Raw genomic sequence first — 245,757 nt, forward strand, 5'->3', positions numbered from 1 at the left:
GCTGCAAACTTCTGGACTCAGCTGTGGGAGGGTTATATAACCATCACTATCAGGCTGTGTGATCCTGTGACATGATCCCACTTATATTTGTGTGTGATAATGGAACAGCTGTTTTGAATAAATAAGGCCTTTTTTATTTATTTTTTATTTTAATAGACGATACATAACAACAAGAGAACGACATATTGGTGAACTACAAACCAACAACCATATGGTCAGGATTTAGGAGATAATGAATCATTTTAGGTTTGATTGTTGTGAACAACTATGGAAATTCACACATTTGTTGATTCAGTTCTCAACCTCCTTTTGGTCTGGCTAAACCAGACCAAATCTTGCCTCTCGGTTAATTGTCCTGGCAGATTATTTGTTATATTTTGACATCTGACTTCCAAGCCATTACATTTTTTGATAAGTAGATATCTCAATCTATTCAGAAAAAAGCCGAACAATTCATTGCCAGTCCTAATCCTCAAACTGTGACCAAATAAATTCCCCATCTTCCCATCAGCTTTAGCACTGCAGTATGAAAGTTAATCACCGGAAAGTCATTGCTGGACTTCAGTGATATGTTTATGGTGATACGGAGCTATTAAGATGGTGTGAGCGGGTAAACGAGGTGACGAGGAGTAAGATGCTGAAAAAGGAGCTGAGTCATTGTGGTGACAGTGTGTGGACAAGATAATAAAAACATCAATGATATCTAAGAGAGGGAGTGAGAGACAATAAATCTGTAATCTGGGCCTGAAGATGCAATAACCCATTACCCACATAAAAAGATAACATCTGGTCCCCACACTCCTCCTTGGTAGGAAATAACAGACCATTTTACATTTCGGTTTCTTATGCCTTTCTAATCCCTGGGCTCAGGCCGTGAGAGCCGTTCTTGTAATCATTTGGACAGCCATACATAAACAATCTTAATCTCCTCGAAACTTCAGGAAATTAACAAGCCTCATTTTGTGTAAGGCTGCACAGCTGTTTCCCATACAGGGGTGAAATGAAATGAATATAGCGGCGAGCCAAGACTCTATTCCAAATAGGCTTTCAGCATTCACCTCTGTATTTTGCCACATAATGCAAACCCATTAGATGTAATGACCTCACGTCATACGCGATTACTGCAACCATCTCACAAGTGATGTTGGAATTGATAATCCACCACAGCATTTTGGCTCTTCTCGTCTAGATGTTCGACGGGGTGACAGAAACTATTAAATCAGGTGTTTTGAAAAAACTCTATTCATGGTCATTTTGCTCTTGTTTCAAAATTAAACAGTGCCATTTCTCAAAGAAAAGAGCAAATCATTCGTATTCAGTATATTGTCAGACACTACAACACGCAGCAATATTGTTTTCTCTTTCACAGATTAAAACTCTTCAGTGCCTCCCTGCTTTTTTATTATATTGCCTCAAGCAAATAATGCAGCATACTCAGTAAACACAGCACAAAACTGGCAAAGTACAAACCAAAAATGAAGAAGATATCTTGAATTTGAACAACAAATAAGTTTTCTTTTACATCGTCAGAATCAAACAAGTCTGCACAAAATGAATCAAGACATTGACCCTGGGCTTGATGGGAAAATAATCCATCTGGAGAGGCAACCACCAGCTTCACTGAACCATGTGGTGGATTGTGTGGGTGTCTTGACGTATAAGTGCACAACGCTACAACGTCGCACTGCGGAGGAGTTACTTCAACTCCGATAGGCAGAATTACCAGAATACGATGTGATGAGTATGTGCTTCAGATCCGTACTGCAGCTTCAGGTATTCTGTTCCACATATCTGGGTCAAATGCCCCACTGAGAAGCTACCTAAGTTCTGTTTTCTTACGGTGTGGGCTTTGATTTGTCTGTCTTTGTTCCTTGCTTTTGAGATTTCGAAGATAGTCAACTTATGTGTCATATATCTGATGAGTATATTTATTCTGGCATGTATGACTTTGTGCCAGTTTATCTGACTTTGTGGGCCAGTTTACATCTGGGTCACACGAAACACACTGAAAACCTAAGCTGTACACACACAATGCTACTGTATCTGATCGGGACTTTATTGTCATCATTATATACATTCGCCACATATAAAAGTAAATGGGGATGCATGGTGTGTTTGGATGGACAGATTCATCACTTGACCCCCTCGCAAGATGTTGGAATACTTGCCTGTGGTTTTTGTTGTTAGTTACTTTATATTATTTGAATTTGATGTGAATTGACGTGGAGATGAGTCCGCCTACAGGTGGGAGTCTGACCATCTGGTGACGTGGTGCAGCCACAACAACCTGGAGCTCAACGCCCTGAAGACAGTCGAGATGGTTGTGGACTTTAGGAAGTACACAACCCCACCTTCCCCCCTCTCCCCGGTTGACTCCCCAGTCACCTCTGTGGATTCCTTTGTTTACTGGGCTCCATCATCGCTCAGGACCTCGTGGGAGCTGAACATCTCTCCAACAATGCCCAGCAGAGGTTGTTCTTCCTGAGGCAGCTGAAGAAATTCAACCTGCCAAAGACGGCCATCATGGAGTCCATCCGTTGCTCCTCCATCACTGTCTGGTACTCTGCAGCCACGACCAAGGACAAGGGCAGGCTGCAGCGTGTCATCCGCTCTGCAGAGAGGGTGATCGGCTGCAATCTGCCGTCTTTCCAGGACTTGTTCGCTTCCAGAACCTTAAAGCGAGCTAGAAAGATTGTAGCCGACCCCTCTCACCCCGGACAGAAGGAGGTTGAGGTCCATCAGGACTAAGACCTCCCGCCACACTAACGGTTTCTTCTGTTCGGCAGTCAGACTCATCAACAGAGCCCGGGTCCCCTGACTGACTCTTTACTCTCTACATGTACAGTCACTTTCTGTTAGCTGGTGCACTTTATCTTTATTTAAAAATATATATTTTTAACTTAACTAACTCACAGCTTTAGATTACTAACCTGTAGCACATATTTCATTATATTTTTATCTTATTCCTGCACTACGTTGTCTGTCGTCATTGTCCTACTCTCTGCCGTCATGCACCAACCACCAAGTCAAATTCCATGTATGTCTGACATATTATGGCTATTTCCTGATTCCTGATCCTGGTTCCTGAAAATAACGTAGATATTACATCTAGATTTGAGGCATGCGCATTCATGAAATAATGGGTTTCCTTAATAAACATTATTAATATTGCAGCTTAGTTGTATAAGTTGTTTCCCACTGTTTCTCTTCTGTATGGTAATCTAAGGTAACCAGATATCGGCTTGCGCTAAATGCTTTGTCCACTCAGCAACAGGATAGCCAAACACCCACCTGACCTAATGTCATACAAAGGAACCTACTTGGTAAATAAATTGTCCTGTGGATTCAAAGCATGTGCTGGTTCTAATGGGCCAATAGATACGGAGATTCCACCAGCTGAAAGAAATGACAAAGTTTGTTTTGTAAACCGCAACATGTTGGACCCATTGTAAGGGGGCAGATTGTGCTTGGCAAAGTGAAAGCAATTCACCCAGTTTTATAGGTAGTTTTACTGTTGACATTTACAATTGAATTTGCGGCTTATGTCGAGTTTTATATTGAACAAGCCCCCAAACATAATGTCTCGGTTAAACACGTCCCGCTTTTATTTTCTCTGAATCTAATGTTGAAGGTGTCTAGGTGTTCACACACCAAAGCACAGCCTTACTTTGACAGCGTTTAGTTGTGACAAGGGCTGAGGAAAAACAAAAAGCCTTCTGACATTTAATTCCCACCCACTAGATAAAGCCAGTGCTGTCTTTCTGTTTTGGCCCAAAGGGCCGGGTTCGCAAAGTGATCCTCCCCCCTGTTCCTGTTCTGCTCTGTCGCTTACATTCAGACACGTCAGTCTCCCGCCCTGCCCCGAAGCGTCCACGAGCCCAGCGGCCAGGGACGCCCGGGACAAAGGTAAGTTCGGAGCGTGGCTTGTTTACATTCACGGTGCGCCGCGAGCAGCCGGTCACAGCTCAGTGCCTGCTGAAGGGCAACCTGAATCAAGGATGAGCAATACACGTGTAACGAGCACTTCATCTGGCGACAGGTTACGGCCTCTTCTGTTTGCTATCAGGAAAGAGTGGCGCGTTCGCTTCATAACTCTCAGCTTGAATAAATGCATCATGGCTGCAGTACAGTGTGGGCGGCTTTAGAAAAAAAACAGCGACATCCTGTCAGACTTCATCACGGCGAGGCTGTTTCCATGAAGGGCCCGTCCATCCGGGAGGGCAAGTTCACCGCGTTGTTTAGAGTTTCACGGCCCAGTCTGTTTTTCATTACAGTACGGCGTGTTAGTACTTCAAACAGCATCAATCTCGGAGGGGACAAGGATGTGATCCCTCATCGGCTTCTTACCTACAAACTCTTTGAAACGCGACCAAGGCGGAGGTATCACTACCTGGCATCAAAACAAACTCTGTGTTTGTTGAGATTTATGTCTCCCTCCCCCTGGTGTCTTCCACGCGGGAAAAACTGAAAGGTAAGTAAACTATTTAGCATTCAACTGTAAAGTTTCTCCAAAGTAAAATGTTCAGGCCAGATGGAATCGTCAAGTTGTGGCCGTGCCTATAAAAAGGTGTTGCCTGCCATCGCAGTATTTTTCCTCTCTCTCCTTGGTTTGTTTTTGTAAAAAGCTCACATGCATTACCAGCGATGGCTTTTTTTTCAGACGGAACTATTTGGCAAAACATTCTGTCCTTCTGGTTGTCCCGGTAAAGAGATGAAAATCTCTCTGTCATCACTAAAAGGGTTTCCACTGGCCCCGAAGACTAAAACAAGATTTGGGATTAGCTTTGACAGCTCATGTTTGACTGCTTCTATGCACCAGCGCGGCTGAATCATTTGCATGGCTGACGGACAGAGCTCCCCGAAGATGTCGAAGACCGGGTGTCAATCCAAGTTCATAAATGGCATTTCAAGACAAAGACTCGTTTTTTATCGTGACTTCTGGGAATGCTGTGACAGACAGATACCTTTTCCCGTTCTTTGGCAAAAAGTAGCCGAAGTTTGTGCTGTCTGATTGCAGGGAAGTTCAAAGGATTCGGGAGGAGCAATCAAACACGCCCCGAGGCTGCCATTTTGGATATCTGGGTTAATGGCAGAGAAAACATGCTCTCGCGATCCAGCTACAACTCCAAAGCTGAAAATAATCAGCTGAGCTTAAAAGGGCTCATTAGGAGAAGCTTTCGATGTGAAAAACATGTCGCAAAGCATGGAGTAACCCCCCCCCCCCCACCTCCCTGTGCCTTTTTCCGAACTGTGGGAAATCTAAATGTAAAATGATTCCTTTTAACAAAGGCTCCCCTCTGAACGCATTTAGGAGAGGCGAGTAAAGGCAGCAAGCTGGCAGGTGCTTTTCCGGCACCTACTTAAATGAGAATTGAAATGGCAGCAGGACATTTCCCCTAATGTTGGCGCTTGTCCAGACGGGCCTTTTGTAAGGCGGCCTGTGCAGACCTGGTCGCAGGAGAGGCTGCAGGTCTCTGGGACCCCTGCACCGCTTTTATCTCGCCGGCTTCTCTCTGTTCTCTGCGGCTGACTTTCATGCAAATGGAAGTCATAGCTCTCCAGTCTATCTTATCTTTCCAGGCTGCATTGTCCAGAGTGGACACACACAAAGACTGTCAGGGGGGAATCCGCCCGTACGTTTCTTCTGAGATCCTTGGAGCTGCGGTGGAGCCCCTGAATGGAGGGGAATTATGAACGCCCTTTATGCAGAGTTTGTATGCGTTGAGATCAGGGCGAGATTAGAGGTTGGCCCGAGTTGTCTGAACTGATTTACATACTGTCTGTTCTAATAGGATTTCATTGACTCACGCCATCCCCCTTTTCATCCCTCTTGGCTGCTTGCTACCCTTCTTATATCCTCTCCCAACCCTCTCCACTATCTGCGTTTCCTCAGTGTAGCGCTATTAGCACAAAACAGTTGAAGTCTGAGGGTGAGTTTATGTAAATGTGATCTGCGCAGAGAGAGTTTCCACAAACAAGCGGCGTGTTGGTTGGGTTCAATGTCTCTGTCTTTCATGTGCAAATAAACATTCTATTTACTAAGTTCTAGAAACCTCTTTTCGCAGATGCATCCTTGCCATGCTTTTGTAGTAGCATGATGAAACAGTGTGTTGAAAAATCCATCTCATTCTCAACCACTAAATGGGATTTACACATCATTTCAGTGATAGGTGTTTAAAATGAAGTGACTTTGGATGCCTCGCTTTTCTGAAATGAATGAGTATTTGTTATTTGTGATATTGGAAGGACGATGTTTGTCCTGTTTTGAGGAGAAGAATTCTGTATGCCCAAAACAAAGGATCTTACATTTCATATATGTGTCTCATGAAAACACCCACACCCTCCACAACTCAATTTAAATTTTTGTTGTAAAAAGTAGCAACTACGTAAGAAAAAAAAGAACAACTGGACATGATACTGAGAATTTAGAAACGTAAGAATTCAGGCCATAAAGTATAATAAATTAATCAGATGTCTTATCGTGTTGTATTCTGTCAATCATATCATCCAAGAAAGGGAAGTTCAAATGAACGACATGGAAACGTGCCATGTGAATTGGTGAACCACATTAAGTCAGAGGGGTGATTTTCAGTGTAGAACATCTTAAGTGTGATAAGCAAAGAGCATATATTTGACTGATTAAACTTGAACTTGACTCTACATTGACTGTTTAAGATTGGGAATTAAGATATTAAATGATTCCTCCTAAAATGATGCCCGTCTTCTTTGCAGGAATTAACATCTATTCAAACAGGATTTTACAATATTGTTGAGTTTAAAGGAATGTAGCTTGGGTAGCGTTAGTTTTTGCAGTCCTCTCCTGTCACAATCTCCGTGAGTTTTCATTTCACTCCCACATTATGTTGCTCTCATCTATGTTATCAGTATTTAATCGGTGTCGCAACCAAAACCACACAACTAATGATAATACCTGAGATGAATCAAAATGCAGGAAATTGTACATCGATTGTTCCGTTACCAAGGATATCATCCACGAGATATAATATCCTTAATTTACCAGGGTTGCAAAAACGTAATTAGATCAGCAGCTTATCTGCAGCCCTTAGTGTTTTGAAGCGTTATTAGTAGCGAGGGGTGTGCAGAGATCTTATGCATGAGAAAGATATTGTCTTTGATTGATCTGCCGTGCTGTATATGGAGCATGTGGCAATCTTCCGAGCAGATTACAACTAGACAGGACCTTCAAATTGTGTCTGACCAATGTGTCTGCTCAACAGAAAGCAATCCCTCTGAAGCTGAAGCCGGCTGTGATATGTCTGTGGAATGGGAGCAATACAGTAAAACTGTCCACAGTTCCTCTGATGACGTGAAATGCTTTGGCTTTGACAGACCAGACATTTAACCCTTTTCTTTCATCGCAGTTTAGGAGATCACTCCATCAGTCTCCTCTGGAACACCAACCCCTCCAGAGAAAGCTGTCAGCCGTCTGAACAAAAACCCAACTGGAGTGAATGTGTGAACTGATTTGTGTTGCTTTTAAAACCGAGCAAATTAATGCTGCGATATGCATGGAGGCAGATCGGGGCAATAAATGAGTAACGTCTTCGCCTGTCTCATTTAATCTTGTCCAGTTAACGTCTTTATCGTTGCAAAGAACGAACCAGGGAAGGCACCAACTTGAAAAAACAATGCCTGCATTTATGAGTTTACGACTCCTACGCAAACTCATCCTCAGCACGCCGCCACACAACTCCTCAGGGGTCAGCATCCGGCTGCCCTAATTTCCTCTGGGCCACTGCAGTGGCCCTAAACGCTTCTCGTCAACGCATATGGTCCACCTTCAGCTGCATTAGAACTGTGATTGACATCACTAATATGATTTCTGCTTGAAGAATGATCACATTATCAGATATGATGGGTTTGAGCTGTACTGTCAAATTGCAGTACAAAATGCCAGCGGACCGTAGCATATTTCCTATTATCCCCCCATTGTATCCGCTGGGGATTGCAATCCTTACAGGGAATTACAAAGCAGAACTTTTTCTCTACTGCTTATAACACTTATGATACGTCACAAAGACTCAGATAGGGTTGTTTATAGCTTCTAATCCAAGGCTTATTGGAAAATGTCTGATGGTGTCTTTGATGGCGTGGAGGTGGCACAAGGCTAAAACAAAAGTATACGCCAAAAAATATAGACTGCTTGGTGGGTGCCTCCATCTGAGAGACGCATTGATGTGTTGGCTCTCCTGTGACTTTCCGTTGGCTTTAATAACAGGAAATACCCTGCAACCTTTCCAAAACATAACTTGAGGATGCAATCATTATTTCTTGGATCGTGTGGCATGTTGCAGATGTTGGTACAGTAGATACCTGACAAACGGATTCCTCCTCGTTTTATTCTCTCTTGTAGGGTTTAAGAAAGATGAAAGGGCGGGCTTATAATACGTGAGTTTGATTGTGCAAACATCGACGGTTACACAGCGTCACAATACACGCACCCACCCACTCACATCTAGAGAGAGAGAGAGGGTGCGGACAGTCTGCCATCTAGCGGAGGAATCTCAAAGTGCAAGTTAGTATTTAATGTCCTACGTGTTGTTGTTGTAGTGCTGTGTTGCAGCACTAGGAGGCAATGTACACCATGAATTCATTTATTAACCATTACGACCACTGTGGTCATTTTAAAGAAAAGGCATTTCTTTGAAGGAAAAAAATGTTGCTGAAATAACAAATTCCAGGGGAAAGTCATCCCGCATTGCAGATCTGTTTTAAAAATTCTTCATCTCTAGGCCCATCGGTATAACATTTATTTCCCTTTAGTACTTGCATTGGTACAGAATGTATTATGATTTGTAGCATTTCATTTTTCTTATCTAATTGCCTTACCTCAAATATGTTGATGAATCATATGTGTGCTTAATCTTGCTTAAATGTATTTTTGGTATGAAAGATATTGAGCTGAGAAATGGCACATTAGAAATTTCACAATTATTATTATTAGTATCATTATTATAGCAACACATGTTACCACTGCTCCAGTCTGGAAGACTAAATGCTGTCAGGTGCACAGAGTGGCCCAGCAAAATATTCCATTGCTTACACTAACAACATGTTTTGCGGCAGCAATACGTTAACATGAGATTGAAAAGAAGTGCTGAGTTTAGAAGCACATTTCACCTCGGGGTGCCTCCATCTGACCAAATGCTTTACTGCTTTATTGAAAGTTATGTCGTTATAAAGACAAATGAAGCCACGGTCAACCTGACAACAGTAACAATTTGACAGAAATATGTGTTACTACTACATTAAACCACTGGCTGTGAAAAACACAGAAACATATCCAACAAAATGTCAGTTAAAACCATGCTGTCACACACGTTTCCCAACCCTCCTGGGCATGACGAGTCAAGTCAGCTTTATTTGACTCCTTGGTCACAGTTACATTCAATAGCTTTCACAACCCGGGTCTGCTGAGAACAATGACTGGATCAATGTGTCATCGCAGAATGGATCATTCCAGGAAAGCAGGTACTGCCCACCCCGGTTGGGAAAGTTATCCAAGGGTTGTGAAGCCCACACATTGGACAGCCTTTTGATTTTCATTGCAAAAAAAGGAGCAGGACAATATGTTTTTGTTTTAATCTGTGTCACCGCTACGCCCCGAATAACCAGTTTGTCAAAGTAGTAGTTGTAAAGGTTACTGCTAAAGAAAAGCTCGGAGCAGTGAGTGGATTTAAAACTAAATGCTGCGTTCGCGAGCACGAACAATCGAATCAACAATAGCAGGTCTTTTAAATCTCTTCATTTGAATAGACCTGCGCCCCTTCATTAGTGTGAAATCGTGTAAATCTCGCATGCATGTCTTCAGTTGATGTGCCGATATGCTGTATACAACGTGATCGCCACTTTTATAATGTTGTTGTCTGGTATGTATCTGCTTAGGCACTATAAAATGTCTGAATCGCTGTATGATTCATGCCTATTCTTTATTAACAATTCACACCGACTACTGTTTGCCTGTGTTCATCCATAGTGTTCGCATGTAATGAGAGTGTAGCGATACGCTTGGGGGCTCGGTTCCTTGCGTCGATGTCCCACCCCAGAAGCAGGGACGTGCTGCCCCCTATCAGACCAGCAGCGACGTGCTCCGCCCCGCCTATCAGCATCTCCAGGCGGTGTAGAGGAGCGGCGAGTCCGGAGGAGAAGGAGCACGCAGCAGAGACTTCAACGGCTCCCGCGTTCGTCCGACACTCGAGAGCGGCTCCCCGGCGAGAGGAGGTGATGATGGCGGCGGCTGTAGAGCGAGGAGGCGTCCGGGCCGCTTTCCTGAACCCGGGAAGCGGCGGCGGCGGACCCGCACCGACGACCCTGCCGGCCGGAGCGTTAGCCGGGTCTGTGGTCCTGGGCTCGGGCTCGGGCTCGGGCTCCGGCAGCACGCCCGTGCCCATGAACCTCTTCGCGACCTGGGAGATAGACCGATCATCCCCGAGCTGCGTACCGAGGTAACGTTAACGGCGTTGCGTTCGCGTACAGGACCGCGTACCACAGTGTTTTGAAAACCACCACGTCGTGTTTTTTTTCGTCAACATCAGGCTAACGTTGGACCAACAACGCCCTCGTTTACTGCAACGTGAGGCGAGAGAAATGAGCTGCCACACATTTCCCCAAAAACAGTGTTGGGCTACCTAGCATGGTGGCTAATGCTAAAGCTACCTAGCAAGTCGCACTATTCCCGTTTCTCTCATGTCGCTTGCCAGAATCCTCGTTTTGAATTTCTGCAATAACGAAGCGACCGACTGAAATGGTCGCGGCGATAACGTGCAGCTGCCCGATGTGCTTCAGCATTTTTGACGTGTTCTCTCAAGTGTGTGCTTTGATTGTTTTGTTGGACAGTTTGTGTAACTGGGTCCCGACCGTTACGATAGCGAGCTAACGCTAGCAAAAGTTCCGCTAAACGACGTCAGTTTAATCGGGCAGATTATCTTCTGCTTTGTGACCTGCATTTGGTTAAACTTTTGGATAAAACGACACGTTTCCCTCTCGTCCACGTAGACTCGTGCTTGGTCGTATTTGGACGGCAGTGCCTGCCACTTAAAAAGCACCAAAAAAACGTTAACTATAAACGCGGTGCCTCGGATGCCGCTCGGCTCGCTCCTAATAACCGGCAGCCAGCCTCCTCATCCTCCCGCGGCACTGCGTCCCATGAGCGGACACAGCAACAGGGGAACCGGTCTGTTCCATGCGAATCTAATCCACCAAAACTCTGCATCAGGTATTCATTGTCAGCGCGCGGGCCACCGATGCCACCTGACCAGAAGCCCCTCTGGAGATGAGGGCACATTAATCAGCTTTGACCTAGATCCGTTCCACTCATCGGGAGAGCAGAGGGCTCGCAGAGGGGAGGGTTTTGCTTCACTGTCGATGTGCAGGAGCATAGCAGGCCGGTAAAAACATGGTAAATCATTCCGAATGGCCTTTCAAACACACTGCTCGGTTTGGTGGGGTGGTGAGTTTGTGCTGTGATTGTGTTGCACTCCAATTCAACAGCTCACCGCCCTTTTTTTATTTATTGTGGCCTCAACCTCGCACGAAGACCCGTGCTGTTTGTCCTTGACAGAGCGTTGCAGAGCTCTTTTCGTCCACACAAATGGACAAAGCGGACGCACAAGTCACTTCCAAGGGAGCATGCCACTGATGGCTGTCCATACAATGTTGAGAGAGAAGCCAGGGGCACATGTTGGTACATTTGTGGACTGTGCCGTATGCAACACATTGATTTTCCCCAACATTTCTGCTTCGACGCTGTTTGCTTTCTCTCTACAGCGGATGACATACCAAGGTTTTACAGGTGAATAAGGACGGACATGACAATCTTTTTTTAATGAGACAAGGTCAACGGTCATTGTTCAGCACAAGACTGCAGCAGCTGCCGACACAAGTCATTGTTGACGATCGGAGTCATTTGTTAGATCTGAAACGTAACGCAGTGCATTTGTTCATTTTGTCTAAACAGTCGTAACTGAGTTTTGACCTGGTCTGCTTAGTCTATTTGTGCTTTAAAGCCACTTATGCTGAACTGGTGCGAAAGGTCCGGCACTGAGCCCAACCAGAGGCCTGTTTCGGGGAGTCGGCCCTGGCATGCTGTCAGGGGCCGGGCCCCTTTTGCGTGCAGCTGTTTGCTCCTCTGCTAGCCGTGGGCAAATGTGGGTGTCCCGCTGAGTGGGAAAGTTTTAGTCGAGGCCATAGGGCTTTTAAATATTGACGGATTTTCATTGCCGCAATCGACATCCCATTACACAAACAGAGCATCCTATTACAAAGAGCGGTGAAGGGGGTAAATATTGCATCCAAAATGTAAAATATGTTGTCAGCTCTGGTGGGGCCTCAGCATGAGGTTGTGGTTCCTTACAGTTTTGCTGCAGCAAGAAATGAGGGTCCCCAAACTACCATTGTTGTTTTGACTGTCAAACAGCATAAAGCTTGATAAGAGCAAGATCAAATATCTGTATTTTAGTCTTGTACAAGTTGTCATTGAATGCTTGTAATATCTAAATGCTACCACAACATGGCAGATACAATTTTAGTGCCAAGTTTGATACAGCATTCGGCCATCTGGATTTTGTGCTTCATCAACAACGCGGTTGAAGCAGATGGATTGTGTTAGTCTGAGCACTAACATGCCTGCTAGTTTGCTAAACTCCCAATATTTCGAAGGATGCTGTATATACCGGGGATGTAGAGGCCTGCTCTACAATCCGGCCTGCATTTATGTTTACCTAAATTTGTTGAGGGAACATTTGGGCACTAATGGAGAGGTCAAAACGGTCACATGTTTACCGACTAATGATTCGAAAATGTGCAACAGCAGCAGCATGTGAGGGGTTGTCTTCTTATGAAGTCAAAAGATCTTTTACAACTCGGTGTCAAAAGTCGTGACCTTTGACCGGGAGAAACTTAGCAAATGTGTTGTTGCTGTTCAACATCACCGGGCTCGACTGTCTACAACATGATGGGGAAGTTGATTTGCTGACCAGTTAACCCGGCTGAACAAACTGAACAAAAAAACCTTCGGCGTGGTTTTTGTGTAACATTTTCCCTCCGTGGCACCTTGTACTACAAATATGTGTGTCTTGTCTCTGAAGCTTGACCGTCAGGATTCAGAGGGCTAAAGAAATGGCAACGGATCCCTTTTTATCTAAAGTGAGCAGAGCGTTCTTCTCTGCGTCTGTTTGATCCGTGCGAGTCCCAAATTGAACTTCTCCTGTGAGTGGCACAGCTTTATCTGGACGGTAATTGAGTTACACCGCAGGCTCTGTTCTGATGTATATTTTCTGCTCCCCCGATCCTGTGTATTGGATCACATTGATGCGTGCTGTCTGTGCATGTCTGCAAATAAATACAGGGAAAACAAAAACAGTCATGCTTGGAACCGAGCGACATTGTGTCCTATTTATTCTAGGTCAGTAGATATGAAGCCATCAGCCCAAATTTTTGCATGTACCATATGCTGCACACAGCTATTTATAATAACTAGAAGGTTGAATTGTAAGCATGCTGTATGCTCCTGTATCATCCCTGGCCTTAATCCATCGATTTCATGTCTTATTGTCTGTATGTTCATTTTTAAACCAAAGACAAAACCATTAAACCGGAGTACAAATAAAGACAAAAATGAATGGGCTTACTGCCCCCTTTTAGCCCCTCACTAACCCCTCCATCTCAAGGCTTGGGTATTGTTTTCTCCTAGCAGGGGAGCTACAGTAATCTGATTTCATAACACGAAAAGAAGGGCCAGTAATCCGATGCGAAACACAGAAACTGTCCGCTTAATCTCCTGCTTCCTTTTGCAATCATAAACAAGGCCCACCAGTCTTATCCGGTGGCCTCCAGCACTGTGACACGGCGCTCCGTGTCCGTCCGCGTCTTGTTTTACAACCAATGTTTGGCCTCGCCGCCAGTAACTGAGTCCCCAGCAGGACGTGTAGACACACTGGGACATCAAAGTCAGAGGCGTCTTCGGGGTCGTGTGGCTTTTCCTGCTGATTGGTTTCAGGGCCGTACCGGAATTGATTTAATTTTACATTGTATGAACGTGCTGATTGAAAAATGATCCACGGTTGCTGATGAACTAAACTCCTCCTCCGCTTGAAGAGATAATTGGCACTATATTAATGCCCAGGAGCCACATTATAATAATAGCATTTAACTTCAGCCAGTTTGCAAAATACCCATACTAAGCATAAAATACTGCACTCTAGATTGTTTCACTTAGAGTAGCTAGACGTTTCTAAATGAAGATAATGAATTTAAAGCTGTAATTAAATTGCTCGTCATTGTACATCATCATCTGATGTCAGGAATTCTCCATTTTTGGGCTGCTAAGGCTTTGTAGTTCCTTCTTAAGATGCGTTTGTAGGTTTTGAAAGTATGACCTGATAACTGTTGCAGTCATGGCTTTGTGTTGCCCTATCCTTGAATAAACCACAACTGGCCCACATGCTCCACTATACTCTGCTAGGCAAATTCTCCCCCCGTATCTCCCTTTTCCAATAGCAGCCAAAGCAAGCTTGCCGCGCTCTGCCCCCGGCCCCCGCTTTTGTTTGCTGTTGTTGACCACCTTCCTGCTCCCCGGGCGGGTTGGGGCCACGGGTCGCCCACTCGGTTGAAAAGTTTTGCTGAACTGGCTCTGAGCTTCCCGGCGAGCGGCGAATGTGCCGAATGCTCACGCGAGTTCCTCTCAAAGTTTTGTTCTACACCTCAGAATGGAACAACAGCCAGATTGGTTTGTGGGTGGATTCCAGGGTTTCAGCGAGGGAAGACATCCAACTTCCTGATCCAAACAAGTGAGGCGAGGGAAGCTGTCCTCCGACACGGGGAGGATCCTGCCAAAGTAATCACTTCGGGGGACAATGTCTCTCAGCTCATTTCTCACTTGTTCTTGCTCTACTTATTTCCCACCTCTCCCATTCAGGCATTTCCTGAGCTGCATGGGCCAACAGCTACGCAGAGACCATCATTTCAGATACAAAAGCACTGTGGCGCGAATGAGTGAGAGCGCATGACCCGATCATTTGAAACATGAAGCATTTTTCCTCACAGCAGTCAGAGCTCATGTGCTGGTAGATTCTACTCTTGTAAACAAAGGCCGGTAGTGGTAGGTCACCAAATGATTTTAGATGAAGCTTTGTGGGCTTGTCTTTACCCCCGCTGAGTCAAATTCGGTTCATTTGGTAACTAGAAAGTATTGCCAGCCCTATTTTGCGAGCATTTATAGTTTATGTACTCATAAACCCAAAGAGGAAATGTTGCCCCTGTCTCAGCTGCAAAGAGAAACTAATCAACACTCTGCTGTGTAGTCGAGGACATAACAGTCCCTGGACATGAACTCTCAAATAGCATCATGCTGGATGCCGTGCCCACTCGTCTGATCAAAGATTAAGGCGTCCAATCTGTACGCAGTCCTCTTTTCTGGGCGTGTTGCCTTTGTCCGATTGGCCCAGGTTAAAATTGTGACACTACTCGTTTTCTGGGGGAAAAGCTCCATTAGTGTTTATGATGGTGTCGTGCTGAGAAATTGGGGGTTGAACCCCCCATAGATGTGTTTCAGTTTGCGCTGAATGTTAGAGGATAAAACCAAATTGGAGTGGGACCTGTCTGTAAAAGTAAACAACATTAGAGCTGGCTTACTGTTGTGTTTTGGTTTTATTTGGAGCTTACGGACCGTAGAAGCAAGCCTCCTCTGTCGGTCCTGATTTAAGGTCCTCTACCTCTGTTGATTTCAGCGTCGGGGGCTCTTTTGACATAAAAGCTTTCCTACTTTTTTTAAATTGCAGGGCGTTTGGTGATGTGATGACATACTGTTACCTTTGGTCATTTCTCTGGCCTAATTAGCATCCCAGTCTAAAATATGAAAATACAGAAAATCTGAAGAGAACTGGGGCTCAAATAAATTCAGCACATTGATCAGGTGATACACGGCATGCTTTATTCCTCTAGATATATTTTGTAACATAGATTACTCATGCTTCTGTAGCATTGGGCAGTAACCTCATTACCATAGAAATAAATACAGATGCATGACAGCTCTTTTTCTTTGCTTACATGCAAATTAGGCTGAGGGTGTCGGCTCTACTTTGTGCAAAATTTCCGACCGGTTATATGAGCCGAGAGATGGATATGATTGTGGTGGCTGCACAAGTTAAAGGGCAGGCCTAATCCTCTTTGATGTTAATCAGAGGCGCCATATGGCAGCATTAAATATGTATAGTGAAACTGGATTGATCCGTTGGATAAAATGTCAGCGGTTTAACTGGAAGGCAGCACCTTGTTTTGCTCCGTTTCACAGCCTCTAACAAAGTCAAAGGGATTAGCTCTAGTCTTTGCCGGCTCTAAGATTTCGAACAATGAGTAATGTTTTGATCTAATCAACTTTGAACCAAATGCGATTTTTGACGTGTAAAACCCTCCGCGGCGGTCAATGCAGCTGACGGGCTTTTCCTTCACCTTTTCATTGCATTTTCACCCAATCCACCCTATTCATCTGGGAATTCTTTAAAGATGACTCATCTTGAGGAATTTTAGAAAAAGCTTACATAAGCTAGCTGCAACTTTACCCTGACACACTTGTCGTGGAAGTGTTTCCTAGTTTCCAAGTAGGGCTGCAGAGTAATGACCCAGATGATAACAACACTTATTCTGCTCAGTGTTCAAAGCTGTCGCTACGGAACTGTTCTGTCATTTAATATTTGACATCCCGCACATTAGCAGTGTGTCTAGTCCTTTACAACCGTACAAATACATATTTACATGTCATTGCCCAACACTGTTTTGTCATTATATTTATTTTTGTCCAATCAACTTATTTTTGTTTTTCAGCCGTCTAGACGGGGAGAGTTTTAATCGAGCCTTTGCGCTTGAGCTTCTCATCCTACCAGTAGACTCGGGCAAAGGAGCATGGCAACCAGTCCCACAGTCCACCATATGATCAGGAAGCTCAGCCATAACCTTGTCCCTCGCTGGTGTCACCTGTTTAGTGCAGACCTGTTACAAAGTCGTTGGCAGCAACAGGTATGGACTTGAAGACCAGCCCTTGGTAATGGGACACGTCGCTGATCTTGTCGAGGTGTCTTGCTTCGGCGTTTTCCCTGTAAACACGCCGCCTCTGGCTTGATCTTGTCTCGCCTGGCCACCGCAAACACGGTCCCGCCGACCTCATCAGTTTGCAGTTGGCGCCGAACAAAAGAGCTGTCGAGCTCTGCGGGGGGGGGGGAATAAACGCAACAAAGGATGACAGCCACGTACAGAGTTCCTGACAATGAGATGGTGAGATCACTGACTGAGGTAATACATGTGGCACGTGGTTGTGTTCGCAATTAGAGACTGAAATGTTGTGCAAGAAGTATTCTGCTAATCAGGTAGTTCTGTCTGTTCATTTAATGTTGAAACGTGTAGGGTACGGTAGGGTGCCTTTCCTCACGTTTTTTTCTTCTGCCCTATATTTCTCAATAGGAAACGCACACAACGGGCTAGCACACCCTTCCTTGTCGAAGAGAAGTCTCTCTCTACCTCCCACGTAAAACAAGAGCATACTAGTCAAACCTCTGAATCACACCTCACAGACACAACTTTTTTTCTTTTTTTTTTTTCCCTTTCATATGGGCGTGTGAGGGAAAGCACAAGCTTAAATCACTAAACAGAAGTGAAATCTGGCACTGAGCTCTAATGCACCATCCCTGTGTAGTATTACATAAAAATGTGCTGGTAATCTCTTCAACAGTCGATTCTAGCACAGCTCTGGGGAGCCTCACGACCACAGAGTTTACAAAGCCCATGTTACAGAGTATTATGACAGCGAGGAGGGCAGCTATTACGACCTGTTTGCTCGCAATCTCTGAAACAACCGGTTTGTCGGCTCCGCGATCTGATTTTTCCTTTCGTAACATGTCCCTCTGGCTGCTTTCGTACCTGACTGATGACACCTGTGCTGCCTTCCCGTTGCAGCTCATGTGTCTGTACCGGCTGGAATAACAAAGATGTCATCCCTCCTGGCAATGATTTGACAGAAATGGTGAATGACAGATATGACCAGACTGAACGGATGTTTGTGGTTACATAGCAATTACCAGAGCCGGATGAAAGGCTCTCTGTTCAGTTTAGTGCAGTTTTATGATGACCCAATATAATCAGGTTTTTTTTATGGTTTCTTCATGTCAACCAGGGAATCTTTGAGTGCTCATGGTATGTATCCAGAAGCGATCCTCTGATCTGGTTGGGTCTGGTATCCTGTGAAGCCAGTTGGGTGTCTGACCATGATGCGCCGTGACTTGGGCGTGTGCCGGAGCAGGTGTGTTGCCCCGGTCCCGAGGAAGCTCAGTGTCTGGTGTGAAATTGCTTGTACGAGCAGCAGCACGGCGTGCCGCGTGTTTTCGACGCGCACTGCACACGTGATGTTTACACTGGAAGAAGGCAAAGAGCACCTCGTCACGGATTTCGATCTGCGTGTGTGGTTCCTGTGTCATGTTTCCTCACACGATCCACGCATAAGCAGCATTTAGCGGCCGGGGAAGGAGTGGAGGCTTTTTTAGGCCGGTTGATTATGCTACAGGACGAGTTTGAAATGTTCTATTAAATGCCACATATTGGATATCAGATTCCCTAGTTGATGACATTTGGATGAGATGGGCAGGCAGCCAGACGCTTCCTTCGGCTACCTTTGGGGCCTACACAGGATTAGTGTTTGATGCTCACAACGTTTAAGCCTGTGTCTACATAACATCGTAAGCGCTCTGTTTAGCTTAATCACTCAACTTCTGGACAGGCCATAGGCTTTTATCTCATTCTACAATATGTTGTATTGTGATGTGGTTAATGAGTGCACACCATCTGCTGTGCTGCATTATAACAATTAATGCCTGATGGGACACAAAGGTCAGTCGGCTGCTTTTCACCACCGACTTCTGCTCTTATGGTGACTTAAACAGGGAACTACGTAAAGTTAGGTAAAACATTCAAGCATGGCCAAAGGATTTGTTTCCTCTTGTTCTTTGTGTCACGGCCTCCTCCTTCTCCTTGACTGTGAGCTGGAGAAGATTTCATTCAGGGATTTAAAGCCCAGCCAGCATGTGGCCATCTGGCAAACACAACCAGATATTTGCAAGCTAAAATTACTTTGCATGCAAGCCTGAGCTAAGCTCTGATAGCACAGCATACTGTCTGGACTGAATAGATAGTTTTAAACGAACCAGCTCAGTCTTTTGGATTTGTCTTCACGGCTCTCGCGTATATTGCACTAAATTGTCAATTTAGCGCTCCAGTATTACCTACCATCATTCGCTACCATTATTTGCCTATCATCAGTGTTCCCTTTCTAGCCTTCATCTAAATGTAAAAATACATGGACTTTTTTTTACGTGGTTGCTGTGGCTAAACATTGGAGAATAAAGGGCTTTGTTTTGTGCTTTTTGTGTTTGTTTAGTATATGATCTGAAACAGCATTTAGGGAAAGGAAACTTTCACTGGAGATTTCACAAATTTCCCTGGCTAAGGACACGTTTATCATGAAGGAGAATAAAATATTCATCAGAGATAGCTTTTAAACCAGCGTACCCTTTATTTGGAATAAATTATGCAACTAGACATGAACGAATAAAGGGCGTTATGAAAGAACAAAGTGCTACGACTTTCCTCAGCAATGCCGTGAATTGAGAGAGAGGTTTTTTTGTCGGTCCCCCTCATACATACACAAGCCAATACCATACACAGCGTCCATAAATATATCCTGCGGAGCATTATGTGAAAGCATGCTTTATTAAAAGAATTAAACCGCCTTCACATCTCAAACAGAAAATCTGTGCACATTGAATGCACTGAAAGCTTGACAAAGACTGTTTTATTTCTTTTTTTCTTCCAGCTTGGAAGCCCCGGCAGCACATACCAAGCATAGACAGTGTCTTTCTCATTCAGCCCTCTCGTTACATCACACATCCTCCACTTCCCCCACTGCTTTGTGCCGCTGACAATTGCTGTGCAGTGAGGCGAAGGTATGGAACTGGCACAACCTCAACTGTAAATGCTGACCAGGGGGAAAAGTATTACAAAGGTGTGTTTTAGTCTAGGCAGCGTATCGCTCATTTCAGAGGGTTCCATGGGGGGCCTCTCTGAGACACATTTTTTTTAGCATTTAAGCAAAAAAGAAAGAAAAATCCCTGCTACTAATCCTTCAATCTTTCCAGCTGAGGCAAATGAGAACCTATTAATCGACAGGTTGTGCAAGCAGTCACTCTCAACATATAGATTTGTCCGCTGTAGCTGTTGTCTCTTTGTAAGCTCTTTTGAGGGTGTTGCAATCACATGTAATTTGAGATGCTACTTTCACTGAAGTGGCCCATAAATAGCGTAGAGATTGCAGCCCCATGCACTCTTAAGTGCCAGCATATCTCCGACTAATGGCTTTGAAGGATGTTGATTTAGACGCAATGTGTGTTGCTTGTTAATGAAAGTGCTGACAAGTTGTGATGCTATTTCTAAGACGCAGTAAGCTAGACTTTTCTTTTAAATAATCGCTGTCAACTTGGAATAGTTGTAGCTGTTAAAGAATGCCTTTTAATGATCTAAAATAATCTGTGTGTGAATTGTAATCAAGAGAGGGATATCTTTGTGATCGCCTTCATGGAGAATGATTATTCCCTAAGATGCTTCCAGCAACGCCTGGCCATGGGACTTGATTTCAAATTTGGGATTTACACTTAAAAGTTTGCCTTTACGTCGGCGTGTAGGTATTGTTGCACCTTAGTGTAGTACATTTCATTTCAGCATCTGTGTCAGTGGTTGAAAGAGAATGGCTGAAGCCGAGATAAGATAATGCGCCACCATGCCATATAGCCCACAAATCACCGGCCTCTTATCTAAAGCCAAATATTTGACCACGGCCGTTGAGTGTCCTGCCTGATAAGTCGTTTTGTTTGCCCAGGACAGGGAGAAGTGAAAGGATTTCAGCGTGGCTCACAGTCATGCGCCGTATTTGTGAACTCTGCAACTTGCCTTCAGATGCCGACGGGGTCAACGGTTAATGAAGGGTACAGCGCGCGTCTCGGACACACTAATGGGTTTAGATGCAGCCGCACTACTTGCTGTGAGTGATGCCATATTGGCTAAACCTATTAGCTGTAGGGCGCCTCTCCATCAGAGCACTCAATAATAATAATAATAGTAATGTTTGCTTTGACATGAGGCGACACGTTGTTTGATTTGGCTGTGTCGGCAATCAAAGATATCATGTAGAAAAGGATTTGCACGTTTTACGGTAATTGGCCTGTGGGAGGACATTGGTTCTGATTCCTGCATCGCTTTAGAGCTGGTTTGACAAATTGGAACAAATTGACCTAAAGTTATTCTCCCCATGTGGGTTCTGAAGGTTTAAGTGAGCTGAGTCTTTTTAATTTGAGTGTTATCATCAAAATGGTAAATTTAAAGTTAGTGGTTCTCCAGTAACTGACCCACGGAGAGATCGTTTTTAGCAACTTTAAAACGCTTGCAGTTAAATCGTTTTCTGAGAGTGATGAGTTGATCAATAGGAAAGATACAATTGATTAACTTTCCACAGTGTGACAAGGAACACTGGTTTAATTTAGTTCCCTGACTCAAAGTAAAAAGTAGTAGTCAAATTCAAATTACCTCAATTAAGGTCAAATGACTAAAAACTTAAATGCACTTAAAGGCGGAGTATCAAAAGCCGCAAAGGAGTCCATAATAACTAGGGTACCAGCATCTGTGTGACGATCAATGACACATCGCACCATGACAATGATGGGCCAATGAGCAGAGGTTCGCCATGCGTCGGCTTAACCTGTCCTAGCAGCGAAACTAGAAAAAGGGGTTTCCCCCGTGGGCTCTTTTCAACTGGGAAACAGACACAAAATGCTTCACTTATCTTTGCTTTCCACCGCCTGTTAAAGGAAATACTGACCCAGAGACTGCTGGATGGATTCTCCACCCACCTGGCTCTTCTCTCTGGATTGATAACAAGTTGTGTTTTGGTCCTGCTGTGAACCCGCCCCGGGCTCTCTCTGAGAACGTGGGAACGATGTGCCAAAATAGAGAATGAATGCATCTTTTGAGCTGCCTCTGCAAGCCCTTATTTTGATCTTGAGTCCGGGCCAATGTCTGCTCACTGGAGAGGAGACGATACCAAACACACATCCACGTGGAGAGGGCTTCCTCGCTTTCTAAATCTGAAATGCACTACTTGACCCAGCGCATGCTATTCCAACCTGACGATGAGCGAGTCACTTATGTGGGACACCTGGTGTGCCTCCGCAGTCACTGATTGGTTGGCTAAGTGAACCGACATCGGACAGGAGCACAAGGCCACCAGGCCACAACAGATGGCCACGGCGTTTCACTCGAAAAAGAACTCTGTGGCAGCCAGCAGTGGAGCGAACACCTGCGTCTAATATTGTATAGTCAGAAGTCCCTAGGTGACTCTTTCAGCGCCTGCAGCCTTTTTAATTGTGCATCCATGAGAGTTGTGACTAGATGGAGAGGTTGTTAAACCATCAGCCACAGCTTTCTGTCAGGAGGGAGGGGGGGGCGCTGCCTGGTGGTGACTCACCCTCACCAAAACACGAGGCCATCCGGGTCCCTGCGCTACCCACCAGGTGGAACATTTAATTACGCCAGCCTCAAATAGATTGGATTTTGTTCTTCAAACAAATAACTAATCATTTGAACTGGAAAAGCAGCTTCTGGTCATTGGAAATGTGACACGTGACATCATTAGATGTCGGCTGCTCGGATCTCTTTGTGCCGATCGCTGGTGGCTCCCCTCCTTTTCGCCCTCTAAGAAAGAAGGAAAGAAACCGATTATTAATGTTATCTTACAAATACTGATGGCATCCCAATCTAAAATGAGAAAAAACCAGGACATGAAAATGCACTGAAATGTCCAAGTTAAATCAATTACCCTTGATAACAGACCTTTTTTAATTCATGTTGTTGTAATGTGAAGGCCTGCAAGAAAATGCATCTATTAATTCCTAACAATATTCACTTGTAAACAAACCACCCAATAGTTGTCGTGTGTAACTCCGTGCTGATCCTTTTTGACTCGTACCTGCCTGGCAGTGGAGGGCCCGTGGCTCTGAGGGAAAGTGAGGGACTGGATCCCTGTTTGTTGGCTTCACTTTGGTTTTGCAGCTGCACTTGTGGGTCAAGAGGAAGCTTTGCTAACTTGGCTTGTGTGTTGTTGACTCTCTGTGGTGTCTGTGCAGAGCCCAGAGGGCTTTCTGTGAGGGGGTGGCGAACATAAAGGGGGCTTTTGAAGGTCACATATTGCTGTGGAGCCATGCGAGAGGTGTGTTATTGAGCTTGTGTCTCATTTGCTTGTTGTTCAAGTAGATGTCATTTCCTAATTATATAATACCATTTCCCTTTTTCACATCCTCCTACCCAGTCTGGATCCCAGTGTGCCATTCCCAGACGGGTTTCACTTCTTTAGAGGCATCTGTGTACGTTGCTTACTTGGTCAATAATGAACAGATGGCAGTGAGTCGCATAAGCGTCTCTCTGTGTTCAACAAGACATTTCACTGCGCCGCGGCTTGTCAGAGCATCTGTGCCGTGTCAACTTTCATGAAGAATTCGCCCATAAAGCTGACAACGTCAATCCTGATTTAGTAGCAACAAGCTGAGATTTTTCCTCAATGACGATGGACACAAAGAAAAAAAGATTAACAAGTTGCGCTCGGTTGTGCACTTACTTTCTTTGCGGTTTAGTTTTTTTATGTTATTATCACAGCCGCTGACCTAAAGAGGAATAAAGACCCCAGTACGGCCATGCTTTTTGTCTCCAGGTGCGGGTCATGGAGTGTGCTGCGTCAGCCGTGCCACTAATTTGTTTCTCCCCCTCTTGTTCTCTCCCCTTTCCCACAGGCTCTGCAGCCTCACGCTGAAAAAGCTGGTCGTACTCAAGGAACTGGATAAAGAGCTGAACTCCCTGTCTATAGCTGTCAAAATCCAGGTAGGTGGGTTCGTCTCCCGTGTGCAATGTGGGCAGCAGGCCCAAAAGCAAAAAAACAAACATTTGAGGGCAGTGTGTCGCGCCCCATAGCCCCGCGGGTCACTGCCACACAGGTCTCTGTCGGGGCTGTGCGCTGCTATCACAGGGCCTAGGCGACGACGAGACGATAGATGAAAACCTCCTTAGCGCCGGTGAAGTCATGTCCACCCGGGTGCTTTAAATGTCAGCAGGCGCAGCATTAGCGCCTTCAGGCGGATCGTGCATTCTACACGGATTGCTATGGCATTTTTTTGTGACTATGGGTGTACAGGTTCAAAAGTACCTCGCCGTCCTCCTTGACGCAAATTCCCATCTATCCTGGAGACCAGAGCGAGTAGACAAAAATCTATGTAATTGATAGCAAAAGCCGACAGATGGCTCAGAAGGAGGGAGTTTGCTGATGTGTGAACATCTGGTGTGGCGCAGATGAACAATCCAGTTATACATTTTACAAACCACATTTTGTTTGATCGCTGCAGCTCCACTGCAGCGCACACCCTCTGAGCTGCAGAGTAGGTGCACAACAACGTGGAGATGGCTTGAGGTTAGCTGAACCCCTCTTTTAAAGTCAGTGGAGCAAAAACACAGTGGATACAGTGAAGCATAGATAAGGATTGGTATTTTTCTACCGCCGTTCACCAATTTACTCAGTTATGTTTAAATATTTTATTAATGACATTATACCAGATTACGTTACATCGTAATCATGGAACTGGGCGGCTTGGTGTTTGATCTAAGTCAACACGGCGCAAACCGCCCTGCAGCTGTCAGGATTGTGGACTTGGTGTTGGAAGGCTGCGTTCGCCTCACAGTCTGACAACGCGTACTCCGCAGTGAGAGCGGCGGTGAAGATGATGGTCCACTGCTTCTGGAAGCGTTGATTCTCAGAGAGAACCGAGGCCACTGAGTGCACCACACCAGAGACACACAAACCAACACCGCCCTGAGGTAGTCCTGTGGAAATAATTCTCAAAGGAATACGTCATTCAAACTTTCTTTACTGTAGTTGACCGGAAAACACTCTGAGAAGAGAATTTCCGAATTTGACTCAGCTGGAAGCGAAACGGGAGGAGGGAGCCAGATTTCTCTCTAACTTGCACCCGAAAGACTGTAATTATGTAGCACTAAATGACCAGTGGGTGTGTTTTGCAGATACTTTAACTAAGGCTAGTAGAATTTAATGTTTTTTGTCTACCCTTTTAACATGGCAGCGGCTGGGCCGGTGGCCCGCAGCTAACAGTGCAAACAACGACAACCGTGCTGATGGAGGGTTTACTTTGGGGGGGGGGGGGGGGGGGGCTGCACTTCAGCGACAATGCTTATCAGCGCTCTTTAACAACTCATCCCCCCGTCGACTGTCATCCTGAAGGAGAAAGTTACCAATTGTCACTTCAGCCACGATGGCATATGGTCTCCAGAGCGTTAAATCTTTCAGTTCCTGTCGAGCAATCGTAGAAGATGACGGGGAATAAAACCTCTTTACCGTTCGGCATATGGCAGGCCGTGTCTCTGTCTCTCTCTCTGTTCTCTCTGTGTCTCTCTCTCCCTCTCTTTCTCTGAAAAGTGGCCCCTGTGATGGCTGACCGTTTTGACGGTCTCTGGAACCCCAGGCAGCAGGGGCGATGAGACTGCAATCTCCTCCTTCTGTTCCCACCCTGAAGACGAGTCTCTTCATGTGGGCGAGGATAACCACGGATAACCCGCTGTTACATTTTCTGCGCATTTGGTTGTAGTGTCGTTGCGCATATGCCGCCTGGTCTTGTGGTTGTGTGTCCCATCTCTTGTGTGCGCAGACGCCTGAGGTTGCAGGCAGACCTTGTATCAGCTGGATTGTGGCAGTAAATTTTGGTTTCAGCCCAAGCTGCGTGCGTGCGTGTGTGTGTGCGTGTGAGTGTGCGTGTGTGTGTGTGTCGGGAGCACAAGCATCAGAATTTAGAGAATTTGGTGTCTTTTTTTAAAATAACCTTGAAAAGAAGTTAAAAGATGAACTTTTCCCACAGGCTTGTGGAGTAGAGGGGCTGCCCCCCCCCCCCCCCCCCTTCCCATCTGGCCCCAGAGAGACAGTGGATAAGCTTGTATCAGGAGAGAGAGGGCCAGGGGAGGGAGTCGGGGAGGCAGGCAAAGGACATTCAGTACAAGCTTTGCTTGCCAAGGCTCCGTATTGTTAATGCACGTCAGGCAGTTTGAGAGTGCTCGCCTTTTGTGCCTTGATTCATTGTACCAGCCACTGAGCATGAGAAAAGAGGCCTTTTTGTGGAGCTCAGGTTAGTGACAAGGTCAGACCCGACAAAGATCTGCCCCCTTTTTTCTTTTAAATACAAAGCGAAGGGGATTCTGTTGGCGTGTCCTTCTGGGAAACCTATTGAGCCATCAGGCTCGATGGAATGATGCTTAATAGAAGAGAATTCTTTGCAAGTGTGGGCAAAGCTAAATATTCTGTACCCTTCAAAACCTCCACTGGCGCTCTACAGAACAATGTGTCCACACCACCTTTATGTACTCTCGGGTCGGCAACCGATGACCTCATTCGAGGACCAAACACGGCCGAAGACCTTTTCCTTTCGGTGGAGAAGAGGGTTTTGGTTTGTATGATGTTCAGATCATGTTTTGGTTTTCATCCCTGTCGGCCATTACCGCTGCTTGGTTGATCAGACCGAGTTGATAGATGGAAGTATACTGCACTGTAAAAGCTTTGGGAGGGACCGCAGCCCTTGAGGACCCGCTGGGTGTCTGCGGCATTTACATCTAAATCCCTGTGCCGTTCGGCCAGAAGACGTTTTTGTTTTCAAACCGAACCAAACAGCCCTTTCAAGGCATGATTAAGAATCCCGTCCCGTAGTTCCTACGGTGCTGAAGGCTGCAGTTTTTCACCAAAGTTATTGTGATAGTGATATAGTGATTTGTGGTTCGTAACTTTTTATTTATATTAAATCAGTCAGTCAAACCTCGAGTGATCGTTGGACAAGTGGAAAGAAGAAGGCTGTTTTGATGAGCTCTGTGTTTTTTCGTTCCTCTTTTTTTTTTTTTTTTTACGACAATCAGTCTGGGGACTTTGAGGGGGCCAAATGAATTGTAGGGTTGTGACCAGGCTGCTGATTTTGTGAATTCTTGTGTCAGGTCTGGTAAGCCGTATGATATGTCTATGAAGCAGTGGAGGAATAGAGGACCGTTTGTACTGGGCTTGCCTCGAGGTGTGAATCTCCATAAATGTGTGAATGTGAAGCCGGCTGGTCCTAAAATACGGCTTCCACACTCAGTCACTCTTGTCTGAGAGAGATTTGCTCGAGACACAAAATAAGATGAGGAGTTTTTAGGATGTATAATGTTTTATAAGGTACATTTATAAATGCATATAATCTAACTGAAATGTTCTTTGTCTTCCAGGGTTCGAAGCGTCTTCTAAGATCAAATGAGTATGTCGTTCCACCCAGCGGACTGATGGAGACGGACTTGGAGCTCACATTCTCACTACAGGCAAGCACTGGAACATGATACTGTGAATTCTCACACTGAAATGGCAGTTACTTGGCGGGGTGGATTGTGTTGCAGCCTTTATTCGCACTTGTGCCCCTTCCAAACCCAGAGCAAAAGTGTTGAGGTTAAAATATCTGTGTATCGAAGTATGCATGCTTACGGTATTTTGTTAGAACGAAATGCTGTTTTGTGTCCAACAGGTCGTCACTCACAGGACGTTGTTGAATTAATGTTTTTTCTTCGTACAGAAATTACTTAATGTTTAAAATACTGTGTGCTGACCCTTTGCGGACTGGATTAGAAGCACATGTATGATGGCAAACTAAGCCGGGACAAGTGATCAAGTTGTGGTTTTACCGACCAAGGATGATTTTTTTGGTATGAGATCTCAATGCACTGCAAATTATGAAAACAAATTAAACTCAACACAAGCAAATGAAGAAACATCTTTGACAACTTAACAATCTTTTTAGAACAAATACAAAACTATGATTTTTGGCAGCCTATGCTGCATCTCACTTTTAGTGAAACTTGATCTTACAAGCTATTAATGTTTGCATATTTTAAACCAAGAGAGCAAGAAAAGCCCACGTGAAGCTCGAACAGTCGAACCCAATATTTATCCAGAAGAAAAAAGACAAGGCTGAGAAGGAAATAAGAACTCCACAGTTCAGCCGTAGTCCAGCAGACAGACTGATCTAGTATCTAACACCCTCCAAGTTGGCTCAGTTCTGGTGCTTTTATTTATACATGAACTTGAGCATCGCGGTGTGTGTCATAACTGTACACCAACATGACAGCATCCTGGCTGCAGTGTGACGGCCTATCTGAGGTAGCCAGACGTGGGGTAAGGCGCACGCAAGCTATTGAAACACCGGAGATGTCTGATGGCACTGCTAAAATGACGTGGCCAGACTTGATGCTACGTTTATGGTGGCAATAAGCTACGCTGGCACAGATAAGCAGTCACAAGGGGATGCAATGAAATTCGGCAAGTTGGCCAGAAAGAAAATAGCATCGACTCATTCAATCCTGACGAGGAATCGCTGGCACAGACTGTCAAAAGAAGCCACGGCATTGTGGCATCCAATGGCAATGAGTAAAATCTAGCACTTTTATAATAGATGTATAAATCCAATTCCCATCTGGAGGTGGATAAGCATAGGATGTGTTTATATTAATTGTCTGACTTTATTTGTTGTTCTCAGTACCCCCATTTCCTGAAGAGGGATGCCAACCGACTCCAGATCATGCTGCAGAGGAGGAAACGCTACAAAAACCGCACCATCCTGGGCTACAAAACATTGGCTGTGGGAGTCATCAACATGGCCGAGGTACCGTCTAGTGCTCAACTTTCAATCCCTTGATTAAATTTCTCTCTCGAGGATCATCATTTTGCTCTGATTGCTTTCTGCTCTTGACGGCTGCCGGTGTCTGTGTACTAGATCTCTGTTTGCAAGAGAGAGCGCCTCGTGGGTCCCGCACCGTTTGATATGACTCATGGTCCTCACATGTACTGCTGTGTGAGATTATTTGCCATCTGGAGCTGGCTTTATACACACTTTTCTGGAAACGGTGCATTCAGTCATGCAATAATAAAGGATTAGGAGCTAAAAGAATTCCACCTGTGGATGCTTGTCTGAAGTACTAATGTACGACCAAGCTTTTATTTGTCCTGATCCGTCCTTTCATGTTGAGTAATGCGAGTACATCGCTCAAATGGACATGCAGTGAGGACTTAGGTTACGTCAGACTGAATATTTGGCCACCGTGCCATCAAGATGCCATTTTGTGCTTTGGCCTGTGTTCAGTTTGGCTATTGGACACTGAAGCGGCTGGCTGCTCTTAACTGTGCCACTGTGTGGGTCATTCACTCGCAACTCTGTGCAGGAAACAATGTATTCCAATACGTAGCGCTGTGGGGGTTGATAGCAAGATTACTACCATAGAATGCAGTAAACAAAAGATCAGAAATAGTTATTTAAATTAGGGATGCATATCCAGCCACCATGTAACGCATCCTTGTACATGAGGGGAATCATGACAGAGATTTTGACAGGAATAAGCAAAGACTTGTTTATTCGGAATGCAAGCATTTGTCCTCAGCCAATGTGACTTTCCAACACCAGCCCCAGGATGGGGGTTGACTGACCTCTGACAAACACGACCGAGGCTTTTGGTGCCTCCTGGTGTGAAATGATCCATAGATTTTTATGACTATTGCTAGATTGGATTCTGTCTGGTAATTATGTTACCCGCTGTAGTGTAAACTCTCCCGTGCCCCCATTCTGAGCATTACGTGGGAGGAAGTGACTTATTGGACTTTGCAGGGTTTGAGTGGACCGCAGCTAGTGCTAAAGCAAAGTGAGCCTACTCCCTGTACAGCTATTAGATTGAAAGCTCAAACCTGGCATAGATAGCGTAGCTGTCAGCTTGTAATCAGTTGCTAAATCTTTGTGAGCATAAAGCAGTGTAACAGGGGCCATGTCAAACTTTGTTTTATCATTATTGGCTCAGTAAAGCGAGAGACAATTATTCCATGCTGTCTGTTGAAAAAATATATGTATTTGTTCCATCTGCCTTGGCATGCCTCTACAGAGTGATTGATAGACACATAGATTCGGTTGGCATCTCTTTGTTTTAAGAAAGATATTATTGTTCTCAGGAACATTGCAGGGGAAGGATGAAATGGGTGTTTTGTATACAACCAGACTGGATGGTAATCTCCCCGTGTCCAGGTGATGCAACACCCGACAGACGGAGCACAGATTCTGGGTCTCCATAGCAACGTGAAGGAAGCGCCAGTGCGTGTGGCGGAGATCAGCGTGTACTCTCTGTCCAGCCAGCCCATCGACCATGAGGACGGCAGCGGTCAGGCTGGCCACAAGACCAAGACCTCAGGTGAGCGCCGGCGTCTCCCGTCCCGCTAACGAGGCTCCGTTTAGACGAGCTCGTTCCAACGCCGCCCGCCTAACCCGGGCATGTAACTTCAGCCGTCACGCCGGAGCCAGCCCTTCCTGTCCAGGCACCTTTCTCTTCCCTCCTTCCAGATGGCTCCGATTTCCCAACCGAGGAACGAATAAACCCCATTAATCCCTCCCCGACCTACGGCCCAGGATGTGCTGCTCTCCTCAGCTGTTGTAATGTGGATTTAAGAGTTGAGAAAGATTTAGTGGCCCATTACCTGACACCGCTCTAATTCTGGACCCAGAGCGATATTGGACCCCGCTCTAACTCCTTCGTCCCGCCCCACTCATCCCCCGCTGCTCTGGATGTTATTAAGGAGGCCGTTCAAACATAACAGATGAGCTCATGCACCAAGTATTACAAGAGTGTCACTCTGAGGGAAAGAAAAACGTTTTTCTTGTGCTTTTTGCCTTCTGATGGAACATCCATCCCAGCTAAAGGGAGTCCGAATTGGCTGTTGAGGACAAAAAAGATCTTCCCTCGCCTGTTAACACGCAGTGAAAAAGGCATCTTTAAGAATATGTCTGGAATATAACAATTGTAAAACTTTCAACTGCTGAAATGCTGTGAGAACTTTATTAGAATGTGAGACTCGTATCAAACGTGCATTCAGCATGCACATTATGCTAGTAGTCAAAAAAAATTTCACTGATGAACTGTAAACAATAGGACATGAAATTACCCAACTTCGTCCACAAAATATGAAATATGGTCTTTGGCTCAAACTGATATAACGGGAATTTAAGTTATTATTTCAAAGAAGTTTGCCTTTTAACTAATTTTACCTTCCAGGGGCATTATGAGAACATGATTTCTTATTGACTTTAGGAGGCTTGTTTTCTTTTCAATTGCTTCTGTAGTCATTATTTATTCCAAACGACCGTTTCAGAGGTTTTAAGAGCATTGATAAGTCCTGTGACCTTGGAATTTATTTGAAATGTAAACCCCATTTCTCTCTGCCCACGTTTTCAAAATATGGTTTTCCCTGTGTGTTTCCGTGCTCGCCACCCTGCAGACCGCTCCCCAGACATGGATAACTACTCTGAGGAGGATGATGACAGCTACTCGTCAGAGCAGGAAGCCAGCGATGACGCAGTTCATGGCCAGGTCAGTGGTAGAAAACAAAAGAAACAAAAGAAAGAATTACATAACAAATCTGATGAGCACAATCTTAAAGCTCTATTTGCCTGTGGGGTGTCTGGGTGTGGTACACTAGTGATAAAAGATAACGGGTTTTTTTTCTTTCTCAGAAAGTTATTGGGCACTTGGTTTTCCATATATGTATGCAGGTAGTAATGTTGGAGCACTGTTCTGTTGAGGTTTTAGATATTTCATCCATCCTGTCTGTCTTTCAGGACCTTTATGATGAAGACGACGAGGTGAGGAAGCCCAAGAAAGCCCGGAGGAAAATGATCCGAACCACCTCCATGACCCGGGTTAGTTGCCTCCCTTTCCACCACATGGGGTTTATTGCTCGCTAGTCATTAACGTGAGGGAGTAACCCAAGACCCGTGTCTGCTGTTGTACACGCTTTATAAGGAAAGCACGCACCGTTTTCCATTTGTCCGAGCCATTAGGAGGATGCGGATGGGCACGGAAATGAACCCTGTGGGCTCACTAATGGTCTTTACTTAGAGTGGCTGTGAATGGGTAATCCAGGGGAGAACTGGTCAGCCCGAGCCCAGCTGCATGTGTATTTATGGATGACAGTTGTGTTTTTTTTGTTTTTTCCATTCCAGCAACCTAACTTCAAGCAGAAGTTTGTGGCCTTGCTGAAGAGGTTCAAAGTAACTGACGAGGTGAGTGTGGGAATAGTAATTGACACATGGGGAAGATGTTCAATGTCAATGCAGATGACGTGGGGCACAGCCCCCCTCCCCCTTCTCAAGGGCACCCTCCTGGAATCTCTGTCCTCCTGTTACGAAGCTTTTAGTAGATCGGCTGTAAAAGTGATCAGTCATTAAATTGGCCTCGGGTCAGGAGAAAACAACCTCACTATTGACTGCCTAAACAGCGTATTGCTGCGGCTAATGCGTCCACCACCCCCCCCCCCCCCAGGAATCACCGCCACGACAGAGGTCCAAGAATCATCAAGCTCGGCCGCATTACCTCTGTGCTCATGGATGTATGATTCATGCGTTTCCATTAGCAGCACCCATTAACGACTCTTATTCTCCACCACTTAATCAAATGATAAATGTCGGCTTGTATGCCTGCCCTGTTTAGGTTTGTGTTTTTCATCTCTCAAGTAGTTTTCAAATAAATGTTTCTGCGTATCTTGCATAATAGCGTGGTCATCTGCAGTATTCCAAACCATATGTGTTTAACAACCCCTAGATGTCCATTAGTACATAATCTGTGTTGGGTCATTAAGATGATGATGATAGTTTCCATTGAACTGTGAAACGTATTAGAGTAATTCAGTGATCCATTCGCTTCATTCCCCTCCTTGTGACCCCCAAAACATAGATTACATTACAAAAAGATTAGCCCAAAGGTTTTCAGACGTTGAGGTTATGTCCTATTAATAAAAGCGGGATTAGGAAACGTGAGCGATTTAACCTTGTGACGCTTAAAAGAGCCTCCAGGCCATCCAAGTTCTGTTTTTGCTGGATGCTTCTAGAGGCTGCAGGTGGCCCGTTGATCTTACATCACGTTCCTTGTCTCTAATCCTTTCCTTATGGCTGCCCTCTATGCGGTGCTATAGCTCTATAAATACATAGCTAGGAAGAGAAGAGGCGACAGACTGTGTTTATCTGCTCCCTGCCAGCTTTTGCACTTATGGAGTGGCATTAATCACCTGATTAGTGCACCAGCCTGCCCGTGTGCTGCTCCTATGATATACATCCCCACCGTGTAGCTGGCAGATCAAAGCTCAGCCCCTTAGCACTCCCCTAGCAATCACTTACATTTTAATTGGCCTGCTTAGGACCAAGTCAGGGATGTATTTATAGCATAGATTTTTTTTCTCCTATTTTGCAGACTTCAGTGTCACTCTTTAAGCTCCATTAGGCCAGCAGGTGATTAGCTAACCGACAGCACCAGTAACTCCGTCCATCCACGGGCGTGAGAACAAATCCCTGATTTTGTCGTTTACTGATGTGTTGATGGAGTGTCTGTCTCGACTGCGCCAGGTTCTGGACTCTGACCCAGTTGACCAGACCCAGGAAGTGGAGGAGGATCTGGACCTACTCTACGACAGCCTTGAGGTGTACAACCAGAGTGACAGTGGTCCAGAGATGGAGGACAATGAGAGCGTCCTGAGCACGCCCAAGCCCAAGCTCAAGTATGTCTGAGCCACTTCGAAGGCCATCTTGACCTCAAGTAGCTTTCTATTTATAGATGTTAACTTGCTTCAGACCACACGATATATGTGGTTTTTGTGTTTGATATTAAAAAAGAGTAAATCATCTGTCTTTTGTTTTCAGGCCGTTTTTTGAAGGGATGTCTCACTCCAGCTCCCAGACGGAGATTGGAAGCATACACAGCCAAAAAAGCCAGCAGAGAGAGCTGTCGTGTCCTGTAAGTTTATCACCCGGCTCTTTATTAAAAAACCCAGTGAGATGCCTTTCAGCCCCATCGTTCACCCGTAAAGGTCTGCCTCTCTGTGGCTGACAGGCTCTTCTTGTACACAACGTTACGTAAAGGAATTGCCCCTGGAGAGTGTTAAAATGTCTGGGAGTCGTCAATGCTTACGCTGCTTTAGGGATTCCCGAGGACCATGATACTACCGGCAAGGTATTCTGAGAATGAATGCAATGCAGCTCCCACCCCTGCAGAGGGGCATTGGGTGGGGGGGGGGGCTGCAGTCCGTACCCTATTCACCCTTACAGCCCCTCCTAGTATTTATAAGGACTGACAGCGAACGACTCTCCACCACACACAAATATGCTCACAGAGAAGATTGGATGGAGCAATCCCTGAACTACCACTCAGAGATTTATGGCTCATTGGAAACAGCAAGGACAGGGAGATGTTGAGTGCGATGGTTAGAGAAGGACTGCTGTTTATAAATATCAGGGGATGCATTTTAGCCTGTAATAAAAATAAAAAGCCTGGCGCATTCAGGACTGCTCTAGCCCTCGATTTTTCTCAATAAATGTCTCCAGTCGGACCCCATGAACCCTCCTTGCAGGCAAATCTTGCTATTGTGCTATTGAAATGAATAAGCTAGATGCACTTTTCAGGTGGACATGAGCACACAAGTGTGCCGATTGTTCTTTAGGGGCTCGTACATATATTTGTATTAGTATCAGTCTGGGTGAAACCTATACATGCCTTTAGAGATATTTATACTCTCCAGTACTGCCAAGCTTGACCGTGGGGAGCTGCCACTGTGAAATTGGCCAGTGGTCAATCTTGGCCTGAGCAGATGGAGCATAGCACTTCAATAAGGAAGCTGTGACAACTTGTTATTTATATTCACCAGGGAAGTGACCTCCGTGGTTGAAATGTTCTTGTGCGTGTGTGTGCATTTACCCTACAGAGTGGAGAATTTCTGACCGTGGACAGATGTAAAGGGGCCCGCTATCAGGAAGACAGCAGCGTCACAGATACAATTGTTGGGGTACGTGTTCTGAACAATAATAATAAGATTTTTCTTTTTTTTTTTTTTTACTAAATCTCCCTTGAGCCTTTTTTATTTTTTCCTACCCTTTCCACTTGAGTGCCCTTCCCTCCCATGAGTCTTAGTTGTTTTCCAGGAAAAAAACGAAGAGGGAGGGCGCCTGCATGGGCAGGCGAACCAAGCGGCTCAGTCATCCATTATGGATCAGTGAGGCAGACAAGGCGGCCCCATGCTGGATAAATCCTGACTCAAGAGGATCAAAAGCGAGATGTTGGTGTTTGTTGTTTTTGTGCCATTGGGTCAGCCTAACCTCGTTCGGCCTACCCCTCAGAACCCTTTCTTGTCGCACCGCTCTACTCCAAACAAATACCTCATTACTGCAGGAACTTTTGTTTTCACTTGCTACCCCCTGTTTTTTTTTACTTTTTATAATCTGGGCTCGCATCATGTCCAACCTCAACGGCACAGTGCAATTATTTACCAGGCCCTCGGCTCATCTTTGCGCTCTCTTTGCTTTAGGAGCCGGAGACTGAGGAAAGGGGGCCAGGACCGGGGGAGGTGAGCAGCTGGGACGTCAACACTGAACGGGTGACCAGCACGGTTGGCAAGCTCTGCAAGACAGAGTCCCAAAACCACATGTCTCCAAGGTACGCTTCCAACGTCTGCACACAAGTTAACGTTGTGTCTTCATGTAGGTACACAAGCTACTTTATATCTTTTAATAACGTCATTTGGCATGTGGGTTCCCACAACGGCTTCTCCAAATCGGATAACCTCCGAGCCCAGTTTATTAGGTTCCCTGCCCCGTCCGTCAAGTACTTTGAGCTCCTTTTTGTTTTTCCCGTTGTTTCCCCAGTAAGGTGGAGAACAGGCTACAGAGGCGTCCCCGCAGCACCTCCATGAAAGACAGACAGAACTCCAAGGCCCAAAGCGACAGGACCAGCAGCATGGAGAGCGAGTGCTCCCCGGAGTCACGGCTCATCGCACAGGTAGACGCGCCGCGGAAGCGCTCCTCGCACCCGGCTTTGGTCCCGCGAGGGAAGTTCTCACGCTCTCGACTTCCCATTCCCTCCCAGGTTCCCCGGAAGTCTGTGTACGACCAGCTGAACCAGATCCTCATCTCTGACGAGCGCCTGCCTGAAAGCATCATCCTCATCAACACCGTGGAGTGGCAAGGACAGGTGTGTGTGTGTGTGTGCGTGTGCGCGCGTGTTCATTGGATGAGCTCGAATCTCACAGGATTTGTTGAGTGAAACGCAAAAGGATACGGTTGTGACACAGTTGTATGTTTTTCCTCGCTGCTTCTTACTCACCCTTTGTGTCCCTCTTGTGTGTGTGTTCCCGTGCAGTACGTGTCCGAGTTGCTCCACGAACAGGGCCAGCCCATCGTGTCCACTTGCTCCGCTGCAGACGTTCAGGCCGCCTTCAACACTATCGTCACTCGAATTCAGAGATTGTGAGTCGCATACACACACACACACACACACACACATACACACGCAAGCATGCATCGTTTGAACGACACGGGCCCACACACACCGTTATCTTGCGCCGCAGTCCAGGCCAAAGTGTGTATGTTTGTGCTGGCGCACTGCCAGAGTATTTTCCAGGGCTCCATCGCTGTCAGAATGGGCTCGTTTTTTTTTGTCCTTCTCTCTTCCTGAGAGCCGCCGGCTCGGCCTCTGAGTCGTCTCCACGTTGTGTCGGTGGCAGACGGAGGCCGCGTCCGTCTACTGCACTGCTTCCATTAATCCGTTTTCCCCCTTTTAAATCCAGCTGAAAGGCAACTTTCGCATTCTTTACACACCTGCCGCCTCAGGCGACCCGATTGCTCCAGGTGGGGCCGAGTCATGCGGAGCCATGTGCGTCAAAAATAAATCTGTGCTGGTGCTGCTTTCAAATGTGGTCAATGAGTATGTGGACTTTTTAAAGACAACATTTTCCTTTTTTTTTTGCAATAAACTGTCTTTACTTTGTTGATTTCCTTTTTAGACTCATTTTACAATTAAATTGGTCTTCTATCTGTCATTGTATGACTTGGATTTAAAAGTTTTTGCGATATAAGAATGTAGCTTCAAGCAGACTTAATACAAATGATAATATTACACCAACTGGCGAGGCCGGTTCTAGACCAGGAAACTTGTTGAGGTATAAATGGTCAGACAGCCATTAAGCCTCTCTGAACCCTCTCATGATTTGGAACTCTCTCTCCTCTCGATTACTCATTCTCCCTCTCAACCCACGCAGCTGTAACTGCAATGCACAGACACCGCCGACGATGAAGGTGGCCGTGGCAGGCGACCAGAGCTACCTCAGCACCATCCTGAGGTTCTTCGTGGAGCAGCTGGCAAACAAGACGCCCGACTGGCTCAGTTACATTCGCTTCCTGGTGATCCCCATCGGTGCGTCATCCAGGATCGGTACCAGCAGGACTTGCTTTTTGAGCTTTGTTTTAAACATGCATTCTTTTCCTTAAACTCCAGGTTCTCATCCCCTGGCAAAGTACGTGGCCTCCTTTGACAGCCGCTTCAACAGCATCTTCATGGACACTGCGTGGAGGGAGCTGTTCTGCAGGACGGAGCGGCCCGCCTCGGGTAGGATGCATCGCTCCGGGGTCACAGAGAGTCAGCCTGCTTAATCTTTGGCATACTTGAAAGGGAAAGAGATTGGGTGAAAGAATGGGCCGAGGGCTAATGGGTGGGAAGAAGAGACCCCCCCCCCCCGCCCCTCAACTGCAGGAGACTGCTACATTCTGCTGTATTAAAGCGATTGGCTGTAGATAATTTCACTCCTCATCCTCCCTGGAAACTATCCGCTGCTGTTTAAGAAGAACATTAAGACCCTCACTCAGATATATTTTTTCTGAATTTGTTGCTGGCACACACATAAACCTTTTCTGCAAATGTCCCTTTGTTCACAAGCTCAAAAAAATCCTAATATAATATATAGAAGAATAAAAAGATAGTGTTCCCTCATTCTTTTATCCTTGACGTGAACGGCCCTCACAACACTCAAGGCAGCGTTTGGATAGGAGTGGCTTTGAATTGTTTCCTTACCAAGGAGAGCCAGGTCAAACTGCACGGAGGCCATGGTTCAGAATAAGTTGACATAAAAAACACAGGCTCCCTCCCGACTTCTGAGGAATGAGAATGATGAATGCGCCGACTTTCAATGTGAACATTAGCGTCAGCATCAATTGTCTTGCTGCTTGTTAGCCAGACGTGGAACCCAAGAAACGTGTTAACAATCTGTCTTGTCCCCCCCCCCTGCCCCCCTCCCTCTTCCCTTCCCGCAGACAACATTGATGTAGCAGGACGCATTGTTCAATATTTGGTGGGTGCCAACGTGTCCCACCAGTTCCCCATCTCTGAAGCAATGCTGACCTACAAACAGAAGAGGTAAAGTACCTTTGGGGTTTTTTATGAGCACACTCAGCACTGCAAATGTTTGTGTGTGTGTGTGTGTGTGTGTGCATGTATGCTTTTGTGCTCTTTTGAAGCATGGTCTATTTAACTTTGAGTAACTGCTATTAATGTTTAATGTCCCCGAGCAGCCGTTCAACTGCACGAGAAAGATGTTTAAAGAAAGCACATTCATAAATTAAACACACACGTTGCTGTGATTAGGGGGTGCTAATGATTCACAGGTCACTTGTCAGCTTAGACTTTATTCTGACTGACATGAAGGAGGTTTGAGCAAACCCTTCCCCCCCGTTTATAAGGCTTCCGATTGGTTCGAAGGTACGAAACACAACACAGTTTTAACGCTGTTGCATTCCTTCTTCCCCCTTTCCCTTTTGATTTGCATTCAAGGAAAAGAAGTTTGTATTTTGATTTTTACATCAGGTATCTAATTCAACTCTTGTTTTCTGTTTTGAATTTCCCTTTTTTCTCTCCTCCATTTGGCTTGAGCTCCTTGCTTTGTCTTAACATTTCCCTTTTCACTGTAACTTCACTCTGTCCTGACTTGTGTCTTTGGTTTGGTGTGTCTTTTGATTCTTATTTTTGATTCTGTCCTCTGTGTTGTTGCTATGAAGATTTGCCTAACAACCTTTTTAAAACAACGCAATGTATTTGCAAATTGGAAACCGATATTTTGGCATACTTTCTGTAGGCTTGAAAATGAGCTTCTATTGGCTTAGCCTTGGGAGAGGCTACATAATTATACACTTTCACTCTATTGGTGAACGCTCTGACTGCAAGGTAAATCAAGTATTTTAACATCAGTTAAAAGAAATATTAACTATTGCCAATATCCACGTGATATTTCCCTCTCATTCTAACCTGCACGAATACTACTCCTAAAAAAAATATTTCTGCATGTGTATACAAAAGTTATACCTCAATTTACAAGGACTGGCAGTTAAGTTTGATGTATATTATACGTCCTTGCACTTGTTATTTGTGGATGATGTTAGAGCTTGTTTCACTGGGGCTTTGCAAAAACCCTTACCTTGCAAAATGCAACATCACGTAGACATAATAATGGAGCACTGGTGGTAAGATTGCTGGGGAGTTTATTCCTGCGTCTGCACGGAATCGTGAGCCAGCAGCGTTCCCCGTCCTTCTTTCTTTTTGCTGTGGATGCAGACCATTTTGCAGTCTAATGAAAGACTGGTAGAGAATTATCGGCGAGTTGCACTATTGTTGGCGCCTTTTTGTAGAGCATTGCAGAAAGATAACACTATCAACGCTTCCCAGTTGACTCGTTGGGTGTACTTTTGAATTGCTGTGGTCTGCGTGTGTTTTGCACTTTCTTTCACAATGCCTGGCTGTACTGTTTTGTCCCCCCCCCCCCCCCCCACGTTGACTCAACACTAGTAGTGTACAGAAGCCACGCGGTTACTCCAACGGGTCCCAAACTGTCCCCTGTTTAAAAATGACTCCTAGTACTGGCTGATGGGGAAGTTTCTTTCTCTTGGTTGTAAGGAGCATTCCTCCCCTTCATCTCATTGTAACATGAACCCAGGACGGCCCCATTTCACCCGAGCCAGTCATGTGCCATTTCTGCTGCGATGGGACATGGTGCAGGTCATGCCACAGCCATCTTCCCTCCAGGACCATTGAGTGTTCGTGTGCACCTATGGAGTGATGAAGCCCCCCCCCCCCCCCTCCAACCCTGCCTTTGCTTTAAATCATAACATCTTTACTATCTCTGTTTACAGCCCAGATGAGGACTCCTGTCAGAAATTTGTGCCATTTATTGGGGTAAGATTTAGTATTTTTCCTTCCTCAAATAGGCAGAATTCTTCATTGTTTTTATGGTTTTGAGCTAGTTGAAAACTTTTGTTTGAATTCTTCTAGGTTGTGAAAGTCGGGATTGTGGAGCAAAGCCTCTCAACTTCAGGTAAGGAAGGATGTTCTTCTTTTTAAAGGTGGGATCAGTATTTGGTCAGCTTAGCGTGTTCAACATTGCACTGTTGGCGAGGAGACCAGAAACCCGAAAGTCTCTCCCTTGATATTGATTCGGATCAGGAACAAGACCCAGAAACCCTAATTTTCCTTCATTTGACTTTATTCACTGGGCGATGGCTACATTGAGCTTTACTTTGAAGCTTTGTTCATGATACTATCTCCCACTCCTGATTTGCAGTGGACTCGGATGATGCGATGGGGGTCAACACAAGCATCCTGTCCTCCCCAACGCCACCGCTGGCTGGTCCGTATGGGAAGGAAATAGGGGGCACCCCCCCGCAGTCGCCGTCTGTGTCCACCGCCCTGTCTGGAACGGGGTACGACAAAAAAAAGAAAAACACAATCGTTTAAATGATTACTCTCTGAGCTGTGCTTCAACGGGGAAGTAGAAGAACTAGTTCCTGACTTTAGCTTGTTTCCTCAGCAGCTCCCCGTGTTCCGGCAGTGAAGTGATGGGGCTTCAGGTGGACTACTGGACGTGGCAAGGCCCGGAGAAGAAGAAAGACGGAGAGAAGAGAGACGTGGGACTGAAAAACACCCTGAAGAGCAACTTCCGTTCACTGCAAGTCAGCCGCCTGCCTTGTGGAGGGGAACTCACCCCCCCACCCAGCATGGCCATGACTGTGGTCACCAAGGAGAAGAACAAGAAAGGTATGAAAGCATGACTGCCGATATCCAAAGGAGAAGAATAACAACGGGAAATGTGGCGTTACACTTCTATTCCAGTCAGCAATGACGATGAAGTATGACATATCGTTGAGTACAGAGTGTGTGGATTTTGTGTACGTGGGAAATGCTTGTTTGACTACATTTGCAAGCAGAAAAAGTCTTCTCACTCAACAGCCCCACAATGCATTGCGTCAGTCCTGTGAGCCAGTTTAGAGCCAGGCCAAAAGCTGTCAGTGTCTGTGACTTTTATTATGTTTTACTATGTTTTTACTTCCTTAGAACAGAACGACTGTCAACATGTTAAACTGGTGTACACTTTATTTACGCCTCCCCGTTTCTCTCTTCAGTGATTTTCCTCAGCAAGAAGCCCAAGGAGAAAGAGCTGGACTCTAAGAGCCAAGTCATTGATGGCATCAGCAGGTTGATCTGCACAGCCAAGCACCAGCACACGATGCTGAGAGGTAAGGCCGGAGGTACCGCCCCCCCCCAACCAGCTGGGGCACTGCTGCCATCTGGTGTTGCCCCACAGCAGCTGCCTGTGCAAAGTCAGACTCATCCTTTGTTTGCGCGTGTGTGTGTTTAAATGTTTAACAGATTTCTTTTCTTCCCTCAGTCACAATCGATGGAGTGGAGTGGAACGATGTGAAGTTTTTCCAGCTCGCCGCCCAGTGGCCGACTCACGTCAAGCACTTCCCGGTGGGGATCTTTGGTTACACTAAGCCAGTGTGAGCGCGACCACCACCTGTCTCTCCGCTGAACTTGTCTCACCGAGAGGCTACAGAGAAGTAGAAGAAAAGCCGACTGCCCCCCCCCACGCCCCGCCCCACTGGCAGTACTAGTTTTCCTGTGGAAATCTTACTGACTCGCAACCACCTGTTCAATACACAAATGTCATGTTCTCATTTGGATGTTTTTGATGTCGACGTTGTTGGGTGTTGTTGTTGTTGTTGTTGTTTTTTTACACACTACGAAAAGAACAAGTACTATTTTGTAAGATTTGTGTTACCGCCTCGGGGGTATCTTGGGGTATTTTGACAATTTGCCACATTTCGATAACGGCAGCTGTGTTTGCACTTTGTTTTTGTTAACATTTTATTATTTCTGTGAAATCCTACATTTATTGTTACTCTATAGACCGTGGAGGAGTGTGATGGTGATGTGCAGTGGCGTGTGTGAGATGGTTTGAGATGGTGTTTGTGTGTATATTGTTGAAAGTTGGAATATTGCTGTGAATCTAGATGGAATCCTCCTCAAACTCAGTGCTCAGTTTTCTTACTCGTCCCTTTTACTTTCTCAAAAAGGTAAATTTTTATAGAAAGGAACAAAGGTAGCTATAATGAATGTAGCTAACAAGCATTTGTGACTTGGGAGAAGTTCAGATCATTTGGTTATTACACTCTTCACTCTTTGTATCGGTGGACCTTCGGCCTGCACCGTAACATCTACTTAGGAGCAGGGCAACCTGACACCACAGAACTTCAACTATCGACAGCTGAATACCAAATTTAGTTCTGACTCTATTGTTTCAAACCGCCCCCCTCGTCCCCCATGCTGGATCCCTCCAGATGTTCCGGTGACGTGCCAAAGTAAAGTTCCCTTTACAGTGTAACCACCAGAGCCTCCTGGCTCGGCCAGACTTCGCAGTATGTTGAACAGAAAACTAAAATTGTACATTCAATGTGTCCTTGGTCCCTGTGGAGATCAGTATTTAGATTACTGAGATATTAAGTCTGACAAATGTTCCAGTTTGTGCTCCACATTTGGCCAAACATAATCCCGTTGAGCATTTGCAAGACGTGTGTGCGCATCCCGACCAAGCAATTACCGCTGTTTCCTTTTCTTCCCCGTAGCAGGTGCACTCAGGCGTCACCTGACCTTAAATAAGCCGATGGGTCCGAGGGTGGCGTGGTGGCCTGCTGCGGGAAAATGAGTCGGACTTGAAGTAGTGAGGAGCGCAATGCAAGAATTGAAAAACATGACATAGTGTAAGGAGTCTCGCCAGATGTCCACGTCCCTGCCTGCCTACCTGTGTGCGCGTGTGTGAGTGTGTAGGTGTGCTATATGTTCAATGGTACTCCCTGAATAGTGTTACGTAAAACTTTTGCAATAGGAAACCTTTGAACAAAGTTGCGCTCCACTTACAAGCTTTGATTGGCTGTCTTTTATAGAAATGTATATAAATATATACATCATTTTGTGAATTGCAACCCCACCCCCCTCCACTAAATTGAAAGCACAAATGGCTTCCCTTTATTTCTTGACATGTCAAAAATGCCAAATATATATATAAAAATATATATTTCCAGAACTCATAACTATGAAGTTGACTTGTACAAAGTAAACACTTATTAGCTTTGCCATTTCCCTGACTTTGTAATGCACTTTCATGTGGTTTTATACATATATTCACTCAAATTTGGGACACAGTTTATTTTGAGGTGATGTGATGTATTTGAAAAGTTAACCACTACCTATAGTCAAGAGAAGGCAGTTCATTTGTTTTCTAGATGATACTTTTTCATCAGGATGTTTATGTTGACCGCCGTCTGTTACTTTGTTTTTGCCACTTGATGTTGAAAAGTTTTTGTTTTTTTTGCAGCTACCACCACCACACGTGTCTGCCTGTAACTGTACAATCAAGTTTTCTTGTCTCCTGCTTTTTCAAAGGGTTCGCCTTCTCCTTTTAGACGGGAAACCAACTGGCCCTTCAAGATCTTGGGTCTGTGAAATTTCAGCCGAGTTGTTTGAGGGAATGTGTCATGAGTTAGGCCCATTTAGTTTTCAAAAGGCTAACGACACGTTTATTTCAATGTATTTGATTTGCCCCAAATCTAGACGTAGCATGGGGGTGTTTCACAAGACTGGATCAATGAGCAGGCATCTTCACTCCATCATTTAGGGCAACAACCAATGAACTCTTAAACATCAGTGAAGGCGTTCATTAATGGTCAAACTCCAACATGCCATCTCATTGCTCCTGTTACTTGAAATGCCACCCAGTGTCTTTGCACAAACCCCATTTTAAATGACATGACAGTATTTTTAAATTTACCACTACAAATATGGATTATTCTGCATGTTTTACTATAGCTGTAAATATGTTTTGGATTTTTTATATTGTTTTGTTTCTTTCCATGCTCTCACAAGCAGTTGTGTTTTAATAAAATTTATAATCTTCTGTACAAACAGTTCATGTTTATTCATATTTTCTGAAAATTGACTCAATTGAGCATTGTGAGGACAAATACAACATTGTAAGCGATCACAAACGATGCACGCCACTCTTCGGTCCTGTGTCACTTGGCTGAGATCGAGGGCAGGTTGACGTAAACCTTCATAGGAGGCAGCGGTTTGATCTTGCGTCCCGCCCAGCCGCCCTTCCTCTGCCACAGGCCGCTCGAGGGCCGGATGCCCAGCCAGCGGTTGCGCCCGGCTTTGCCGATGATGCGTTTGTTGTGGTCGATGTTGGACACGCGCCCCACCGTTACAATGCAGGTCTCCAATACCTGGTGTGTGTCGAGAGGACAGCATTCAGTAAGGAGTCTGGTTTTAACACAGGTGGACTCTTATTCCAGGTAAACTTACCTGAACCTGCCTCTTCGAAGGAAGCTGAATGATTGCCGTTCCATTTACCTTACGGAGCAAAATGCCACTTGTGCCTGAAAACCAAAAGCAACAAAACACATTTGTTTTTTTACAGCATCAGATGCAACTAACAAACGCGAGCTTGGAGAACTACACCCCGAAAACACAAAGGCCCTTTCTAGAGCCAGTGTTTGGTTTGTCCCCTCTGGGCATCGGTAGAAACCGCTCAGTGTTGGGAAGTAACTGAATACACATACCGGCGTTACGTATTTAAAATACGAATGATGAGTAACTGTATTCCGTTAGTTACATGACGGTACTTCTGTTTCACAACTTTATGGTGAGGCGCAGACGATCCGACCGACAAGCGGTCCAGCCGACGATACGGATCGCATCCGACCGCGAGTTGAACACATGTGCTCTAAATAAATGAAGCCGACTTGATGCATTTCCCACAAGCCCGAACAGGAAAAGTGTCATTGCATGATCAGTAGCTGCTAATGGAGTCTGAAGAGGAGCATCTGCTGTAGTTTTACTGGTCACCTTGCTATTTTATAGTCGTATTGTGCAACTTTACTTTCTCTTACGTGCCAAAGACTGATTAGCCCTGTTTGATACGCTAGCTAACGTTAGCTAAAATGAGCTCGTGTTCGCTTAAATAGCGGTGAGATTTTTGTAGTATGCCGTTCGGAACTACAAACACTAGAATGTGTTGGACTTGGGCCCAAATCATTCAGCCAGTTGGAACAGAAGAACACTTATAACATGCGATTCAATGTGGAAGTAATCAGAATACAATACTCAGATTAGTTTTAGTAAGATAATACGTTACAGATTACATTTTTGGACATGTATTTTGTAACGGAATACGTTTTGAACGTATCCTCCCCAACACTGCTGCCGCTACATGTGTAATTATAAAACACCCTGGTTATACACCAAGGAAAAAGTACTTTATTACCATTATATTCCATTAGTGCATAAGGATGCCACTCATTGTTCCTTTAATGTAAGTGGACTGTATTCATGATTAGACATCCTTTACTGGTTTGTAATTAAGACAAGTCTGTCAAATAATAATCAGCATTATAACCAAAAATATACATTTAGAAACAAATAAGCAAATAAGACTACCTGCAGCACGAATGTACTCTGATCCTTTCCCTGGTTGTACCTCCAGGTTGTTCACCAGAGTCCCCACGGGAAGAGCTCCCAGTGGATATGCATCACCCTCATTGGCCGAGACTGCAAAGTAAAACAAAAGGATACACCATAGTTAAGTGTTGAGTATCTTTACTTCCATCATCTCGAGGGATGGATGGAAACATAACAAAGAGTGTACCTGCCATGCGTCCAATTACTCCAGATGTTTTAATGATGTCTCCTGCCTGCATGTTCTCCGTAGCAATTATCCACCTTTTCCGGCTGCCTCCAGCTAACAGGGCAATGTCAGCAGACCTGTGTATCACAGATGATCATGATAACACTGTGTTCAGAATGCAGAATCAGAGTGCCAGCGTGTAGCGAAAGGTGACCTTTACCTGCACGGGTCGTATCGCACTTCTACAACCTTCTCTTCAAAGGGTTTGGCCTCATTGTTTGGTTCATAGCGAAGTCTCTGAAAGTCAATCCACCTGTATTTTTGTTTATGGCCTCCACCGATGCCATGTGTTCGTATCCTTCCTACGCGGCAGAAAGAAAGATGAGCAAGTCTTTGCACTCGCATCACAAAATGCTGTCAGCCCGAGGCTAAATTTATTAGCTGATTCTTATACTTGCTGGTGTTCTAATACAGATTTCAAACAACATGATTTGCCCTCGATAAAAACATCCACATGTCTTGTTTTGTCCAACACAGAACAGCTCTTTGTTGAGCTCTACTCAAGTGCATGAAAATGTCCTACTGCATGATTGTAGTTTTTCCTCAATAAAGACTTCTGTACATAACCTTGTAGAAGTTCACATCAAAGGCTCTTCTCCTTTATCTAATCCAACCTGGACGAGAGTAACATTGGCAGCTAGCTTTTGAAACAGTCCTTGGACTGGACGGTTAAGCCATGCTGGAGGCTAAAAGGTTTTAAATTTGGTTTGAGACTTGTATTATTTTAACCGATTAGTGAAAACAGAACAAGGAGAAAATCCAGACAAGCGCATTAGATGCCGACTCCAACCCTGTCTTCCTCCTCCTCCTCCTCCTCCTCCAATCCAAGATTGCAAACACACAATCGTTTATAAGATTCTTCTACAGTGGTCCGTACCTGTGTGGTCTCTTCCTCCTGTTTTTTTCATTCCCATAGGTTTGATGGTGTACTTCTCCCGCTGCTTCCAGAATGTCCTGTTCTGCTCCAGAGAGGCTGTGGTGAGGAAGCCCCTGCACTGAACGACCATCGTGGGCCCCTGAGTTCCCAGCCTGGTCTGTGCAATTGCCTGAAAACAAAATAAGCATGTTGCACGTGTGTGTGTGTGTGTGTTGGGTTGGTTGTGACTATTCCGTTTTTCAGTGTGAATGACAGTGGTCGTTTACCTGCGAGGAAAGCAGAGCAGGCTGAGACAGAGTCATGGAGCGCAGGGCTCGGGTTAAACACGACACCGCCATCATAACAACGTCCTCCTGACAGAGCTGAGGAGCAGAGACGAGCGGTTATGGCCGATTGTGGTGTCTGTTCAGCGATCTTTTCCACTTCCAGGCATGCAACAAAAGCTCCACCATATCCAACACGGTACAAACATGAACACAGGAGGTCAAATCTAACATAACATATCCTACTACGTCAATAATTTAGCATTAACCTTACTAAATGGCTAATAGTCAGGCGCTATCGCTAGCTTAACTTTAGGTTATCCTGACTCAATAGATACTTTATAAATACTTTAAACCAAGCCAAACTGTCTGTTTATCTCATGTCCATTTGCAATGTAAATCAATGGGATAGTGACATAAACCAACCTTTTGATTTGACTTATTTCATCACAAGCTTCTCGTCGACAACCTTCAGGATCTCGCACGCTACGTCGCGTCTTGATGACGTCATTACGAACTGGATCTCACTGTACAGGTTAAAGTTGAACATTTATAATATGACGTATTAAAATTGTCCCTTGTCAACAGGTAACATAGATACGTGTTTATGGCTGGTTCCAAATTGTCATAATACATATAGTAGAGTAATAAAATAAATCTCCCACATTCTCTGACAGCTGGTTTTACATGTCGCCTCTGGGTGGCAGAATGTCCATTTTATATATTGAATGGTCTCCAACTAAAAAATAAAACGTTTTGTTTGTCTCCCACGTATCTGATTTCACCTTTTTCATGAGGTCGAATTACTAAAACAATTTGTTATAGGTACATTTTACAGTTAAATGAAAAATAAATAAATATGAATTGACACAAGCTTTCAAAGCTTTATCCATTCGAAACCAAATAAAAACATATAATAGGGGATAATATTATGTGGGGGTTTTTTTACATGAGAAGTGAACATGTTTGTGAACATGTTACTAGAATTAACTGCAAGCCCTTTTTGTAGTCCGTTCAACCAAATTGTGTACGAATTGGCTGCACGTGTTATTGTTTACTTTTATATCATGTGTCCTATGTACATGTGGAATATTAGTAAAATTGTCTTACTATAAAAGAAAACAAAAGAGAAACATGTTTACCTGGGTTAAGTAGAAACAAAAACTAAAAAATTCCCTAAGGGAGGGGGGTTATTATTTGAAATTTCAAGGCCATTATAGTGTTTTCATTTGTCATGGAAAATTTGATTTAAGTAAAAAATAAAAGAATAAAGATTTGTATTGGTAGACACAATACAGATGTACACTGATAGATGGATAGATAGATGCTCTCAGTGTCGAAAACAAAACATGACGTCACTACAATAAACTCAGCCGCAGAGGCTGCTGGGAGAATCTTGCTATGCTGGAGACATTTTGGATTTAAAGGGGCTGAGCTACCCGTCATACCCAGCTCTCGGTAAGTGATAGCAAACGTTATATGTCCAATGACTATAAATGTAATTGTGCTGAATCCATATATTGTTGTTTATATAAGTGGTATCAATATAAGTCACCGTGAATAGAAACGAACGGCTCAGAGGGTTGAATAAGTTGAACTCGTAACAACTAGGGAGTGGTGACGCTAGCTGGTTAGCTCCAGCTAGCTGCTGGCTAACCGGGAGGGCTAATTGATGAGAAAGCTAGCTTCACTATGAGGTTAGCTAAATTAATGAGTGCGGGAAATATATATAACGAATCTAGTGAACGAAAGAATTGGCAAAATGTCCCGTTGTTACTTATATAAAACCTTACAGATGGAGGTAAAACATCCTGACAACTGCGAAACTCATCAACAAATGATAATTCAGAGTTTAATAATTAACGGCGCTCCTGCAAATAATAAACCATCTAAGTTAATGTTGTCTTTGAGTTGAACGGACACGTTCAGACGCCTTCGCGGTGTTATTCCGAGCACCTTTCGATTGTGCAGAGTCATTACCGCAGAGCTACAAACGATGGTGAAATGAAATATCACTGTGCACTGTGGTGGACACTGCCAACGTTGTTGTCGTGCTGTGTAGACGTTAATACAACAGTGTAACGCTAACAGGTGTCCCCAGGTAGAGCATCTGACCCGAGGAGTGTGTCGTAGAACAAGCATATCGCTCTTTCTCTCCGCACCAGTAGCACCATTCAGGCAGACAGTGGGTGGGAAATCAGCCCTCCAGCAACTGGTCCCAGTGGCATGGTTAGACGATTGAGAGGGGTGGGGGGTCTTTGACATTTCCCCTCCTGCCCCTCTCAGACCCTGCCACACCCTCCTTGGTGGCTGCCTCTCCTTTTGTGTCGTCATCTTGTGGAAATGGCAGACGTCACCGCTGGCTGGTTGTTGCACCCACTGCAGTCTGCCGGTTTTTGATTTTCCTATGCTGGTGTTTTATTATTATAATACCAAGAAGCGCCAAACCCTCTGCTTAACTGTTTCCACGTCTTATACGAATGTTTTGTTGTTGCATTTCATCATCATTCACTTTTCAGTAATGTTGTATGGAAAACACATACACTTGCGTGTAAGCCATACAAATAATTAGATGAAAATCGGCACCCCAGTAAGGGTTTTTATCCCGCCCTAAAGTCAATAAGAATCAATGTGCAATCACACATGGAAGTAGCAGGCATACACTGTGAAAAACAAAATTAAAGGTCATGCCCACGAGAAAGGAATGACCGTAGGGCAGTGATTGTAGGAGGAGATGTGGTGAAAAGAAGAAACACGAGTCTGAGTGATAATTCAAAGCTTCCCTCAAGATATAAAGTAATAATGGTGAGTGAAGCTCTGGATAAACCAACTCGACAGGTTCGATGGCCCAGTTTCCACTGCTGAGAGGGAAATTGAACAAGGCAGTGAATGTAGTCCCCAAAGCTGTTGCTGTAAACACACAACTGCCTTTTATAACACTGTAAGGTCCTCAAGGGTGTTTATATTGGCTTCTGGGCTGGATTTGCTACGGATAGCTGCAATAGAATATTACCCTTTGAGTAATTTGAAATTGGCCAAATTAAACATTAAGACTAGTCCATTAAAACAGGGTTAGTAAACAGGACTTTGATAGTATGAGCTTTTAAGGTTTTGTTTTCGCAACAAATGAGATTGTTATATATTGCGGTTCTGTCTGTATGTCTAACCATTTTATTCAATCTCTTGTCCTGTTGCAGGTCTGACTTTTACTGTGACACGAATGGTTTCCCATCACTTTCTGACAATTTGCTTGGTTTTAGATTCAAAGTGAAATGCAATAGTTAACCTGGTTACCTATGGAAAAAGGGTTTCACCAGACACTCGTTGCTATTGTGAGAATGAAGAGCCAGGGGCTATCTGTTAATCAGGGGGAATATTTTCACAAATATTGCTCCATACTATCGGGTAGAACGGTTTCGACCTTGCTGCGTGACGTCTGTCTTCATCCTTGGGGGCTTGAAGAACTATTTTTGTGTCTGTAAATAGCCTCGTAGAGTCCATCCCCATTAGACCTTTTCCTTTGTGTCTGAGGAGCAGCGAGGAGCCGAGTCTAGATCAGGAAGGCTCCCTCCCCCACCAACCTGCTCCTCCGCTCTCCTCCCGTGGGCGGGGCCGCGGCTCTAGTGTGAGCTGGTGTTGGTTGTTCTGACAGCAGTAGGAAGGTCATCATCGTCCTGCCGCAAGCAGCTCTTGTCTTCCTCCTTTCCGCTGCCGGATTCGTGTCCCGTTTCACTTCCATTGGCCTGTGTTCCACATCGAAGGTTTCCACTTGAAGGAGGATCACTTTGGATTGGCGTTGCAATATAATGATGCATTTTGCCTGCGTGTAGCGCTATCGCTCGACGAGGAGTCATCATTTCACTCACCCTCACCGTCCCAAAGTATGAGGCTCTGATCAGCCACTTAAACCGAGGTTAGTTTTCTGGTCCAGGAAGCTGGAACTTTGGAGAACATGCTAGTTTCAAGATTATAGAAAGCCTCCAAGAGGCTTTTTGTGGGTTTTGTAATGGATGTTAAATATTGTCAGATGTTGCAATTCATTTTTCCCCTGAAGGGAAAAAAAGCCACAAAATCATTGTTTAGGGTTAATGGTTTACTTTAATGGTCCTACATTTTGTATAATGCCACCCTAATGGTCTTATATTTGCAAGCTCATCGCAAATCTTTATTACATAAAATGGTTAATCTGCCGCAGAGGACCAGTGAGTAGCAGCAGGGAGATCTGTGGGGGCACAGTGTTTTGTCCCTGGTAGGATTGTAGCTCATGTAGCCCTGAGTGGAGGGTTGAAAAATGGTTCCCACTGGTGTGGGTATAACTTCTGGCTTGGTTTAAGAAGTAAAGATTTCCTCTTACTAGCCACCTAATCCAATGCTATTGAGGACACGAGTTTGTGGCCCGTTATGTAGTGTAATGTGGGGCATGAACATGGTGAATGATTGCATTTTTTACATTACACGTCATTTAGCTGACTCTTTAATCCAAAGCGACTTACAGTAAGTGCATTTTTACCCATAATGATACAAACTTCTCTTTTTTTGTTTACATTTCACCAAAAGCATTGTAATGCAGGTCAGCAGGATGAGAAGTCCTGTTCTGGACCTTGTGACTCGTGATTCTTGAGTATTGACCTATTTTGAAGCCATAATTTAATGCAGAAGTAAATGTTAAAGATTAACTTACGGGCCATCTATGTAAAGGAAAACAACAGTCCCCTTGGACTTTATCTCCCTCCTTTTGAAAACTCTGAACATATTTACTTCCGTCGTCTGAGGGAAACAAAAGTCCTGGATGCAGTTGTCTGTGTTTTTTTATCAAAGCAAAGCTGCTTGTTTCTCCCCCGACTGACATGAAAGCTCTTGTTCTTTCTTTGTTAGCTGCTGTGTACACTCGGCTAGTCAGTCCTTTCATCCTCACAGGCGTTTAACTCTTAACTATGCAGGGCAACGCGCTGTGTGATCCGTGAATATGCTTCATCTTTCGGATGGATCGTGTCACAGCTCGTTCAAAGCAGGTATAAGCTTCGTCTTATCCAAAAGGGGAAGTACTTTCGGCTACACTGTTGAAGCAGACTTCTCATTGTCTTTCTCCTGCTGCTTCACTCAAAGTTCTGGTTTTGTAAAAATCCGTCCTTCTTCTATAGGCTCACCCATTCCATGGAGCATTGTTCTAGAAAGTATGACTCCAAGTCGGTCATCCTTTGACCATGCAAATGAGAGTACGGCTCGATTTGTTTGTAGCATTTGAATAGACTTTTAAGTAAAGTACTGTGTCGGGACTCAATGGCTGTACCTCACCTGGGGCGAGCTTTGCTTCTCTTTTGCCTCAGTTCTCCCAAAAACACGTTAGTTCTTGCCTGCTACTTACATTTTTCTTCATGCGTGCCACTACAAACCTGTTTTGTTTTTTTGCCATACTAGACAGTCTGAACAGAAATCTATTGGGTTTGATCTCAATGCTTGGCTTCATTTAAAAAAACAAATGTTGAGCAACAAAAACATCCCACTCCTCTTTAGCTTCTGTATGTATATTTGATGGTCTGAAGTGGTTAAGAACCAGAGTGCATTACTATTCATTCTTCATGTTGTTTAATTTGAATGGGGCCCTTTGATGAAAAGGGTCTAATGGCTCTTTGACCTCTGCTGGTCTCAGAAGAGGTCCACTCACTCTGTGAATCTGCTCTTTTTTTAACTGCTCGTCTGTTTGCAACTGTGACATGGAGCTAAAGAGATGATGCTACATGAAGCGAATTAAAGTGCATAATTGAAGATGAGAGAATCTTAACATGAGTAAATCAACACCGCTCCAGCTTCGTAACCGCTTAAAAGAGACGATCTTTGCCTAAAGAATTGAATAGGGCAGCTTATTTTGGGGAATATGAGGGAAAACTGATGCCTTTTTTCAGTCAAACATGGATTAAAAAAAAAAGTTTTCAGCTTCAGATAAACCAGTGTGTTTGTGAACCCGAGGGTGGTAGCAAAGGCAATATCCATTCCAGCAGAGCGTTTCCTCCCTGCCAGCAGATATGCGTATGTCATCTCTATATCCTCCCATACGCTCCTGTGTTTTTTATGCTCGACACGTTGCATTATCTTCTGCACATCCTGAACCTCTAACAAGTGCTACGAAAGCTCGGGCGTCACTCTGATTAAATCTCATTTCCTCAGGCTGATGGGCATCCAACTGGTCAGTAGATGACTTGTGCGCTTGTCTAATGTACTTCATGAAATATGTTAATGTAATAAACACACTCCATTGGGCAGCCATTAGAGCTGCAAGTTACTTTGGGACTGGTCAGACAAAACATTAAACAAACAAGATGGATCAAATATAATGACAACAATTGTCAACTGCCACCATAGTTTTATTCTTAAACCAGCAATTTATCCCTGGTTTTGCATCTACATTAATTCCCGGCTCAAGTCAACGTGTTAAAAAAATATTTGGTTGGTTCTGTGTTTTTAATAGACAATTGCTGGAATACAAGTGGCGAAGCAGGGAGTGGCTCTCTAACGGTGGCAAATACTTCTTTATTTTGGCATATGGCTCTCAGCTGGGATTTATCCCCCCTCCCTCATCCATAGTGCCAGGACCCGTCTGCTCGTCCACTGACATTTGCACTATGTAGCCAACAGTTGTTTGGTGCAGTGAGTCAGAGGTGCTCTTTAGACAGTTCGGGGAAAATGGCAAATGTTCCATGCGCTCAACCCAAAAGGCTGACTATTGTTTTCAGAAACCCTATGATTGACTCTTGTGCTGTTTGCTTGTTCCCTAAGGCTGCGACACCGAGGCTTTTGTCACGTCATCCTCTCGTAGACTCTAAAGCCAGTGGTGCACTGGCACCAGAAGGCACCCACACTGCAGCATCTGGGTGCCCTCTGCTCCACTGCAGGCTGCAGCTCCTCTCACAACCAGAGATTATTATAGGCACTAAACGGTCTGTTCAACCAAAATGATATGTTGCCTGTGCACAATGCAGGCAGAGTACGCATGGCTTTACTGTGTGTGTTTTCACTCACCATCGTAGTAGCAAAGTATTTCACAAGACTTTCAGCGGATGTCCTCCGTTTCATTGAACAAATCGTTTACATTTTCTTGAACATCATACATTTCTGGATTTGTCTAATTAAACCGCTCAAAGACAAGGCCGAACTATCTAATTCGTGGAATTTGAATTCCTCATTTCCCCTTATTTTATTTATGGCTGTCGTGCTAACCCACTCGCAGCACACGCCACAAACTCATTTGCCGAGCACAGACGGCTTTGCGGTCTGTCTGCGTCGAGGGCGGGACTTGAAGAACTTTCAAAGAAGAATGGAAAATGGCCTCTTTGTCCTATCACAGCAGCGGAGAATGCCGTAGATGGGTTTTTGTGCAACGAGTTGCTCTGAAAACTACGATACACTCAAGGCGAGACCTCTCCGGGTCCTGTTGAACTAGCACAGCTGCGCCTCTGGAAGACATCTAGCAAAACGTGCTTGGCGGATGCTGCTTTTATAACAGTCGGTTTCATTTTTTCTTTCAATCCGTACAGGTTTTCCTGAGCTACATAGAAGATGTCGACCATGGTGTATCCACGGGAAGAGAAGCTCGAGAAGCTGACTCAGGAAGAGATCATCTCCAACACCAAGCTAGTGATCCAAGGTCTGGAGGCCCTGAAGAACGAGCACAACTCTATCCTGCACAGCCTCCTTGAGACCATCAAGTGCCTAAAGAAGGATGAGGAGGCCAACCTGGTGCACGAGAAGTCCAACCTGCTCCGCAAGTCAGTAGAAATGATCGAACTGGGCCTGGGAGAAGCACAGGTAAGACAGTCGTGCTACGATGACGTAATCAGTAGATCTAGTTTTGCCACTTGGATAAAATGAGTAACATGAAAATGATATTTAAAACGAGGTTTGTTGTAATCAAAATCAAAGATGTTTTTATTTTTTTAACACCAAAATTAACAAAGACACCACTGCTCTGTAGTCCATAAGCTTGTGTGGTGATCGTGATTCATCTCGACTTTCTCTACCGCTCCGCTTGCTGCGCCCCTCGTTCACCGCTCTGCTGCGCCCTCGTCTCCTGTCCCAGGTGATGATGGCGCTGTCCAACCACCTGAACGCGGTGGAGTCGGAGAAGCAGAAGCTGCGTGCGCAGGTGAGGAGGCTCTGCCAGGAGAATCAGTGGCTGCGGGACGAGCTGGCCAACACCCAGCAGAAGCTGCAGAAGAGCGAGCAGAACGTGGCCCAGCTGGAGGAGGAGAAGAAGCACCTGGAGTTCATGAACCAGCTCAAGAAGTATGATGAGGACGTCTCCCCCACTGTGAGTACTGAACGGTTACAGACCAAATCCATGGGTACCACTTGACATCATTAGTAGTTATTTTATTATTTACCATAAGCACCATGTTGACTAGTAATACAAATCCTTATGTTCAGACCTAACCTGAAACCCTATATTGTTTTGAATCTTACCAAAAACAACTGATGTAATTACAAAGTGTGGCTAAATGTCAACGGTATTCAATACAAGAGAGAAAAAAACACAGCTGCGTGGTCTTCCGGGAATTAGGCTCTCTGTTCAGGTCCTTATTGATCGAATGGTGCATAATCTGACCTTATTCTCAGTTACAAAAAGGCTCCAATAGCCAGTGTCCATTAACTGCTTATTGCAGGAAATACTCATGCCAATACCCCACGGGGGTTCTAGTTTTCCATTTTACAGCTTTTAGCGAGCTCCTTTGTTGCGGTCCATCGGAAATCACTCTTAGTGATAGAATGCTGACATTTCGGCTTCATGCAAGGTTTGAATGGCTTTGAATGGCTTTATCTAAATGGGATAAGATCACCGAAGAAATAAAAAATAAAAAAAATTCACTCAGAACTACTGTAGCCACCATGAAACCAACGCATGTAAGATGTTTGACAGAGCAGATGTGTAGATGACAGAAATAGGTTACATCCCTCCATAACCATCTTTGTTATCAGTCTACTGAATATGAGCAATCATTATGCTCTAAAAAGATCAAAATGACGACTCCCTGGTGTCTGTTAGAGGGTCTGACTGGCAGGTTGTGTTTATCCCCTCAGCAGGAGGAGAAGGATCGAGAAACACCGAAGGACTCGCTGGATGACCTCTTCCCCAATGACGAGGAGGAGCAAAGCCAAGGAAGTAGGAACTTTACTAGGCTGTAAAACAAACCAACCAACCAGTCCAACGTGTTGTAGTACTCTTTACTGTAGAGTAAAGAGCCAATACCACTTTGATTCTAAATATTGTGATCAAAATAATTAAATGACTGGTCCCCGCTTCGAGCAGGCGGACACACCTACTTTGAACTAGAAAAAGACAACGTTTTGTTTTGATATCAAGATTATTTAAGGTGGATTTATCTGGTCTCAGGTCCCACCAGAGTAAATGAACCTGACTATTCACGATACTCGGGCGGATAATGTGTCAACCCATTAAATACTAATTGAGGTAGCCCCATAATCCCCCATACTTTGTTGTATTGTTTGCATGAAATGTAGCTGGCGACACAATGTGTTTGACCCTTTGCTCCGTGCGTGTGGCCTCTTTACCCCCACAGTGCCGCACCAACACAACAGTGCGGCCGTGGCCGCGGCCCAACAGGGAGGCTACGAGATCCCGGCCCGCCTGAGAACCCTGCACAACCTGGTGATCCAGTATGCCTCCCAGGGCAGGTACGAGGTGGCTGTGCCCCTCTGCAAGCAGGCTTTGGAGGACTTGGAGAAAACTTCTGGACACGACCACCCCGACGTGGCCACCATGCTCAACATCCTGGCCTTGGTCTATAGGTCAGACGTGCCCCTGAGCTTGTGCTGGTTCTGCTACTATTCGGTTCTGTCAGACGTGCGGTCTCATCTCGTGCTGTCTCTCCCTCTCACTTGCACAGGGACCAGAACAAGTACAAAGAGGCCGCTCATCTGCTCAACGATGCTCTGTCCATCCGTGAGAAGACCCTTGGCAGAGACCATCCCGCTGTAAGGCTCCACCATCGTCACGACAACCATATCTTTATGCAGACATATCCGTTTCTTTTAGATGATCCGATAGTCTTCGTGTTCATAATTGACTCCGAGAGGCAGCAACCACAAGGTCTTCTGTATACACTTTTCTGCTCGCTCTGTATGGATTATTTTTATTCTGCATTATAATTCAACATTTGCCTGCAGGCTTTAGAATAATCAATCAAAGCTCAATCGAACCACAAGTTCCGTTGCGTCAGATTACAGCGATTCATGGGAAACATTCAGATCTCCATTTAATTTCAAATCCTTTTGTAAAGATATCTGCAAAAATCAATTTGCACCAAAACGCCCTCTAAGACCTGAAGGGAGCTGGGGCTTTATAAAGGAAGTGGATCAAGTTTGCTCTCGCTCTGTCTCTATCTATGTCCAGGTTGCTGCGACGCTGAACAACTTGGCCGTGCTGTATGGAAAGCGAGGGAAGTACAAGGAGGCGGAGCCTCTGTGTAAGAGAGCTCTGGAGATCAGAGAAAAGGTAGGACACCGTGCTATCGAGGCCTCGTCTCGGGGACACAAGCTCATTGTCGCAGATTTATTAACAGCGGTAATATTTCAAAGATGTCAGTCGTAGCGGCTATAATTAGGGGAAAGAGACTATGATCTTGTTACCTTTTCTGTGGGCGGACCAATTACCGCATTAAACGAGTTCAATTGAGAACACAACAGAAATTGGATATCCGTCTTTGGGGGAGATGGACGCAGGAGATATATAGGAGGGTTTGGAGAGTCTCTTTTCCTGCTATCTCTATTATGGACCCTGGTTATTGATCAGCCAGCCTTTCGTTAGATCCCGAGTAGACGAGAGGCGCAAAAGGGAGAAAGACAACCAGCTGAGGATATCGAGTTCTTTGTTTTTATTTTTTCTCTTTCCCTTAGGTCCTGGGTAAGGAACACCCAGATGTGGCCAAACAGCTGAACAACCTGGCTCTGCTTTGCCAGAACCAGGGCAAGTACGACGAGGTGGAGTACTACTACTGCCGTGCCCTGGAGATCTACGAGTGCCGGCTGGGCCCAGATGACGCCAACGTGGCCAAAACCAAGAATAATCTGGTGAGAGCACCTGCTTTTCCTGCCCCTTCAGTCCTTTACCATGCATTTCATTCCAACAATAAAGACCGAATGAGTATTAGGCTGTGGATTTACCAAGGGGAACACGGGCAAAGGGTGGTTTTATAGTAACTAACTACGACTGAGGCCAGCAGGGTGTTGAACATGGAGCTTCTTTCTGCAAAACATCAAAATATCTTTCAGAACTTTTTCAGGTTCACACTGTCTCTGAAGGAATACCAATTTCTTTCTAAAATAAATGTTAAGAAACTTGCCATATTTCATCTTAAGAGGTGTTTACTGATGCGGTACCAAGCCACTGGTCCTTTTTGTCCACTGTTTAGCTTTTCTTGCTTCTGTCTTTGAGGATGATGGAGACGTTGTAAAGGACGGCAATGTGCTACGACTGCTCCTTCCTGTGTCAGAAGCTACAATGTGCCTTCTCTTCTTCCTCAGGCGTCCTGCTTTCTCAAGCAGGGGAAATACAAGGAGGCCGAGATTCTGTACAAAGAGATTCTGACTCGCGCTCACGAGAAAGAGTTTGGATCCGTTGATGGTAAGGACTCGTGTAGCTGACGGAATATATGACAGCACGGGGTGTGAAGGGTTATTTTCTCTGTTAATAAACCTTGGAACACAATCGATAGAAACCTATCCCAAGATAACTGGTGGTGGGTTCACATTAAGCGTCTCCTCAGAATACACAGAATAGATTTTTGCTGCTTTCATCTAATATTTGTCTCACATCAGCAGAGTAAGTGATGGACAGATGTTTATAAAGAGGACGTGTTCTAAGCAGTGGGCCATCCTTCACCATTCAGAGGATACAAAGTCCCTAAACAAACGTTTAAAGAATAAAGAAATGACTTGTCTGAAAGGTCTTGCAATTTTATTCTCCTTTGATGAGTTGAGTTATTTGTGGGCTTTCCTCCAGGGATTAGATTGACTGCTTTGAAAAAGGAATGAAAAGAGACAACACCGCGCTCTGGCTCACATTTTTCAGAGAGGTTTTATTTCTTGTGTCACTTAACTTGACAATAGCTCTCCGATATCTTTGAAAACCTGTTTGGAGAGTTGAAGGTTAAGAGAAGCAGCACAGCAGCAACAGTTTGTGTTCCCACAATGATTTCTGTCACCTCCTGTGCAATATCCTTCAGATTTTTAGTTAAGCGTTGCTATGTTTGTTCCCAATCCATAAAATGTAAGGTAAAATGTTCATAGTATCAAAAAATGTTGTGTATCATTGTCAATTTCTCCTTTTTTTACACCAAATCAATTAAACGGGATATGTTTCTAGTATTGACTTGTTGATTTGTTTACCCAATTTCATCTCCATTGTAATAATAATAAACAAAGTAATTTCTAAATCTCCTCACGGACCCATTTTTAATGAGTCCAGCTTTATATTATTAACAACAATATTGTTTAATATTCAATGTGAAAATGCAGAACTCCCCAGCCTCTGCTTATATTTGCGTCGCCATATCATGGCAACAATCCAAACCAGGTTTTCTCCATCAAGACACAGATATAAATAAGACTAATAATCAGACTGAAGTCGCTCCCGGTGCGTCGTGCTATCAGAGCGAGCTCTGCCTTATCAGCATCCTCTGTAGTTCCTGCTGGACTCCACTAACCCACCTGACATCGAGCCTCTTGGGCTGCTTGCCAGTTGTGCTGTATGTAGACCACCTCTGCTGTGTGTTTGTCTGCAGCTGAAAACAAGCCCATCTGGATGCACGCAGAGGAGAGAGAGGAGATGAGCAAGGTGAGGACAGCATGGAATCAACAAAAAAGCTGAGCAAATGTTCAAAAGAGGGGAAATACACACAATATAAGCCCCAGTAGGCAGATGATATTTACAGTAAACCGCTTCTGCTCCAGTTCAAAGCCACCACTTCCCTTCACGCTCCCCTCTTCCTCCTTATTTACTTCCAGGGCAAGCACAGAGACAACACTCCCTACGGAGAGTACGGCGGCTGGTACAAAGCCTGCAAAGTCAACAGGTGAGGCACAGCGGGAGAAGCCGGTTTTTAACGTCTTGTTATTATTATAATGTTATAAATTAAGACACGTGGTTAAAGAAGTGAGCCCCGTGTGAAGCCAATACATTGCATAAATGTCCTGCCCTTTTGCCATTTTTTTTGGCAATTGGTTGTCGTTGTAAAGTAGTTTTCTTCATCTTTGAGGTGTTTTTTTTGTGTTTTCTTTCTCAAATTGTTCCTCAAAACACCTTCAGGTAATTGTTTTGTGTGTGTGTGTGCGCAGCCCGACAGTGAACACCACCCTGAGGAACCTGGGCGCCCTGTACCGCCGGCAGGGTAAACTGGAGGCTGCAGAGACCCTGGAGGAGTGCGCCGTGAGGTCTCGCAAGCAGGTCAGCGGCATTTCTTTATTCTTGGATTTTATTACAGAAAATGTCTGTTTCTGGATGCAGATATTTCCTCCACTTCCTATTTCTGTAAAATCCTAAATCCCAGACTCTCATGATATTTCTTTCCTTTTTCTCTGCAATGCGTTGGATCCAGAGCAACACAGTAAGTGTCTCACTGATAGTCACACTGATAGTCCAGCCCCCCCCCCCCCCCCCCACCCCACCACCACCACCACCATAGAGCATCCACCTCTGTCCCACTAATAACACTCCCATCCCACAGACATCAATAAGGTCACCATGTCTCTGCGTTGCCATAGCGACAGTGTTGTGATCTCTTTATTACCTCTGAGTAACTTTACACATCAACAAGCCACCGCTTACCACTGAGCGCCTTCTAATTACGGGACGTCCCTTTGTCTCTGCATCGCACCTGTGTGTTGTTCCCATCAGGGCGTCGACCCCATCAACCAGACCCGCGTGGTGGAGATCTTGAAGGATACGGACGGCGACAGGCGGAGGAGCCGGGACAGCCTGAGCAGCGTTAAGTATGAGAGCGGCACCGAGACCGGCGAGGAAGTGAGTATGGGCGTGGAGTGGAACGGGGTGAGTACAAATCCACTATAGTCGAGTCAACAGGGCCAGTGACCTCAGAGGGAGAACAAGGTGGTGTCAGCACTGGTGCAGAGTGGTGACTTATTGGGGACTCTTGTCTTTTAGATTAGCCATGTGTAGGTGGGGTTTTATATTTAACAGGAAGCTGACTCCTCAGTCTCATGTATCTAAACCATTAGAGTCAGTCAGGAAGTGAGTGTGAGGAGCATCATCCACTTGATGGTTCTCCTCTCAGGAAGCCCTCTGCTCACTCAGGTCCATCTGCACAAAGGCATTTCATGATGTCAGTGTATCACATCATTATTTATGAGATGCATTATACCATTCATGCTCAATGTGCTTTTCAAAAAAAGCATTTCGAGGCACAACCCTTATTTAAAAAAAGACATCAGTGCAACAGCTGCTCATTCCCAGTAGTTGTGTGCCTGTCTCAATAAACCGTATCTGTACCAGTCCATCGACATCTTGTAGAAGTGTCTTTTTCTCCTCATGAGGTCAACCTGGATTTCCTTCTTTGCCAAATGTAACGCTGATTGAGTGTCTCGGCATACTCTAAGTTCTATGTTGTTGTTTTTTTGGTTCATTGCTCAACAATGAAGTTCCATTGTCTCGTTTTTAACAAATGAATGTGCTGCTGGCAATGCTTCTGCACAAGTGGTGCAGTAACAAAGCAACAAAAAGGCACCAGCTCATTGTGTGGCTCCCTGGCAGCAAATTAAATATACCTCGTCTTTTGGTGCACTCCTGTCAAAATCCTTATTAGGAGGTCTCTACTATTAAACACAGTTGACAAGGTTCCCAATATCCTTGCTGCTCGTGCACACATGGGACGAGGTTGATTATGTAACTCTGCGTCTGCCTGTTAGTCTCATTTTAACAACTGAAGTCGTCAGTCAAATTTCACCCTCAGTCCTTCCCACTGGACTTTGCCGTCCTTGTTATTAAAGAGGCTGGTGCTGAAAACATGATACTAGATGTAGCAGTGCATGCGGTTAGAATCGACACTGAGCTGTGTCCCAGCTGGAAGAAGCCATCTGGTGAGTCTTGCATAACCCAGAGGGCAGGACTTTCATTTTTATTTGCCAGCAGAGATGCCTCGCCTGAGCCTGTGCCTTTTTGTCCTCCCTCACTTGAATGCAGCCCGGCCCCTTCACCGCACCAAACCCAGTCCAAGACGTGCACGTAGCAACGCCAGCCTGCTGGGCTCACACTCTCTAACATGCACACTAATGGAGCGCGTGTGTGCGTTGGCTGTTTTATCACGTGGTCGATAAATGTCTGTTAACCCGACGTCCGCTGCTCCCTCTGAGTAACGCAGAGTGGAAAGGTGGGGTTTTGTTTGCTGCCTGACATTGTGTGAATGTGAATGCTTCTATGTGCGCACACACACACACACACACACACGCACTTTCATTATCACCGGGAGCACGGAAGGTGTACCGACGCTATTAAACGTTGTTTCTGAAACCAAATTCCCTTTTTGTTCATCCATCCATTCATTTAAAAAGCTTCAGCATCTCCCTTTTGAAGCCATTCGACGTGTGACTTGTTGAGTCCTGTCTGCTTGTGTCTGAGGTTTTTTTTATTTATTTTTTTACCTGCAGTCTCATTATTCAGGTGGTACATAGTTGTGTTAAGTTGAACCGGTAGCGTGTCTGTGCAGCGTGTTCTTGTGCGTGGTGTGATTTACAAAGCACGTGTGTGTCCGTTGCTGCTCTTTGCGCCCTCTGCCTGTCGTCTCCGTGCGCTGCCCGTCTGTCTCGCATGCCGTCTGGACGTCATCCATTTCCTGCTCGCCACTAACCCACTTCCCTTGTTGATGACTCATGCCCTGACAACCAATCAGCCTGTCGATCAGATTTCCCTCTCTTGCTCAGTGGATTGTACTCTCTCCGTTTTGAACTCTCATTCTGCACAATCGGGTTGGTCGTCATAGTGACACACAGGTTCAGCTCATTAGTCGCCGAACGGAAGGTTCGCGCTGCGAGCCGAGCCTGGCACCGAAGAACTGAGGTCAGGTGCAGATATAGCTGAGGGATTCCACCTCACCTGGTGGATGCAGGATTTTACTTTCAATTCCAAATGCTGCTCATAAAGCTGAGCGTAGCGGCTCCTTTGGCGTCGCTCCCCTCGGTGCTGATGCTTGCAGATGTCATACGTCCGCAGTGCACAGTCACCGGCTGGCTGCGGCGTGCCAAGTCCAGGCCCCACCGGTACCCGTGGAGGGGAAGAAAAAACGGCTGAGTCACTCTGACTGCAACCGCCCACCTACCGCATCGCCGCAGCACTTCATGTTTCTGAGGGAAGCACAGCTGCTGCAGCTCGTGTAGCTCGTGTTTGCTTATGTTCTTCACAAAAAGCTAAAAACAAGCATGCAAGTTGGTGCAGGGTAGATATCAGACTAAGTGTAGCTAACTGGGATGAGGTTTAGCACAGGAAGCCCCGTAGGTCTCCTTCTCACAATGTGTGCCGTGTTTGTCTGTTTTTCTCTCTTCTCTTTTATCAGGCCTAAGCCGTCGAGATTATTCCTCCATCCTTCTCTCCTTCCCCGACCTGATAGCAAAGAGGAGTTGTCGTTCCCTCTGGCCTCCTATGTCCCAAGCAAAGCCAACAAGTCCTCTACCATTCCCGGTGCCCCCCCCCCCTCTCAACTGTCACCTCTGTCCCCCTGCTCGCCTGACAACTGCTGGGACGTTTGGTCTTCTTATCTCCGCTCCCCCCCCCCCCCCCCTCTCTCTCCTTTCTTCTTACTAACTCTTGTGTCGTGGCAGTGATCGTTGCCTCTCACCTAATAGAAAAAAATCAAATAAAAAGTCATTGTCTTTTAGCCCACGAGGAAGCCACTCGCACATTTCTCCTCTCTCCGAACGCCCATTTGTAATCTATCATTGGTGCACTGTCCATTTTTTTCTTTGGCTAGAGAAGAGGACCAGGGAAGTATGTTATTGGGAGGAGGCAAAAGATGAAAGCTGAAAGAGATCAATGTGACCCTTTCAAGGCATCACACCCACACAGTCAGATGACAGAGTGACATTCACTCCATCAGAACCAAACACTGTTTGGAATTCACGGTACTGCGTAGTTTCACATGCTTAGTTCGAAATGAGAAGGGAGCATTAGTTGTTTTTTATCGATACATTTTCTTTCCTTTTTTTTATCATATTGTTTACATTTTTTTTGTCTTTTTTCTAATGTAGATTTAATTAGTGGCTAAACATGGCAGCAGACTGCCAGCGAATGCAATACTGTCGCCTCTGCTGGACGACCACAAGAGTCCACATTTGACAGCATATTGGTCAGTTCACATCAAGCCGTCGTTGCCATGGTAACTTGTTTTCAAGTCGCTCTGACTGTGCGGCAGTGTCCTTGATTGGATAATACGGTGGCACAGCATGTACACGGTTAGCTTGCATTTACAAAGGAATCGGCAGCATTGGCTGCACAGACCAGCCGCTGCATTCAGCCCGGATAACAGCAACCGGACGGGTTGCATAGTAACAGCAGATCTTAAAATAATCAACTGCGCAGAATTTGCCTTTTTTCTTTGTTGGTGCCGGAGTAGAAGCTGGTGTTCTTAGTCAATGGAAGCCTGGATTCCAGTTGTTTTAGTGTGTATTTGTGTATGTTTTGGTGGTACCGTCAGTGCCCGATAACGCTATTGGATACTGTATTTTAAACTCAAAGCTTGATGGAGTGTGTTGCCTTTTTTTTACAGTGCAAATCCACATTGTCACTAGTGAATCTTTATTTTACACTCGGAAATTCAAAGTGTGAGTGTTTTCCCTCAAGATCAATACGTTTCAATATGTTATATTTCAGATGTTTAACTAACTGAATGTAAAATGACTTTAACATCTTTCAAGTGTAATTGTAGGCTGTATTTATAGATTTGAGTGCATTCACTATACGGCGTTTCAGTTTGCTACTTGCCTTGATCCTTCATTCCTTCCAATGAGTACTCCTATACTTCTGATGCAACTCTGAACAAAAGAATTGACAATGTACATCACATAATTATGAAAATATTGTTGTTAGTGGAATGCTTATTTATTGAACTGTTTATTCTTGACATACATACATATAAATATATATAGTGTGTGACTTCACTTTCCTAAAGCGGAAGAACATAAATGGTCTATAAGCACTATCTTAGTAAGTAGGACTGCATTAAATTTACCATCCTGCATTGTGAAGATTCATTGCTTCAACACTTGTTGGTATTCTCAAATAAAGTTTTTCATTTGTGGAGTTTTGTCTTTTCTCTGCGTTGCGTTAATCTGAGAGATGCGGTTAGGTTTCATCTGCGGTGTCTTCTGGTGGATCAACAGCGCCTGCCGCTGGTGGTCCGCCTGTATTGCATGTTGATGACCACACCGTAACCCTTTAATGTCCATCACATAATTATGACAGTATTGTTTTTCTGATGCGTCTCACCAAAGACCAGAGGACGATACAAAAACTGTCCTCCCTGGTGGTTTTGTAATGAAAACGCACACTATGCACGACAACTGGTCTGTGGCAAGCAGACGGTTCAAATGATTGAAAGGATGGATAAACATCACTATTTTCATCGACTGTATTTTTGAATACATGTAATTGACCTGTCTCTAATTTGTCATCTAGTCACAAAAGGTGACGTGTTTACGCTCAAAAGACCCAAAAAAAAGCTGCAAATTTTCCAGATTTGCGATGATACAAAGTCACATTTTTGTATTAAAAAAAATTAACCTGCCATGAGAATAGTTGCTGATTACAGCAATGACTACAGTAATGTACAAAGCTTTAATTACAGAGGAAATCCATCGTGTGTGTGTGTGTGTGTGTGTGTGTGTGTGTGTGTGTGTGTGTGTGTGTGTGTGTGTGTGTGTGTGTGTGTGTGTGTGTGTGTGTGTGTGTGTGTGTGTGTGTGTGTGTGTGTGTGTGTGTGTGTGTGTGTGTGTGTTGCATGTGAAGACTCCTTCGTGCTGCGACCAGCCATCCGTAGCACCACCGGCCCCCCACCTCGAGATGTATCTCTCCAACCTGTTGCTGCCCCTTGTTGCGGTGGGGGGGGCAGGCGGGTTGACTGTTGTGTGTGTCTGCAGGACGGCAGCGGGGCCCTCCAGCGCAGCGGCTCCATGGGGAGGCTCCGGGACGTCCTGCGTCGCAGCAGCGAGCTGCTGGTGAAGAAGCTGCAGGGCAACGGGCCGCCTGAACCCCGCAGCACCAAGTAAGACCCGACCCCCCCCCCCTCTTGTGATAGACAACTCCCCCCAGCTTCTCTCGACTTGATCTCAGCCCCTGTGTGAACGTTGTCATTTTGCTCTTGGATCAACAGCATGAAGCGAGCCGCTTCCCTGAACTATCTGAACAAAACCAGCGAGGACCCGTTCCAGGTGGGAAACACTGTGCTGCTGCTTTTTATGTCGACACAATTTGGTGGTTGTTATCGGAAGCGTGATCTTTGCACATTGGTGTCTCCCCCCCGTCCCCCCCCCCCTCCCCTCTGCTCCTCGGGTCAGAAGCGGCCAGGCAGTAACTTCCGGGGGAGCCGGGGCCTGAGCTCCAGCACCGTGGATCTCTCCTCTGGAAACTGAGCAGCCGATGCGTTCAAGGACCAAAGGAAGCTCCTCCAGCTCGTCCTCTGAGCACAGTGATCACCACACACGCACACACACACACACACACACACACACACACACACACTCTGTGCCCGGCAGCGTCCAACCCAAAGACCTCCCACATTCGCACCCAAAGACTTTTTCATTCATGAAAACATAAACACACATAACTGCAGTTTGTTGTCTTAAATATAGTTTTTTGGTCTTCCGCGGACAGATGGCCTTGTTTTTTTCCTCTCGTGTCACATCAGTGCCTCCCGAGTGTGGCCAAGACAACAAACCCCATCGCTCCTTATTATTTATAATCAATGTGACTCTGCACTTGGCTGCCATATTGTTGTGAGTTCTGATCCTTTGTTTTGAATCAGGATATTTGGGTTATTTTGTCTTGTGCCATTTATTGAATTATTAGTAATGTAGAAAAGTCATAAAATTAGCCATAAAATATCTATATATTTTTTTCTCAAAATCGAAATATAGTAAATAGGGTGGTTGGTTTGAAATTATGTAAAGGTGACACTATTCATAGAAATCATTTCATTTGAACCGTTTTGCCTGTTGAGATTTATTTGCAATGCTGGTTACAGCTTTTTGGGGAAACTGGGTGACATTGAGTCCTGCGGCTTGTTCGGGATCCTCTTTGTCCATAAGTGGTTTTAGAAAACGTTTAATGATTCAAACGACCTCTACAGCTTCGATATCTAAGTGTGTTTTTCAACACAGAGTTTTCTCCCACTGCAGAGAAGATGCAGAATGACTCTTTGAGCAGTTTTGATCAGAGAGCACTGGTAAACACAACCACGAGCATGTCAGCACACACGAGGACATTGAACTGATTGCTCCTGGTCCTGCTGGAGGTTCTCTGGTGCCATGCGGCGCTCAGCAGCAGGTCTGAGCTGCCCACTTTGAGCATTTTGTCGTCTGATGTCGCTTACAGTCACTCAAAACGTGTGATATGTGTCTCCATGTGTGATAATGATGATGATGATGAGTGTTTTTGCACAATTCTCAGATAGGTGTCTCCTGTCTTTGATTAAGAACTGGAATGTCTCGTGATTATTGTTTTTTTGATCGTTGTTCATGTCATTCTATTCATTTGAGATAAATACAAAGCCTACAACTGACCGTTCATATAGAGTTCTTTGTGAAATCAACGGTAAGAGAATTGAGTGTCATCATTGGTTGAATGTGTTTGTATGTGATCAGTTCTAAAGATGAATCACAACCACAGAAAATAAAACCTACAATTCATTCTTGTGTGAGATTGTACGTGGCCGACATGTTTGTTCATATTGACTTAAATCCTAGACAAGACCATGACCGATGTTGGGCCTCTGTCTTTGAGCCTTCACCCCGCCAGGTAAGCTCTTTATTCGCTGTTGTAATTATCGTGCGAACCATCACGCCAACATGTGATACGTCTCCCGGGGTTTGTCCCTCCTCCACCCGGGCGTCTCCGTCCCCGGGGGATCTCTCTCTGCATGCCAGTGCTTTAATGTGGCGCCTCAAACACCTTCACCACAGCTGACCCCATGAGGGCTTCTCCTTACTTCAGAATAAACGCCGGCAGAGGACCCAGCAGTTCATGCTGTTAAATCTGCGACCTGATCCGTCTCCACGGCAACCCGTACAGTGTTTCACTGCCGGCCCTGACGTCCGACCGAGGCTCTGATGGACCCGTTATAATGTACGAGTTCAGCTGGTGCAGCGGTGAGCGTGTGAATGTTTGGGTGAGGGCGAGACAGAAATGTCCCCATTTCCAATTGAGTCATTGCCAGTCTTATGCATGGATGAACCCTGGAAATAATTAGTCAAATAAGTCGTAATTTGGCACTTTATTTTGATTTTCAAACTGTCAGTAGAAGTAAGCACCAGTATTCTCCTGTCTGACCTAAAATGTCTAAATCTAAATGCCATTTAGACCTTGTGAAAATGCATTACAGAAGTTCAATTCAAAACTTTTTTTGCTGCTGTCTGCAAGTCACAATATTAATTTTGTAAATCCAAACATATATAAAAAAATCACAAACATCTGTATGATGTTTTCTGACATATTTGATGACTCATCTGATTCAATAATGACTTGAGCATTAAATAGAATAGTTAAAATGTTTAAACTAGGGCCGGGACTTTGGCGCGTTAATTACAATGTGAATTAAGATTAATGTGTTATTTTTGTGTAATTAATTAAACATTTTTAACGCATTTTTACACTTATTTTTTGCACCGCGGAACGTTTCTCACTGGATGAGTTTCGGGGGGACCGATTATACTGGAGCACCAACTAGCGTTCATGACTTCAGACAACAACAAACCACAGTGAACATGAACGAAGAAGCTGACGAGACCGTGTCGGGTGGCCCCGTGAATGGGAAATCTTATAATAAACACACGGATGGAAGCGTCGATAAGAGCGTGGTTGTGTGCAAGCTGTGCAACAAGGAATTCACATCGAGCCTCAAGTATCACCTCAACGCAACACAATTAGCAGCTAGCGTGGACGTACAAGGACCCACACCCAACCCACACTGCACCAGATGACTGGTTTAAGGACCAGGGTAACTAAGTCCACGTCTGACAAAATAACCTATGTTCTGAAAGTATTGGTCTGCTTAAAAAAAACATGGTTTACAGAAGGTCTACTTACCTATAGGCTACCTGAATTTCTGAAAGTACTATTTCTAAATATGCTATTTCTACACTTGTCTGCTGGAATTGGTTGAACAAAAATAATCCATGTGAAAAAAATTACTTCTCACTGTTCCCAGGTCAAATATTTATGCAATTAAAATGTGATTGATTAATTAATTACAAAGCCTCTAATTAGATTAATATTTTTATCGAGTCCCGGCCCTAGTTTAAACTAAAGAAACGAACCCATTTTAACCATTAGTTGTGTTTTTCAGGATGCTAAATCTTGCCTAGTCATTGTGCACTGCAGGTAAACCTATATTTTCTATTTATATAACTAGGAACTTTATTTTAGATTGAGCCCTATGCACTAATTTCCCAGGGTCTACAAGCGTTGTAGTACCAGATTTATTCACTCGGTGGCACACTATCAGGATTTCTGAATTGTTTCCATATCCACAGCTGGTCTTCAACCAAATGGCTAATGTGTTAGTTTATAGCTACTAACACCATTTAGAGAATGAAATATCTGAAGTGCTTCTATAGTCATTTTTAGAAAACCTTTAGATTAAATATGAACTTTGACATGAGCCCATTGAGTTTAGATTCTGTACATTTTAAGTGGTCTCATTATTCAACGTGCTGCAGTTGGATTTAAGATCTTGACACCTGGGTTTGACGGCTGTTGAAACCGTTTAGTGGTTTGTTATTATTCTAGAAATTGTTTAGTGGATCAAATCATTTTTTTTAATAGACACCAAGCAAATGATTAAGATCACATTTCACAGCACTATGAAGTAGACACACAAAATATGCTTTATTTCCTTTTATTGGTTTTTGGAATTTAAAGAGGAAATACAAGAATGTAGCTTGCTGGAATCGACAGAATTATGTAACCAAATACTGCTGAGCAGTTGTGGACAGATAAGTGGCTCTTTGTGGGAATGTAGTGGAGCCGTCAGCTGCTGCTGTGGAGGGAGGGACCTAGTACTCTTCTCCTTCATCCTCCTCCCCGACGCTGTCGGTGCCCACCTCCTCGTAATCCTTCTCCAGGGCGGCCATGTCCTCTCTGGCCTCTGAGAACTCCCCCTCCTCCATCCCCTCTCCAACATACCAGTGGACGAAGGCCCTCTTGGCGTACATCAGGTCAAACTTGTGGTCGAGTCGAGCCCAGGCCTCGGCGATGGCGGTGGTGTTGCTCAGCATGCACACGGCCCTCTGCACCTTGGCCAGGTCTCCTCCAGGAACCACAGTGGGAGGCTGGTAGTTGATGCCCACCTTGAAGCCGGTGGGACACCAGTCCACAAACTGGATGGTGCGCTTTGTCTTGATGGTGGCGATGGCAGAGTTGACATCTTTGGGCACCACGTCTCCGCGGTACAACAGACAGCAGGCCATGTATTTACCGTGGCGAGGATCACACTTCACCATCTGATTGGCCGGCTCAAAGCAGGCATTTGTGATGTCAGCCACTGAGAGCTGCTCGTGATAGGCCTTCTCTGCTGAGATAACGGGAGCGTAGGTGGCCAAAGGGAAGTGGATACGAGGGTAGGGCACCAAGTTGGTTTGAAACTCCGTCAGGTCTACGTTCAAGGCTCCATCGAAGCGCAGGGAGGCCGTGATGGAGGAGACGATCTGTCCGATCAGCCTGTTGAGGTTGGTGTAGCTGGGACGCTCGATGTCCAGGTTCCTGCGGCAGATGTCGTAGATGGCCTCGTTGTCCACCATGAAGGCGCAGTCAGAGTGCTCCAAGGTGGTGTGAGTGGTCAGGATGGAGTTGTAGGGCTCCACCACAGCTGTGGACACCTGGGGGGCTGGGTAGACTGCAAACTCAAGTTTGGATTTTTTGCCGTAGTCAACTGAGAGACGCTCCATCAGCAGAGAGGTGAAGCCAGAGCCGGTTCCTCCTCCAAAGGAGTGGAAGATGAGGAAACCCTGGAGCCCTGTGCACTGGTCAGCCTGCAGGGAAACCATTCATATTTACTCCAAGACTCATGACACCTGAAGTAAAATGTGAGGTATTTACAAGTTAGCTCACCAGTTTACGAGTCCTGTCCAGAACCAGGTCTATGATCTCCTTGCCGACTGTGTAGTGACCGCGGGCGTAGTTGTTGGCGGCGTCCTCCTTTCCAGTGATCAGCTGCTCAGGATGGAAGAGCTGGCGGTAGGTTCCTTGACGGACCTCATCTGCAAAGCAATCAAACGTGTTTAATAAGCAATACTTCATTATATATGCAGACATTCCAAAAAGTACCCGAAGAGGGTTTTGACTTTCCTCAGGACTTAAGACAAGACTAGTTGAATAAACTGAAAGGAGTCTGTATTAATATTAAAAGTAAAAAAAAGCAAGTCACACATTTAACGGTTCAAGCCAGCTAAAGCTTTAATTGTATTAACTACTACTACCGATTATAAACATAACTCCTCTTACCTATGACAGTTGGCTCCAGGTCCACAAACACGGCTCTGGGAACATGTTTTCCAGCTCCAGTCTCACTGAAGAAGGTGTTGAAGGAGTCGTCTCCTCCTCCGATGGTCTTGTCACTGGGCATCTGTCCATCCGGCTGGATGCCGTGCTCCAGGCAGTAGAGCTCCCAGCAGGCATTGCCCATCTGGACTCCGGCTTGGCCGACATGCATAGAAATACACTCACGCTGCAGAAAGAAGAGCGCCAGTCAGTTTTCTCATTTAAAAAAAAAGTCAAAACCACTTTGATGCCAACAAACGTCATATTATTGCTATGTTATTATGCTTTTAAAATGTCAAATAATGGCCAATTACCAATCATGAATTTCTTCATTGTAATATATTAGGAGGGGAGACAAAAAACAAAACGGCCAATATGCTTGTAATCGAAGCCAAACTCAGAAAAATCAATAACGTTCTCTAACGTGCAAACCATCTTGTAAATGTAGCCTCGGTCGGGGCGTTGCTAAGACACTAATCCGCGGGGATCGACTTTGCGAGCTCGATTCGTAATGTCTGCTGCGTCACGCGGCCTCTCACTGCAGCGCTTTCGCGGGCTATCGCTGCTTTCCCGAACCCGCCCCTAACGGAGGAGGACGAGGAGGGAGGGTGCAACAGCGGAACCCACACCCAACATGGCGGAACGGTTGAAAAAAGAAAAAGATCCATAAGGGCTGACGGAGGCTGTCCTCCCTGCCCCCACACGGATGCACAGCCTTTCCTTTGTGTGGCGCTGACAGGCAGGGCGTCATCTTTAGAAGCCTTCGAAAGCGTCGTCCCGCAGGATTAGAAATGCCGCTGTAGTTTAACGCCCTAGGGGCCGCCTTTTTTTTTTAATAAGGTACCGTTCACAGATTGTTAAATGCGATGGTTATACAACCGGATTAACTAGGGAACCATTTTAAAGTCAAAATTATAGTCTATTTTAATCGAAACTGCGCCAGTAAAATGAAGCTAACGTTAGCTATTATAAGATTGGCCTCGATTCCATCACGTCATATCGAATGGACACGCGGAATAATGAGTCAACAATTAACGTTAGATTTAACGTTACGTGAATAACAGAGTTAACGTTACATATATTTTTCGGGGCTATTAAAACTATTCAATGTTATCCACTATTTTTCGTGGACAATTCAAAGCAATTGTGCCTTACAAATAAGGCTTTTGTCTATAAAAAAAATAACTACAATTTGTCTTCTATATAAGCAACTACGTTCCTATTACACATTTTTTTTAAAAACACTGATGTTTTTAAATGCATTTTCTACTCAATACTCACCATTTTTATGGTTTGAAATCGTCCTTCTTCCCGACGTTGAAGAATCGGTGTTTGAAGGATGGTGTGAGGCTGTAGGGAGAAGCTGCTTTACTTATGCATTTCTAAGGAGGCGGAGCCAAGGACGCGGGTTGAGTTTCCTGTGTGCTGCTGCCTTCATGTACGGCTCGAAAGTTTTCCACTCCCTGGGTTTCGCTGCGTCATCTTGGGTTATTGGCATCGATCATGTTTTAATGAAGGCAGAGAATTTCTTCGTCCCAATGTATGTTTCATATACGGTGCTTCTTTTTATATCTGAGATATTTTGCACTGTTGATTACATTCAAATTAAATACATGTATTTTTACCCGTTTTTAATTTACTGAAAATAGCAACATCTGAGACTCAGATGTGATCATGAATGCAAAATATAACTTGTAATAGGGATGATCACCGAATTTATGCTGCTATTATGTGAAATATTATCTGTAATTTTATCATTTTTGTAGTATAATTAAAACATTCATTGTTGGTTTTAGTGTTGTACCAATTAACAGTGTTCTTGTCAAGTTATTTTATGCGTCCATATAGCAGTCCATCAATTATTCGTACCTCGAAGGAAACCCATATCAACATACGTTTCTGGTCTATAGTTATTATACTTTGTTAGGAAACATGATTCCGTTTTATCTGTGATCAGCTTGGGAAAACAAATGTAAGAGATGCACCTGAAGGCAGCACCACTCCTATTTGCTTTCATTATAAAGAATGACTAGGTGAAGTTACAAATACATATATCTATATAATTATATATATATATATATACTGGACAACGTTGAACCAAAAAGTATGAATAAAAATGAGTAATGTAACCCTTCTTCTATAATTAAGTTATTAAGAGAGCATTTGATTTACCATTAAAATGAATCTAGATAAATTATAACCTCTTATTTGTTTATTTATAAAGAAGTCTTGAACCTATTCGTAGCATCACCAGAGTGTACTGGTTTAATCCTGAGATGTTGTTGTTCTGTAAGACATTACACATGCTGTGTGGAGGAATTAGGCTTAATTGTTCAGTGCGCATCAAGGAGGTGAGGGAGTTAATGCAGCATGACCTACGCAGTCTGATCAAGAGCTCTGTTGAATTGACACTGAGAAAAAAGTACACCAATGTGTATATATAGATATGTTTATTGTTTCATGAAAAAGAAAGTTAGGAAAGATTATATTTTGACAGTGAATTTCTTTTAATCTTTCAACATAGATGATATTTATTGATAGTTCATGACTTGACATACTGTATGTTGATATATATATATATATACATCCGTTAAATAAAGTATATATATACATATATATAGCCCCGAAAAATCAATGTAACGATATATAAGATTTAAGCATGACTGTTTAGTGTAGATTGTAAAATGAAAATTCCTCAACAACACTCTACTACACAATCATTTTTGGTTTTATGTATTTATTTCAACTTAATATTCCTCGCCTTCTTCTTCTCCTTCATCCCCGACGCTGTCGGTGCCCACCTCCTCGTAATCCTTCTCCAGGGCGGCCATGTCCTCTCTGGCCTCTGAGAACTCCCCCTCCTCCATCCCCTCTCCAACATACCAGTGGACGAAGGCCCTCTTGGCGTACATCAGGTCAAACTTGTGGTCGAGTCGAGCCCAGGCCTCGGCGATGGCGGTGGTGTTGCTCAGCATGCACACGGCCCTCTGCACCTTGGCCAGGTCTCCTCCAGGGACCACAGTGGGAGGCTGGTAGTTGATGCCGACCTTGAAGCCGGTGGGACACCAGTCCACAAACTGGATGGTGCGCTTTGTCTTGATGGTGGCGATGGCAGAGTTGACATCTTTGGGTACCACATCACCACGGAATAACAGACAGCAGGCCATGTATTTACCGTGGCGAGGATCACACTTCACCATCTGATTGGCCGGCTCAAAGCAGGCATTTGTGATTTCAGCCACTGAGAGCTGCTCGTGATAGGCCTTCTCTGCCGAGATAACGGGAGCGTAGGTGGCCAAAGGGAAGTGGATACGAGGGTAGGGCACCAAGTTGGTTTGAAACTCCGTCAGGTCTACGTTCAAGGCTCCATCGAAGCGCAGGGAGGCCGTGATGGAGGAGACGATCTGTCCGATCAGCCTGTTGAGGTTGGTGTAGGTGGGACGCTCGATGTCCAGGTTCCTGCGGCAGATGTCGTAGATGGCCTCGTTGTCCACCATGAAGGCGCAGTCAGAGTGCTCCAAGGTGGTGTGAGTGGTCAGGATGGAGTTGTAGGGCTCCACCACAGCTGTGGACACCTGGGGGGCTGGGTAGATGGCGAACTCCAGCTTAGATTTTTTGCCGTAGTCGACTGAGAGACGCTCCATTAGCAGAGAGGTGAAGCCAGAGCCGGTTCCTCCTCCAAAGGAGTGGAAGATGAGGAAACCCTGGAGCCCTGTGCACTGGTCAGCCTGCAGGGAAACCATTCATATTTACTCCAAGACTCATGACACCTGAAGTAAATTGTGAGGTATTTACAAGTTAGCTCACCAGTTTTCGAATCCTGTCCAGAACCAGGTCTATGATCTCCTTGCCGATGGTGTAGTGACCGCGGGCGTAGTTGTTGGCGGCGTCCTCCTTTCCAGTGATCAGCTGCTCAGGATGGAAGAGCTGGCGGTAGGTTCCTTGACGGACCTCATCTGGAATTGGAAGAAACGCACAATACAGCGATTCACAAATCCAACTCATTGATGGAAAACACATTTTTGTATCCTACATTTTTATCTACCTATGACCGTTGGCTCCAGGTCCACAAACACGGCTCTGGGAACATGTTTTCCAGCTCCAGTCTCACTGAAGAAGGTGTTGAAGGAGTCGTCTCCTCCTCCGATGGTCTTGTCACTGGGCATCTGTCCATCCGGCTGGATGCCGTGCTCCAGGCAGTAGAGCTCCCAGCAGGCATTGCCTATTTGAGCTCCGGCTTGGCCGACATGAACAGAGATGCATTCACGCTGCAGGACGAAAAGGTTTGGACTTAAAGAGCTTTTCGCTTACAATTTTTATCAAACAAAGCAATTCAAGAAAACAATAACTAGCTGCTACAGGATTGAGATCAACAACCACTTTGAAGCTCCAGAATTAAACAGGTCCAGTATGTTTTACACTACAGAAAACGCTGCTTTGTTTTGTTTTCTCTGTTCAGATATTATGGACAAACACAGACTATTAAAGAGCACATAGTATATTGATCCAAAGCTAATATGTCTTTCTGAGGTGTTTTTTCACATATCTCATGTAAAGTTCGCTTATGTTTGGTACTCAAACATAAAATAAATAGGTCCTCACCATGTTTTCGTTGCTCGTAGCAGTCCCTCGTTCACCTGAGATGAGTGGCTGGGGATGTTGTGTCAGTTACAAGTGCACCAGAGCTGCTTTATAGCTAGGCATTGCTAGGCAACAGCCTGCCATGTTATGGTAACTGGAGGAGCTCTGTAAGCAAACAGCATCTCGTTCCATGAAAGACGAGGAGGAAGATGAGGAGGAGAAGAAGAAAAAAATCAGCAGGAGTGCTCCCCTGCTTGGATAGAAGGAATAACGGCTGCTCTGACACGGATGGGTAGCCATCAACAACGAGAAGAGTGCCTGTGAAATATGAACCATAGTGATCCGCCCTCTTCTCCAGTTTCACATTTTACATTTAGTTGTTGCAGTGAACAGGTGGGGGTCCAACGTTTTTCACAAAGGCTGCTTATTTGCCTGCTGTTGGTTCAAACTCATGACCATCTCAGTTAGAAGACAAGATTGTACACATGAAATGTTGTTATGGAGCACTGTTTAAATTATAACATGACATTTCCTGTTAACATAGCTCACTCTGAGCCTCAGTTTTCTTGTCATGCAGAGGGAAGAAACCAGACACCTCCCAAGAGTGACCTGAATAGGCTTTTGTTACAGATCACTGTTGCATAACAAGTTTGGTCCTGAGTCATTTGCAATGCAAAAGTAGCAGACCGCCTCCTGGGGATAACTAGAGAATACACCTCTCGAGGGCAGATAATGTTTGGGATCAAAGTTTCTTTTGCAGTACTTTTCAGAACATCCATGTGTGGTACGGATATAGTCAGACTTGTATTACTCCAAAGCAAAGGATACATGCAATACATACATCTCAATTAGAAAAAGATAAGGTGTTCTGCCATAGGAATTTTTCACAAGAGCTTTAGATATTGTTTTCAAAGACTTCCTCCAGCTGCAGAATGAGTATTGGTTGATCAACCTGCTTTAGAAATAGGTCATTCAAAACGTTTACAATTGGGCTCTTGATGGCATTTCCCACCTAACTGGAAAGACATCCTAGTCAGTGAAAAAAAATATTGTGTTTATTTAGACACGCACTATTGTTTGAGTTTAATTGTATGTTGTCTGTCTGACTTCTGCGTCTGAGGGTAACCCTGGAGACGCAGGGACAAACTTCTGGCACCTGCCATTGTGAGGGCTGCCAAAACACGCCCCCATTTAGATTCCCTAGTTACTCTGTCCTCAGGTTTGTTTGATCTTGGAAGGGAGTTGTTCTCAGCATAGAGTAAGTGTGAGAAACTACTCATCAGTACACAATAGGGAGGTGTTGATTGCAAAGTTCCTGCTAGGCTCCTTATTGCCTCGAGACAGAATTCATTACCTTTTTTAGCCGGTTTTGGCACAAATAAGACACTTAAATGTTTGTGGATTTGCTTTATTCATATAATTGTGTGGATCTATTTCAGTCTGGTGACAAAATTAAATACAATGGTGGCTTAACTTTGTGAATCCAAGCACTTTTCTTTGACGCCTTAGTATTCCTCTCCCTCTTCTTCTTCCTCACCGACACTGTCGGTGCCCACCTCCTCGTAATCCTTCTCCAGGGCGGCCATGTCCTCTCTGGCCTCTGAGAACTCCCCCTCCTCCATCCCCTCTCCAACATACCAGTGGACGAAGGCCCTCTTGGCGTACATCAGGTCAAACTTGTGGTCGAGTCGAGCCCAGGCCTCGGCGATGGCGGTGGTGTTGCTCAGCATGCACACGGCCCTCTGCACCTTGGCCAGGTCTCCTCCAGGGACCACAGTGGGAGGCTGGTAGTTGATGCCCACCTTGAAGCCGGTGGGACACCAGTCCACAAACTGGATGGTGCGCTTTGTCTTGATGGTGGCGATGGCAGAATTCACCTCCTTGGGCACCACGTCTCCGCGGTACAACAGACAGCAGGCCATGTATTTACCGTGGCGAGGATCACACTTCACCATCTGATTGGCCGGCTCAAAGCAGGCATTTGTGATTTCAGCCACTGAGAGCTGCTCGTGATAGGCCTTCTCTGCTGAGATAACGGGAGCGTAGGTGGCCAAAGGGAAGTGGATTCGAGGGTAGGGCACCAAGTTGGTTTGAAACTCCGTCAGGTCTACGTTCAAGGCTCCATCGAAGCGCAGGGAGGCCGTGATGGAGGAGACGATCTGTCCGATCAGCCTGTTGAGGTTGGTGTAGCTGGGACGCTCGATGTCCAGGTTCCTGCGGCAGATGTCGTAGATGGCCTCGTTGTCCACCATGAAGGCGCAGTCAGAGTGCTCCAAGGTGGTGTGAGTGGTCAGGATGGAGTTGTAGGGCTCCACCACAGCTGTGGACACCTGGGGGGCTGGGTAGACTGCAAACTCAAGTTTGGATTTTTTGCCGTAGTCAACTGAGAGACGCTCCATCAGCAGAGAGGTGAAGCCAGAGCCGGTTCCTCCTCCAAAGGAGTGGAAGATGAGGAAACCCTGGAGCCCTGTGCACTGGTCAGCCTGCAGGGAAACCATTCATATTTACTCCAAGACTCATGACACCTGAAGTAAAATGTGAGGTATTTACAAGTTAGCTCACCAGTTTTCGAGTCCTGTCCAGAACCAGGTCTATGATCTCCTTGCCGATGGTGTAGTGACCGCGGGCGTAGTTGTTGGCGGCGTCCTCCTTTCCAGTGATCAGCTGCTCAGGATGGAAGAGCTGGCGGTAGGTTCCTTGACGGACCTCATCTGGAATTGGAAGAAACGCACAATACAGCGATTCACAAATCCAACTCATTGATGGAAAACACATTTTTGTATCCTACATTTGTATCTACCTATGACCGTTGGCTCCAGGTCCACAAACACGGCTCTGGGAACATGTTTTCCAGCTCCAGTCTCACTGAAGAAGGTGTTGAAGGAGTCGTCTCCTCCTCCGATGGTCTTGTCACTGGGCATCTGTCCATCCGGCTGGATGCCGTGCTCCAGGCAGTAGAGCTCCCAGCAGGCATTGCCCATCTGGACTCCGGCCTGACCGACATGGATAGAGAGGCACTCACGCTGGAAGAGAGCAACAAACAGTGGTCAGGTTACAAAGGCCTTGAACCCCATGTGGGACTAAATGAGCAGTAGATTAACATGTCATACTTTGACATTTCTTTCTGACCTTTTTGCATCAAACTCTAAAACTTACCATGATTTTGAAATTCTGCTGCTGACGTCTAGGATCTGCAGGGAAAATGTGCTGTTAATGTTAAGTCTCCCCTGCTACTTATAGTTCCTCCAAACTTGGTAACTATGGTAACAAGCTTTGTTGTCTGGTGAGTCGACTGGCTTAATCATTCAGCTGCTCCGCCACACATCAGTAACCCTCAGTGAAGCTCTGAGCTAATGTATAACCCCGGCCCCCCACATAGGTCAAGCTCGTAAACTTTGTTGAATACACAAGCAACAAAGTAAACAGACCATTGTTTTAGTATTTGTGGAGCGCACCGAGATTCAAGAGTCTCCATGGAGATACAAAGAGATGAGCTTATCTAGACCTCAGAGTCAAGGAGATTGAGGAAAATGAATGAATCCCTCTTGTGGCCAATGAGGCAGGGTTAAAGAGCCATACTGGTTTATGTTGATTTGTGCAACACAGTAATAAGAATTAGACATGGAGCCTGCTCCAGCTGTCTAATGTAAAAATTAGTGGCAGACAATGGATGTTTGGAGTGGTACAACAAAATGCAAAATATGTTTAAGTAGATATGTTTTTAAGTAGATCGCATATGTTGATTGCTCTGTAAATTCCCTAAATCACAAGATTGCTGTGTTATATACAGAGCAGAAGAAGCCTCGGCAGTCCTTCCCTGTCCTCCCCCTCTCTACGAGGCCAGTTGTGTTTTCCACATGATTGGGTGTCCTGTTGCTATGGAGATACCGAAGGTCACACTATGTTCACTGCAATGTTTGATTACTGTTGCTGCATATTTCTATTGAGAGATGGAGTTCCAGTATGGAGGCTCCATACATCATAGAGGGCACAATGAAAAATGTGTGCACTTGATGCAATAGAATATGTGTATGTTGCAGCCAGATGCAGTTGCCAACAACAAAACAAAAGAGCTCATGTTTGTTCCCTGTAGTCAAGCAGCAGAAAAACTACACCAAACTACTTTTACTGTACCTCAAATTGATTGACTGACTCAAAGGCATCCTCTGCTGTTTGAAGTGCTGCAGCACATTGACGGACATCTACTGCATAATAGCGGATTATGAATTGTACAATCGTACATATTAAACTAGTACTTTTGGAATATAAAACCTTGCCTGCATATAGAGTGCAAATGTATTAGTTAGTGGATTTAAATTGAATTAAACTTAAGACATACACAATAAATATGTGCCAAATAAATCACTTTAAACAATTTAAAACAGTTAACAGAAATATACAAATATAAATTTTGTCATTGGGCTGATTTCACTCTGTAAGCAAAAGGATGTATTGGTAAATAATACTTTGATAGATTTGTTCTTTTGAATAGAAAGATATTGAAGTGTATTTATTTTATTTTTCCTGATACATTTTTGCTTTCTTTCTTGTTTTTTCTTCTGCCCATCACTAAATTCCCTCAGAGGCAAGTATGGGATGATTGATCCTTTACAGGTGAATCAGGAGCTCATACTGACAACAAACAGAATACTCCCAATGCTCTGGATCACCGACTGGTACAGAGCAGTGACTTATTTTAGATTAGCGATGTGTAGACAGGTTTTATATTTAACAGAATGTGGACTCATGTACCTAAACCATGAGAGTTAGTCAGGAAGTTAGTGTGAGGAGCATCATCCACTCGATGATGCTCCTCACAGGTCCAACTGCACAAAAGCATCACTGCGTCATTCTTTCAGCAGCTATTTCATGATGTCACCGTATCACATCATCAGAAGTTGAATATGAGTGACGTTATTTACGAGATGCATTATACAATACATATGGCTAACTTGTTCAATGGGCTTTTCAAAAAAAACATTTTGAGGTACAACTTTTATTTGTAAAAAGACATCAGTGGAACAGCTTCTCATTCCCGGTAGTTGTGTGGCATTCTCAATAAACTGCCCATCGATATCTTGTAAAAGTGTCTTTTTCTTCTCATGAGGTCAACCTGTAATACTTTTTTGCCAAATGCAACGCTGATTGAGTGTGTCGGCATGCTGACCTGTTGTTTCTGACAGCATTGGACTAGAAGTTCTATGTTTTTGTTCATGTTTGCTCCACATAAACTGGGGCAGCTTTACGAACTCACAGACTCCCAGTAACTGTGAGGGTTTAGTTCATGGTGACAGGATATGTCTTATGTCACAGCAAGGTGCTGTCCTGTCCGTATTTATACCATTTTATTCACAGTCTTTTATCAGGTGTTGGTAAATCCCTGAGGGTTCAGAGTTTAAGGCTTTAGGGGGCAGGTTGGGATTGAGCCTTAATCTTTGCCAGAAACATGGTCTGATTTGACAACGTTACCTCCAGCTGGTGATACGTCTGTATTGCATTTTGCTGACCATGTTAACAGTTTGTGTTGTGCTTCTCAGCAAAGCCAGAGGACACAAACTGTCCTGCCAGGTTAGTTTGGTATAAACGCACACTATGCAGGACAGCTGGTGTGTGACAAGCAGAAGATTGATAAAAAATCAATGGATGGATATATTATTGATATGTATATATATATATCAAAATTAAGCTTTGAACATCATTATTTTTATTACTTGCTGATTTTTTTAATACATGTAAATAGTCATAATATATTTACAAAAGAGACAAATAATAGGAGCAAATTCTCCCGATTTAAGACAAAGTCACATATTTAGTGACAGATGTTTTTGATTATTCTATTGTGAGAATAGTTGCTGATTACATTTACCAAATCCACAAAGCTCTAATTGCAGAGGAAATCCAACACTAAGCATAAGCATTTCAGCATCTGGATGTGCAAACTGAAGTTACTACAGGAAATGCATTTACAAATCCAGGTGTTTCTGTGTCTTTCCATTAAATGCTCTAAGATTTCCATTTTATGGTTTTGCATATTGAGGTTTATTTGTAAAGTGAGGTGTTGGTTAAATATGAAACAGGAGTACAATGAATCATGTGGCTTGTTGGAGATTTTTCTTTAATAAAATGTTTTTTTTTAAATGAAGTTTTAATTAATAAAACGGCTGCTATATTGACTTCTAATGCTTTGAAATTCAATAATGTTTTTTCTATAAAGGTTTCTCTTCCACTGCAGAAAGAAAATACAGAAATATTCTTTCATTAGTTTAGATCACTGAGTACTGATGGACACAACCATGAGGATGCTCAAACTATTGTTTTAATTTAATTTGTAATAACTATATACATTATATTCTGATTATGAATTCACAAACAATAGACCTCACCAGGAAACTAATGGGAAAACAATTGAGTGTCATTGTTGGCTGAATGTGCATCTGTTTGGATCTGATCAATCCCATATGTCACAGATAATGCTCAATCGCAAATAGAAGTTCTTCTTTTTCTGAAATCGGGAAAATAACACCCAATATGTTCTATTAATATTTGTTTTTTCTATTCTTGTATGAGATTGTATGTGGCAGAGGTATCTTTCGATTTTTAAACCGTTCTGAATTAATTGGCTTTAAAAAGATGACAAAATCAAAGGTGACACTGCGTTGACCCAATTTTCATAATTCAATATTTTTATTTTTATTTAATCATTTCAATCACATTAGATCAAATCTGGATGGACTGTTTTCTTTAATACTTTGAATATCATGTACGACATGAAATTCTACCCCCGTCCAATTAATGTTAACAGTGATCCATTTGAACCAGGGGGTCGCAGTGTTGCATCCCTTTTCCCAGATCGGGAATGGGCACCGGAAGTAGCGCTTCAGGGAAATTTTCCAACAATAATTACAGACATTGTTGCAGGATGTTTGATGTTTCAATTTCAAAATAAAATCCTTTTTGTGTCGAGGGTTTGGGTTCTGTAATGTCAATTAATATGACACCTCTAACATTAAAATGGGAATGATTTGAAGAAAAATATACATGCTTGTGAAAAAAATGTAGAACATTTACTTGTGAAAAGACAAAGGGAATAAGTATGGATGTATGGTTAATATGCATCTATGAAAGTGTCTCATTTGGCTCAAAAGGGCTGAATTTCCAACGGAAAACCTTTATTTTTATATAGGGTCAATGTCTCTACACAACACAACATCATTATAGGTCAAACGATGGCAAACAAACATTGTGGGAAAGTACTCCGGCTACAAATGGACATTTATCTTGAAAGTCCCCGCAGGAACTCACGTGTGCTGTTTCCGCCCACTTGACGCTGGTGTGAAAAAAAAAATCACACAGGCGAGTGGGAGGAAGACAACTTAGAAACACCGCGGTGCGAAACTCCCTCTCGTTGCAGACTGAATTGGCCCGGCGGTGTGCGGCTCTGGACGCGGGCGGACTGCGGGTACTCGGCCCGGCTTGTAATGACCCACGGCGGCCTAAGCTCCCCGCAGCCCTCCGCCCCGTAGGATACCGCCAAGTTTCAACTTTTGCATCAAAACTTTGGGCGGCTGTGAACTCGCTCCGTGGGTTTGGTCCCTGGCTGGCCTGTAGACCCGAGGCATCCGACCCCACATGTCTCAGCCTTCTTCCCCAAAGTTCACCACAACCACCAGGTGAGCGTGGCCGCGTGACCCCCCACGCACCCGTAGTCCTGCGTAGGTGAACGCGGTTAGTTTTACTTTTTTACGCACACGGGGGACGCGCGGATCTCTTTGTCGCTCCCTCTCCCCGACCCCACGGCTCTCCCGTAGCCGAAGGAGAACGAAGACACCGGGGAGCCGCCGAGCACCGGGAGCCGTCATGGATCTACCGAGAGAGCGCGCGACCCGGCGAGGCGGCGGCGGCAGCGGCAGCGGCGGCAGCGGAAGCCCCGCGGCGACTGACCGGAGGAAACCACCGGTGGAAACGATGTGCCTCGTCGGTATTCTCTGCCTCCAAGGTTAGTGACGAGCTCCTGCACGGTTCCCAGTGCGCGTACATGTCTAGAGGGAGGAAGAAGAGATCCTGCAGACCACGACATTGACCTCCATGCTTTTCTTAAAGGGCTTTCTGTGGCTGGTTCAAGTTAGTCCAGTTGGCTCACGGCGTGCACGCTGCGCGCACCAGGGCACACGCGCGCGCACACACACACACACACACACACACACACACACCACAGAGCGCCTCCGCCATCCTCACATACTGCTTCAGAAAACACGCTTTTCGATGATTTCAACTTGAGAAGGTTTTAACTTTACATTACATGGTTTGTAGGTGGGGGGTCAATGGAGGAAAGTGGCACCCCTCCCCCATTGACCCGAGTTGGGGTGCGGGGAGGGAGGGTGGGGGGCCTCTGGCTTCCAAAATAAGATGATTCGTTAATTCAAAGTATTGAACCAGAAACATGAACTCCCCAGCACAAACAGTAAGCATAACGATCCTCTTTCCATCCTAACCCAAGGCATTGGACTCTCCATTTTTGATTATCATATTCATAACTGTGTCTGCAAACCCGCCCCCCCCCCACCCAGTCTGTGGCCCCCCAGCGCCTCCATAGGTGCCATTCACATGCACGGGTGGAGAGCAGTGTTAAGTGTCTACCTGAGAGCTCCTCCAACAAAGGGGAGCCAGATAAAGAAAAATTACCATCGATGCCGCAGCTCGGCCTGCAGAGTGAGAAGAAAGCCACGTAAGGATCCTCCCGAGCTCGGGCTAGGAATGCTCTTATCCTGCCAAGGATCCGGCTCATTAACTCGCCGCTCATCATGTCAAAACAGAGTCACTTTTATCTGATCCCCCGCATGCAGACTGAAGCGCGGACGAGCACTGATTGTGTTTCTGCCCGTGCCCGTCAACGCGCCCGCTATAGCCAGATCGGCTGAAAAATTCCTCTAAGTTGAAGTGTCCGTCTGTCGCCCCCCCCTCCCACCCCACCAGCCGTCTCCCGGTGCCCACTTTGGGATGAATGTGTCCTCTGTGTGGCGGCAGCAGGGGAGACGGAGGCTGCTGCTGGTCTGTGTTTATAACATTCATGAATAGAGCCCAGCCAGGTACTGTCATGACAGCGCGCTTTTAGAAAGTGTCCTTCTTTTTTTTTTAAACGGGGGGGGGGGGGTGTCCCCTCCATGTGTTGAAACACTGCAAAGGGCAGAAATGGTGCATAGTGAATCTGTCCACCCCAGACACACTTTTGGAGGCCTGTCCGATTTGCTGATTCAGGCCGCCGGGGTTAAAGGTTTTTTTCATTTTCAGCGCTCTCTCTCGGCTGGGGAACATCTGCATTACAGCTCTCGTGCCGCATGAGTCACTTGGACTCCCGAGCTAAAACTTCACCATGATTTAGAGGCGTGCTGTCAAACTTTGCGGCGGGATTCAATGGGGAGTGCAGATTTATTGACTTGTGTATCTAACCCACTGTAAAGTCAGACACTGCAACCTAACCACAGGGAACAACTGGATTTGTTGTTGGGTCACCAACCCGGTCTTTTCTGTTCTTTCACTAAGCGCTGGTTTACTCCCTGTCCAATCAGAGTGTCCACAGAGCCAACGGGCACCGCGGGTGCATCTCCCTGGCGTGCCCACCCGCCGCTTCATTTTATTATCCGGATGCTTGGCTCAGGTTGGGCCCGCCGTGCCCAGAGGCTGCACACTGGTCCCAGTTCTTCCAGTTCCCCATCTCATCCAGAGGGGATGAGAGGATGACGCCTCGTGTGTTGTGCGGGGTTGGAATTTGTCTGTTTACCATCGGGCGGCTGTTTACAGTCCTGTGGTGGAGGACAATCGTCAAAAGGAAATCGTTGGAATTTCTTCATCTCAAGCTCAATCTGACATCTGTATCTCTTGTGCACAGCTGTTGAAGCAGTAAGCTGCTGTAACCATATTCGTGGTTTTTATTAAATTACTAGACCATTTTGAGGAATACGGTCGTTTTTTGTCTTTTAAATTCAGCAATTCTGATGTAGTCATTTTTTCCTTTCCAACCCCATTACTTATTTCACTAATTGTTCTACTGAGGTTGGAAATTCCATGAACATCTGTGCACATTGTGCACATTGCAACATCTAACGCCATCCCCCAACAACGGCACAGGCTTCATCTTTCCTCCTGTTGTTATGACAGCGAAAGGAAGTGATTTGTGGCTTCCAGCTTTCTTTTAAAGTAGTGATGATTCAATTTTAGCAGTAATTGAAGTTTTGGGATTTGGAGCGAGTTTCAGTTAAAAACTAGACAAAACTCATTGGTCCTTGAAGGCTTTTGTTACACAGGAAATTGACGCGGCATGTGGTGCCTCAGTGTTTGGACCGCACGGATGAAAACAAAAATCTATCGGCTGAAATCCACTAAAAGCCATCCACTGTATCTTCTAGTCTTGTACGGATTCTGAAAGCATTCTTTATATGATTTATGGTGATTCATTTCGTCAATATCACGCAGTTCTAGTTTGTTGTGTTCCTATTGGTCGGTGTCGTTTCATTAAGTCTTCCACTGTACGGAGACGAGCTGCACGTCATCCCGTAGAGGAGAGATGACGGTTGTGTACTATTGCTTTATGCTCTATAGGGCCATTGTTGTAATGTACCAGGGCTGCTTCAACGACCACCTGAAGCTCTTAGGAAGCACGGAGCACAAAGTGATGGGTTAAATCGATAAGATGTGCTTGTCGGTGTGTTCGTGAAAGTCACCGGGTATCGGACGGTGTTTGTTCAGGTGAACTGGAGAGTCCTCTATGCCACTCGGGGGGGGTAGGGGGGGGTATTTTGCAGTCGCTTCGATGTTCCACTCATGGCAAGCCAATATCTTTAGTTTTGGGGCCTTTGTCAGCTCTAAATTGATGCAACCGTCGCCTCGTTTCCCATTACTCCCAGTGCGTGACCCCACTGTGGACAATTGTGCCAGCTGTTCCGTCTTTGAAGACCTCAAAGAGGACCACGGTGCCTCGAAGACGCATGTCTGACAGAAACGTGCAACCCTGCCATAATATGTGCATTACCTGTAAGGCTTTTCAGATATTTACGCCCCTTGTTATGATTGCCCCAAAAGGGGAAAATGTGCTTTATTTCCGCTTCATTTCTACTCTAAATTGTGATGAAAGTCATTGTAAACGAGTCATGGTTCAATAGTTGTCTAAATCCCTCCACACACAGAGGGAGGTCAATGAAGGAAACTACTTCATTATGGGCGTAGTTTATAATATCCGGTAATGTTTTTCCAATCTGCACCATCAGATGCTTGGTGTGTGTGTGCCTCTCTCTCTTCTTCGGTCCGTGGGCCGTCGTGGGGGCCAGTCTTATCTGGGGGGGGGTCTATGTTGTTGCTGTTGACTTTGTTGTGTTACATTCAGCAACGCTTTTCTTCTCCTTTTTTATTTCTCTTCCTGTGGCGTTTCCAATTGCATCAACATGCTTCGGTTGGATAGTTTGCCAGAAGCGCTTTGTAATTTTCCGCGACACAACTCTCAAAATGACATTTCAGTAATGCAAACGGCCCCAGACTTCAAAATATTATTTTTTAAAAATATAATTTGTATTAAGGGAGCTCATAATTTAAATTGCATGTAGCCCTACAGCGACTAAGTGTCATAACATTTTTTTTCTTTTTCGAGCCAAAACTGCCAAACATTTACTAGTTCCAGCTTAAAAAGGGGAAATGCTTGGTGTTCTTGTTCTTTTGGGGTTTTTGGAGAGTTGGCCAGACAAAACTAGTTATCCTAAACCGCCTCCTTGGCGAATGTGAAATTACAACAGGCATTTCATAGACCTGAAAAGTGTTCCTTCATTTGTCTACTATTTAAGTTGCATGTTTTCATGTTGGAAATCCCATCCCGGGTCCTTTCTGTCGTTGCTGGGATCAGGTGGAGCCGTTCTAGCCTCAAGTCAGTGATCCCTCAGTAATGAGACATTTTTGCTCTTATCAGATCCATTGGCTGACCGTCTTTAACCTCAACACGGGCTAATCTGACGTTACCGCATCACTAATCTGCCATTAGCGATAACCTATGGTATCTTGTTCACTTAAAAAAAAAAAAACTACAAATACAGATGTTATTGGCTCGCCGCTCATATGTAACCCACCCGACAGTCGTAAATCCCTGCGACAGCCCCCGACCCGCGGGGCAGGTGTGGGGCCCTGCGGGGGAGGGGGGGGACCGCACCGCCTTCAGAGGGGAAAATAAATCCCTGTTTTGTTCCCACGTTGGGGCCAAAGCATGCGCAGTGCTGCCGCCGCCGCCGCATTCAAATGCATCTGATTGAAACGTGCAGGAATGCCCAATTTGGCTTCGGCCCATTTAAAGGGAAAAGGGGGGAGGTGGGGGGTGTTGGGGAGAGGAGAAAGGCGTCTGGCATGCCATTGCATAATCCAAGCGGCCATTAACGCTTTGTGTCCCCGCAGGCTGAATGAACTCATCGTAGCAACGGGCCACAGGCAGAGTGACACTAGGCAGCTCTCAATCAGCCCTCCGCTCCTCCCCAGCAGGTTTAAACAGGCTGAAAAGGACACTGGTGTTTAATGGAGGGGGTGTTTGATCCCCTGATGAATGGGGTCGGCTGGCTACAACTGACCTTGCAGAGGTTATGAGAGAATTTATTCAGCAGTTTGTCTGTTTGATCCAGTTGACTCCGTCCTGTTGCTCCACGTTATGCCCGCTCCATCTTTTCCGCTGCGGCAGAGCTTCAGAGGCCCGATCCGTCTCCATGGCAGCGGTACCGTGTTTACCTGGAGGCCCTGGTACCTGACTAAAGCCGCGGCGCCTTGGATCGACCCTGCATAATGTACGAGTTAAGCCAGTGGCTTGGAGCCCGTGAATGTTGGAGGGCTTTCCGGTTCCTTTTGAATCCTCCCTCACACATTTTTGGATGTGAGCCAAGTTGCGTACAACTGGCGCTGTGCTCCCAGGCTTCGGAGGAGCACGGTTGTTCCTCTTCAAGAAGAATTTCCCACCGTAGCGTTCAAATTTCAAATAGTCTTTGACTGTGTGGATGAGGAAGGGGAGGAAAACTTCTTTCTTCAAGGTTAAATTATGTGATTGACCAAGAGAGTACAACATGTGCAAGCTGGATATGCGGGTCACATGTCCTCTACTTAACTGTGTGTTCTGCATAACGCTGGGATTCATCTTTTTGGGCTTTCTTGTGATCTAACCTCATTGTCTCCGCTGTACCTCAATGTAATATCATGTAGAAGACTGAACAGGAATAAGAAAAACAGAACCCCGAATAACAAAATGGCCACACAATCAATCTCCAATTGGGCCCAGAGAGTCATTCACTGCTATTTAGACGCATTGGTACACTTTGCTGTTCTGGTTGTTTCTGATCTTTTGTGATCCGTGTGAAAGTGTGATTTTTTTTAAATGGCATTACCTCTGTTTCAATGTGCACGTCCTTCTGCTACCTGCCCTGTAATCAGCGCTGAATATGTGAGGCCAGTCGATTTTATTCCTTGGCGCCGTAATCGGCCGTGAAACCTCTGCTGACCCGAGGTCTGTTACCCAGCCGCGTCCGATGATCATTCATCTCCTCTCCGGCGCCCGGCCGCATTACCACATCCTGCTCCGCATTGTTCTGCATTAGTAGACAGTAATTACCCACAGCAGAGATTACACAGCCAGCATAGTTTATTTTCCTTTTGCTGCGTGTTTTTAATTATGTTAAACAACCTCATCGCCAGCCGGCTTCATCTCGCCTCCGCTCTGCCGCGGCGCTCGCACTACGTTTCACCTTCCTTCGCTCCTTTTTTTTCTATTTTTTTTTTTCCCCCCCGTTGTGTTCGTTCCACCTTCCCGAACTGTGCCAACTGCTGAATGTCTTTAAACCCCCGCTGTCCTCTGTCTGAACCTCCCTGTGAGTCTTCATTCAAACCAGACTAACGGATACAAAATACATCATTTCTGACAGAGGGATGGCACATGCAGTGTGGGTTTGCTGCATGAAAGGTTCTCTTTTTTTTGTGTTGTTGAAAGTGCACGTCTTGTCCCAGTATCTGGTAACGGAGCTGAAATGAGTCCACGCTTGTGGGGAAGCCTGTTCGATTTTTTTTTTTATCCCAACAAAAAGCCATTCTCTGACAAGTCTGGACTGACACACAGGAATCCGCGCCCTTTGCCCCTTTGTTTCTGACCGAAAAGCCCTATTTTTAGTATTCTTCAGCTAGATGGAGGGTGTCTGTGTTTGCATGTTTTCCCCCAGTGCAACACGAGGCCAAGGTTATTCCTGGACCATCTGCTACACAAAGGTGCTTCCTGTTTGTCCCTCTCCTGTCCAACCTTCCACAGCGCTGCAGCCTTTCTGGAGCTGCCTTTGAGGTTTATCAAGAGCCATTTCGTTGTGTGCTTTCTGTTCTTGATCAACAATACCGCTTCAAGCCACTGACATGTATATTCTGGGTTTCCATGGAGAACTTCCAGTCTGCTGCAGTCTAAGAGCTTTTTCTTTTTGAAGGATTTCTTCCCGCTGCCAGAAATATAAGCAGTTGTATATTGATATGAATATCTGCACATAAAGGACATGTGAGCAAGTATAGAAAAGTTTCTTTTTAAATAAATCAACTGTAGGCAACTTTTTGAGATGATAACCCTTTCATGCTCTGCTGCCATATCGTCCGTTCCTGCAGTCTACATCGTTCGATTTAATGAGTGAACCATTTTAGGATCGCTGCATCACGAAATCAACCTTTTTTTTTTAATTAACCATAACCTCAGGCTTATTAAGCCAAATAGGGGTGTGACTAGTATTAATTCTTTCTGGCAGGCACTGCGTTGGTTCCTCACTCCTTTCTAGAGAAAAGGAAACGTCCAGTCAACAATATCAAATGATTTTCCTTCCCAAACGGGTTGATTCCCGCAGAGGACCAATAATACAAAAGTGCTTTAAGACGCCCCAACAGGCCGCTCGGTGCCGCCTCCTAACGCCGCGCCGTTGATCAGGGGGCAAAGAGGCGTGTTTCCTGTCCTGCCCGGGTGACGACGGATAGAAAGTGTTGTGTCTGACCAATTGACAAAGGTCCCGCTGCCCGTCCTGTGCCAGAGGAAGTAGATATTTGGCCACGGCTGTTTCATCCTGGCGTTGCGTCAAAGACGAAAGGGGGATCTCCACCGCGTCCTTCCACGCCACAGCGTCCACAGCTGCTTTGTGTCCTCGTGTGGGGTTAGGGCCCAGACAGCGGGCCTATGGCCTTGTCTTTCCTCACTGTGACCCATGTGGGCCGGGGGTCCCTGCCCCCTCTGTGTGTGTGGTCAGGATAGGGGGGGGGGGGGGGGGGCTGCTGCCTCCCTGAGGATCTGGACAACAGCCTTGGCAGGGAAAGGTTTTTTTACGGCTGTTTGGCCGGTGACTTCCTGTGGTGCAGATGGGGAGGGCTTTCATGGCCTCTGGAATTTAAACAAATACGCAGACTGACACATGTGTCGGTGGGTTATTCGACTGGGGATCGGGCAGCTGTGGGCACATATCTGTCCGCGTGTTTATAGCGGGGGCTTCATTTGTCCGTGTGTTCGTCACGGATGGCCTGTCACCCGACAGCAGAGCAGACCCCATGCTTGGTGCTTGTGTCCCTGTGGGTCAGCTTAGCTTTCTGCGCAACTCTAGGCGCACACACACACACACACACACACACCGTCCTCCTTTTCTATTCATTCATACTCGTTCTTACGCGCGGCCTGGGATGAATATTTTATCGAGTCCATGGCTGTATGAGACGATGCAGTGTCTCGCGTATGAGGTGATGAAATTCCCCACAGAAATGGACCGTGTTTTTGCTGCATCTGGTGCTTCCTCTGCCCTCTTTCAAAGAAGGGCCCGTGCTTCTCTGCGTGCTGCGGTTTCTTTCATCTCTGCGTGGATGGTTTCCAGGCAGACGTCTCACGGTTCGTGCGTGCGCCCTCCCGGCCTGTCATTTCATAGGAAGCGTAGAAGAGGGATGCAGTGAAAGCTACCCCCATTCCTTCACCGCATCCTCCCGAGTCCTTCTTAAAAGGAGGTCAGATGACACTCAAGCCCAGGGTGCTCCTCTCACTCGCTCTCCGTTTCCTACACTTGTGTTCTTTGAACATTCACATCTTGTGGCATGCTGTGGCAAAACTACAGTCTGACACAAAATGTAGAAAAACCCTCATGCCATGCTCCAGGTTTGTGTCAAACAGCAGGCCGGATGAAAGCCGCACTTGCCCTCACACCAGAGCCACTTGTTAGACATGGAAAACGGTCGGATTGACTAGAAGATCAAGCCGCTTAGAATGCGACAACAAACAAAGGCCGGTCATCGATGAGTCCATCGTTACTATTCCCAGACACCCACAAAACATGTCTCTCACCAGACAACGAGTTGGATGTCCTGCAGCTTTTCCTCCTCCACTGCCTCTTTGTTTGATCCTTTGTATTACATTTTTTTTTTTTTTTCTGGCACTGTAAGTCTGTGGCTGTTCAAAAGGCATGAAACATGAGTGAGTTCCTCGGTGCAAGGAGACGGTTAGAGGCGAGCCTCCAGAGCTGCGGGCCCGGTTTCCCTCGGTAAACACTCGCAGGAACAAACCCACACTGGCATTATTACTATTTAATTTGTTCTTTGAAAACGGGTTAGCCTGAGGTTGCCACTTTGAGATTCTGAAAACTAAAAGCTGTACGGTGAACTTTTTACCGGCTTACTTTGGAAATGTTACTATATCACGTAAATGTTTGAGAGGGGGGGAAAATAACCAGTGTTCTTGGGCTTTGTTTTGTATCTGAGACCACATGTGGCTGACTGTGAACATCTGTAATCATGCCTAACACGGCATTATCGTAAAGCTCAAGATTCATGTCTACATGTTCTGAAAAGTTGGGAAGTAGAAAAAAACACAAGTATTAACATGGAGGTGGGAGAATTGATTTTGTCCCCCCCACAGAACCAAGAGAACTACATGAATTTCATGTAGTGAACAATTCCCTTCAGGCTGGGCTATGGGTGAATTTCTGAATTTTTTTTTTTGGGGCAGCTGGAGGACATCAGACTGGAGAGAGGGGTTAGGGGTTCAGAGAGGAGCCCAGGTCACCAGATGGACTTTAACAAGCTCTAACCTAACTCTGATGAAGAGGCTTTAACCCACTACAGATGGAAGCCTGAGCTCTGGATCACCGCTGTCTGCTCGAAAAGTCAAGGGCACGTTGAAAAGCCATTTGCTCCTTTTGCAGATGGCTTCCTTTTTTCAAAGTTAACCGTTTTTGACCAATGGCCATTGGAATAGATCGCCCTGAAGATGCTGCGACTCATTCCAGCTGTGAACTTAAGATCATTGATGCTCTGTTCTCAAGGGAAGCACTTTTCAGTCAGATCAGGACTGTCTTTAAGAGAAAAAAACGCCGCGGTGGAGCCCATTACCTCCCTGACGCCGTGCTGTGTGTTTGGGGGGGAAAACCCACAAAGACATCTGCTGCCAGTTGGCCAGTGCTCCTGGCAATCTCCTGTGATCTCTAATCTGATTCTTCTCTCTGTGGGTCAAGTGATTAATTCATTTAACACTAAGCCATGGTGAATCTGCCTTTCTGATGCTGCGCCTGATCCCAGTCTGCTTACCGGGTAAAAAACCTTTAGATCTCAAGGACGTTCTTTAACTTTGTAGATGTGATGCTTTATTGTTTACTTGTTTCATAGACGATAAACCTATTCCACCAAATATTGTAGCAGTGCAACTTGAAACCATAGAAATGTTCCTGTAATGTCCTGGAGTTTTTACTAAGCCTCCCTAAAACTGGCTCCATTCACCATTCATACAGAAATGGCGTGCAAAGGATTGCTAATACTGCTTTAGCGTCTCATTTGTGCGAGGAACCTGGATTTGAGATTAGATTCAGATGTTGGGATTAACCCTGTGATTATGATATATTATTATTATATATGACGTCAGCAACTGTCACCCGAGACTGAAAAACTCAATCCAGTGGTGAGATTTCCATTTTTACAGTTTTCATGAGCCGTAGAAGACTGACCACCTTCACAGGGAGCGGATCGTCGTATGTGGCTGCAAGGAAATCGCTGTACAATGTTGTCTGATCTTCCTTTTTGCTGAAGGTCGGTTTGTCATGAACAAAGGCGGCTTTTAGGCAAATAGTTCAAACTGAGGTGTGCGGCGCGATGATTCCCCTCGACTCTCCCCACAGAGAACAAGTTGTTCTTGTTGTACGTGAGCCCGAGAGAAAATGACTGTAATTGAATGTGAAACCATATGCTTCTTATTTGGTGAAAATGTTTAGTTTTTTTTTTTGTTGTCCCAGTTCTTGTTAAATGTGGTGTTGCCACACTACTCAGTACATGCCATAAACCGTGGACCATTTCCCAGCGTTTTATGATGGAATATACTGTTTGACGAAGAGCAGTTCCCAAAGAGGCTTCAAGCTATGCAACGCGAGGCTCGTAAATGAAACCGTGTTTTCTTACAGGCTCCGTTGAACGGCAGCATTTCTACAAGCGGCGAATGGGGGAGACCTGCTCAAAATGGGGATGAATCGTGTCTGATCTCGAAGGTTCTGCAGTTGACGAGGAGCGTCTCTGATGCTCTTTACTTTCCGACACACGGAGGGGTTCCTGAATCTTTTAACATGGGGGGGGGGGGGGGGGTTGATTTCTGGCCGAGCAACCCTCCCACCCCCTGATGAAAAGGGCAGGGGAAACCTAGGAAAAGGGGTACTACATTTTCAGTCCATTTCTCTTCATTTAAGCGCTGAGCGGCAGATATGTCAGAAAGGTATTTGGGGGGGATTCATGTCTGGGTGTGCCTTCAGACCTTCAAGTAGCTGGGATCAGTGGCTCTTTGTTACTGCATGTTAAACTGCTATTCTGACCCTGAGCCGTAAGCCCGACCCTGGCCGTCGGACAGAGTTAGAGCTTCATGATCAAAGGTCGAGACGTGGGATTTAACCTCAGGCCCCGAAACACTGCGACTTGTGTATAACGTGACCTCTCACCTTTCTGTAAATGAGCCAAAATCTGCTCCTCGCAGGCTCATTATCTGATTACCCCTGCCACGCCATTTCAAACAGGAAACGCCATCCAAACGAGCCGCCATGTTGTGTGTTTAACGAGGTCTTAAATCCTGACAAATTGTCACTCGAGTGCTCGACGTGGTCCTCCTGCTCGGACAAAAGCCGGACTGTTAAACTCTCAGCATGTAAACACGTCTGTTCTTTGTCCCCTTCAGAAAATACAGTCCTTCCAAACTTAAACTAAATTAACGCTGCCGAGGGCCCCTCAACCCCCCCCTTAAACTTTGTGTGCAACTCACCTTCTCGATGTGTCATAGATTTTTGTTTTCTTTTAGTCAACGCCAGGTCAGCGCTCTGATGGCTTTGTGCAGGGAAACGTCAGAGCTCCGACGGGCTCGATCACGCTGCGACTCTCCCTGACAGAAGGCGTCTTTGCAGGGCCGAGGTGCGAGGCGAGAGGGGGGGGGAGGGGAGGAGGGGGTTTGGGCGCGGAAAAACAGGTTCTCGGTGATAAATAGCGGGCCCCGGTTTGGAAGGTGTCTCATTTCTGACAGACGATCGGGCTTTGTCTTGAAACGCGAGCTGCAGCCAGCGCCGGCTTCTCAGCCGGGCAGAAAGGGAGAGCGCCTTATGTTACGGGGGGAGAGGGGGCGTGGAGGGGGGGGGGGAGGGGACGCCTCGGGGTGACGCGGAGGGTCAAAAAGATTTTGAGTAGCTGTTGTTGTCCGTTAAAAGGGGATTACCCTTTTTTAATGCATAGCATGGTTAGTTCAACATCTGCCTGTGCTCAAACATTTTATGGTCGTACATGACAATAAAAATCACAAAATCCTTTTTTACTGAGACTTTATGATGAAACCTCCGTTTATCGCTCACTACACTGTAACCTTCCAGCGGCCCTCTGAGATTTAATGTGGGGAATTTTTTTAAGTTGGTGTACTTATTTCAAACTGTCCATCTAGTCTAATTGGTCACAGTCACAGATTGAAGGACCGCTCTCTCAATTTATTGACACTTTCGGTGTCATTTGTTGTCAAATGGAAAGACTGAATGGATTAAAGTGCAACGAGAAATAACCCCCCCCCCCACCCCACACACCCTCTCCCCGTCTCCATCATTTTTAAAGCCCAAATGGTTGTAGACAATTGATACCAGCAGGCGAGATATGCTGAAGCCAACATTTCTAATGAGATCCCTGTGCTGTTTCTCTCTGCGTTCTTGCCTCAATGAATTGAGCTGCCGGGGAAGCGCTGACCCTGCGCGTCCTGGGATCTGACTCCAACACATCCTGTTTTTCCCTCATCCGGAGCCTCGCTCAGGTGGGATCTCGGATTTTTTCCACTCTGCCGGGTGGTGAATCTAAGTGGGTACGTTGGCCCCATCGGGTGTCCCTCCAGCACACTGGTGCAATCCCCAATGCGCTCACAGTTGCACTAAAAGGCCTCTTTCCAAATTGACAAAAAAACACTGGGGTATGCACGGCGGGGGAGTGAAGTGCCGCGGCCCGGACCTCGTTTCCTTGGAAGAAAGCCTGCAGGGGTCGTGTGTAAAAGTAGGAAACTGATGCCGATGTGGAATGATTGATTGTAAATTAGCAGGTAAAAACAATTTGAATGACGAGTTAAATCATTTTCATTATTGGAGGCAACATTTTTGTGAGGTTCGTATTCTTGTTTTTTAATCACTGTAAAAAAATGATTCTTATGTAGAGCTTAATTTTTCACATTTGGCATTTTGTTGATAAATCTTTAATGAATACTTGGTTGTAGTTACTACGGTCTGTAAGTATTAAGTCCTAACACTAGCATGTTTGATGAAACCCATCAGAGGTTGGTGTTAAATGTGCTCCAAACCAACATGCTGATCTTTAAGGGATAGCCCGGTCTCCATCTTTGATTTACCACACTAACATTTGCTAATGAGTAGCAAAACAAATAAAAGCTGAGGCTGCCAGGAATGTAATTAGTTTTGCGCCTATGTGTCGGATCAGGAAGGACCACTGCTACTACAACTCAAGGAGCCCAATCTGTATAAAAAGCAGTGCCGGAAAGGGTGGCACTAATGATGAGGACTAGTCGTACGCTGGTCTCTGCTAATTTACATGGATCACGTAGCAACGCGGCCTGTTGAACATTTGGCAGCGCGCCCCCTCGCACAAATATCCCAATTAAGCAAGCCGGAGGTGTCGTTGCACTCATTGCTCTGTCGCTAATCATCAGCGATCAGTGCTGGTAATGAATACACGTGATCGCATTATGTAATCGCAACGGATTCATTCAAGCGATCTCCACGTCTGCAGTTGGAAGCCTGTTGCCGTATAATCGCCCCTGTTGTGTCCATGCCATGTGAGCGAGTCGTCACCCATACTGATGCAGCGCCAGATTTCAAGTGGAACCGGCTCTATGGAGCACAACTCAGCCCTCCCCTGCTTTTGAAGGAGGGGGGGGGGGTTGCTGAGTTTTTGCAAGGTTGTCACTCTCACATTGAGGAGCGCCTCAACGCATCTTACTCCAATACAAAGAGAGGCTGTGAGGTACATACAAATGAGGCCGTAATGGATGGGTTTGTCACGCAATACACTATAAACCGAATGTGACGGCCGAGCTGCGTGAGTGCAGCATGCATTTCCTGCGCCCATGCTCGCACCCTACTTTTATTTCCCCCGAGGAGTTCCTACAGCAATGCTTTGGTTTTGAAGAATCTGTTAAGGGGAAATTCAACTCAACCACCCCCACCCACCCCTTTTTTTCCCCCTTCCTCAACCCACTCATTCCCGCCCCCTAGCCTAAATCCCGGGAAAAGCAGAACATTGTTCATTCTCAGTGTGCATGACCTGCAGGAGATGGTGTGTAAAGCAGGAGGTAATTACAGCTAATTATTCTGCTTTAATCATCCTGCAAAAAGAAATGTCTCCACTGCTGCTAACCAGCGTTCTCACCATGTGATTATTGTTCATAGCGGTTTGTTGTTCACAGGTTTACAACCAGTCTGAGTCATCCGAAGGTGCGTCACCAACCATTGCCATTGCCTTGGATCCGATGCCATTAATATCCACATTCCACGTCTTCGTTGTAATAACTACTTCAAGCCTTCCTTTGAGACTTGTTTTTAGTGCTGGACCTCCTGTTTATTACTAAGGCCATCATTACAGTCTCATTTGAGACTTTGTTTACGCCCCAGAGTGGTTCATTAATACGTCTTCTGTCCTCCTGGCCTTGCAGTCTTTACTTTGAAGTCACACTTCCGATAGAGGCCCAGATATTTTTTATAAAAATAATTAACGAATGCTATGGAGACATATAAACATATAACATATTAGCTGTTATTTGCCGTCTGTGTGAAACATTAATCACGCAATGGCCAAACATGTTAAATGTTGAAACATCCTGTGTACCCCGAATTTTTGTTTAACCCTTCATAGTTCTATTTAAAATGAGTATAATTCAATGCTGTAATTGATCAACTTGTAGTGGATATTTCCTATCAGTAATATGGCCATATTGAGGTATTCCTTTACAAAATCAAATTGTTCAAATTAACAATTTAAGAGTACTTTATAATCAATTCTATGATTATTAAACTATGTAGTTTTACAAATCCCTCCCAATAGTGGAGTATTTCCATATCCGCTCTGCAAGTAATGCCAAGCCGTCTACTTCTAAAAATATTGTCCTCCCTTCCCTCCTGTCACACGGATGTTGTGACAGCCCCCATGAAGCAATCTGTCACGTCCAACACGCTCTAGAGATAAGTAGCAGATGACAAGTGGGATCTTCTCCTCGTGCCACACAAGTGTCCACCCCCCATCTCGTTCAGGAGCGCACAGGGGGAAGTGAGTCCTAATTGCCAGGGGGAAAGGGCCGGCCTAACAGGGAGCTTCTCTATTGTGGCCCGGGCAATTAACTTGGCTTCTTTCATCTGAGCGTCCCCTTTGAAAAGGTACATTGTACTTAGCTGCTCGATGACCACCGAGAAGGGACCGGCCTGGGGGGGGTGGGGGGGACGGTGCATTCCGCTGCGGTGCCAGAAGGAGGTGTGTGAGCCGGGGGTGGTCCCGGGACGCCACAGACGCAATGTCCCCGATCGCCGGACCGTGTCGCGTCCCCAAACGCTTCCTCAGTGAATGAGACTTCCCATGTTCTTGTCCAATAAGCCTTGTGATCCCTGTGCTTCTGCCTTCCACCCTGTGTGTGTTCGCCCTGCAGTGAACTTACTTCATTGCTCAGTTGTTACAGGTAGCAGCTTGATCTTCTGCCGGCCTTCTTATTGCTCTTTTTAAAGCCGGGGAGCTCTCAGGGCGGTTGGATATATACGCCTGCAGGGACTTGGCTTACCACAACAAACCTTGAACGACAACCCGAAACCAGTTTTTCTATTTTTTACTTTTTTTACATCTTTTGAAGCAGTAGTTGATCTGTGCCGGACCGGGATTGAGGTCACGACATATTGAGCCAGACACTGAAATCAGGTTGACTGAACAATGGGAGACCTGAGGAGGAGGAGGAGGAGGAGGTTGGAGGAGGAGAAGAAGATGAGACACTGGTCTGTCAACCATTTACGATCCTGCTGCATGTCTGCTCCCCAGTGGAGTGGAAAGGAGGCCACACGGGGCTGTGGAGGGAGAGGTGGGATCAGTGGACTGGTGGGGGCAGACTTAACAGACACTCCTAACACTTCACTGTGAAAGAGGATCTGACGGCCACAAATGAATTCAACATTTCAATGAATCGCTTCTCCCCTTAAGTCTCTCTTCCTCCCGCTGTACCCCTGCCTCCCCCCATGCCTCCCCCCGTCCCGTCCCCCACCCATCCAAACTCTTAAAACTCAAGGATGTCTGGAAAGTGGATTTCAGCTGTGTTGCAGTTCTCTCCCTTCCTCCCACTCATCTACATTTAATTAAAACATCATAGATAACACACACACACACAGTGATTTTTTTGGGGGGAGCATATGGCACTGCATTTCTGTGACCCAGTTTTCTGTTAGCCTGCATACCCTGCAGGAAGTCTGTATTACTTTTTGATGCATACAGGCAAAAAACGGATTAGGCTGTGATAGAAGTAGTGGAGTTTTTTCCCTTCCATGTAGCACCGTTCTCAAATGACTGCAAAGTGTAACGTAAAGATGAGAACAATGGGTGTGAACGATAGCAATCAGATCATCAACGCAGCAACTCCGTAATCCGACTGAACGCCATGCGACTAATGACTGGAAGGCGTCTCCACAGTGGAACATCTACCACGGCTCCGTCGCCTCACCGTGGTTTGTGTCTGTGGCCCCGGGCCCCAGTATGTATGTGTCTGAAGGCCGTCTCTATTGAGAGCTCAAGGCGGCTAAAGCAGGAGCAGTGCTTAAGATCCCCCCCCCCCCCCCCCCCCCCCCCCCCCCCGCTGCCCTTATGCCGCACACTCGAGCAGAGGAACTCGACAGTCCGGTGGCTCTCCCCGTGAATAACCATCATTGTCCCCCTGTTTTTGAGAGAACTCTAGAGGCTTGCGCAGGACGCGCTGGCTGGGGTTCAGGAACTCTGCGGGGCCAGAGATTAGCAAGGCATGGCAGGATCCCTGATAACTGACACCCTCCACGCAGGCATCCGAGCCGCTCTACCGTCCCGCTAAAGACTACGGCCACAAAGACGCCTTTCAGCGCCGGGCACGGTGGCGCTAATCCCCTTAGCACAAAGACCCGAGCCACCGATAGCATCTAAATAACTCTTCAGTAAATGTCATTTGCCTGAATTAGCCGTATAGTGTCTCTCGATGCCGGTGGATTGCATTGTGGGTCGCATGGAAATATTTGTGCTTGTTGTGATTCGTCTGGATGTGCCGCTGAGTGCTGGCGTTCAATGAGCCACGGGGTCGAGTCACCCACCGAGCCCGCCGCGCCATCGCCTGCTTGGCCCGTGGTTTTAGGTCAATTTAGCGCTGCAGCTTTTGTCCAAAGCATCCTTGACATTCATGCGGCATCCGCCCGTCTTACTGTTGACCCTCACTGACACCGTAGTCTTTTCTTAACCCTTCGGGGGAGACGCGGCTGAATGTGGCAGCGCTGAGCGGACAAACGCTTAAAGGCCATACAGTTGGTATTGCTTCAGATTTTTCTTTTTATATGATGGCCTCTGGGCTTCGTGTCAACTGTGGTCTTATTCAGGTCACCAAATGTTGGATTGGGGTTAGATTGTGCGTGCAGTGGTGTTGTCACAAGGGTACAGCATTGATCTCAATGCGAGCTGACGCCATGAGACAACTGCCCCTTTTATTTGGCTCTGCTTGAAGAGTTTCTACTACAGACACATTTTAGGATTGTATTTTGGGGGGGAGGAACCAGAATCATGTTATGCTCATAGCTAAACCAGCTGTGACAAATACTCACTGAAGCATTCTTTGCAAAAAAAGAAGAAAAATGCATCTGCCCAAGGGATCTCTGACTGGTTAATAAATATTATCTCTCCTTTAAAAAAGCATCCCACAGGGATGGCTGACTGAAGATGGGAGGGTCAGCGCTCCGCTCCACAAAAATAAATTACCTTTTTAATTGACCGTTGACCCCTGGTAAGTCCCGTTCTCCATGGAGGATCAGTGTCCTGCCAGTGGTTACCGTGGAAACGCCTGTTGGAAGATGACTGCCTGGGCAGATAGATGCACGAAGAGGGGCCTCACATTCCCCTGTTCCACCAGTCCTTCTGCCCCCCCCCGACCCCTCTCCCCTCCCTAAAAGTGTCAACCTATTAGACAATCCATTCATGATTTAAGATTTAATTTGTACATTTGCAGAAGCTAAATATAAGATACATTTATTTGGCAATTGATGACCTGTAGGCTTCTCCAACAGCTAAAGAGAGATTACCTCCTAACCTATTTATGATGCAGCTCACATCCCCTCCTTTTGTAAGCCCATCAGCCCTCTGCGAGGGCATCTCTGGGTCCTTAGACGAGACCTGGAGCTGCTCAGAGCTGCCGATCAATACATCTGCTGCTGGAATGAAGAATAAAAACCAACAACCTGTGTGTGTGAAAGTCAACAAGGAAAACAAACAGTCCCCTGCTCTCTGTCCTGTTGGTCCTAAATGAGTTTGAAAGTGGGGGGGTACAGTTCCCCATCCCTCATGTTTTCAATTCAATAGGGCTGACACCTGAGAACCTGTCCAACGCTGCATAAACCCTCCAGCCTGCTGTCTGGGTTTAGGCCAGATGGAAAGATAGACCCGACCGAGAAGGGATGGGGCGGGGGCTGAAATTAGAGATGCAGATACTGCTGTTTTTACTGGGAAACTGTTACTGTTTGGCATTTGCTGGTACATTATGCCGGTTTGGGGGGAGGGTTGCTGCAGACAATTTAAAAGCCCAGGGAGAGCTCTGTTACTGAAGGTCGCTCAGCCTCTGAAGCCTGATAAAAATCATTAAATCAGTAGGTGTGGAGGCAGCGGTCACCCTTGATGTGAAGAGAGCAGAGCTGCTCTTTGTGCTACTGATACACAGCGGGAGGGAGGAGGGGAAGGGAGGAGGGCGGGGGGCTGGTCAGTGACGGTGCTCAACTGCCAGGCCAGAAAGATTTCCCGCCCTCGACTAAATCCATTAATGGTGGCGATGACATAAGTCTTTTATTAGTCTGACAACGGGGAAGTTTACAGAATATAAATTATTTTGTTTTGTAAATGCAGGTGTGAGTGGACTCGTGTGTGTGTGTGTGTGTGTGTGTGTGTCCATTATCACACATTCAGAGTGCATCATGTGACGTTCCTTCGTCCCGATGACACACCGCCGTCCCGTTTCCTTGCGCACTTCCATCAGCAGAGCAAATGGCCCCCAAACCACTCCGTGTGCTGGAAACCTTCACCTTGGACCTCAGGCCACATACATGTGCTGTGTTGTCCTCCGCGGCCCCCCCCCCCCCCCCCCTCCATCCGAGAGTGCTGGCAGGGACGGAGCTCCCCCCTGCTGTCCTTCTTTCTTTGCTTAATCCTCTTATAAATAGGCCACTGTGTCTATTTTACAGGCAATGAAGCAATGTGTTGTGAGCGCGTCCGTTAGGTTTCAGGGGGTGAGCTGGAGGGCGAGGGGTCTCCCATGGTGGCAAAGGTCTGCTCTTTTTTATTTTTTTATTTATTTTTTTAAGGCCCTGCCAAATGGAGATCCCCCCCCCCTCCCCACCAGTCCCCTGCTTTTGAATGTACTTTCTGTTTTTTAGCTTTTGCGTGTCTCCTCTGTGGAACTCTGACTGAGCCAAGATGAGCCCACAAAGGGCAAAGCAAGGGAAGAATTTCTTTTTTCCCTTTGCACTGCTCGTGGGGGGCTTTCACAAAAACCTACGGCGGCACCTTTTCATAGATGGTTCCTTTTGAGGCAGAGAGAAAGCCAGAGGGAGATGTGTTGACCTGACCCGCTCTTCGCCGGGATGAAAGCATTACCCAGAAGCCTTTAGCTTTGGCCCAGGAGACAACTCGCTGCCGGCGAGGTTCATAGCTCCAGTGGCGGTGAACCGTAAATCCATCACTGGCTTGTAGTTTGGGGGAAGTGAATGAAGGGCGACTAGACTGTGTTCACACCTGGATTGATTTATGTCGTCCTGCGCTCCGTCTGGATGAGCCCGGAGGTGTTTTACTAGTGCTGCAATAATGCTGTGTGTTAAATGGACATTAAAGAAACAAACAACCTCTCAAAGTCTCACAAAAAGTGGCGCCGGCATAATGCAATGCTCCTCTGATCTTACTGTTGGGTTGACGAGCCCTTGACTAACGTTTCTTTTCCTTCTTTCTCTCCTCATGTCTGCTTGCACGTGACTGCGGCCATTTCCAACAAAAGGTAAGCTTTGATGAATTCCCTCTGCCGTTTTTTTCTGCAAACTACACTCATTTGAGGTCGTGAGAGGCCCTGCTCATGTATCACCTGGCCACCTCCACCTTTTTAAGCAAACCATCAATCAGAAGTGGTTGGAAAATGAAAAGCATTCATTGAATGTTCATTCATGTCATTCCTTGTGCGTTTATTTATAGAATATATGTACCAATCCGATAACCAGAACAGACTGACTGCAAACTGGATTAGCTGCTTGGGATTTTAGGGAATTTCCCTCTAACTTTATTAGGAACTCAAATGAACCCAATCATCAGTGCGACAAGAAAACCATAAATGTAACAAATATACACACACTGTTTCAAATTACTGAACCAGATGTGCTGAAATAACAAAATCCTGTCAGCTGGTAAGATAATCACAATAAGTTACTTGTCGATGCCAAACAAAGCGTTTGCAGACACAAGAGGAAACGTCCTTTGATGTGCAAATGAAGCAGTCTCAGTGTAGAGCGGGACGAAGAGTCCCTGGTTTGATATGCGGCTGTTATGAAGACACTCTCTGCTTTGTTTGGCCTCCATTCTCAAGTCCTGTCCTGAGGTTACTCAAGACAGTGTTATTTTATAAGGTTTTTTATAAGTATTTTATAAGTTTATAAGGCTGACACTTCTGCCTTTGCTGGGAAGTCTTTGGCAACTTCTTTAACAATTATCATGTTTTCATTATGATTTTCTTTGTGGGTTGTGGGGGGGGGGAAACTGCATAATACAAGTCAAATATTAAACGTGTAGATTGTCTTCTATCCTCTTTTTTGTATGCTGAATCTGAGCCAGTAGTGTCCAATCCAGCGTTGAGTGCAGCTCAAAGATAACATTGTAGGAACTCTATGCTTTACACAGGAAGGAATTTAGTATCAGATGCATTCATATATCAGCTTGTGTTTACATCATCCATAAAATGACATCTTACCACCTCTTTACTTCCATGACGTCAGGCTGTCTTTAAGAACCTCTGGGCACCGCTAAAATAAAATATATTTAGGTGGGCGTTAACGTTTAAGGGCAGGTTGCCCAGTACAGCCGATTAGTGGGGAAAAGCAAAGCGTTGCTTTTTTTTCTCTGTGGAGGCAGCTGCAGGGTGATGGGAACAGAGCGACGTGTGAGGGGGGCACCAGCAGAGCGCCCATGTGGCCTGTGTTTGGTGGGTAAGGATGGCAACGATTATGGGATAGCAGCATGGTCTCCCCGGCAGACGGGGGGGACTCAGACAGGAAACTGCATTGTCCAGTCGTGCCTAAAGACGAGACAGCCTCTGACAGAAAGACGGGGGGTGGGTGAAAGGGGGGGGGGGGGTTCTCTGGCTTCACACACACACACAGGTAATTGGCTGTTGGCATGGGGGACAAAACAGCGTGAGCCTGGATTCTTTATTTTAACAGGCACACACTCAAACAAGTGTACACACACACACACACACACACACACTCTTTCTCTCTCTTCACTTCCTCCCCTCTTCACCTCCGAGAGAACCGAGAGAACTGCCTTTAACAGCTGCTGCCTCACATCCAGTTAGTATTCACACAAGCCAAGCTCGCCAATTAGTGGCCTTAGAGCGTGTAATTGTTCGTCTGTACGTTTGTGTGTGTGTGTATGTGTGCGTGTGTGCGCGAGTGAAGGTGTCATTTCGTTAAGTCTCAGGGGGTCGCGCCACCTCCTGCTGTGAGGTGTCTCTCCCTAGAGTGTGAGTGACAGTACACTTGGAGGGAGGTCATTGTACCAGTCAGGCCTCACTGGTTTCCAATGCTGTTTACATATATGGGGAAAGTGTGTGTGTGTGTGTGTGTGTGTGTGTGTTGATGGGAAAGGGGATTTCTGAAAGTTTCAAGTTTTTAGTGCTTTTCTCATTGGTGGCTAGACTTTGTTTTCTGCTAATATATTTCTAAATGAATAATGTGCACTTGCTAGTGCTACGACAGATTAATGTCTTGATGTTACCATTTGCCAGAGCAAACTCACTCTCCTTACAATTCAGGAAGTGCTTTTAAGAGGAGAACTTCCCGTACTCAACAGAGGAAAGCATCGCTCCATTACGAGGCAGGAAGGCGGGAGTTGGGCTTTAAAAGGTCTTTTCAGAGGCATCAGACTTCCCTCACATCACAGCTAATTCTTGCTTTGACAAAGTGACTGTTCTGGAGAAAAAAAACCATTCCATATCTACATTTAGGCGATTACCTCAGCAGCACCATTAGTGTTGGACTTCTAAAAAATGTTTTAAAAAAAGCTTAACTTTGTGAGATGTACTTTAATTCTTTTTTTCCTGAGAAACAAAGGGCTTAATTTCTGTGTAAAAGCATCAACTTGAAAAACGACCATCCAGGTCCATTAACTACAGACTGTTGACTGAGGTATCAAGACTACATTTGACAAGATTGGAATTTAATGAGTTTTTTTCATTAATTAGTGTGTTCTTAACTGCAGGCTTTCATTTCTCTTTTGGCACAAATGTAAGTAGCGTCACAGGCATAGTTGATATTGAAGTAATTGTAGCTTGTGCTGAAATTTCTAATTTCATTTTAATGAAAATGTTGAAGCTGAGGTGTTTTGATTTGATCTAGTGGATATTGCCCGGGGCTTTATGTTGTTGTTTTAACGAGGTGCACCAAAGTCCTTGATGGCCACTTTACATCTATGTGGGTCCGTCCATTGTGCTGTGCGGACCGGTTTTGGATCGCTTCCCAGTAATTGTCATCAACATCAACTCCTTCCGGACTCCCAATGACTGTTGTGAAAAGAGGCCATGAATCTCCGCTGAGCCTGGACCCCCAGAAGGGGGGGGGGGTGGAGGGGAGGGCCTGAAGTGGCGTCTCATGATCACCGGTGGTGTAGCCGCGGTCTGTAACTCTGTACTGGCGCCCTCATTAGACCAGAGCGCCGAGGAACCCGGAGGCTCAAAGGGCTAAACAGAAGTATTGACATCATCTCCATTTTGTCTTTCTCACAACCCCCCCCATCCGCCCCCTCCTTTTCCTTTATTTTCATCCAACGTCTGTACATTCAACAACAGCCATTTGTAGAGCAGATGTGGAGATGAATAACAGCTGCTGGTCTGAAGTGTGTTCCCTCCTTTGCAAGATGATGAGTAGGGAGACATCCAACCACTCCATTGGGATTAGGTTGCTGGAAAAAGCATAATGGAAAGAATTACAATAACTCATAAATAATCAAGATGGTTTTCCATGGATGGTTGTGTTGACTTATTCCTGTTCCAGTGCAGCGGACTAGACAGACACCCGCTTATTTCTGCAGCCGGACTTTGGGTTCTTCAGAAGGTGGAGCTGATAGCATGGAGGCCTTTTGCTTGTTTGAGCGGGAAGGTCGTAGACTGGTCCCAGTGGACCCCTTGTGTGTTGGCGTTTATCGGCCTCTCTTATCCCCGACGGAAGTCTGCCGTTCTGTCCTATCGCAGATCCGTGTTGGTGTCTAGATGCATATCAACGCGTGCGGGACCTGGACAAACACTCCACACGGCCGCGCCGCGAGGAGACCAAACATTTAATTTCCTGTCCAGGGGACCTTTTGCGATCTACGGCGCTCACGAGAGGGGGGGGGGGGGGGGGGCCTCCAGTCACCTCGTTGTCGTCGAGGCGACCTGCCGGGACCGCTCCGCACGCAGGGGTGAAGGGCGAGCGCTGAGCTGATGGATTGTTTGTAGGAAGGAGATAATCACCCTGACTGCGTTGAGCACCCACCTGAGTGGGTGGAAAGGCAACAAGTGGCGTCTGTTGCCAGGTAACGCTGCAGCCAGCTGAGTAGTCGTGCATTAAAATTTACAACAAAGGCATTGAGCAACACACTCGTATCCTAATTAAACAACTTTAATTACTTTGATTCTGGTGGTTTGTGTCATTTCTTTCAAGGCAGAGCATTATATATTTTTGAAGCTAATGAGCTGAGATGTGTTTGGTTTCAGAGATTTTTCTTTGTCGTGCTCCTCGATTTGGATTCACATGGGCTCCGCTCAGTTCTCGCATCAGATAGTTCTCTTTCATCGGCTTGTCTCCCCGCGTTAAAGCCAGCGCCTGATTTACGACCAGATGGATTGTACATGATGCAGCTAAAGGAGAAATTCGTTCAACATGTCTGGCAGTAAAAAAATGAAACATTTCTTGGTGATTATCTCGACCCCATCCCTCCTTCCCCGTAATTGCTCCTTTCTATTCGCTCCCACTACTTCTCTCTTTAACATGGAAGCAGCTCTCCGTATGCTAATACAAACGTGGCTTTCAAAGCTAGATGCCGAGCCTCGACGGGGGTCTGCCACATCCTGCCCATTCTCCTGTTATTCAAATAAATCAAAGGCGTCGCAAATGTCACCCTCCCCCCTACAGCACACACTCCCCGTGAGATTTGAAAAGTGACACTTATGCGGCAATGTCCTTTAGATACAATGCGTTGGTGGCAAATGTCAACAAAAAGACTTGGTGCATTTAAATCCCAAAGAGAAATGGCCCCCAATGACACAGATCGCATTAAAGGATTCATGTGGCAATAAATAACTCGTAAATGTGCTAAATATCATTTTTGATCTTCCAAATAATGACTGACTTGAATGGATATCTTTACAGATATTTGTACCTAATTCAATTATTATTTATACCTTGCAAATACGAATCATTTGCCTAACAACTTGCAGAAGGTGTTGTTTTCTATACCTAAAGGTGGGATCTGGGTTTGGACACCCTGGGGCATGTCAGGTCATCACCATTTAAAATAAATGAACAGATGGTCACTCATTAAACATCATGCAGCAGATCCTAAAGCCAGATGCTAACGGCGGTCCATCTCATCTGGATAGAGACTCAAAGTTGACCCAGCGTGTGTGTGTATGGATTGATCTGAACTCGATACAGTGGAATACACTCATGGGTAAACTGATCACATGCTGCCACGAGTGCCTTCCTCAATTAGAAGATAATTCAACTTAATTAGAATAATTTGGGTAGCAGATGCATGAGAACCATCAGTAACCGTGGATGCATAACGGGATGCTCTTGAAGGTTTTATTTTGAAATTGTGCAATTAGTTCCTCTTGTGTCGTCCCCGCTCTGAGCTGCTCGTTTTCTCTCAGAGCGGCTGTGGTAGTTGAATGCATATTTTCTGTTGCTTTTCTTTTGCGATTGGAGATGCTATGTAAACATCATTCATTTGAAATGAGACTATACTTTCTCACCCGAGGACTACGTGCGTGCTGAGATGTTCTGCTCTGGTAGATCTGTAAACACACACACACACAGGCACCTATGTGGCACCCGGCCACAGGGAGCTCTCTCTTCCAGCGGCGGCAGGCGACTGGAGTCACAGTGGACGTCTGTGCAGAGAAGCTGGGCCTTAATAAACTGTGGCGACTACACTGAGCTCACTCTGCAGAGAGCCAGCCAGGCTCTGCTAGGAAACCTACACCACAGAGCGTCCTGGAAACAACCTGGTTGCCAGGTTTGTGTTTGTGTGTGTGTGTGTGTGTGTGTGTGTGTGTGTGCATGATGAAGGAAGGAAGAGGTAGATAAAAGGAGGCCACCCATGTGGTCTGGAATTCATTTTTCTGAATGAAATGAGGAAGGCATTACACGTTGTTCTGTCTCCCTGCTTCCATGAACTTTTATCACAAATATTTGGCTTTTTGTTCTGGATGATTTTTTTTTTGTCAGCTCCAGTCAAGCACATGGCTTCAGTTTTGCACTAGAACAACAGAACCTCTTTTACAGTGGCTCAGATGAGAATATTGCCGATTGCTTTTACCGTAGAGATTCAGTAAGGTTTTTGAAAACACACGTAGGAAGGCTGGTAGTGGATGAGCTGTTCTGTAGTGTGACAGAGATTCTGAGGCTTAATGGAGTCCTCATTAGACTCTGGAGCCCCATTGAGTGACTCAAAGAATCTGACTCTTTCTAATGGGCATGATCATCCATCGACCCATCATTAATTATTCCATCTTCTCGTCTTCATAATCCTTCTCATTAGATCATGAAATTGATTCTACCCCCGATATAGGAAATCTCATTTCAAACCTTTTTTTAAATGTTCTTGCTTTAATATATTAGATGTTGGCTGTTGCAGCAGAAGTGTGGCATTGGATTGACCTAGAATTTAATGGTTGAATTCAAGGGGGGATTGCTTTATCTCCCACACACATTCTCATGTCCTCTTTAGTGTGTGACATGCATGAGTTATGATTGGAGCAGTCTCTCCTTTATGGTCTTTATAGAGCCCAAAAGCCAGACTGATTCTGGGTAAAATGTAGGCTGTCAAAAAAAGGACTGAAACCAGCATTCAGGCTCTTGTCTTCTTTTCTTTTTCTACATGCCCTTTTCTTTTTTCTGAAAGTCTCGTTCCCTTCCTCTTATCTCGACTCTCTCGACCTCCCCCCCCCCCCCTCCTGTTCGGCTAGTTTTCCAGGGGGATTGTGGAGTGCCGCCACATTCCTGGTTGGCACTCGTGTCTGGACATAGCGGAGGTTCAGGCATTAGCCAGAGCCGCCTGTGGAGCGAGACCAGCGTTGGCAGCCAAGGACTCGGCGCTCTGCCGCCGGTGCCAGCGAGAGAAGCGTCCTTTATGACTTCCACTGATGCGAGAAGCGGCTCTCGTCGGTCCGGAGACACTTTGGCCCGTGTTTGCTGCGCTCAAGTCTGCATGTCGGATCTCCCCCCCCCCCCCATTTTATGTTTGGCCCATCAAACTTGGTCATGGACACAGATTATATTTCAGAAGACCCGTTTCTCGTTTCTGTCACATTACCCCTTTTGATGAGGCGTCTACAGGCCTGCCGACGAGGACGTGCAGCTCCACTTCTCAGTCCCACTTTGGCCCCTTTTGTCTGACACGTCTATCGGCGTTTAGCCCGACTGCAAACTGCTGAGCTCCTCTGTTCCACGGGGACTTAATCTTTGGCTCCTGACGCTGGGTAAAAAAGACTTGAGTGTGACCCCAGATGTTCGACATTACTGTTCCTCTTTATTTAGTTTCATACTAAATCCTCTGTTCATTTTTGCTCATTCCCATTGCGGGGTAGTTCTAGCACTTACTTATGTAAATAGTTTGCATTCAGCTTTCATGTCCGCTGTGTGTAGAGCCTTTGTAGTATTTAGAGGGGTGGGGGGGATTAAACATACTTACGAGAAATGGCGGCCTTTGTTCTCCAGCGCTGCACTGTAGAGTTTTCCCTCTAAAAGTAGTGCTATTACTGGATTACCGCCCATTTCAGGACCAAGGAAAGGAACAACCGAACCTGCCTTACCTGAGCAAAGCCTAATCCGCTTAAATCTAATAATTGCTCTCATGTTCTCTCCGGCTCGTAGGAGCACAGCTGCAGGGGGACGTTGGTGGCCCCAGATTGATGTGCATCATGGGTAATCGTACGGGGCCTTTCATGGCCAGGATCGGATCTGCGTGCGCCACAAATCGTCGTCACCGTTTGGCGTTTCAGTCACTAAACTATACTCCCTCGTCTCTGTGCTTCTTCCCCCCCCCGCCCTCAAACCCTGCACCGCCCCCGCCGGCTCATGTTCTGTGCTCATCGTGGCCGCGAATTACCCAGAGCTGCATTAGGCGGCCTCTGTTTCAACAGTTGGCCTTTTATGAGTGGGTGTTGAAAATTGGTGAGAGCTGGCCATGCTCCGATGTCTTTATTTCAGATACAGCATGACAGTTATGAAGCCTGGTGTTGAGGGACGGAGCGGTGGGGGTGTGGGTGTGTGTGTGTGTGTGTGTGTGTGTGCGCGCGTCTGGGGGAGGTGATGAGAAATGTGGCTCACATCTTCTCCAAAAGACTTCTTCACGTACTGCAACTCCATCTGGCGCAAAGCAGGCAGATCACCCCCCCCGCGGGCGGCCATTTATACATCATACGATGACATGGTGACGCTGCGCTCAGTTCAATGACTTCACTAATGAGATAAAAGAAGATAAACCGTTTAATGCAAAGGCCTTTACTCATGGATTTTTAAAAAAACCTGATGAGTGTACACAATTCATCAATAAGATTTGATTGTGAATTGAAATGTTTTAGATTGAATCCATTTTTTTTCCTCTCCATTTGTTCTCTTATTAAATTACCCCGTGCAAATGTTCGTTGAGTTCTTTTAAATTAAGATGACATTTTCCTGCTTGTTATCTAAAGAAGATCCCTACTCGGGCCCCTCAGGGTCCCTGGCTCCTCGCTCTACGCCTGCGGCGATAACGGCCTGGGATGGGTGGCCTATTAAAGCATGCGCGGTTGGGTGGGGCCTAGGCAGCCCTTTGATGCCGTTGGCCGCATCCCTGTGCGCTTATTAAGAGATTTATGGCTGACGCCTGCCCCCCCTCCCCCCCCCCCCCACACCACCACCCTCTTTTCCCCTGCTTGCACGGTTACACCAGTGTTTTTATTATTTCTCCTATTATGGAGTCCATATGGAGCAGTTCATTTCAAAGGCAGAGGTGTGCTGGCAAGCAGCGGCTCGTTGAGAGGGCATTCCACTGCGGCGTGGGAAAGGCGACACACTTGTGTTAAAATGGCGTGACAAATAACACCGCGGTGATGCCGTATCAGAACGAGGATCGCGGTGTACATGCGGACGACGGCTGCTTGAGGGGGTTGAGCGAAGCAGAGCGGCGGTCTACCTGAGGTTGCCATGCCTGTTGCCATGCCAATGTTGCTGGATAATAAGCTGGGGAGGAGGAGGAGGAGGAGGAGGAGGAGGGGGGGGGGGGGGGGCTGAGGTCTGTCTGTCTAACGGGAGCAGAGCTCGCTCCCTGCTGTCAGCGGCAGGATGGAGAGAAACGGGCACAAACCGATAGTGATCTCGCCGAGGGCTGTTCTAATGAGCCCGGCCCGCTCCTCGCACCCGAGCAAGCGGCTCCGCTGAGCGAGATCCCTCCGCACTGCAATTACCCGGCACAAAAAGAGCAGATTGTATTAAGTTAGCGGGTGTGCATACCAGTCGCAGGCCGCCCCTGCTGCTTTCAGCACAGGTTTTCAATTAGAAGCAGAGGAGTGAACCCAGAGATGGGTTCTGCTGATGAATGCCCGGGGTCAGTGTTTTGGGGGTGAAATGAAAAGAGGCGGCAGGGAATCGTTCTTTTGTGTTGCTTTGATCCATTTCAAAGTGATCGGTTGGGGAGGGGGGCTCAGGAACGGCACATTGGTGCTGTTTGAATATTGTCTTTTTGGATATTTCCTCGTGAGGCTCTGAAGTCATTTTATAAAACCTTGAAGTAGGTACCATGTTGGTCAATATGCAAATTCACTTTTGTTAAGTTATATGCTAAGTGGCTGCTGGAACTGTAGATAAGACGCAAGCCTGGTATCAATCAGACGTGTTGATTTGTAAACAGATGTTGGTTGCAGCCCTGCACGGGCTCATGATAAGATGCATGAACTCCCTCCACTCTTAGCTTTTTTTGTTTACCTCCTATTTTCTCTGAGGTGAACCGAACTGTCACTCCTGTTGCAATGTTTGGACAGAGACATTGTACCTGGTCTGGCTTTGTCCCGTTTCACGTCTGCGCTGTCAAGTTAACGAAGGCGGTCCGACCTCTTTGTTTGGGCAGGATTTCCCCTTCATGCACCGTTGATTTCTGTGTGTCTCGTCGGAGATGCAAACTATTTCTGACACGCAGCATTGTTAGAAAACACCGACCGGGAGGTCTCCCAAGCATGAAAATGCGCTCGCTAAGTAAACTCAACTTGACATCAGTGCCTGACATTGGCTTCTGCTTTTCAGTCTGATTTAATTAAGAAGGGAAAAAAAGGTGAATCCCATTCTCTAACGTACGGTGCACTAGGTTCATGTTCTTATACACGGTTACGTTCCAGCTGGAATTTAAATTAAAGTTTGTCAAGATATTGGTCTTAATAAATCATACAGTTCAACACAACTGCTTTATGCTCTTTGAGGTTCAATGGCAACGAGGTTTGGTTTCACAGAGCAGTCGAGGTAACAAACACACACACACTGGGTATTTGCTGAGCGCCAATGAGGCCTCTGTCAGTGGGCTCCGGTGCGTCCACTTTCACAGTCATTTCCCACAATTCATCTTGCTGACATCTTGATCAGCCAACGCAACTGTGAATGAAGCTTTAATGGTTTTGATTCTGAGCTTTTAAAAACACAGCCGGTTATCCGCCGAGCTCTGCAAATGCCAACATGACACCCATCCAAGCCAGCACCCCGGAGACTTTATCGAGATGGGAGGGGTTGTTCGATGACATAAAATGTCTTTGGCTGCCATGTGGTGGCTGTATGTTTACGACTGAAGCTACAAATAGTATCTAGAACTTTAGTGTTTGATAATTGTATCGGTGCCACTGCCAATAGGACACTAGTTTATGTTTATTTATTAAATGAAGACATTCACAAAATGTTGTCCATACTTTGTCATAGTTTTTAAATCTGACCAGGCGTTGATTATCTGACACTCTGCCAACTCGATGCTAAGAACACATTGTTGGTACAAAAATGTATTGAGCTTCAGTAAGTTCAGAAAGTTCCAAACTGCATCTTGCTGTCTTCTCCTGACATCCACCCGGAGTGGAATGCTAGTCTTATTAGCATTCCAGTTAAACCAGCAGCTGTAAACAAGTATGTGTGTTTTCCTTTTTTTGCCAACTGCTGGCATTCCTGACTAGTTTCATAAAGCAATTGATGGGCCCCATCAAATTAGACTCCTTTTCTCTCATAAAAGTCGATGGCGGCAGACTGTTTCCTAAAATGACTTAACAGCCCAGCATCTGCTGAAATAGATGCTTTCTCAGTGTTCTCTCTGCATGTTTTCCACTCTGTGCTCATTCTGTTGGCCCCTCTCTGACCTCACTGACTGAATAACACGTTTCATTCTGCTTTCAAATAAACCAAAGCTCTCTCTCACATCCCAGAGTTGTTAATAATTGATCCGATCAGAGACCCTCTAATCATGTCTGGGCTGTCTCTTTTTTTTTTCTTGTTACTCCTTTTGAAGTACGAGTGTGTGCAGTTTGTGCAAGGAAGGCTGATGTTATCTGGAGTCTCTTCTTAATTGGGTCGTGTAGATTTTGCAGCTGAGGCGCTGACTAAACTAGAACGAGAAGTGTCTGCTTTAACAATGGCAGATTTTAAAGCCGTTGCATTCTGTGAATTGTACACTAGCCGAGGCGGCGCTGAGATAAACGTCTAATGGCGTCCACGCTCCAATGGCTGTCTCACGCTCCTCAACTCCTCGCTGTGTTGTCCCGTGTCTCCGAGACGTCTCCGAGCAGCTGTCTCGCTCCGCTGAGAGTCTGTCAAACCGCACGCACAGGAGCTTTTTTTTTTTTTAGCTCCCATGGGGGGGGGGGGGGGGGGGGAAGAGTCTGCCCGGTGCCAAGTGTCCGTGGGTGCTGCTGTTTGCGTCTGCGTGCGTGACAGACGCAAACAGCGCCTCACCTTTTTGACCTCCGGCAGCCTCTGGCACCTGCACCGCCGGGGTTGTCGGCGCCCTGGCCGGCCCGCCGGAGCCCGCGCCATCCCCCATTCCACCGATAAGATAACCTCCTCTTTGATGCAGCTGTTAATCAGAGTCAGACAAGCTGCACAGAACGAGCCTGTGTGTAGTCTGGATTAATGTAGAACAGTTCCTTATCAGATATTGATTTTGATAAACGATGCGGCCGCACAAAAACAACCTTTTCCTGCGAGCCCAGTCCCGCTGCCTGCCTTCCAACCCCATGCCGATGTGATGACACAACGTGCTTTCTCTTTGAAATATGATTCCACCCGGCTGACTCCTGCCTGCGTTTGCCAGCGGGACGAAGTTGAGAAAGAAAGAAGGGAGGTGTCGCCTGCTGATGAGCCCTTTATGCTTGGTTCTATCCATCAACCTGCAACCGACAGGCCTGGCGGGCGAGCCGTCGGCAGCGCGGCGGGTTGCAGGGGAGAATCCCGCGGAGCAGATACTTTACCTCGCTCGGCTATTTCCCCTCTGTCTTTGACCTACTTTCTGTCTTTATCCAGCTTCTATTCCAATACCTTGATGGAAATCTATTTTTGAAAACGACAAGTTATTAATATTTCATTAGGGTGCACTAGAGTATATCTGTCTCGTCTTTTCCCGGCACGTGCATCTTGATTAGTATCAGAGGCAACTTGTTTTCTTATTCTGTGAAGAGATTGAGACTCCCTGGATAAAGTGTTTGCACCCCGCACCCCTGACACTGTATTCCTTTACTGGGCTGAAGCTTGCTGGTTTTTAAAGAGACCACAATAGAACATGTGTGTTTAGTGTTTGATGAAATACATTTTCTACAATCAAAAATGCACTTGTTTCATTTCAGCATGTCAAATGTAAGAATTTGCAGTTGTTGGGGATTTGGATTGGTTGTTAAAATCTCTCATGAGCCATTTTCAAAAGTACACTATCCTAAAAACAACCTACCAATGAACAAATGATCTACATATGAATTACTTAAAGCTCATCATTTAAAAGTTTAAAAGATTTCAACATTGAATACATTTGGTTGGTAATGTCCCAGTTTTCTCCATCTTGCTCATCTTCTCTGCTGCGCTTGACTGCATGTTGCTTTTCTTCTCTACGTGTTACAGCCTCCAACGTTCTGTCGACACAATGTGAAACCAGCGTGTGCAAACAGACGCCATGGCGCTCGCTGCAAGGGACGATCATAATAATCCATTTCAATTGCTTTTCAAAAAAGTAGTTTAACATCCGCCCCTTTCAAGACCTCAATCTCAAGAGTTTTTGTCATAACAACATCCCTATCCTGTGCCCCCCCCCCCCCACAACTCCCCTCTTATCTGTAAGCCTTCCTTTCAACCACTCTCACTTTGAAGGGCCCTCGGTATGAGCTTGGATAGCATCCGCCCCGCTTATCTATTTGAAATGCCACCCGGTCTGCTCACTCCATCCCCCTTCCCGCCGCCAATTGTGTGACTTGACGAAGAGCACGACCTTGGTGAACTGCCGTGGTGCATGCCGTGGTGCATGCCGTGGTGCATGCCGTGGTGCATGCCGTGGTGCATGCCGTGGTGCATGCGGAGGTGTGGCCCCCGTTCGTTTGCAGAGATGTAGGTCACGGGGCCTTCCCTGTTTGAACGGTACGGCAAAGCCTCACGCCGCCCTCTTTCTCGCCTGTCGCCATGTGGAGCGTGAAAACACCTCATCAGAGTGTGCCACCTCCCCTGCGAGGAAGTCATTGTCTCTAAACACACTCGTCTCAAAGCCTGTAACATGGCTGCAGCCGGAGTGTGATGGCAGCTGTAAGGCCGGCATGGAGAGGGGGTGTGCTGTCTGTGGACAGCCGTTGATGGATTGTTCGGAGGAAGATGTTTGGGATGGCTGCTCGTGTTTCCTACCCACCTGCTGCCTTTTATTCATGTGGAACAAACTGTCAGCCTCCCGGGGGAATTGTTTGACCACTCTTGTTCATGAGAGACAGAACTATGTTGTGCAACACATCCAGCATTCATACTAGAGCTGAGTTTAGATGATGGAAGCATGATCGAAAGTTCTGAAAAAGACCAATATGACCTTGATTTAAGTTGCTTATTAAATATATTTCTAAATCAAAGAAAAGCAGCAAACCTTGAACAAACCAATGTTTATATTTTTTGCTAAATAAATGACTTCAGTGATCTTTTTCATTCATTTTCTGTATTGGACCAACTACGTAGATGTCAGGGTTGAAAGCATGAAAAGATCAAAAGAATATGAAAAGCTTTGAACTATTCCTAAAATGTCTATGTGTAAATGAGGTGAGGTGGTTGGTTCTGCAGTCTATGCGGCTGAAATTGAGGTGAAGATGTGAAGTTTTATCCATAGGGAGTCATTTTGACTGATACGATAAGCTAAAAGGCAGCAGCTGTTTCTCTAATGCTGCATTACCTGCTGAAGTGAAAGCCACTGCTCTGTGAGCACTAATACTGTGTCTCCATTCAATCCCCCAGGGGAGCCATCGATTCTACTGTCGGGCAAACCTTTGGGAAATAAAGATGTTCACAAGAATGAAACACGGAAATATAATGTCATTGTCTCACCGTCGCTTGCTGTTTTAACGAGATGGAAGGAAGGAACATGCTCTCAAGGACCTCTCGAACCATAAATATGAAGTGCATCTGTACAATGCTCCTTCCTGTCTGTAAAATGTAAGGCAAGCAGGCATTTAAACACTCAACGATTTGTCCCCCTGCCAATCCACGGCCTCGCTAGCTCCGTTATTATGTCTGCCTCTTCCTGCCGGCCTTTCAGCTGGAGCCACCTGCAGCGGAGACAAAGGTGAGTCTGATTTGGAGCTGGACCGGCAGGAGGAGGACGGGAGTGGTGGGATGACGAGGGTCAAAGACGGAGCGAGTTACCTTGGCTTATCTTCAACAGGCTCCTTGATTTAACGTTATTGAAAGATCCCGTTTTTGCTTTGCTGCATTACTGCACACACACACACACACACACACACACACACACACACACACACACACACACACACCGTTACGCAGGTGTAGTTATGCTCTATTGACTCTGGCGGTTGACCGTCCCCTTAGATAACCATCTGACATTTGGTACGATAACATTGTGTTGGGCAGATGCTCATGAGGGCCCGGCTTTGACACACTACTGAAAAGCTGGCACCTTCGCAAAGGAAACGTTTCTTGTTTAGTCCTTTTTAAAATCAATATGGGAAAATGAATTAGCTGTATTACAAATCTGTCACCATGTTCTTTCAAGCTCCAGATGGCATTGAACCATGATTGGCATTTTTTTTTTAAAGGAAAGAAAATCTAAACTGCACTATAGCCTCTATGCTAGTAACGGTAGCATACAGACTGTTATTCATCCAGTGGAAGTCCAAGTCACACACTTGTCATTTAGCTCCACAGAGATGTGGATAAATAGAGCAGAAGACGCCTCTCTCTCTTTCTCCCTCTTACACACACACACACACACACACACACACACACACACACACACACACACACACACACACACACACACACACACAGTTTGTACTCAGCATCACGAGGAGGAATAAAAGATTTAAGTGTGCATTAGTGCGTGTGTTTGTGTGTGCAACACATCGTGTCTTGTTTGAGAGGCTGAGCTGATGTCACATGACCCTGAGGCTGTCTCCTCTCCGTGTTAGTGACTATTAGATCACCCACTCGCGTCGACACACTAACCGGGGGGGAAAAGTGTTTTCTCAGTGTTGGGCCTGATGATGATGATTTTACAACAAAATAATTCAGTTAGCCGGCATTGTCCAAACATCACATTCCTCCGCCAGGCTAAGTGGTTGCCATGGCGTACACTTAATGAACGGAAAAAGCAGTAAACCGCTAACAGCGCGCCCATTCTTATCCTTCGCTCATTTACTTTCCCTCTATCTCCCTCCCCTTCCAGTCCTGTCCGTCCAGGCCGCTGCCTTCCAGTTCACGAAGGAGCCCAAGTCCCAGGATGCCTTGCACGGCCGCAGCGCCATGCTGCGCTGCGAGGTCAGCGATCTGGCCGACGTCCGATACAGCTGGCGTCACAACGGCCAGCCTCTGCTAGTGAGCAGTCGGCGCTTCCTCGAGGGCAGCAACCTCAAGTTCACCGCCGTGGATCGCCAGCTGGACGCAGGAAGCTTCGTGTGCATCGCCGAGAACTCCATCACAGGAGAGTCCCTCCAGTCCACCAATGCCTCCTTCAATATCAAGTGTGAGTGATTTTTGGTACTTTTTTGTTTAAAAAAAAAAAAAGAAAAAAAAGAACTCCACAGAGTAAAAATTTCCAGCTGACCAGGTTTCATAATGGCAACAAGGGCGTGCATCCAGTTTCTGCATTAAAAAAGCCAAACAAAAGTCCCGGTATAAGATGACAGGTAGTAGGAGCTGAAGGAATGTTTCCACCTTGTTGCCTTGTTCTTTGTGGCTTCCTCTCCCTCTCTCCTAAAGGAAACCGGATACGTATGCCACCAAGCATGTGTTTCTTGTTGCCTCTTTCTTTCTTCTCTGTGGGGTAAAACTCTTTCCTCCCATATACCGTCGAGAGGCTTTTGTCTGGAAATGACAGAGCAGTGTAATTTAAACTTTCTGGCTACATCATTGTTTAGGCTTTCATTGACACTGGCCTCCTTGCTCCAGCTTTTTAATCACTGTCAAGCTTCTCACTCCACAGTTATTATGTGAGCATTTCGGCCCCCGTCCAGGTGAGGCACACTCGTATGTCCATTTTGTTGTTCAGCCCTTTAACCGAACTTCAATGAAACTCTTAAGTTTCAGAAGAAGCTTCACAAAGGGTTTTTACTTGGGTAAAAAACAACCATGTACATGTCTTGTGTCAGCCCCCAGGTATCAGTTATACAAAAAGACCCACCCCCCTTTTCTCTTACAGACACGGAGAGAGGCTTTGCAGTAGAAAACAAAAAGTAAAGCAGGGGGGGGGAAATGGCCACATCTGGAAAATGTTGTCTTCTCTTGCTACATTCTGCCGAAGGTTTCTCTTTGCGGTGATGTTACTGGTTCGGAGGCTGATTACAAGAGCAGATGAGAGTCCAGACCTCCTAGCCGCACACAGAGAGACGGGCAGAGGTTCCAACCCCCTGCTCCCTGACGTCTCTCCATTTGTAAGCCCACTCTGAACGATTGAAGTTACGAGCCAGATAAACCAAAGAAAGCGCGCCGCTTTACAAAAAGCTTCTGATCTGAAGGCTGCTGCTTTTATGTGTTGCAATTACACATGATGTAGTGTGTCAGTAAAGCTCAACCGCCACACTCCCACGGATTAAAAAGGGAAGAAAACAAGTCAGACATGAAGCACCAGTTCTTAAGAGCTGCCTTTGTGGCCGTTGCCACGTCATTAATATTCCGACGCATGTTTTTATTGGAAGGGAGGTGGCATACTTATTTTTTCGGAAATTCTATTTATTCTTTAACCGATTAATTCATGGAAATATTCATGGGCATTTGTGCTAGTACATACACAAATGGTGAGATTTTATGAGTTCAGGTGTGAGATTCAGAGAAAAAGAGTGTCTAAATGTTTAACGCGGTGCAACCTGCTGTCGGTCCTTTAGGGCCCATACATACAGATACATCTGAATTATTTGTGACATTTAGGAGAGTTTTAAGAGGTTGCACGTAGGGCCGCATGGTGTACAGGTAAAAGATCACCTGACCGTATGAAATTCTCCCATACCATACATACCGGTGTTACGCCATAACAACTGAAGTTGTTCTTCAGCTGGCGGCAGATTTAATTTACAACAATGATTAACCTACAACAAACTCTTTACAGGGTAAAACACCACAAGACAACAGCTTGTGACACAAAAACATTCTGTAATACTAATAATTGTAAAAATTGTATAAATTTTCATATTTTTTAAAATCCCCGCCGAACTGCATGCTGGGTACAGCCCACAACAAGAAGTAACTGTACAGGGGGAACAAGGAGAGACCAGAGATGCATCTTCTGCCCAAGAGAGGAACTGTGTCTGTTTGGAGGGTTTTTGGTTTTGATAAATCCGACGTACGGTACGTTAGATCAGAAAACGATTTATTGCAAAGTCTGTCCTCTGTTGGCAACACTAGCAGCCAAAACAAGCTAACATGCTAACGAGCTAACTCGCGACCAGTTGTGAGCAAGTTGGCCATCGAGCAGAGAGCAGCTGTTCAGGTAGACAGTCATTTTTGGGGCCAATTAATTGAATGTGTTTACTTGAAAGCGCATTACCGTGATATACCGGTATACCGTGCTATGGATTTTTGGCTATACCATGCAGCCCTAGTTCAACGTCAGTTCAGCATTGCATTAATCCATAATTGCACATATATGAATAGTGATCATTAGAATTTAGTTTGAAGTTCCCCACAGCAGCACAGGGCTTTATTTTATTTTTTTTTAAGTTTTTGGTTCACTCATTCAGCTATCATAGGTCAACTGTTATTAGCTTAAAGAACGTTAATCCTCTTTTAATCGCCCTGCGCAGCACCAAACGTCAGTGAGACAAATGTGCTTGCACACAATATTTCCCTATTATCTGATAATAGATTCTCATCTGCCTCTGAGTTTGTGTGTGTGTGTGTTTTTTAAGGGGGGATTTAAAATTTGCTGTTCTTGAAGAGGCTTTTAGCAAGTCCACAAGGGAGAAAAGACCTGCGGTACAAGGCAGATACAAACGGCAGATACAAGCACAGCTGAGAGAAAGACATTAATGGATGCAGTGCAGTACATTCCGCAAGAAAATGAGAGATCGATAGCTTTGTATCAGTTTGATAAGCGTACATCCTCAGAAGTGGATTTGTCCCGCCTGACTCAAGATAAGAAACCTCCCACACTAACCCCTCCCCCTCCACCACCCTCTCCTCCACACGCCCACCCGCTGTACAAAAGGAGTAACGAGCTCATTCACAGCTCGGCACATACTTTCCTAAATCAAACACACAAGGCGAGGTGTACCATGCCGTACTAAATCACCCTTAATCACTTGCACGATACGTGCATCTACACTATTAGTCTCCCCATCAGACGGCGCAGGTTGGCTGGTCATCTGCGGATCAGACCTTGTTATGACAGATGTTCTCATATTTCCCCCAACATACATTTAACAAACGATAAAGCCGTGCACGGCTTAAAGCGCAAAGACCCCCTCTGGCATTAACCCTGCATGTGCGCTCACTCATGTGTATCCTAGTTTGCGTGTGTAGCACTGTGAGGGGTGGGGGGTGTTCCATGTGTACTGTACACACTGTAGTGAAGTAGACTGTTTTCCCCTCCCCCCTCCTGCCCTCCTGAGAGTTAAATTATTTTGGTCTCAATGGCGCATGGGCCAATCCTGCTAGTTGAGTTATTCAGAGTAATTATCCCCCCCTCCTTTGTCACTAATTTTTAGCCCCCCCCCCCCCCCCCCGCTTCCTCCTCCTGTACCGCCCGGTCACTGGATCTCTGTGGCGTGACCGCGTCCAGCCGGGGCGTCAGACTCGCTCGTCTCTGTTGTCTGAGTGTTTGTTTGTCCTGGAGGCAACGCTTCGCTTGACTTAAACAAGATGCGGACTGACAGTCTTTTTGTCTGCAGGCGGAGGGAAACCATACCGAAAAAAACCTCACATATTCCCCCCCTGTTCTCTCACACACACACACACACACATGCACATGAGCACACACGCGCGCGCCATCTCTGTTTAATCACACAACGTCAGTGTGTCTTTAACCTACATTTGTTCGGCGGATGCATTTCGGGGCCTTTTTATTGATCGCTGGTGCCGCTTCACATCCTGTCATGATTCCTTTTTGCGTCTCACAGTAGCTGATAAAAGGCAGCTCCTCGTGCGTAACGATCCCGGCTCCATCAGTCAGCCTCTACCAACCGGTGTTACTTTGCTCTAATCTTACCCCTCCCCCCCCTCCTTCTCCTGCCTCTTTTTGCTCTTGTCACAGCAGTGGCAGACTCTGAGTTGCCATAGTTTGGAGCCTGGCCTTCTGACCCCTGTCCAGCCACAGCTGATAAAATCCGACACCTCGTCTGGAGTAGCGTGCTGACTCCTTCCCGCACACAGTCAACAACATTAAGCCACTGCCACATGTTTTAGTTATTTTCATACCCATATGGCGCTGTCCGTTAAACCCATGTCCCCAAAACGAAGAATTAGCTCATTGAGTGAAAGAGACAAACGCACAGTGAGGAATGATTGGTGCAGGCATCTGCTCTAACAATATCCCCGCAATTCGTCTGTTATCATCCCCGTGTTGATAGGGCTTCCTGCCCTGCCTCCAACATAACAATTATAGGCCCGTATTCATGGCGTCGGCTCCCAGGCCTACTCCAACACTCAGCCGTGCATTCTGGGAGGGATTACGGAGAAGTATTTGCCACTAACAGGTTATGAAAGCGCGCCTGCGGTTTGTTCAGTGAACAGCTGCAGAAACCTGAACCGCGGAGGGAGCAGAGTACAGGGTTACGATGTTTGCCGTTTTTTTTCAAAAACCCGGGGCAAAGTGGAAATTAAATAATACCAGTAACTGGATTTGACCTCCGCGAGGGAACATAATAGGCCAGGAGTTGCAAACACTTTAGACGATCAAGGCGGCGTGTGTTGCTTGCCGTAGTGCTCAATGCTCCAGTGATCGTCAGGTCAGACGGATCAAGCAGTGCGTCCTGCTGCACTATGATTACTTTTTCATGGTGGTTTCTCCTGGTGCCCACACTACCTACCCCGCTCCCTTTGCTCTGATTTCATGCTCATGCCGCTGGAATGTAAAATATTTCTTACTAATTTCAAAAAATGGTGTCCGAGGGTTTTTCCCCCGAGGAAGACATACAAGAGACCGACATGTTGGAAACTGTTCTGATTTTAGTTTTGTTAAGTGGCAATAGATGGGCGAAAACAAAAATGTGGTTCAATCAAACTTTTCCCTCTGGTGACTCACGGTTCCGCTGTCTGGTTTGTGGGCCCCGTTATGCTTCCAGTGCTCTAATAATACGTCTGTCTGAGTATCTGGCCCCAGGTCCCCATCGCGGGGATGGCCTTCAGCTCCTCCTCCTCCTCCTCCTGCTCCTCCTCCTCTTTGCTGTGCCACCGGAGCTGTTGACTAGATCGGCCTTCTCTGAAACATCCAACCACTCTGCATCCTCTTCAGAGCTCTCCAAAGTAAATTTGGTACATTTGTACGCATGCGATGGAGATTAGGAGCCCGGCACCGCGTTGTGTTTTACAAGCACTCGTCTGTAACACACTCATTTAACCAAATGCAGCGCGGTCTGCTATGTGTTGGGAGGCAGCTAATGAGCCCCCCCCACTCCCTCTCTACTGTAGAGACGGTTACCCACAATCTCCCAGGGTGCAGTGTAACACCGGGTTTTTTTTATAATTTGTTGTGACAGACCTTCCTCTAGCGCCCCCTCGGACCTCATGTAGATTCGGGTGGAGGCGCATGCCATGCATATTTCATGGATGGTCGAAGCTGCCGCCGCCGCCACGGTGGTCGGCCACAGGCTGTAGATCTGGAGCTCGGCACGATGGAACGACTGTCAGACATGCACTCAAAACCCTCGTGGGCTTAAACCAGGGCTGCCCGGAGAAACGCTTCGTCAGCAACCACGCCAGGTGTACAGTTACTGCATGTCGCACAACCGCAGCTTATTTATCATCATGTAAACAACCATTAGCCCTGGCTCTCATTCAGGGTGAACACTAAGTAATTGTGTAGTCAACACACTCGACAGGGAAAGGGGAATTCCAGCCAGGTATCAACGCTGCATCACAAATATAAGGGGCCATTCCCCAAAGGGAGACTATGAATAACTTAGACTATCCCTTAACTCCTCTAGTATTCAATGTGCGCGAGATGTGCAGGAGGGGCGAGAGGGGAAGCGATTCCTCTGTTCAGGCGATTAAAGTAGTCTGTCAAAGTTGGGTTAAGCATCATTGTATATGTTGAAAAATCACACAAAATATATTGTTTTGTTTTGGCACCTTTAGTGTGCTTAGCCTTAATAAATGTTTCTTTTTGTTGGTCTTCAAATCCAGAGACTCGCAACCTTCCTGCCGAGATTCACCACACTGCCTGGAACAAAGTTAACAACCCTTTGTACTAAACCCACAATTGATCCCCAATGTTAAAATGGGTCCAAATTCAACCTTGAAATACTAAAAGATTCACAACCTTCCTTGGCAGGTTTATTAACAAAAAAATTGCCTCTATCAAAAGGAATTAGATATTTTTATGGCCGGCATGGAATTAGTGGATTTGAGGCTCAGCAGACAGGAGCCACCACAGTACCTTTTTATTGAAACACGGATGAAATACGTCATCATGAAATATCCATCTACTGGTTTCCCATGGAGACTGACAAATGATTGAGTTCAGCCCTCTAAGGACGATGTAGGAATGATTTGCTGCTGTGAGGATTTCTTGACACACCATGTAGTTGATATATATTTCCCTGTGCACTGGGTCAAACCCATGATGGTAAAACCAGGCTCATTTCTCACTGCTGCTTGATGCATTCGAGGGGACGTCTGTGGATCATTTTCCACGGGGTCTGTCCTTTATTCTCATGTTCATCCGTCACTCTAGAGCAGTGTTTCTCAACTGGTGGGTCCCGACCCACTAGTGGGTCGCGGACCCGTTTGTAGTGGGTCGCGGGCCTTTGCATGGAGAAAAAAAAAAAAATAATTCATCCTGTGCTTTTATTTTGAAGGGACAGCGGAGCGAGTTTTTGGCTCGCCAGTCCATGTTTTCAGTCAGCGCGGCAATTAGAACGCGAAGTCACCACGTTAGCACCCCTCCCCCCGTCAGCGCCGCTAGCGCAACCTCCCCCCCCCCCCTTGACAGAACGATTTGGGTCGCGGCTTGTCATTAAGGGGTGATGGGTGGGTCCCGGAGCCAGACAAGTTGAGAACCACTGCTCCAGAGGGATGCCGCTCATCCCTTTTGTTGCGGCATATGCTCAACCAATAAGAATAATTATAATACTGTGAACACATTTTGAGGGTATGGCGTTCTCCTGCATTTAAGGAGTCAATACTACATACTGCAAAAAAGTCAAAACAAGTTTGCTGTTGCCTTATTGTTCATTTCCCTTTCTGTCTGACTTTTTTTTAATGAGCCGCTCTAAAAGCAGCATGGCCCCATTTAACAGAGTAAGCCAATGAACTGTCCATTAAATGTCCACAAAAAGCCCCGTAAAGGCCACGCTCGCTCGTCCGAGTGCACGAGGCGAGGCGTGGCGATGTGCCCGACCCGGCTCAGCCCCCATTAGCATCGCGGCGTGTCCCGCTGTTGACCGATGACAGGACGACCACTTAACTCGATTCCTCCTCCTGTCCTTCTCCTGCCCTCGCTCTTCCTCCTCTTTTCGGCCTACAGATGCTTACAGATGTTTGTGTGTCTTCCTGCGTAGGGTTGGAGAGTGGCGGTGTGACTTTGAAGGAGCCCGCCTCAGAAGGCGAAATCGAGAGCTCCGCGCCGGTCGCGCTGCGCTGTCATATCGACGGACACCCGCGGTGAGTCTCCTTCGCCCTCAAAGTTCAGAGATCACGTCGAGGACTGTGCTCAAAAACTCCTCCCTCTTATCTCTTCTCCTCTCCAATACCTCTCTCATATGTTCCCCCCCCAGGCCGACGTGCCAGTGGTTCAAGGACGGGGCGAAGCTGACGGAGAAGAGCCACCAGATCAACAACAAGGAGAGGACTCTCATCTTTACCAGTGCCAGTCCGGATGATAACGGCCTGTACTACTGCTGTGCCAAGAACGCAGCCGGCCACGTCTGCAGCAGCAGCAACTTCACTCTCAACATCATAGGTGTGTGTGTGTGTGTTTGTGTGTGTGTGTGTTGTTCTGCGACATTCTTTGTTTTTTAGCACTTTTCTGCCACTCTTGGAAGGGCTGTTAAAGCTGTAATTTAATCATTGATTATTTAGCCATTATTTTCTCAATCGTTTCTGTAGTTTATATTTTGCACTTTCAAAATGTTAAAGTGCATAATGTTTGGCGCAATTTCCAGTAGGCCGATATAACGATATAAATTAGTTTTTCTAACCCCTGATTTTTTTAATGGCAACTTTATCGATGATATGCATCAAATTGCCCCCTTACATCTTGGATCTACTGAACACTTTAATTGCCATTTAAAAAACAACAACAACAAAAGTCGTTCCACATTGCCACACCTGCCAGTAAGTGTGTTGAGCAAGAGGGGGCGGCGCACATAGTCCATTAGTGAGAAGAGCAGGAAGAGAAAGTGATGAAGTTGCTAATGTAATCAGCAGTGAGTGGGTTAGCACTCTACTTCACCGCCCATGCACACAGAAACAACATCAGAAACATCTACAGAACAAACAATAACATCAGCTCCCTCAGGAGCATGAGTGTTGGTCTGACTAACTAGTGTGTGTGTGTGTGTGTGTGTGTGTGTGTGTGTGTGTGTGTGTGTGTGTGTGTGTGTGTGTGTGTGTGTGTGTGTGTGTGTGTGTGTGTGTGTGTGTGTGTGTGTGTGTGCACCCCAACCTCCTCCTCTTATGCCCTCAGTACAACACTGAGTAAATAGAAGATTACATACATCTGTGTGTGAAACCCGATGCCTCGTTCCATTTGAATTAGTCACCTGCAACACACACACACAGCACGCTATGTTAGCACCTGTGTGGCGGAAGAATGGATAATTGTTGAGTTTCCAGTTACCATGTTGCCAACTCTGGTCCTCTGTAGCACCTTAGCTCAAGGAGAGGTTTTCAATGCACAGTCACTCATATTTAAGAAGAGGTTTTCCAGCCCGCTTCCCGGGTCGGACAGGTGTGAATGCCTTTCTCTTTCTTCACACCAACCAGGGGCCTTATCAGAACACGGGTATTTGCACCATGCCTCCATTAGCTCTTCAGATTTGAAAACTCACACATGTAAACCTGGATTATGGGTATTTTCATGTGCTGAACTCTATAGCTTTTTACATTCTAGTTAAGCCCACTTGAGTGCCCCCTCACCCCAATGTCACACACACACACACACACACACACACACCTGAAGGTTGCTTGCTCACCAGCCCCACGCTGCTGTTGGCAGCTTTTAATAAAGACTGGAATAGATCGGTGCGACGCACAACGCCGATGGAACTCGGCGGTCCGATTCCTACAGATGTAATCATGCCGATGTTTGTCTTCCCTTTATGAACAGACAAGAGTGTTCCGCGGCCGGTGGTCATCCCCGAGGACCAGGTGGTGTTGAGGAATGAGGAGGCCTTGCTGCACTGCCAGTTCACCGCCGTGCCGCCTCCCACGTTGGAGTGGTACCACGAAAAAGAGCTGGTGGCAAACAAGTCCCGGTATGTTGAGATCTCGATCCTCCCCTTCTGCACCTCAGATTCTCTGCTGCAGAACACCCACAGAGGTGTGTGTGTGTGTCCCTCGTGCCCCCACTCCCTCCACTCGGGCCCCGCTCCTAACTCACCATTATATAAGCTTCAGCCGCGATTGGATAGTCCTTTGAAGCCAATGAGGCGTAAACCCTCGCGATGCGGTCCGATTTTACAGCTTCCGGTCGAGATGAATTGCACATTAAGGAATATTATCACAGTTACGGAGTGCTGTGAGTTGAACGCAGCCATTACAAAGAACACAGCATGTCCCTCAAAAGCACACAAGATAATAAGCAATTTCTGCATCAGGTGCCAAGTATCCCTTCAAGGCTCATAGCACCTTGTGCTTATACATGGACACGTAGGCAAGCTGTTGCACATGGGGGGAGCCTGGTGTTTAAAATGCAAAGTGATTACTGTGTGCAGTGAGGGAGAGACGAGAAGGACTTCAGCATCAGCAGAAGTCACTTGTGTAATGAGCTTGTCAGAGGCGGGTTTGGTCACCCAGGCAGTGATTACTCAGCACCGGGATTACAGATGGATGGGTAGTAAACGTGAATATAAAAGCTCACTCGAAGGCCGTTTTATTCAAATCCCGCCCTCTTTGTGGCTGAAGTATTCCAAGGCTGCCTTTGTGCTTCTGTTTATTGATCACGGCTGACATCACGCCAGAAGAATGCAGCTATCTGCAGGAGTCATCATCTGTTTTGCACCTGCACTGTTTTGACAACCCCCCTCCTTCCCCTCTCTAGACTATGTGTGAATATTTGTTGTAGATTGCATTTCATGTGTGAAACTAAGAAATAACATACCAGAGTGAGCTCAAGGCTATTTTAGCAGACAGAGCAAATTCTGCCTCATGGGTCGAACTAACTCAGGAGGGAAAAACAAAGATCAACCCATTCTTTTCTGAGTATGTAGCTTTAAAGAGAATCCTCAGAGTGAGGTACACAGACTCCCACTCAAGCTCCCAAAGCTCCATTCCCTCCCGCTATCGAGAAGAGAGCGACGACAGCCCTCCTGGGGGGGGTGCTTCTGGTGGATCCTGCTTTTGGAAAACACTTCTCTTGAATAAGACCATATCTTAACTTTATTCAGAAACACGGATTGCACTCTGTTTAACATTTTCCCTTTTCCCACGAGCGTCACACTGAGGTTGTGTCATAGCTGTGATGAGCTGTTGAGTCGTCCGGTCCGTTGAGCCCTGTTCTCTGCTGTGTGGGATGTGCAGCTCCTTATCTTTCAGTCCCGAAGAGGGCCTGAGGTCAGCCTTTAATTACTTCTCATCCCGTCCATCACTGGCACTGGTACTCCCTTAGCCTGCCACAGGCCGGAGGGGAGGGGTGGGGAAGGGGGTTGGGGGGGGCCTCTTTAAAAGGCCTTTTCAGAATTAAATTACGACCCGTATTCTGTATTTGCTTTAACCCTGCGGCAGATTCCTTTGGTTTAGTGAATTCTGATAGCGTCATAATAAGAACAGACACAAGTAGGAGTACTCCTCTTATTCTGCCACTTGTATTGCCCCGTGTGCCAGAGCGTCTCCATCCGGTGATTCCAGCAGGCCAAACCAATGCTACCATTTGTTTTCAGATGCCATCTGAAGGAGATCCGGCCGGTGCAAGGTGCACGTGTGCAGGAGGCATTTCTGTGAAATGCGCTGCTGTTGATAACCATCGATTGCTTACATGTACAAATCCTCAGGGACCCTGTCTGTTTTGTTGTGAAGCGATGGTGAGACTGTATGAACGATTAGAGGTCAGAGTGTGTCTCTTCTCCACAGTCTGTTCCTGCTACACAACGGCACACTGCAGATCACCCAGGTCAAGCCCAGGAACACAGGCACCTACCAGTGTGTCGGCCGTGGCCTCAGAGGGTCCATTGTTACCCTGGAGGCCTCCCTCCTCATAGCTGGTACGCAAACACACACACACACACACACACACACACACACACACACACACACACACACACACACACACACACACACACACACACACACACACTTTCAGTTGTTTTACTGGTGAAAGATAAACACCTGTGATTCTGTAATCTGAGAGAAAGGGGGGCATTTGGATTACATATTTTTCCCGCTCTCCGCTCTACCCGCCGCTCTTCCACTTAGTGCCAGATCTCTCCGATGATAATCACATTCCCTTATTGACATCCGGCCCAGCTGTATTCCACTACACACACACGCGGCGGCGGAGCGTTTTCCTGCTTCCCCTCCATATTATTTCCTCCTCCGGTGCAGCCGTTTGCCAGACTTGTTTAGCTGACCAAGCTTCTCCCGAGTGCAACAGCACCTGGCGGAACAAGCAGCGAGAGCAACATTAGACCAGTACCAGTGTGACTCAAACTGGTTAACGAGCAGAGCTTGGGAAATGTTGTTAGATTTGCTCCTGTGACGGAAGAAATGTACTGCTAAGAAAAGACTTCCACGTAGTTGTGCAGAAAGATGAGATGAATTTATTTAGTTGTTTTATTATTCCACATAACGACGCCTGCTTTTTTCCTGTAACCATTTCCCTGGAGTCAATTTACTTCAAAAAAGAAAAAGCTTTTAGCGGTTGTTCCCGCATTATGCTCGAGCGGTCTGTAGTATCACCTCGTTTTACTAATCAGCCCGCATTTGGAATTGCAAGTGCATGCAAGTTAAACCTTTTTTGTAAAAGCTTAGGGTTGGAATTTCTATGCGTTTTCAGAGTTGGGACCACTTAAATCCCCTCGATCATTCCCCTTTCCCCAAGGGTTTCGGATTTAGGAGGTACAACTGTATCTGCAGTTTTAACCCAGTGAACCGCAGCTCCATTTAAATACCTTAATTCACTTAATCTGATGGTAATCCCTGCAGGCATTATAGGGGATTGTGTCACAGTAGAATTCAGTATTTGGGGGCAAGTTTAAACAGTCACTCCATCGTAGGGCAACCTAATTTGTTTCTCACAGCCCCTCCGCCTCCACCCTGCTCCACTTCCCTTTCATCCACTGAGAAATGTGTGTTTTCTTCTGTTCTCATTAATTGATTTAGATCTCAAGAAGGTCGTAGCCACTGACCAGCTTTCAGTGCGTTGTCGGCCAATACGGTATTAATGACTTCCATTTGGAACACGCTGTATTAAACCACACAGCAGTGGGAGGTCTTGTGAGTCTTTGTACCTCGGATCACATTCCCCTCTCAGCATGGGGGCTGCCAGTTTTGATATGACCCGCCTCAAACGGGCCTTAGTTAATTCCCACGCAACCTGTGTGCTCAGTCGGCCTACTGTGGGCTTTGTTCTCTGATTGCGCTGAGCTACAAATCAGAGGACGACTAACAAGACAGGATGTTTATTAACGCAACTGTATGTGTGCTCGGGGCTGTGACTGGACTCCGGAATCAGTAACGCTTCACCGGCTTGTAAGACGGATGCGATCATGAGGGGCCTGGGGTTAGTGGAACCTTCCACATTGTGCTGAAAATCCTCACTCTCGCCCCGCTTTCCAACCACAGAGATCGAGGACATGGTGCCCAAGATGTCGAAGGTTTTCACAGCGGACACCCTGCAGCGGGTGGCCTGTCGCCCCCCACGCGGCAGGCCGGAGCCCGAGGTCTGGTGGGAGAGAGGAGGTCAGCGGGTGCCCACGGAGGGCAGAGTGCACCAGGACGGCCTGGATCTGGTTTTCAGTCCCACCCAGGAGGGAGACTCGGGCATCTACACCTGCGTGGCCCAGAACAGGGCGGGACGCAGGACCCAGGAGGTCACCTTCACCGTGGCCAGTGAGTCCCAGTTTACCCATCACGAGTACAGCTCCTGACAAACTGTTGGAAATAAAAAGCCTTTGCTGGAATTATTACCGGGAAGCATCAGAAACTGTGGAAATATAGGATGGTTCAGTGGTTTTGGAGCTCTACCATGACTAGAAATGTTTTTTGTAAATAAAATGTATCTGCAGCTTTAATATGGGGTATCTTAGACGTATTTATCTTGTGAGTCCCCAAACTTAAAATTTTTACTTACTCTGGATTCTGTCATTATATTTTCATTAAAAAAATGTTAACTTCAGTTCTCAAATATTTGTTATAGATTTTTAACTGAAACGGAACATGAGCAAGCCAATAAGGGATAACTATCGGCACGGGTTGTTGTTTCTTTAACAATAAGACTTGTTCTTTAACGTCTGGAGCATGCGGGAATAAACTGTGACACAAAAGGGATTAATGGTGTCTATGTCTAGGTCATGACCAATGGGCTAAGCTCATTAAGATACAATCCGTCTTTATTGATCTCCAGAGCGGAAATTCTGATGTTATTGCAGCACAAATACGGAACAAAAGCATTAAATAGAGAAGTAATACAGATAAAAAATAGAACAGAAAAGAGTAAAAAAAAAAGGAGTAAAAAAAAAAGGAACAAATCTATCTATAAAATAATGTATAAGTGTAGTCCTTTAAGGCGCTGGCATCTGATCCGTGATTTATTTACATGATGTATAAATGTTTATGCTTATTTAATACATATGTAATACTTGCTGTGTGTGTGTGTGTGTGTGTGTGTGTGTGTGTGTGTGTGTGTGTGTCATCACAGCCGCCCCAGTGTGGGTGACGAAGCCTCAGGACAGTCACCTGGAGGAGGGTAAACCAGGCTACCTCCACTGTCAGGCTCAGGCCAACCCTGAACCGGAGGTCACTTGGCTGCGGAACAACATAATGCTCACACCAGAGGTCAGTCACACAAACCTTCTCTGAAGTGCATTCGTCTACACCCGGCCGACGACCTTTTTAACTTTAACTCAAATCTTCCTGATGTTTTTTTCCTCTAGGACTCTCGATTCAAGCTGTTCTCTAACGGCACCCTCAGGATCAACAACGTGGAGGTGTACGACGGACAGATGTACGGCTGTGAAACAAAGACCGAGGGCGGCCGACTGACTGGGCAAGCTAGAGTTATTGTGCTAGGTAAGCAGTGAGGGAATTACATAATGTGTACATTATTCTGTCCTGCTTTGAGCATCCACTGAGCAAATCTGGGAAGTTATTCCCCTGACTGATGTTGTGTAATAAGGGAAATCCTAACAGGGCGATATTGGGTAATATTTTGGGTATGAGTTGAGATATAATATGAAACAAAAATGTGGTTGTGCTCTGTGGGCTTGTGAATGTGTGTGTTCCCTTAAATAGGAAGAGCATGTTCAAGTCGTGTCCCTGAGCGTGCTGCAGAACACCCACAGAGGTGTCAAATATGACAAAGGCAAAGCAGCTTTATCCCAGCCTCCTTTTAAACACATTTATCTCTGCGTTAAACTCCTCTTAGCGCAGTTCTGCTGCTACGGGATTACTGTGATGGATGGCCTGACATGTCGCTGTTTTGTCTGGCCAATCTCTCTGTTTATATGATCTCAGCTTCTGATAAACTCTGGTTTTTACACTCGACGGATGTGTGTCTACACGCGTGAAGCCACTTTGTTGTACGTGTCTGAACTAGCGTCAGGCTAGTGTCATTAGCCCCTCCCTCCCTCCCATGTTCTCCGTGTGTGTGATGTGCGTGCGGTGTTTTGACTTGTGTTCCAGAGAAGCTGAAGTTCACCCCGACCCCCCAGCCTATTCAGTGCCTGGAGTTGGACAAAGCGATCACCATTCAGTGCTCCGCTAAAGGCAGAGAGAGCCCGACCATCCGCTGGACCAAAGCAGGTGTGCACGACACTGTCAATATATTTAACAAAAGTTTTTTCTAATAATGACAAATATTGTTTCCGCAAGCATGTGTGGAAACACACAGGTTAATCATCGTGGATCATTTCCTCCCTCCTTCCTGCAGATGGAGGAGAGCTGCCGCCCCGGGTGGAGCAGAGGAACGGCCATCTCCACTTCACTAAAGTCACCCGCAGCCACGCCGGCAACTACACCTGCATCGCCTCCAACAGCCTGCAGGGCGAGATCCGAGCCCTGGTGACCCTCAATGTGGCCGGTAAGTGCCACGCTGCCATCTTGGCCATTACTGCCACATGTCGCTCTCCGTATTTACGAGCCATCGATCATTTTTCATGCCTTGTTTGTGCACTGGCTCGCCTTAATGTAAAGTAATGAAATGAATTTGGGGTTTTAAGAGCTTAACTGACATGTTAATCACAGTGAGAGTTAGGTTACTGAGCCTCTGTGTGTGTGTTTGTGCACATATAGTGTACATTCGCTTTAAGGTGGAACCAGAGAACACAACGGTGTACCAAGGTTACACAGCCGTCCTGCACTGTCAGGCCACCAGCGACCCCCAACCTCACATCCACTGGATGGCCAAGGACAAGAAGGTGGACATCAGTAAGAACCCGAGGTAAAGGAGACATTTGGCTACTATTGTGGATATTTATCAAAGACGACTCGGGCAAATATACCATTACACATCTGACCACTATGGGACTGGTGCAGGAACTTCTCTCACCAGCACCATTTGTTTTATGATGTGGCAACATCATAGGCATTCAAGATGAACTCGTCACAGCCTCCTGAACATGAGTCATGAACAGATGCAGTGTTCCCCTCAGTGTACAGCTTTGCTTTGTCTGCTGGTGGGAGTTTGCTCACCTATGTATGCGTTTGCATGAAAAGTAAACTTGTTAATACTTTGAAAAACGTTTTTTAATGTGAATTTGACTAATCCGTCCCGTCCCTTTGTCTTTCCAGGTTCCAGAAGATGCCCAATGGCTCCTTGGTGATTTCCGATGTTACTACAGATGACACGGGCAGGTACACATGTGTGGCCGGCAACATCTGCAGCATCAAAGACCGCGTGGCCAAGTTGTACGTAGTGGGTGAGTTTAACACACACACACACACACACACACACACACACACACACACACACACACACACACACACACACACAGGCGTCTTTTGTCCGGGACAACGTTTGCACACCCGCTGCGAAAGCCACGAACCCCTAGTTGGGGATGAAGGCATTAATTAAACCTTCAGCCGCTGCCTATCATCCATCTCGACAGGCTAATAACCACAGCCTCGTCTGTGACGCCACAGCTGTCACTGAGGTGATGGGATTGGGCAGACGTGAGGTCTAACGAGGCTTCACACTGTCTGGCTCTTTTAGTGCTGACTGGAGCCGAGAGTCACAGTCACACCTCGCGTTAGTTACCCACATCACCTCGCTGTCTCCCAAAGCAGCAAGGGGGGTGTGCCCCGTTTAGTTCAAAGTAAGAGACTCATTTCAGGCTCAGCGTCAAAGCTTCCCAGCTACTTGTTGAATAAAGTGACTGTTTCAATATAGTATTCTGGTGTGAACTGTTAAAATTCTACGCTAGTATTCTTGAAAAACATATAAAACACACTTTTTCTCTTGTAGTTTATGTGTGAAGCTGATTGCGGGATGTATTTCCATTTACACACGTACAACTTTTGAAAGTCTACATTTTAACAATGCATACCCTTGATTGTTCTGCTAAGACAGAACAATGTGCAGTAAAGATCCAACTTGGTTTGGTGGACGATCACCCAGTTAACCATATTTAATGCTGGTGCCCGACAGAAAAACCAATGCAATCCTTCGATGAAGACATTGACAAGGCTCCCTACAAGATGATCCAAACCATTGGGCTGTCAGTGGGAGCAGCCGTGGCTTACATCATCGTAGTGCTCGGACTCATGTTCTACTGCAAAAAGAGACGCAACGCTAAAAGACTGCAGAAAGGACAGGACGGAGAGGAGCCCGAGATGGAGTGTTTGAACGGTATGTATGTTCAGTGGAGACAGCTTTTATTAAGCTGTGGTGAGGAACTCGTAAAGTCAGTCACAGTTATGTGAGTGGTTGATATTCATGGTCCTCAAAGTGATGGTAAAAGGTTTTAGGATATTTGCTGCCACCCTGTGCTTATCTCAGGAATGACACTACAAAGATGTAATATTTTTTAGATGATACATGTGTTCTGTCCCAGTTCCACAGCACTTTGATTATTATTTAGACTTTGAGTGTCTCAGGTGTGAATACTGGAATCGTCCCACAATTAACTTTGGAATATGTATACAAAAACTAACAACTACAACTAAACAACTAAAGATAGAAGAGCACAGAGTTCAAGAAGTTTCGTTCGTAGTTTGGTTTAAAATGGACACTAATAACACACTATAAAAATCCAACATGCCACGTTACTATCTATGAGGACCGTTCTTTCTAACCAGCATCTTGGATCCACGTTTGATGCCAACTTGTTCTACGTTAACCATAATATCTGACGCATATCTCAGATCTAGCTGATTACAGCAACAAGTTGGTTTTCACAAGAAAATGATGACAGATTACTCTGTTTGGATCCATATCATATTCACAATTACCTTCAATGCCTGTTGAGATTTGATATATATGCGTATGACCATGTGGGATATTGTTTATCAGGAGGAACAGTCCAACAAAACGGCCACACCACCGCTGAGATCCAAGAAGAGGTGGCCCTCACTAATATTGGTACCATGGCCACGGCCGAGAAACGCCACAGCCACGTCAACAACGATAAGCTCCACTTTCCTCGAGCAAACCTACAAACCATCACCGCTTTAGGTAGGTCCTCTCCTGCACAGACGAACTGAGCACTTACGTCCTTGTGCTCTGAATTATTACTACGTCACCTGATCTTTCAGCTGAAACTTTTTAGGAAACCAAGACGTGCTCTGACATTGACTCTTTGTGATTTGCGTGCACAGGCAAAGGGGAGTTTGGTGAGGTGCTGCTGTGCAAAGCCAAGGGTATCGAGGAGAGCGAGGAGGAGACGGTGGTGCTGGTGAAGAGTCTGCAAGCCAGAGACGAGCAGCTCCAGCTCGACTTCCGCCGCGAAGCCGAGATGTTTGCGAAGCTCAGCCACCCCAACGTTGTCCGCCTGCTGGGCCTGTGTCGGGAGGCCGAGCCCCACTACATGATCCTGGAGTACTATGACCTGGTAGGCGCACAGAAGAAGGAGCGAGCGCACACTCCCAAAACGATAATCATAAATAAGATTGATCTGATTCATGCATCGTTTTTTTTCTTTGCGGTTGCTTTTATTACACCAGGGAGACCTAAAGCAGTTCCTGAGGATCTCCAAAAGCAAAGATGACAAGGTGAAATCTCAGCCTATCAGCACCAAGACCAAAGTAAGTGTAGAAATACTCAAAGTAGGTCGATCTGCACTAAATATCAAGCTACTCCCAGGAGACGGTTGAAGTAGAAACGCGTGTGCCGTCATCTATATATCTATATCCGCTTCCTGAGCGGAGAGAATATTTCTCAAGACAATAACTGAAGCAGCTAACCTCAAAAGGCCAGGAAACAGCGCACCTGGCTCTGAAATCCACCAACGTGTTCCAGTACTCATTGAGAATGTGAGCTCGAAGTCCGATCACCTGAGCGTTCTTTTGCCTGTGCAGGTTTCCATCTGTGCCCAGGTGGCTCATGGGATGGAGCACCTGTCCAACCACCGCTTCGTGCACAAAGACCTCGCTGCCCGAAACTGCCTGATCAACAGTCAGAGGCGCGTTAAAGTGTCGTCGCTCAGCCTCAGCAAGGACGTCTACAACGGGTCCGTAGAGAAACTAACACGATTTCTAACATTATGACCCAATTAAATAATCCAATTTACATGAAGGCAAGAAGGTGAAGTCTCTGTTCCTCTGGCTGACTTGAGTCGTTTCCTGCTTGTCGTTTCTCCTGTGGACGTGTACGTAGCGAGTACTACCACTACAGACAGGCGTGGATCCCGCTGCGCTGGCTCCCATCCGAGTCGGTGTTCGAGGACGAATTCTCCACCAAGTCTGATGTTTGGGCCTTTGGAGTTTTGATGTGGGAAGTGTTCAGTCTCGGGGAGATGCCATATCCCAAACTCAGCGATGACGAAGTGCTGGAAGGTCAGTAGGATGCTTTCATGTTTTAGAGTAATGAGGCCCCTATTGGTTGTTGACTTGGTCAGGTAATTGGAAATTGGATGTGGGATGAATGTGTGTTTCTGGTTGGGTCTCAACCTCCTTCTCTCTGCCGGTCTTCCGTCCCTCCAGGTCTGCAGACCGGAAAGCTGAAGCTTCCAGTTCCAGACGGATGTCCCTCCAAGATATACAAGCTCATGGTCCGCTGCTGGGCGACAGGCCTCAAAGAGCGCCCCTCCTTCACTGAAATCGTCCACACGCTGGGAGACCTGCCCTCTGACAGCAAGGTCTGAGACCAGCATCAGGGCAGAACTTTGACCAACCCCCTTCCTCCAAAATAAGGACGGGAATGCTGGATTATTAGTCTCAAACATTTCAGGGAAGCGGGTTGAGGAGGAAACACTTTTCTTATATGCATTTCAAACTGTGTGTGTGTGTGTGTGAGTGTGTGGGGGGTGGGGGGGGGGGGGGGGGGGAGAGGAGAGATAAGACTTCTTTGGTACACTCGGGGAAAACGCACTCACGTTTGTGTAAATGCTCTTTTGTGAGCAGTGCCAGGAGTTCACGTTTGCCTTAGCCGCAGCATGGAGGCCCCTTCCTGTGGGTCCCCGTCTGTGGTTCCACTGTGACCCTGCCGTTCTGTCACAGAACATCCGTTTGACAGAGCCTCACACCCTCAGTGCCTCCAGCCCTAGACACACACACACACACACACACACACTCACTATACACACTACACACACTCACCCGGACCTCTGTCTTCTTTGTAGTTTGTTCCAGTGTTCTCACTTGTGTGGATCAATAGAAGTTATTGGTCAGAGGTTTAAGAAACCCCCCTGAAATGTAGGTTCAATGCTCCGGGCAAGTCTGAAAGAATACTGAAGTGAGAGTGGGACCTGATGTACCTTCAGCGGAGCGTTGAAGCTTCAACCCCTCCGGACTGACTGAGACTGTTGAAACTGGTCTACACTGGACGGTTCACACGCTGCCGTGCACGTTCAAAGAAGAAACGGAATTGGGTTTGCATGAAGGTTCGTCTGTTACGCTTTGTGATTTGGAACTTGTGTAAAAAGTCATCTGTGTTATGGTAACACTTCAGGAACATGAAAAAAAGATCAAGTTTATGGCCAAGGAATATATGTACTAGATATTTCCAGTGTGGGCTTTGTACGTTTTTACAGGTGTTTTCTGTTGTAATAACTTTGAGGTGCTTGTTGGTTGCAACCTGTGGGGAAGAACAACCGTCCCACCACATTATCACGTTGCAGGCCTGCAGCCCATGTGTTTAACGAAATCATTTCGTCAGACGTCCAATCAGTTTTCCTCCTGGTCCAAGTTTTTTGTGCAATTTTGCAAAGTGGACCATCACGCCAGGCAATGTGTACATAATGTAGAAGCCATGCACTAACTTCACTTAAAAAATATCCCTCTATCTCTATCATGTTGTGTAGTAGAACATGCAGGCGCCTGTTTATTTAAGATGAAGGGCCTGTGTTTGTTTTCTTTTCTTATAACTGTTCATAACATAAATGTACTCTGCTCCGTATTCGTTCTCTCAGACATTCTCGTGTCGTGCGTTCAGTCTGAACCGGCTGAATACGCTTTCATAAAGTACAGAGGAGATCAAAAGAGTGACTGCTGGTCACCAGTATTCATTTAAGTGCCTGGTAAATGAAGGATTATCTAAATTGTTTTTTGTTTTTTTTACATTATCTAATCAAATGGCCTTTGTTTATGAACTTGTTTTTATACATTGTTTTTAGTGTAACGTTTTGTTTTTATGAATACTAGGCACTCACACCTAGACCTTTTTTTTAATCTGCTTCAGCAAATGTTCACAATAATCAGATATATCTACAAAAGTATACATGCTGCTGTCAATAAAGGTTCACAGTGTTTTTACCCCATGTGTTGTGATTTAAACTAGATGGCAAAAGTCTTAACTTGTGTTATGCTTTCAAAAGGGGTTCAGGATTAAGACAAAGTAATTAATGTTTACTGGACTTCTTAACACTAAAATCAAAAAGCTAAAAACACCAAAACTACAATAGAAAATAGTTTTCTTTCATAATGTGACATCATGAATGGAACCAATAATATATATATATTAGCGCGTTAATTACGATAAAAAATAACACATTAAACATTTTTTACGCATTTTTACACTTATTTTTTGCACCGCGGAACGTTTCTCACTGGATGAGTTTCGGAGGACCGATTATACTGGAGCACCAACTAGCGTTCATGACTTCAGACAACAAACCACAGTGAGCATGAACGAAGAAGCTGACGAGACCGTGTCGGGTGGCCCCGTGAATGGGAAATCTTATTATAATAAACACACGGATGGAAGCGTCCATAAGAGCGTGGTTGTGAACAAGCTACGCAACAAGGAATTCACATCGAGCCTCAAGTATCACCTCAACGCACAACAATTAGCAGCTAGCGTGGACTTACAAGGACCCACACCCAACCCACACTGCACCAGATGACTGGTTTAAGGACCAGGGTAACTAAGTCCACGTCTGACAAAATAACCTATGTTCTGAAAGTATTGGTCTGCTTAAAAAAAACCTAGTTTACAGAAGGTCTACTTACCTATAGGCTACCTGAATTTCTGAAAGTACTATATTTCTACACTTGTCTGCTGGAATTGGTTGAACAAAAATAAAAATCCATGTGAAAAAAATTACTTCTCACTGTTCTCAGGTCAAATATTTATGCAATTAAAATGCGATTAATTTTGATTAATTAATTACAAAGCTTCTAATTAGATTAATATTTTTAATTGAGTCCCGGCCCTAATATATATACACACACACACACACACCATTGCACATATACAGTACCAGTCAAAGGTTTGGAAACACTTTGTCATTGAATGAGAACCGAATGGCTGTTTGTAAATTTGCTGCGTTTGAAATTCCCAGATGGTGTGACGTTGGCCATCCTGCTGGTCAGGGGTCGACGCTGGGGTCGACAGCGGTCATCTTCTCAATTCTGGGCTTCATGGCACACAAACAAGGAGTTCCCATCGACAATGTGGTTGATTCAGGTATGGTTTGAATGCAACACCATCGGTCTTCTCCAGCCTCAAGAATCAAATACGAGCTGGAACTTTTCCTGGAAAAGGGCAACAGTCTAACAGAAGACCATTTAAATGTTTCTTCTGTCCTCCCAGGCCCGGGCAAACAATCAAATAGACGCGTTTCATTTACAATGATTTGAGACCAGTCCATTCCAAAAAAAAGCCATGCTCTTCTTCCACACAGTCTTTTATTTGTAAATAATAAAAATGAACTCTTGAATATAAAACATACACATCGGTAGAGCCACATCTGTTGTACAAACAAGAACTGTTGCAGTGAATACTTGAGTCTTTAATCTAAAATCGTGGTTGGGGAGCCGTGGGCTGTAAACAATCAGTATTCCTGGAGTAATACTGACAAAGGAAAGGGCGGTCGGCCACACCGCCGAGGGCTTTTCAACAAACTATGTCCAAAAAAAAGTCTTGTTGGCTTTAAAAGTCCAGTCCAAGCGTACAGTGATAAATGGGAAGAAAAGTTTGTTCTAACTGGTTTAGCTTGTTTTTTTTTTGTTGGCAAATGGGAGAAGAAAAAAAAAAGCTTCGTGTTGAGCGCCCCCTTGCGGCTCGGTGCCGCTCAGCAGCTCGAGCACATCCACAGGACGCAAATCCCCCTCCACGAGACCAGGAATGTTTGTGTGTCAGCGATGTTCTGTTTATTACTCGAGTTCAAGCCTCCTGATTTGTATGTACACGGTGTGCGCGTGACGCATGTACGCCCAGATACACTCTTTATGTTCATATATCTATCTTTATAACTTCTCTCAAACTCATAATTATACTTCATATACATTTAGCTGTTATACACACATTCTCTATCTCTGTCTCTAGACCCGACTACGGTTTAGACGCCGACATCCTCAAAGATGAACCAGTACTACAGAACAGCACTGTTTTTCAAAAGCGTTCAATGAAACAAAAAGAATTTATTTTTTGTTCTGGAGACTTCTTAACAAGGATATTTAGACCCAGAGTGGAAGGCGTGGCCTGGGAGGAGTTTTGACCCCTTCCCCCCTCTATTGGTTCGCTCCTGTTGGGGGGGCGGGGCTAGGGAGGGATGGCTTTTCTTGGTTTGAATTCATATTCAGTACGAGCAAACTGTACAAGAACATGCAACATACAAGCTGGCCTAAAAGTATGTGGAACCAACACACACACACTCTCTAGTCCTTTTTAATTTTTTTTAGATCATTCGTTCATTTGTCTCGTCTTTTTATTTTACATTAAAAAAAGAAAAGTAGAAAACGAAACAAACCAAACGAAAGAAACATGCATGCGGCTTGGAGCCGGGCTGTGGGCGGGGTCCCCCCGAGTCATGCTGCTGCGGCTCCCTCCTGGGGGGGGGCAAAGGTTGTTGTGCGAATGGCGCACCATTGCTCAAAACAAACATACACAGAGAGTCTGCGCCTCGTCGTACCATTTTGAACTCTAAAGAAAGATTTAAAAAAAAATTGGCATCTTCTTTTGTTTCCTCTCTGTTGGAATTAAGGATCCGAGCTTTCCTTGTGCTTGCTTTCATCCATCGAACCAAGGCTGACAATGAGCGCGCTGTGCAGACTCCTCTCCTCAAAAGAGCGAACCCAACCACTGCCTCTTCAGATGCCTAATCACCATAGCAACGCAACGCCCATCAATCCGCGTGACGGCACGGCTGAGTGAAGCCGCCTCGGTTTGCTACTTGCTAGCTTTGTTCCCTCTGAACAGTTAGGACTCCATTATGTTCGGATTGGGGATGCACCCACACTGATATTTGGCTGGTACTGACAAAGAGTTGGATCCTAAATCTGTGTCAAAGGGGCAGATCTATTCGATTTAGTTCTGTTTGTATGCTAAACCGTACCGACTAATATTATTTCCCATTCAAGTTTTGACCAATTTGTTTTGACCATAATTAAATTATTATTAAACCGGTAGCTGTACGCAACTCCGCATTGACCATTTCTCAAGCCCAGGTATTGCTATCGGTATCGGGGGGGAGTGCGATTTGTGCATCCATAGCTCTGATCGGAGCTGCACCTTAAAAGGGGAGAAAAGAAAGGAAAAACATGGGACAGGATGCAGAGGACAGAAACAAAGAAAGCAAAGCTTCGAAGAACACAGAGAAATACGGACGAGGAAAGAGGGAAGGTGTGAGACCTGATTGTCGGACTCCAGCTAGGCATTGATTGGCTAGTTCTCTCTCTCCCTCCCTCTCCTTGTTACTCCGTCTGGTTTTTTCATTGGTTGACCGAGGGACGGTCGTCTCAGTCCCAGTCCAGTAACTGTGGTCCATTACTTTGTCAAGAGAGATTAAACAGGGTCGGGGGTTCCGGGCGCGACTCGGTCACTAGGACCGAACGCCCGGTGGCGGTCCTGAGCTGTCCAGTGACGTCTGAGACGCCAGCCGCGTCAGCGGCGCTAACGTAGGGTCCACCAATGAGGACGGCGGAAACAGTTTGTACCAGCCAATCACCGTGCTCGAGAGGTCCAGCTCCTCCAATAAGATCTGTGCTACGCCCATGAAGCATTTGTGGTCCAGTCTTCCGTAGTCTCCCCATACTATCACCTGGGGGAGAGATTGGAAGAGACAAGTTAGGCTATTAAAACCCATTTCGTTTGTTTTAACCACCCTGTCGAGCCTGAGGGTTGCGCCCCACATGTTCTCCAACACACTAGACCGGCCCTTTAAAATCACATTTCACAGCAGTTTATTATTCCAAATAAAGTATACAGCTCAGATTGAGCGACGCTGCTACGATCTCTTTGGCAATTACCTAAAATATAATATAACATATGATAACAGAGGGAGCAGGTTGGTGAAGACGCACGACGAAGATTACCTGAAGCACCTTGCCCTGAGGACTCTCCTCGAAGAGCAGGTGCTGCTGGTAGAGAGGCTCCAAGGTCTTTCGTGCAATCTTGGTTTTCTTTTTGGCTTTACAAGTTCCAGTATCCAGCAGGTATACCTTGACGTAGGGAGCTGGGGGTGTGGGGACGGGTTTAGAGGGAGAGGAAAGGGAGGGCAGATAGGAGGACAGAGGGTAGATGCTTTGTCAGGGTTTATCCCTGTGTTTGACATTTAGCAATCATATGTGTGTGTGTGTGTGTGTGTGTGTGTGTGTGTTACCTGGGAGGGATTTGGAGCCTGGTTTGGAGGTAAGGCCTCGTGCCCTGATCACTTCCACCTCCAGCTGGCCTTTCTTATCCATCAAGCCGATCTGAACATCACCTGTGTGTAGTGGAGACATGTGTCTCTAAATCTGCACATACACAGTATATACTGAACAGGGTTTTTTATGGTTCGTAGTTAATGATGGTTTATGATGGAGCCATCACTCACCCATAGCAGGCGTGGCCAGTGTTTGCCGGCCAACCAGCTGACCGGGACCCAAACCGTCCAGGAAGTCACTGAATTGACTGTCGGCGCCCAACCGCATCCCTGAGAATATCAGACTGACACACGCAAAGACACACATGCTGAATGATACAATAATCCAAACACACCATAACTTGTATTGAAAAGCTACAGAAAAATGGGTCTTTATTGAGTGCTCTTTAACATTAACAATAATAAAAGGTACCTCCAAGTAATTGTTGAGAAGAGGGGTTATGGTGCAGTGTCTGCATGAGATGCGTAAAAGGCTATTCAAAAAGACTCCGTGTGTGTAGTGTGGTGTAATAAATTAGGCTCAGGTCGAGCGCAGGTGCGCCCTTTTACCTGGCCTGTGTGAACAACCGGATCGATCAATACAGCATTGTATGCTGGGTGCTAAATGCTAATGCAACGCTAACATGCTGCAGTTCAGCCCGTGTTGTCCATCACGTTCACCATAGAACCTTATCACTTAGGGCAGGTAACATTTGTAAATTAACACTGAACCCCAAGTGGAGCTGTCGCTGATGGCAGTTTGGTAAAAACAAAGGACCGGAGGAATGAAACCACTGGGTCCACCCACACCGCAGTGCGTTTGCTTCGGCCTACGTACTTCCCCTCAGAGCTGTAGCTGTTCATGCTGCCATCGGTGGACTCTCTGCTGGCCTGTCGGTTCATGGACGACCCTCCCCGCGGGTACTCCACCGCCATGCCGGTCTCCACGCTCCTCTGGATGCTGCTGCTGCCGCCGCCGCCCTTACCCACCTTCTTTCCTGTCGGTGCTTCTGTGGCAGAAAAAGAGGTCGTTAAACAACACCACTTTGGTTTTTTTGTTTTGTCCTTTTTTATCAGACCTCAGTTTTCAGTCGTCTCATGTCACACCTTCACAAAGATGAGCCTGCGATGGGATTGTTTTTGCATTAACTCAAGGGTAGCAGTCTGATAACTATAGGTTCAGCAATAGTTTAAATGTATCTGCCAGGTTAACATCTCTGAAAATGTAATTATCCTGGGTTTGTCAAATATAAAGTTTAGGGCTTCACGCTACCAGTACCAGCATTGGTACAGTTGTCTGTTCATAAGACCTTTGTAGGTCTATGTACTCAGCTTGTGAACCTGTTTGTATTTTATTTAATTTTATATATATATATTTATATATACTATCTGGAACTTGAGTCTGTAAAGAGTTGATCGATTGAATACCGCAGTTCATGCAAATCACTATCCCATGGTGACCTCACCAACATACAAGAAAGCATTTGTGTGAAAATAAAGTGCTTTGTGATGCTGCAGAGTTAATTACATTTAACTTTAAATAATTGTAATTAACTGCCATGTAATAAAATACAATGCTCTGCTTATCATTTACAAACAATGCACTTCTCTGTCCTATTTCTTTACCTTTCTGTCTGTTTGCCGCCTTACCCGCCGCCTCTGAAATAACACAAAACAACAACAGTAACATCAACAAAGCCAATAAACCACATCATCATAACGGCAACCCTGACCCTCAAAATGTGTTCCCTCGTTACTGTTTTAACGTTGTGAGTGAGCTTCCTTCTGATTTGATAAAATTACCTCAAATATGTTTTTCTCAATTATTTCTAATTCTCATCGAGTGTACGGTAAAAACTCAAATCCTCCAAACACTGTTTTTTGTTCAAGAACCTGTTTGTCCGCTTCAATCGATCACGATGTGACACAGTGACACAGCTTCCCACCAGAAACCCTGCTTATCCAGCGTGAGCGAGGTAGTATGACTCTCCCCTTGAATCGTCACATTATTCTTGCAATGGGGACACACAGCCACACCCAGCCACATTCCTAAAGAGGCCTTGAGTGGGGTGACTGCGGCTGGCGTTGCCGTGGGGACGGCTGTTTCTCTGACCCGTCTGGCTGAGTTGCGAGGTGCTCCGGCTGCGTCTGGACGGCAGGATGGCAACGACGCGTTGGCTGAGGCTCGAGCGCCGCTTCTTGATGCCGCTCCCGAGCGCCGTGTCTGATTGGCTGCCGTCGACGTGCTCCATGCCGTAGATCTCGCCGCTTACGCTGGTGCTCTTCAGCATGTGGCGGCCCGTTGCCCGCATGGCCCTGCCGATCATTGTGTGTCAAACCAAAGCTCCAGGTTCATTTTATGTGACTTATTATACTGAAAAGTTATCAGGAATACGAAAAGACTGGGTTTGTGCGCATGTGTGTGTGTCAGTGTGTGTGCATACCTGAAGCGTCCCCGGGGTCTCTCCGACTGGATGGACATGTAGCTGGTGCTACTGAGGCGAGAGGCACTGCTGGTTCGAGAGATGGCTGACACGTCGCTGACATCGCTGTCTGAGGACTTGTGGGAGACGTTCTCGCTGCTCCGCCTCTGGTCCTTGTAGAGCTGGGGACACACGTCAGCCGGGACCATAATGCAAGTAATCGTGAACAACAAAGAGCATTTAGTAGTATTATTATATAAGTATAAGAAGTATTTTGGGTATTGGGTATATTTTTTACGCCAAGAAGATGTCATGTAATTTTCATAACCACATTTGCTTGATGAAAAGACGATTCCTGAATGGGAAACAAACTTCATTATGACGTTTGAAATAACTAGGAATCATTGAAGCATCTTTGCATTCAGATACTTTGGCTAGCTGCCATCATGGCTGTCACTTCGGGGGAATTTTCACTCAGTTAAAACATAATTTATTGTTTGTTATTGGCTTATTTGCGACATTGATTACCGCTGTGACTTTCCTGTAATGCGAAGCCAAAATGTCTCGTGAGAAAGGCCTGAAGGAGACACACAAAAGGGTCTATCAAGATGTCTAAAATCTGTTTTACATGCAAAGTATTACTCAACTATTGGGAAAATTAATTAATTACTTTCTTGTGTGAATACAATTCACTGCAATGCACTTCAGCAACGTTTAGGCACAGGCTCTCTGGTTGGAATTCTTATTGTCCCACAGAGTTTGAATGTTGGATTGAATGAAGCTTCCCCCCCCAAAAAACTAAATCCAGTTATGGCCCACCTCTCGTTTGTTCTTGAGGGCCCGGTCCAGGTCCTGTTGGCTGGAGGTGGTGGCTGCTGACACCCGGTTGGAATGGACCCTCATCTGGAGCTGACGGACACACTCCTCTGCTACCAGGGCTACACGCACACGCACACACACACACACACACACACACACACGGTAAAAAAAAAACTCCCATAAATCAGGCACCGCGTAGAAAGTTGACCCAATTCGGTGTTCTAGGCAGAGGTAGAACTACTGTTTAGTCTTATAAACATTTTTCCCCTTTGAAAAGACCTGTTTGTGGGCATCTGAAGTAGTTAAAATATTCTTCATATGGCGTGGAAAATACATTCTGTCAACAGCAGTACATGACTTTGCTCCTGGGCTGTTACGTGCTGACCGCCATTGGCAGGAAATACACTGACAATATAATAACCCTACTTTGAAACATCCAAACCACCACATTAAATCAACATTTACATATTTTAATTTCCCTAGAATGTTCGGAAGATGTCGGCGTGCACTCTTACAATAATAATAATAAGAATGTCCGAATTTCCCTGCATCAGTCCGCTACAATCAACGCTATAGAGGCTGATAAATGAACCCCCCCCACACTCCCCCTCACCTGGAGCTTCAGTTTAACAATCCAAACCGGCAGCGATGCGTACCTTGTTCTACAGTGCTGCTCTTGGGGGGAAGTTGTGGTAGTTGCCTCACTCTGCGGTTGGAGGAGGACGTCACAGAGGAGGAAAGAGACGCACCACCTTGGAGGTGGCCCCTGACACAAGATAATAGTGGTAGAGAGGGTGGGATACAAAGAGACGTAGGATGGGGGGGAAACAAATGAAAGTCAGTATCTCTGATGGAGTTCACATATGTGGAGCTGATCCCATTCCAATCAGCATCATTTAGACGCGGATGGAATTCACCTGAAGTAAAAAAAGAAACTGAGCTGAACAACAACCAATGGAACCAGCCGTTGTTCCAGTTTTTTTTATATTAAGATATGCAACATCAAATATATGTAAAAAAGCATTGAAAAAAATAAGCTATAGAATGTGGCTGTAAGAAAACAACTATATGCCGAAAAAACAGCAACAATATTTTAGTAAAGGTCAGTAGCAAATTTGCAAAGTGAAGCCGTTCAGGGAGTCAGCGATTATTGATCCTGTTGCAGGAAGAGCAGCAAACAGAGGTTAAGACAGTGGAAGAACACATAGAAGGTGAAACCCTTCAAGCCTGCACACACCCACTCATTTGTAATTCATTCTCACCACAGACCCGAGACCAGCTGTTATTCAGAAAAACGTTTCTTATTTAGCTCTGAACTGCCCATCATTACTTTGTCGAGTCCACGTCTTCTGCTGCTTATATAGTGAATAAACTTACTGCTGCTAAATCTATAAATTATTTAATTTGGGAGTTTTACAATCAACAAAAAAACGCAACAACAAAAGATACACATTGTCTTGACAACACATACACAAACAGCAAAGAAACACGTAAACGCATGGGGGGAGTGAGAGCAGCCCGTCTCGTCCCTCTCCACTGGGGGGCCCTCGTTCTAAGGTTGCCCTTACCAAGGGGCCGCAGTGGGGCCTTTTTTCCTCTGGAGCCCCTTAAGATGGAGGTGGGCTTGATTCTGGTGGACACACACACACACACACACACAGACGAGTGCCATACAAACCCGAGGACCCGCAATACAGAGTGGAAGCAGCAGCATGCGGGAAGTGAAAGAAGGGAGGAATGATGGGGTCGAGAAGGAAAAAAAGCAAAAGAATTGAAATAATAACGTCTAATAAATCATGTGAAATTCAATGGATTTCCAATACATGTGGTAATAGAACATGCATTCTAATTGTTATTTAGTATTATAATAACTTTTTAATATTCCCAATATTATAGTTTATGACCTGAGAAAACCTCCAAAACTAATGACATTCCATTCCAATGCCTTTGGTCTGACCCGTTTGCTTCTCAGATATTCAAATCTTTCACAGTTCGTTTCAACCGTTTCAGGCGCCTACAAATCGTTCATCACGCACCACTTACGTCTGCCTGCCTTTTGTCTTTGTTTCTTTGTCCTGTGGAAGTTTGTAACGTGTTTTAAAGCTTTATCTGGCAATCCAGAGCTAAATTGCACAGTAAAGTGAATGTTTCATTCAACCCTACATTAGTAAGAATAGAGGTCTTCTTTTAAACTAGTGAATGGGGTTTTAAAAGCCTCCAGCATATATAAATAAATATATATCCGGTTGCATAATCTCATGCTCCCGTCGTGGGACTCATACACTACTGTTTGACATGTGCTGAGCCTGCAGTACATGCCTTACCTGCCACTGTCTGGGAGCTCGCTGCCAAGAGTGTGACACTCGGGTGTCTCCAGGGTCCGAGGCTGCCTGGAGAATGGTGGATGATTAAAAGGCAGCAATGCACAAAAAAAGAAAAGAAAAATGGGGATGGATGACGAAGGAGACATCATTTAGATATAAAGCAGTCCGGTTGTCTTCAGCTTTATACCTTTACGGTCAGGAAAACAGAATAGGAGGCATACCGTGATGGATGGTGTGATTGTGAAATGAGTTACTGCGTCTTTGTGTGTGTGTGTGTGTGTGTGTGTGTGTGTGTGTGCACGTCCTTGGACTGAGGTGAATTACATTTTCTTGAAAAGGAAGTAGAATCCATATTCTCCACATGGACATGAAGATGACAAAGATGATACATGCATCACCATACACACACACACACACACACACACACACACGCACACACACACACACACACACACACACACACACACACACACACACACACACACACGTGTAGTAGAAATCGAGTAGGAATTTATGGATCTGATACATTTTAAGTCATCGTTGAGCACTTTGACATAAAAAAAGAGGGACATCTCAAAGACTGAGAGGAGAAGGCGAGCACACAGAAGCTGCAGATGGAAATTCCCAGAAAGAGAAGTACACTTCAGAAAGACGAGGCGAACCAAACAAAGCAGAGTTTCACAACAGAACCAGTACAAACTACTCAGTTCAGAAGACAACAAGCCGGTGACTGAAAACGTGAGGGAGAGAGAGGAAGGAAAAGCCACGGGACAAAAAACGTCTGCATTAAAAACCACAACCAGGGACAAGAAACCATCGCTACAATTCTGCAACAAATTACAAACCAGAGACACCACCCACAAGCTGAAAAACCACACAAACACCCTCTACACAATGTGAGTGACGCAGTCCACAACAACGTAGAGCTTGTCTACGCCCCATGTGGGACAAAATCTACATTGTACACGGGGTTCACTCTCACTGTGTCCTGCTCATTGACTGCAAACCAGAAAATGAAGGCGATAGAAGGATAAATAGAAAAATATTCAGGAATAGCTTGTGATTTTATCTTGTTTTTTGTCCAAATAAATATCAAGTAAAACCCTGCAGTTGCAATTGCTGCCGTTAATGGTTTCAAGGGAATAACAATTTCAGTTATGAGCAAGTTTAAACATTTGGGGATGTACAATTGTACACCTTTTTTTTCAATAGTTAGATGAGAAGATGCCACCTCCGTATTGTTGTTGACAATAAAGCCATAAGGGTCATAAGAGAATTGGCGTAGCTTAGAAACGAGATATGAAGTAGTGGGAAATACTTTTGGGTTTGTTCTCATTTTCACAAGCCTTCTATTTGGCAGAGCCAAGATCACCCCAATTATGAGCTCTATGTTAAGCTTAACTAACCTTCCCTTGGTTTGAACTTTGTATTCAAGAGGACATTTATGAGTACGCTGTAGATCTTCTCATCTGATGGCCACAATTTCTCAAAATGTTGAACTGTTTATGAAAATTTGAGAATCAGGCACTTTCCTGTTTGGCTAAAATGCATTTGGCTAAAATACGGTCGAATAATGGTCGAATGCTTGTTCTTTATGGTGCAAGATAAAGTCACTCACTTTTACCAGAGAAGAATGAGTCAGAATAGTTTTGGTTGCAAAAACTACCATCTAATCAGAGATATCACAACTCAGAAGAGATTTGAGGTAGCTGCAGAGAGGCGGTAGAGCTTGACATCTGCCTGAACCCAATGAGACACATCTGAACCCACAGTATTTCAGTCGGTTCCTTTCAATGCTGGAGAGAGGGCTCGGGAACTAGTGACTTGAACTGATACTGGTTGGTGATTTGTCTTGTAGAAAAAAAGAATACCGTGTTCTTTCATCCTAATTCAACAGAACCTGTTATGGTTAATACGGGCATCAGATTTGAAGGCATGAGTCAAGCTCTAAGCGGAAGCGTCCGGGGGTCCACAAAAGGGTACCTGTCATCTTCAGGAGACGCATGTTGGATAAGAATCCTGGGACTTGCCGGACGTCGCCGAGGCAGGGAATGGGAAAAAGGTTTTCTATGTGTACACATACAAAATATATCACCCATATATGACGAAATCAGCAAACCATTACAACATCACAGTCACACTGTTCCATCGTTGCGTACATATCTTTTGGTAATTTAGTGGAAAACAGAACACCTGATATACAAGCCATTTTTTTGTCTGTGAGAGGGATTACAGGAAAAACTACTGACCCAATGTGTATGAAACAGGTGGAAGGGCGTAGCATGGGCCAAGGGAAAACCATTAACATTAGAGTGTATACGGTGCTCACATTTCTTCCCTCATTCATTAGTATCGTGGCCCTGTTTGTGTGTTTGTCAACGGCATCATGGGAAAACTATTAGCTTGATTTTTCCTAATCTTGATGGAAGCGTGATGGACCAAGGAAGAACTTTAAACATTTTGCAGTGGATTGAAACCACACAGCGGATCCACGAATAATCTTCACATCTTGTTTCATGACAATAAACCGGCATTCAACCAGGATCAAGATGAAAGGATGAAGGACTGAGTATTTTGACCCTCATCATGCACACTAGGAAGTTACAACCTGACGAGTCGAGGCCAACTGTAAAAAGGATAAATCATAACAGGGACCCACAACGCTTTCAACATACACACAGCATATGAGTGTCCTAATGAAATAGACTTAAACACATTACAACATATACTTTGCTTACAATCTGTGTGCAGCTAAGCAAGAAAACAACCGTGGCAGCAGAAATCCCTGGATCAAGCAGGATGCAGGGTTGATTCCATTGGGACTGTGTGACACCAAGCAGGGTGACTTTATCTTTACATACAGGGATTACATAAGGTGTATAAGAAGAGGTGCACCGATTCTGTTAGTAGGGGGTCAAACTTTGATGGGTCCAAAGGTGTCTTGTTGTTGATGTGAATAAATTACGCGGAATTCTACAAAGTGTTGAGTAGTATTAGTAATGATCAAGGCAATAGATCCACCATTCAGTCAGTTTGAGAAAATCGTTGCACCTTCATACACAGCTTTAGGATTGTGGAGATTGTGGTGAGACCAGAGCTGCAAAGCGAAACAGCAGAATGAAACAATGGAGCCGTGAACAGCAAAGCGGTATAGGGTTAGAGTGAGAATGGGTGAGTTAAATCTTCAAATAGGACCACTAAGAGCGGAAAGAACTACAAAAAGACCAGGAAAGGTAGAGGATAAGCGACTACTGGAGCACTACAGGAGGGTTGGGGGGGGGGCGGGGACAGAGGCTGGTACCTTTCAGTCTCTGATGAGGGGGCGTGAATGTTTGGAGTCAGACAATTGGCGCTAGCGCTCCTAACCCTGTCCAGAGAAGGCTGCAGATCACTAGAGGCACCACAGCACAACATGCCAATCCAATGGAGGAGGAGGAGGAGGAGGAGGGGGAGGAGGGGGGAGACAGGAGAAAAAACAATGGAAAAACAGAAGAAAAAAAAAGATGTTTTAAAAGTCCAGGTTAGATTCCCTAAAGCCACAATGCTAGACTGAGAAGAAAACCACGGCTGGCTGGCGCGTGGAAGCGGGAGTGTCTGCGGGTTGTCTTGGTTGTCATGGAGATGGGGTTGAGTGGAAACCTGTGGGTTTATGCTTTGTGAAAGGATGGAACGCTCGCCGCCCATCTTCTCCCAACCGGTGCCGATGTTTACCCCCTCATTATAATGTGGGCGGTGTGTGTGTGTGTGTGTGTCTTACCTAACGGCCACCTCGTCTGTGAACATTACGATGCGGTGTGTTGTGATGGAGCGGCGCGCGGCCACAAACACGCGCGATCCTGCGACAGCGCTTATCTTTCGGCATGCAGGCGGCGAGGAGCTATTTACAAGATGACAATTTCCCAAAACAGCATGCGTTTGCAAACGAAACAAAGAAAGCTCCGATTGGAAAGTAATCAGTGAAGCTCCTGCCACTGTTGAAACTGTTCAAACGAAAGGAACAACAGGTTTCGTGGTAGCGTGGAATGTGTCAAGGCCTCAGAATACTTCAAACAAGGTGCTCGTCTAATTGTCTGAAAGACTTTCTCCAACATTAGACAATTTATACTACTTACGGAAACAGGATGCGCACTATCCTCTACAGTTTTCAATAAAAATAAATGAATAAAAAAAGTAGTATGTAAAGAAATGGGAAACTGTCATATAACCATCACGCTTCAGTGAAACATAGAGAGTAGAACAGGGTTTGAAGAAGTCTTTTCTGAACACACGCTGTACTTCTGTCACATTTTCTGTGTTCTTTGAAATCTTCCATTATCCATTTATTCTTAATTCATTGCATCAAGACTACAAAGGGGAGCAAAAAACAGTGAATTCTCACAAAGAGAAGTCTATGATGGCGGACTGTTGTCTTTTATTTGTGCCCAGTACCAAGTGGCCCGGTGGTTGGGGACCACTGATTCAACATGTAGTTATTACTCTAATATCTGGAAAGATTTGTAAGAATTATAATAATAAATAAATAATAGTAAGTAAATAGTATTAAATAAATAATATTGCCATGATCTCAATCGATAATTTTCACCGAGACAATGTAACGTATGTAAATGAGACATTATTTGGCACAAATTAATCTATTTTCTATCGATAAAGCCTTAAATAGAAAACGATGTATTTTTGCCTGTAGTGTCGCCTCCAGGAAAAACCATGAGCAGGCATCCAGAGTTAGGCACGTGGTTTGTTTGAGGCATTCTGGACTGTTACCTGTGGACTTACCTGCTTGTATGTTTGTGGGTGCCGTTGAACAAAAGGGGCATCTTAGGTGGCAGTGTGTTTTTGCCCCTGGGAGATCTCCTGATGTTAGCATGCATGCAACAGACACAGGTAGGAAAATGGGAGGAGTGGGTGGAAGAGGAGAAAAAAAAGAACAACTCTGTGGGGTTGTTGTGCACAACAGAAAGCTGTATAGGTCCAAGCAGGTGCCATCTTATCCAGTGATTTTAGGCAATAGATGTCCATAATTATCACCTGACTCACTGAATTTTTTCATTAAAAAATTGAGTGTGGTTCGGTACTATCAGTGATGTCGTCTCACATGTTTCTCGACATTGCATCCCTCCCCAAATCACTGGCTAAGCTTGCTTGTCTTCTTTTTGCAGTGTAAGCAGCCAAGAACTACAGCACTGCAATGGGGGGGCATGCAAGCGTCAAAAGCCCGGCTGTCATCTCTACCGACACACTCCCATCCCTCAAACACACCCGCGTGGAACAGAGCAGCGCAACGTTGACCAGCTCTATGGCGCTGCTGACCGAAGAGGTCACGTGTGTGAGGAGCCCCCCGAGACGCGCTCTGAAGCCTCAGGGCGAGCGTGTGCTCAAATAGCGAGACAACACAGCCACGTGGAGGGTAACTCCACTAACGTGTGATGAGCAAATGTTAATTGTAATGTGGTGACAGATCAAACGGTATATTATGGGGGGGGGGGGGGGGGGGGCAGAGCACAGAGACGCATGCTGGTAATAACGCAAACACGGCCCTGCAGTGTCCTCTTGTGGATCGGAAGCAACAGCGCAGCTAGACAACCAGCTCTTTCCTCAAAAGGTCATTTTTCCGGATTTTACATTATTAAAAAAGCGTGATGCTTTCATGAATGTCCGCAGCAGACCAAATAATAAAGGGAGCTTGTTGTCATCGTCTATATTTCTCGCTGTAAAACAAAGCGCATGAAAAGACCAGAATCGACAGTGAATGCATCCGTGAGTGTGAGCCTCAATCCCTCAAACACCGTCCTGCTGCCACAAAGGCTCAATAAGAGCCAAATGTACGTTAATCCGCAACAAACAATACCCCCCCAAGAAAAAGTCAATTGTTTTCCTCCTGTTTGAGTCTTTTTTGCCAAAAACTACAATGCACAGCTGTGAGTTATTTTCAACTTTTCTAAACTAACAAAAGATTTTCAGACTTCTCAGTAGAAACAAATGGACTTGGGGCGGAGAGCCACCGACAGATAAGAGGAGGGGAAGTATTGAGAAGAAGAAAATGTATTGTTTTTTTTATTATTGTTGTTGTCTTTTAGAAAACGATATCAGGCCCTGATATTCTAAGTCCAGTTAACAGTTTTACTTGTGTGGTTCATGTTCTGTTTACAGTTAAATAACAAACAAATTCACTTTTACAAAAGGTGTTACCTTTACAGAGACATATCAGTCCTCACTTTTTTTTTTAGCTAATTGCATGGAGACAAAATCTGACAAAGAACACTACGAGCATTCGACCACAACTGATCCCAAAATGGAAACAACATCTCTGGATGGGCCGGGTTTACCTGGTGTGGAGGCATTCGGTACTTTTGCCTCGCATTGACTGGTGGATCATGATGACCTCACTGTGGTTAACATGGGGATGGATGACACATTAAGAAATCAACAACAGTTAAAAAACAAACAGAAGAGCAGAAGGAGAAGAGGGTGAATAGGAAGGAGGAGCCGTTGACACAAACAACACTCACAAATGCCACAGATTGTTGGCGACAAACGTCGTTCTGATCGAAAAAAACACCTCTTAAGTCACTTTATACAATAATAAAAACAACGGAGAGAACCAAACGTGGTTCCAGGCTCGAAGAAACCGGCGTGAAAAAGAAATCCGGCGACATGAAGGGTGGAAAAACAAAATGGGGGAAACATTTTTTTTTGAATGACAACGATTAACAGAAAAGGTGAAATTTGAGAAAATGTAACTGCTATCTAGTCCCAGCTGCACACACAAATAAGCAGTTGACACAAACCTGAAAGGAACACAAAGTCAGAGGATCGTTTTTTGACGCCAACCCGGGAAAACAACTTCCTACATTCCTAAGAGCGGCTCTCACCTGTCGTCCAGGTACTCCTCATGGTGGCGACCCCTGGCGGCGTCGTAGTGGCGGGTCGGAGAGCGCGAGCGGCGTGCGTGAGGAAGCTCGTCATCCAGACTCCTGAAAGGCAGCAAGGAGGAAAGGAATGAGGGAAGGTGGGAAGGCTTCAGGTTAGCGGTCAGGCGGCATTGCAGCAGACTCTTGGCGGCGGCTCGTTTGGCTCGAGCCAGTAAGAGCAGAGCTGGCAGCACTGTGTGTTCTGCATCACACACACACACACACACACACACACACACACACACACACACACACACATTTCATTAGTAGATGGACTCCATTTGCTTCCAACAAACTCCCTCACTCGTCTTCCCTTCTTCCTGATGCAGCTTTTAACTTTTATAAGTGTCTCAATATATTCCGACCGTCATCTTCCGTTCTTAGACGGAAGACAGTGTTAACTGACTAAATTGAGCAAAATATGTTCTATATTTAGCTGAAATATGCCCTACTTGACCATGGGAGGTAAATTTGCTAATATTTGGCCATCTGTTTCTTTACATATGGCTTAGTCTATTGTTTCAACGGATTAATGTGTCACACGTACTCCTAAAGGGAAACAAATGCTGCTTGATAGAAACGCTCCCACCTCTGTGCGGGCACGTTGGGCGGCCGCGACCGCGTCCTGCCTTGCTCCTCGCGGTGAGGCGAGACCGAGCGGGAGCGGATGTGATGGGCGGGCGTCCTCTGCTGGTCCGGCACCTCCAGGGTGGACGTGGACTCCCGCTGCCTCTCCCTGCCCCGCCCGTCCGCTGCTGGGGGGGAAATGGAGGTACACACACACACAAACACACAATCAAATAAAAACAATTAAAATAGAAGAAAAAATAGAATCAGAAATTAGTGTAATTATGTCATGAATAATGGGGAAATATTCAGTAGTTTGCAGTGAAAAAGCGACAGAAATCTACAACCGCCTCTGTGTTTTGTGTGACGTACAAAGAATTTGCATAACAAAATGGACAGTAAAACAATGAGACAACGGACAGACAAATAACACAGTGCAGGACAGTCACATGCTAATATGAATCTATTCACATATGGAAACAGCAGGAAAGTTTATCTCAAAGTTTGTTAGAGACTACTAGGCTAATAATAGAACAGCAGCTGGCTTTTTTCAGTACTTTGTCCTGTGAGTATAAACAGATTGATCAGGGATCTGTGGGACTGTGTGGGGCTTTGTTCGTGGTCCCATGGCCACTGGGTTTGCTTCCAAAAGAACAGCACCTTACAGCTCACAGCGGGGCCATTCGCTTCGCTTTAAGTGTCACCAAGGTTTTTCATTCATTCGAGCCATGCACGGGCATTAAAAGAAAAAAGTTGGTCAAAGCGGTGTGTTTTGTCCATCCCTTCTGTCTCTCTATTTTATCTTGGGTGCTCATTAACAAAAAACATAGATCCATAGTAGGGTTGGACTGATGAAGACAGTTGACACGTGAGCTGATCCTCAAAATCATTGAATTTGACCAGTTTTAAGTGATAATTTGAATTTGTTTTCGCCTCCACTTTGGACAAACAGAGGGTACAAAGTACGGCAACAGAAACGGAGCAGCAGCAGAATGTGTTTAAGACATCTAAAAAAAAGATGGCAGATGGTTTTTATTACAAAGGACTGTTGGATGAGAAGCCGTCATTGGATGAAAAAAAGCCTTCAGGGACGTTATTTGCTCTTTTTTCGACGATGCCCTCCAGTTCTGATAGAAGGGATGCTATTGTAGGATCAACGCTAACCATTTTAGCATTGAGTGAACAGATGTCCTAGCTGCCGGTGGCTCCTCACGGGACGCTGGATGGTCCGGTCACTGGCACGGATCCACAAACGCATTAACTAAAGCCCGGCAGGAGGGACTGTCGTGAGAGGAGTAAATATCAGTGTGGCGTACGCTTTATTCACCGGACCGTTCTAACGCGGCGCTGAAGCACTCACATCCAAAGTCACAAGACTCCTTTGACAAAAAGTTTTCATGCTTTATTTTTTGTTATTGTGCAGTTCTTTTGTGTTCATTCTGAATCACCAGTCACACCATATAACACAATAAATCCTAACCGATAATATTGATATTTTTGTCAAAGTGGTTTTGGATACAACGGTTCTCTGTCAGGAACCGGCTGTCTGAAGGAAAGGTGATGCGGTAAAAATGATCTAAATATAGCATCCACTTAGACTAATAAGGACTTTCTAGGTGTCTAAAATATACGTTGCTGCTGCCCTCCTCCTCACTAGTACAATACTGAAATATTTTGTATTCCACCAGAAATGTACTGTCAGGCACAAAGTGTCTGAAACACAATACCAGTACGACGAGGGAAGCTTCTATTTTCACTTTGATAGGTAACTAAATAAGGCGTTCACACAACATTTTACTTGTCAGAGGAAAATAGTTTTAAATCCTGGAAATCAATCAATTAATAATATCAACCTGATTTCTATAACCGATCTAGCAGTCCAACCTTACCACACACAGACAACACTCAGACACAGGCATTTAAGGTAAACAGTTTCTCTCACACACACACACACACACACACACACACACACACAACGAGAGGCGGAGTGTCTCAACATACAATAATAAAGTATAGTTTATATTTTAGACAGAGACTCGTTCCATCTCTGAGGCACGAGCACGCCTGTGTTGCGTGGTAGTTCTTTCCATACACATGATTTATTTGTGGTGGCCTGTCACATTGTCATATCTGTTTAGATTTTAGATTTGCTAGTCATTTGCACTGTAGGGCAACGGTACAATAAAATAATCTTCGGGGTCTGTCAGGTGGTGGAAACTTTGCTTTACAATCCAAGGGTTGCTTGCCCATCTTTTGTGACGAAATGACGTGTTGCATTTTGGCACCAAAATACAAAAATGAAGTGCAATGCCTACACCTGTTTTCAGCAGAGCAGACAATCGTAAATAAACACCACAAATAAAGTACAATTTGCGGGAAACACAGGAGGCAATACTAGGAAACAATCCCCACCCACCTTTGGACACTACTGCAGTGCCTTCATCAAATTCAGGCTCTCTTACACGATGAGAACCTAAACGTCATAGACACACACACACAGATATGTATACACGCCACACACACGTATATACGCATGCACGTACCCAGACACCAATGTAGTGTTAATGGGAAGGGGGCTTGAAAAAAGACATTTACACGGAAACACTATACAATACGATATACCCGTTGATAGTAAACTGTAAACGTCACTCAATCCGCTCTCTATTAAACAGCGGAGCAGACTCACGCGCACACACACACACACACACACACACACACAAACACGCACATAGGCGTTATGCATGAACAATAGAAAGGCACCCGCAGACTTACGCTGCAGCTTCTTGCCGTGGGGCTCTGTGAGTCGGCGGGGCAGGTACGGGGAGGGTCGGGGCAGCGGTATGGATGAGACGTCGTGGGTTTGGAGCGGGTACCAGTGGGGCTTGTCGTCCAGCAAGGCCGTCTCCAGCTCTATCAGGATCTGCTCAAGTCAAAATCCACACAGTGGTGAATAGTTTTTCACTATCGCCGAGAAGCCGTTTGTGAAGATGTACATCGGAAAATCCGCTGTCTGTCATTTTAGTGCAAGTGATGCATTCCACGCTTTGCACACTATAGTATTTTTTGTAGAACAAGCTGGCACACTGACCTATAACGCGTTATGAAGTCAGTATGGCAAAAATGTTTACCACACTTTACTAGAAGAATAACTGATCCATCGTACGACTGGAATCAGGCCGAGAACCCTGAAAGTTCCCAAAGTAGGATCTTTATCTGCAACTGTGCAAAAACACTGGCTTCAAACTGAATTCATTTTTTGAATGTTGCATTCCAGCGTTGATTTAGTCCTTGACTGTTAACTTTATATAAAACGCTTAAAATATTTTGGTACAAATAAGCAGTAAAATCCAAGATAACAGGATTTTAATGTAATAAACCAGACACGCAGGCCGACTTACAGACTGTCTCAGTGCTAGAAGCGGTTAAGGGGAGGAGAGATCATTGTAGGTGTGCGTGTGTGGTACCTCTCCCATGAAGGTGCTGTCTTCATCCGGTGATCTGGGTTGATCCCATATAGTCATCTCCAGCATGTGGTTGCGGAAATCCCTGCGATGGACGTGAGGGTAGACGAAGGTCTGGTTCCACTTGGGCTCACAGGTCTTCTTCATGGTTTTCGTCCTCCGCTTGCTCTTGTCACTGTGTTAGGCAACACCGGTTTCAATTTGGAGCCGACTCACATCCATTGTTTTTTCCAAACAAATTTGCACATAACATGTTGTGGACTCGCTTTACAGTAAATTAAAGTGGATTTAATTTGCTCCAAAACTCTCAGTCTATCACAGTCAACCAAGGTTGCTTGTCCCAACTTGCCTTCTTTCCATTTGCGCATATTTTAATTTGAGGGCTCCAATGAACCGGACAATATGGAAGCGAGCTTTAAATCCAGCTTTAACCCCCTGAATCACAGGCAGTTTCAGGAAAGTTCTTTGCTCCTTTCACTTTTTACTCGATTGTCAATGCAATATAAAAGTCCTTCACCTCTATGCAAACAGAACAATTATAGCTCAAAGTAGAGGGAAGTGTTTGGTGTAGCATAACAAATAGAATTTGTACTATAGCTTGACTAAAAAACACTCAAACTTAACAATGTAAAAGAAGACTACGTGGGATATACATTCAAATATTAACATTTTTACAGTCTTGTTTTCCAGCTTCTCCTCTCTGCTCTGTGCTAACAGACTAAAAACTAGACTGCATTGAATCAGTGGGATTCCCTTTGAGGGGGTGGAATACCTGCGGTCTGGAAGGAAGTACATTTTGACGTAGGGGCTCCTGGGCCGCCCATCAGGCCGAAGATGAAGCTCTGTAGCCTGCAGCACGTTGACTATAAGCTGATGACCCACTTTGTCGTACCACAGCTTCACCTGGGTTTAGGAAACAGAAACAAAGCATTCAATGCTTGTCCTTTGTATGAATATCAGCCCCAACACGCTCAGAATGAACACACTCACTGAGAGTTGCCCTGGCATTAACTGTGGAGCATCTTGGAGCATCCCAGGACTGGAGGGAGACAGGACATTTAAGGATGGTCTCTCCATCTTCTGGGACTCAAAAGAACTGGAACCTGCTGTTACATGGGAGGGGGGAGGGGGGGTTATTGAGATTTCTGAACACAACAAAGTCAAATCTAGTCAAGAGAAAAGGAAAAAAAACACGTAACATCAAGTAACTACTGACTAATTGTCTGTAAAAGTGTTCCAACACAGTGTAAGTTTCAAATGAGTCACACTTCCCACACGTCTCAGCAGCTTAGCATCCATAGCGCATCTGAACTGGCTCAAAAGTTACACAACTACACCTGTTAAGTTCACTTATTAAAAGAAATAAGAATGTTCATCAGAAGTCATTATTATTTATTTCAAGTGATTGAGTGACAAATATGACACAACATATTCATCAGTGCTTCAATGGTTATTTTTTTAAATGCACCGCGCCAGGCAGATTAGACCCTTTAAGCCACCCCCTCCACCTTCAACTTTTACGCATAAAACAATACATCTACCAATCCGAGATACAGACACAGACCAACAAGTACACGGATGATCCAACATCGAGCAGACGATACCTACTAGATTCTAATGGAGGGTGGGACGTGTCTGGGATTCTTGGGATATCACTGCAAAAGAAGCAGAGGAGAAGGCTGCGTTAGCCACTCTCATATTGGCGTCAAGATGATGCTTCGAGTTAGTAGTTTTCTTGATGCACAGGCACACATGCATGAAAATGTAGTAGTAGTTGAGTGGAAGAAAGTAGCACTGCAATATAAAGTTATTTAAAAATACCATGTAGAAGCAGAGGGACAATGTGAGTAGAGCCGCGTTCATGACTAGTGTTTCTGGCTGGCCAATGGTCATCTCAGATAACACTGGATTGAAACCCGTTGCTCTATTCTGTTCACACCACGATCGTTTCTTATCCACCACCACCACTACGATCCCATGGGAAACACTAGAATCCATTGCACCAGCTTCATGTTGTACAAAGAAAGCTTGGTATTTTGCATAATACTTATCAGTGTAATTCTATCTATTTTTATCCAAGTTCATTATTGCAAATGTTTTGCGCCACCATTGATATCTGCAGGAGGTTCCGTCAGGGTTTTGTAAATCTGCAATTGACACTTAATCGCTACCTTTCTGAGAGTTGCATGAGATGATGGATACTACTCCTGCATTAAGTAGAGAGCTTGACGTTAGCCTAGCTCAACAACCAGAGCTCCAGAGCTGTGCTTAACATGCAAATATAAGATATCCATCTTCTCATTTCTCTCTGAGAAAGAAAGCTCATGCGTATACTTCCCAATCTTTTTCAATAGTTTCAAGTTTTTAAATTTCATAATACATATATTACACTGACAAGTGTTTCATGGACCCTACGTTGCCTTGGGGCCCATTCCAAAAGAAAGAAAAACATAAATGAAATCAAATGGAAATATTCCTCGCTTGATGAATCCCAACTTTCAAACTAGGGGATCATAAAATAAAATGAATAAGCAATTTTTATTTCACACTCAAAAGTGCAGGATTTTACTTTGGGATCCTAACACTGAACCAGGAATGCAAAAAGAGGAATTCCAGACGCGCAGCACAGACGTTTTTTGAAAAAGCTTGCGAAAGCAATGCTGCATTGATGGACATTTCCCACTGGCCATTTTGCAACCCTTCAAGTGAACTTTTAGTTAAATTCAATTGGAGAAGACAGACTTAGATTATATTTCACAAAAGCCAATATATTTACATGAATCCTACCAAGCAGGATTCAACTCAGTTCATTTAGGGACGCAGAATGGCACCAGCAAAACACAAATTATTTCCATAAGCGTGAGAGGATTAAGGGGTCCTAATAAAATGGGCAGATTACTTACTGATATTTTCTATACACCCTTCGCGAGTGTTTGGAGAGAAATTAACACATTCAACTATTTCCCCCAGCAAAGAGTACATTGAGTTACACAATAAGAAGTGAGTATATTATCAGTGAAAAATCAACCTATTGCATAACCTTCTTCACAATAATAGCAAATCAAAAATGCTGAAACTCAACCTGCTCTGTACATTTGTTTGTCATGTGAGGCTACTGAGGTATTTTCAGTAATACCACTATTCATTTGAGAAGATAGGAAGTTGAAAGTTCTAAACATTCTGTGTAGGACCAGGTACATAATAAAAAAACCTATAGATTGCTTTATGTAAATGTACATATTAGAATTTGGGCTTATGTGATGACTATTAAGACATTATGGCGCTTTATTACTTTGTTACTGGTCCATAATTTACTTTTAATTTATAAATACATATATATTTAATTTTGTATTTTAAAACTAAGTGTATGCAAAACCCAGGAGGGCATTCAAGTCAACAAGTGAAGAGAATAAAGTAGCACAAAGGTTTTGCAAATAACTAGAACACTTTTAAAGAATATTATGTGGATATAGAAATCATAGACCTGTAAAATAAAGCACTTTACTTAATCTCTGTTCCAGAGAAAAGTGAAAAAATGATCAACAACAATAAATAAATTACAATATGTGTGACTTCAAGACATTTAAACAAATGATATCAATCATCAATCAATCATTAAGTTAGTATTAGTTCAAGAGAAATACATTTAGTTGCTGTTGATGTGCAATCATTCGATATTTCGGGTCTGTTGTGGATTAATAAAACGTTGTTCCTAATTAAGCATAATACTATGTCATAAATATATTTTTTATACACCTATATTGAAAACATATTTAACATTTCTCAAAAGTAAAAAAAGTCTAAATTAGGATGGTGAGTTTTCCAATGTGGCCAAATCATTTCAGAGAACAGATAAACCCTTGTTATCATCAGTCCATATATCCTTGATTTATGCTTTTTATGATGCACATGGCTCGAAATGATGCACTTTTATAATAAGAGGTTTGCATTATTTCATAAAATATGACACTGAGGCTTATAATGGTGTCTTTTTTATTTAACTTTTTTTAACTTTGTCGCTCGGTTGTTCTGTTTTGATCCGGAAGACCCCCATGAAAACGAGATGCTGCATCTCATGGGGTTGATCCTCTAATAAAATGTTCATAAATAAAAACATTTTTTCATAAAACTTACCCAATAGGCCTGGATACCACCAGCTCCACTTGAGGCTCGGCTTGCGATTCCAGGATGATGTTGTAAACTTCCTTCATGGTCGCCCCCGGTAACAGCTTCCCGTTCCACTGCAGAACTTCATCCCCTGGAATTAGGACGCATGTGTGATAACTTGGGCATGAGGGCCGCATGTGAGTCAGAGATTTCGACAAATTTAGGGACTTTTATCTTGATTGTATATTTATCGTGTTTGTCAAAAGAAAAATACGAAAAGACCAAAAACAAGAATACAATACTCCATTTTCAAAAGCATGCTAATTAAAGACGTGGGATGGAGTCACAATAAACATTGTGTGTTCACTTATAAGAAATGAAGAAACATTGTCCCTGATAAATTCCTCACTTGGGAGATTTGTTGTCAACCAAAAATATGTTGACAGCCTTCCACTTGGGTGTTTTAAACCTATAAATAACTTGATAACTGTTTAAAAACTAACTAGAAATGATAATGCAAAAAGCAAGAATGTTTTTGTGCCCTGCTTAAGCCAATAGCTTTTAAGACGGGTTCAAGCTTTTAAAGGACACATTTCTTCCATCTCTGCATGCTGATTGTGGGACACGCATGACGGTTTAGACTACTACCTGCTCTGAGATGTCCCACCACGTCAGCCAGGCTTCCCTTCTTGACTTTAGTGATGAAGGCACCTAATCTCCCTGACTCCGTTATTCTGCCTCCCACCACCTATAGCGCGAGAGAGAAGGAGAGAGAAAGAGAGAGTGTCAGAGAACCTTCACACGTGACAGTGAAACAATAAAAAGCTTGCTACCCGCTCTGACCTTTAACCCCAGCAAAGCTCCGGCTTCTTTTGGCATGGTGGCGCTCCTCTTGCTGAGGGTGATTCGTCCTATCAGATGGTCTCCCTCCTTGGACGGCTGCCAGGTGACAGGATGCTGTGACAGAGGAGATCGCAGTTATTCATGTTGTGGTCCTGGTGTGGCTGCTGTAGGCCTTGTGAAGGTGCTTACTCATCTTCTAGGGGCTTTTCCTGTATAAAATTGTTGGGAGTGTCTTTGTTGGACGATGCACTTCATTTCCATTTATTGTTAACGTGGTTGAATGCATGTCCGTTTTTTCTTAATTTTTTTAAAATGTGCTCAATTTTGCTACCCACTATCACCAACTGATACAAACAAGTTCATAAAAGCCTTTACATTTTCTAGTGGAATCACCCAGATCTGAACAGAAAACTTCCTAAGTAAAACTCACATGTTTTACATTAATAGATTAGGATACATAGGAAACACAAAATGTACGTTACAAAGAAGTGCTCACCAACACTCTCATCGTCTCCGTTGAAACACAAAGTAAAAACTTCTATTCGTCACAGACTCCACATCCAGATGATCGGACAACTTTTAATGGTGAATAAGAATCCAAAAAAAGTACTTACATGCCATCCGGTGGGGTCGTGCGGGTAGCACTCCCAGTCGCCTGCAAGAGGAAAGAGACTCTGAATACTGTGGATGAAGCAGAGACCTCCTTCATACATCCACACAGGAGTAACTGTATACACAGCACATACCAGCCTGAGTCCTCGCATACACAGCCCGGCCACATTTGGAAGGTATTTGTTTACAGTGAGAGAGGGTTAAGTTTATTGAATCTGCAGGCCTAAGCTAGAATTAGAAATGCAATCACCACAGTGGTAGTGATGACACCAAAAACAAATTAAAACGCTTGAAATCACTCCCAGATATTTTACAGATAGGGTATTCTGTAATTACTCCAATATGGTGAGGTTTAGAAAACATAACTACACATTTGTAATCTGGCTATTAAGAATTTCAAAAATGCATTAATATTAGTTTAATTCATTGGTGCTTTACACCGTGAGTGAGCAACAATAATGATATCAACATTAGTAATTGCATCTCAAGTGATAAACAGTAAGTCTAAAAAGTAGAAGTGTAATTAGTAAAAAATTCTATTTAGTTACTCCTTAATTTAAAAATGAACATATTTTATTTTGAAACAATTATAAAAAATATGAAAACCGATTAAAAAAAAAGCTTTTAAATTATAATGGCTACTTCAAATTGACCGTGGAAATTCATTGTTGACCTTTAAAGGCCAAATCAAGTACCCTCCCAACTTTGTCCACAGCTCAAACTCCCTTACAGTCGTCATCAGTGGATGACAAGCTCTGTCCGACGAGGTCAGTGCGAAAAAAAACCTGGTAAGTGGATTTTAAGTAAGGATAGTTTTGCCATAATAGGTTCCTTTTAATTTAGTAGATTGATTGGTGCTACTTTAGAGCCAGAGTAAACGGATTGTATGCCAACACTATTTCCTGCTGACAGACAGCAACTGGTGCATTTCTCTGGTGTTCACTGGGATATTTTAGGGAATTACACATAGCATCTTCGACGTTCCAACCAGATCTCCTGCTTCAGTCCAAAAAGCACAGCCTCCTCCGTACACATGGGCCGAGGGGCGGCGTTGGAGACGACGCTGTTATGACACGGGGTGAGGCAGAGCCAAGTGTTGCTAGGAGCCAGGAGGCTATGAAGTTAACGGGTTGTGACAACTTACAGTCGCGTTATGTAATCTTAAAGCGCATTCTCAGAAGATGAGACAACTGAGTTCTCAGTTTCATGACTCTGTTGTTTTGTGCAGTAGGTTGGCCACGTGGGTCAATGGGTGCTTGTATGTTTCTAGATCTAAGGAAACCTGATGGAAGAAGACGAAAGCACTATGGGGTCCTGACCCTGCGAAGGGCCACTTGTGCAGGACGTAGGGTTGTACGAGATTTCTTACAAACTGATCTATTGACAATTGATTGAACTTTTAAACGCTCCTCCCTGGAAAATAGAGCCAGAGATGAAAAGCAGAAACTCCTACGCAGTTGAAATATAGTCAATTCTGTATATTGGTTGCACAAAGAACAATAGCGGCGGTTGTAATGTAAGATGGCGACGGAGAAGGCCTCATAGCGGCATTGGGTGTGGTCACTAGTCTACGTGCACTTCTTTTATAAAGACTGTGGATCCACTTCTTCCCCAATTACCTTTCACAATGAAAGCCCAGGACATATTCACCTATAACTATTCACCAAAGGAACTTAAATTCAGTCGGACCAATAAAAACTCTGCCAGAGTAGTTTAGGCCATGCAACAATTCGCAGGATGATTGTTGGTTTGTTCTCAAAAAGTGTCTAAAGACCTTTATATAATGTAGGCACTAAATGAATGGAAGGCAGAATTTGAAGGTCTATTAAAAGGTTGACTTTGGATAAGAAGAATCGAGGTGCATTGTACTGTGACGTATTGTCACATTTGTGTTGTGCTCTTTGCTGCCTTTGTTCCCATCGGAGGATGAGTTAGCATGTAGGAGGATACGTAAAAAGATCATAATAGTTTCTACTGTGCTGTGACTGACTCCATATTTTACTCTGTGTGTGTGTGTGTGTGTGTGAGCGTTTCCCGGAGCTGATCTCACAGTGATTTACATGCCTGGGCGCTTCTTGGCTCCCGGCAAGCGCATCTCAGAGCTGACCTGGCTTCGGTCTCCAGCTAAAAAAAGAAGCAGCATCTCGCTGCCACGGCGCTGTTAAAAAAGTGTCAGTTAAACAGAAACCTGGCCTGAAAGAACACTCTCACCATAAACCTCCACTTGATCGATGTCGAGGGGGGACGGGGTCCGGGTCCAGGCCGGCTGGTGCTACGCTAACTCTACGCTGCTCTATTGATCAGAGGGTGACTTTAATGTGGCGTGAACGCTACAGCGTGTTCGGCAAATACGGTGATGTAGTGTGAAGATCGGGGCTCAAAGTGATTGTCTATTAAGATATAGAAAAATAATTTATTCTTATTCATTTAAATTCCCATAAATGGCTCCTATAAAGTTTGGTGTTACTGATGTTGTGTTACTGTCAATCATTAATCAGATGACCAATAAAAAACTAATAAAGAATCTGGGGACGGAATTTGTTTATGGACAAGTGCCATGGTTACCAAGCGTGAGAGGTTGATTTTTGTCAAAATCATGTTTACTGTAAAGAAGAATGGATGTAGCCATCGTGATATCACTCATTTGCTTTTGGACTGTGGTTTGAAAGCCAGGAATTTATCGCCATCAGCCAGTGGCCTTAAGTGACTGAGGTCGATATGTCACATACAGCTCTGACAGCTACATGTCCATCAGAACACCCTGCTTTACTATTACTGCCTGTGTGTTTTTTAAATCCTCAAAATCTCCTTAAACAATTAACTTCCATTAACTAAAAACACAGGGGTAGGAGTAGAAAATACAGACAATCTCCCTTCTTTTTGTACATGAGGAGTTGCCCCCCGTTTGTCAGTAGAGTAAAAGCAATGCGCATTAAAAGCATTGGATGTTCGTGCGAGAAGGTGTAGTAAAATTTAAAATCCTAGTAGAGTACTACTCCACCATTACATACCCGATCTAGTTAGATGTGTGGCAGTGCCCCGCAGCGCCCTGGAGTGGTTAGTACTGAGGTGACATGACCCAGCTTGGACATGACACTAAGCTGGGTTCTCTGGCTTGAAGACGTAGTTGGCAATGTGATGCCACGTGTGGGATCAACTGGGGTCAAACTGCCCCCTCACGCACATGCACACACACACACAAACACGCACACACGCACACGCATGTAAGCCCAGTGTAGGATACCCCCTCCCCTTGCCCCCTAGGGGCTTGGCTGAAAACAATCCGATCTGACACACAGGGAAGCGTTCGGATAGCCCTCGGGCTCGCAGGCACTCGCCAACACGCACGCTGGTTTCCTGTGAAGCTGCTCGCGCTGACGTTCAGATGTCATCGAGAAATCATGTGAGACACTTGTGCTTCTGTGTAGTTAAGTTGTGTATGTGTGTAATGCAGATTTTGAGAAATGCTCTGAAGAAACAGAGCAGCATTGTTCTAAATTGCACTTTATTGTTGTATTGTTGTAAGTGAATGGAAAAATTAGCAAGATTTTAAAAGTTTTAAAAATATAGGAAGAGATGCTCTGCTCCTGCGAGCCTTGAGGAATGTAACATTCAATCTAGGCAACAATGAAGACATTTTGCAGGAATCCCTCTTTTTTACTAAAAGCTGTACTATTGTGATGTTACTCAACAATGCAAAGAACTTTTCCCCAAAAGTTGCATTCATCTCCAGTTGTAGAAGCTACTTGTAATTCACCTATTTCTTTTTTGAGTGAATTCTGCCTCAGTTATCTCATGTGATGGATGGACAAACCACTGAATGAACAGACAGATGTCAGCACCCCCCCCCCCCCCCCCCCCCCGGTGGAACCTAAAGGGAGCTCGTCTCTCACCTCTCTCGCTGACACTCTCGATCTCGGCGTCCTCACAGCTGCTGTACTCGGGCGTGGTCCCTCCCTCCTCCTCCGAGCTGCTGATGCTGGTCTGCCTCTTCCCTCCGGCTCCCATCCCCCGCTTTGACTTGTAGGGCCTCGGCGGCGGCGGACGCAGGGATTCCGATTGGTCCGAGCTGAGCGAATCGTTGCGCAGCATGCTGTCGGCTTTCTCGCGTTTGGTCCGTCGCCCCGCGGGCCCCTGGCCGAGGGCCAAGCCGGGGGGCTCTCTGAGTTCGGGGGGCAGGGGCTGCTGAGCGAGGGTGTGTTCGTGTGGCCCTGCGACCCCACCCACCGTCCTCTGTCCGCTCCACACGCCGCCCCCGCCCTCCCCTCCCATGCCCCCGCCTCGACCCAGCCCGGGAGCAGGGTGGCCCCGGCCTCCAGGTGGGGCCGGCCCTGCTTGGCGAGGGGGGGCACCGCTGTGGTCCATGTGGTGGTAGCCCCTCTCCTCGGTTCGCATTACTCCGCCGACTCCCCTAACAGGGTCGTGTTCCAGAGAGCGTCCCTTCGATAGCTTCCGGCTCTCCCTGCGCTCCCGGGACTCCCCCCGGAGGTCCCGGTCCATGGACACCTGGGTTTGGAGTTTGGTCTGACCCGGCCGACGCTCCCCACGACCAGCTCCTGCGCCCCCTCTTCCATTTCTCCTGGGGAGCGATCAATATGGGGAGGGAGAGAGAAAAGCGGTTTACATAAAGCTGCATGAAAGAAAAAATGATGAATGTAGGAGATAATGCTGAATGATATATATATATATATATATATATATATATATATATATATTTACTGTATATAAATATATTAACATATTCTACACTGAGTTTTCTTCTTCCCGGCTGAGATGACCCAACATAAATGGGGTTTTCCTCCAATTTCCCCTTTTACTGTAACTTAAAACGCTGCCTGTGATAAGCAATGTGATCATCGCTCAATCTCTAGTTTCAAGTCTTCAATACAGTGTAATGTTCACTTAGTAAATTATGGTCCACTTAAGAGTCAAATAGACCATAGTCTGAGTTGTCAGTCAGCAATAAAAGAGTTATTAAGCGTTGAGTTGTAGTTAGCTCCTTCCTCTTGGGTTATTTCTAAATGCACAGAATTCTGAACTGAAAAAAATGTATTTCACAAACTTACAGGTGAACCTCGAAAAATTTGAATATCGTGCAAAAGCTCATTACTACAGTAATTCAACTTAAAAGGTGAAACTAATATATTAGTCTATAGTATTAGTATATTATATTATTATATAGCCATAATGATCAAAATTATATTAAATAAAGGCTTGAAATATCTCATGCATGTAATGAGTCTATATAATATATTAGTTTCACCTTTTAAGTTGAATTACTGAGCGTAAAAACAGCTCCAGCTTACGTGTCTCGTGGTGGCTCGCTGCGCGACCGGGCATCGGCGCCGGGCGCGGCTCCAGGGCCGCCGGGTCGGTTGGCTTCTTGGGCCGCGGGGTTGGAGCCCGGCGGCGCCTGGGAGCGCGACCGAAGCTTCTTGTCGCCGAGCGCCTGCCACACGGACGGCTCGCTGACGGCCGAGCCGAGGCCGGCGGGCTTCCCGGCCGGGCCGGTGAACCACTCGCCCGGCTTGGTCAGGAGCTCCTGCTGCTTCCTGCAGTTGTTACACACCCAGATCACCTGGTTCGGGAAAAAGACAGCATGGGCCGGGATTAGAGATTCAGAGAACCAGGCGCTCTGAGATACCGCTGTGGGTTTTAGTGATGTTTTTAACAGGAAGGAACTATTTCTTTTGACGTTGACAGATGCTAGTGCAGCGCCTGTCAAACAGAAAGTGGAACTTTGCACTTCCTGAAGAGCTGCACGGCTGCCAAAAAGGGGTTTTATGGAAGATTTATTTTTTATTTTGAAGACAACCATGGTGGCTGTTATACCAGGGAGCAGCTTGGCTTCCACTGTGAGCTGTGTCTGGCCTCCAAATGGAAGCCAACAAAGCCAACTGGATAACGGGAGGATATTCATTCTGCTAGCCAAAGCAATATCTTTCGTCTTCTTGCTCTCCATTTGTTCCGTCACACATATGCACACAGACTATACGTTGGCCTGTGTTTGCACGCTACGGTCGAGAGTTCAATTTCGGAAAAAAGAATGTGTACAGCCTTGATTCTAAATTCCAGCTCGGCCTTCTTTAGAAATAATCATTTCACATTGTGTTCCCCAAAGAAACCTTGATCACAGGCAGGATCTTTTTCTTTTGTGTAAGATTTACAACAAGGAGGTTTTGGTACCTTAAACGCTACATTAAAACATCTTCTTTAGTTCATTGACCAAATCACAAGCAGCACCATGTCCAGTTTAGACAACTTAATTGGACCCAATAATAAAAACAATAATACCAAATAATTATTATTGACAGATTGATATGTTACAGTCCTTGCTGTGCGTTTTTTGCTTCAACGTTTATTCCACTTAACAGAAAGAGCAAGAAAGGACAAGTTAACAGGCAATACATAAAAAAAAGACATTAGTGGTTCACCAAAGCAAAGACCAATTAGTCATAATTCAAGGTCCAACAACTCTTCTTCCCCAGTGGATGGAGTTTTGCACCTCTTTCTGTTACAGTGTGCTCTGTACAGGGATTTGTACAGACTTCAGAATGCTCCCTTCAAGAATTCCACTTCATCACATTTAGATGAAAGGATTCAAGCCTTAATTGACTTGATTGAAGTGAGTATTTTTGTCTTTTGGAATATTCTCTGTGAGCTTTGTGAACTCCATCCACAAGCGTGGTGGAAAGCTCCAGTAAAAAGCTCGATAAGCAGTCCAAGGCCTTGTTGTTTACAGCAAAGAACAAGGGTAAAGAGAAGCACTGGTGATTAATTATATAGAATTATTTTGCATACTAACAAACAGTGTGCTAGTTGGTGTACTACAAAACGGATTGTGTGACCTACATGTGAACAATCGACTCGATGATACCTGGGCACTGATCGTTTTTTGTTTGTTCTTTTTTTTCAAATAATTATTATTTTCATACCAAAAGGTTTTTACAGTTCTAATCTACACAGCTGTGTCACAGAGCTAGTGATTTGATGGGAAGGGGGGGGGGGGGGGGGGGGGGGGGTCAGGGGCTGGGCGGGAAATAAAAGAGAGGATGGGGCCGAGGAGGTTAGTGCCGGTCCCCCTCTTCCAGCCACCAGGGTTCTCATTACTCCTGAACACTCCCTGATGACTCTTTAAAAGAGAGCTAAAATAAAACACTCTGGCATCGGCCACCCCTTTCCCCTCATCTTGCGTACGCCTCACCCCCCCCCCCCCCTCCCCTTCCCCCCCTTCACTTCTCCCTCCTCCAGATTGCTTTTGATTAAAGCTACAAAAGCCGAGGAGAAAAACAGCTTTACACCAACGCGGCTATATTTATCCCGCCAAACACCCGGGCACCGCCAGGGAGAGAGAGCGTGCTCAACACAAACACAAACACACACACACACACACACACGCACACAGCAAAGAAAGCAAAACACCGCCTAATGTGGGACAATATAGCTTTGGTGAAAACAGCCACCAATCTGTGATTTTGTGGACGGGGCCACCGAATGGACCCAGCTGGGCTCCTCTTCTTGTGCGGACATGAACAGTAAAAGAAGGGAGGACTTTGAATGCACCCTTCGGGAAATCCTATTGTAGTTCCATAGTTTATTTTTGGTATTTCATCTAACCGTATTCAAAATGCTGTCAGCGAAACAAACATTTTATTAATTGCGTTTCTTTTATAAAACAATTTACTCCATATTTTTCAGTTTTACTCCCTCCAAATACAATCGGCACAACAGTGCTGTATTAAAAAAAGGGCTGCAACAAGAAATCCTTTTCTTAGATTAAGTGCTTGATAAATGACCATCAGAAGTTCCCAGAGTTGTTAAAATGAGTAGTTTTGTTCAACAGTCCCTAATATTTACAATCATATAGAAACCAGAAAAGCCATGACGCTTCATCTTCAAAAGTCTTTGAAAAACTGGAGTCATTCTTTGTTTGACTAGCTTGCTTGATAAATGGTCGAAACTATAAAAAACAATTATTTGAATTGCTGCAGAGTATTTAAGTAGCAGCAGTGATTTTGAGTAAGCTCCAGCTACAACATTTAAAAAAGAACGTTTTTATCAGTGCATTGAACAACCAGTGCAGGCATTCTAAATGATTTTTATGACCTTTATTAAGTAAATTTCCTTTGAAATCCAGAAAGCACAATTTTTTAATTTTAGTGGCATGTACACATACTGTAGAAACAAACTTCTAATTCCATGCTGTACGCTGACCCTGTCCTTCTGGCTACTTCAGAACTGTTACTAAATAACCCAAGTAACACATGTGGTCAACTCACCACTGAAACAATAAAAAGCTATGACTTGTGGATTGTTACAGGGAGAAGGGCATTAATCATTCTCCACGCTGCAGGTAGTTTCCTGGATGCAAAGGAAATCTAACCAAAATCAACAAAACGCAAGCCACAGGTGTGTTAATTCCTTTACCACAATTTGAAAGTTTGAACTGCTTCAACAACACAGGGAGTGTTTTCATCCTGAGACGCTGCAGTTACACAAAACAGACAGCAAGAACGTGTTTGTTTCGCAGCAATCGCCACGACAATAAAGCTCAAAAACAAAAAGGTAAGCATTAAGCCACATAAGAGAGTTTTCTCAAATGTAAGGGGAAAAAAAGTGCAACTTTTAAAGATTTTTCCCAGCCCTGATAACGTACGCTTTCGATGCCTTTCCTCCCAGAGAGGTCACGGGGGCTCAACACCTCTGACCGTGCCACTCGGCGTAGCAGTTCCTGTACGCCATTAGACACAGAGGCACCTGGCAGCTTTGGCACATCCAGGATGTCATCTGGTGTCTCCGCTGGCCTCTGCGGTGGCTGCACTGCATGCTTCCAACCACCTGGTACCACTTGGTAGGCTGGATGACCGCAGGAAGGTGCTCCCACAATGTTGTAAATGTTGGCCTGTATTTTCGTTGGTGACAATTGTGGCAGCAGCTGCGCCGCCTGGTAAAAGGTAAACGGTCTCTTCTGGGCTTGTAGGGATGAAGACGGAGCGGTTGCCCCGGCTCGCCGCCACCCAGACCAGGTCCTCGGAGCTCGTTGTGGGGGTGACCAGGGTGATGCAGGGCATGAAAACGAGGCAGAAGGGGATGGAAGCAGATCCACATGAGAAGAAGGATCAGAAAACCACCATCTATCATTGTTTGGATATGAAGGATCCTTCACCTCTTGACGGAAACTACACACACACACACAAAGTGAACAGGCAGGGATATTTCTCGCAGTGGAGGTGCAATAGGAGTCTTCTATTTATGCTGCTACAATAAGAGCCATGTGACAGACATCTGAAAATGTTTTAAATTCATTAGAAAAATCGAGAATAATTAAGTAAAATGTGTAGTGGAACCTCAGAAGGATAGAGGTAACCAATCATTTTTGTTCTTTAGACTTTTTCCATAAGTAACGTTAGTGTAATCTATCCTTCAGGTTATGAAGTGAATGGAAAGCCCTTAGTAGCACTCCACTACTCCACTACATTATAAATGTTTATTGTTAATGTTACCACCCAATGATAATAAGACATAACTAACGTTACATCCTATTAACCTTAAGTCAACGTAAGGTTAGTTATCTGCTTTAACCAATATGATATTGGACAGTTGCTACCGTTTTTACCAACAACCTTCACTTTATCCAGAAGGATCCAGGCGTATTTCTTGTCGTTTGAAGATCAAGTGCGAGGAGTATTTTGTGAACCTGTCCGCTGTGCACACGCTGCTTGACCTTTCACCCCATGAGGATGGGCAGTGGGTGTAGCTCAGAGAATGTGGCTAACCTGCAGCGGACAGCTCACTCTCTTCAAATCCTATGCTTTTAATCATCCAAAATATTTCCTTCATTATATATGTGTTGTACTTTTGACCATTGATTAATATGATCCATATCGTAAGTGTGTGGTATTCAGTAATAGCTTCATGGTTTAATATACCCTTTGGATTTATGGCATTTTTAACAGATGTTGTAACTGTTCATTGTATCTAGAGGGAATTGCACAGAGCAGAGACAAGGATCTTGGGTTATCTTAACTAAGAAAAAATATCATATTACTGCTGTAACTATTATCTTATGTAACACCTACTGCTACTAACATTGGTGTACAATCACATTACTATTACTATTGCATAAACACTCATTATTGACCTTGCTTCTTCCCTGCAGTCTTTGAGCTCTGTGGCCCAGCAGGGTTCCATGGATGGAGGATATATCTGGACCCGCTGAAGCCTACTGCCACAATGACTATTGTTACTAGACACTTCATCTTTACTATTGCTGATACCATTAATGCTTTTATTATCCATATTACTGTATTAAATCCATTATTGTTATTACTCCCTTTTCCCTCCCCCTCCCCACAAACACACTAAAACACACACACACAGGACAACATAAACTTAAAGGCAACTTGTGCTTATACCCCCACAAAACCATATATACAATATATATGCACATGAGCAGCAATGCAACACAGATACAAACGCCTGTTCTGATCCAGACATACACACATGTGTGTCACATGACCACAGAAAGACCCCCCCCACCCCCCTGAGATTAGTTAGTGAGTGAAGAAGAGAGCAGAGGGAGAGAATAGCTTCTCCACAGATGGAAACTAGGACACCAAACCCCTGTGTGTGTGTTTGTTTTTTTTGGGTCCTGCTGCATCTGCCTTTGTGTGTGTGTGTGTGTTTCCATCTGTGCTCGTGTCTATTCACGTCTGTCGAGGAGCCCGAGTGATTATCCTCCTGTAACTGCTCATGTGTAGGGCCTATGCAGTGCTTTTGGGTGCATGTGATGCAGCGTAACAATGAAAAATCCATCGCTGGTGGAGTTTGGAGGAAAGTGGGAGAATGTTAAAAATCCCTCTCTGTGACGTAACAAGATTTTCTAGAACATTCAGTATTTATCCTTAGACAACTTTTCGTGTTTTTTAAGAGACTGGAACATTTTAATGAAACAGGGGGGAACCCTATGAAAGGTAGTGAGAAAACCTACAAAACCTTCCATGCGGTTGGTCTAAATTACACACTATACGCAAACATCTCTCGAAAACATCACTAAAGGGGTTTTGAGGTTGTTAAAAACAATAAGTGTTGTCACTCTGTCAGTCACAGAGTAGACCAAAGCACGTCCCACCGACACACAGTGGTACAACACTCGTGTAGCACGCCGCCCAAACAGGTGTGACCGCGTTTACCCAAAAGCGGCAGGTGGGCGGGAGGCGGGCCCCGGGAAGTACAGCGTCAGCTGACGACAGCCAGACGTATGGCAGCGGCGGCGCGTGAGGGCGGGCGCCGCATCCGAGGGACGTTTATAAATCCTGCGCTAAGGATGAAAGACAGCCACAAAGGAGATTAGTGTCCACATCAGCTAATGAGGTGCTATATCAGCACAGCACCCGCAGTAAAATATACAAATACACACACACTCCCTCACACACATGTGCGCAGTGCCCACTCAGATGCACCCGCACAGGTCTCCACACAAATCGGAGCGTCTGCAGACGCCCAAGTGCGATGGGTTTGTATAGTAACACGTGGAACGCCAGTCCTACAAGCAGGCACAAAGCATGATGGGCGACACACACTTTCTCTCACCAAAACACACACACACAGGTAACAAGAAAAAGACATTATGAACACCCATGGATGTGGTGACTGTGGGTTTTCGTATTACTGCACTTACCCTTTTCCGCCACTGAATGGCTCTAGTTAACAAATATAGCACATGGCAATGTGACGCCTGCCTGAGTTTTAAAACTAGCTGAAGACATTTCTTGACCTTTATTTGTCAAAAAAATAGAAAAGAACTGACACCAAGATAACTATTGAGTTATGACTGACACATAAAGTATTGTAATAACCAGAGCAGGCTCTTTAAATAACGGGGATCACACAGTTGGCAAAGACACCAAACACTATTTGCTGGGGGGACCTATATGTGGGTACGTACTACGTCCACTTGTTACTGTACGTAACAAGTGGACGTATAGTACCTTTCATTATGGTCTATTTCACTTTAAATGGATCCTTAAGTTAAGGCATTTAAAGTGGAAACAGGCGTCTCCTGCCCCTTCCCTCAGTTTCTCGCATGAGCAGATTTCCGACTGTCTGAGATGATTAATGATTAATAAATGTTGAAAAAATTCTGATGCAGCAAATGTCGCTGATTTGTTGTTTTCCGGCATCAATATAATGTATGTTTCTATCACTATCCATTTTCCAATGGTAGTTTGGTAAGATAGTAGCTAAGCAGACGTCGTCTATTGTTTACTGGTGGATCACAGCAATAAAGGGACAATTCGGCCGCCTTTTAAGCAAATTGTGTCCCCAAGTTAGTCGCTCCAAACCAGTTGAGGCAAACATACCTTGTCCACTTATTTTTATTTCTTTTGGTGAAATATCAAAATTTGTATTTGAATCACAGCCACAGTCGACATTCAGATCGCTTTCTTTTTTACAGGAAACACTGCGTTTTCTTCCCAAGTTAATTAGGTAGTCCGACGTTTCCGCATGTTGGGTTAGTAAGGCAAAAAACTGCAATCAAAATGATTAAACCCCCATTGCACTGCATTGCATTTGGTTTATTGGCAACATACACAATTTCTCAGCCCGTTTGCAATAAATACATCACACAAGAACTGCTTAAGTAGTTCAATGAAAATATTACAAGGGTTTTTAATCCAAATTCGACACAAAATGATACTTTGAGTATTGAGACTACTGCAGTCTCAAAATGATTTAACTTGTTCACGACAAGCATCTTCAGTACTTCGTAGAAAACCCTTTTTCTGTAATGACCTGCTGCAAGCTTGATGCACAGCCAAAAACCAGCTGCTGGCAGGAATCTCAGCCCACTTCCGATGGCCGATGGCCTCCAGTTCAGTAATATTCTTGGGTGGACGTTTTGCAACCGCCTTCTTCAAACTCCACAGCAAGATTTTTGCTGGGGTTCAAGTCAGGCGACTGTGACGGTCACTCTAGAATCTTCCATTTCTTCTTCTCAAACCAAGTCTTGGTGGACTTTGAGGCACGATTGGGATCATTGTCCTGTAGGACGGTCCAATGACGCCCAAGGCTCAGCTTCATCACAGAGGGAATGAAGATTTCCTGATACGTGACTAAATCCATCGCAAAGCAGACCGAGAGCATCGCTGAGCCACCGCCATGCCTCACTGTAGCCAGTGTTCACTGTTTCTTTGCTTATGCTTCATTCTTCTTCCGCTGGTCCATAGGCCTGAAAAATCAGCGCTCCACAGAACAGAACACCCAGAGTTTGGTGGCTTTTTGATAAAGTTTTCAGCATATTGAAGCTGACTTTTCTTGTGCTTTGGGGTCAGTAGTGGAGTCATGGAACCCTTGAGTTAGGATGCGCCCTACTGTGCAACCTGAAACCTCAGTGCCTGCTGCCACCAAGTCCTGGTGCAGGTGTTTTGCAGCCACTCGAGGGGGTTCCTTCTTAAGCACACCCGAACTAATGAAGCCCTTGATTAGTAGCACCAGGTGGGCCTGAGACAGGGGGTTGAATCGTTTCAAAGGGTGCTCTACTAACTGCTTGTCATGAAGGGGTTGAATCATCAAAACTGCAGTAGTGATTGAATGTAGCATTTCGTGTTGAATTTTGGATAAACAGCTGAAAAAAATATATAATTTGCTAATAAGCCTACTACCCAATTGGGGTTGAATAATTATGAACTGTTTTGGTAGATTGCGCCTGGTTTCAGACAGAATTGCAGAGAGAAAGTGAGGCTTACTCAGTCAGTGACAATTACTTTGAGATTACGTTTACATAGAGAAAAACGCTTTTCGGTTCCAACTTTAAATTGCCAAAACTTTTTAAATGAAAGGTGTGCATTGATGCTGATGACATTGTTCTTTTGTTACTTTTAGTTCAACTAATGTTTTTTTCATGCATTTCACACCAACACTTTTTGTTACATGACTGTTTTTCAGCGTTAAACTCCTCTATTTTCGACCTAGTAAGGCACAGGAAAAGATTGTGAACCACTCGGTTAGGTACAGGAAAAAATAACTACAGAAGCACAGTGAGTAATAAATCAACGTTCATTTCTTGTTTTACAAGGTCTCCTGGAGGAATACTGTATGAGAACAGCCTGTTTAATAAAATGGAACATGTAGTGCTCAGCAAACAATACATTTGAGCATGTGTCTTCCTTGTAACAGTGTGTAAATGGCGCTGCACATCAGAGGATGTCAGCACAACAACACGTTCTTGTAGGGTGTACAGGCCTGTTCAGGCAAACATCATTCCAGGAAAGATGTGTGCGTGTGTGTGTGTGTGTGTGTGTGTCAGCCTACTTTCATAAGAGAGTGTTCACTGCAACAACAAGGAGAGAGATGGCCCCCTTAAGACCAGTCAGTGAGAGATGGACGTGGAGACGGACGCAGACCGGCGATCAATAGTAATCATGAGGCGCTGTGGCGTTAACAGCAGATGACACATTGTTCAGGCTTTTTCTAGAGCACTGCAGTCTGACACAAAGCCATGATTCCATGTAGGCTTTGGGTCAATAGATATATATTTGCACATGGTAAGTTTTTCCCCGTATGGTTTTCATTGCCGAGCCCGTTTCTCTCAAGCTGCAGGACGGTCACGGTATCAAAGCACACGGAGCCGCGTCAAACTTCCATCCCGGTCGTCCCTTCGTCCAACAGCACAGTGCTCTCATGACCCAGAGAAAAGCCACTGAGTGTGGCACTCTGCGATGCTTTGGAGCTCACCTACGCAAGCGTGACACAGACTCTGAGCTCATAAACGCCCCCCCCCTCCCCCGCGGGAAAGCTGTGACACACAACGATATTCGTTTACATGATGGCAAGGAGACGTGTGATGAACGAACCCGGCGAGTCACCTGTGACTAACTGGGAAGACGTTCCTCAGAAGAGGTGTACCATTACATGCGCTGCCTATAGTTTGCCGACGGAGAGGTTGCATGTAACCAGCGTTACACACATGGTTTGTTTTTTTGCTTGCTTGTTGATGTTGTTTTTGTATTCAGTTATTATGCCAAGTTGGATCGAAGTGCCTGTTTTCAGTTACTTAATACAGAGAAAACCACTGTAACACTCCACTACCACCACTACTTTATACTCCATGAAGAACCTGTTTGGAACGGTCTCGTGTCTTGTGCTGAACTTAAGAAATACCAAATGAAAATAGGTTTTCGTAATATATTATTAAATTTACATGTTTCTTGAAAGTCCGGTCTAAAAAACAGTGGAGCAGTGTGAGTTATGGATACATAAAAGCACAGAACCCCTACAAAAATACATCCCTGGACATTACAATTAGAGAGAGGAGAGGTGGTAGTGTGCGTGTGCGAAAAAGAAACACACAACACTCCTGAGTCTCCCGTGAGAAGAGGAATCAGGACTTCAAACGTGTCCGTATCTGTGAGAAACGCTTGGCTCCAGAGCAACAACACACACTCATCTCTCCACGAGAGCTCAGCCATCACAGCTGATAATGAGCCCCGAATATCATTAGCACCACACACAAGGCTGCATGCGCCACACACTGTATTGCATTATGCTTATTACAACTCGATTTATCTCCTTATCATTGGCTTTCACAGATGTTCTCTTGAAAGCAAGACAGCAGACTCCTCGCAGGTCATTGAGTGCACAAAATGTGAAAAATGATGTGAGTAAAATAAATAGTAGTTTAAATGAAGCAACTAATAGCAATTCCAGCCACAGAACATTACTTTGGGCGGTTTGTTTTATTGTTAACTCCATGCGTCTTGAGAAGTATGATATTTTGGAAAAATTACTTTTACATTTAATTGTTTAAGCCAAACATGCTAATTAGTCAAGGCTAATGACGTGGCTGTAGCAATAGAAGCACAGGAGGTGTGAAACTACATTAACGTATTAAAGAAATAAATTGATGACATGGATTTAATGTATGAGAAAGAAATCACTAACAATTTAAGCAACAGCTATACTTTCCACGTTCGGAAGGGCTACAGATGAATCTAAATAAGAAGTGGACATTGTGACGTCAAATAAATGTAAAATAAAAGTTACATTATACCTTCGTGTGCTACATATTCCCATGGACTGGCCTTAAAATCCCACAAAAACACAGTGTAAAATCACTTTATTGAGAATCACCTAGAACTCCTTCAAGGACCCCTGGAACATCCGCGCCAACCCTTTCTCTTTAATTTGGGTATTTCGTTTGAACAGAGTGGAAAGAGTGGGCAGAGTAACTTTGCATTTTCAGAGCACGGTGCCAGGAAAGATTAATCAATCCCCAAGTAATTAAATGAATCCATTTGCAGCTATGCGGCCAGCCCTACATAAGGCCTCCGTTCTGCCAAAAGCTTCCTCCGAGCCAGTGATTGCTGTACGGAGCTTTAGTCGGAGAGTGAGCCCGCTATGTACAGGACACCAAAGCACTCTTGGATAGCCGTGGAGTTCAAGCCCAGCCAACTATCATCAAAGTGCCGGTTTGGCAGCTTCGCTGAGGGAAGGCAGCCAAGGCCAAGTAAGGTTCTAAACCCGTTTAGGATGATTCTGGCCAACTGCTGTTTTACCAGGCCACGCAACAGAGGACGTTTTCTCTACAGCTTCGGAGCATGCCGACACGCGTTTAATGGCAGATGTGTCACCAACCCGAAGAAAAGGACGGTTAAGGGTGCAGGTCCAAGGTGGACTGGGCTCCTCTCGCTGAGGCAACGAAATAGGTTTACGAGTTGCATGGGCGCTTGGATCTGGGTTTGATAGGTTCAAGGACCAAGCACAGCAATAGTTTGATATTTTTAGATACTGGTTCATTAGTTATTAGAAATAGCACTTCCGAAGGACTATGTGCTGGTTGCTAGGTAACCTCACAGTGATGCCAAAACCCCAGATAGTTACTCCGCTTGGCCAAAATATGATATATATTGTATTTTGTCTTTTTCATCTACATCGTAGGTCCAAGTTTCTGGGTGGCTGGGTGATGATTAGGGAATATGAGTAGGTATGGAAAACAAGTAATGAACAGATTGTTTTAATCATGATGATTTAGCTGAAATATAACTAGGTTTTCCGGATACTACTTTACTACCACTACTGCTGCGGTGGTATTAACAGACACACAGACAGGCTGACGGGTACATACATACTGTCTGAACCCATTAAGATGGGTTGTCTTTAAGGTTGCAGGCAGAGTTATGTAGTCCAGAGAAGACACACACAAATAGACACTCACCACTTTGTCCTCCTGCAGCCAAGTCAGCCATCCATGTATAATGAAAAGAAAGACAGAGAGAATGTGAGCAAAGATGATATCTGAAAGCATGGCAATGATCCTACAGCGCTAACAGCAACAAACACTGTAACACCAATATTTCACTTTCCAAGAAGGTTACACTCACGGAAAAGAGAATAATATGCTGACACTCTTTTGAGCCAGATTTGAGTTGAAATGTTGCAATAAATCCTTTTGCATACAAAACTGAATACATTAACTGACACAAGGTTTGAATCAGAGTCTCTGGAAAGTCAAACATCATTAGAAAAAATAATATACAATTCTGGAGAATGATATCTTATTTTTTTCAGGGACGTAAAAATGAGCGACACTGCTGGAATTTCACGTCCTTTCTTGTGTTTGATATTAGCAGAGAGCTGAGCTAATGTAAACGTTGTCAGTAACAGTGTTGCCAGGTTGTGCTTGTTTCTGCCCAATTGAGCTACTTGTGATGAATTTGGGGTAGGAAAAATAGACTTTGTTAACATTTGTGAAAACAATTGACCCGGACTGAAGAACAATGGGGGGGGGGGGGGGGGGGGACCTCAGTGTAATGGAGCACCAGTGCCTTTGCAATGCTTCATTTTTGTCAGTTCCAACTATATAGTAACTTAGTGTAGCTCGTGTAAGCTCTGATTCATTTGGTAGGCAGTTACCACACCGTCATGATTTTGGTTAATAACTCAACTCCTGACATCTGCTCGCTGTGTTCTTCACCACTGATTTGGAGGAAGGAAATAACGTGATTAACCGGCTAACCAGCTTTAAAAGTGACTTATTTCCACTTTATAAAAATAAAAGCTGTGTAAGGGTTGGTTGGCATAGAAACATGATGCTATGTCAACCAAATAAATAAATAGAAACAGAAGGTAGATGGCTAGCTAGGCTATCGTTAGCTGCTGCGAGGACGCTGTCATCACAGTGTGTAAATCACGTTTTTCAAACGGCTCAGGAACCGAAAGCAAGCACCGAAATCTGCGTTGGGTTTCGGCAGGTACCAGTGGTGTAGGAACCGGTGCTGTATTGGTACCGGTTCTCGGTACCCAACCCTACACACAGGACCCCACAGCTGAACTCTCCCCATGTCAGGCACTAATTAGGACGTACTATTGAGCGGGTGGGTTTTTTCAAGCGTGAGGTCATTAAATGCCACGCCGGTGATGTAGGCAAAGGGAGGAGGGGGAGGAGGGGGAGGGGGGGGGGGGAGGAGACGTCACTTATTCCAGAGGAAGACTCGGCTCCCCTGATACCAACGCACAAGCACCTACACCCCACTGTGTGTGTATAGGGCACCTCCGGAACCCCAGGGAGACGGAGACAGGGTGGGAGACCACCCCCAACGGTCCACAACCCAGTCTAATGCCCAATTAACCTTTCCCAGCTCCTGCATGGGTCACACACACAAACACACACACACACACAAAATCCCAGCACGAATCACAGTCACACACATGAGTGGAGGCACGCGGAAACACGCGGTAAAACCCACAGCATGGGTGTCAATAACGTACACACACACACACACACATCCAAGGCACTTTAATGCACACATAAAGACATGTGCCACGGCTCATCACCTCCGCCTAAGTACCAACACCTGCCGCCCTGCCACAGCCTGATCCCACACAGCTCCATGTGCTGTGTGTGTATGTTGGCAGTGTTTGTGAACTCGTGCTGCCCTGCAAAACTTTTTGTTTGTTTAAGGGACAATCTTTTGGCATAGTATAGTGTGAATTTGCAGGAGAAATTTGGCGTAACTGTTTAAAATGTATAAATGAAGAATTTAGATGCAATATTTATCATGATGTAATAAATCAACAAATAACCCTGTAAATCATAATCAAAAATAAATTTAAAAAATGTAATCCTACTGATTACAGGTTAATGGACAGTATAAAGATTTATTTATTTTTAAAAGACAAGTTATTCATTATTGTATCCGGATACACTTTTGATTTGTCTGATAACCTGCTTCAAGGATCTGGAACAAAGTCCCAGAAAGCTGCAGGTCTGCTGAGTTCCTCCTTTAAATCCAAATTAAAGACTTTTTCATTTTACTGCTGCCATTAATTGACAATTTAGGAATTTTGGTACTACCAGCATTTTATTCTATTGGGTCTTTTTCTCTTTTTAATGTTTTTCGTTTGTTTCAATACATTTTCTTATCTGTTTTTAGATCTCCTTGCTTTATGTTGGGATGTTTTTAACGTTTTTGCGTGAAGCACTTCATTGTTGAAATGTGCTATTCAAATAAAATGCCTTCCATGGCCTTCTATGGTAAAAACCCTTCTATCCTGATGGAGTGGTCTCTCCTGTGATGCCACTCAATCCACAGGAAACATTAGCTGACCGAAAGGCTCGATCAGAATGACATGATAACATGACAAATAACATGATCATTTTACATTCTCTGAGATACGTATGAAATCTTGCTAAACAGTGGTCCATCAATCCTCCCGGCCCCCCAGGCCGCTCTTACCGTGTTGGATCGTAGCGACACGCGGCCCCCGCAGCGGGCGCAGAACTTGGTCTGGCAGTACGAGCACAGGTTCCCACAGCCGTCTGCAAACTTGGTCTTGTGGCAAATGCCGCAGGTGGGTGCGTCGTCCCGGTGACCTGCCGCTACCGTGGCCTGTCGGACCACCGTCTCCCTGTAGCTGGACAACTGCTGCTGGATTCCTCTGAAAATGAAATGAAACAGGAGGGAAACATGAAGGCTTTGACAGTCAACCTAATCAACTGGTTCATGTTATTCAGGTATCTTTAAATGTAGGTTCTTTAAGAAGAATCATTCAAAAGCACTGCTTTAAATATTGTGTTAATCAGAGAGGGTTTCTTAAATTCCTTTGCAATAAGTCATGCATAAAAAACGGCTTCTGGACTCGAGACATCTCAATCGACCAATGATTTGTGCGACTGCGTGAGTTAACAATAAAACATTACGGTTGTGGGTGTTATTTTGATGTGTTCCCTATCAACATGCTATTGTCCATATGAGGTATAGCCATGGTTGGAGAGAACTGTTGATGTCCACATGCTAACACGCTCACAAAGATGATGTTGACATGCTGATATTATGTTGTTGGCGTGCAAATAGTACCTACTGTATTTAGCATTAAACACAAAGTACATCTAAACTGAAGGACCATTTCCTCAGCATGTGTTTGGTTGTAGGAATAAGAAGTGTTGGACATTTGAGTTTGAAACAAAATAAAAAAGTAAGGGTGATTGGCAAAGGTAATATACTATTCACCCTGAGGGGGCACATGAATACCACACGGCGTATAGAAAAGGTCAATTTCCTTACATATCTACTAAATGCATTTTTTATGGATTTGCTTTTAAATCATTTATCATTTTATCTGTTTATGAAGGATAGTGTGCCGTTTTTAATCTCACAATTTTTTTTTCTTTCTTGTAACAACTCACTTACATAAAACTAAACTGAGCCAACAATGTGACATTAACATTTGTGCAAATAAAGAGCAAAAACTGAGTGGAAGAAAATAAGCAATTGGAGAGTAGAGGAGGTGAGAAACAGTGAAAGAGGTGCCAAGTGAGAGGGAGGCAAAAGGAAACACAAAGAGACGAGAAGGAAGGAGGGGGAAAAAAGGAGATGTGGAAAATGGAGAGGAAGGGTTGACAAGAAAAAGGGTACGGGGTAGGTTAAGGGTATAGGGGAGAAGCAAGGAGACAAAATTAGATGGCAAAAGGATAAGAGCAGGGAGGGAGAGGGGCCAAAAAAGAGGAGGCAAAAATGAACAATTAGGGAGTAGAATAGAGGAGGGAGGGGAGGAGGGAAACAGAAAGCCAAGGAAATGATAATGGAAGGATGGATAGTAGGGAGAGGACAATTCTTTATCGGTTTGTTGTGCATGAGAGATTAAACATTTTCATTGTGGCCATGAAAGTAAAACTGCACCTTTCACCACGTTTGCCCTTTTCCCCAACACATCATTTAGAATCAAAGTTAAAGGTGACAAAAGTGATGGAATTATATGAGAGTAAACTTAGACACAGCACCAAATATGTGTTGGGCATTGTACAAAAGGCACAGAGTGTGAAATCCTGAATAGAACAAGCACAGGGATACAAAATGTCTTCAAAATGTTGAGCTGACACAGCTCTCCATCAATCAAAGAGCATTCAACCTGATATGACGTCCAAAGCCTTCCGCATCATTTGCTTTTGGCTGCAGTACTTACAGACTGGGAGTCAGCGGTGAGGCTTCCTCCCCCATCGGCCCAGATGTTTAAACAACTACAAATCCCAGCAGTCGAGAACCCCCAAAAAAGAAAAATATAGCAAGTCACACATCCAGTGGTTTGAGAGATAAATCACCGTTGTTTCATCGCATGTAACAGGACAAACTGTTTCCCTAAATATGGCTTGAAGAAAAAGCCTTCAGAGACTCCATGACCCGGTGGGTGAAACTCTACCTAACCACACACACACACACACACACACACACACAGCATCTTCGTTCATCCACACATTTGCACACTGACTTACACGTGCACGCGCGCACACACACACACACACACCGAGGATGACAAGTGCACACATGCGCACTTCCTGGGAGCAATAGCTAAAAGGTCACAGCGGGGTCACCTGCTGCTGCAGCACTGCAGGATTCACTTCCTGATCCATGGCTCTCACTACATCAGCCCAAACCCCCGGTCTCCATTCACAGCTCAGCAAGTTGTAACCACATACAGTAGAGCCACTGTGATTGGTCACATGTTTATTGATCAATGCTACCGCTAGTGCTCGTTTTGCTTTCAAACCACAGCGGCAGTCTCAACGCTATTGGCTTCATCAAGACAGCGTCAGGGGAATTTTCCGCCAAACTGGAAATATTTCATCTCGCACAACAAATTGTTTGCGCTCGCAAACCATTTGCGTCTCTGCATTGACTTTGCATGGAATCCACAAGCACAGCCGGCTCAGAAGAAGGCCGGCGTGGCCAGCAAGCGCCACCGACAGTCTTTTGATGTTGATTCTAATCCTTATTTCATCTCGGAGGTCACTACAGAGTTTGTGCACTTCAATACCGAACCTGGCAGCATATGCCACCCCTTGAAAAAGATTAGCAGGAATAATTCCCTAAACCAATGTTAACGGTTGGCGTAGTATCACATGCCAAAGGGCGTACCAGAGGGGATACAGGTGTCCTCCTACAATGGAAACCATGCAACAGACAATTTAACATTTACTCAGTGTGTTACAGCGTTATGAGACTGTGTGTGTCTGTTTGTGTTTCTGTATTTCTGTGTGTCTCGAGGCAAAGTAGTACATAATAAATAGTAGCTAACATGAGAGCAGGAGCAGGAAATATATTAAATCAGTCAACCACAACAAGCCATCAGTTTCCCTTTCACAGGTGAGAAAAAAAGAAACATTTTTAACACATCAAATGTACGGAGAGGGTTGGCAGATCATTATGAGAGGGAGACAGGGGGGGAGGGGGTGGAGCAAGGGGAGGGGTGGGAGGGAGAGATCAGAGGGAGGTGTTCGGAGAAAACAGAGAGCAAGCTCATTAAGGAAATGCAGGGAAATATCCATATTCAAATGACGTAAGACACAACGTTGAAGCAAAGGGAGCATAAAAACTTCACATTTCACGTATGGAAACGCACTTAAGCTCACAAATACAATTCCACTTTTGCATCGTTTAGCTAGGCTTTAAAAGAAAAACAGTTATCAGAATTAAAGTGGAAACATTTCCATTTGGAGTTTTATTAAATTGACTACTTATTGCTAACTTTTCTCTTTTTAAACAATGTGATTGAACAATATGAGAGCGCTCTTTGTTGTGCAGAGGTACATTGTTATTGTGAATATGCAAATAACATTACATCAGAGAGCTGTAAAACATCCCTCTGGAAAAGCCATTTACTGTACCGAGGAGCCTTTAAACATTTCCTAGATTAACTGAACAAATACCTCCAAGCGAGAAAACGTTATATTTTTAGAGTCCTAAACCGACGTTGGAAAAAAAATAGTTTTACACTTAGTTAATTTGAGTGATGTATCAATGTTCATGAGATACGGATAACTAAAGACACGCATTATTCCATATTTTTATTGCGGCCAACAAACTAATTTCTCCCTGCTTGTACATCCGGGCTTCCGCAGTAAGTTGTACTTTAGCTTGTGTAGCCAGAAACCAAGCAGCCTTCTGCCTGATGAAATGTACGTGGCGCAATAATGTGTATCATTTTTTCCTTTTAAAAAAAAAGTTCAGTAATTGCCTAGAACAGCTGGGCATTGTAGTTTTTTAGCAAAGTGGACTAAAAAGTGGGTTTGTTGGGGGCTATTTTCCGACGCGTATTAATTCACATTTGTTGCTCTGGTGAGTATTTCCTCCAGCGGCAGTGAGTCCAAATGAACTACAGTGTGAGTTCATGGTAATAAAGGAACATGCCACCCAGTGCACTGAGGCCCACTGGTGTGTTTTAAATACTGTTTGGACAACAAAGATTCTCTATGCATGTGTTGGAGAAGCCACTCTGGAAGCATACAGCTTTGCCAGATTCACCCTGGAAAAGGTTTAGCTACCATAAAAATGGCTCAAACTGCTTTTTAGAAAAATAAATCTAATTAACATACAAAATATATGAAAAAAAATATGCTGCTGAATTGAGTGCCCACTTGTTCCATGGTCACTCCAAAAATAAAACATTTTCTTTTTTAGACGGATTAACCAACCTGAGCCATCACCTAAAAAAACAGGCCTTCCGATTGCTTCATGTTCACATTTTTTTTTTCTTTTCTGAGAAGGCCCTGGTGACGTCCTTGGATCAAATGGAGCTGAAGCTTGTTTTGAACGTGTCTGTCTATCCGCAGCTTTACTTCTTTTTCGGACGGACAATTCTTCCGAAAAGGACTATTGGTGGGAGCAGATCGCACAGGCGGGCACAGATGGGGGGAGTTGAGTGGGGTTCTTTCATGGCCGTACACCTCGTTTCCCTTTGCTCTGACGTCACTGACAAAGCTCGAAGAGACCAGGTATTGCAAAGAAGAATTTAAGGGCAAGAAGAGCAAAGACGAGGGATTAAAAAAAGAAAGGACAGAGGTTGGAGCAGAGACAGGGAGGAGCCTCTTGACTAACTCCGTAGCACTGTGACAGATTACGTTACACAGCTGGACAGCACCTGGACCTTTGCCTGCCAAGGTCAAACAAAGGGGTATCCCTCGGTGGCATTTTAAAGATTTTAACCATGATATTTTGCAGGTGCTCTGCAATCCTGAACAATGTCCCTATGAAGCAACAGCAACAGCAGCCCAGTTGCTGCAGCAAATTAATTCATCTCTCTATCTCACTGATTGCTACAATTTGAAGGAGGCATTGAAAAGGTGTGCATGTGGGTCACTGACCTTTCTACCTGTGTGCTGTGTGTAACAAAACGTAGTCCTGCTCAGACAGCAGACCAGGCAGCGTTGGAAGAAGGTTGGCTTTGTATGTTCCACCGATACATTTATTGGCGACGTTTTTGGAAAAAATGATGTGATGCATCAAGCAAAAAGGGACATGCGAAGACGCATTGATGAAACTTATTTTTGGTTCTGTAAAGCACATTCAATTGCCCTGCATAAGTACGGGATAACACTGATTGACACAAATACTGTAGCTCATCCTAAAGGAATCACACATACATAGACAATAGACAACAGCTGTGGCCAAACAAATCGACCAAAATGAGCAGAAAGGCTGCGGTTGGCTTTTTACCCATCGGGTCGGCTGAGGTACACTACGGTCTGCTTCTTGTTCGCCATGCAACCTACTGCAAAACACACGGGTACCAAACACACCATTAACTCGGTAAATGATCAAAGTTGGGGCCCCTGAGAGCCACTAATAAATCTCAGGTCTTAGTTAATCCTCGGATGAGAAGTGTTTGCTTAAAAAAAACACAGCTCTCCGGGGACCACTGTTCTTTTTTCCCGTGAAACTATAGTTTTGTGTTTTTAGATGTTGTTGGTTTGTCTTTTTCCTGGGGGATTTGATGAAAACAAAAAACAAAAAAATACAGCAATACACCAACCTTGTTATTATCCACCCATTCGTCCGAACACCCAACCAACCAATACTCAACAAATATTCAGTTTTAATGAGCACGTTATTTGCAGATTTTCACCAGCAATCCTTACGGCGTCTCCACTCATTCTCAGATCAAACGAGCCCCTCGGTTATTTGGGCATGCAAGGCTTCCTTTCCTAAAATGGATCTGGACCATTCTCCCCCATTCTGAATCCAAACTCAAAGCATAAAGCTCCAGTTAAACAACTGCCAAAAAAAGTTGAGGACCCTGCTTGACGTACAAGTAGATGTGTCTAAAATAAAGCAGATAAAAGAGCTGAGTCCTTCAGTCCTTGAGCGTCATTACTGAGCCAAGCGTTGGCTCGATACCTTCCCCCCGGTCTCCGGACTTTCATAAAGCAAGACGGGCATCCGGATTGGGGTTTGGGAGCCAATTTCGACTCTTTCCCGCGTAGTGACTCAGGCTATGAGTCACTCCTCCTGGTTCCTGGATCGATATTCAAATGGCAGGCCGACATAAATCAAATAACAATGAGTCAGTGTCAGAATAAAATCACCTTGTGGCCATTTAGAAATTAAGCACTCCGTCTTGTTCCCATTTGTTCTCCGAGTACTTATTTTTTAAATTAACCCCGGACCCTTGTTGCTCAGTTCAGTTGAGAGAGTTCAGTTAAAACGTTTTTATTCTCTCCAACTTGTTCTCTTAAAACTGTCTCTCCCCGAAGGATCCTCTTTACCTTCGTGGTCCTGTCTTTTAATCTAGTCCCCCCCCCCCCACCCCCCCTCACACAGACCCACACACACACACACACACACTTAGGCGTCTACTAAAGGGGAGACATCTACAAGATTGATTGGAACTCATTTGGTGTCCTATAATAGACGAGTATTAAAAAGATTCCTCCCTCTCATGCTATTTGTGAAATTGAATTCGAAGGTAAATGCATGCCAGAATTAGATATGGGTTTCCAGTCGGCAGCAATTGAGTGTGTGTGTGTGTGTGTGTGTGTGTGTGCATAGAGAAATATTTTTTGTTTGCATGCAAAGGAGATCCACCTACATTCACTAACACTGTATTATTTGCAGAAAAGAACCTTTCGAGGATTATAAATCTGGCCTGAATTGTGGTTGGCCTTATTAAACAGACCTGAGACTGTAGAATAATACTTTAAAGTCTGTGAAGGCTCTGCTGGTCACCTCTTGATTCAAGTCCAATATTCACTCCCCTTTTTAGTTGGTTCTGTGTCTAGCTGCTAAATGCTGTGTAGTGTTTTCATTTGTAGTGTTTCCTATTCAGTCATTGTCACATGTCCATGTTATTTGTATCATATTTGGTTGACCATGATTTTTCTTTCATTAAGATTCATTTGATTAGTTATTCATTGTAGTTAACCAAGCGATTCGGTCACATATTTGTATACGCTCAATAAAGCAAAAGTAATAAAATTGAGTATTATAGTTAAAACATTCATTCTGCTCATAGAAAGTGCTTTCTTTGCATGAAGATTATGATGGATGTGATTATTTTCTACAATATAATTAGCCTTTTCAGTGCATATATTGTGTCTTCCTGTGGCCTGCCCGCTCAGCATATGGCAGCAGGGACAGAGAGAATCTCTCGCCCTCTAGTTGTCTCTGTTTGTGCCAAGCTCTGTTGTTCCTCCTCCGTCCCCTCCCCTCCCCTCGCCCTCACTTCCGCCAGAGTCCTCTCCATGCTGAGCTGCTCGGATGTGCTCTCACCTCCCCCATCCCTCCTCCCATCCTCCCGTCCTTTCCTTATATCACACTCTATTATTGCCCTGCTCTTTTACATCTCTCTATTTACATCTTATTGGAGAGGAGACACACAGCGATTGCTCTAATAACATTTTTTTCTCCCTTCCTTTTTTTTGTAATGTTTTTTTATTGGGGATAAAAGTTTTGGTTATAATGTATCCTAAAAATAGCAGATCGTTTTTTGGGGGGGAAACTCCCAACAGAGACCAAAAATTGATGACTCATGCCGCAGCTGACAGTTGTGAATTAATGGAGTGTGAATTAACTGCCCCCTGTGCGTCTCCTGTACTTTCCTCCTGCCTCCTCATTCCCTCCTCCATCCTCGTCACCTCCCCCTTCCTCTTGCTTTCTGGTTGGATGTGCCTCACCCCTCGTCCTTGCTCCTTTTTTGGAGTTATTCCGCTCATACTTTCTTTGAAATGCGGCACGCTATCAGGAAATGTGTGATTCTCAGTAACTGATGTCATAAATGGCCCTGTCTCTGTCTCTGTCTCTCCGACGGTAAACACATTCTTCATTTTAATGCTGAGGCGAAATGCATTGGCCAGAAATACAAAAAACACGATACATTTCTGTACTAAGTCTTGAAAGTCAAAGCCAGTTTGTCGTAATGTTTGTAGTTCAGACCTTCTGGGGGTAGACCACAGTGCTTCTCTTAGAATTTAATATAAGGCTCACCAGCTCATAGTTTACCAAAAGTTCAGTGCTTATAATCCCCTTATAATTGATCCCAATGCACTACAGTTAGAAGGCAATGAGCCCAGCATTTGCTGCTGCACGCATGACGGACCGGTGGAAGCCCAGCACATCAGCTGCGTAAAGGAATCCACTCATGAACCTGAAGGCACCGGGCGCCGCATGGCAATCAGACAACCATCAGCATTCCCTCCAATGGTTATGAAGGGGCGAGTCATGTGGTGGCAAAAAAGTTGTCAGATTGTCAGATTACAAATTGCCTCCACTTCTCAGATGATTTAGTACTGCTTCAGCTAATGCAACCAATGTCCACATTCCATCACCTACACAAGATAACCATGGGGCCGTGTGGCTAACTACCAGCACAATATACACAACGCCTTTTCATCACTTCTCCTTAGTCCAAATATGGTCACTTCCTTTCACGGGTTGCAAAAAGCCAAAACGGACAATTGAGGCATCCGCCACCTCTAGTCGGCGTTGGTTCAAGCTCCAAACCCTGTCGCCATTCGCGCTAGAGGGGATTTTCAACAGCACGGTGGCTGCGGTATGATAGCAATCACCATCAAATGGAAAGAAATGGAGTGCTTGAGAACCCACTAAGCTCTGTCACGCGCACTTGATTTATTTGAGTGCACAAGGGAACATGCAAACACAAAGAGACACACTTTTAATCGGAACAATACCTCAGGAAGACTATATTTGGATCTCGTTTAAGATGAGTTTACAGGACTGAAGATAAAGGAAAGAAACTAAGAAGCGAGCTCGCGGCGAGATATAAAAAAAAAGATAGATGGACTAAAAGATAAAACACAGAGGAAGGGAAAAAGAGAGAGAGAGGGACAGATGGAGAGAGCACCAGAGCCAACAGCAGAGCTAAGTGGGTAGTGTGCTCCCCAGACAGCGCTCCATATGGCCTGGCAACGCCATACACAGCCAGGCAGCACAAACACACACATACACAGCGTCTATCCACACGGACACACACACAGATAGAAACAATCACACGTAGTGTGTATTCACACATTGCAATGTACCCACACATATCCAAAGCTCAGGCCACTCTGCAAAAAAACCCAACAATCTATCTATGATCTGTTGATGTCTACGTTTTCTCTCTCCTTGTTATTTAGGGATTGTCCATTTGTGACGTTTAGTGTCGAGGCTATTAGCTCTGGTTCTCATCGGGCGATAGGAGCAGTGTTTTACCTGTCACTGTATCTTCATACAAAAGTGTGTACTGTACAATTTACACCTTGCATCTTGCATTTTTCCCACAAAGGCAACGTGCCAATTTCCACTCTTTGCATGCATTTATGACTACATAAAATTCTCATTCCTTCCTACAGACAAGGCAAAAGAGATTTGAGAATAAAACAAATGAAACACTTCCAATCAAGTAGAGATGGAACTCTCTCAAGCGTGCAGAAATGCAAGTGAGAGTGTGTCAATCCAGCCGAACCCGGGGTCCCCGCAGGAGCAGAGGCTCATGGGAAGACCAGGCTAACAGCCAATCCCTGTAGGAAGGGAGGAAGTGACTCCTCGCCAATCCCAGGGGGTCACAGAGGTTACTACGGGGCTGCTGGGCCGTCACCATGGTTCCCAGCTTTCTGGGGACACCTTGAGCCAATCGCATTGAGCTGTGTGGATTGTGAACGACCTCACCTCGCATCACGCCCATGTTACCTATGAAGAAGCGTGGGGTTTGCTGTGCAGACATGCTAAGCTGTCCTAATTTCATCCCAGAGTTATATTTGTGACCACAATATTTGTTAATGCATTTTGAAGAACTCTCAATGGTGAACCCCAAAGAGAACATGCGAGAGTAAATAACATGGAGAAAAGAAATGACATTTCAAATGCATTCAGTAACACACACTGTTGCATATAGCGATTAACTACAGCTGAAGGATTGCATGTTCCCCAACAGACTCTGAAAGCTCTGCAACTCTTCTCAAAAGTTCAAAATCACCCAAGAGATGGACTCAGGAAGACTCAGCGGTCAAGTTTAGAACAAGCCGTTCTCTCTCACAGCGCCTTGTGATGGCCAGCACTCGCCAGAAGTCCGCTCCGTCTCTGCCGAGCCGATCAACCTGACCAACGTCTGGCAAGCAGACCGTCAGCGGCCAGGTTTCCCTGCCCACTTCATATCCTAGAGACTGAATAATTCTGTGGATAAACATTACGCCTTGATGAACAGCAAACAGCCCGCCGTCCAGGCTTTCCCTTTCTAGCTACTTGAAACAACACTAAAGGAATGACACACTGATATCGAAGCAGAAAATTCACCACTGTTTTTGTGGACGCCGAGTCAGTGTTTATGGCTAATGTAGTCGATCGAGGCAACACGACTCGGAGAGCTGCGCCAGAATTGCCTACATCTACCAGGATGCATTGCAGGCTGGCTTCAGACGCCAGAAGGGGCCCAGTCGGCCACATTCTGTTGCATGTCGAATGCAGCCTTTCGTGCAGCATCTCTTTTGCACTGTAGCTTGATAAATGCAGCTGTTAATATAGATTCCAATATCATATCTCATTTTCATTACAAGCATTGAAGCGAGGGATAAAACCTGAGGTTATCTCAGTCCTACCGCAATGGCGCCCGCCCCAATGGCCGCACTGTAACGTCTGGTGAGCGATGTGGGGGAATACTGACAGGAGAGGCACAGATTGTAAAAGGTTTTAAAAGCGGGGCCATATTGTGGGATTCCTCCTAGAAGCAGATGTGCTGCAGCTGACTTACTCTGTAATCCCACGTCATTCTCTGATCCAACGCACGCACACACACACACACACACACACACACAGACACACACAGTGCAGAGAGAAATAACATAAACAAGTTTTATCCTTTGATCATTGTGCGGTAGAAAGAGAAGAAAAAACCCTACTTTCTGCAGAGGTCACAGCCAACAGAAATGAGCAAAAACTTTTGACGCGCAAACAAGCCAGCAAAGAGGGAGATGCTCATATGACATCAAGGAGTGTTTCGAATATCATTTGCAATTCAAGTCTGTACTAACATCTACTGATCAAATAAGCAGACACACACACACACACACAAACAGCGGGGAAGGGAAGACCGTCATTGAGCCGTGGAGAATGAGCTTACGAAGAATGGCTCCTGACCAACCGAGCATCCAATCCGCACTAATTGGAGACGAGACGGGAGGCGTCGTTTCAGTGAAAGATGACCTTTGACCGCCTGCGTTCTGAGTATGACGTTAGTTAGCAAAAGGGATGGAAGCGCTCCGCGGTTTGCAAGGCTAGAGGAAGATAAAAGTGGGACTGTGGGCACCACAGAGAGAGTAGTATCAACAATGTCATTGAAATACAAGTTGGTTTTAGGGAATATTATTTAAAATAAATATTTTGACTTTGTTCTACATTTAGTTTGCAGGTCATATTTACTCACAGGTGGCACAATGTGACAGCCACACACACACACACACATCATATTGCCGGTTTGGATAGGTCGATGTGTGGGTCACCTGGGTTCACATTGGCTTCACTCAACTGAACTCAACTGGTCCCCATCCACATTCTAAAAAGGCTCTGACAGCTCCCCCTCTTGAATAGCCTCAGTAAAATGATATAATCCCTCGTACCGTGCAACACATTGGACACAAAAAAAAAAACTAGTCTTATTTCAAGTGGGAAAAATATTGAAGAGAAGAAAATGTTTACTGGCAATCAATTTTTCGGGACTATGCCATGAAAACATTTATCTAACTCAAACTGCCCTTAAGCTTTAGCTTGTCTAAGGAGTGCTAAAAACTGCATGGAATGAAGAATGAAGACGTGCTGCTTAAAATAGCTAAACGTTCCCACAAAGCCGAGCATGCAATCTTTCATGATGACTCCACCTTCAGTGAACTTGTGCATACGGGGCTTTAAGGAAAGAGACGGTGTGCAGACAGCTGAGAGACAGAAGTCCGCGGTACAAACATTCTCTCCATCCGGTGCGTTGTCCTGTGACCAAATGAGCTGTACAGTCGCAGCTTGGAGGGCAGCAGTGGGGCTGGTGTGTGGTCAGCTCTCTTCCCACAGCTCATTACGGGGCTTTACTATGGGCAAAATAGAGCTGCTTACTTGTTAAGTATGTTGGTCGACCCTATCAGATATCCCAATATCCCAATGCGATTTATTGTTCAACTCGTGTGAAAGTCCGCATACAGGTGAGGAGCACAGACGCTGGAAAGTGGTTCCTGCAGACGAGCAGCTCGGCAGGAGAGATGAGCGGACAGTGAGACACGCAGAGCATGCGATCCAGCCCGGGACGACTCCACGGAGGACGAAAACATTAGCTGATCTCTAATGACTCAACCGGATCCAGACTGGAATCATCACGCTAGCCATGTCCGTCTTTGCAGCAGAAGCGATGTAGTTTCTGTCTGATAAATGGCGCGCGGCCACTGGGCTTGTGTGTAGGTTTAACAGGATATTAAATCCCTCCGAGGGTACGGCAGCGTGTGGCTTTGATGAAATGTTTTTTCAGTAACACAAGACTGAGGCATATTCCCTCGATATAAATCGAAATATTCAATTTAAGAGTATCACACAAATTCCACAATAATGGATAGAGTCATGCTGACGACAGATAGGTACCAGAGCATGAATTTATCTTTCATGCTGTTGACTCCTCCAAGGTGTGAAATATATTTCACTACAGAAACATGCATGTGAAGGAGAGGAAAAGACGGCCAGCTCCTGACTGGAGGATGTTTCAGGGCGCCAGTGAAATTACGTTTCGGTTATCTACGGGGCCTATTACTCCACAAAATATGAAACATGAAAACCAAGTGAGTGTTCTGTGGAACAACCTGGATGAGAAAACATGTGATTCAACAAGCCACTCACATGTGGCGTCCTGTGTGACACTCATCCAAAGCAGCCAGGTGGCAACCTCCACCAGTGCTGCTGACTAAGACCGATGAGGAAGTGCATCAAAACTTGCATTCTCTATAATAACCATCGGGGGGGGAAACTCCTCCGGTTGCAAAAAGAAGTCCAATTGTACCCCTCGGTATACAGTAAAACAACATGGCTAAGGTTGCAATTCAAGATGGTGACGGCAAAACTGCTGTCCGCAAACCAATGGGTGACGTGGCGATGACTCCGTCCCTCCTCATATACAGTCTGTTTTCCACGTAAGCAAAGCCAAGCCAAGGAGACAAAGTGTTTCAGAAAAAAGTGTGATTACAGGTGTATTGAGATGGAAAACGTGTGGAAAGTTAAGCAGGTAAACACTTTGCAGTTTGATATGTCCCCTTTGATTCCATGAACAAGGTCAGACAGAGTTGGCGGTTGACAAAAATCGCCTGTTGCCACTCACCGAACGTCATTTTGCTGCTGAGGTTTCTTCTGGCCCACCAGGTTCACCGTTCTTGCTTGGATAGGCTTCTCTTCTCTGAAAAACACATAGAAAATATGAAAAACTCTTACGCCTCTGTATACATTTTTTTTTGGACAGTATGACACGGACTTTCTGTCTCTTTTATGTTAATAGATAATCAAAATAGCTGAGAATGAGTCAAGACTAGTCCGTCCAGACTGCCCAGTTAGCCCTGGGTTTAAGTTTGATTAACCTGGGCTTCCATTCCAATGTCAATATTCTCATATCCTCATATAACCTTGAGCAATAAGGCTCTTGTTGGCTTTGATTATGTCTTCTGAATAATTAATTGTTAATGAATTGCAGCGTGTAAGCATCACCTGAGTTTGAGATCCACTGTACTTGGCTCAACCAAACCGGCCAGACGAGCAAATGACCAGGAATACAAACTGAGCGGCTTATTTAGCCTGTGATGTCACGGGCATCAACGACAGACCTTAGACAGAAACGACAGGCTTTCGATACGTCAATTGACACATTCACTGTGTGATTGGAAACCCCCTCCCCATCCATAAACATGAGCTGTGATCAGTTAGAAAACAGAGGGACACTCAGGAGAGAAATCCCCCGCTGTCGAAAACTAATGTGTCTTTAGTGCACCTCTCATTATGAGGCACTCTCTGTACTTAAGGACAAGTTGATGTGACTTTGTTCCTCATGGATTATAACCACGCAGAGGAGCAAATGAGGTAAAAGTGACGTCCTCGGACCAAACAGTTGAACAGTTGTCTGATAACTCATTTAAAAAGGACAATGCCAGTAGCTCATATGTTTTTCTGATGTCATCTAATTATCCCACACGTTTTTTTATTTCTAATCTTGTTGCAGCGTTTCAATCGTCCGTTGGTTTCCATCCACTTGATATGTAGATTGATTCAAAAAGTCAACTAGCTCATACCGATAATGCCAATTAACAAATGCTAACGATGATGATTCAGCCCCTTTTTGCTAAATTTGCTAATACATTTTCACATTGTGGGAAAATGAATGGAAGCCCAAGGGTGTGGGAAAATGAAGTAAACAATCACTCAAGTATCTCAAACTTTGTTTACAATCCATGTGATTCGGACGCTATGAGCACCAAAACTGACCTCCTTGTGTACAACCACATACAATCTTTTTTGGCAATGTCATTCAGTGTTTCAATTTCCTCCCAAAGCTGATATAGTATAAAGAACACAGCAACATATGCATAAAAAAGTTTGTTTTAAATGTAACTCGAACAGCGGGATCTGCATTTATTACCGTAACATCCGAGAGAGCAGCTCTTACTTTTTGGTAAAATCTGATCCATTGTCCATGTTATTTTTGTAAATCGATATGGTATCGGGAAACATAGCGTGTACCGATATTTAATTCCTACTGCATCATTAGATTTCCAACATTGAGGTATTGGAAATAATGGATCAGAAGTCCCAAACAGCTAATGTGCCCAAACTTTTTTCGGGGTCCCTAAAGTTCTGGTTTATTTATTCTCAAAGATTCAACTCTTCAATACAAGTGAAATCTTTAAGTCGTTTTTTGGGGTTTTCTGAGATCTTTCTCAGCTCTCTGGAGTTTGTCCACATACATAAAGTTACCACTATTGATTTCATTGAATCATGATGTAGAATTATGTGTAGATCAGCTAAAATATTAGAAAAAACAGGCCTCATCATGTACCCTGCCGTAAAGTAGCACATCTTGCTCATCTAGTCGAGGACACAACAGATGCAGGCAGCAGACGCCAAATATTCTTGAGCTTTTGGCTATGAATGTGTACTTCCACATAACTCACAGTACACTTGTGTAGAGTATGGTTTCTGTTTGTGCACTTTATTTTAATTCTTATATTATATTGTATATTTGAATGTAAATGTAATGTTATACTTTCAGCACTGTGTTTATTTGTGTTTTTGTCCCAATTATTTTTGTAGATGTCCAACATACTTTGGCAATACATTTTCTGATTCCTGAATTCCGTAATCATTCCAGAAAGAAATTAAAAAGGACATCCCCTGAGTATCCGGTTGCATCAGTTCAGAGTGTTTGATCACATGTGCCTGGTTGTATGAATAAAATGTCCACATCTTTCAGGAGAACTCTTATCTCTCTAATGCAGTGAGGGAACGCTACTCATTAATGCTTTGTTATGTGGCTGTAGGGACGAGCTTTACTGAACTCTGGTCTTCTACTTTCCATTAATGTAACTGGGATTTAGGCTTCTAAAGGAAGGGAGGTCATTTACAGTTTATCCATCTGTCTTTGTGGAAATCACACGCCACTTTACCTCATGATGATTACAGTCAGGACGCCTCAATTCACCAGTCAATCATTGTCGCTATGGCTGTACACCAACAGGGAGTAATGTGTACACATACACTGTGATCCTGCATGCTTTTACAGCTGATGGTGAGCGTAAGAGCAGCACATTCTCTGCCTCTCTGCATTACTACCCACACGGCCCTACTGCTAGTACACTCACCATGCATGTATTAGTCAACCAGTGCAGCGCAGATCGTAAAGACACGCACACCACTTTGCCATGGCAATCTCCATCCAATGGGATGAGAGGGAGGGGGGGGGGGGCGACACAGAAGCCAATATAGGTTATGAGATGCATGTGCTGACGGCCTGCCTTTATTTTGCAGCCCTAACAGTGCCATATATGAGTCAATCCACGGGCTCTCTACTGAAAATGATGCATAGCCACTTAGAGCAGGAGCTCATGTGTTGGACATTTCCTTCTTTTAGATGCAATGAATCGATCTTCCTGTTTCCAGCGCTGGGCTATCAGTCCGGCACACACGGAGGCTTAAAATAGAACAGGGACGTAAAAAAGCTAGAGGAGCGCCTCGCTTAGGTGGGTTCGGTCTACATCTTTCTATCTGCCCCGTCTGCACGTGCTGCTCCAATGCAGAAAACCAAGGGGAAAGGCATCGACTTGATGCCTTCCCTGGATCCTGAAAGGAAGCGAGGGCGGCCGGATCTGGGTCCGTTTCTGCAACGGATTCGGGGGGGTGACAAATAAAATCTGTAGGAGGTCTCTTTGCATGCATGTATGGAGGAGGATGCACACCGCAGATATAAGTCACTGCTGATGCTAAATGACATTACACACACAGCGCACCCCCCCTCCCCCGTATAGGCCTACTAGTTCTATAACAGCCTGTGCGATTGCTCTTCTGCAAGAGCACTGGCCTACATACAGCGCATACGGCTGAGAAAAAGCCTCAACCGCACCCCAGGAGCTGAAGACAGCAGCTGTTGAGATTGGATGCTGCACAGATAAAAGGCAACAGGGAGGGTTCTACTACTTCCACTACACCCTCAAAGCCTTCAGTGAGCCGGAAAGGTTTTTCCCTGCTGCATCGGTGAAAATAAAACATTCCCAGTAAAAAAGTCGGGGCCCTCGCCGGCTCGACTCCGGGCCGCTGGTGTGAACAACTTGCTGTGACATTAACAGAGACGGGTGCACACTAGGAATCGGTGTGGAGTGTGATGCCACCGATGATGATGATGATGAGGATGGGGCACGCAAGTGTGACACGCCCCTTTCATACTTCCCACGATCCTCTTCTTCCTCTCCTCTTGAGCAAAATTGCACCTGATCTCCCTCTCTCTCTCTCTACGTGAGCATCTGTAATGAAGGACCTGATCTACATTGCTGCTGTTCTCTGGCACCACAGCTGTAGCCCGTGAGGGCCGGTAGTGAGTGAGAGAGTGAATGAAGGGGGGCTGCAGGATGTAAACTCAACACATGGAACAACACACATGCATGGTCAGATAGGTGGAGTGGTGCTGAGAACGCCCATCTACAAGAGAGCACGGAAGTGGATTTTCAGAACGAAATGAGCCCAGGCCCAGTGTCTCTCTCGCATACACAAATACACACACTCATACTGACACACTCGTTCACACACTTCCCCTCTTGCTCTCTTACTTTGTCATGGCCTCCTCCTTCGCCTCCTCCTCCCGCTGCCGAGCCAGTACAGCCATGATGATCTTCCTCTCGTCCTCCGTTAAATGGCTCAGGTCCGGTTCCGGCACGGCCGGGGCGACCGGTGGGCGCGGGCCGCCCCGAGGGCCCACAGAGGCGAACATCTTCTCCACCACCACCTTCCCTCACCTCCCTCCTCCTCCTCCTCCCTCTCCTCCTCCTCCTCTTCCTCCTCCTCGGTCGGGATCACGGATAGAAAACCCGCTGGCGGAGCCCACGGATCACGACATGGCCCACGGACCAAGCGGCGGTTGGAGCGACTGATGCGGAGTTCCCATGGCGGCGGCGGGGGGCACCCAGGGCGGCGGCAGCGGCAGCGGCGGTGTCGGCGCTAGCTGCGGCAGTGGTAGCAGCGGTGACGGCGGCGGCAGCGGCGGAGGTGGTAGCGCTCCGGTTCCCAGGTTGGCCCGCTTTCAGCCTCTCGTTCTCCCTCTCGCTGCTCCGCTGTCTTCTCCCCCCACCCCGCTCCCACCGCCAGCCCGCCCGCCTCTCCCCTCCGCCACCTTCGTCTTACGGGGAGCCCATATCTCCGGCGTTCGGTCGGGATGATGGCCCACGGGATCTCGCCTCCTTCTGGCCGGTTCACAGAGAGGTGGGTGTGGGGCGGAGGGGGGGAGGGGGACGGGGGCGGGGGAGGGGGGTGTGGTGTCCTCTGAAGGCGGCTCAGGTCTCCGCTCGGTCCGGTGGCCCAGCTGCGTGCCTGCGGGGCGAGGCGGCGACTTCTTGTTTTGCAGCGCCGCCGCGGATGCTGATGCTGATGCTGATGTCAGGGAGACGGAACCGTCAATGGGACCGCAGCCCCTGAAGCGCGTTCACTTCTCCTGCGGCGGGAGCGCGCGGCTCTCATTTGAGAATGGGGGGCTCCACTCACCGTTAAGATGCGCGCTCCCGGCAGCGTACGAGCACACTTAGGAAATAAAGGGTTCCTCGATGGGGCATTGTGGGATTTGTAGGATCATAAGTCAGGGACGTTTGGAAAAGAAGAGTCCCTCGGGCTCAATCGTCACAGTCTATGCACAAATATGCACTGGTCTATTTATATTTTGCTCCGAAATACACAATTAGAAGATTATTTACGACTTTGTCTATTAGGGCCATTATATTTTGTAAACTAGGGTGATATCTATTTTATTTTAATTTTTACCCTATTCACCTCTCGTGTAAAACATTTCTAATTTTACAAACATCTTTTCAAGATATTCTCTCATTCAGTAACACTTTGATTCAGAAAGCAGATCACAGTATGTTTATATTTTTGGAGTGATACAAGACATCTAAAATCCCCTCTGTAAAAACGTTTTACTAGGTTAAAAATGAAAGAATTTGTTACTTTGCTTTATCCAATGTTCAACTTTTAGTTTGATAAGGATTACAACATCTGCAATAAAATATATATCTCGAGAAATTTACTTTAGACTTTGAAGATTCAATTTCATAATTCAGTCCTGGCTTTTGGCATTTCTTCTCATTATTAATGGAATGGAATTAAGAATAAAAAAAATTGGTGGGAATTTGGTGACTACATCTGACCTAGATTAAAAAAAATTAAATACATTTAAAGGCACTTCCATTGCCTCAACGGAGTTCTCAACATATAGCTAGCTTGCAGCCTCGGGGCACTCTTGTTTGTTTGATGCTACATGCTACAAATCTATTCTCGTAATACAGAACCTATGCCGAAGAGCAATAGAACAATAGTAGAACTAAGATAAAACTAAAATTTTGCGATGAACAAAAAGTAACCATGCAAAATTTTAAGTGATAATGCTGAGGAAAAATACTGAAATGAACGTGTAAGCATAGTAAAGTGCGAGAAGTAGGTCAAAATAAACTGGCATTCGCAATATGAAAGAAATAGTGAGTGCAAAAATATAGATCTTTCTAGTATTGTATGAAACGCTTTGCAGGGAGAGTGTTGGCCCCCTCCTTCTCCTCCTCTCTCCCTCCAATCATTGCGTGTGAGGATGACGCGCATCCCCCTTTTTTCTCAGTCCACCCCCCTGCCCTCCCTCTTCCTCCCCCTTCTGTCCTTCCTCCTTATGCATCCTTCCCAGTCCCCCACCCCTCCACCCCACCTCCGCACACCCATCCGGACACACACTACTTCCTCCTGCTGAAAAACCATGTGAATGGAGCACACACAGCCGTGCACATAGGCTGACATTTACAGTATGTCAGCGTACAACAAAACATACAATTAACAGACACACGCGTACACAAGAGTGTGCCATGTGTAAATCAAACACACCGTATCAGACTTGATAATTAATTGTGTCACAGTCATCTAAATTTAAAACAAATATCCTTTAGTGAATTATTTTTAGTGAGAAATCCAGATTTGACAATAGCCTGTTTGAAATGCTTAACAGTGCAGACTATTATTTGGGTTAGAAATTGATTACATTTAATTATTAGGATCCATCCAAAACTAGGCTTTTTTACATTTGTATAACCCTTTGAGGGACCACGGACCTCCGACTGCTCTGTAAGGCCCAGGTCGCTGTAAGTTCACAGAAAAGCTTGACTTTTTATTTCAGCACCATGATCAGCGCACTGAACAGCAGCAGAGGGGAAAGCAGGAAATTATACTGAGAGCAGCGGTGCAGCTGCATGTCTGGAGCCTACAGGAGCACGATGGTAGGACAGACCCTTCGTCGTCATCATCATCATCATTGTCATCGTTATCCATGTCTCATAAGAAACCGACAAACGATTCCCTGATAATTTCTGCGGGCACACAACAATCCACAAATGCTTGACTTGTTCAACAGCTTTTACCTGAGTTTTTATTTAGGGCAGCCGTGTTCAGGGAGAGTGACAAACACTTCAAACTTGAAACTGCAGGTTTCTTATTTTTAGGTTTGACGACCTGGGCAGTTATTCAAATTTCAACAAAAATGGGAACAATCACAATTTTAGCATTCCTAAGTAAAAATAAACCCTAGGCCTATATTTAATGCACATTTCACATGGGGAAGAGAAGAAATATTTTACCTCAAAAATAAATATTTAACTTGAGCTCATTTGTCTTATCTCAGCATAATACAACTTGAACGTAGCATGCTGCATGTCAGGGTAAACTATTATTGCACTAGTGTTCCGGTGTAGGTGTTTTTATTGTGAAGGAGTAGATGGAAGGAGAGGAAGTAGAGGACGTGTTCAACGGAGGTGCTACAGCTGGCTTGGTGCGGAATAGTATAGGCTAGTATAGTATATAGTAAATGTATAGGCGCACCGTAAACCCTCGGCTACATCAGTTTGTATTTTATTTTGAAAGTGTAATTTGTGCGATCCCGGAAGCTCTTTCTTATCTTAACCCGGGCGTATTTACGTGGGACTAAAATAGCAAGCGAATATCGCTCGTCAATCCTCAGGGTAAGAAGGTGCACGAGAAATTTCACTAAGCGATTGTTTGGGTCTTATGTTGAATTTTACACGTCAAATTAACGTCTTATTAGGTGACGTCCGCAGTCACGTGTCGGGTTCTCGCTAAGCCACGTTTGCCCCAGAAACAAACAGTAAAAGGTTAAATTACTCGATTTACGTCGCCGCGCGGTTCAAACAAGGAAAGTAAAATGAGGAATGTCGTTTTTTGATGAGAGGGAAGTTTGACATTGGTGCCATCTGATAATAAAGAGGTGATATTAAAAAGTATATGTGACGTAGCCACGCGGTTACAAGCATATGGTTACAAGGGAAATCATGGACCTGTTAACTAGGGATGTGAAGAAAAAGTGTGGAATATTACTTTTATACAGAAATATTGAGGATTGAAAGTGTAACATGGGACAAGATAGAGGAAATAAGAGATTCATTTACTTATTGTAGCCGTTTTGACAAAAACAAGGACATTTTATTTGAATTTACCTCGTGATGTTGTGATCATTCCCATTTGTAATGACATCATTTCAAGCCTTTGCAGCCTCGCACACTTATCCGTGCACAGGGAGATGAGGTTCCGGCCTTATGGGGGGGATACTAATTAGGAAGGAAATGACCAGTAAGAATCTAAGATGATGAGATCTGTTCCATTCCTCTAAGTGCCAAGGAAAGGTGCTTCAACGCTTCCTTTATTAGCCCAATTAGCATAAAAAACACTGAACATTTTTGTGTGAAAGGAAAGTAGATAATCCCGCCCCACAATGCCTTGCTGCAGTGTCTGACAGTCCAGAGCAGTCATTAGACACGATGCTCCTCATAAACCCAAACAACTGGACTCCCCAGGTGATTGACATGTTTCCGGTTGTGGTGGTCCACGGAGGGGCAGGTCACATCCCAGAGGATCGGTCGGAGAAGTCCATGTCGGGGGTGTGCTCGGCAACCCGAGCGGGGTACGCTGTCCTCTGCGGGGGAGGCAGCAGCATGGACGCTGTGGTGGAGGTTGTGAGCCAGCTGGAAAACAGCCCCTTCTTCAACGCAGGTGCTGTAAGAAAGTTCCAACACAGCGCCTTTCTTCCTCAGGCTGAATGTTTTCTTCTGCTGTTGTGTTCATTTTTTATATCATTTCGTATGTATTTGTTTTACATGGACAAGTGGTGCTGCAGTATAGTAAAGAAACTTTCCTCCGTCAAAACACTAATTTCCAGCTCTGTTAGTGGAGCTCAAATATCGGCCATTGTGTCCAACACTTTGGTCCAAGTCAATGTTTCCCCGAACATTGTCCAGTCCGATATGTGTGACTCACTCCCTGCAAGCTGCAGTTTAACGTGCTGCGTGTTGACGTGCAGCTTTGTTCCATAGATCGGATGATAGTAAAGGCCTACGTGTCATATCTGGTTTTGTCCATTGACGAATCTTTTGGAAAGATTATTGCACAACCAAGACAACTTGTGTCCCTAAAAGAAACAGACTAACGAAATGGAACAGGTGCAAAACTTGAGCTCAATGAGTATCAACTGATAGTTGTAAAATCAAAACACGGTAAGGTCCTTAAATATAACGCTGATATATGCAAGAAAGGGATTTGGTAGGAAAATATGGATAGTATTTAATTATAAAAATTGTCTCCCTCCAGATATTTCATTAATGAGCCCTTTAACTTTATCTTTTACTATGAAGTGACTTCATATAGCCAGACAGTGCAACATTACATTAAACCCAACTTGATGACAGCCTTTTACATCTTAGATACTTAAATTCTTGGTCCGCAGAGGATGGACCCTTTCAAATCGTCTCTTAACTTGAAGGTTGCGGGTCGGTGCTGAATGTCAGGGGGGAGGTGGAGATGGACGCCATGGTGATGGACGGGAAAACCCTGGGCAGCGGCGCCGTGTCTGCTGTACGCAACATAGCCAACCCCATCCAGCTAGCAAGGCTGGTTATGGACAAGGTGCGTACATTTAAATCTGGGATGGCCAAACCATACATACAAACAGGGTTCGAAATGAGGGGGGTCTGGGGAGGTCCCGGACCCCCTATACGTCATTAGGGACCCCCTATAAGAATTTATTTTTAGATTTTGGGGGGCCCCCGACAAATATTTTTTTAACATTAAAAATGATTGTGAAAATTATAGGTCTTTAGTGACATTTTATATTTATAACAATAATTAATTTATTTCCTATTGGGCAGCAATCAGGGCAGCTAATAGCATCACAGATTGTTGTTGTGGTCTATGGCGCAGACACGTAGGTTATTGTTGAACGCGGCAAAAACGAAGCCTCACAAAAAGTGCATTCAAAAGCACATTTACAAACATATTGCTGAAAATCGACAAAAAGCGTCACAAATCCATTGCAGCGTTCACGATTGTATAAGTGAGCACTACATCACAACCACGTATGAAAACATGTATTCAAGAAAATATATTTTAAAAAAGAATGGAAAGATCGGGATTCGAAACCCGTGGGTCAAAACATCCTAAAGCCAACGAGCCCACTGCTCTACGCAGTGAGCTTTGGAGATTCACAGGTTTTCCTGTGCGGTACAGGTTTCTTAACCGTTGTTATCTACCGGACCGAATAGCAGTTCTGATTTCGGTGCCTTATTTAGAGGCCAGGAACAGTGTTTTTTTTTTAGACATCATTATTATTCAATCCAGCGGCTAGTTGTTTTACAAATTCCAATTAACATAAGGGATGAGAAACGCCAGTTGTATTTCATCAAACCCTTTGAAGGTGCATGAATATAGCCAATCCACTTCTCCAGACACCACTACACTACTGGGACTAGCCTAAACCATGAAAAACATCCCAAGACCATTATCCCACCTTCAAAATATGTCAATATAATTTTACCTGCAGTGTATAGTATAGCAAGGTAGTCTTCAGTATTTTTTATAGTTACATTTTAGGGGACCCCCCAGGAGTCCTAAGTCATTTTGAACCCTGCATACAAATAATATGCACTTTGTCCTGTTTGAAAATGATCCACTTCAGAAGTGATGTTAAAAACATCAACTTTGTTCTTTTGAAGGACAAATGGATTCTGTGACGCTCCCTGGATGTGTTTTTCGTAGATGCCAACTTTGAGTCTCTCTTTCAGACGAGTCACGCGTGTCTGACGGCGGAGGGGGCCAAAAAGTTTGCTCTGTCCGAGGGGGTGCCCGAGGTGCCCCACGAGTCCCTCGTCACCGAGTACTCCCGCATGCGCTGGACAAAGAACCTGGCACCCGGCTCCAACCCCGTGGAGTACCAAATGTGAGGCAGGAACACTTACAGTACAATACGAGGCTCAGTTGACGTTCTCGGTTACACTTGTGCTTTTCTTGCTAAGTTCAGATAGTATACTTTTGCATCGACAGCAGTCGCAAGAGATTCAACCAAAAACCACCTGACCAAAATGATACAGACATTTTTAGAAGGTCTGACATGCCTCGCTGCACAATCTTCTTCTGTGAAACTGCACAGCCATCGGTTCTTTATCTGTGTCCCTGAAGACCAGCTGACCAAACACAGAGCGGGGGTCGGGAAGGACACACCTGGGGTTCCTCGCTGGAAACTCCTCCTTCCTCGTCTCCCCGGAGGCACATTTAAAGGGCCAATTAGTATTTTTTAAGGTGCCGTAGTTTGAGGAGCTTCTCTGGATGTTTGCACGGGGTTCAGGCTTTGCTTTGATTCCATCATTGGGATTCCCTGCTATTGCTGCAGCTTCCTCCCAGCGTCTAAATGTGCGTTTTAAACCTACGAGGGGAGAGGAGAAATAAGAGACTTTCTCAACCTGGTTTGGAGTTTGAGTTGGTTGCCAGGTTACCGCATAAAACCTTTTTTCTGTTTGTTCGCATAAATCGAAGTCAGTCCGTGTTAATTGTTCTTGCCCCGTGGTTGTTGCCGTGCAGGGGGAAGATGGGCACCGTCGGAGCCGTGGCTGTCGACGCCGAGGGTAACATGGCCTGTGCGACCTCCACCGGCGGGATGCTCAACAAGATGGAGGGACGGGTGGGCGACACGGCCTGCGTAGGTCAGTCCTCGCCGGCCACACATGAGCGAAATCATCATCCCACAAAGACGACAGGGAGGCGCTTTGTTCGTGCGGTCGACCCTTGAACTGAAGATGTTGGAGTGCGTTAGTATGGGGTTATAACGCGAGCTCGGTTAATGGCTGACTGTGAGCTTTGTGTTTACTGATAACATACTGCAACGTAATGCACCCCCCCCCCCCCACCCCTGCATCTGAGCAACCTTTGATTGTTTTCTAAAGAAGTAATGATCTGCAAGTTTCTTTTTCAAATCGCAGATCAATTTATCTAAAAAACATGTCACTGGGAATCTGACCCAGGGACAGGCCTTAAGACCAACCATGTAGGGCCAATGTTTTGGACGGATTTCAAAATAAGAGCAGCTCAAGGGTTTCTCTCCCATCTAGTGACACTGACGTGTAGTTACATAATTTTACCAACCGCCACTCATCAAACAACGGTTTTGAAAAAATAATGTGCAGGAAGTGGAGGCTACGCTGACAACCTGATGGGAGCCGTGTCGACCACAGGCCACGGAGAAGCCATCATGAAGGTCACTCTAGCCAGACTTGTCTTGTTCCACATGGAGCAAGGTAACACACACACACACACACGCACACACAGTGTGTTGTTCTGCAGTGAGACATGGTGTCACAGAGAAGGTGTTCTGAATGTTGCACTTTTCTTCAAACACTTGAAGTTCCTTTGTTCCCTCCCGTGGTCTCAGGTCAGTCGGTGGAGGCTGCCAGTGATTTAGCTCTGGCCTACATGGGGTCCAGGGTAGGTGGGATGGGAGGGGTGGTGACCGTGGACCCCCAGGGCCACTGGGCGGCTCGCTTCTCCAGCCGGCAGATGGTCTGGGCTGCAGCGCAGAAGGACACCCTGCACTACGGCCTGTACACCGGGGAGCACTTCACCCAGAGCCTCGGGGCCCCCCTCTGAAAAGAGCTACGTACCCCTGTGTTCCTATAAATCAACCAATCAGGCCTATTAGTGCTTCGGCTAAACAATCATCTTAGTGTTGTTTTTTATAATAAGGGAGTTATTAGTGATTATGTGAGGGACCTTAATGAAGAAACATACAGCCAGGCTCCACCGATTGTCACACCCCGGCAGAAAACAGGACACAGGCGCAGTGACTTTTCAGGCGTGAGGTAGTCTTTATTGGTAAGACTGTAGTCCTTCAAGGGAGAGTAATAAATACGGGCTATGAACTTTATCTAGGACACACTCCTTCCAATAAATAGTTAAGGAAGAAGTGTGGCTATAAAAATGATCAAACAAAAAGGTCACTCCACTCTAGGAGGAAAACAAAAAGGCTTTTACTTGATCACAATAACGGGTATGCACTCTATTGATGGAGGCAACGTCACTAAACAAAAAATAACTAAACCTAAACCTATAATACAAAATCAAAATCACTCGCTTGGAGGCAAAAACACTGGATCAGAACAGGAGAACCTGGTCTGGTTGTGTGTGAGGTGGGACTATGAGGTGGGACTATGGCGTGGGGCTATGGCGTGGGACTAGGGCGTGGGACTATGGCATGGGACTATGGCGTGGGACTATGGCGTGGGACTATGGCGTGGGACTATGGCGTGGGGCTATGGCGTGGGGCTATGGCGTGGGACTATGGCGTGGGACTAGGGCGTGGGGCTATGGCGTGGGGCTATGGCGTGGGGCTATGGCGTGGGACTATGGCGTGGGACTATGGCGTGGGACTATGGCGTGGGGCTATGGCGTGGGACTATGGCGTGGGACTATGGCGTGAGACTATGGCGTGAGACTATGGCGTGGGACTATGGCGTGGGACTATGGCGTGGGACTATGGCGTGGGACTATGGCGTGGGGCTATGGCGTGGGGCTATGGCGTGGGACTATGGCGTGGGACTATGGTGTGGGACTATGGCGTGGGGCTATGGCGTGGGACTATGGCGTGGGACTATGGCGTGGGACTATGGCGTGGGACTATGGCGTGGCTAGAACGAATGGACCCACAGTCACAGGACAAAGGGAGACGCAGACTATTAGTACACATGGAGGGGAAGACAATCAGACTGGTGACACATGAGGAAGGGTAAGTGACCTGAAACGAGTGGAGTTATTATTTCAAAATAAAACCGGAAATGACAAGACAAAAAAGCCCAACATAAAAAAACAAACCTGACAACTTCACCGAGGTGTGACACTGATAAGGCCCCATGATGCAATGATCTCCAGACACCTGCTTGATATCAGACACAGTAGCGTCAGGACTGATCAGGGTTTTATCAACATTCCAACTTACACAAGCACAAAATGTCTTAAGAGCTTATGTAACTTTATTAAAGTTACTTCAACCAGAACTATCTGTAGAACTAAAGCAACTTTATTAAGAACTGTCTAGACTGAAGTTAGTTTGATCAGAACTGTCTGGAGAAATAGTTTTAGTTTGTTAAAAAAGAAATTGTTCTTCAGAGCTGTCATACCTGGTTTTAAAACCTTGACAATCGTAGCCCAAATTCCTTTTATATCTTTTTGGCAAATAATTTAATAGATATTTTATATTTTTCAGTAAAATATGAACATATGTTCGATCATTTATGGATGTAAAGTGTTTTGTTTACACCAGAAAACATTTGATAATGAATTCAATAAGAAATGTTTGTATTTCATGTATGATTTTCAAATGAACTTTTGACAAACTATAATAAAAGACTTGTTCCTCGTCTGATCATATCTCCATGTTGTGTAATCAAACCGTATTCCATGTGATGTAAGAACAGCGATGACGAGCATGCACGTCATTTATCCGACCTCCATCCTTCCGACGTGTGAACCTGAGCCGGTGAATCGCTGCTGATCAGACGATGAAACCGGAGCTTTGTGTGATTCTTCACGATGAATGCCCTCTAATCAGCGTCCATTGTGAGCATGCCATGCCTCATCTACCCGTAGAGCCCGTGTGTGGACGCGCACGGATGTGGGCAGCTCTGACTGCACGCGTTTCCCGCCTATGTCCACTTGGGGGTGCTGTCGAAACACAAAGGGAGGTTTGGTCCGGGGCTCGTGGTTTTAAGACGTCACGTCGTACGTCATCTGCTCTGACGTCCCTGTAGCTCTCCATCTCCTCAACGGAATAGCGGCGCTTTCTCATCTCTTGTGCGACGCACTGCCCAGATCAGGAAGATCAGGGAGATTGGACCCGCAGCTCCTCTCCTCCCTTTTTCTTTGTCTCTCATCTGCCGTGTTTGCATTCACAGCAAAACCAAACACACGTTTGCTTACATCCGCAAATGCGCCCTCCCTACACTCCCACGGTTTCCATCAGTGGTATAAAAGGTTTTGCTTTCAGATCATGGCCATTTTTTTAGAAGTTTTTATCGTCAATTAATTAAGAAGCCTGTTTTTTGTAGCTTGCTGGATTGATTAGGTCTCTACTGACCAGCAGGGGGACTCCTCTGGTTGCAAAGAAGTCCATGATAATACAAATACTTCTCTCTTGAGCTATTCTCTCAGTAAACGGGATTAAATGATGTTACAAGAGAATGAAACATGTTTAACACTCCTTCAAAACTACAAAAAAGGGTTTTGGCCTCTTTCGCCAATAATATAGTTGGTGGCAACTGTACAAGTAAGAGCTCAGCTGTTAGACATAAGCCTTTAAGTCAAGCGTAATCAAAGAATTATTGCTTATATTCAGCCCTTACCTCAAATATAAAGAGAAATTGACGTTTTTTATAACCAAAAGCAAGAAGAAGTATCTTGCGAGAACATGTTTGGGCTACATGTCTGTCACTCAACCGTGATCACCATGGGAACAACAGCTCTACTGTTTGTCACGGGACTGTTTGATCTAATGTGATCCAAGTCACTAAGGGGAATATTCTTTGTAGGTCACACATCCCGCCTGCTTTGTGTGTCAACTCTCTCACTTGATCCGCCCGTCCTCACGGTGCTTTGAGTATAAACACTTCAGACCATTTAATCTGAACTCAGATCCTGATACCGGTAGGCCTCTGCTCATGTTTGTACCCCTAACAAAGCCATCATGAGGGTTGCGGTAAGATGCATGCAGCACAAATGGTACACTGCCATTTCAGGTTTAAGGAATGACATGTGTGTGTGTGAGAGAGAGAGAGAGTGTATGTCCTTGTCCACAATGTACACTATTTGAGAGAAGCACTTTCTACATTCACGACCGACTGTCCCTTCTTCAAAGGGGCCGGTTGAGGGTTGGGGTTTGCGTTCACCCGGGGTTACCCAGGCAGCACGCAGTGCTCGGACAAAGGTCGCCCAACCCCCGAAGACTCAACGCGAGCCGCGCAGAGCGAACACATGGGCCAACATGTGTTTGGTTCCCTTGCATTAAATAAACAGCTTATTCTGGACAACTCCGTGGTGTCCAATGTATGACGCGTAAATATTATGGCATCAAACTCTGCACCTGGTTATATTCAACACCAGATGCATGTAACCGTTTCACCAGATTTTAACCAGCTGCAGAAGAAACGCAGGTGTTGTTTCACCTTGTCTGTGTGTGACCTATCCATGCAAACCAGAACACACGCACATATGTTGCATGTTAGCGTTATAAATAACTTGGCTAAGTGAGAAATAATTATTGAATTTCATTAAATCACTGAAATAAAAATAAAACAAAAGAGCATTTTAAATAGGCCTAACAATGGCATCAGCAGGAGATAGATGACAGGATATAGTGGAGAGAAACAGAGAGATGGGTAGGTACATCCAACAAAAGACACATTCGTGCCAAATGTATAAACCCCAAACAAACCCTGAAACCTACTACTTACTTTTAAATAACTTTCAAGTTATAGATTCTTTCTAAAATTTCAGTTTAGATTCTGATTAGGGTTTGTAGTTTTATTCTAGGTCAGAGCTTACGGTATTTAAGTGTTAGGTGAGGTCAATCAATGCTTCCTGCACGTTTAGCGGAAGGTGTTCCTCCTTTACATGGCACTACGAGCCGGGACGTCTGCACATAGAAGGAGATCCTGGGATGCTGTCAACTGATCCGTGTGGAATGAAGAGCACATCAGCATAAAGTTGACCTCAGTTGACCTACAGTAGTCAGGACCGTAGAGGTCAATGCAACGTCTGCAAAGTGAGTTTAGGCCAAACCTTTGCTAACGGCTCTATGAAGGTTGTGTACAAGGCCTGCTGGGACACACTAGTGTTTTGAGATGTATGGGTGCAATATGGATTTGTTTAAAACTATGTTTGGATAAGGAATCAAATGTATATGCAATGTGGATGCAAAGGCACTAAAACACAGAAGGTTTGGCTCGGTGTGTGTGTGTGTGTGTGTGTGCAGCCCTCTAACTCTGCAAGGTGAGATTTTGTTTTGCCCCGCTGACCTGCAGCTTCCGGGCTTGGTCACGGTATCCATAAGTGGATAACAGAGTAAAGTACCATGAAGTGAAGTTTTTGCTTTCCTTATATGTAAAAATTACGTCATGTTTCATTCAAAGAGAGTTGTCGAGTGATGGAACATGTGGGTTTTAATAGACATTTCATAGTATATATAGTTTCCACATTTTGCACGTAATCTACGACTGTCTTGTTTTTATTGTGAAAAGAACAACCGGAAGCTCGTTGCTGCTGTTGCTAATGATTCGGAGGTGACTTTCACACCGGTCATTGAAAAAGGGGGCCGGACGCAGTCGAGTCCGTCCAGCTTTCTCCCTACCGAAACCTCCTTGTGGACAATGTCAACCCGGACAGATGAAAGTACGCCTCGGAAAGAATATTTACCAAAAGTACGAAATCTTTTTTTAATTCCCCCAAACTTTGACAAGGTTTCGTCTTCATCAAGCCGCTGCCCCGGAGGAGTCGCGGAGGACAAGTGGCATCCGCCGAAGACCGAGTTACTCACGCCGACCTCTTAATATTTATGCCCAAGTTTGTCAAATGATTTCTGTGCTGCTATTTAAAATCATCCACACATGTGAAGCACAGCAGAGCTGGTCGGCCGTGTGCTGCTGTACCGCCGCGGGGGACGAGCTCGCGGTTCGTGGTGAGTTAAGTCGCCTCCGGACGGGTTTCCGTTGTGTCTTGTACTGCTCGGGCTCTTTATTGTGCCCAACTCCCATCCAAAATGCGGGGAGTCTGACTTACCGTAGCTCTTAGCACAGATCACTACGCCACTACAAGTCCTCAACATAACACCTACTTAAAAATATGTCAATCCTAAATTCGGCGTAGTTCCAAAGTGATCCACACTTCTGATAGACAGAAAATCGAATTATTAAACATCATGTATTAAGGCGAGGCACGTCGGGACTAGAGAGATATTGTAATTGGCAAAAGTGCTGTTTAGAAATGATGGACGAGCGGAATGTGCAATAACATTCAGTGGAAACTTTTAGTACTTGTGCTATATCATGTATAAAACTATGCGGACAAGCAAAAAAGTCCTAAATTGACGGATATTTGCATCGAGTTTGTCACAGCATCTTCAACACTAAGAACTATTAATCAATTACTGCATTGCACACAGCAGTGGAGCTCAGGTTGGTTTCTTTCCATGAACTGCGGTGCTTGTCAGTATGTCTCCCATGGAGTAGAGACATAGAAGAAAAGAAGAGCCCATCCCGTAGTATCAGATCAAATGTCCAAAGGACATTTTTCTCTTTCGGGAAAATATACAGTGACACCCGACTTTAAATGATAGGATGCCTGACTTATTAAATATCCCAAGTACCCACACCAAGGGAAAGGCAGTAAAGTAACTGGATTACGCTGAGCATTGTTTTACTAAAAATAAATCCATATGGAGTATAGTCTTTACTTTGCATGTCTTGCTTTAAATTTCTGGCGTAACTCTAATAGAATGAGTCTTTACATTTGTAAAGGCAAGCAGAGGAGGACAAACCCGGCCAAGGTCGGGCTTTCCTTTCTAGGAAACTATATTTGCACGTAGATTTAAACCAGTCGATTAGAATCTTTTAAGGGTGAAGAAAAATGCTTCATAGGGGATCTTACTTCATTTCACACCATGTGTTCCTTTACCCCGAGATCACTGAATAGTCAAATTCCTAAAAGTACATTATAAGGAAGGTAGTGGGTTGCAAATTAAAGTGACGCCTCCCCCTCTAACCCCGGCCTATTCATCCGGCTCTCCCCTCCCTTGGGATGGTGATCAGTTTGGTTCCCAGGAAGAATGAGTGCAGACGATTGAGGGAGAAGAGCTTTTCGCCATGAGAGAGACAGAGAGTAAGTATTCATCCAACAGGACGAGAAAGAGCCCAACTGTATATACGTGAAGAGGGGGAGAATGCGGCTACCGGCGTCCATCCACATGTTGAGGGGTCGTGGCCTCTGCAGTCGTTTGTTGTTGTTTTGCGAACGCAGGAAAAAAAACAGAATGCCGAAACCACTAACATCTCTGTGCGGTGGTTGTTGAAAGATTTGCTTGTGGATATCGAGGAACATTTTCATACGGCACACCGCGATCACTTCTTGTGGAAACACTTTACATGTGTAAAATTTCAGTTCCTTTTACAACCCAGCCTAAAGTTATCTGCTATTTTTATTGTCTCTTTTTTTTTTCCATTTAAAGAGAATTTACTCATCCTGTGCTCGTGTAAAGTTTAAGCACGTAGTCCGAAAAAGTTGATGTGCTCCTTTATGAACCAGACTATGCAGCAGGCATCATTTATATCTTCATAAGGGATTTACAGCAGTTTTCACACTGAAAACTGCTCTTGTGCTGCTGCAGCAGAGGTTACTCAGGACGTCCTTTAGTCAGTCCAAAGTGCTGTGTGTGTGTGTGTGTGTGTGTGTGTCCGTGTGTGTGTCCGGGTTGTTTGTGTTGATCCAGGCCTCCGAGCTCTTTGTTTTCGAGGAGGGGTCTCCGGCCTCGCACGGCTGACCTCAGGGTTGCCATGGAGACCTCGGGGAGCGACTTCCTGTATTTTCGGCCCATCCCGCAAATACATTACAGGGCAGCGGTGGGGAGTCAACTCAAAATGGGAGCGAGAGGAAGAAAAAAAAAAAAGGGTTGAAGACCAAGACAATTCTATTTTAATGTGATAATTCGTTCCACAAAAGCGTATGAATGAATAGATATTATAACAGAGCAGAAAGAGTTTGCACATCATTTAGGTCAAAAGCTCAAAGCTTTTTCTTTTTTTTTGTTTATAAGTGTGTAAGAATACTTTAACCACAGCTCGTTAAAGAGAGAATTGGAGATTATTTGGGTGAGAATGCTTCTAACACTCTTTCTGTGCCTGTGATCGTGAACCTGAGTCTGGATGTGGTTAACTAGCTTAGCTTAGCTTGAAGAGTAGAAGGAGGGGAAATTGCTTTCTTGACTCACTCTTGTGTTTAAAAATCAGTCCACCATCACATCTGAACATCATCAATTACACTTTGATTTGATTTGTGTGCAAACAGACAAGTAAATACCCAATTTGTGGCTTCGAGAGCTAAGCCAAGTTAGCAGTTTCCCCCTGCTTCCCGTCTTTGGCCATCAAGGTTAACCACGGTCTGCAGCTTGGTTCTTGGCTCCCAAATGCTTGACATCCATGGTCCATACATGTTGAACGATTAGCACAGTAGAAGGTCCACGGTAGGTGTCAAAAATCCACACAGAAAAACCCAGGTGTTTGTTTATTAACTTTTTTTCCAGCCGGTACCCATGGTGCTCGGCACCGAGGGTGTCGAGGGGACATTAACCCGCTCTTTTTAGTCCCATAGGTCTCCACAGTGTTAATGATCAGAGTTCTGGTTTCACGGGCCACCGGCTCGGTTAGTATTTGAGAGGCCTGATGAGAATATCCGCCGCTCTGTTAAACTGCTGACGGATACCGATGCACAAGGTCAACCCTTTAGAGAGGAGGGACAGAGCTAAAGTGGGGAGGAAGGGAAACTGCAGGGTCTGTGTTATCAGATTAAGAGTGGAAACTTGTAGGAAAACGGCAGCTACACACACAAACACGTGCGTTAACACACTGCTGCGAAGGTCGTGCTTACTGGCAAGTGTTGCTAATGAAGATTAGAAGCACTCTGATTTAGGAAGTCAAGGGCCGCAGATTATGCTTGTTTGACTTGCCTTCAAATATTGGCATATGCTGGAATGATATACGAGTCTCAGGCTGGTGAGCCCACAGGATGGTATTCGTGGAAAGGTTGTGTTTACTGAGTGACAGTCGGGTTGTTTAACAGCGGAAAGAACGTGTAAATGTCAAATCCGCCGGGATGAGCGGTAACTTGCGGTGTGGCATTAACGCAGGTACTGAGTCACCAATGACCCCTCAGTTAGTGATGCCCAGCTGCTGATGCAAGGTTGTGCGTGTGGGGAAGTTATAAGTTATTTGGCTTGTGTTCGTTCACATCAAAAGTTGTGCTCTGAAGGAATTGTTTGAATAGGAGATGGTGCGTGTTGCTTATTTCAGATGAATAGTAGGCTTATGGTCATTATCTGTTGATTTCCTAAGATCCTGCACACTTACATTTGTTTTTATTTGTGACTTTGACACAGGATCTGTTTCCCTCTTGCACAGTGGAACTTTTCTAGGGAACCAGAAAGGCTTTGCAGAACTCTGGGAACTATAGTTTTCTAACCCTCAAAAGTCCAAGGAACATCAACTGAAAAAGCATTACGCCCCTTTTTGGTTTTCTGTATTAAGTTGCAGTTGATAGTTACTAACTTCATGCCACGTTTAAAGAGTGGGAGTAGTTGAGCCTAACCTTATTTGCTACTCATCCTTTTTACTAAGTCCTTACACTTTTGCTCTCAAGCTGTCAGGCCGCCATTGAGGCCCGACTGTCACTAACTGCGCTCCCTGAATAAATGTAAATGGTAGGAAAAACTTTTAAAAACCGACAGGAAGGTGTTGGCTAGTTTTGAATGACCTATCCAAGAGATCAAACTGATTTGGCAGTGAAAACAAGCTGGAGATAGAAGCCACAGTGTTCAAGTGAACCACCACATCACCTCGTGATCCAGCTAGCATGATTTTACAAAATAAAAGAGAATATAACCAGCAAAGAAAAAGACTGCAGATCTCTACTATGCGAAGGCGTTTTTGGTGACTTTTTTTATAATCTGGTGGAATGGAACACAACATTTGTACGTACTTTACGTACTGTGTATATTGAGGGAGTCTTTTTCTGTGGAAAGGTGCAAAGAAAGTGAATTGGTTTACGGCTCAGATCTGGGCGGAAAAAGCGCGAGTCACAGGAAATGGATCATTAGCAACAAAAAAACCACCATGTCACACCAAATGAATTGTGATTTGTAATTTGTAAAAATGTACAAAGCCTTACGGCCAAACAGAATACATTGTTGGTGAAGTGTTGAAATACAAGAATAGCGACCAGACTTCAAAGGTTCACTTTGGCACATTAACACAGTCGGAGGTCATCTGAAGTGCCGGGCCTTGATGTACTGCACCTTTTTAATGGTGTTTGACCTGGCACACCGAGACCCTCATTGTGCTGGTGAAGAGGAAGGGCCTCTTGAGTGGATGAAAGCACACACGGACACGGCGCTTGCCATACTTTAAAGGTTTCCTCTCTGGCAGTTCAGCAACATCAATATATCACCATTGAATTAGCTGTCACTGTAGCATGTTTACTGTACACAGATCGGACCACGATAGACCTTGCCTTCCACCCGTGACGTTGGCAGTGCTAGCTAAGCTCAAAATCCACACACAAGGGGAAAATACACTTTTTTTCTTAATTTATGGCCTCTGACGGTCCAAAAATCTTAATAAACATGGGTAACCTTTTCCCAAATCCGGAAGTTCTCCCAGTAAACGGGAACATACGAGTCTTTGGAGCAGCTCCTGCTCACAAATCCTGACACGGAAATAACGTGGCGTTCTTCATTTGTGTGGTCTTTTAACACCACGTATATTAACGCAACAATCATTTATTTGATGGCCGCGTCTTCACTTCTCTTAACTTAAAGATTTTTAACTACAATTTTAAATTCATGAGAAAATACTCTGAAGCACTTCTTTTTTAGACAAAGCTGTGGATTTAGGGATCCGTCCTCCTCTTTGCCAACATACACACAAATCAAATCAATTGGCAAACACACGTCATGATATTTTTCTATTTTTGTGCAGCTAGAAAAAAAAAGACAAAAGTTACTTTTCATTCTTTTTGAGCAATAGTGTAGATTCAGACTTGTGGCAGGAATCTTGTGCAAGGACTTGATGTTACTGTGTACACCTGCTTTTATTTCGCTGAGCGCTCTCTCTCTCTCTCTCCCTCCCTCTGTCTCCCTCCCTCTCTTCGCTCTGTGTGTTAGCCGGTTGCCAAGTGCTAAGAATCTGGGGAATGCTGGGTTGCAATGTTCTGATAAAGTTTGCTTTGTTCCCCAAGTGGCCTGGGCGCAAGAGAGAAGCCGAGAGAGTAGCAGCCATAAGTTACACACGTGATCCCCTTATTATTCTACAACACACACACACACACACCCACACGAGTGTAGACGTGGACAGTAGTTGAGACAAGCTGTAACGCAGGAATACTCGGTCGTGGTATTAGACATGTTCTGTTGAATAAGTGGAATTCCTGAAGCATTATCTTTGCACGGCATTGTCCAACCATCCATTGGTCTATTGCTGGTTCACAAAAGGCCGCCTGGAGTTAAGAGCATTCGTGCAGCACATGACCACGAGTCAAGGGCTCCAGAGGCCTCCCAGGGTCACTTCAAGGGCATGCTGGGGTTTTGTACATTTTTAGGTTTTTCTTCAACTCTTTGATTTTCAAAAGATGTAACAATGGAAGCCTCTTAGCCTAGCTTAGCATTATGTCTGGTAAACTTTTATTTTTTTTTACAAAATCTGGCATTAGCATTTACTAATATACTGGTTTCTTCCGTTGTTTACAAGGACAACGTGTTTGCTCAGCACAAATCTTACTGCTGACTTTTGTTAGTACTTTTTCATATTTTGGTGTCATGTGGATGGTTATTCTATTTCTAGCTCTCATTTGCGCACTAACAACGAAAGTGAAACCTTTTTTAATCGGCTCAGTCTGCAGACTCTCCTTCACTGCTGTTTACACAAGGAGGGCATAGAAGTTCACCCAAAAGTTTTTTTTTTTGTTGCTACTGTGCTGGCTGAAACAAAGCAGCCAGGAGGAATGAGGGGTACAACCTGATGTCTGAATTCTTCACTTCTCCTTCATTTTGCATCTTTTTCCAGTGAGATAACACCGGATAAGTTGGGCGAGCTGAGGTACTGAGTTGGTAGCATTCTGAAACCTCACCACTAGAGGCCACTAAATCGCACACTGTCCCTTTAAAAACGCTCCTATCCCTGTGTGGTCGCTAAAATGCCAGGAGCCCCGAGTGGCTTTTAAAACTCCCATTTAGTCAGCTTTAGTACACGTGGTGTTAAGCGCTGCTCGCTTTACAGTAGCTCGACACTTCGGGCCTTTGTTGGTGAAGGAGAGAGGGAGGGAACGGCATTCCTCTCTTTATCTCCACACAGGACACGCATGTGATTACATGCTCTCTTGCTCTTTCAATCTCCAACTTTCTCTCTCACTCACACACAACCACACACACAAGGGCACATTCATGCCAATGGTGTATGTGGTGTGGGGGGAAGTTATAAGTGGTGTGTAACCGATACTGTACTTTCACTGTTTGTGTCTGTGTATTTGTGTGTGTGTGTGTGTGTGTGCTAATATGAAGAAAAAGTGGATAAACAAGGCACAGGGAGGAAGAAACAGGAAGTGGGCGTTTGGGTTGGGGGGGGTTGTCAGGGTCAGAAAGGGCACTACGGGAGTCCTCCACATTCGTGTGTGTGTGAAGATGTAATTAGATTTGTGTGTGTGTGTGTGTGTATTTACGCATGCCGAGCCGTGGGAGTGTGTATGATGGCTAAACAGGCCAAATGATTATGTGTGTGTGTGTGTGTGTGTGATGGGAGTTAAGGTTGAGGAATGTCACATGCTGATAAAATGCTTACTAGACAATAAAAGCCCAAGAAAAACAAACATGGTGGAAAGCATTAACTCTGCTGGTCAGTGCTCTGTACAACACGAGATAACAGAGGGTGCTGAAAAATGATGATTCACTTGCCTCAAAATAAAGAAGAGAGAATCCTGTTTATAAAGGACCGGCACATTGAACTTTTTCAGTCACCCGGTGCTTTTATTTATTTTTGCAGTGTGAGTGGAAGTGACGCAGGCGGGAGGCGTCCGCTGTGTGGACGCTCACTCTTGTCCCCTGTGTGCATGTGCAAAAGAAATCTTAACACACTGACTGCATCAGTTAGAAAATATTTTCTAAGCATTCACTTTTTGCACGTGTGTGTGTGTGTGTGTGTGTTGCATCCTCTCTGAGGGCCGGTTGGCAGTCAGGCTACTGTAAACATCCTTGACTGGAAGCTGGTTTTAGGTTCTGGGGCTTTCAGTCGGATGTTTGCTGCAGCCGACTGCTAGTACCATCGCTGCACTTCGACCCCGCCGCCAACCGGCGCTCGGAGGCCGCCAAGAAGGCCGCTGATTAAAGGGGCGCAGACGGTGGACATCGGTTTAACGGATAATTCGATCATTGTCATGTTTTTGGTATTCCACTACATAGGTTATGATACTGTCGTTCGAACCCGAATGATTGTTGAGGAAACTCTTGACACTCAATCAAGAAACTTTCCATAGTGTGTCAAACCTATTAGTGTATATTTATTTTAATTTAATCACAGTCCCAGTAAAACCACTTTAACCAACTAGTGTGAATGTAGAAAAGGGCACAAGTTTGTCAAAAACCCAACCTAATCATTAATGAAAGGAATGCCGTTGACTCCACTCGGTTCCCTGTGGATGGGAGCGCCTTTGTCCTCCGGATTGGGGGATGGAAGGAGGTGTGGAAGGGAAAGAGGAGATAGATGGACAGATGACCAACGCGAGCGGTTGACGAGGCAACGGTGAAATGGCGAGAGAAGGAGGTGGAGGAGGTTAGATTCCCCAGCTGAGGGGGAAGTGGGTGTAACATTCACTACAAGACCAGAGACGGGGAAGGAAGGAAGGAAAGAAGGAAGGAAGGAAGCATTCTAATATTACTAAACTCCTCCACCCCCGCATTCATCAAGACATGAATGAAAACATTTTCTGTTTCTGTCCAAACAATCTGTCCCAGTTGTTCCCGCTTCTGTCGTGGAAAACTTCCTGAGGGAGTCTCTCTCAAATGCTCCTGAGCGTTGAAACGGGTCCCACGATCTCGCCTGTGATGCAGCCGTATCTTTGCTGGAACTATGGCATCTGGATGTAACTAACTCAGTTTATTTTCAGATTTAGTATCAAATGTTTTGCTATAGGGGCAGAATGTAAATGTTGGTGAAGAGGTGTGTTAAATATTTAATGTGGCGCTCATGTCGATGATCCCATTGAAACAAAGTAGGAAAAAAAAAGATTCAAATCTGCAAAGAAATGGACCCTAAGTTATCAGCCTGGGGTGAGGTTCCCAGCTATGGGCCCTGGACCCCAATGAGGGTCGCTGGGTAATTCTCTTAAGAGAAGACGGTCGGACACATAATATATTTTTTAATGGTCACAGGCCAGAACATGTTGGTAACTACAGCCAGTATTCGATAACTTTTCTTTCATTTAGTTGAACCACACTGTTTTTGCTATTTCAAAAGGACCGTAAACTTGCATTCTCTCTACTGGCCACTATGGGCAACCCCACCTGTTGCACAAATGTGTTCGATTAGATAGAAAAATACTTCTAACAGCCTATCCAGTGTCTAGTTGCACTTCGCTCTTTGCCGGGATGTTACTCATGTTTGCAAAAAGCCAAGCCGGTGACGGCGATAGAAGCAATAGATGGACGCAAAATGACGACAGCGAACCATTGACTTCCACAAACCAATTTCCAAGACGTTCTTAAAATCTATTGAAGTTTGGTATCAACTTTGATCTCTGAGCTCCAGGAAGTGTAAACATCCTACACTCTCGGTGTGGGCCCCCTGGTGGCCGGGAGTGGGAATGTTTATACTGCCTGGCTCGGGAAGTCGACTAGCAACTGGGGAGGAACCTTTGTTTATTTTATCCATCAATTCACCCTCATTGGTGCAAAAAACACACAATACGATTTACAGAGTATGTTCTGCTGCTTTAAATATGCTGCTGAAAGTCCCTTTTTTACAACCTCTGTGTTAAATGCGGCTGCAGACTTGGTGTTGACGGATTAAACCATGTTTTGGGGGGTTTTCTAGGAGCCACACACAGATTCACAGTACGATAACACAGGCCCACATTTGCTCTGTGTCACATCTTTTTTATTTCCATTCTAAAAAGGAATTTGACAGCGTCCAATTCAACTTGATGCAAGTGTCCGGTGTGAATAAAGATCTATTAAAGCTGAAGGACATCCTTGGTCGGACTGCTGGGGGAATGCTGTGCATTCGGGACAGGAAACTGGGAGCGCCACATCTCCGATTGGCCGGTTCCCTTGACCTGGCGACCTCAGTCGTGGCCGTCCCACTGGGGCAGGGACACACAAGTACACACAAACAGACCCTTCAGAACATGTGACGCAGTGCAGGGAGACAACAGACTGGGGAAAAGTGGCAATAATTCTTGGTACTGTTTCGACCCTGTAACTGCTCAAAAACTTGCAAGACCACATCAAAAGGATTTATTTTGAAAGGTGAAAACTGACAATGACGTGAAAACGGTAATACTGGTCTTCCTGTAGATATGTGTCCCCTTTCAGTAAGCTCTGTGTGGGTTTTCTTTGGTGTGTTGATGAGGGGGTGAGATGTAAAAAGGAAGTAGAAACAGTGGGTGTTTCCTGTCTGCCATTGTGGAAATAAAAATATACCATGTGTAATACAGACATAGGAAGGGAGCATGTGGCTGTGTAAAGTGGATGAGCCAGTTGGACCAGCCTGGATCTCACTCTACCTTTTATGTACATGACAGTCTGACATTGAAAAGCTGTAATTTCTGCTTGTTAACACTAGAGGTCGTACCTGCCGTGCAGCATATGGATCCCCATCAAGTAAGTGAACAGTCTCGCTCATGTCCACTTGAGACAGAATTTCCCCATGGTAGGCTATTTAAGGAGTTACAAATAAGAGACACTTATGATTGTCCAATAGGAAATAATCATCACCAACATGTAATTTTGACTCCACTAATTGTTTTCCCAACCCAACTGTATTATTGGAGTTTCTGTTGAAAGAAGGATTCACAAGTTTCATGTATTTAAATTATGTTTCCACATTATATTGTCTATTTAAATCATTTATTTATGAAATATTCGAAATAGTCTAAGGTATATTATTCCAGGTTAGATAGACATTCTTTATATTGTAAGTACAAATATAAGCATTTTGCAGTGAAAATATGCAGTGCCGACTGTCACCACAGGGTGGAGCCATAGTGTCAGTTACACCGTCCACACAGTACTACGTCACAGCTGCACCAGTTCAATTAATGATATTTTGATGTTTGGCTGACCTCAACGTTTAATAAAACTAAATTATGACTAACCGAAAGGACCAGGCTGGTTATTTCGAATCATACATCTCTCTCTGTCTGGACAGTGTGTGTGTAAACTATTATGAATAGGTGTGTGTGTGTGTGTGTGTGTGTGTGAAGGCATGGTTTTAATCAAACTAATGCTACATTCTCTCTGGCTACAAAAACATACCCTGGGATCATAAACTGGGCCAGTGACGGGTGATTAAAAATAACAGGAAGTTCCTGTTTGGTCGTAGAGCAGATAAGCAGAAGTTGGCTTCCTCAAGCGGCTCCGGTTTCTACAGCGAGGCGAAAACGCCCCCCGAAACCAAGTCTCACCACAGTTTCAGCCAGTCTGTGGTCCATGTGTGTGTGACAGATTACACAATAAACCGTGTAGTGGAAACCCTTGACCAGGTCCATCTTTTTCATTTATTTCTTTTTCCAATCGGTAATCCAATAAAATCATCACACATCGAAAACCTTGCTCTCTGATGTGATGACTAATGTTTCCTTATTCAATATTTGGCGAAAGTTGGTAATGCAAGAACTGATTTCACTGTGTGGATGCCATCGTTTACACTGTTGAGGGAGCGACGCTACAGCTATAAGCTTTGAGTTCAGCGATTTTGCCGTCGCCATCTTGGATTACTGCTGTTACCATGTGAGTGACTTTTTACAACCAAGTTTTAATATCAGAAATCCGAGGTAATTTAAAAAATGTAAATGTCTGCCTGAGGGAACGATTTGACAATGGAACAGCTCTAAAGCCTCACGGAGTCAGCGCTCCTCAAAGTCCGTGAGTGGTAAGGCTGCAGATTGGGATGAAGATACCAGCGTCCAGCGATGTCTGAACTCTCAAGGATGAGGGGGGAGAATATTGGGAAGTGTCTCTAAATTTGCCCGCTAACAAAAACATGCTGGGAGGAAATGGAAGATGAGAGGACAGCGAGCACATGGAGACACCATCTGTTGGGCAACAAAGCAGCAAAAAAAGAAATGCCAATGTGGAGACACACACACACGCGCACACGGCATGAGGCAAATGGCAAACCTATAGCAGGCACAGACCCTATCAACACTGCGAGCGCGCATTGTTCTGAGTATGATGCTTTGACATTTCAACAAAATTCAGCAATTCAGCTATCAAAACAATCATATCAGCTCAAAAGATGATAACAAATTTAAACCCGATGATAATGAACAAACCCAGTACTACTAATGTATTACTTTAAATCACTCCAACCCCAGACTGTGTTACTTTATTCTCCTTGACACGCTAACGTTCCTCAAGCTCAGGGCTACAGATAAGGCGCTATATCACCCTGGCCCCTACATCAATAAAATTGTAATAACTCAGGGAAAGCAGAAAAATAAGTGCTAATTCTAACAGTACGTTTGATTCATTTCCGGTACAAAATACAGAAGGTCGTGGTATCTTTCTACTTGTGTATTTTCATTGCCTGATACGTGGCGATACTGTACATATTCTCCAAGCACATGATGAAAAGCCTCCCGCCGAGTGACTGGAGACTCGCAGTCAGAAGAAGACTGCAGGCTGCACACTGACGACTAGAATGTTAAAAGATTCATGGCACCAACTCTGGGCCAGATAGATGTAAGCCGCGGACGCAGCTTTTTGTTTGGTATCTTCCTTCCAGGATGTTTAGGGAGAGCGCAGTGTGGGAAATGAGAGCTCAAATGTGCTCCGTGGACGTTTTGTGCATTGACGCGTGCTGCCAAGTACCTAAAGAGGAGGTACAGCAGCCATTCGGGGTCCGAGGAATATTGAATACTGCACCATGCCGCCACGCTCGAGAACGCTGTCGATTTGTAGGTTTACTTCCGTAATGACAAATCCACAGAGAATTCTCACCAAGGCCCCGTTGCATCCCCCGTCACACACTGTGACATTAGAATTGTAAAGTCATGCTGTATAATCAGCACAGTTGTGCTTTCTTTTCTTGAGCCAGTCGGCCAGCTGCGATCAAAAGGCCGAGGCACAACAACTCCACATCAATCACCAAGGAGCTCCACGCTGCCTCGGCACTCACACTATTCATGCTTGAGCGCACAATACGGGAGGCCCCCTCATTCTGTCAGTACAGATCAGGTGAGCGTGCACATACGAGATGCATGCACACATTACGTGTGGTAAGGGAGGACATGGGGTGATGCTATTTTCAACCCCTTCTCTCTTCCTGTTTGCATTCTTCCATTACATTTTTTTGTTGTCTTTAGGGAGGCTGATCATATCAAATATGTGGGAATAACAACGTTGTGTGGAAGACAGAAATGACCATTAATCATGGTAGGATGTTTATGTAGCTCTCGTGCTCTATTCTTCATGCACCTTGACATTTCCCTTGTTACAACAAGCGTCTCGTCAGACACCTGCTCATTAGCTTCTCTGTGTAACGAGCAGGGGTTATAAGTAAGAGAATTATAAGGGAGGAAATTGTATGTCTCTTGTGTCTCTTCCGCCTGAAGGATGGGTGGATGAAGACGGTCCTGGAAGGAATCAGTAAACACCTTCAACGTCCCAAAGTGAGACTTTGACCTGCAGTGTGGACATGACCCACTGTGCTGATTCATTACTTTCCTATGTACTGTTCCTAATGTAATAACAGTAACATGTTACAGGTTTTGTGTTCCCTCACATTAAGTTTAGTGTTTCTGCCAATATTCTGGCAACAACAGTGAGTGTTTCACGTTATTTTGTTTCAAGTTACCCGTTGTCATATAGATTACAACTAGAGAGCAGAAACCATTGGCAGGGAAAACGTTGGATCGCCTTCCCTCCCAGGCGCATTTTAAATATGTACAAAAGAAAATCCCCATGAATGATCATTTAGTGCGTTACTGTCTTATGACACACAACGAGGTTTGGGGAAACACTCTGCAGACACTACACAAAAGGCCGTCTCTTGCTTTTATTACTCAGTCTCCCTTTACAGACTGAGTTGTCGCACCAGAGGCTGTGAGCGCTGCTGCTGTGAGCAGTTGGCGTTCCTGGGTTGAAGCTGTGGGTATTGATCTGTGGTCATTGATCCCAGCACGGCTGCACTTGTCGTTGAACCAGTGATGCCGGGGTTACGGCTCAGTTAGCTGCACTGTCACTGCTCTCCCGCTGCGCCGGAAAGAATGCGGCAAAAAGCACTCGGATTGACTCTGCGATCGACCCCCATCGCTCAGATTGCGTTGCTTTGTGACAGACGAGGCATTGTATGATACAATGGATGTGTTATCAGTCACATGGCTACAGATTCAACCACATGACTACGGTTAAAATCACAGCGACGGACTTTCTCAATCGGCCTTGACAGCAGTCGCTGAGAGAGAAGTATTTCTTTTTTGCTTTCATAATGTACGTAAGAGGTGATTAGAGGTATATTGAGATTTTGGTCTTAAAAGTGGCTTTTCTGTATACCGTGGTCTTAATTCTAAGAAGACAGACATCTCTGATTAGCTTTCAAATCCAAGCCATATCAGGACCAATCACCGGCCTACCGTGTGCTCGCAGGTGTATTAATATTCCATGTTTCCTGCAGTGATCGTATCTGATGTGTTGGCATGTGAAGCTGCTACCTTGACACTTCGTCTCGTCTTGTGTCGAGCGTCTTTCCCTTCAAACCGTGTCACAGAAGCTTTGAAGAGTCAGGCCATCACGTCTTTCCAGCTGATGGAAACCAGCAAAAGAAACACATGATCCACTGTAAGGAGCTTCTGAACTGTCTGTGTATGTGATGAATGATTAAAGATATCTCAACACTCCAATTAGAAATGTAAGTAATGGTTGTCAAGCTTTCAGACCGAGGACCACACTCACAACATGTTCTTCTGGTCAATGCTCCTATGAGATGTTCACTGAAACAACCCCAAATATGCGTGGCCATGGTTGTTTTGTGTTTTGTAAGCACGGTATAGAAAATGACATCATTATGGTGAAGCTACTTAAGGCTGTGTATTGGCAAGCAGGAGACTCTAAAGTCGCAATGTTGTGGTACATACAGTCATCACCTGAAAATGTAAAAATTGATGGGGAGTCTACTATGTGCATCACATTATATTGATAACGCAGGCAAATTGCACACAATCTACATTCAACATTTTCATTATAACATTATAAGTAAAAGGTCTTTGTGAGGAGACAGCGAGCACTGTGTCTTGTTGTCAGTGCGTCAGTCGGCGGTACCCTCCACTGGAGTTTCCCATGATTCCACAGGTTTCAGCGGAGGTTGCAGTGCAGCCGCCATTTCTCCTGCCTGGCGCCTTGTCGTCAAGGGGCAGCGCCAGTCGGTTGGCATACAGGGGGGAGTGGGATAAGTGGGGTAAATGTTTCATAAGTTCTCAGTTGCAACAATTTTAGTAAAAAAAATTCCACGTCCCATAATGTTGGATCAGGGGACTTCGTGACTTTGTGTTCATCCAGTTATACGTTGTCACTTCGCCCTTACCTGTCCCACTTCTGGAACAACGGTTGTGTGTCAGAGAGCTTAATTCTGATGTCAAAGAATAGAGGATTTCTGTCTTTGTATTTGTGATATTGGGCTGTACAAAATACATTTTGTTGAATGTATTTACGTCACATTTTATATCTCAGAGCAGGACTGGAACCGAGAGAAGGGATCCAAAAAAATAAACCAGACCGGCCCATCTGAGTACTTAAGCCCCTTTTTGGGGAATTGAAAACCAGCGGCTGACACAATTTCTCTGATGTGGATTTGAATTGTATTGTATTTTAATTTTTTCTATTATGTCACAATTATTTTGCAAAATAAATTGTTCGTCATGCCATCAAAAAGTCGCTGTTGATTTGTTCAATCCCCCCCTGTTCCACAACGACCCAACACAGTCAGACGCATTAGCCCTGATCAGCTGGTACCGTAGCAGCCTCCCACTCAACTGTGCTCAGCATCATTCAGCCATCACCCCGCTGCCTGTGGATCACTTTGACAGCGACACTTTTAAATGTGTTTTCAAAAAAAGAAAACTCTTAATTTACATTTTTTATTTAAGTGTGGCAAGTTTCACATTTTAGGGCAATTGTCCAGTTATTGTGACCCATCTATGTCCAGCCAGCATAGTGAATATTCATCTATGAATCACATCTTCCTCAATAAGCCGGGTAAAAACATTTTCAAGTATATATTATTATTATTATTCTCTACTATTAATATGGAATTTGTTCCTGCTGTTACTGTACATTAATCATACTCATACTGTAAATAACGATAACACAAACAATAATGTAATATCAAAATGCTGTACAAAAAGAACAGGTTATACAGGAAATCAGCTGAGAAAGACAGTTCATACAGCATACAGATCAACATAAAAAATACAAAAAAGGCACTTAAGAATATCAGATACACACACACACACACACACACACACACTTGTACATATATTTATGTACACACACATTATAATTTCAAATGCGTGAGCCCATGTTATCACCTGAAAGGTTACCTTTACAATTATATCAGATAAACCTGGCTGGGGGAGCCATGTTGAGACCTTACTGGCTCTCAATAAACGGGAAGACCTGCTGACAGGAAATCAGGAAGAAGTGTTCGAATCCCCATCACATGCATCACTGCTGTCGTGCTCCACTCGGGGCATTTTCATTTCACTGATATCTCATCTATTGCAACCAGGAACTCAAACCGTGTTCCAAGCCTTGACTCTTGAATTAAACAAAATAGGCTGAAGTCGTCTGTGTACACATTTTTCTTAAAAACTGACACACAATCTCTGATACGATGACGGCGCTGATGTGTTTTTTTTTAACACCCTGTAAGAGGTGAGGAAAACATCTGCTTCACTTTTTGAACATCCGCTAGCCCTATAAAAGGTGGGAGGGTTGCTGTAGTACTTTATGTTTTCATTTAGTGACTCCTGCCCCCTTAATAGGAAAACCTCAAAGGCAAAACAGATCCGTAATGAATGCAGATCTGTTTCTAAATGTTTAAATGATTGCACAACAGGCCTTTTGCCTTCCAGATAGATCCGATGTTGAGCCTTTGTTTGCACTCTCCCAGTGGACCTCCGAGGTGCCGGTCAGAGTTTACAGCTGAGTAACGACGTCACTAAAAGCCTTGACATTTAGTCAAGTCTTGTTTTTGCATCTATACATTTGTACGATTTTCAAAGGTGCGTGTGTGTCTCGGGGGGGTTTTGCCTTCAACTTATAGACGGTAGAATTGCACAGACAATACACCTCGAGCTGTGTCTGCTAACATCAAAGACAAGGTGAGGATCTCAAGTCGATCTAAAGTAAAACAATGCAGTATCAATGTATTGCTTTGACAAAGTAGCCCGCCCTTTAATCTTAAGAGCTTTTCACCTGATTTAGGGAGAGGGAAAAAAACGAATCTTCCTGATCTTGCCCTTCACATTATAATTCTCACTTTACAGCTTTCAGCCACCTTCTTGTAGTGGAGAATAGCAACAGGGCTGTTGCCCAAGAACTATTGCAATGACCAACATGCCATTCGGCAACATTTGGATCTAAAATGTTCTTCAGCATCTGGAAGCACAACTCTGGAACTTTCTTTGATGAAAGCAGCTTACAGCTTGTCAAATAAGGCAATCGTCCGTCTAATCTTCTGAACCACAGCCCTAGACGAGGAAACGCCTGGCTGTGCACGTTTAGGTCTTCATTGATGTGAGGATTTGGTCCAAAGTATGACCTCTGACCTCCACCTGCATGTCGACCCCACTCTGCTTTCAGCCGCGTCTAACGGATTCCCCTGCAATAAAATAGCGTCATGTTTGTTAACAATAAGCCCTGAAATTGAATTATTATGGCCTCCTTGACTTTTACTTAGCGGCCAGAAGCTTCAGAACTCTACTAAAACAAAGTGTTTGTTTCCTTCACATTAAAACCTATTACTTTTAGAAACACCTGTTTTCTGCCGTCCACAGCAGAGAACCACTTCCACCGGAGCCCCTACAAAAGAACGACGTCATTGTGCTCGCTCCTCTCTCGAGGGCCCGCCGCCATCAGCGCACTAGAGCCGAGTCCCGCGGCCAGGTCCAGGGACGCCCCGGCCTCATAGGAGGACACGACAGTCCCGATGCCACCGGTGCTTTCCTCCCCCCTGCGCTGCTGCTCTGGTGTCGGAGCGGGCGCTCTGATCCCGCTGCTCCCAGAACCTACGCCGCCACCACCGGCACCAACACCGCCTCGCCGCTTGGGTGGCGGCCCCCAGAGGAAGGCGTGGGCGGGTCTGTAGTGCTGGCGGGCGTAGCGGAGCAGGCGCCGGCGGGTGGCCGGGAGGCGGATGGTGTAGACAAAGTACTCCAGGGCGCTGTGCAGCATGTTGGGAAGCGTGTTGTGGCACAGCGACTCCTCCAGGAACAGATGGACCAGCGGGGCCTTGAAGGCCTCGTAGCCCAGCTCGCCCAGAGACTTGAGGATGCGAGTGATCCGCAGGTAGTTGTGCTGCGACCTTGGGAGAACAAAGGAGAAAATTGAAAAATGTCTTCCGTTAAAAAGGCCAATAACAGTCTTCTAAAGGACCACTTGTATCAGTGATAGATGAGATATCTCATCGTACTGAATGCGACTGTATAGGGATTTTCACACTACGTAAACAGGGCTAGAAGTAGATAAAAACTATTTTTAAAATTTAAATCTGAAAGACCACCAACCAATTGACATCCAGCAATTACCTTTTACTATTAAAACGGTATACTTCACCAGCCAACGTTGGTACCTGTATCCATGGTAACATGGTAACTGCCACCAGCAAGATACCAACTAGCTTATGAGATTAAAATGAAAGCAACATTTTTTGCAACCCTATCCAAAGTATAGAGATAAAGAAACATTGATGGATGACGTGATTTAGACCTTTGGTTCTGGTGCTGTGAAACGTCCCATCATGCATTACTGTGTGAGCATGTCATGTCTTTTTTCATGGTTAAACTCATGTGCTGAGAACCTCAAGGTTCACCCACAGTTCATAGCTTGTCCATCACGAACGGTTCTAAAGTTTTTCTATGTTGGGTAAAAACAGATGTCTCAGATTTAGAGGGTTAAATGCATGAAAATGACACTATATTTCAATTTAAAAAACTGCAACTGAAATAGACAAAAACGTGTTTGTAATTGTACAATTCAAAAGACTTAAATGTACATAAATATAAATATACTCTTTGAGTAAAAGATCAAACTCCACCAAAACAAAAATGAACACTGCACCTGCGGTGTTGCAATCAGCTGGTTCTGAAGTCGTTGACAATTCAGCCCCTGATTATTTAGAATAGTTTGTTCCTGATGGTGGTTTGGCCTGAGAGCGGTGTACAAACCCCACTTCACCAGATGCAACGGCTGTTGTGAATATTTAATCTGATGTTAAAAGGAAGAGATGGGGAATACAATTGTACCTACAAGCTGCTTTATGGCGGAGAATTTGTTGTTTTTAACACACGGTTTGGATAATGGCAGCCATTAGCAGCGGATGCTAAGGTTTAAGCAGCAGCACTGAACTAGTGCACCCAAAACGATGACATTTTGTTTGTTATTCGGCGAGCAAGCCCAATGAAGCCGTGAAGCCGTGGAGATGGGACGTGAAAGAAACAATTTAAATGTCCCTTTAACCATCTGTTTGTTGACTGAAGGCATGTGGTTCGCATTTGGTTGCTGATAGAACAACCATTAAGTTGTGTGGGGTTTGTAATAGTGGGTGTGCGCTTACTCATTAAGGTGCTGGAAGCGCTGGGGCCAGTTGGAAGCCCGAGCAACATTCCCACTCTTATCCAGCAGTTTGATGCCGTAGAAGTCCAACATGAGGGAATAAGCTGCCAGGAATCGCCGCTTGGCTTCCCGAGTGCTTTGGAATTCCTGTCGGGGTCAAACGCGGCAGATCAGAGGCCAGCGGACGGGTTCGACAATGTCTTTCAGTTTGGCCCCGAACAGAGGGAGCAGATCCACATCAGAATGACCAATTTATCCCGTCAAAACACACCGAATATTTGTGTGTTCGTCGTGAATGTGGTTGTTCCATTTGAGTGACTTTAACTTTAACTTCTCTATTCAGGGGTTATGCCAACATACGGTTGAATAGAATAGAGAACTTCAACTTACAGCACTTGCATTTCTATGGAGCCAAATCCAAAAATGTGAACCTGAAAGTTTAACTTTTGTTGTTGAACATTGAAAAAATACAATACTGTATTCAAAATAAAAATAAGTGGACGAAAAATATTTTCGGGTTGAATATATTTTTGACTTATTATTTATTGAATAAAATATATTTTTTCATTCTTCATTTGTATTTATTTTCTGATACTCACTGTATTATATTTTTTATTCAAAAAAAACGGGCCTGTATATTTTTTATTCAAAAAAATAATAATACAGTCAAGTCATTCTGATGTGGATTTGGCTCCATACATTTCTACCAACAAAAAAAAAACATCATCAGGTTTAAACTTTTAATCTTCTTTGAATGCAGGTTAACTCTATTGCTCGGGCATGACAAACACTCGAGTCCCCGTACGACAATGTCACAATGTGTGTGTGGGTCTTACTTTGATCTCCTCCTGAGTCAGTTCATGTGCGTAGAAGTTGAGCCCTTGTTCTCTCAATGGGAACAACCTGACAGAAAAATAGGGAATATATAGAAACCCACATCAAATGAAATCTGTTTTTCTGGAAGTGATGAAAACACACAAGTTAGTTGCTGCTGCAAAAAAAGGTATTCAGTAATCTCGTGTTTACAAAAAAAACGATGAGGGCCAAAAAACGACCCTGAGGACCTCAGTCAAAAGCAGGATGGAGATGGTCAAAAGCCCCAAAAATGGCAACATACAAAATACAGAACTGGAGGCTTCATAACGGTGGTGTGCACGCCATAAAAGCTTCTGGTTCCTATACATTCCAGTTAAAATGGCTCATAGCACCATACAACAATGGAAATGCACAGAGGAAATGTCTCACCACTGAATGTAGGTGTGATTGTGCTCCAGTTTGTCATAGTCGCCTCTCCACTTTGTCAGAATCTCCTCTACGTAGATGCCTGAGAAGAGACACGACCTAATTAGCTGCCACACAGAGTACCAGTGTGTGTGTGTGTGTGTGTGTGTGTATTTAAATATCGGTTAAACATACTAGTGGTCTTTCTCAGATAGACACAACCTTTAGCCAAACAAAAATGTCCTCTCTCCACAAAGGCAGCAGGTCTGTGCGCTGTGTGTGTGCGCTGTGTGTGTGCAGTGTGTTTGTGCAGTGTGTGCGCCGTGTGTGTGTGCAGTGTGTGTGCAGTGTGTGTGTGCAGTGTGTGTGCGATCTCACCATCGGGTACCAGAGGGATCTTGTTCAGGTAGAAGCGCAGGTTACGGTACTCGTTGGGTTGCCGGGACTTTCTGTAGTTCTGCAATCACACACAGAGCCAACGTGGGTGACACAGTGTGTGTCAGCAACGCATAAACAGCATCTGTCCATTTGCTATCTACATTTGTGGGAATTTTTTTTCTGTATGTGTGTGTGTGTGTGTGTGCATTTACCGGGTAGCTGTGACGGTATTTGTAGAGGTCCCTGGCAGCGTAGAAACTCCTCTTCATCTTTGAAACGGAGTCTGGAGATTCTGCCAGCTGGGAAACAAGAGTAAGAAAGAAGGAAAGAGACTCAGTGCCAATGCAGATTGGAAGAAAAGCCCTGAAACAGATGCTGCACAGCGCTCCTCTGCCATTCAGCTGAACCCAAAGCACCGCCTTAGCTTTTTTTTTTTTTTTAGGTTGAGGGGGCTGTCATCATACATTTCTTTCTAGCAAAGCAGGACAATTCACATCGGCGCTACCGGGCCGTTCCCACAAAAGGATGCTCGAACCTCAATGTGATTCTCACGTCAAATCTGGGTCATGCTGACTTCCCCTGGACAGAAGGGCTCGAGTTACACCGGGCGTCCTCCCTGTTAATTATTTGTTCTCGACTTTAGAAAGCCTTGGACCGTGGTGGCATACATATATTTTAGTTTCCAGGATGCCGGATCACATTTTATTTTATTTATTGTTATATGATGGAGCCTGAGTCCAGCAAAATTAAACAGATTACTGATTATCCATAAATAAAATAACAACAAATGGAAATTGTGCCACACACATATTGTGAGTCCAAGTACAGGGTCAAATAGTCAGAGCAACACTATTTCAACCATATTAATGTAATTCCAGAAGCGTTTTCATGGATTTCTAATACTTTGGTCTAAATTGGTCTGATCAAGCTACATTCACATTAGCACTGTAGGTGTTCCTATTTGAGTTTCACTTTAATGGACCATAATTTACAAAGGGAACATCATCATGCTGTTTTGAGGAAGACTTCAAATGAGAGATTGAGAACATCAACTCATGTTTACTGAGGTACGAAATTAATTGTGAATGTCTTCACTCATCAGAACCGCAGGTTGCCGCCTGGTATACCAGTGTTATTGATGCAGTCTATTGTGTATTTGCCACATCCAGCCACAATTGACCTGATCCCAATATTCACATTACAATCATCAAGCTCCATGATGACTTAAAAAAAAGACCCTTCATAATCAATGACAGATCTCATTCAACCAATATGCAATAGTCCTGTTCATTCAGGGCACAGGGGCCATTACTCATAGGAAACATCATAGAATCAGAGAAACAGGAGGGGGGGAGAAATAAGCAACAACCTTGGATAATTAAGTAACCCACTCGTGGGAAGCATCCAGTCCTCATTCCCATGTTTGCATGCAGCATCGTACACTACATAACATGTCACATCAGCACGAGGCTGCTCGGTTGTCCTTCTGTGTCCCGCCCCCGTCAATAATATCCGCCGCCGGTGGCACATGTCCCGGTTCCGCCCCCCCTTCCCCCTCCCATCTCCCGCATCACCGTACCTGCGGGGACGCGTCCTCGGGGTCTCCCGCGGCGCGGTCGCCCTCCGCCGGGCCGGCGGCTTCGGAGACGCCGCTGTCGTCCGCGGCCGCCGGCTCGTCGCCCTCGGAGTCCGACCCCCACGTCGAGTCGCATTCCTCCACGGTGCTCGGCTCCTTCAAACGCCAGCTGCCCAACAGATTTCCCATTTAAACTACGTGGCTCGCTTCTGGTCTCCTGGACGCTTGCACTTGAAAAACGCTACGGCGAAATACTACGTGGTTCGGTCCATGGAGTCGTGTCGCTGGGCTCGCATCGCCCTCAGAGCGCAGCTTTTTAAATGGCAGAGAGGGGAAATTCCACATCAGCAGCGACGCGCGCGTGGGTATGAGAGGTGATGCGTGTCACACGGCAGCGGGAGGAGGTCTTAAAGCCACACAGCCGGATTGAATAGGTGCCTCGATGGTTGGCAGAAATATCATCATACAATTGTAAAAGGTGCAATGGTCAACTAATTAAATAACAAAAAATATGTGTTTCAGCCATAACTTTGAGTTTCCCTTAAAATACCAAACTTAACGTGACAATTCCTGTCATCACTAAATTGCTCTATCTGAGGGGATGCAATTCAGCACTCCTCGGTTACTTGTGAGGTTGAATGATGCTGCTCAATTGTATTTTTCTTCTGGCTAGTTAAAGTAGGACTGTGATTTTGCTAATACCGGGTTGAGGGAATCTTACATCTAACATTCTCTCTGCTGAGCAGCAAGAGGGTGACTCCTGATGTCACAAAAAGAGGTCTGGTATTATGGAGATCTACATCTTGATGTCCATATGTAAAATGTCTATTGTAATTTTGCTTCTGACACCATTTTTAAACCCATTATTTTTTTTATAAGGTTGCGGACTAATCCCACTCTTCTCTACATCCCTTCGGTTTGGGGCATTAATCGCTCCCCATACAGAGTGCCTGTAACAGCAGCATCAGGACCACAACTGTATCACGTGGCACCGTGACAGAAGAGGTTACTGTATCCTCCTAGTATCCTCCCCGCTGAGAAGATCAATGTCACTCCGGGAACAAAGGGAAAATGTGAAGGTTCTCCTTTAGGACGACCAATGTTTTGCTTGCATGGTTTTAACCAAACAAACAAAATGTGTTGAATTGTTGTCGCGTTGTTCATTTAATTTGACTTTTATTCAAATCATAAAATTATTAAATGTTCTGAGCACACGTAAGTGCCTTCCAAGCAATACATTGGCAAATGTATGGAAACTAAGATACATGAACCTCGGCACAACTCCCTTTTGAGAGTTAGTGTCGACCTTCGAAAGCACAAACGAGTCCAACCCTCCGCAGGCATCTTCTCTTTGGGTCAGGTAGGTCGCCTGGCGACCCCAGCGACGTCGGCGTGGCCCGGTGGTACCCGGGTTCCTCCTGCTCGGGGCTGCTGCTCGTTGGTTTTGAGTGAAACCAAAATATTAGTTAATCGAGACTCCGCGCCTGCGAACAGACAGTTTAGTTTCTGTCCCTGTCCGAAACTATGGGAAGTGTGAGTGAGTGACCCCGCTGACACTGTGACTCACTATGATTCCCTATGACATGATGTGTAAACCAGTCAAAACCCTTCACCCCAAAGCTGCAGCTCCTGTAACAGGTCATATGTGTCCGTTGCTTTAATGCAGGCGGTTCTTATTCTCTGAAATAAATGGAAGTGAATGGTGTGCTTAAGGGCTTGAACGGAGGCCCCTTTCGTTGGACCTTTCCCAGCCACAACATGACAACTCCTGTAGAATTCTTTCAACCATTAACCGGTTATTGTTAAATCAAAGTGTCAGATGAATGTTCTATGTCCTTTGAAAAGTTGTACTACAGAAAAGTAAAAGACAATACCTTACTTTCTAATCTGAGGGATTGGTGAACTGATCTAAATCCAAACGTCGTACCACACAGCCAATGTTTTCTACTGTTGACTTTTCTTTTGAGCTCCAAGATTGTGTCGGAGGAGCTTTCTGCCAGTGAGCTTATTTATTGCTTTCCCTCTGACCCGCTTTCCTCTAATGGGTTCTGGGAACACCACTACAGATCGTTTATTGGCAAATAATAACTCATGCTGTACAGTGATAGTGTGCACTTCCACTGCACGCGCACACACACACACGCACACACACAGTGTCACCTATTTGTTTGGCTGATGGTAAATCTTCTCATCATTTTTGCTTAATCACTCAGCTTGCACTCAGTGAAAATGATGTGACACGGTCATAGCAGCACAGGCGGCATTAGTAAAGCCACCAATAAAATGAGGAATAAATATTCTATATATTATTCAAAGGAAGTGCAAGAAGAGGATGTGTTTATCAGTGCTGTGAAAACATGTAATATTTCTAAAAGACATGTGATCTGCTGTATGACGACACTGCACACTGCACACTGGAGGCCTGTGATCTAAACCAGTTGTTTTTGGTGACGTGTACATACTTTACAGAGTTTAAAACCAGACCACATTGTTTTTTAATCAGTCCTTGCCCAACCCTTACATTGTTGTAGTAGTTGTTACCTAAAGACTTACGTTTTTTAGACTATTCTCGAGTCACTGGAGTAAAGTCTAAAATGACGGATGATGGCATGTGGAAGTTGTAAGTATTTACATTCCACTGGACTGAGTTCCGAGTTGGAGAGCAGCTGGTGGAGCATCTGATGGAGAAAGAAGAAATGTTTAAAAAAAAGAACAGTGCAGCTTTAGTGCTACAATTAAATCATGCCGTGATTTTGATGTGGGCGTTTGGGATCTTTAGATGATATCTGACACTATACACTCACCGGCCACTTTATTAGGTACCCCATGCTAGTAACGGGTTGGACCCCCTTTTGCCTTCAGAACTGCCTCAATTCTTCGTGGCATAGATTCAACAAGGTTCTGGAAGCATTCCTCAGGGAGTTTGGTCCATATTGACATGATGGCATCACACAGTTGCCGCAGTTTTGTCGGCTGCACATCCATGATGCGAATCTCCCGTTCCACCACATCCCAAAGATGCTCTATTGGATTGAGATCTGGTGATTGTGGAGGCCATTTGAGTACAGCGAACTCATTGTCATGTTCAAGAAACCAGTCTGAGATGATTCCAGCTTTATGACATGGCGCTTTATCCTGCTGAAAGTAGCCATCAGAAGTTGGGTACATTGTGGTCATAAAGGGATGGACATGGTCAGCAACAATACTCAGGTAGGCTGTGGCGTTGCAACGATGCTCAATTGGTACCAAGGGGCCCAAAGAGTGCCAAGAAAATATTCCCCACACCATGACACCACCACCACCAGCCTGAACCGTTGATACAAGGCAGGATGGATCCATGCTTTCATGTTGTAGACGCCAAATTCTGACCCTACCATCCGAATGTCGCAGCAGAAATCGAGACTCATCAGACCAGGCAACGTTTTTCCAATCTTCTATTGTCCAATTTCGATGAGCTTGTGCAAATTGTAGCCTCAGTTTCCTGTTCTTAGCTGAAAGGAGTGGCACCCGGTGTGGTCTTCTGCTGCTGTAGCCCATCTGCCTCAAAGTTGGACGTACTGTGCGTTCAGAGATGCTCTTATGCCCACCTTGGTTGTAACGGGTGGTTATTTGAGTCACTGTTGCCCTTCTATCAGCTCGAACCAGTCTGGCCATTCTCCTCTGACCTCTGGCATCAACAAGGCATTTCCGCCCACAGAACTGCCGCTCACTGGATGTTTTTTCTTTTTCGGACCATTCTCTGTAAACCCTAGAGATGGTTGTGCGTGAAAATCCCAGTAGATTAGCAGTTTCTGAAATACTCAGACCAGCCCTTCTGGCACCAACAATCATGCCACGTTCAAAGTCACTCAAATCACCTTTCTTCCCCATACTGATGCTCGGTTTGAACTGCAGGAGATTGTCTTGACAATGTCTACATGCCTAAATGCACTGAGTTGCCGCCATGTGATTGGCTGCTTAGAAATTAAGTGTTAACGAGCAGTTGGACAGGTGTACCTAATAAAGTGGCCGGTGAGTGTATGTTGCTTTATGTCTGAATTTAAGACGTATCCAATATATTTGACGAATATTGTAAATTTTTGATATTCCTAAGAATCAATCACCTTTGTGAAGCACTGTTCACCCCTGTAATCAAAAGCTACAAAAGGTGGAAACTGAAGGCCAAAGTTATATTTGAAGACAATGTCTCCTTTCTGTTGTACCGTATATATTCACCACCAGGGAGCAGTGTTTCCATGGTAACACCGGCCGCCTGTCTCTCGGCCTCCAGGAACAGTCTCTGCATTGCACACACAGGGGGGCTGCTGCTTAAGTGCTGCAGCTGCCAGCGCAGAGACAAGGTCTCTAAGTGAAATGGGCAGCTTAGTATTCCCTGCCTTCCGAGCAGTGTGTGTGTGTGTGTGTGTGTGTAGGTGTGTGTGAGTCTGAGTGTGTTTAGGTGTGTTTCTCCAGGGATTATGTTGGATTCAGTGCAGCCATTAACAGCCTGTTAGCTACCTGAAAGACAAACCGTTACACCTTAAAGTCCATACAATATGTGTGTGTGTGTGTGTGTGTGTGTCTTTCTGATTGCAGACTGGAGTGATGGGAATGGGGTAATTTTGGAGGAACCGATTGCTGAGATGACACTAAAATGTGAGATGAGAAACTGATACAGACACAGTTTACACTCTTAGTTGGGTAATTTAACTGTCATTTTTCCTATCTTTTTGGTATCATGACCTCATTTGACCAGTTTTCTTTTATTTGTCGCTGCAACTTTTAGAGGCCCCCTGCTTATCAAATGGTGTTTGACAAACTGACGCGTGTAACCTTTAGATTTTCTGTTTTGGTGTGGCATGGAGGGTGTATTCAGCTGATGTGTGTGTGTGTGTGTGTGTGGGGGGGGGGGGGGGGGGGGGGCAAAGCCTGTATGTAAGTGTTGGACAAAGTCAATGTGTTTGTGGACTGCAGCTTTGAAGCCATCAGTTTGATGTTTTGGCTGTCGCCATCTTGGATATTTGCCATTGCAGAGATACTAGAAACTGAGAGCATACATTCATGTTAACAATGCTTTACTACATCAAGTGAGAAATTAAGTTTTTTTCTCAAATCTTTTTACAACCATAGGAGTCGCCCCCTGCTGGTCAGTAGAGAGAACGCGAGTGGAAATCACTTCAACATTGGCGTCACTCGTATTTTACATTTTGCCATTCTCCTGCTGCAGATTTCAATATACCATGGCAATTTTCTAAAGGATAAACCCACGAGGCACTGTGTCAGTGTGATCTGCAGAATGAATTGGGTGCACAGCACAATGTATCAATATTAAAAATTGAGCATTAATAAGATCCTATTAGCAAAACTAAATAGTGTTTCCACTAACAGAAGCCAATTTAACGTACGATTTATTCCACTATGAAAGCGAAAATTGGAACCCCATTCTCAGCCAATATGTATTCATGCGTAACTTAATGAAGCTATCAAGGTAACCCTAATAAATAGATCAATAGATCAAAAATAGATATGGCGCATCAGACAATAAATTGTTTTGTAGCCTTGAACAAGCGTCCGAAAAGGTTCCCCCCCGTTCACCCC

General features: G+C 45.0%; 10 protein-coding genes across 41 annotated transcripts; 4 read left to right on the top strand and 6 right to left on the bottom strand.

Moving 5' to 3' along the window:
• The first annotated feature begins 9,455 nt into the window (after positions 1-9,455).
• On the top strand, positions 9,456-44,297 carry zmp:0000000755 (phosphofurin acidic cluster sorting protein 2). 4 transcript variants are annotated; one of them, XM_037465246.2, is made up of 26 exons: positions 9,456-9,492; positions 9,998-10,466; positions 23,892-23,979; positions 27,403-27,492; positions 28,701-28,826; positions 30,231-30,393; positions 31,475-31,566; positions 31,815-31,895; positions 32,199-32,258; positions 33,594-33,745; positions 33,888-33,981; positions 34,946-35,026; positions 35,546-35,673; positions 35,883-36,015; positions 36,103-36,207; positions 36,376-36,482; positions 37,274-37,428; positions 37,510-37,620; positions 38,322-38,424; positions 38,839-38,871; positions 40,191-40,233; positions 40,330-40,372; positions 40,619-40,757; positions 40,865-41,091; positions 41,457-41,570; positions 41,723-44,297. In XM_037465246.2, exons 1-26 carry the CDS (start codon positions 9,456-9,458, stop codon positions 41,836-41,838), a joined length of 3,090 nt encoding a protein of 1,029 aa, XP_037321143.2. In that variant the 3' UTR covers positions 41,839-44,297. The 4 variants fall into 4 exon arrangements, with proteins under 4 accessions (XP_037321143.2, XP_037321144.2, XP_037321145.2 ...); XM_037465247.2 differs by having other exon boundaries at positions 40,868-41,091; XM_037465248.2 differs by lacking the exon at positions 38,839-38,871.
• On the bottom strand, positions 44,297-47,757 carry mrpl2 (mitochondrial ribosomal protein L2). Its single transcript, XM_037465251.2, has 8 exons — positions 47,642-47,757; positions 47,219-47,314; positions 46,953-47,121; positions 46,236-46,377; positions 46,037-46,152; positions 45,829-45,939; positions 44,695-44,768; positions 44,297-44,615 (listed from the first exon to the last, which is right to left on the bottom strand). Exons 2-8 carry the CDS (start codon positions 47,291-47,293, stop codon positions 44,406-44,408), a joined length of 897 nt encoding a protein of 298 aa, XP_037321148.1. The 5' UTR covers positions 47,294-47,314; positions 47,642-47,757; the 3' UTR covers positions 44,297-44,405.
• A 783-nt stretch (positions 47,758-48,540) lies between these two features.
• On the top strand, positions 48,541-68,134 carry klc1b (kinesin light chain 1b). Of its 8 annotated transcripts, none has more exons than XM_037466236.2 (17): positions 48,541-48,673; positions 54,748-55,018; positions 55,290-55,520; positions 56,288-56,369; positions 56,788-57,016; positions 57,115-57,202; positions 57,621-57,722; positions 58,124-58,297; positions 58,751-58,850; positions 60,010-60,062; positions 60,233-60,300; positions 60,563-60,671; positions 60,823-60,831; positions 61,122-61,274; positions 66,368-66,492; positions 66,601-66,658; positions 66,785-68,134. In XM_037466236.2, the coding sequence occupies exons 2-17, from the start codon at positions 54,770-54,772 to the stop codon at positions 66,857-66,859; spliced, it is 1,905 nt and encodes a 634-aa protein (XP_037322133.1). In that variant the 5' UTR covers positions 48,541-48,673; positions 54,748-54,769; the 3' UTR covers positions 66,860-68,134. The 8 variants fall into 8 exon arrangements, with proteins under 8 accessions (XP_037322133.1, XP_062422364.1, XP_062422367.1 ...); XM_062566380.1 differs by lacking the exon at positions 48,541-48,673 and adding an exon at positions 50,857-51,128 and having other exon boundaries at positions 56,291-56,369; XM_037466237.2 differs by lacking the exon at positions 48,541-48,673 and adding an exon at positions 50,858-51,128.
• Positions 68,135-70,325: 2,191 nt separating this feature from the next.
• Positions 70,326-73,419, bottom strand: LOC119214454 (tubulin alpha chain-like). The gene is made up of 4 exons (XM_037466245.2): positions 73,263-73,419; positions 71,946-72,168; positions 71,553-71,701; positions 70,326-71,473 (listed from the first exon to the last, which is right to left on the bottom strand). Exons 1-4 carry the CDS (start codon positions 73,263-73,265, stop codon positions 70,499-70,501), a joined length of 1,350 nt encoding a protein of 449 aa, XP_037322142.1. The 5' UTR covers positions 73,266-73,419; the 3' UTR covers positions 70,326-70,498.
• Positions 73,420-74,583: 1,164 nt separating this feature from the next.
• LOC119213920 (tubulin alpha-1A chain-like) lies at positions 74,584-76,689 on the bottom strand. Its single transcript, XM_037465158.2, has 4 exons — positions 76,584-76,689; positions 76,027-76,249; positions 75,789-75,937; positions 74,584-75,709 (listed from the first exon to the last, which is right to left on the bottom strand). Exons 1-4 carry the CDS (start codon positions 76,584-76,586, stop codon positions 74,729-74,731), a joined length of 1,356 nt encoding a protein of 451 aa, XP_037321055.2. The 5' UTR covers positions 76,587-76,689; the 3' UTR covers positions 74,584-74,728.
• Positions 76,690-77,984: 1,295 nt separating this feature from the next.
• Positions 77,985-79,571, bottom strand: LOC119213919 (tubulin alpha chain-like). The gene is made up of 3 exons (XM_037465157.2): positions 79,363-79,571; positions 79,125-79,273; positions 77,985-79,045 (listed from the first exon to the last, which is right to left on the bottom strand). Exons 1-3 carry the CDS (start codon positions 79,541-79,543, stop codon positions 78,068-78,070), a joined length of 1,308 nt encoding a protein of 435 aa, XP_037321054.1. The 5' UTR covers positions 79,544-79,571; the 3' UTR covers positions 77,985-78,067.
• Positions 79,572-83,383: 3,812 nt separating this feature from the next.
• On the top strand, positions 83,384-139,486 carry ptk7b (protein tyrosine kinase 7b). The gene is made up of 20 exons (XM_037465219.2): positions 83,384-84,558; positions 119,739-120,035; positions 127,222-127,324; positions 127,438-127,622; positions 128,991-129,138; positions 130,952-131,082; positions 132,662-132,928; positions 133,737-133,873; positions 133,972-134,107; positions 134,720-134,839; positions 134,967-135,116; positions 135,329-135,476; positions 135,827-135,954; positions 136,683-136,883; positions 137,547-137,708; positions 137,852-138,084; positions 138,197-138,277; positions 138,551-138,702; positions 138,849-139,027; positions 139,175-139,486. The coding sequence occupies exons 1-20, from the start codon at positions 84,420-84,422 to the stop codon at positions 139,333-139,335; spliced, it is 3,258 nt and encodes a 1,085-aa protein (XP_037321116.2). The 5' UTR covers positions 83,384-84,419; the 3' UTR covers positions 139,336-139,486.
• Positions 139,487-142,299: 2,813 nt separating this feature from the next.
• LOC119213940 (regulating synaptic membrane exocytosis protein 1-like) lies at positions 142,300-204,584 on the bottom strand. Of its 18 annotated transcripts, none has more exons than XM_062566588.1 (34): positions 204,409-204,584; positions 200,427-200,501; positions 187,055-187,256; positions 184,534-184,545; positions 172,625-172,896; positions 171,212-171,897; positions 167,321-167,361; positions 166,707-166,820; positions 166,512-166,611; positions 165,891-166,014; positions 164,660-164,677; positions 163,365-163,411; positions 162,747-162,859; positions 162,529-162,659; positions 161,760-161,931; positions 161,068-161,215; positions 160,712-160,768; positions 158,318-158,483; positions 157,690-157,791; positions 157,144-157,203; positions 155,594-155,671; positions 154,122-154,211; positions 152,804-152,887; positions 150,821-150,886; positions 149,153-149,262; positions 148,497-148,615; positions 147,699-147,859; positions 147,368-147,570; positions 146,881-146,913; positions 146,093-146,264; positions 145,447-145,559; positions 145,234-145,335; positions 144,947-145,086; positions 142,300-144,672 (listed from the first exon to the last, which is right to left on the bottom strand). In XM_062566588.1, the coding sequence occupies exons 1-34, from the start codon at positions 204,567-204,569 to the stop codon at positions 144,454-144,456; spliced, it is 4,491 nt and encodes a 1,496-aa protein (XP_062422572.1). In that variant the 5' UTR covers positions 204,570-204,584; the 3' UTR covers positions 142,300-144,453. The 18 variants fall into 18 exon arrangements, with proteins under 18 accessions (XP_062422572.1, XP_062422571.1, XP_062422573.1 ...); XM_062566587.1 differs by having other exon boundaries at positions 158,318-158,480; positions 162,747-162,862; XM_062566589.1 differs by having other exon boundaries at positions 146,093-146,261; positions 162,747-162,862.
• Positions 204,585-204,937: 353 nt separating this feature from the next.
• asrgl1 (asparaginase and isoaspartyl peptidase 1) lies at positions 204,938-213,187 on the top strand. Of its 5 annotated transcripts, XM_037465223.2 has the most exons (8): positions 204,938-205,057; positions 207,003-207,102; positions 208,690-208,885; positions 209,652-209,794; positions 210,949-211,103; positions 211,742-211,863; positions 212,344-212,454; positions 212,589-213,187. In XM_037465223.2, exons 2-8 carry the CDS (start codon positions 207,076-207,078, stop codon positions 212,801-212,803), a joined length of 969 nt encoding a protein of 322 aa, XP_037321120.2. In that variant the 5' UTR covers positions 204,938-205,057; positions 207,003-207,075; the 3' UTR covers positions 212,804-213,187. The 5 variants fall into 5 exon arrangements, with proteins under 5 accessions (XP_037321120.2, XP_037321118.2, XP_037321117.2 ...); XM_037465221.2 differs by having other exon boundaries at positions 207,003-208,885; XM_062566599.1 differs by lacking the exon at positions 204,938-205,057 and having other exon boundaries at positions 205,821-207,840; positions 208,733-208,885.
• Positions 213,188-234,213: 21,026 nt separating this feature from the next.
• On the bottom strand, positions 234,214-240,532 carry ogfrl1 (opioid growth factor receptor-like 1). Its single transcript, XM_037466419.2, has 7 exons — positions 240,184-240,532; positions 238,817-238,903; positions 238,605-238,683; positions 238,251-238,329; positions 237,842-237,908; positions 237,007-237,152; positions 234,214-235,755 (listed from the first exon to the last, which is right to left on the bottom strand). Exons 1-7 carry the CDS (start codon positions 240,367-240,369, stop codon positions 235,254-235,256), a joined length of 1,146 nt encoding a protein of 381 aa, XP_037322316.1. The 5' UTR covers positions 240,370-240,532; the 3' UTR covers positions 234,214-235,253.
• Between the last annotated feature and the right edge of the window lie 5,225 nt (positions 240,533-245,757).

Source organism: Pungitius pungitius, chromosome 13 (assembly GCF_949316345.1).
Source record: "Pungitius pungitius chromosome 13, fPunPun2.1, whole genome shotgun sequence".
Taxonomy (NCBI): Eukaryota; Metazoa; Chordata; class Actinopteri; order Perciformes; family Gasterosteidae; genus Pungitius; species Pungitius pungitius.

Coding starts and splice junctions, on each gene's coding strand:
- LOC119213920 (XM_037465158.2), bottom strand. Junction 75,938..76,026: donor CCTGGAGCCAACGGTCATAG/GTAGATAAAAAT, acceptor TTCCAATTCCAG/ATGAGGTCCGTCAAGGAACC. Junction 75,710..75,788: donor TGGACAGGATTCGAAAACTG/GTGAGCTAACTT, acceptor GTTTCCCTGCAG/GCTGACCAGTGCACAGGGCT.
- LOC119214454 (XM_037466245.2), bottom strand. Junction 71,702..71,945: donor CCTGGAGCCAACTGTCATAG/GTAAGAGGAGTT, acceptor ATTGCTTTGCAG/ATGAGGTCCGTCAAGGAACC. Junction 71,474..71,552: donor TGGACAGGACTCGTAAACTG/GTGAGCTAACTT, acceptor GTTTCCCTGCAG/GCTGACCAGTGCACAGGGCT.
- ogfrl1 (XM_037466419.2), bottom strand. CDS start 240,369: ATGGGAAATCTGTTGGGCAGCTGGCGTTTGAAGGAGCCGAGCACCGTG. Junction 238,904..240,183: donor CCGAGGACGCGTCCCCGCAG/GTACGGTGATGC, acceptor CTTGTTTCCCAG/CTGGCAGAATCTCCAGACTC. Junction 235,756..237,006: donor CGCTTCCAGCACCTTAATGA/GTAAGCGCACAC, acceptor TGTTCTCCCAAG/GTCGCAGCACAACTACCTGC.
- ptk7b (XM_037465219.2), top strand. CDS start 84,420: ATGGATCTACCGAGAGAGCGCGCGACCCGGCGAGGCGGCGGCGGCAGC. Junction 135,955..136,682: donor GGCCAAGTTGTACGTAGTGG/GTGAGTTTAACA, acceptor GGTGCCCGACAG/AAAAACCAATGCAATCCTTC. Junction 138,703..138,848: donor AGCAAGGACGTCTACAACGG/GTCCGTAGAGAA, acceptor ACGTGTACGTAG/CGAGTACTACCACTACAGAC.
- LOC119213940 (XM_037465216.2), bottom strand. CDS start 204,569: ATGTTCGCCTCTGTGGGCCCTCGGGGCGGCCCGCGCCCACCGGTCGCC. Junction 155,672..157,143: donor ACCGAATGCCTCCACACCAG/GTAAACCCGGCC, acceptor TGCTAACATCAG/GAGATCTCCCAGGGGCAAAA. Junction 147,571..147,698: donor AGACCCCGGGGACGCTTCAG/GTATGCACACAC, acceptor AATGATCGGCAG/GGCCATGCGGGCAACGGGCC.
- LOC119213919 (XM_037465157.2), bottom strand. CDS start 79,543: ATGGGCAATGCCTGCTGGGAGCTCTACTGCCTGGAGCACGGCATCCAG. Junction 79,274..79,362: donor CCTGGAGCCAACGGTCATAG/GTAGATACAAAT, acceptor TTCCAATTCCAG/ATGAGGTCCGTCAAGGAACC. Junction 79,046..79,124: donor TGGACAGGACTCGAAAACTG/GTGAGCTAACTT, acceptor GTTTCCCTGCAG/GCTGACCAGTGCACAGGGCT.
- mrpl2 (XM_037465251.2), bottom strand. CDS start 47,293: ATGATGGCGGTGTCGTGTTTAACCCGAGCCCTGCGCTCCATGACTCTG. Junction 47,122..47,218: donor CTGCTCTGCTTTCCTCGCAG/GTAAACGACCAC, acceptor TTTTGTTTTCAG/GCAATTGCACAGACCAGGCT. Junction 46,153..46,235: donor GTGCGATACGACCCGTGCAG/GTAAAGGTCACC, acceptor TGTGATACACAG/GTCTGCTGACATTGCCCTGT.
- asrgl1 (XM_037465221.2), top strand. CDS start 208,654: ATGCTCCTCATAAACCCAAACAACTGGACTCCCCAGGTGATTGACATG. Junction 208,886..209,651: donor CAGCCCCTTCTTCAACGCAG/GTGCTGTAAGAA, acceptor CTTAACTTGAAG/GTTGCGGGTCGGTGCTGAAT. Junction 211,104..211,741: donor AACCCCGTGGAGTACCAAAT/GTGAGGCAGGAA, acceptor GTTGCCGTGCAG/GGGGAAGATGGGCACCGTCG.
- zmp:0000000755 (XM_037465246.2), top strand. CDS start 9,456: ATGTGTCATCGCAGAATGGATCATTCCAGGAAAGCAG. Junction 28,827..30,230: donor GAGTCATCAACATGGCCGAG/GTACCGTCTAGT, acceptor CCCCGTGTCCAG/GTGATGCAACACCCGACAGA. Junction 33,982..34,945: donor AGAGAGAGCTGTCGTGTCCT/GTAAGTTTATCA, acceptor TTTACCCTACAG/AGTGGAGAATTTCTGACCGT.
- klc1b (XM_037466236.2), top strand. CDS start 54,770: ATGTCGACCATGGTGTATCCACGGGAAGAGAAGCTCGAGAAGCTGACT. Junction 57,017..57,114: donor ATCCTGGCCTTGGTCTATAG/GTCAGACGTGCC, acceptor TCACTTGCACAG/GGACCAGAACAAGTACAAAG. Junction 61,275..66,367: donor TGGGCGTGGAGTGGAACGGG/GTGAGTACAAAT, acceptor GTGTGTCTGCAG/GACGGCAGCGGGGCCCTCCA.